We start from the raw sequence: 288,358 nt of genomic DNA on the forward strand, positions 1-288,358 counted from the left end.
ACAAAAAATTGCAAAAATATGCTATGTCCCAGAAAAATGCCAAAACTGTGTAAAAAATGTTGGATTTCTATCAAAAGTCAAGTATCCCCGAAAAGCAGGGAAAATGGTGATTTCAACCCCACAAACCCTTTTTTGATAACATTTGCAGGGAAAAACCCAGATGCTTTCATTTGCAGCCCGTTTTTCCAATTTTTCCAAAAAAAACCAAAATGTTGCTGTATTTTGGCTCTTTTCTGTGACCCCTCCAGGGGAATCCACAAACCCTGGGTACCTTTAGAATCCCCATGATGTTGGAAGAAAAGGACGCAAATTTGGCGTGGCTACCTAATGCGGTCAAAAAGTTACAGGGGCCTAAGCGCGCACTACCCCAAATAGCCAAAAAAAGGCCTGGCACAGGAGGGGGAAAAGGCCTGGCAGCGAAGGGGTTAAGGAATCGTGAGTTGTCTTCTCTTGTTTTCAATGGAAAGTGGCATCCCTGTTTTATCGAGGGACAGAAGAACAGAATAAAAGTAGAGCTTGAGACAATTTTTGCTGCCTTACCTTTAGTGACACATTGCAGTTTATTGAGAGTATTTCCCAACTTTGATAACCGGGTTTCTACTAATCACTTTAGTTTTAATCTGCCACAGTTGTAACCACAGCAGGGACAACACAGTTTCTTCCTTAGCAAGGACAAAAGGAGAAACCACAGCTACAACTACTACATTAATGACCACTGATGTCATCAAGGCAGGGAACAAAGCAGTGACCAAAGCTCTAACCATACCGGAGATATCAGCAACAATAAACAGCAGCAAGTAAGTACGTAAACTAGCACAGATCATCTGTGACAGCAGCTGTCTGTGCTGTTTTCCGTTGGTCGACCTGAGTTAGCACCTATTTCTAAACGCCGGCACTTTTATAAAATACCACTTGGTGGCGCTGTCTGATCATTTTCTAAATTAGCATATCAACAGAGTACTTTACAATTTAAGACGTTAAAAACATAATGCCAGTTCATCAAAACTATTCAATAGATTTAGGGGCCCTGGAATAGCCCAACATGTCACATTAATAGGAGGAGTGTGACAGAGGATATTAATGGTACTGACATTTGGCATCACTGTAAGAGAAGAGGATGTGGGTAGTGTAAGCTTTAGTGGCCTCCTAAGAAATATCTGAGGGCCTTGGTTGGCATTTTTACACAATATGACAACCGCAGATGTCGCAATGGCTCCGACCAGAGCAAGGTAGCAGTAGCAACTACTGCATCAACCACAGCTGCCCCCGGGTAGGGACAAAAGCAGCAACCAGAACTGTCACACCAGCCTACTACCAGTGTGGCAAATAACCTCCATTGGTCCTCCATCTCGTCAATAAAACACTCACCCAGAGTCTCTCTGCAAACTAAACTTAACACTTCCCAGCAGTGACCACAGATACCACAATAGAAGGTATTCCCGAGCGAACCCCTGCTATCACAATACAACAACCATGATTTGGATTATAGCAGCTACAGTTGCTAAAACGGGAGGAGAGACAAAAGAAGAGACCAGAAGAGAAGCAATGGTCGGCAGGCAGCTGCCGCAAAAGCTGTCAGAACACCTGTTACAGTTACCTCAACAGGAGGGACGAGCTACGAAAACCACAGAAGCCACAACAGCTACTAATTGATGCAAATGCAACAGCTAAACTTCTGGGCATACAGCTGGGAGCAGAGCTGATCCAGTATCTGCCAAAACAGCAATAACCACATCAGGGAGGCACAGAAGCTACCACAGTTGCAAACAAAGCGGCTACCACAACTGCCACCAGGGCAGTGACAAGAGCAACGATAACCACTGTCAACGGCAGTGGCCAGTGTAGAAACAACTGCTGCTAGCTCAGTAAGGAAAACAGCTGTGTTTGTAGCTGCAAACACAATTGACACCACAGTTTCATCCATAATACCAGACAGAAAGGTCCACAGCAGCAGCTGCAACACCAGCAGTACCCTCAAGGACAACCACAGCTGTAACAATAACAGGACATCAACAGGTCTCACAAGAGCAGTGAATGTAGCTGGTACAACAGCAGGAACCACTACCTCCACCACAGCAGAGAAAGGAGCAGAATAAATTGTTGGAAGCCATACAAAATGCAGCGGGTCAGACTCCCCCCTTTCCTCTCGGACCCTACACCAACCACCTGCGAAGTCCCCCAGGGCTCCTCCCTCAGCCCGACGCTCTTAAACGTCTACATGGCTCCACTCGCCCCCATCGTCAGAACCTACAGACTCAACATTGTGTCATACGCAGACGACACCCAACTGTAGTGCTAGAGGTACTCTTGTGATTTGAGACCCTGTGATGACCTTTGACTACCATTATTTTAACTGACTTTAGTGTGTTATTTCATCCTAGCCTGGATGTACGCCGGTCCTGCATATACCTTGCTTCTCTTCTTTCTTGTAATCTTGCTGTCTTTCAGTGGGAGCTGTCATGGAGTAAGACAGCCTTGCCAAGAGCAGAGCATGTGGGATGTGCATTTGAAAGCATGAAAGGGAGAGAGAGGCGTGGAATGTACTCTTTGGTTTCGAAGTGCAGTGTTGTGGACAGTGATGCATACATGTGCTTGGTGTTGTACTATTGGCTTTGACATAGCCTCATGTCATCTTCTTTTCTGACTTTGCCTTGCTTCAGCTTTTCTGCATGCACAGCAGTGCTTACAAGTTGCTTGGGTTATTCACGTTCAAGGTCTTTCTGTTTCCGTGAGGGATTGTGTATGTATTCTGAAAGCCTTGTGAGCTTTGTCAAGATAGAGGCTGGAACATGCGAGATTTGAAGAAGGACGCGAGAGCTCCTTCCTGCCGTGGGAATGCTTGCTTAGAACCTGGCCAGTTCTGGTAAGATACCTCCAGGAAGAGGTCTTTCTCGAACATTCTAGTGTGTTTAAAGCTGAGGGTTGTGAACTTGGAAACCGGGAGTTTGGAATCCGGGCCAGGGCGGACGCGTCTATCTCGGAGTATGAACCCTGGTTGCTGAAGGCTCTCAATCACGGCTATTTACTTCCCCAGTCTGAGATGCAGCGTTTGCACCAGGTGATGTATTGAGTTTTGATTATTGCCATTGTGATGTGAGCCAGTGACTGTGATCATTAGATGTGTGAGTGAGTGTGTTTTCTTTGTGATGTGTGAGTGAGTCAAGGTGCACCCCCAAAGTACTCATTTGATGTATATATAGCTTTCTGATTTCTTGCAGGATGTCCAGTATATTTGCTTGAGTCTTATCTCATAATATTTGCTGCTTGTTTATTCATCAGTATTATTCATGCATTATATTTACCGAGTGTGTTATTATTGCTTGCATATAAACATATATATATATATCTCTTTGTATATTTGAATCTTTTGCATTTGACATCTGGGAAAGCTTTTGTTAGAGAGCATTGTGTAAAATAAACCCCAAGCCTTATTCAAAAGAGAGAGAGTCCTTGCATTTTGTAAAATAAAACCCTTTTCTAAAGGTGCAGTGTTGAAGTGTTTTGACTGCACCGGGTGTTGGGCTACCGTGTGGAAGATTTTGTGTTATCTGATAATCAAAACACCAACTCATCTTCTCCCTATCCAACGAACCCAACACCGCCAGACACAACTTTCGAGAAGGCATGGAAGCCGTCGCCAAATGGATGAAGAACAGCTGCCTACAACTAAACACCAACAAGACAGAAGTACTCATCATTGGGCCCAAATCCTGATGCCTGGAAGGACACCTGGTGGCCCCCCGCCCTCAGAAAACCCGCCCATCCCCACGGACCACGCACGCAACCTGGGAATCATTCTCGACTCCGAGCTAAAAATGGAATGCCAGATCAACTCAGTCTCGGCCTCCTGCTTCCACACCCTCCGCCTCCTATGTAAGACCTTCGAATGGATCCCCCTCGAACACAGAAAGTCCGTCAGTCACGCCCTGGTCACCAGCCGACTTGACTATGGCAACGCACTCTACGCCGGAATAAACAAAAACCTCACCCGCAAGCTACAGAACATCCAGAACGCCGCTGCAAGACTGTCCTCAACCTGCCAAAACACTGCCACATCTCTCAGCACCTGCGCACACTCCACTGGCTCCCAATTGAGGCAAGAGTCACCTTCAAGATGCTCACCCACACACACAAAGCCCTCCATGACACCGGACCAGAATACCTGAACAGCCGACTCAAATTTCACGCACCCCAACGGACCCTATGATCAGCCTAGCTCTCCTACGCCGTGGTCCCACGCACCAGAAAATCCAGATCGGGAGGCCGCTCCTTCTCCTACCTTGCGGCCAAAGCCTGGAACACCCTTCCGCTCCACCTCAGACAGACAACAACGCTGCCCATCTTCGTAAGAAACCTCAAAACCTGGCTCTTTGACGGACCCCCTCCTTGATGCACTGGAACCTACACCCCCCACCCCCTGCGCCTTGAGACCCTTACGGGTGAGAAGTCACGCTTAACAATCGAAAAGTGATTTTGATTGATTGAAAAGCTTCCAGAACAACTGCTACAGCTACCCAAACAGGTGGGTCTTAGCAGCAACAACCCCTGCAACTACAGAAACCAACACAGCTCCTGTCACATCTGCTACAACAGCATTCACAAGAGCAGTGACTGTGTTTGGTAAAATACCAGGGGCACTATCTCCAACAGCAGGGACCATGGCATAAACGACGGCTGCCTGCACATTATGGAAAACATCAGTAACCAATGCTAAAATGGAAGCAGGGACAGGGACAATTATCCAATAGCAGGTAGAACAGAAACAGCTAAAACAGCACAAGAGCAAAACTGGAAGTTCCACAATGGCAAATACCACAGCAGTGACAATAGCGGCTACAGGACCAAAGCCCACAGACATAACAACAGCTGCCACAAGAGCAACTGAGATGGTTGCAAGAACTGGAGACCCCCAGCTGCAGCATGGATGGCAGTATGGGTAGCTTCCACTAGAGTAGGGACCAGTAGATAACAGCAACTGCAGCTGAAATCATTGCAAAGAAAAAAGTTGTCATGATAACAGGGAATACAGCTACAACCTCACAGGAATAACTGTAGCAACAATAGCTTCAACCGCAGCACCAGCAACAGGATCACAGGAACACAGCTGTAACCACAGCTGGGAGCACAACCGCTCGCAACACAGACAAAGGGGGTAATAACAGCTGCTACCACATCAGGGACAGGAGCTGCTGCCAAAGTTTTGATGATAGCAGCAACAAAACAGTTGTCGCACTGGCATGCACAACAGAGCCTACAATAATCTTAACTACAACAGGGACCAAAATAACAACAAGAACTAATAACACACCAGGAGAAACAACAGTAATCAGGAGTGTATTCACTCCTGGTCCACTGTCCCAATGGCGGCAATCACAATAGCAGCCACACAGCTGCCACACAATTAGGGGCTGCAGCAGAGAACACAGTTGTCACAACAACAGGGACTACATTAGGGGCTGCAGCAGGGACCACAGTTGTCACAACAACAGGCACTACAACAGCAAAGGCAGCTTCCATTACAGCAAAGCAAAGTCACCCACCATATTAGGGACAAAAGCTGCAACCTCAGCTGGTAAGATGTCAGACACAATAAAAACAAAAATAGCTACCAATAATAAGGACCACAGAAACGTTGACAGCTTTAACCACAGCTGCCTCCAAGTCAGGAATATCAGCACTGAAAACAGGATACACAGCAGGGGCCTCAGTAGCAACCCCAACCTGCTAAAACAAGTATAAAAAAGGGAGGGTTGGCAGTTTTAGGCCAGGGATAGGGGCCTAGATAGAGTAAGGAAAGGGAAAATTCCCCTTTTTGGTAACACTTGCACAAGAGTTATTTTTTTTTATGGATACAGTATCACAAGCCAGACGCACAAAGAATTAAAAGCAAAATAATTGTTATTTTGAGGAAAAGAAACATTTTCTTCAAATTTTGAGCCAATGCAAACTTAACTGAAACTTAATCAGATTCGTGAGACAGAGGAAAAATACAGAAATAATCCTGCAAATGTGAAATCCTATGAAAACCACAACTCAAGTCTATCTATTTATTTTATTTATTCATATGGCAAAAACCGCAAAATTGGATGTCTCTGGCTGGCAAGGTATGCTGTTTCACATCTGGCTATTTAGTTCTTCAAATACTTTAGTTCAATAAGCCATATTAATTGGACCTGAAGCAAATACATGAAATGTGTCAGCTTTTGAACTTTGAAAGAGAAAACAATTAGGAATTTCCCTGAGGCCTCATTTGTGCAATACTATAAAGACGAGCTAGTAAGCTGCACCATTTTTTAATGGTGGGAATTATTTCTTTATTCTCACGGGGTCCATTGGGCACTTGTAGTGACATTGTGCACTGACAGTTCATTCACATTTAGGTTTTATTGTCTTCTTCCTTTTCCTTCAGGTTTTCGAGATTTTCACGATAGAACACACACTTTCTTTTTCTTTTATGGAGAGAAAGCAACCAATGATAAGTGGGTGTACTAGTGAGTACCAACCAGCAACCTCCTTGGTGCTACGACTGTGAGGTGCTTTCTCTCCTTTCTCACACTTTTTCATGTTTGGGTGGGAGTGGTCATATGTTGTATTGACATTTCTGTTATAACTGGAATGCCATGACATTTTGATTAGCGATAGGGATCGCTCTTGTGAGGGAGTATGAAAAATATGGGAAACCCCTCTATTGTCTAGTTTTTAGTAATAGGTGTTCAAGTCAAGTCAGGCCTCTTGTTGTTTATAGGTTGCTGAGTGGTGGGCGGCCTGACTTTTTTCTCCCCCTGTTGCTCCAGTTGTGTTGATCAATACTATAAAGAACCTGTTGCAGCATTAACTTGTGTCTTCTACAAATTCTGTGTCACGCTCTGCTTTTGACTCCCCAGATGATGAAATGGTTGGATTTCCCTTTGGTGAAGGACCTTTGAAAGGGATGTGCTGCTGCAGAGAAGAACATAGTGGGAGAAGTTGCAAAGTCAATCCGACTGGCGATGCACCGCGAGCAGATAGACAAGCAAGTTGGTTCTGGTCTGTTCCTGGTTTTCAGGACACTTTTTGGCCAGATGTTGTCTAAGTCCTCAGTTTTGGAAATTGGTCATCTGAGCACTTTTAGCACCACAACCAAGGATCCAGGACTGGTGGGACACCTCTTGGGGGCTCAGGACTCACTCACGCTGGGTCCAGGTGTGGGTTCAAAATGGTGGCTCTGAACAGGAGGCCAGAAAACTTGCCCTTGGAGTCACTTCTGGTAATCCTTGGTGCAAATGTAGATGCAGGGCTCAAAAGCAGGGCTGGTGTCTGAAGGTTCAAGGCAGGCTCCAGGCAGCAAAGCAGCCCTTTAAGGTACAGCAGCAGAGTGCATAGCAGGTCTCAGCAGCAGGCAGCCCTCTGAGATTTCTTCCACAGGTCCAGTAGTGAAGAGTAGGTCTGAAGGTCCTATTTTTATACCATGGTGCCCTTCTGGAAGGTAGGGGGAGCTTCGGGAAAGGGTCTTTGAAGTGGTTGGATTTCCTGACTCCCCTGGCATGACTAAAATCTGGCTGCAGTGACAATAGATGGTTGTTAGACCCTTTGTGGGAAGGCAGAGCACAAGCTATTTGAATCTAAGTGTGGCTGTTCTCAGCTCCTCCATCCTGCCAGCAGATGGACCATTCAGTCACATCTAACCCTCTATTGTGTCACTGTCTGGGGACAACTCAAAAAACCTGTCAGCTACACCCAGTCGTGTGACCCAAGTCAGGCAAAAAAGGGCTAAGGGCAGAAAAATGCCAACTTTCTAAAAGTGGCATCTTCTAAATTGGAATGAAAATTGACGTTACCATTACAGAGGGTTTATCATTACAATTTAACAGGTACCAAACATGGCATACCTACCTCCTGTTGATTAGGAATTACAGCTTAATAATTGCAATAAGGAATCCACAATGTTATCCTTTTGGAGGGGTAGGCCTCAGTAGGGCAAAACAAATTTGTATTTTTCACTACCAGGATATATAAAACCTAAAAGTACACGTCTAAGTTTTGATTTCACAGCACCCTACCCTATAGGCTAATCGGGGCCCACCTTAGAGGCGACATATCTAATAAAAGGGGAGTTTAAGACTTGACAAGGGGGTTTAAATGCCATGTCATCATGGCAGTGTGACACTGAATTCAGGATGCAGTGGCAGACCTGGCATAGGTTTTAAGGTGCTACTTAAGTGGGTGGAACAATAAGTGCTGTAGGCTGACTGGTAGAATTTAATTCACAGGCCCTAGGTATTACCACTCTAGAAGGAACTTATAAGTAAATGAAATATGCCAATTAGGTTTATACCAATAAAACAATGTTTAGGGGAGTGAGCGCAAGCACTTTAGCACCGGTTAGCAGTAGTAAAGTGCACAGGGTCCTAAGGCCAACAAAAGCAAAAATCCAGCAAAAATTTGAGGGAAGACTACCCTAAGGCTGGAAGATATGTCAAACCTATAAGTCAAGGCTTCATATTCTGAAACATCCAGCAAATTTTCCCTGAATGCTTTAATGGATGAACATTGCAATCTTAAGGTAGTACGCCTAAGACCCAGATCAAAACTGTCCTTCAGAAACTGCAAGATCGAGATAATGGGACAGGACAAAGGGTTTAACGGTTTGGACTCACACTACCTTCTAAAAGATGACCAATGATGATAATATCGCTTTTCAGTCATTCAGTCAATTCTTTCATAGATACCTAAATTGTCTCAGCCAACTCCTATGGGATGCCCAATTTCTACAAACCTAACTGCTCAACCTCCATGCCATTATCTGAAGATATTAAAGGCCCCCCAAAGACAATGAAAGGTGTATTATGGGGGGACAAAAAATGTGGAATAACTCATTCCTGACTTGTGCTCATACTCACTATTAGAGGAAACCAAGATGAATGGCTCCAAGTCGGTGCAATCAGAGCTACTGTCTGCCTTCACCCTACACTGAGACTCTCACTATCAAGGGGAATAAATACATACAAAATCCATTAAGACCATGGCCAGGAAAGAGCATCCACATTCTAAGCCCTCACCCCTTTGGTCCTGGAACAGAAAACTGGAATCAAGGCATTGTTCTGACTGGCGAAAAGATCTAATACTGGAACTCCCCATCACCTGCAACTTTCTGAAAGTATCAGGGGATTCCTTTATCCTTTGTCCTTTATCCATGGAGAAACCTGGAGAAGGGCATGGTGAACAGCCTCCATCTTTCTCCAATTAGACAACTCCCTCCTCTCCAGCGATGACCATTTCTCCTGAAATGATCGATTGTCCATTGATGCACCCCATCCATTCTCACTGGCTTCTGTTCCGATTATTAACCTGTCTGGAGGAGGCAAATGAAACCCCTTTGTCAGATTGGCCTGAACCAACCACCACTTCTGATCCTCCATTATCTGAAGAGAGAGGGGGAAGTCTCTTCTCCAGATGATCTGTGTTTGGAAACCAAAGGTTTAGGACAAAGAAATTGAGATGGAACATCTTCCAAGGAATCCAATTAATAGTTGCTGCATATTTCCCTGATCTTTTTAACTATTCCCTGGCTGGTAGGCGCATCTGATTCATAAAGTTGCCCAGATATTTCAGCATCTTTTCGTGCCTTCTGGGCAGAAGAGACACCCAGCCAAGGGGCGTCGGAAACCTTGCTCCGATTAAATCTATGATGGAATTCCCACCAGGTGCACCAGAACGTTTGTGAACACCCTGTGAGTGAATTTGAGGCAGAAAAGAAGGACTGCAAACCCAAAGTGCTGACTGTTCACAGCAAACCTTAAATTCACTTTTAATGGAGAGAATAAATTGGATATGCAGTGTAGGAGAGTAGGGTCTGCTATCCTATGGTCACCCCAAATTTTTTGCTTTTTGCTTCACTGGTTTTTGACATATTGAGGCTGTGGGCCTGCCAATCAGACCCCCAGCCTGCTGTTCTCTCTACTAAATTAAAACTATGCACCCTAGGTGCATAACCAATTGGAAGTGGATCACCCTGTCAGCCCCTGTACCAGTGTACACTAGGTACCCAGGGCATTGGTGTACCCAAGGCCTGCCAAGGGCTGCAGCATGTATTATGCCACCCCAGGCTTGGCCTAACGATTTGACACAACTGGCTGATCACTCAGCTGGGGTAAGTTGGTGTAATCACCTCTTACTTAGGTGTAGTATACCTATACCTAACCTTAAATGGGACACCTGGTAACCTATAAGTCACTCCTATGGCAGGCCTTAACAATCCTGAAGGCAGAGTGCTTGGTTCCATGTGAGATGGTGCTCTGGCATGAGCTGAGCCTGTCTGCAGTGGTCGGAACAACTTCCTTCTACTGTTTCCAGATATCGTCATACCATATACTCTTAAGTGCATTATGAACCTCGCGGTTAAATGCTATCTTTGGTTTGGCTTTATCAAAACATGTCGAGTAAGGTGTCATACGAATTGGAATACTAACCCCTCGCCAATTCTGGCGACGGGGTTAGCATTCCACCCTTCTAGAGGGACACGACATGTACAGTACCTGAAACCCGGGTAAAATCAGACATAGCCTCAGCTCCACAAAATGGATGCTGCCACCACAGACACAAGTCTGCCCTCCTGCTGCTGGGAGTCCTTCCAGCTTGGGAGGTGTGGACAAAGGGTTTCCTGCCAGGGGAGGTGCGTGCACCACCCCAGACAGGATTTTGTGTATTGGTCAGGTAGGGCTTGAAAGAAACCAGACATGCCTGTGGCTCACAAGGAGCCTCGGTGCATATGCCAGTTCAAACCGGTCCTGGGGCACACCAGTCCCGGGCCTGGGGCGAGCTGGACAAAGGATTGGGGGTGTAACCACCCCCCTTCCTGGTCCCACCCATAGGGAGGGACCTAGCAGGTAGTCCGGCCCCTAGAATCCGAATAAAGGTAGGAGCTGTGTCCTAAGACTTCAGACATCCTGGAATCAACTTGAAACTAAGAAGAAGACGGGAACTTCGACATTCTGCTGCACAGAAGACTGAAGAAAATCTCCCCTGTGGTCAGGGAGTGACCACCTTGCTAACGCAAGCACCATCCAGCGAATCACCGTCTGCTTTGCCGCCGCCTCCCGCCGGAGCCCGAGCCCAGAGACTGACAAGACCTGGACCTCCAGACCTCTCACTGCCCGATCCACAGTCCCTGAAAAGAGGAGACCCGTGGAGGCACCGAGACACGTGGAGCCAGCCATCTTGGAACGACTACGACAAGCTGACCAGTGCAACAACCGAGGCTCCCTCCAAGTTGTGCTTTGGGTCCGGAGAAGCCCAACCCTCGAGCAGCATCTGCACCAAAGGTGAGCCCTCCAGCATCTCCACGATCTGCGTGGGGCCCTTCTGCATTTTGCCACTCGACGCGCCTAACCGGTTGCTGGCCCGCTGGCTAGTGGCCATCTTGGCGACGAAATCTACGACAAACACCGCTGGTCTGGTTGCTCCAGACTGGCCCTTGCTCCCCTCCAAAGGAGCAATCCATCTGACCTTGCTGGTCAGAACCAACAGCTGATTTCCGAATCCTCCTGCAATTGCTTTTGCCAAGGCTTGTTTGCTTCGATCAAGTCGCCGACACCGCCGACAGCGAGAGCCTGCGTGGGACAGCTCGTGAGCCGACTCCTGGACGTCGTCGACCTTCAGGGACCACGTGGCTGCGGAGACAAGCTACCCCTCATCACCTGTTTGCACCCGACATCGCCTGGTACCCACCTGGTGCCACGCTGGTCACTGGCTAGTGACTGTGAACACTGTCCCCTCTGCTTACAGGTCTTCAACATCTCCGATCCACTCTTGGATCCACTGCATCTCTTCCCGACCGACCGCCTGCAGCATCTTTGTCCCAGGCTCAACGGAACAGATAGAAGAAACCCGACGCACTTTGAGGCCTATGCACCCGCTTCCTGTGGGTGAGGTAAAGCTGGTACTCCGGTGCCCATGTGTAGTAATACATCTCTAGTGCCTGTGTTCCAAATCTTAAGTTCCTAGTCAACCCGGAAGATCTCCTTTGCAGTAACTTTGTACTTTTTACGCACCCATTGAAACCTATGGGAGCACGCGTGTGACTATTTGCTCTGCACACGCCACCCGTGGACCTCCTGGTCACTAACTGACGTTAGCTCCTTGTAGGCCCAGCGATTCTAGAGGCCCTAGGCCTTTTCCCTTTTCTGTTCGTGGTACTTATACCACTATTTTAGTATATGGTTTGAGTGGCCACCAGGGCCTATCCATATAAAGTGCAACTTCTGTGTATTCTACTGTAATCTTGTTTGACGATTTGTGCTCCTGTGCTCATAAAGAGACTAGGGGTTACTTTGAGAAATAAATACATATATATTTTGAATATATATCTGTGTGGTGTCCTTTCATTGGTATAAAAGGGGGTTACTATTGGTAAAACAGCTTGCTTAACACGCTTCACGAGTTTAGCCTCAAAGACTGCTTAGCCTACGCTACCACTAGGGCAGCTAGTCCGAAAAGGTTGACTTACAACCACACCATAAGGGTTGCTTGGCATGGTACAAGGTGGTCACTAGAACTAGTGAACAGCATATACCAGGCCAACTTCTCACATTGGTGAGCAGCGGTGGGATTTGAGCTTGCTGTGTTTTACCATTGTAATCTCTTGGTTACCAATTGAAAGATCACATAGGTACCTGTAGGTACATATAAAACAAGATTAGATATACTTAAGTTCTACTGAACTTAGTTGTTGTAGAGCAAAGGGAGTAGCACACCCTGACTACAACTACTAGATAGGTTTAGTAGGTAAACCCAAGTGTAGGTAGATTGCAACACATCCACCCACACTTAAGAGCAATGGCCGGGGCAGAGGGGTCCACTGTACCCATCTCTGTTGAGAGTGACCCCCAGAGGGCACCATCCAGCTTTGCTACCCTTAATCAGAATGAGCTCAGGCATTTGGCAACTCTTAGAGGCCTTAAACAGCCCAAGAACCCAAACTCTGCTGAGCTCAGAGAGCTCTTACAGAATGATGAGAATCAGAGAGCACTCAAGAAAGCTTCCCAGTTAGCCCCCTTAGGGTCAGGAACAGGAGGCCCCCCTTCTGAAGATACTACAGAGGTACCCAGTTCCAATAGTCACCCCTTAGATGGGATGCCTACCACAGAGGATGAGAGTGAAAAGGATACTGACAGTAGTGAGGATGAAGGGAGAACTAGCCCAGTGCCAAGTATTATACTTGGCCCAGCTAAACCAAGGCTATTGGGGACTGACAGTGGGTTCAACCCACTGGATCTCCCCAGTGGACTTAACACAGGGCTTGGAAGGCAAAGGAATCGCTCAGGTGACTCCCATGCTTCCCATGGCTCTAGAGGCTCTCAAGGTCACTCCAGGAGAAGGATGACCACCCCTCAGAGGAGGGAACATGAGGCCAAGATGCAAGAGGCTCAGCTGAGGATCAGGAAGCAGGAGCTAGAAGTAGCCCTGATGGAAGAGAAACTTAGCAAGGCTAGACAGCATAAAGAGAGTGGGTCTATACCCACTGGTGGCAGCATTGTCCCTAAGGACAAAGATAGGGTCTTTGACAATAGGAACCTGTCTAAGGTTGTGCCCCCCTACAAAAGTGGGGATGACATCCACAAATGGATAACTGCTCTTGAGAGAGCCTGCAAAGTACAGCAGGTTCCTGAAGACCAGTGGGCAGCAATCCTCTGGCTCTCCTTTGAAGGAAGAGGCAGAGACAGACTCCTCACTGTTAGAGAAGAGGATGTCAGAAACTACAGAGTCCTGAAGAGTGTTCTAGTTGATGGGTTAGGCTTAACCACTGAGCAGTACAGGTTAATGTTCAGAGACACCCAAAAGACACAGACTCAGGACTGGTCTGAATACATTGAATGTGCCACTAAGGCTTTGGAGGGTTGGTTGCTGGGAAGTAAGGTATCTGATTTTACAGGATTGTATAATTTGATGATGAGAGAACAGATTTTAAATAACTGTCAAAACCAGCAACTGCATCAACACTTGGTTGACTCTGATCTGACCTCTCCCCAAGAATTGGGAAAGAAGGCAGACAAATGGGTCAGAACCAGGGTTAAGCAAAAGAACCAGAACCAGGGCCAAGGGGGTGATCAGAAGAAAACAGACCAAAAGGGTGGAGATCAGAAACCTAAAGACCAGAAGTCTTCAACAGGGCCCCAAACTACTGCTAAGGAGGGTGGGTCCCAACAGTCCAAGAAGAAGAAAGAAGGTCAGAAGAAACCCTGGTGCAATCATTGTAAAAATACAACTCACTGGACTAGTGATTGCAAAAAGGGTGGAGCCCCCAACACTGTTGCCCCTAAGGCACCTGCTCCCAGTACTACTGTTAGCAGTGTTGGTCCCCAGACAAAGGGTGTAGTGGGAATCACTATGGGAACTGAAGGAGATTCTGACTTAGACAGAACCCTTACACAGGCAGTCTTGATCTGTGATGGGGACATTGATTTGTCCCTGACTGTGAGCCCCAGTAACCTGGGCAAGTACAGACAGACTCCTTTAATTAATGACAAAGTGGCTCAAGCCTACAGGGACACATGTGCCAGTGTCACTATGGTGACACCCGGCTTTGTGGATCCTGGACAGTACATACCAGGTGAGAACTACCTGGTGACCAATGCCAGCAATGCCACTACTTCACATAGTGTGGCAGTTGTTAACTTCTCATGGGGAGGGGTAACTGGCCTCAAAAGGGTTGTGGTTAGTGCAGACCTCCCAGTAGAATGTTTGTTGGGCAATGACCTAGAGAGTTCTCTATGGTCAGAAGTGGAGTACAGGACTCATGCAGAGATGTTAGGTATATCATCACATGTCCTTGCTGTGACCAGGTCACAGGCCAAAAAGTGCCTCACTGAACCACAGGTCTTGGATCCTGGAACAATGGACCAAGCACCTACCAAGAAGAAGAACAGGAGGGTCAAGGCTGTGCCTTCCCCCCTGCCTCAGAGTGATGATCAGCCTTCCCAGGAAGCTGATCTAGAGGACCCTGAAGGAACTGTCCCTGAAGAGCTTGAACCTGATCAGGTTGAGTTTCTGGGGACAGGGGGACCTTCAAGGGCTGACTTGAGGCAGGCTCAGTTATCCTGTCCCTCTCTTGAACCCCTCAGACAGCTGGCTGCTGCTGAGGCTGCTGGGAATGCTCAAGGTACCCATAAAGTGTATTGGGATGAAGGGCTCCTTTATTCAGAGGCTAGAGACCCCAAGCCTGGTGCAACCAGGAGGTTGGTTATACCTCTGCAATTTAGGGGCTTCCTTCTTACCTTGGCCCATGATATTCCTTTAGCAGGACACCTAGGCCAGAACAAGACCTGGGACAGACTTGTCCCTCACTTTCACTGGCCTCATATGAATGAAGATACAAAGGAGTTTTGTCGCTCCTGTGTTACCTGCCAAGCCAGTGGCAAATCAGGTGGCACAACAAAGGCCCCCCTGATACCACTACCTGTGGTGGGGGTTCCCTTTGAAAGAGTGGGAATAGACATAGTGGGTCCCATGGATCCTCCCACTGCATCTGGGCACAGATTTATACTGGTGGTAGTGGATCATGCCACCAGGTATCCAGAGGCAATTCCCCTTAGGACCACTACAGCACCTGTTGTGGCCAGGGCCCTGCTGGGAGTATTCTCCAGAGTGGGGTTTCCTAAGGAGGTAGTATCTGACAGAGGTACCAACTTTATGTCAGGATACTTGACAGCTATGTGGAAGGAATGTGGTGTCAACTACAAGTTCACCACCCCTTATCACCCACAATGCAATGGGCTTGTTGAGAGATTCAACAAGACCCTAAAGGGTATGATCAAAGGATTACCTGAAAAGCTCAGGCGAAGATGGGATATCCTTCTACCCTGCCTTCTGTTTGCTTACAGAGAGGTCCCACAAAAAGGAGTTGGCTACAGCCCCTTTGAATTGTTGTTTGGGCACCCTGTGAGAGGCCCACTGTGTTTGGTGAAGGAAGGATGGGAGTTACCTCTCAAAAAGCCTAAGCTAGACATAGTGGACTATGTACTTGGTCTCCGCTCCAGGATGGCTGAGTATATGGAGAAGGCATCTAAAAACCTTGAGGCAAGCCAGGCCTTACAGAAAGCTTGGCATGACCAAAAGGCTGTCTTGGTTGAGTATCAGCCAGGACAGAAGGTATGGGTGTTGGAGCCAGTGGCCCCAGCAGCACTCCAAGACAAATGGTCTGGACCCCATACAATCCTGGAAAAGAAGGGAGAGGTCACCTACTTGGTGGACCTAGGAACTCCCAGGAGTCCCCACAGGGTACTCCATGTTAACAGGCTTAAAGCATATGTTGACAGGGCAGACATGGGCTTGCTCATGGCTACAGATGAGGGACAGGAGGAAGAGAGTGACCCTCTCCCAGACCTGTTGTCTCAGAACCCTGAAGATGGCTCAGTTGAAGGAGTGACCCTTGGAGGCAACCTCACTGCCCATCAGCAGACTGAATGTAGACAGGTTCTACAATCATTTTCACATATGTTTTCCTTGATACCTAGTCAAACTGACTGGTGTACCCATGTTGTGGACACTGGTGACAGTCTGCCTGTAAAGAACAAACTTTACAGACAACCTGACCACGTCAGGGACTGTATAAAGGCTGAGGTACATAAAATGCTGGAATTAGGTGTCATTGAACCCTCAGAGAGCCCCTGGGCTAGCCCAGTGGTTCTGGTCCCCAAACCTCACACCAAAGATGGCAAGAGAGAGATGAGGTTCTGTGTGGATTACAGAGGACTCAATGCTGTCACCAGGACAGATGCACACCCTATTCCAAGGGCAGATGAGCTCATAGACAAACTAGCTTCTGCAAAGTTTTTGAGCACATTTGACTTAACAGCTGGCTATTGGCAAATCAGATTAGCTGAGGAGTCTAAGGCCAAAACAGCATTCTCAACCCCAGGTGGGCATTATCAGTTTGTGGTGATGCCCTTTGGTCTGAAGAATGCACCTGCCACCTTCCAAAGGCTGGTGAACCAAGTCCTTACTGGGTTGGATGACTTTTGCGCAGCATATCTTGATGACATTGCTGTCTTTAGTTCCACCTGGGAGGATCACCTGATCCACCTGAAGAAGGCTCTTGAGGCTCTGCAAAGGGCAGGCCTCACTATCAAGGCTACTAAGTGCCAGATAGGGCAGAGTAAGGTTGTGTATTTGGGCCACCTTGTAGGTGGGGGCCAAGTTCAACCACTGGAGAGTAAGATACAGTCCATCAAGGATTGGTCCCCTCCAACCACCCAGACTCAAGTTCGAGCTTTCTTGGGCTTGACTGGGTATTACAGGAAGTTTGTTAAGAACTATGGGTCCATTGTGACTCCTCTTAATGATCTGACATCCAAGAAGATGCCCAAAAAGGTTCAGTGGACAGTAAGCTGTCAAAAGGCATTTGATGACCTGAAGGAGGCCATGTGCTCTGCACCTATCCTGAAAAGTCCTGACTACTCCAAAGAGTTTATTGTCCAAACAGATGCTTCTGAGTTGGGTGTGGGAGCTGTGCTGTCACAACTTAATGTAGATGGTCAAGACCAACCCATTGCTTTTATTAGCAGAAGGTTGACCCCCAGAGAGAAGAATTGGTCAGCTATTGAGAGGGAGGCCTTTGCTGTGGTGTGGGCCCTGAAGAAGCTGAGGCCATACTTGTTTGGCACTCACTTCAAGATTCAGACCGACCATAAGCCCCTCTTGTGGCTAAATCAGATGAAGGGTGAAAACCCCAAACTGCTTAGGTGGTCCATTTCCCTACAGGGGATGGACTTTACAGTGGAGCACCGGCCAGGTACTGACCATGGGAATGCAGATGGTCTCTCCAGGTACTTCCACTTAGGACATGAAGACGAGACTGGTCAAGGCTAGTTTAATGTCCCAGCGTTTGGGGGGGGGTTGTGTAGGAGAGTAGGGTCTGCTATCCTATGGTCACCCCAAATTTTTTGCTTTTTGCTTCACTGGTTTTTGACATATTGAGGCTGTGGGCCTGCCAATCAGACCCCCAGCCTGCTGTTCTCTCTACTAAATTAAAACTATGCACCCTAGGTGCATAACCAATTGGAAGTGGATCACCCTGTCAGCCCCTGTACCAGTGTACACTAGGTACCCAGGGCATTGGTGTACCCAAGGCCTGCCAAGGGCTGCAGCATGTATTATGCCACCCCAGGCTTGGCCTAACGATTTGACACAACTGGCTGATCACTCAGCTGGGGTAAGTTGGTGTAATCACCTCTTACTTAGGTGTAGTATACCTATACCTAACCTTAAATGGGACACCTGGTAACCTATAAGTCACTCCTATGGCAGGCCTTAACAATCCTGAAGGCAGAGTGCTTGGTTCCATGTGAGATGGTGCTCTGGCATGAGCTGAGCCTGTCTGCAGTGGTCGGAACAACTTCCTTCTACTGTTTCCAGATATCGTCATACCATATACTCTTAAGTGCATTATGAACCTCGCGGTTAAATGCTATCTTTGGTTTGGCTTTATCAAAACATGTCGAGTAAGGTGTCATACGAATTGGAATACTAACCCCTCGCCAATTCTGGCGACGGGGTTAGCATTCCACCCTTCTAGAGGGACACGACATGTACAGTACCTGAAACCCGGGTAAAATCAGACATAGCCTCAGCTCCACAAAATGGATGCTGCCACCACAGACACAAGTCTGCCCTCCTGCTGCTGGGAGTCCTTCCAGCTTGGGAGGTGTGGACAAAGGGTTTCCTGCCAGGGGAGGTGCGTGCACCACCCCAGACAGGATTTTGTGTATTGGTCAGGTAGGGCTTGAAAGAAACCAGACATGCCTGTGGCTCACAAGGAGCCTCGGTGCATATGCCAGTTCAAACCGGTCCTGGGGCACACCAGTCCCGGGCCTGGGGCGAGCTGGACAAAGGATTGGGGGTGTAACCACCCCCCTTCCTGGTCCCACCCATAGGGAGGGACCTAGCAGGTAGTCCGGCCCCTAGAATCCGAATAAAGGTAGGAGCTGTGTCCTAAGACTTCAGACATCCTGGAATCAACTTGAAACTAAGAAGAAGACGGGAACTTCGACATTCTGCTGCACAGAAGACTGAAGAAAATCTCCCCTGTGGTCAGGGAGTGACCACCTTGCTAACGCAAGCACCATCCAGCGAATCACCGTCTGCTTTGCCGCCGCCTCCCGCCGGAGCCCGAGCCCAGAGACTGACAAGACCTGGACCTCCAGACCTCTCACTGCCCGATCCACAGTCCCTGAAAAGAGGAGACCCGTGGAGGCACCGAGACACGTGGAGCCAGCCATCTTGGAACGACTACGACAAGCTGACCAGTGCAACAACCGAGGCTCCCTCCAAGTTGTGCTTTGGGTCCGGAGAAGCCCAACCCTCGAGCAGCATCTGCACCAAAGGTGAGCCCTCCAGCATCTCCACGATCTGCGTGGGGCCCTTCTGCATTTTGCCACTCGACGCGCCTAACCGGTTGCTGGCCCGCTGGCTAGTGGCCATCTTGGCGACGAAATCTACGACAAACACCGCTGGTCTGGTTGCTCCAGACTGGCCCTTGCTCCCCTCCAAAGGAGCAATCCATCTGACCTTGCTGGTCAGAACCAACAGCTGATTTCCGAATCCTCCTGCAATTGCTTTTGCCAAGGCTTGTTTGCTTCGATCAAGTCGCCGACACCGCCGACAGCGAGAGCCTGCGTGGGACAGCTCGTGAGCCGACTCCTGGACGTCGTCGACCTTCAGGGACCACGTGGCTGCGGAGACAAGCTACCCCTCATCACCTGTTTGCACCCGACATCGCCTGGTACCCACCTGGTGCCACGCTGGTCACTGGCTAGTGACTGTGAACACTGTCCCCTCTGCTTACAGGTCTTCAACATCTCCGATCCACTCTTGGATCCACTGCATCTCTTCCCGACCGACCGCCTGCAGCATCTTTGTCCCAGGCTCAACGGAACAGATAGAAGAAACCCGACGCACTTTGAGGCCTATGCACCCGCTTCCTGTGGGTGAGGTAAAGCTGGTACTCCGGTGCCCATGTGTAGTAATACATCTCTAGTGCCTGTGTTCCAAATCTTAAGTTCCTAGTCAACCCGGAAGATCTCCTTTGCAGTAACTTTGTACTTTTTACGCACCCATTGAAACCTATGGGAGCACGCGTGTGACTATTTGCTCTGCACACGCCACCCGTGGACCTCCTGGTCACTAACTGACGTTAGCTCCTTGTAGGCCCAGCGATTCTAGAGGCCCTAGGCCTTTTCCCTTTTCTGTTCGTGGTACTTATACCACTATTTTAGTATATGGTTTGAGTGGCCACCAGGGCCTATCCATATAAAGTGCAACTTCTGTGTATTCTACTGTAATCTTGTTTGACGATTTGTGCTCCTGTGCTCATAAAGAGACTAGGGGTTACTTTGAGAAATAAATACATATATATTTTGAATATATATCTGTGTGGTGTCCTTTCATTGGTATAAAAGGGGGTTACTATTGGTAAAACAGCTTGCTTAACACGCTTCACGAGTTTAGCCTCAAAGACTGCTTAGCCTACGCTACCACTAGGGCAGCTAGTCCGAAAAGGTTGACTTACAACCACACCATAAGGGTTGCTTGGCATGGTACAAGGTGGTCACTAGAACTAGTGAACAGCATATACCAGGCCAACTTCTCACATGCAGATAAACAGCCTTCAGATCTATTGTGAGCATATGTTCTTCTGGAAGAGCCATTGGAATTATCGTTTAAAGGCTGTCCATCTTGAAATTAATTGCTTTAATCCACCTGTGGACCTTTTTTTTAGGTCTAGTATGGGTCTGAAAGCTCCTTACACCTTTCAAGACGAGGATGGAGTAAAACCCCTGTCCCATCTCTTCCGAGGGAACCGGAAATATTGTTCTTTTTTGTAACAATGCTTGGACTCGGCCCCAGAGAGCCTCTGCTTTTTGCTTGTACCTTGGTAACTGTGTAGGGATGATTTCCGAACTTGAAGGCCTGGCTTTCAACTATATCACAACATCTCTGTGAATGATATTCCCAGCCCATTGATCAAAATCATCTGATTCCCATTCTTGTGGGAATACATAAAGAAGTCCCCCAACCAGGAGATTCTGTCTACAAGCAAAGTCAGAATTTCTGCTGCCGTTGTCCTGTTTAAGGGAAGAGGAGTCTGACTTTTCTCTTTCCTTTTAGGGTGAAAACTGTACTCATCATACTTCTTGTTATTTTTATAGGCTTTAGAAAAAACATTGCTTCCTTCTTGAGGCAAAGCATGCTTCCGGTCTTTAAAAGCCTTGGTCACCATCTGTTCCAGAGGACTTCCATATACATTTTTCGATTGGAAAGGGATTTTTAGAAATGATTGCTGTGTCTGCTTTACAGTCCCCTAACTACATATACCTATAGGCCAAAACAGATGCTTGCGATGCCATAGCTGCTGCCCTAATAGAATCACAGAAGCTGTCAGAAAGGAACCTTGCTTGCTGTTCCATACTGACCAAAAGAACTGGGCAATATTCCTCCTCCTGCATTGCTTCTGCCAGCCTCTCAAAATCTTTCACCTGGCTATGGGCTGCAAGTGTTGCATAGGTCCCTGCCACATCATATGACCTCTTCAGAGCCTTCTTAATTATTTTATACACCTAGTCCTTTGGGGAACAATCCTCCATATTGACAGTGGTATGAGCTATAAGGGAGGCTAACATTGCATCAATTTTAATGTTATGGGGAGATCCTCATCAGTGTTCTCAATACATATATCTTTTGTAAAAATCTTGGCACACAAATAATTTCCAAAACCTTCCACTCATGCAGCATAAGAGATTTACTTTTGTGGTGAAACAGCATTGTTAATGTAGAAGGTTTTGAACACAGAGGAAAAAAATTGTCTTTCAACTTTGTGATGATTTCTGAAACCCCAAATTCTCTCTAATATGGTACAGCACTTGGGCTAAGGCGCTAGTATCAGCTTCTGAATCTAAACAAGAGTCATTGTCCTTGAACACCGTCTTGTTCATAGCTCTTTTCTCCTTTAGAGCTGCCTCCTTGATCAGGACTTGCAATTCACCGGAAGATAAATACTTCTCCTCTTGGCGACTTCTTTATCATTTTGCTTGGAATAACTCCTAGAGCGCCTGCATCCTGCTCCCCATAATAAGAGTATGAAGAACTGTGTCTTCTATTAGAGGCCTCTTTGCCTTCCATGTTGAAAACACAAACTTATAAGCTCAAACAACTGCCTCTTAAATACATCAACATCCCCAGACCGTGATCAATGAAAATAGGGTTTGCAAAACTTTGCAAAAGAAACCCCCAATCAGAAATGTCTTAACAAACCCCTTTTAAGGTTTTGCCTGCACAGCGCTTGTGCTGTGCTTGTGATAGAGATCAGGGTGTGTATAATATTCCCACTGCCACGGATAGAGTAATCTCACAGTTACACGCACATGCATACATCATACGCTAGGGCCCATTTCACTACACTAACATACGCTCATATACTCTACCAGCAATAAACCTGTGGAAAGAAAACTCCTAATCACCCTGCATCTATATCGAGGTCGATAAGACCTGGTTTTTGTGACTGTCCTTAAACATAATCTATACAACATATACAGCAATGATCAAAAATGTAAACCCAATAATTGACAAGAAAGAATATCCAACACCATGTTTAAAATTATATTGCTTTATTAAAATTAGTCAAAGGAAATCAATCAGAGTAAATCATTTTCTCATAGTTACCTATTCTAGCTAAATGTCAGAACGGGTCAGGACAAGTCTCTCGGTAAATGTCTCTCAAGACGAAGTCCCTTCAGCATCGATCCTCAGCAACGCAAATTCGGTACGCGGCAAAGGCAAAATGGCAAGTGGCAAAAAACCCTCTCTAGGCTAACATTTCTTATAGTGTCTAAAACAATGGAAAGATACATTGGAAACATAGAAAAGGTTGTAATGTCCGCCGGACCTGCTGAGCAGAGCGAGAAGGAAAGGATGTAACATCGCTACATTTGAAAATCTCCGCTCAGGAAAAGTTCACATAATAAAGACTACGGAACAGGAACCAAGAAATAAAAAATGTATCTTGTTAGTTCTACTTCTCCTCGGCAATCGAGCCACAGTTCAGAGTTTTTCTCTAAGGCTCCTTTGTTTCCCAAGGCTGCCAAGGACATTTTCATTTCACTTGGAGATCTTCCAAAACTGCTGCTGTCCTCATGGAAAGTTTTCAAACAAGCAAACAAGGACCATGGTCAGTTAGCTTCAGGACCATTTCCAGCAGGGGTCTCCCTCGTCACAGTTTTCATATTATAAATCACAGCCAGGCTTACAAATCGGCCATCTTTTCTAGGCCATCATAGGCCTCAATAGACCATCTTAATTAAAAGAGACAAAAACAACGTTACCACAGCATAGTAATTAAACAGTGTTAACCCCACTAATACCCTTATGTGTATGCATCTATCTAGCACTTGCAACATAGAAAAGCATTAATTCGGAAAGCATTTTGTGCTCAAAAATAAACAGCACATAGCAACGTTTAAACATGAAAACACGCACGTTATTTTTAAACAGCACATTTATGCGCACCCACGTGTAACTCTCTCTTGTTAGGACAAACGGATTGATTAATATAAACGCACTTGCACAAGACAAATAATTAATTGCTAGTAATTAATAAAATTAATATGACAAATAGACATGCCAGAGCTTCAAAAGCCAGCGAATTTTCAAACAGAAAACTCTGCTCCAGCACTTGTGCAATCTCTTGTATTTAATATATCGTAAAAGGGGGCCTTATCAGTTCCCACGCCGAATTACTGTGTTCATTCGCTTTTGTGTGGATTTTTTTTTGTTATCTCTCCCTGGCTTCACGCATTTACGCTGCATCTACTAAAGCTGTTCGCACTGTTTTATGGCCCATTAACTGACAAGATAAGATCTCTCTCCACGGAAAATTCAGATAGCTTCTAACTATGCTGGATGCTTGCTTTTCAGGTCTCGGCCTGGCGAAAGCAGCGCATGCGTTGCCCTGCCATGCAGAGGCCTTTTAGAATCGATACAATTCCAGCGTGCACGCGGGGAGACAAACGAGACAAAAGATGTGCACGCGGGGATTGGATGCATTACTGGCGGCGTGATACACTGGGGACTTTTTTTTCACCGCCAGTAAAGGCAGTCCCCGCATGCACAGCTTCTGTCCGCCCTATAATGACGGGCCGTGCTTGTTATGATCAGGCGCGAGCTGAACACTTGTGTCTTGTAAAGTGCTCTTTTTAGTAGTTTGGCATACACACGTTATTGTGCCTGGAATTTCGTTTAATATCAAACAAAAATTTCTTGTTTACCAGAAACGTTGAGTATAAAGAGGCCCCTTTTTAATAATAAAAAAAAGTTATTCATTCTTTAAATGTCAAAACACGTTTCCAAGGCAGTTGCGAAAAGAAAATACGTCTATGTTAACTTGGAATAAACCTAGGGTGTTGCTAGATAACACAGTGCTTCACTCTCTCAGGCTTCAGTCGAGAACGTGCCGGCATAGCTTGTAGCTCTGTTAGAATGAGACACATCCCTCCCAACCTAGAGGCCCTAAACCCAGCACCGCCCCCTTGAAAGCCAGCACGTTGCTGGTTTACGTCGCCTTTAAATTTGTCACCCACAGCAAGAATAAATGCTCTTTTACATGAACACTGTAGCGTGTGTACTCCGGGGAGCCACTAGATGCCAGTATTGCAGCATATTTGCTATGCTGAATTTTATCATTCTTTGCAACAGAGCTCAGCTGCAGCATCTCCGATCATCTCCGTCTCAGAAACAATTGACGCACGAATGATGAAAGTCGCCATACAATGGTTTTGGCGCAGTGTGCCCGCAACAGGCAGAAAATGACACTTTTTATAAGTGGAAACCAAAATCCGGTAAAGCTGGCAAGTGGCAACCCGTTTTTAAAGTGAAGAGCAAAGGGAGGCAGATTTGCAATTATTTTACAGGGAACTTATTCTTAGAACCACACTTTTAAAATACTTTCATAATTGCCAATATGAAAATAATTACATATTATATCGTATGCTGTCTTTGACGCATGAGTTCTTGAGATCCCTGCCCACAAAGACAGTGCAGCATCTATACCAAGTTTTTATTTCAACCTCAAATTAAAAAATGAAATAACACATGTATTTGAAAAAGAAATATGAAAGCACGCGCATATTTGCATATGCATTCAACCTCCAGTAACCTCGCCCCTATTCGGGAAGCTGCTAGACAACGACTAGTGTTCTTTGCAACGTGCGCGCATATTCCAACTCTTTTCTAATTCACCTTGATTGTCGTGTATTTAAAGTTTGCCGGTGCCTTTTAGTGACTGGCAGTTGGTGAAACACAGTGGCTGCCCTGGCAAGTCATCCGCAAACCGAACTGACGCTTTGATTAATTAATATACTTTAACAGGCCACCATATAGATTCCTCACCTTTCGAATTCCCCCAGGCGCAGGACCGGGTCTGGAAACTCTCCAGCAGTTGCTGTTGCTCCTGCGCCTGTTTTTCTTGGTGAGGTTTGATGACACAGTTTATCTGTTTTGATTGCATGATAGGGGTCTGGGCTTTAAGTGGACCGGGTCTCATTGGATCTGAGCACCAGCAGTTTTTATTAAGGAGGCCTCGAAACGGGTCTCTATCGGGCTCTGTTTTGTACCCTGGCACAGGCGGTCCGTTTCTTTTCCGGAGGGCGGTGACAGTAGGCACATCGGTGTGCGCTGCTCACACTGCTCACTTCTTACTAGTGGAGAAGTTATGGCATGACGTCATGCCAGGTGAGCGTTGTAGGGGGAAGGGAATTCCTTTAAAGAGTCATTTTCTATCTCTGGATTTCCCTTCTCTTTTTGAAACTTTGAGCTGCAACATCGTCCTGGTGTCACCAGGGGTTTAAGTGGACGTTTTTTCAATATTATATTCAAGCCATAGTTGCTGCTTATTTATCTTATGCAACTAACAACCATTGACAAAGCCAATAGTCCAGACTTCTTGTAGGTATGATGTTACTTGTTGTATCATATATCTGGATGCAATGACAGAAACCGAAAAATACAAGGCGGGCGGCACACTATGCTAAGCACAGATTTTTAGCATGCATGTTTTAAGCCACGCCCTTATTTACACTGGCCACGCTTAATTGAGCGTGAACTTCACACATAGGTCTGGATGAAATTTAATAGTGTCGGTGAAATCTGCATCTTTTGGTTGTTGTAATTTTGCATTACACAATTTCATATAATTTTTGTCCATGGGAAACTGGTTTATAGTAAGCCTGGGCGTAGTGGGGCTCCGTGGAGCAGCGCGTAGTGTGCCCAAATCTACGCACACTCGCGCGCTCCACGTAGCCCCACTACGCGCCGCCCGCCTCCCGCCCACCCTCCTTTTAAAATAATATCATGCATGATAAAATAATTAAATGTAAAGACTTACCTGCAGCGCGGCGTCTCCGGGGCTCCCTCTTCCTCGTTTCCAACTTCTTGTGACAAATGCGCATGCGCGGACGCCCGCGCATGCACATTTTTTGCGAGAAATGCGCATGCGTGGACGTCCGCGCATGCGCATTTGTCACAAGAAGTTAGAAACGAGGAAGAGGGAGCCCCGGAGACGCCGCGCTGCAGGTAAGTCTTTACATTTAATTATTTTATCATGCATGATATTATTTTAAAAGGAGGGCGGGCGGGCGAGAGGCGGGTGGCAGGCAGCTACGCTTCGCCCTGGCGTGTGCGTAGCGCTGCCTGCTTCGCCTACTTCGAAAACTGCGAAGCAGGCAGCGCTACGTACACTACGTGGGCGAAGTGTAGTATAACGCCCAGGGTTAGTTTATAGACAATGTCTCACCGGGAGATATTATCGGATCGTTACAAACAAGCATTAAAAATGCAATAGGTCTCGACTTTTATTAAGTTAAAGCCATTTGCTTAGCTATACAATACCATTAGCAAAGCAAATGGCTTTAACTTAATCAAAGGCGAGACCTATTGCATTGTCAATGCTTATTATTACTTACTTTTGAAAAGCAGATACTTTAGACTTAGAACTTTTGTGGCATTTCTTATTCATGCCTCAGTGTAGGAAGGTGGATATCTGACTATGGTTACCCCCAAATTTTTGCCTAGTGTCTAGCTGGTTTTTCGACTTAGTTGGCCTGAGATCCTGCTATTCAGGATCTCAGCCTGGCTGTTCTCTCTTTAAAATGGACTCCATGTACCCTAGGTACATACCCAATTGGTTGGATCACCCTGTCAGCCCCTGTACCAGTGTACACTAGGTACCCAGGGCATTGGTGTACCCAAGGCCTGCCAGGGGCTGAAGCATGTATTATGCCACCCCAGGCTTGGCCTAACAATTTGACACAACTGGCTGATCACTCAGCTGGGGTAAGTTGGTGTAATCACCTCTTACTTAGGTGTAGTATACCTACACCGAACCTTAAATGGGACACATGTTAACCTATAAGTCACTCCTATGGCAGGCCTTAACAATCCTGAAGGCAGAGTGCTTGGTTCCATGTGAGATGGTGCTCTGGCATGAGCTGAGCCTGTCTGCAGTGGTCGGAACAACTTCCTTCTACTGTTTCCAGATATCGTCATACCATATACTCTTAAGTGCATTATGAACCTCGCGGTTAAATGCTATCTTTGGTTTGGCTTTATCAAAACATGTCGAGTAAGGTGTCATACGAATTGGAATACTAACCCCTCGCCAATTCTGGCGACGGGGTTAGCATTCCACCCCTCTAGAGGGACACGACATGTACAGTACCTGAAACCCGGGTAAAATCAGACATAGCCTCAGCTCCACAAAATGGAGGCTGCCACCACAGACACAAGTCTGCCCTCCTGCTGCTGGTAGTCCTTCCAGCTTGGGAGGTGTGGACAAAGGGTTTCCTGCCAGGGGAGGTGCATGCACCACCCCAGACAGGATTTTGTGTATTGGTCAGGTAGGGCTTGAAAGAAACCAGACATGCCTGTGGCTCACAAGGAGCCTCGGTGCATATGCCAGTTCAAACCGGTCCTGGGGCACACCAGTCCCGGGCCTGGGGCGAGCTGGACAAAGGATTGGGGGTGTAACCACCCCCCTTCCTGGTCCCACCCATAGGGAGGGACCTAGCAGGTAGTCCGGCCCCTAGAATCCGCTTAAAGGTAGGAGCTGTGTCCTAAGACTTCAGACATCCTGGAATCAACTTGAAACTAAGAAGAAGACGGGACCTTCGACATTCTGCTGCACAGAAGACTGAAGGAAATCTCCCCTGTGGTCAGGGAGTGACCACCTTGCTAACGCAAGCACCATCCAGCGAATCAACGTCTGCTTTGCCGCCGCCTCCCGCCGGAGCCCGAGCCCAGAGACTGACAAGACCTGGACCTCCAGACCTCTCACCGCCCGATCCACAGTCCCTGAAAAGAGGAGACCCGTGGAGGCACCGAGACACGTGGAGCCAGCCATCTTGAAACGACCACGACAAGCTGACAAGTGCAACAACCGAGGCTCCCTCCAAGTTGTGCTTTTGGATCTGAGAAGCCCAACCCTCGAGCAGCATCTGCACCAAAGGTGAGCCCTCCAGCATCTCCACGATCTGCGTGGGGCCCTTCTGCATTTTGCCACTCGACGCGCCTAACCGGTTGCTGGCCGCTGGCTAGTAGCCATCTTGGCGACGAACTTTACAAAATACACCGCTGGTCTGATTGCTCCAGACTGGCCCTTGCTCCCCTCCAAAGGAGCAGTCCCTCTGACCTTGCTGGTCAGAACCATCAGCTTATTTCATCTCCTACAACAATTGCTTTTGCCAAGGCTTGTTTGCTTTGATCAAGTCGCCGACACCGCCGACAGCGAGAGCCTGCGTGGGACAGCTCGTGAACCGACTCCTGGACGTCGTCGACCTCCAGGGACCACGTGGCTGCAGAGACAAGCTACACCTTTCTTCCTGTTTGCACCCGACATTGCCTGGTACCCACCTGGTGCCACGCTGGTCACTGGCTAGTGACTGTGAACACTGTCCCCTCTGCTTACAGGTCTTCAACATCTCTGATCCACTCTTGGATCCACCGCATCTCTCCCGGACCGACCGCCTGCAGCATCTTTGTCCACAGGCTCCACGGAACAGATAGAAGAAACCCGACGCACTTCGAGGCCTATGCACCGGCTTCCTGTGGGTGAGGTAAAGCTGGCACTCCTGTGCCCAAGTGTAGTATTACATCTCTAGTGCCTGTGTTCCAAATCTTGAGTTCCTAGTCCATCCGGAAGATCCTTCTGCAGTAACTTTGTACTTTTTACGCACCCATTGAAACCTATGGGAGCACGCGTGTGACTATTTGCTCTGCACACGCCACCCGTGGACCTCCTGGTCACTAACTGAAGTTAGCTCCTTGTAGGCCCAGCGATTCTAGAGGCCCTAGGCCTTTTCCCTTTTCTGTTCGTGGTACTTATACCACTATTTTAGTATATGGTTCGAGCGGCCACCAGGGCCTATCCATATAAAGTGCAACTTCTGTGTATTCTACTGTAATCTTGTTTGACGATTTGTGCTCCTGTGCTCATAAAGAGACTAGGGGTTACTTTGAGAAATAAATACATATATATTTCCAATATATATCTGTGTGGTGTCCTTTCATTGGTATAAAAGGGGGTTACATTTGGTAAAACAGCTGGCTTAACACGCTTCACGAGTTTAGCCTCAAAGACTGCTTAGCCTACGCTACCACTAGGGCAGCTAGTCCGAAAAGGTTGACTTACAACCACACCATAAGGGTTGCTTGGCATGGTACAAGGTGATCACTTTAACTAGTGAGCATCATATACCAGGCCAACTTCTCACACTCAGTACATTTCTTTGCCATTTGTAGGCATTATCGGATTGTTTTTTTCAACTTATTCTATTTGATCATTATGATCAAATTCTAAATGTTGTAATAAACATTGCACTTTAAAAATAAATGTAATATACAAGAGCTATGCTATATTTTACTACTAAACAGGCAGCCACAAGTGCAGTATCACCCAGCCCAAAAGTTGTCAGAACTCCTCTAAACACATAATATTGCTATATTTTACTTCTACACATTCTATACAGGCAGACACAATTGCAGTTACCTGCAGTTAAAAGGGGCTTGGTTTGAATGCTGCAGGAGGTGCGTTGGCACCTGGGCCAAAAGCTCTGGGACCCCACTAAACTCAGATTATTGATAACATTTAAACCTAAACAGGCAGTCACCTTGCAGACAACAGGGCCATGATTTCAATGGTGCAGCAGGTGCAGTGACACCAGGACCAAAAGCTCTAGGCACCCCACTAAGCACCTAAAGTTGCTAAATTCTACTACTAAACAGGTAGTTACAAGTGTAGTTACCTTGCAGACAACAGGGTCATGATGACCATCCCACATTCCAGTTAAGCCAGCCCGCAATTATTTACCCAGCAAGGCTCAGATCCCACATCAGATATCGATAGGCCCCAATAAACATGAGCATCTCCTGTTTGGAAAACAAGCCATGAAGCAGGAACAGTCAGGTGTGAAAGAGATTAGCTGGAGGCTCGTGTTTAATGTAAAGGCTTTATGGTGTGTCAAGCCCTGATGCTAATCACAGGTGGCCAGAGGACGGGGAACTCGTGAGACCGGACTGACCTGGGGCAGCGGAGCCAAGCTGCCCAGGTCACAGAGAAGTCAAAGAAAAACACATTTGCTCTAAAAGGCTTGTATTTGCTCCATGCTATGTAGCCTATGTGAGGGCAACCATAAGATGGCCACCGCTCTAAGATGGAACCCACGTAGTGATGTATAATAGCGTATACACAGTGCATTCATAGCTAAAACGTTATACAAAGCACTTGTACATACTGCATTAATCATTCGCGGTTCACTAATACCGGGATAGACAGGGGTAGGGCCCTGCCTCCTACGCGGTCCCAAATTCTAAAGTACGACAGACCCTCCTTTTGCCCTTACATAGGCAATAACTATACTCATTTCAATCCGAGTCTAGGCCAATATTCACGAAGTCATGGAGATGTTGCTGTAGCAGCATCCTATTACTTAGCTCGTCCCTCGATACAGGTTTCCTTACACATAATGTAGCACAGAGGCCACATATCGCAGGAGCACACTGAATGCACAGACAGGACAGGAAAAGGATGGCTAAGATCATTCCAATGACCATCAGAACTTACCAACCCCAGGCAGATATCAGTTCCCAGAACCTCCCCACCAGTGACCAATCGCCTTTATCCACGTGTATGGACTCAGATATTTTATGCAGTTTGGAGATAGCTTGATAGACTGTTGGAGCGTTATCCGGTATGAAAATGCAACAACTAGATTGGATAACCTTACATACCCCACCGCGGTCTGCAAGTATAACGTCTAGAACCATGCGGTTCTGCAAAGTCATGAGGCGATCCGCTTGGAGCTCAGCTGTCAAATTACCAAGGGCACCAGCCGTTACATTGACAGTGTATTCAACCACACGAGTCAGCTGTCTCAGGTTCCTACTATTAACCATAGGTCCCCAAAACGGCAAGAAACCCAAGAAGAAGTCTCCCGCTTCCTGACCGGCAGTATCCTCCTTACTAATCACACCTCTCACAACTCTGGTCTTGTGATAGTCAGAGGCGGCAGTAAATGTTGGCGGTAGCAGATTTGCAATATAACATGTGCCCGAGAAATCAGGGGGCAACCATGTATATGCTCGGTCATTGCAGACAAAATATGTACCCTTGGCAGCCAAAAACGCAGGGGAAAACTGTGATGGGAAAGTGTACGTTTCAGTACAGTCACTTCTTCCCAGTTGAGCTCTTGGATTCTGACCATTACCTTGCAAACAGAACCGACCTATGTGGGGTACGACCCAGATTGGGGATGAAATTTTTCGCTGTCTTTCACCCAGACTAATACTATACCCCGTTGCGTTCCACCCTACATAAGCTCTCAATTCTTCCTTGGGTATAGATGAGTATGCGTCGATATCTCTGCTCATATCGGCAACTCCTTTCATTAAGGCTTTATTATTGGTGCTAGGTCTGATGGAACGCGGTTGTCGCGGGGAGTAGACATCTAGGGCAAAGAGAAACATGGTCTGGAATGCCCATGACGATCCATTGTAACTAAATGGCAGCACTAGATAAGGAATACCCTTGTTAATGGTATGTGGCATTAAACCACACACCCAGCAATTGGTTGTATTCTTGACTAGTTGGTGCTGATGCAGGAGCTGAATAAATGAGTTGTTTACAAACTCTGATCGTCTGGCTTGTTCATGTTCAGGCAGAGGGTGAAAAGAGTGTAAGGAGACAGTAGAAGGAGATATAGGCTGTACAGTGGGTGCAATGGGCTCTTGAGAGGAGAAGAATACAAATCCTACAGTAAACACTACCATACTACATAGTATAAACAGGCATAAAAACACAAAACGTTTGCTTTTCATTATTTTACATATTCTTGCTTTAAAGTTCACTTCCTCAGCGGGTCTCTCCATCTTAAAAAACTCCATCCTCTAATCGTGCCGCTCGCGGCGGGTGAGTTTCTTCTGCTAAGGAGTACGCCTGTCAGTCCAGGGAACGCCCTAGACCAACCAGAACCGTTGACCTAACGTCTTCGGCCTGTATCCCAAAGTCTTGGCACCGCGACCCTGCGGCTGAACCCGAATGGTGGTTCGAAAAACAAAAATCAAGAAAGTCCTTCAGATGGGAGAGCTATGGTATCAAAAACAAAAAGGTGAGGAAAAGAATATTTATTTGTCCATAGGCCTTGGTCTCAGATTGTAGTGGAGACGGCCAGGTACTGTTTGATCTTGAAACAAGAGTTCAGGCTCTGTGGTGTCCAATCGAATTGACGGTGGCACAGCTTCTTGCAAAATATCGTCACTCTGTTGTGCTGAAGTTGTGCCTTTTATGCGTGCATCACTACACGGCACAAAACGAGGTACAGTGTCTGTTTCAGAGTCTGCGATACCCTCATGGACCCACTGGTCATACGGCAGAGGCAAAGGGATTCTTTTCACGTGGGCGCCGTGGATCCAGTTCTTCTTCCCCTTTACTCGAACAGCTGATCTTGTAGACAGTAGTACGAGGTGAGGGCCGATCCAACGAGGCTCATCGTTGCTCTTTTCACCAAGACCCACGTGCCAGGGTCGATAGGGTGTCCTGGAGCCTCAGAGGCTGGGGGGAGAGTATCATGCACCTGTTGGTATAAAACACGCAGTTTAACCGTCAAATCATACAAGTAATCAAGCAGTACTGGATGCTCTATTTCACTGAATTTTGTAGGTCTTGGCACACCCCATACATTGGCCGGGCGGCCAAAAACTACCTCATAAGGACTAAGTCCCACTCGTGAGTGCACGGTCATTCTTGTGGATAGGAGTGCTAAAGGCAGAGCGTCAGGCCATTTAAGACTGGTGCTCGCCTGGATTTTGGCCAATTTAAGTTTTAGAGCGCCGTTGTAGCGCTCTACTAATCCAGCTGATTGGGGGTGATTTGCAGCGTGGAACTTTTGCTTTACACCTAGTCCCTCACACACATTCTTCATCACCTTACCCACAAACTCACTTCCATTATCACTCCACACCATTCTTGGCATTCCAAACCTGGGGAAAAATTCTTTCCCAAGGGCTTTGGCTGTGGATAGAGCAGTATTATCTTTTAGGGGATAGGCCTCTATCCATTTTGAAAAAGCGCAAATAACCACCAATACATATTTCAGGTTGTTGCACCTTTCCATGTGAATAAAATCTAGCTGCAAAACTTCAAATGGATATGATGGAGGCGCAAAATGACCAGCTGGAGTTGGGGTTCCCCTACCAGGGTTGTACTTCAAGCATACCATACAATTCTTGACCACATTCTCTGCACACTTGGGAATTCCAGCATTCTGCCATACTGGAGCCAACAACTTACAAATTCCTTTCATACTGATATGTGCCATTCCATGTGCCATAGTAACTACTGGAAGCACATATGCATCAGGTAACAACCATCGCCTATGTTCTGACAAATCAACCCAACAACCATTCTCATCCAACTTACCCATTCTTTCTCTCCACTTGCTCAACTCTTTCTCTGTGGCTTCAGCTTGAAGGGACTTTACACTTTCTATGGTGTTTTCAAACATTCCAACATCTCCAACCCATCTTGCAGGGCCTGCGACATACATTCGAGTCTTCACATCTTTTGCTGTTTCTTTCGCGACTGCATCAGCAAGCGCATTACCACGACCAACATCATCAGTGATTTTCTTGTGCGCACTGCATTTCATAATCGCAACTTGCAACGGTAGGGTCAGTGACTCAAGGAGATCATTCACCAACTTGCCATTCTGAATCTTAGCTCCATGCGAAGTCAGGAACCCACGTTCCTTCCATAATCGCCCAAAACTGTGGGCCACGCCAAAGGCGTACTGGCTATCCGTATATATATTCACTTTCATTCCTTCAGACAACACGCATGCTCTCGTAAGGGCAATCAATTCTGCTGCTTGAGCCGAATTTTGTGGCACACGTGCAGTTTCCACAATCGTGTGCAAAGTAGTGATAGCATATGCAGCAGTCGTATCACCATTCGGGAGCTTGAAACACGACCCATCCACCCATAAGGTACCATCACACTCAGTCAGGGGAGTATCTTTGAGATCTACTCTCCCTTTCGTCTCTTCTTCTGTTCTGAACAGACAATCATGTTGCTCAATCTCATCTAGGTCTGCTGGAATTGGTAATAATGTAGCTGGATTCAACGTGTTGCATCTCTTTATGTGTATGTGATTAGCTAACAGTGTCAGCTCATATCCAGATAATCGCGCACTAGTTAAGTGCTGCGTCTTGGTCCTGTTTAACAATGTGTCCACAGCATGTGGAACCATAACAATGTATGATCCATTACTAGGCCAGCAGACTGTCGAATAGACATAGCTGCGGCAGCTGTGGCTCTCAGACAACTTGGCAATGCCCTCGCTACAGGATCCAAGGTTGATGAAAAATATGCGCATGGACGCGGTCTGTCGCCAAAAGGCTGTGTTAACACGGATAACGCGCAACCATCTTTCTCGTGAACATACAATGTAAAAGGCTTGCTGTAGTCAGGGGTACCCAACACAGGAGCTGAACATAATGCATTACGCAATTCCAAAAAACTTTTGACACTCTTCAGACCATGGGACAGGATTCGGTGTGTCTTTGCATGTTAATGCTAACAAAGGTTTTGCCAACAAGGAAAAATTAGGAATCCAATGCCTACAGTATGAAGTAATGCCCAAGAAAACACGCACTTCTCTCTGTGTTCTTGGCACACTCAACTGTGCAATGGCTTGAATTCGTTCTGGGGTCAGTTTCCTTCCCTCCTTCGATAAGAGATGACCTAAGTAGGTCACTTCTTGTCGACAATATTGCAGCTTTGAGAGAGACACTTTGTGATGGGAGGCAGACAAATGACGCAACAATGACAAGGTAGCGTCTTTGCAAATCTTTTCAGTATCCGCGGCAATTAGCAAATCGTCAACGTACTGAATAAGGATAGCGCCACTGGGTAAAACCAGTGCATCAAGCTGCGCTTTTAAAGCCTGACTGTATATTGATGGACACTCACAGTAGCCCTGGGGAGCGCGTTTAAAGCGGAAGCTGCGACCTCCTAAACTAAAGCCAAAAATGTCTCTGCTCTCCTCTGCAATTGGGATGCTAAAGAAGGCATTCTTTAAATCGATCACTGAGAACCATGCAGCGGAGGCTGGAATCATGGTTAACAAGGCAGTTATATCAGGGACAACTGGAAACTGTGGCACAACAATCTTATTAACCTCTCTAAGATCAATCACAAATCTGTAAACAGGTGGCTGTGAAGGGTCCGTTCGTTTTAAGACAGGTAAAACCGGACTATTGCAAACGTTGCCTCTGGTCTCTTCAATCACACCCTTTTAATCAAATCGCTGACAATTTCTAACAACGCTTTCTGACCTTCATTGGAGATCTTATACTGGGGAATACGTGGCAATCTGACATTGGCCTTTAAAGTTTACCACATATGGCGGTATTTCCAAGAGACCCACATCATTGGGACCAGTAGCCCAAAGGACATCCGGAAGGGATGACAATTCAGGTGGCATTGCATTTTTAGACAAATACATTGGGGAAATCACTTTCTTACCTAATGTAAGTTGTACTCCTGAGGGAGAACAATACAGCGTGGAATGCGCTCTTTTTAGCAAATCTAATCCTAACAAATTCTCACCACAACCTGTTAGGATGAGAGGTGCTTTTAGCTCGCAAGGTCCAACAGAAAGAGACATAGGACTAGAAATCGGGTTCCTAACTGGGGCGCCAGAAAAACCTACTGAAACATTCATTTCGCCAGACAAAGGCGCGCCAGGGAGTTTTTTTTTTTTTTTTAAACTTTTTTTTCGTTTTGAAAACAAACAAGTACATTTCAACCCCCCCTCCCCCCGACATCAGAGATAAGCAGTACATACAGTTTGAAGCAGCAAATATAGTCATATGTAGGACCAAAGAGTGAGACAGGTCACAGGCCATAACGTGAGGGCATCCGGTCCCGCCCCGCTCAGTGCCGTACAGGTGCAATCTCGCCTACCTCTCCGTCTCCCTCCCCCTCAGAAGCCAGCGGGGAATACAACTCTCCACTCGTACCCTCCGACTCACTCCCTGGCGAGCGCCCCTCGTCCGCCAACCCTTCCATACACAGGACTCTCCACGCCAGAAGGTCCTCCTGCAATTTGTCGTCCCGTCTAGAGCACTGCATATGTGTTTCTTCCGCCAGCGTCCATTCCCTCACATCCCGGAGCCACCTATTAAGCTCCGGGGCCCTCCGTCCCATCCAGGTTATCGCGGCCCTACGCCTCGCCAAAACCAGCATTAACTGCAGCAATTTATAGGATAATTTCCGTTTCCGCGGCTTGGGAACCAGGGCTAACAGGCAGTGTAGGGGTGTCTGTTGGATTCGGATACCCGTGGCGGCCACAATGCGACCCCACCACTCCCAGCCAGAACCTCCCAACCAGCGGGCAGTCTCAGGCCAGGTGTATAAATCCCGCACCCGCGGCGCCACACTGTGGGCAGTTGTCCCCTCTGCCCGTGCCAAATAGACTCAGAGCCCGTGGAGTTAGGTAGGTGCGGTGCATGAAATTAAAATGAGTAAGTGTCACCACGTAGGGCAACGCCTGGTCTGCCCCCGACCCCCGCATCAAAGCCAACTGGAGGTCCCTCACCGTGGCTCTGCCCGCCAACAGTTGCGTCTCCCACCCTTCCATGTCTGCAAACCATCTGGCTGCCGGGAGAAGCTGCGCTGCATAATAGTATAAATCAAAGCGTGGGGCTTCTAATCCCCCTTCCTCGTAGGTGCGCACGACCGTCCTGAGGGCCACTCTGCTACGCCCCCCCGCCCAAAGCAAGGAGGTGAGCAGTGAATTGAGGGTCCGGAAGACCCTCGGAGGGAGAGGGCATAGGGTATTCTGAAGGACGTACAAAGTTCGTGGCAGCATTACCATCTTAGCCACAGCCAGGCGTCCCATTAGGGAAAGCGGCAGAGCATTCCAAAACGTCACAGACTGCCGAAGCGAGGCCAGTACCCGATCCATATTCTGTGCGAGCGCCAACGGCTCCGTGGCGGCCACCTGAATACCCAAATACCGGAAACTCACCCGTTCCCAGCACAACCCCAGCTCCGGCAGGTCCTCGCAGGGCGTTGCATCAAAGCCCGATAGCGGGAATATAAGGGATTTACTGCGGTTAATTCTCAGACCCGACGCCTCCCCGAAACGGTCTAGGTGGTGGAGCAAGACCGGAAGCGCCTCCGTCGGTGCCCTCAGATAAAACAAGGCATCATTTGCATAGAGCGATATTACATTCCGCGTGTCCCCCACCTGGATTCCCCATCGCTCCATTTCCGCCCGAATCGTAACGGCGAAAGGCTCAATCGCCAGCGCGAAAAGTAGCGGCGAGAGGGGGCATCCCTGTCTTGTGCCCCGTCCCAGCCGCCACTCCTCCGATCTCGCCGCTCCCAGGCGCACCCTAGCCCTCGGAGCACTATATAAGATCTGTATCCACCGCCGGAAGTTGGGCCCTAGGCCCACCCTCCGAAGGACCTCCTGCAAATACGCCCAATCCACGGTGTCAAACGCCTTAGCGAGATCAATCGAGACCAACACCGTCTTTTCCTCCCGACTTCTCACTTCATGCTTGTTAGACGGACCGGGAGGGTCGGCCGAGGACAAGGGGAGAGGTCTCCGGGGAGAGCCGTCTCCAGCGATCGTACAGACGAATAACTTCCCCCCACAGAGGTACACCACACAATGATAAGGTTTAACGTTCTTTATAAGCAATCTTTAGGTACGATAGAATGGTACAAGGAGGTCAGGACTCAGGGGTCCCCTCGATTCTAGTCTCTTGGTTGGGAAAGGGGGTAGCGGGACAGTCTTGTTACCAATCAGGTAGATGCGATGGTATGATGGATAGCTCACAATCCTCGAGCTCGGCGTTCGAGATGGACGGACCGCGGCAGCGCCAGCAGGTCCCGGTGAAGGTGGTAGTTACAACGGTCCGCGGCAGCAGGTCCTGGCGAGGATGGTAGTTACAACGGTCCGCGGCAGCGCCAGCAGGTCCCGACGAGGATGGTAGTTACAACGGTCCGCGGCAGCGCCAGCAGGTCCCGACGAGGATGAAGGATGCAGAAGGTTGCGGCAGCGCCAGCAGGCAGGATGATAGTTCACAAGGCAGGACTACGGCAGCGCCAGTAGTCCGTCAAGGATGAGTTCTTCACGGTGTCTCTCGACTCCAGGATACAACTGCCTTCCTGCTCTGGAGCTGCCCCAGTTATAGGTCTGGCGCCCTTTGATGTCCGGACCCTCGCACTTGGAGGTCGGGAGGTCCGGGATGAGGGAGTCCAGACACCCAGCAGGGGGGTGGAGCCAGCTCCCGGGGGAGCTGGGGGCGATCGGCACCTGGCGGGGGAGAGCCATCGACACTTCTTTCTCCCATTGACCTGCCAAGTGGTCCGTTCAGCTCCTGGGTGGATGGTGGTGCCGGGATGTCGGGGCCTGGCCAGGCCCAGGGTTAGGGTCGAGCTGAGGCCATGCGGCCTCGTGGTGCAGTGTCCAAGATGGCGGCCGGGCCGGGCGAGGGAGCCGGTAGTGGTTCGGCCCCATGATACAGAGATGTCCAGGGGCAGGAATCCCGTCTTGGGACGGGGTGCGGGTTGCTTCTGTGGGTAACACCTGGGGGGCCGGGGCTCGGGCCCTGTCATGCGGGGAGGGAGCAAGCCCTTCGTGTGGCCTGTCCAACAATGCTGAATGTGGTTCAGGCGTCTGAGATTCATCGCCGTGTTCCTCCCTGGGATAAACCCACATTGGTCCTGGTGCACTAAATGCGCCATATGGGGCGCCAGCCTGGTGGCCAACAGTTTCGTTAGGATTTTGACATCAGTCTTCATCATAGTGATCGGGCGGTAGGACGACGGGTCATACTTCTCACCCCCGGGTTTGAGGATCATACAAATCTCGCCCTGGGCCATGGTCCGTGGGAGGTCCCCCCTCTCCAATGCCGCGTGGAACACCTGCAGCAGGAGCGGGGCCAACTCGTCCGCGAACTCTTGATAGAACTCTGACGGGAAACCATCACTACCGGGCAATTTAGCACGCGGCAAGCGTGCCAGCGCGCCACGGACCTCCGCCAATGACAAGCCCTCCTCCAAGCCGTCCCGATCCGAATCCGCCAGGGTCGGCATCCGCAACCCCTGCAGATATGGCAAGTATTGGGCCTCCGAAATATCTGGGTCCGCCTCGTACACCCGCTTCAAATGAGTTTGGAGTACCCCCAGGAGTTCCTGCTCCGAGCCTACCACCCGTCCGGTGGTATCCCGCAGGGCCACGATACACTCCGGAGCCTGTTCTCTCCGCAGGATCCATGCCAGCAGCCGACCCGACTTATCCCCCTCTCTATGGAGGCGCTGCCGATATTGGCCCAGAGTAAACTTGTCTAACCTGTCCAAGATGTCCTGCACCCGTGCCCGGGCCACCCCCTCCTCCTGCTGTTGCGCCGCATCGGGGTCTCCCACCCTCTGGAGCCGTTGGAGGAGTTCCTCCTCCTTTTGTAGGTCCCGGAGAAGCTGTTTCCGGACCCCGTAAGTGAGTCCCATACATGCACCCCTCACAACTGACTTTAGGGCTTCCCACTTCGTGGCCATTGCCAGATCTCCCGCTCTCCAATTGAGGGCCACATAGTCCCCTATGGCCGCCGCCACGCGCTCCCTCCCCACCTGGTCCCGGAGAAGGTCCGCCGGCAGCCTCCAAGTGCGAAGACGGACCACCGGCGGACCCCACTGGACCACGCATGCCACTGGCGAGTGGTCCGATAGAAAGCGAGCCAGGTGGGTGACCTCCACCGATATACCCCGCCTCTCCTCCGCCACCAGGATCCGATCCAACCGACTATAAGTGTTGTGTGTGGGAGAAAAGCAGGTGAACACCCTCTGTGCGGGGTGCTGTTGGCGCCAAACATCCACCACCCCTATGTTTGCCATCACCCTCTTGAGTTGGCCAGTCATACGCGGTTTTGTTCCCTCCCGGGGGGGCGCTCTGTCCAGCATCGGATCCAGGACACAATTAAAGTCTCCACACCAGAATATCGGGGTCCCCAGATCGTGAGTCAGAACATTCTGCAAGGCCCCAAAAAATGCGGGGTAATCGATATTGGGCGCGTAGGAATTCAAAATGACTATGTCCCTGCCGTCTAGCCGCGCCCGAAGGAGCAGGTAGCGGCCTGCGACATCCGCCTCCATATATTGGATGGCGAACTGCACCCCCGGCGCCACCCAAATCAGGACCCCTCTGGCGTATGTAGAGAAAGACGAATGAAACAGCTGTCCCCGCCATTTTTTCCCCAGCTTCTGCGCCCCTTCATCCACTAGGTGGGTCTCCTGTAGGCACGCTATCGATACCTTGTGCCGTCGGAGAAAGGAGAGGATCCTGTATCTCTTTGTGCACGTGCCGAGCCCCCTCACATTCCAGCTCAAAAACTTATATCCCATGATCTCGTAATCGCGCCCCCCCACCTCGACCAACCTGTTCCCACGTAACCCAACACCGGTACCTGACCTGCATTACAACTGATGCCAACAATTTCCCCCCTCAACTTCCCCCCCCAACAATACCCCCCTCCCCCCACCCACGAGCACTATGCCAGCAACAACCAAACATGCCTATATGCTCTTACACCGCTAGTGCCAGGACGTGCACAGCCACCCCATTCACACACCCAAACGATTCCCACTCACTCGAACTACCACTCCCCCCCCCCCCCGCCCCAACCCCCGTTGTGACCCCGTTGCCAGACATACATACCAGGCGCTACCTCACCCCCACACACCCAGTCCCTCCACCCCACTCCCTCCCACCCCCACGCTCCAATTCCACATGAACGGCAAATCCCTCTCGGGTCCGCGCCTCAGCCCCCACACCTCCTAGTACAGGCACCCCAACCCCGGGCAGCGCTTCATCCTATCCCAGACTCCCCAAGCCTGGACAACATGTCGCCTCAAGAGGACTCCCCCCCGGCCAGGAGTCCCAACCCCCACAGTTTCCGGGATCACCAAGGTAGCAGCCAGGACCTCGCCCTCCGAGGCCAGCAGCGTGTCCGGGACCAAAATGTCTTTGGGGCCCACCGGGTGTACTGCCGAAGACTCCGGCCCCTCCTCTGCTCCCGCCTGTCCCAACTGCAGCGCCCCGTCAGCACCCACTGTAACTCTGCCACCCTCCTGGCTCACCGCCGGCCCCGCTGAGTACCTGCGCCTGTTGGGACGGTTCCACGGTGGCCGCACGCCCCATGCCTCACGAGGCCCTCTCCCCGCCCCCGACGGGACCTCTTCTCCCCGGAACTCCAACCAGTCCCAGACCTCTCCTGGGGTCACGAAGAAGTGGGCCTTCCCCTGACACAGAACCTTCAGTTTGGCGGGATAGAGCAGCATGTATTGCAGGTTCAACCCCCTTAGTTTCTGTTTAACCCCCAGGAATGACTTCCGTTGCTCCTGCACCTGCTGTGTATAGTCCGGGTAAATATAGATCCTGCTGTTCTCAAACATAAGATTCGCCGCCTCCCTCGCCGCCTTTAGAATGCAATCCCTGTCGCGGTAATTAAGGATTTTGGCGATGAGGGCCCGTGGAGGGGCCCCCGGCCGTGGCGGCGGCACCAACGCCCTGTGTGCCCTCTCGATAACGAAAACGTCCGACAGTCCCCTCGGGTACAGACTCGTACGAATCCAGCGTTCAAGGAACCGCTCCGCGTTCCCATCCTCCGCCCGTTCCGGTACTCCAACGACCCTGATGTTACTGCGGCGGGCCCTCCCTTCCGCATCCTCCGCCCTCCGTTCCAGGGCCGCTGTCGTAGCCCGGAGCTGCGCCACTGTCTGCGTGAGGGTCGTCACCTCTCCCTTTAGTTGCTCTATGTTCCCTTCGGCATCGGTCACTTTGTCCGCTACTTTCCGGAGGTCTGTCCTGAGCAAATTCACGTCAATAGAGACCGTTTCAATTTGCCGCTCCAACGCCGAGTGGGACCTCTGTATCGCTTTGAGCAACTCCGCCCGGGAGGGCTCCCCAGGGTCGTCCTCCGCCCCGCCTAGTCCCGTCTGGCGTGTGAGCCGCTGGGATGGCAGCCTCTGCGTGGTATATTGCGTGATCGTGTTCGGTTGCGTCGCGCGAGACATCTTGCCTTTCGGCATCACCGATTCCTCCTGAAGCGCGCAAGGCCACTGCGAGGCCCCGCAGGGGCCCGAAGTCGACACGCTCTCCCAACAGTGTGTGGCGCCCAGGCGAGGTCCGATGACCCACGACCCCGGGGGCTGCACTGATCCTCCCCGCCTCCGGGAGTCACCGCCTGAGCTCAGCGGCCGTTCCTTCGTGCGGCTCCCCCGCAGCGGCAACCCGATGACGGGCCAAGTATCCGAAGTTGTCCTGTTCCTTTTCCCAGCTCCACGCTGCGTGCGCCGCCGCTCACTGCGAGACCTCACCTCGCCCCGCTGCTGTCCAGTCTCTCTCCCCCGGGGCGCCAATGCCCTCCCAGACGGCCCAGGGCACACAGTTCCGGGAGCAGACACAGGAAGATTCAGCAAATTCCGAGGAGGGTACGGCTCCTCCACAGCGAGGCCATCCCCAGTCCCCCTCGCATTACCACGCCTCAGGTCCCCGCCGTGTCACAGGTCCGGACTCTCACCGCTACTCGCCAGCGCCAAGCACTTCCACGCAGCAACAGCTCCAGTCGGGCCGGGCAGCCCAGCCACTCGGTCTCCTGCCACTCACAGGCTACTGCCCCCGGGCCTTCCAGCCATCCTCCTCACCAGGCTGCCGTCCCCGCTGTGCCGGTGGGCCGGCTCCGCCACGCCAACCGCCACACTGCACTCCACCTCTTTCTCGGGCCCTCCCGAGGCTCCCCGTGTGCTCGTCTCAGCCTCTCGCAGCGTCCTGGGGGTGAGCCTTCCTCCGGTTAAGGCGGCGGGGACTTCACTTCGGGATCTCCGCCCGGGCTTTAAGCTCGCCCTCCCGGCGTCCAGGAGTAGGCCCCAGACCTCGGCCTCGCGTCATCTCAAGTCCAGGCCGGGGAGTGCAGGATCCGTTCTCCGGCGTCCCCGCACACATACAGGCCCCCTACCGCCAGGATGTCGCCCTCGTCCAGGGGGAGGCCGGGTCAGGCCCACCAGCCGCTCCACCACTCTCCAACTCGTCCGCCGGGCGTCCCGGGGCCCCCGGTCCGGGCACCTGAGCTGGCGCAAGGATGTTCTCCCCGCCGGTCAAGTTGCCAGCGGCACCACCTCCGGGTTTCCGCCGTTCGCTGCGCTCTGGCCTTCTGCACCCTCCGGGAGTAGGGCCCCCGACCCCGGCCTCACGTAATCCCGGCCCCGGGCTCGCGACCGCAAGGGCCGCACCTCGGCACCACCGCAAGGTTCCTGCTCCTCAACGCTCCGGGATGATCCCCAGGGCTTAAGGGGTCGATGCGCCCTCCAATCGTCGGCTCAGGGGCCCTGGCAGGATCTTTGGTACAGGATTTTGGGGTCTCGGTATCGGGAGCCGGTGGAGCTCACGTCCTGTCGGCCATGCTGCTTGGCCACGCCCGCTCCAGGGAGTTTTGAATGCATAATTGAACTCTTTGCAGCACCAGTGTCCAGCAGGAATGGCTCCGTTACATTTGCTGTAGTTACTTTAACATAAGGTCCGCTCTGATCCACTGGCACTGAAACAACTCCCTCTCTCTGTCTACGGCTGTCCTAGTAATCATTATCTTCTACATTGTCGTCTTCTGCATAATAATCATTATTGTAGTACTGAGCTGTATTACCAGTCGCGTTGGCTTGCTGATCAAAGCTATTTATGGTATTTTGAGGCGGAAGAGGACGCGCGTTCTGGGGAACATTCCCACGCCCCCTACCTCTAGGAGCTTGCTGACCACCTCTACCTCTTGCGCCATACGCATTACTGTTACGCTGCATTAATTTAGGGCAACTATATTTAAAATGACCTTCCTCTTTGCAATATGAACATTGGTTGGGACCTACAGGGAAGCGTGGTTGATAATACTCATTCATTTGCTGATTATTCTGAAACTGTTGGGGTTGGTGATAGACACCTTGTGTTTGCCTATAATTATTCTGTCCTCCACGTGGCGGATAGGCCTGCTGTAAAAGGACCTTTGTTTTCAGTTCTTTCGTTTTCTTATCTGTTCTAGCCTTCTCATCTTTGTCTCTATTTTCATAATACTGTGCAGTAGCCAGTATTTGCGCTGAAGAGGAAACAGCCCAAGAAATTTCTGAATCTTTTAATTTCTTACATAGCTCAGGAAGTAGATTCTGCACAAACTTATCAACAAATAACTGTTGGCCACCTTCAGTGCTCATGTCTTGACCACTGGTCGATAAACGTTTCTTCAAACCTGGTGAAGAAATCGGACACTGTCTCATCATTCTTCTGCTTGCATGCAGATAGTTTGTCCCAATTTACGCGCATCGCGGGCATTATGGTCTTCATGTATGTAATAATTCGACCAGGGAGTTCTGCCACTAAAGGGTCAGGCTTTGCGCCACCAACTTGTCTAGCGTCTGCAGCAACGATATTAGCCCATGTACCCCCTAGTTCTGCAGCATGATCCGTATTACGGATGGATCCCCATAAAGGCTGTGGAACAACATTCCCAAATAACATATCTATGTCAGCCAGATTCATGACGCACGATTCTGCAGTTTTGGGATAACTCCTTATAATACCCTGTAGGGTTTTTACGGGGGTCAGGCAATGTCTGCTTTAGCGCTAACACCTCAGATCGCTTCCATGGGACATGCACCCAAACACGCTGAAAATGAGCTAAGACAGGTGGAACAGCATTTGGATCAGCAGGTCTCCAAACTGGGGGAACATCACGCATCGGATATTGGCGCGCTTTTACCTTCTTCCCCACAGGGAAATCCTGCTCAAACAACGACTGCTGGCAATCATCATTCCTCAAAGATAAGGTCGCAACTGCTTTATTCACATCGGGGCCCACAATCATTCCTTTTCCAAAATCGAATCTCACTCGACATAACTCCTGCGGGTTTGGATCTCTACCATGATCATCCAATTCCTCACAGAGGATTTCACACATTTTCTCAAACACATACCTCTGTTTCGGGGCATCCCATTGGTGAAAAACGTCAACAACTGACTCCACCTCATAGAGTGAAGGGAAACCAATCCACCTACGCGCCATATGATCTAATACCTTTTTCTCTTCAGGATCAGGCAGCTGACTGCGCAATTGCTTACGTTGTAAACCAGGGGTCGCACTAGATGACCCAAAGAGAGGCGACATTAAAGTAGTCACTACATTAGCTAGTTGTTGTCGTGCTGAAGGAGAAGTTGAAGCGACAACGGGGGGATAGACAGAGGGAAGAAAAACAGATTCAGATACAGGTACCTGGGTAGTGTAAGAAGGAGCGCCAGGGGAAGCCGCTGGCGTGCTAGGCAAAGTCGCAAGAAGCGCGGGGTAACAGGTAACAAAACTGGCGGCCCTTGAGAGGGCTGCACTGCAGGGGTAGGAGCCAGCTGAGGAGGAGCTGGCGGTTGTGGGAAGGCTTGCGGCATATTTACTGGAGGCTGCGCATTTACAAGCTGTGGAGGCACGGTAGCATTTTGCGCATACGGGGGTGGCGAACTTAGCAAATGGGACATTAGGGAATCTTTCTCTTTCGTCTCATCTTGCACAAGGGGTGACAAAACAGGGTAACATTTATCAATCCCTAGTTTGCGCTGTCTAAGTAATTGCTCATTCATTTGTTCCTCCTCATTATCTTTAAATTGCACAGCTGCTTGCATCATTGACATACCTCTTTCTTATTCTTTTTTGCTAGCTTAATTTCCTTCTGTTTGGCTTCCTTTCGCCATAGGCGGAAAGAATCAAACATCGCCGGCCGGGCTTTCTTTTTAAACAATTTAACTTCCAAATTATTTAAGATATCTGTATCGAAACTACCATTTGGGGCCATTTTAAAACACAGTCCTTTCTGGTGTATCGGATCCATACTTCATTATATGCAATGGGGCCCACGCCATGTTTTACATAAAGCTCATAAGTTGGAGTTCCAATTGGAGGAACCGGGCATGAATCCTCTACCTGGAAATCCCTTCCACAACCCAAACAAAACAATCTACAAAATACACTAGAACCAGGCATCTTCGCTCACTAGTCTAGTTTCAAACGTCAAAGGATTATCGAATACGATAGTCTCGTGAATACACGAGTCCTCTGGCTTTGGGACTTGCAAGCACCAAATCAAAATGATCCCGAAGGATACCAAATTCAAACTAGGAGACGCTCCACTTATACTTAACTGAATATTGATGATCGATGGCGTCACCAGAAGACTCTCTCGATTGTTTCGCTCTACCAAAAAATCGTCAAGGGTCCAAAACAGGGCGATTAATCAGGGCAGCAGTCCTTCGTAGCCGTCGGGGCGCGGAGAACCTCGCAGAAAAGACCTTCGGACCACGTCGACATGCAGGGGTCGATGAAGTGGCGGCCTTCCTCCAGAATTTCCACACGAAGCTCCTCACGAACTCTGGCTTGGACCGGTACCGCTGAAATCGCGCCGAGTTGGGCGCCAACTGAAGTACTGGGTATTTTAAGCCCAGCGGTGCAGGGGAACACACCCTATGACTTTGGGGTTCTTCCTGTTTCAGACCTACAGAAACACAGAGTCTTCTGGGTGAAGTCAAAGATCAGTTTATTGGCTGCAGACCAATTACAGGTATCCTAGAAGTACAACAGCGTGTATGTTCTCAGGAGACTGCTAAAAATCACAGAAACGGGCTTCTCCTTAAATACAAAATATCCTGCTTCAGGCATACATTCCTAGGTTTACGATATGGCCATATAAAGTATACATTACAAACGAAAAGGCAGAGTCATGATGACCATCCCACATTCCAGTTAAGCCAGCCCGCAATTATTTACCCAGCAAGGCTCAGATCCCACATCAGATATCGATAGGCCCCAATAAACATGAGCATCTCCTGTTTGGAAAACAAGCCATAAAGCAGGAACAGTCAGGTGCGAAAGAGATTAGCTGGAGGCTCGTGTTTAATGTAAAGGCTTTATGGTGTGTCAAGCCCTGATGCTAATCACAGGTGGCCAGAGGACGGGGAACTCATGAGACCGGACTGACCTGGGGCAGCGGAGCCAAGCTGCCCAGGTCACAGAGAAGTCAAAGGAAAACACATGTGCTCTAAAAAGCTCGTATTTGCTCCATGCTATGTAGCCTATGTGAGGGCAACCATAAGATGGCCACCGCTCTAAGATGGAACCCACGTAGTGATGTATAATAGCGTATACACAGTGCATTCATAGCTAAAACGTTATACAAAGCACTTGTACATACCGCATTAACCATTCGCGGTTCACCAATACCGGGATAGACAGGGGTAGGGCCCTGCCTCCTACGCGGTCCCAAATTGCAAAGTACGACATTTGTATATGGATGTCATTGCAACATTCAAACAAAAGCCAAGTGGCCAGATCGAGCAATATGTTTAGTCTCAACACAGATTGAAAGTGTGATCACTGGTATATAAACCAATCACTGAAAGGATATAACCCTTACCCTGAAGATAAATTGCAAAGCGGGGAGGACGGGCAGTGCATTTAGGAATCTGTGGCTAGACTGTGTTTCTACCAGATATAGGGTTACCGAAGGTAAGTAACTTTTACATCTGATAGAGACATCAAGCCACAGATTCCCTAACTTTTAATTAAATACTATAACCATGCCCCACTGGAGGAGGGTCTGCGAACCAATCCCACAAAAGTTCTCAAAGAGAACTAGCGGGTCAAAACTAACAACCTGCCAAATGTATATAGGAAAAAACAGAACAAGAGCTAGGCTCTTAACAGAATCCATGTTCACTTTCACAGATGTTATCATAAAAACAACTTTAAAGGTCAGAAAGAATCGGTCCTAGAAGGAATACGGTTTGAAAACACCTGAAGAACCATCTGTCTTATGACAAATAATAGCCCCTGTCCCCCAAGGGGGTAAAATAACTACTCAATGACCAAAAATAGTCAATGCATGATAAAAGTCATATAGTTCACATTGTGCATGACAATAAAGAATCAGAAAAAGTACTATCCTGATAAAATCCCAAAACAGGACTTTCAGAACTCATGTCCCCAAGGGAAAAGTGAACTACAACACCTCCTTGGTATACAATATTTAAATCGGTCAAAAAGGGAAATCATATTCATTCTATGTATATCTTGGATGTTTCATCAATAACTACTGGCAGTACACAAAAACGTATGAAGCTTGCCTCTGTACAATCTTTAAGGCCATTGTCCGACAGACTGGACACAATTTCTAGCTCTACCAAGCTCAAACATCAAGACAAGGTAGAAAAGAGAATCGACCACATCTTAGATTTAAATTGTTTTTTTTTTTTACTAACATGTATAACACATATAATACAGTCATGTATACTCCTTATACATACTAACTAGAACTGAGAAACCAGTTCCAAACAAGCTCTTTCAATGATATTGAAAAAGGGTAACACTTAAAAGTGAGGTTCCAAAATATCTTATAAATAAATCCTTGTACAACAACAGGCACCTACGACACCCGTGATTAAAACAATATGTGAAACACAGCAGCACCTTTTGTTGCCTTGGTGGCCTTATTTTATTTATTTATGGCAGATTTATATAGCGCGGACTCGACCCGAAGGTATTGGAGCGCTTTACATGAGCATCGGTTACGTTACACAAGGACACATTCAGGCACGGGGAGATTAAGTGATTTGCCCAGAATCACAGGATGTGGACGCGACCCCAAGGCTCGAACCTTGGTTGCCAGCACCAAAGTCGTCAATCTAGCCGGCGGACCACATACTCTCACCTTATTGCTAGTAGTAGGTGCAACGTACCCCTACCAATAAACCACCTTCCAACAAACGCATGCATTTTTGTTTAATAAATTGTTTTGATTGCCAAAGCCTGGCAGACAACTATATCTGTTAGGCCATTTTATAACGGTTCATTAAGGATAGTAACAGTGAAAATCATGAAGTCCTGGGTTGGTCAGATGGGTCAACCAACATCTAAACCCTTGCCTACTGTAGTAATATGCGAGATTCCATGCAATAAATACCCATACAGAGGCTTTAACATGGTGTGCTAACAATGCCCCCTTAAAGTTTTATTAGCTTTAATATATGCTTTTCATAATAAATAAGTCAGGCCTACTGCCTTTTTCATAATGTTTGACACTAAACAGATTAAGCCTATAACAACTCGCAGAACTTTTGGAATGATACAGTGGGGCCTGTAGCCTTTATCATGGGTTTATCAACACCACCAACATTGGCCTAATGTTTAAAGCTTTCCCAAAAAGTGTAGGTACACATACATAGAATTCCAGGTTTGCAAAATTTACAGTTGGATACAAATATACTATCCTTCCTAAAAGGGCAAATCAGGGATTATCACAGTGCAAATATTATACTTTCAGGATTTATCATGGAGAGTACCCAACACCAAATACTGTATCCACTAGGGTAACCATGTAATAGAAAATCCTATCTACAGGCTTTAATACAGTTTAATAATAATCAGACCTTAAAGGCCTACAGCCTTTAATGTATGCTTTTCAAAATCTGTCAATCAGACCCCTGACTTTGGCTCAACTTATTGTAATAAACAGATCAGACCTACAGCCTCTAACTTACCTTTTCCCAATATACCACTCAGGACTACAGTCTTGGTGATAGTGACAAAGCCCATGACAAACTCAAGCCAACTGTATTGAGCGTAAGCCTTCCCACAAGCAAAGCATAAGGCATACAAGCATACAATTGCAAATAGGTATGAATAAACAATTTGCAAACAATATAAAACTCATTGTAAGAAGGTGTAACAAAGAACAATATAGTTGAAATCCCAGGGTTCGTCAGGGGGGTTTTACCATCACAAACAACCCTGGTTTGTTATGGTAATCTGTGAGATTCATGTAACAAATATCTGGTGACTGATTTAACAAAATATAATTTCCAAATTAACATACTGTGCTTCACAATAACATAGTCAGGCCAACTGCCTTGGTTATAGTTTTTTATTATAAACAGATCAAATCTATGGTATCTGACATAATGTTTCCCAATCAACCAATCAGGTCTACAGTCTTTGTCATTGGCTTGTCAAAATAATAATTCAGGCCAATTACACTGAATGCATGCTTCTCACAACCATAAGGTATGCAGACATGGCATTTTAAATATGACAAACTTACAGTATTCATCTGCTAGCACATTTTGCACTTTTGGCTTTTTAAACTACTTTTAAATATAGTATCGCCTATTTTACACACAGTCCTACCTGATCTTGTTGCCCTGAACGGTCACGCCCCGGTCCCCTGAGGCTGAGTGCTGTTTGCACGGAGGACAGTGTGATCATTAGGCGGCTTCCGGTAGGTTCGAAGGACGGTTACACTACTTCCGATGGGGAGCGGTCTAGTCTTTCTGCCACCATACTATTAAAAGCACATGAAGCGGACGTGCAGCGGACGTGCGAAACGGGTGCACCGCCGGCGTGCCAAAGGCAAGTCCGTCTGCACCCGTCTGCGCCTGGACCGTGCCGAAGGCCAGAAAATCTTGTCCAGTAAAGCCATATTTATTGCAATATACAGGTAAAGAACTTCTCGATATAAGCCAGTTATGTCCTAGCCCAGATTGCAAAAGATGTATTCTGGATAATGCAATTTGTCCAAATCAGTTTACATGTACTTGTGGTTTCTCATTACCGGCTCAACAAATGATCAAAGCAGGCTATATCTTTGATACTAAGCTGAAAATGAAGCTGCCAGGTACTCAAAGATGGGCAGAGGTACACTGTGGCTTAATTAATGTAAGGTCACTCGCCAAACATAAATACGAAATAGCAGATACCATCCTGCAATACAATCTGGATGTGCTATTTCTTACTGAAACTTGGGCAGACCTAGCGTCAGACGGGATTTGCTTTGTCTAGATTGGATAAACCCATCAAGAGAGGAGGAGGGCTGGCGGTAATATACCGTGAACAATTTGGAGTCACTTTTTCCCCAGCTTCTGACCCATACTAAGAAGGGCTCAACTTATAATTAAACCCAAAAAAACACATTTAAGGGCATGCTGGTTTACCGCTCCCCCGGCGCAAGGGCTAGTTTCACTGCAAACCTAGACTCATTACTGGAACCTTTCCTCTCCACAAAGGAGTTTACGATCCTGGGCGATTTTAATTTATACCTAGAGGAGTTGTCAGATAAATACACAACCATACTCACAGAAACTTTAGGCACGTTGGGATTAACACAGATGGTACATAAACCCACCCATGAGGCAGGGCACACACTCGATGGTGTATTCTCTTCTGTATCAGGCTTGGCAGTTAAGGATATTCATCCTCTCGTCTGGTCAGATCATTCATTAATTCTATTTAATTATACAGCTCCAACAACATTAGAAGCTAGAACCTCTAAAAACCAGCAAAGTACCTATAAAGCCTGGAATAAGACAGATAAAAACATGCTGGAACTCCACCTGGAACAGACAAGGCCGACCCTGAGCATGCATGTGGACCAGGCAGCCGAGGAATATATAGATTGGCTCAACGATGCCTTTAGGGCTACGGTGCCTATTTGTAAAAATTCAGGGAACCCCACTCAACCATCAGCACCCTGGTTTACTGAAGCTCTGCGACAAGACAAACACAAATGCAGCAGACTGGAAAGGCGATGGAGAATGAAATATGAGACCATAGATAAAAATAATTACAAACATGCAATAGCTAATTACAAATCCCTACTGATTACTGAAAAAGGGACTTTTTCACCCGACAGATTGTGCAAGCCAAAAACTCAGCCAAAAAACTCTTTAGGGTGGTAGAGAAGCTCACTGCCGCACCCAGCAAAAAAACTACAGGGAGCAGTCAACTCCTCTGTGATAACATTGCTAGTGTATTTAGGAACTAAGTCAATGATATATACAACATTTCCAATAAGCCAGCCAAGGAGCCCCCAAACACAGACCGGAGTGAACATTTTCCTGAATTTCTCACAGGTGTCTAGTGAGTTTGTGGAAAAACTAACTCAGGAAATCAAATCAGGATCTCCATTAGACCCCTGCCCTCCTGCATTATTAAGAAACATTACAAGGGAAGTGAGCCCTATATTGACAAAAATATTTAACAATATGTTCTCCTCAGGCATTTTCCCGGCTATTTGGAAAGATGCAACCATTCTTCCTTTAATAAAGAAAGCAAATCTGGACACACCAATAACTAGTAATTATTGTCCGATTGCTAGGTTGCCTTTTCCAGCAAAAACAATGGAAAAAACCATGAATAACCAGCTAACACAATTCATTCAAGAAATCAAACTACTTGATCCCTCCCAGTTTGGTTTCCGCCCAGGGCATAGTACGGAGACGGCACTAATCAAGGCCACTGAGGAGATTAGACAGTGATGGATAAAGGAGGTACAGCTGTTCTGATCCTCCTTGATCTGTCAGCGGCCTGTGATACCGTCCATCATGATACACTGCTACAGCTTCTTAAAAAATTAGGGGTTACGGACCAGGGTCTGTCCTTAATATCATCTTTCTTGAAGAACATAAGACATATTGTGACCCTGGGTCAGTTCAAAGCAACTCCTTACATGCTCCCGTGTGGGGTCCCTCAGGGTTCGTCGCTGAGCCCATCCTTGTTTAACATTTATGTGTCGGAACTGGCTCCTCGAATCCAACACTTCGGTTTCAACTTAATATGATACGCCGACGATACTCAGATTGTGATCGTGGCTCATAAAAATCAAGTATCCCCTGCAATGCAGTTTCAAAACTGCATGAGGGAAATCAGTGATGGGAAGGCATTGCCTTAAATTGAATTCAGCCAAAACCGAAGGGTGGTCTTTGGTAACCTTCAACCAAGATGGGATGGACTATGGTGGCCGGCTGAAATCGGAGAGCTTCCGATGCCGGTAGAAAAGGCTAAGAACCTCGGGGTTCTGATTGACAGTAAATTCACCTTCTCCCAACAAACCAATGCCACAGTTTCAGCTACGTTTTACTTGATAAGGAAACTGAAGAAGATTATGCCCTACACCCCCCCAGACTCCAGCAGGACAGTTGTAACCACATTAGTACTATCAAAATTAGACTGCTGTACGGCCTCTATCTAGAGTTACAGAAACAACATCTAAAAAAACTTCAGATGCTGCAAAATGCAGCTGCAAGGCTTTTATTGAACTTACCAAAGTATCAATCAGTTATGGAGGACATCCGGAAACTTCATTGGCTGCCAGTGGCACAACATATTAAGTTCAAGGCACTTTGCCTAGCCTATAAAGCATTGAATAATACGGGACCTGTTTCTCTGAAAAGCCTTTTCTCCTAGTACCACCCTGGCAGACAGCTAAGGTCCACCAATGCCAGGTTGATGTTGGTACCAAGGATTCGAACCTCGAGTTGGGGAGGTCAAAGCATAGGCCATGGCACAGCTAAACTAGTGAACACGCTCCCGGAGAATATGAGAGCTGCCAACTCTAAAGCCTCTTTTAGAAAAGACCTGAAAACCTGGTTATTTTTAAATTAATTTAATTCCCCTCCTTTTCTACAGGGCTTACGGTCAGGTTCAGCACCAAGACACCTTTAAAAGTGTTATTAACATAACAGTTGGTAAACAATACACACGCCAATTTAAGGGACCTAATATTAATTATTACAGTGTAAATCCCCTGTCCCATGGATGTATCACCGAAACATTGCCTGCAACAGTAATCTGTGGAATTATAAACAAAAGAAATGCATGTCTACATCCTTCCACACTGAATAATACCACTCTGCCATTAAATGCCTATTGGCTTTAACATATGCTTTTTACAGTGAAGTAAGCCGGGGACCACTGAAAGGTTTTATATTAAAAAGATGACACCTATGCAATCTGACGTAACTTTTCCCAATGAGCCTGTCAGGTGTATAGCCTTTAACATTGACTTGACACCATAACCCAGTTAAACCTAGCACACACACTTTCAACCAAGGCAACATTCAGACTTGGTCTCAAAATTACAAACACATACACAAGTACAATTGGCAAAACAATATACAATCCCTCATAAGAAAGCCTAGCAAGGATTCTCAGTGTGCAAATCTTCTACTTCCAGGAATGTGAAATCGGCTACCCAACACCAAAACCTTTGATTGTAATGGTAATCTGTGAGATTCCATGTAAGAATTTAACTGTCTATGGACTTTAACACACCTATTGGCATTAACAAATGCATTTCACGTAGATAAGCCTTGTAGATAGGTAGAAAACAAGTTTATTAGGATAATTATCCATAAAACATTTCAAAACAATAAAAACATCTGCACAGGATAACATTACTTAAAACCCACATGCCCCTCCCATAAACCTTGCGCACTACTGACGGCCATCCTCAAAATTCTGTTTAACAGTACGTATGATGCAAGAAATTCCTATTGCCACGTCTTAGTAGCGCATTTTAGACAACAGCTCTTGTGCATGCAACATTTGCTATGTTCTGTATTTGTGGCAGTGGCAGAGACCATTGCTATCTCGGATCATAAAACATTGGTTGCGGGACGAGTAGATTGAATTGGATTACATCCCACTCTATCCCTTAAAATGTAATTCTGCAATCTGAGATCAGGTATTTGCTTCAAGTAGGGGAAGACCGTGTCAAGGCCAAGTGTGTTTAGTGAGAAGCTAATAGACGATTTCTTTCTCAGGAAGGCCAATTCAAGAGACACAGCAACCTTTCCCGCAGACTCTTTCAGTACTTGTTTACAAGGAAAAGGGGACCAAGCTACAAATATACCTCACTCGAAATGTTTACTTTCAAGATCCCTTAACCTTTTCCTTACTTCTCTTGCCCACCTTTCACTGACTTGGATCTCATCCCACAATAGTTCGGACAACTTGCAGCTTCGCTATCCAGCAAAAAGCTTATTGAGAAATCTTAAGGCCTGTGAAAACACTAAGAGGTTCCAGGGGGTTAGATTCAGTCCCCTCTTAATACTCTGGACCATTGTACCTAGTGGCAACAACAGGAGCCTCCTCCAACCGATCCCACTCGCAGTAGGGGTCAAGGGCAAGAACCTCAGCTCCGTACAGCGCTGTGGGTTGTATTTTGCCCTAAGCCTTTGTTAAGAGAGTGAGGGCCAAACCTCTGTATTTCAAATTAAATCTAATCAAACAACTAGATTGCAGCATGGACCTCTGCTTGATACAACCTATATGAGTGTGCCATTTTAAAATCCTACTGAAGGACACGCCTAGATATTTATAAGAATTCACTATTTGCACCTCACGAGTATACAGGTTCCACTTAAAGCTTTTTACTTTTTTCCCCTATGACCAGCACCTTGGTTTTCTCCAGATTAATTTTCAACAGGTTCTGCTTTCTGTATGCTTCAAGGGAGTGTAATTTCCTATGAAGGCCAATTGGGGTGCACTCCAGCAGAACCAGAACATCTGCATATAGGAAATATGCTGATTCTCAACTTTAGGAGAAAATGACTTCGCTTGGATTATAGATGTTGGAAAGTCAGCTAGAAATAAGTTAAAAAGCAGGGGGACTAAGACATACCACTGTCGAGGCCATTCTTGATGGAGATTTTTGAGATAACCTGCCTGTAAAACTCGGAACAATATACTAAGGAAGTCAGAAGGGAGCATCCAGGTGGCAAGTTTCCTCCATAGGAGTTCCCTGTTCACTGAATCGAAGGCTGTCCAGAAATCAATGAAACCCCAACAGAGCCTTAGGTCAACTTCTAGGGCCCTCTGAATAACGGCCCATAGAACAAAGGAATGGTCTATGGTTGAATGGCCCACCTGAAATCCTCCTTACTCAATTGGTATAATCGTACAGTCCTCCAGCCTAGATAAAAAAAAAAATTTTGAAAACACCTTGACTGAGATGTCTAAGAGGCTAATCAGTCTGTAGTGAGAGGGATTGGAACCTCTTTGTATATATATATATATTCACTGAAAAAACCATAGGTTTCAGGGGTGTTATAGTTAGCTGGACTTTTCACTTGTACAAAACCATTGAAATTCCCCCGTTATAGTTAGTTCAGCTAACTATAACTCGCGCGCCCGCAATGCACTGCTGATGACGTCACATATTACATCACTCATGACATGGTCAGTGACATCACTCATGACATCACTGATGACATCTCAAATGACATCACTGATGACATCACTGATGACATCATCCAGTGAATGTGTGTTTTTCTGAAAATTAAATATGTTTTATATATGTATATCTCAAGGTCGATGGAAGAATAAATGGGTATATAAGTGTCTAAATGGATGATTTGTTTTTGAAAAATTGATTGTGTAACTGACTGATTAAGTGTATCATAGTGAATACATGGCTTAGTGAGTAATGTTTAAATATGTAAATATCTGTATCAGTCTCTCACTTTGTGTATAAGTGGCTGCATGGGTTGGTGAGTAGCTACATGGGTGTCTATATAGGTTATTAGTTGGTTTTTTGAGTATCAGTCTGAGTGTCTGCATGGTTCGGTGGGGGGTATTACGTAGTGCATAGGTGCATGAATGAGTGACTCACTGTTTGTATGTGTTGAACACAGCATGTGTGCAGGACTGTATGGGTGGATGAGTGTGTGTATGGGTGTGTTAGTGAGTGAATGACTGTCTCAATAGTGTCTTTATGAGTAACTACATATGTTTTAAACTAGTATATGTGACTATTGGTGTATATATGTGAGTATATGTGAGAGTGAGAGATTGAAAGAGTTCCTGTATGAATAAGTATGTGTTTCTATAAGTGATTGTTTAAAAGACTAAGTATGTGTAAGTTTCAGTAGAAGTAAGTATGGTGGTGTGTGTATAACTGTATATGCAAGTAAATGTATGTTTGATTCTTTATTAGCATGAGTGACTATGTGTGTGAGTAACTCTATGGATGAGTGGCATTGTGTAACAGGATGTATAGGTGTATGAGTACATATGATGAGTGAGTACATGTATGAGTGACTGTATAGGACTGTTGGTGAATGAGTGGATGTGTATGTGGATCTTAGAATTACTGAAGAGGTTGTTGTAACTGGTATTGGTATGTCCATTGTTTTGAAAATTTTAGTCTCTATTTTTGAATGTGTGTATCAAAGGTTATATTAGGGTGAGAGGAGGTCTGCCACTCTATCACAAGGATGATGTCATCAGTGATGTCATCAGTGATGTCATTTGAGATGTCATCAGTGATGTCATGAGTGATGTCACTGACCATGTCATGAGTGATGTAATATGTGACGTCATCAGCAGTGCATTGCGGGCGCGCGAGTTATAGTTAGCTGAACTAACTATAACGGGGGAATTTCAATGGTTTTGTACAAGTGAAAAGTCCAGCTAACTATAACACCCCTGAAACCTATGGTTTTTTCAGTGAATTTCTGAGGTTTTTTAAATGCTAATTCCTAACTATAACGTGCCTGAAACCTATGGTTTTTTCTGTGAATTTCAAAGGTTTTTTAAATGCTAATTTCTAACTATGCCTACAGAGATAGGACATGTGAAGAAAGAAGAAAAAATGCACAGAAAGAAACAAAAGAAGTGCAGAAAGAAGCAACAGAAGTCCTCAAATACGAAGATAAGTGCAGGAAGAAGGATAACGTGCAGAAAGAACAAAAAGAAGAGCAGAAAGAAGCCTTGTTGCAAAATCATCCTGTACCCTCAACTTTTTCAGACGGATACTGGTGGTAACTGAGTCTGACTAACCAGTCCTAGAGCCAGTGCTATGTTAAAAGACACTTAGAATACAGTGAAAACACCTACATACACTAGGGAACATTATGCGTTGGGGTCCCCCTGTGATTAGCATGACCTCCTCTGTAAGCCCCTAGTGTATAATAGGGCATGGGGATTAAAACTACCTCTTAAAACAGGCCACAGGGCGTTTTTGCACACGTTAACTCAGGCCCCGTCCCCTCCCTTCACCACTGTGTAAACACGCCCTGTGTCCATTTTTAGTTGGGAGATTAAGTTCATTTGAATCCTGAGGGTCCCTAGGGTCCAACTAGCCCACTAGGTACCTCCAGTAAGTGCCACAGAGCTGCGTTGCAGAGAGGTGTAAAAAGTGGCACGGCCTGGACCACCTCTCTGCAATGCAGCTCAGTGGCGCTTACTGGAAGCACTTGGTGGGCTAGTTAGCCCCCAGGGGCCCTCAGTATTGAAGGGAAATTATATCCCCAATTTAAAACATGCCATAGTGCGTGTTTGCACACGTCACCTCAGGCCCCGTCCCCTCCCTTCACTACTGTGTAAACGCGCCCTGTGGCTGTTCTAAGTTGAGAGATTAAGTCCCCCTGAATCCTAAGGGTCCCTAGGGTCAAACTAGACCACTAGGTACCTCCAGTAAGCGCCACAGAGCTGCGTTGCAGAGAGGTGTAAAAAGGGGCTTGGCCTCAGAACACCTGGCTGCAGCGCAGCTCCCTGGCGCATACTGGAGATGCCTGTTAGGGGGCACGTTTGCAGAGTGCTGCACGGAGGGGGCATGGCCTCCGGCACGATGCCAGTCTTTTATTTATTTTAGTTTTTTAAGAAGGGGGGCTGTTTGGTTCCCCTTCTTATTCTAATTTATTGGCCCTGATGACCCCATAACCCAGGGCCAGTCTCCTAATTATATTTTTTTGACCCCAATCCCCAGGGCCGGCCACTGTTTTTTATTATTTTTAAAAAATATATATTTATAGACACACCTAGGACATGCTGGACAAACCGTACGTACCTATCACCATGACGATTTGCGTGATATTCATTAAAAGGCGACTATGCATGCAATGAATCCACGTGGAATGTATTTACACCACTAGTGAAGCTCTGACATGTCTGATGCCCTACCGTGCCTAATCCTGGTAGACACCCTTGTCGTTTATTTATACAAACATGGGTAGCTATTGACGGGCACATTTAATACACATGCACACCAAGCCATTCAAAGGGGATTCGACAAAAATTCGACCAAAACTATGCAAGAAACCCCCCTCACGGTTAATAAAACACACATCCACTGCCGGATGTGTAATACTTTTTATTTTACTCTCTGGAAAGGGGACGAACATCACTTGAGAGTCACAGCGTGCTCCTGACAGAGCCCAATGCTGTGTTACACCCACCATTGCCTGCCGAGTGCCACACACCTCTGTGTTGTATTCCACTAGCTAGTGCATATGCTATGACACTCTCTAGCCCATGTGCACTGTAACACCACCCCGTGAATATGTCATGCCACACTTGTCTTCGCACGGGTTATATTGCCCCATCTAACGTGCCTTTCTCGATGCCTATGTTATAACGCACAGTGCTATGCCATACATATTACAATCTGGGATCCATATATTTGTCACAGTGCATATGCAACGTTACACTCCCCAGCACATATTTTATATTACAACTTTAGAGACTAGTTAGGTTACACAACACTGCCCTGTGCATATTACACTCCAAGGCGCATATCGCATAGCACGCGCTAGTGCCTGTGCTATCTCGTGCTCTCCAATGAATCTGTCATTGCGCACAATGTATTGCATATTATATTTCACGCCCGGTTCATCTTATATCACACTTTTTGGTGCATAGTTTATACCATACACTATATCTAGTTTTCATTTTCAATCGTGCTCTCAGGACTATGTTCTATATAACACTGTGTTCACCTACCCTTTTCACGGGCATTACATTTTGCGATAGGGGGTGGAGGGTCAGGGGGTGTTTCTGCCAAGTGAGCCCGGAGTCACAGTCACAAACGTCCTCTTCTTCCTGAATAAAAGTGAGATTATGCTGCATACTTGTTCATATTTTAAGTAGTTCGCACAGACACAATGTTTTAAAAACAATAAAGTTCCTAATACCCGCCTTCTCTGAACAGTTAGCTTGCTGCCCCATCCCCTTCCTCCCTATCCTCTGTTGTGTGAATCCATGGACTAGCCTCCTCCCTCCTGCCATGCATGGTCTGATGTGCTGCCACTGCCCTCAATTTAGTATGATGTACCAGTCCACTCCTCCTGCCCTCCATTGCCCAATTCTATGCCCCATCATTGACCTCCTGCTTAAACTCTGTGCTTAGCTTGCTGCCCCTATTCTCCTTCCCCCTGCCCTCCGATGTCTTTGTGCATGCCCCTGCTCCATCCTTGTTGCCCACCATGTCCCATGGACCTGCCACTCCTATCTACTCTGAGTGTTCTGTTGAGCTGCCACTCCCCTCCCACCTGCCTAGCATTGTCAGATGACTGTAACCTGTCCCTGCCACCTCCACCCTGCCTGTCCACATGCCATGCCCCTATCCTCTTCCTCCTGTCCTACATGGTCCATTGTACTGCCACACCCTTCTGCCCTCCCTGGTCTGTTGTGCTGCAACTGCTCCTCCTGCCTGCCCCGTGTGGTCTGTTGTGAGGTCCCTTCCCCTGAACTTTCTTGTCTGTGCACAGGTCCTGACCCTCCCTTCTATCCTCCATTGTCCTTTGTGCATGCCCCTCCACCCTCCTTCTTGCCCATCATAGCCATTGTGCTGCCACTAACCCTCCCACTTGCCATGCATGGTCTTCTGTGCTGCCATGGCCCCTCCCACCTTCCCTGTGTGGTCAGTTAGCTGCCCCTGACCCCCTCCCACCTTCCCTCCATGGTCTGTGTGTATGCCATCACAGTCTCACTGTTGCTCTTCATGGTGTGTCTTGCTTCTAGTGCCCATCCTGCCTGACCTCCATGGCTATCTTGCTGCTCCTGCCCTGCCCCCTTGCCCCCAGCCCTACTCCCTCCCTCCTGGCTTGTCTGTTCCATTGTAATGCCCCTGATCCGTCCCTCCTGCCCTTTATGGTCTGTTATGCTGCAGCTTTCTCTCCTGTCTGTCCATTATGGTCAGCTAGCTACCATTGCCTCTTGCCCCTCTGTTCTCTGTTGTCCATGTGCATGGTCCTGTCCCCTCCCTCTTGCTTTCTATGGATTGTTGTGCTGCACTCCCGTCCTGCATGCCCTGTGTGGTGTATTGTGCTGCTGCAAACCCTGATGCCTGCCCTGCAGGGTCAGTTTGGTGCACCTCTCCTGTCCTCTGTTATCCAAGTCCATGTCCCTATCCCATTTCCTTCCATGATCCAATGTACCATACTTGCGAACATTTTGAACTTGGTAAGAGGGAGATTTTGAAAAAAAACTGGGGTATTGATTTTCCCCTTTGAGTTACATTGAAAAAGAGGATATTGTAGACAGGAGACAGATCAAATAAAGCCCATTTGAGCTTAAAAACATTGGACGTTTCCTGGCTGAATCGGGTCTGTTGGCATGTATGGTTGTACTACCATTGCCTCTTCCTTCTGCCCACAATGGTCTATTACATTGCCACAGCCTTGAAGGAGGGTAGATTTTGTATCACAGGGGGCCCCTGGCCCGTTCTGCCCACACCTGAAGTATGAGACCCTTGTCCTTGCCCTGCCAGCTGCATTTGTAGGCCGTATTAAATTGACCAGCGGGTCCTGTGTTGCTATATAATTATCCTGAGACATCCTTACCACTCAGCCAGCATAAAACCCCTGTGTAGGCCCTTCTGTTCAATATGTAGGCCTCTTTGTTAAATTGACCATAGCTCTGCAATTTTAGTGTATAGCAGTCTGAAGGCAGGTCTGCGAGGCCTTCTGATCCAAACTAGTAGCCCCCACCCTACCCGAGTGCTCCGTGCTCGGTATCAAAGTTCAACATCCCCCTGAAGCTGTCGACATACAGTAGGCTGCATCCTGGACTGGTACTTGCTTCCTGGGCAGGTTTCCCGCTTTTAAGGAAGTGGCAAGCGCAGAGCGTCAAGTTAGGAGAACTGAGGAGATTTTATACATAAATATATTGAATTCCCGTACAATACCCATTATTTTCTGCTTGCTCTATGGAACTTACGATAAGCGATTGGCCTGAGAGACTGACCTTTTCACCCAGTCCATTGTCAGCATTAAGTGGGTAAATGACGAAATGTCTGGTAAAATCTGCAGACGAAGCTTTTGGGTAGCATACGTAGGTAGATGTAGCGTGCAAAGGAGCCCACAAAATGATATAAAAAGGGAGCACCCACAGATATCGACGGACTACCTTGCCGTCTGTATGTAGGTTAACAGGCAGTGCAGGTTTTCCCCAAGAGCTGGGAGCTCTTGTCTTCCTTTGCTTAAAATGTCTTGCTCTGCTTTGCTTGAAGTATCTTATTCTATTTTACCTATATGAAATGTCATGTTATGTTTAACCATTGTTCTCTTTACTTTTGCATTTAAAAGATTTTGTATTGTAATTGCAGGAATGCTTGCTCTAAGAGTAAACGTGAGTGTTCCTAGGTAACATTTTCCTTGGTGTAACTTGTTTCTCATGATGCATTTATAGATGTGTTTTCTCTCTCTCTCTGTCAGTACATTAATTGAGATACAGAGAATATTATGACAGCTGTATGATTATCTGGATTCTGTATTTTGTACTTTATGTCTCTATTCTGCGGTTTCTTTGAAGTTGCATCTTCTCATTAAACTGCCATTGTATTCTGCCTCCAATTCCATGTCTCATATGTCTGTTTTCTTCATTTTTGGAGCAAGCGTTCCTAGGCACCCCGGCTCAAATTAAGGTGCCCCTTTTGTCCCTGACTCACTCTCCTGCTCAGTTCTGTGGTGGCTCCCGGGGATCTGGGGACCGCCCCTAGCTTCCTTGACCCGTAATAGATCTTCCCTCCAACAGCCTCTCTTGCAAGTCCTGTATTGTTGGTTTGTTGCCCCTGCCCCCCTTTCCACTGCCCTCCATAGTCTGTTGTGCTTCCACGGCCCTTCCTGCCTGCTCAGTGTGGTTAAATTGTTGCCTTTGCACCCTCCTACCTGCCTTCAATTTTCAGAGTCCGTGCCCCTGGCCTCTGCCTCTCAACAGTATCCTAATGAACAACTAGATTGCTAACATTCTATATTTATTACAAAAGTGTGGAACGCCTGACATCATCTTGATGTAATCAAAACTGTAATACCTAGAGCATTTCCTTTAGAAATTACATATATGAGAGGGTCTTATTGGCATCAAAATTATGGTTAGTGCTCTAAAAGACTAAAATAAGGACATATTTTCTGAGTTTTCAAATAGCGACAAAGCACTTTTAAATTATTTGTTATCTTTATGTTTTTTTATCCAGTTGACCACTTGATTAAATGTTGCACTTAGGGGAGAGGATGTGGTGTTACTTCCAGAACTGCAGACTTTGCAACTGGGGAACCAGGTTGAAGTTTCTGCTTCAGCTCGACATTCTGTGATTCTGGTCAAATCACTTAGTCTCTCCATGTCTACAACCAAAATGAATTTGTTCTTGTGTGATGTAACCAATGCTCATGTAAAGCACTCCAATACCTGACAAGTCTGCACTATATAACACTGCAAAAACACAAAATAATAAGTGTTTTGCACACTTCTGTCATTGGGCTATATTTGGGCTACATCTGGTTGATTTTGGGCTACATTTGGGCTCTTTTGTCTCCGGTGGCCATCTTGGGAGATTTATTTGTTATGAAGTTTCCTAATTTCCTCATGTACTGCAGTCTCCTCAGTAGGAAATGCTTTCAGTTTTTTACTTTGATTCCATCATGAAGGTATTCAGATATGTCACACATTTGCCATAAATTCTGAATGTTAGCACTCTAGTTGCTCATTAGATCACTGTAGTAAAACTCCACCATGGAAGTCTGCTCCTGGTATTAAAAGTGCATGTTTCAATCTGCATGTCAGAATTTTTTAATGAAATAGAAGAGGATTTGAGAAGTCACTCAAAATGTGCCCTCATTTTCTTTCTTCAGCATTAATCATAATTTCTATGGCAAAATGAACCTCCTCATTGTGTTCCTTTTTAAATTAAATGTTTTAAGTGTTACCAGTTTATTCCAATCAAGATGGCTTCAGGTGTGCCATACTTTTGTCATAATGAAGACAGTAAGCGCTCTAGTTGTTTTTAAGAACATTCTGGGACATTCTGTCATTGGGCTATACTTGGGCTACATCTGGGTGATATTTGGGCTACATTTGGGCTCTTTTGTCTCTGGTGGCCATCTTGGGAGACTTATTTGTTATGAAGTTTCCTAATTTCCTCATTTACTGCAGTCTCCTCAGTAGGAAGTACTTTCAGTTTTTTACTTTGATTCCATCAAGAAGGCATTCAGATGTGTCACACATTTGCCATAAATTCAGAATGTTAGCACTCTTTTTGCTCATTAGATCACTGTAGTAAAGCTACTGCTCACCAGGGAAAACTGCTGCTGGTATTGAAAGTGCATGTTTCAGTCTGCATGTCAGAATTTTTTAATGAAATAGAAGAGGATTTGAGAAGTCACTCAAAATGTGCCCTAATTTTTCTTTCTGCAGCACTAATCATACTTTTTATGGAAAAATGAACCCCCTCATTTTGTTCCTTTTTAAATTAAATGTTTTAAGAGTTACCACTTTAATCCAAGCAAGATGGCTTCAGGTGTGCCATACGTTTATCATAAGTAGGACTGTTAGCGCTCTAGTAGTTCTTTGGAACACTCTGGGAAGCTGCAGTAGAACACAAAGGAATCAACTGACAGTCTCTGCCCTTGTTGGATGTACATGTTTTACTGAGAATGCCAGACTTCATTCTCACATGACTGAGAAAGATAATGTGAATTTACAGAAAATAAGCTCTCAGTTTAGCCTATAGATCACCTTCCAAACCTCTGTGGTAAAAGCATGAGAAAATATTTTTCTCTCAATCATGATATCCCAGCAGAAGGCTTTTTCACATGGTGAAATCACCTTAGAACATACCACAATTCCTAAAATGAGTATGGTACCATCAACAAATGATTTATAATGTAACTAAAGTCTTAAAACCTTCTATTAACTGCAATGCTTTTTAATGAGGTGCTATCATGTATATTGGTCCCAAGATGGCTGCCAACACTTCTTGGATGAAGTGCTGACAGCCAATCAGATCTCAGGATGAGATGTGTGGTTAGGCTCCGCCCACATATATATATGCTTTTAAATGCTATTTACTCAGGAAATACTGAACAGATTTACACCAGACCTGCAAAAGGCACTTCCTTGACCTTATGGCTACCTCTCTGCCAAATTTCAAGTAATTCTGTTCAGCCGTTCGGGCTGTAGCTGTGTCTAAAGGTCCTATGGAAAAATGCATGGGGAAAACGCATTTTGGGACCCCCCTTTTTTCTCGGCCCCTGCTTGACAAATCCCCCCGAGACTTTCAGGGTAGGAGCGGAGCGTAGCGCCCCACCTATTTTGAAAATTTCGCGAGGATTCGTCGACCGGCGCCAAAGTTATTCCAAATAGAATGTTGCGGATTTCCTATGGAAACAGGGTCCTAACTATAACTACCTACTGGCGACCGCCAGTAGGTAATATATGTTATTGGAATGTGTATAGCGCACCCATCTCCCTGCCCCCCCACCCCTTGAGATGCCGAAGGGCTTAGAGTTGATGTGCTTTTCATAGCTATCGGATGAAAGTGTATCAGTTTCAAGAAGATTCGTCTCGGCATCAGGGATAAAGTCAACACATGGGGGAACATGCGCCAACCAATGCCAGTGAGGCGTGGGCTGACTGAAGTTCGCCTGGGAGAAGGCAGACACTGAGCACTCGCCATGCTGGGCATAGCGTGGGTTCTATAGGAGCAGGGGTGAAAAGTCGGGGGCCGATGAATTTCAAACACCAAGCACCTAGAAGCAGAACTCCATCAAACAGCGAACTGAAAAACTGTGGACTGGCGTGCAGCCTAAAGGATTTACCAGGTTCTGAGGTTAATTCAAGCTTTCCACCAATCGCCTTTTTTTCTCAACTCCGACTACGTGTATTTTCATTACGGAATGTTCAATGAATATTAAACTCTGGGAGCATTGCCAATGTTCAGAATTTAGCGGTCGTGCGTGGGTATTAGGCGCTTGTTTCTGAACCGGTGCATAACATTGTTTTCAGAAGTGGCAGTGCACGTCACTTCTCTATGCACTTGGGTTTGGCGGGTGGTGCTATGCAAGCAGTGCTGTAAATGGGCCGGTACTCACCAGTACTGAGTACCGGCACTTCTTTTTTTTACCCCCAAGAGTACCGGCACTTTTTCCTTACAAAGGAGAGTACCGGTACTCATTCAATCCGGTCGGCGTTCGTTTCAGGTACAGTGAGCATGCGTCACATTTTCGCACTGTGGCACATGCTCACATGATGGCTGTAATGTGTGCCGTGGCGCAGCAGTGACGTGGCACAGCCAAGCAACGTCTGACGTCACCCGCCAGGTAGTTGTTTGGCACAAAGGATCGGAAGCCGTTTAAAAAGGCCAGTTTAGGCTGGTTTTCCCGTTTCGGTTTCCCAGCGCAGGACGGAAAGCAGAGCCACAGGATCAGATCAGAAGAGCAGAATCGTGAAGGGATTTGCCATCGCCAGCGAGGAACCCTCTCCATCAACTCCTCGGTACACAGGTTAGTGCCCTGCACGCTTTTTGTTTTGTTTCTGCCTGCAGGATTGATGGGCCCCTTGGAAAGATGTATTGCAGGGCACCTGGGTGAAGTGCAGCAGCTGATCCTGGCTGCATTACACAAGCACCCTAATTTGTTTAGTCTACCGCAGGGCCCCGCATGCCACGGTGACGGCCTCCAAGCCTCCGAGTCTTCCCTCTCTTTCTGTCTTGCTCCTCAGTTAGTGAAAACCGAGACTTCAAGAAAGTGGTATTACCCTCTTTCCTTCTTTCGTTTATTTGCTCCCCTGTGAAATGGATCCAAAAAAGAAAAACATTTTTGCTGGAAACGTAGTCTTATTCTGACACAAGTGCAGCCTCGGGGTGGAGAGAAATAAAACATTCCAAATGTGAAAAATGAATAACTAATTAAAGCAAGGTGGCCAGATTTATTTATTTACACCTAAACACATTGGCGCCACTTTACAGTATTTGCCAGTGAAGGGATGCTTTTGTTTTCTCCCCTCTCTCTTGAACAACATTGCTTACCCTGGGTGGGAAAGTGCACCTTGCCTGGAGGTACTGAAATACCTGCTTGATGGGTGAATTGGAAAACAAAATGTGTACAGCGACTGTGTGTTTACGAATGTGGTCTTTTTAAACCATATTGCCTATGTTTTGAAAGGATATAAGCAATGGGCACTAAAAACGGGTCCCTTCCGGGCCCTGTAGTCATGGCCTTACCTTTTCATGCAAAAGCACACACTAATTTCAGAATAATGAGTGTATAAGGAAAAAGGTAACCATGTTGTTCCTGCTTACATTTCACATGCTTTACTTAATCTTGCATTCCCTACGAGGGTTTGCTTTTTCTAGGATGTTCTTAATTTTTTTTAGGCTGCATATTGCTCTTGTCTAGTGCGTAATTAGAATTGAGTCACATGCAGGTGTTTATAGCGGGTCAGTGCAGTGCAAGTTTCTCTAAGTGGGGCAGTATGGTGTTCAGTGGGGGAGAGATGTGGCGCTACGGTCAGAGCTACTGAAGTGGAACTGTTGAACCAGGTTCAGCCTTACTGACCAGGCTCCCAGACCACTCTCCTGAGGGAGCACATTCCTGTGCTACACCTTAGAAGGCGCCGCAAGGTCTTAAAAGCCCTGGTGTCTTGGCACCAGCAGGTGGACCCTAGCGGTGGCAAGTGTGGATTAACCTTGAAGGCCTGTCCACCACTATCCATGAAGTTCACCTCCAGTCTTGGGGACAGACCTATGAAGCAGCACACCATAGAGTGGCAGTGACTGTCACTGAGGTCACAGGACCCTTGAGCAGGGCGGCTCTAGGGCAGTGTGACCACACCGGGCGCTAACTTCAGGTGGGGGCATGGTGTTTGTAAGTGTAATATGGTTTTAAAAGCACTTGCTGCCTCCTTCCTGGCCTCCAACATTTTTGGGCAACAATAAAAATGTCTTGATAACTCCAGTGATTAATGTTCTTAGTAGAGAGAGATGGTGTTTTGTCTAGTGGAAGGTTTGACTCATGAAATGGAATGGCAGAGGTGTAACGTGCATGCTGCTACGCACATTTGCCATGCAGATCACAAAGTGCACATAATGTGAATAGGTCAGTGGGTTACTGCTTTTGTCAGAGAGACCCTATTGTTACTTGCAGTTAATAAGTTAAAATCCTAACATAGAACAGTAAGCTATTAACTTTCATGAAAGAGCTGCATGCAAACTCCAAGGTATAAATTAGAGCGTTATGTTTTTTTTCCCCAGTCTTCGGTTATCCTAATGTGGCAAAAAAAGGGTTCATTTGGGTAGAAATCAATTCTGATTATTAAAGAGAACCCCCAACCATGGTATTATGTTTTTAATTCTGAGTTTGTGTTTCTGCAGACCAATCACCATTAAACTATGCTGCCTACTTGTATGGTTGTCATGTGACTCCTACACCTTGCAGTCCTTTGTCTTATGTAACGTTTCTTACACAGTGATTTACACACATATGAATGATTGTATGTTAAGAGAGTTTCCCACTTTCTCATTAAAACTTAGAGAAAGACAATATAGAGGCATTTCATTTAAAAGTTGGAGGTTTCAAATCAAAATATGCTAGATTTCTGGGTGGTAGGGCAAAGTGGTAGATGGTGGGCCGCGCCGCCGGGGGAGGGGGGCCCCCCCTCCATGCGCTTTGCAGGGGGGCCCCCTTAAGTTTAGTTATGCCAGTGCCTGAAACAAATTAGTGTGCTTGTGTAATGCAGGGGCGGCTGATGCACTTCACCCCGGTGCCCTGCATTACAGCTCTCCAAAGGGCCCATCAATCCTGCGTTCCAGTAGAGGCAGAAACAAAACGAAAGGAATCTAATAAATTCCTTTCCCGCTGTTGCTGTTTCTGCCTCTGTGTTTCACTCCGGTCCTCACTGCTGGCCCGGCTCCTCTCTCCATGGGCAGATCTTCAGGAGGGTGTGTATGGGGCGACCCCCCTCACCCCAAGTATACTTCTTTATTTGGTCGGGTTTTATGGCGTTTATTCAGGCCAGGTGTTCGTACAATTAAGACGTTTGGGCAGCAGCGACTGGTATCTGGGCTAGCAGGCCTTTAAAAAAATCACAGACGTGTAATTTGCCTTTTTGATGACCCCTGGAGTGCACTACACTGTTTTGGTCTTCAGTATTTTGTCGTTTTTATAGTTATTGTCCTTTATACAACTCTCCAATTTACACCAGAAGTGGTGGTTAGATTTGTACCTAACAAGCGTATTAGTGAATATCATGGGTTCTCACTTACATTTTTGTTTGCCTAGGATCACACAATTTGGGAAAGTGGGGAAGCCAGGATTAATCCCAGGTTTTCTGGTTTCACATTGTGCAGTTGACCAGAAATCAGAAAATCTGGGATTAATCCTGGCTTCCCCACTTTACCAAATTGTGTGATCCTACACAATTGTTTATACTTTCCCTCCTTTTACTTCATTACCACATATAGGAGAACCTTGCAATATTACTTCAGGATATGCGCTTTACAAAATCCTCCCCTGTGTTTGATTGATAAATTATAGTGATCATATATAATAGGACCCCAGGCTGTCAAGAGGATGAACATTGTTGTCAGGGTGGATTGAAGAATTCATGTTTTTAAATTCACATTTGAAAGCCATCATGTTTTTCTTTCAGTTTAACTGCCTCGGGCTTTGTGAGACGTTGCGAACAGGGAGAGGTTGTCGGTGTCAGGCGTTAGGTTGCTACAGATCCAAGTTCAATCTACGTAGTGAAAATTAGTTTGCTGAAGTGGTTGCAAAAGGATAATGCTTCTCAAGGCACTAAAAGGAAGCAAAGGGAGCCGGAGTATGCTGACGATATTCAATGTGCTGTATCTTATGGTGGTAATACTAATCATAATGCAGATGATTATATTACTGTGGACACTGCTGTGCCTCAATCTAGTGAGAATTTGTCCTGTTTGCGTGACAAACACAGCTTTTTACCACATCTGCTATGAAGGAGCTCAAAGAGGGGGACATACGGGACTGCTAAAATATTGAGCAAATGCAGTATTTCTGTAAAGAATATAGATGGCTAATTGTTGAAAGTAAAAAATTAGGCTGCTCAACATGTAGATCGCTAACACTGGGTGTAAATAAAACCCAAGGCGTAAGATTTGCACACGAATGGTCCGATTGCAACGTAACTCATTATGGAAAAGAGAAATGTAAGCAGCAGATGTCCCTACGGAAAAAAAATCAGAGAGTATAAATTTTCAACAGCTCATGTCACTGCAGAAAAAATTGTACAAGAGTACCTGAGACAGAGCAGGGAAAACCATGCACATTTAATGTACATTGCAGAACAGGAAACAACATGCCGTGTATTTCGTACAGCATATAAAATAGGGAAACATGGGCGGCCATTTGTAGATATGTCACTTGATGTTGATGTGCAACAGCTGAATGGCCGTATTCTACATAGTAATTCATGTGCTGACATTTTAGACCATATAGCTTCAGGCATGAGGAAAAAACTTGTACAGGACATTAGAAAAAAAAAACGTAAAATATGCTTGCTAATTGACGAATCCACCACATTTAGTGGAAAATCTGTGCTTGTCCTTTGCTTGCGTGCTGTGGTCGCAAATGATTCTGATGTGCGTACTTTTTTTTTTGACTTACTTGAACTTGATGGCACCACAGCTAATGATATTATCACTGCTGTGACTGAGTGTCTACACAAGCATGGCTTTCAGGAGGACTTTCGAGAGTGTTTGATCGCCTTGGCCTGTGATGGTGCATCAGTTATGCTTGGGAAGCAGGCTGGAGTTGCAACAGCTTCAGATTCGCTATCCAGGACTATTTGTGTGGCACTGTAGCAATCATCGGTTTAAGTTAGCTGTGGGAGATGTTATGAAAGAAATTTCAGGCATAAATCTCTTTCAGATTTTCTTTGACAAACTGTATTCTTTGTACCATGCTTCATCTAAAAATCAAAGGGAACTAAGGCAGTGTGCAAAGGAAATTGAGCAGCGTTTTCTTGCAATTAGACGGATTCTTTCCATTCGCGGGGTTGCTTCCAGTGAAAGGAGCGTAAAGGCTGTTTGGCAGAGTTTTTCATCACTACACCAGCATTTCTCAAAAGCTGCTGCTGACCAAAAACGTGATGCCAGAGATAGAGCAAAATATGCTGGCCTTAACAATATTCTGACCTCTTGCTCATTTGTAAAGAATGTTGGTGTCATGTTGGACGCTCTAGCAGAATTGAGTGACTTTTCACGCCAGCTTCAGCGCAATGATACAACTCTTCCTGATGCTGAAAAATTGCTGACAAGGGCAGTCAGGGTCTTTGAATCAATGGTTAACACCCCTGGTCCATACACTGAGGAAGCCTGCAGGAGCCTAAAATTCAGGGGTGTAGAACTGCATGAAAAGAGTAAATTTCCAATGATAAATGCAGGTCAATTCTACAGGAGCTTAGCTGAAAACCTAAAAACAAGATTTTCCACTACAAAATCGTCCCATGTCAGCACTAAAATGACAGACACTCCCAAAGCAGACAACTTGAAATTGTTTATGCAGCACATAAAATTGCTTTATCCTGAAAACTGGCCAGAAGACAGCATGGATATACAATATGGTGACAAGGATGTGAGGCAGCTCTGTCAAATCTTGAGAGTAAATGTGGTCGATAGTATCAGGGGATTTAGAGTGTACAAGGAAGTCAAAGCGGTCTACATGCTTCTAGATTTTATGCCATTGATGAAAGCTGTTGAAACCATTGCTGTATCCACCAGTGATTGTGAAAGAAGCTTTAGCTCTATGAATGATCTGCTTACACCAAAGAGAAATTGTCTTTCCACAAATCGTCTGTCGTCCCTTCTGTTCTTGAAATGTGTAGGCCCACCTATTCAAAGGTTTGAACCACTACCATATGTTAAAACATGGTTGCAACTAGGAAGGAGATCAGCTGATGAGACAGCTTGTCGTTCACGCAACCAGGGGGGAGAAAAGTCCCCTTTTGAAGCTATGTGGACGCTTTTTTGATGAATGACAAACACTGCTGATCTTTTTATAACCTTTAATGGCAATTTCCAAGCTTCCAAATGCAGTCCCACAACATTTTCGTTTTTTTGTATTTATCCAGTACTTTAGCTCATATTTGCTGAATATGTTGGGCTTTAACTAAACTGTGTCCTGTAGATTAATAAACTTTATTTTTTGCAATTTATCTTGGTGGACTGAATTCCAGACTGTACTTTCATTAGACCAATGCCTCTGATAAAAAGGAAAACCTGTTGGCTACCTATTCAATAATCTGTCAACTAGTATTGGTCGGTAGAAAAATTGTCTACTTTTCTTCTATAAGCTGGCCATGGTCGCTGAATCGGTGCTTAATAAATGTGTTTCATGTGCCATTTGTGCACCGGCAATTTCATATGCAATATTTGAAAGAGAATGTTAAAAGTATTTTAATACATGCAAGGGTATCAACAATATATTACAGATTGAAGCAGTTTGTCATTATTCGCACCCCAAAAAATTCTTGCGCCTTTTAAAGTGACATTAGCCCCGCCCATTGTCCCGCCTCCTAGCCCCGCCTTCTTGCCACGCCCCCACATCACAGCTCAAATTGATGAGTACCTGCACTTTTTTTTCCCATTTAAAGCACTGTATGCAAGTATTTTCACTCACTCATTCCTGAAAGTGAGATTGGGCATTCCAAAACCTGACGTCTGTCTACTGCTGCTGCGCTAATTACTGCCTGGCACCACAAGCTGTGTTGGCTAGCAGGCACAAAACCTCGAAGGAACTTCTTCAGACTATCCCCCTCCCCTCCCCACCTCCCCCCACGCACACACATGCCATTGCACGAGCTGTCTAGCAGCATCTTGTCGGCGTTTCAGATGGAGTCCTTGTTCTAAAACAACAAAATCTGAATCACTGTAGATCTGCTAGAATCAAGGTGATCACATACTCTGGGTTCTACCAGTGAACTCGTGCCACTGCAGGAAATCGGCGCTAATTTGTCAGGGCCGGACTTTATTTTCTAATTAGAATTCCACTGGGTACAAGAGACAGAAATGATGAAAAGGTAGAAAGATGGACTAAGAGGAAACTGTGACAGAAGGAGAAAAAAGAGATAGAAAAGATGCTCAGGTGATACAAAGAGGATGTGAGAGGATGTGGCTCAAGGACAGAGCTGACGACTTTGAAGCTGGGGAGCCAGGTTCGAGTCTGGTGGGAGGCCCAAACATCCTGTGATTCTGGGCAAATCACTTAACCTCCCCGTGCCAGAAAAAATAATTAATGTGTCGGTCTGTAATGCAACTGGTGAATATGTAAAGTGCTCTGATACCTTCGGATAGAGTTTGCCCTATATAAAAATTGCAAAACAAACAAAACAGGAGGAGGTGTAGACTGGTGAAAGAGTCAGCAGGAGGCGGGATTAAAGATTAGGCAACCTTGATATTTGGCATGGCGGCATTGGACAGTGCTGGTGGTATCCTAGGTAAATCTGTAAATCTGTCTGTCTATCTAAAATTAAGCACTGGTTGCTACTCAGTTAACATAGTAAGGCAGCTCTGTTGCCTGTCTGCCAAAACAGACCATAACTGTAGAATGGGGCATTCATTATTGGATCACGACAGGGCACCCTGCTCAGAAGGGGACACCCTGTCCAGCAGTCTCCCAGGAAATGCCAGAGTGGCAGAATGGTTAGTCCAGTCCCGTGCCCCAAGGTAAGGGCCATTCCCCTCAACCTTACAGCATTGCCAGCTTCAGGAGGACAAATATATGGTATCCTCATGGCCATGCTTCTAAGATGCAAGCCTTTGGCAGAAGGAAGGACAGTCATTCTTCTTTACTTTAAACAGCAGGCTATGTCCGCCAAACTCCAGTGAGGCAATGAGGTGGGCTCCTTTTAAATGCTGTATCACTAGTGAGATGGAATATCCCCAGACGGTTTTAAGAAACTATGTCCGGAACCACAAACCAACAAAAAAAGAACGAATTGGCCCAGGACCAGTAAGATCTAAGAAACAAGTATCCCAATGGCAACTGAACATTAGGAAATACATCAGAAACATGTCCTCAGTCATTAGTGCACCCCGGCCACATTAGCGCATTCAAGTGGGACTCCTAATGGGTTTGGCAGTCTAAGAGTGTGGATGAGTGGTACAGTTACCCTCTGGCACATAGAAGATCACTTCCTTTCCAAAATGTTCTCCTCTAGTTGAATAAATCATTTTCAAATGTGTGTTTGAACATTGAACTGTATTTTCCCAGTTCCCTTTGGAGAAACCACTTCCACTACATGCCGATGAAATATGGGTGTGACCCCTTCCATTTCTCACTCTGGTATCCACTTGCATACAGTTTTAACAGTGGTAGTTTCACATGTATACACTAGCTGAGACCTCCCTATAAAACATTTATGAAAAACTACAAGTGGAGACTGGTCACTGAATTTTGCCTGTGCGTCCCTCAGTTTGCAGAATTTCCCCTTTCTTGCCCTCTCCCATAACGTATTGAGGTGGAAAGCCCACCTTGCTAGTGGTTATTCCACCTTCTTAAGTGCATTTTGTTCTAAAAAGTCCGCTTATCCTAATGTTGAGTTTTTAACCGTGAACTTATCATTTACACCCCTTATACTTAAATGTCTTCATAACCTTTACAAATCTGCTTCATGTTTATTTATGTCGCAGTTTTATATAGTGCAAGCCAAGCCTAGTGCTTTACACAAGAACCGTGCTTCACTTAAGAACAGTTTCATACACTTTCATACATAAGAACGGTTTTATACTTCTTACCAACAGTTCACTTGAGAAGAGTCTCAAAGCAAAAATATGATTGCCATACTTGTATGTCTAGCCTCTTGATGGGGGCAAGAGGTATCTGCCATCTTCTAGTTCTAGTGCCATTCGTGTTACTCTTCCTCACTTGCTCCCAGAAGATGCTTCAAACTCTCCTAAATTTTGTTGAAGTAGGGTTTTTTTTCATTCATCTATGTCTTGACAGTCTAGGAGGATGCGGTTTCTAGCTTCGGGTCTCTCTTTGGCACTGGCTGCACCATTTGTGCTCCCCAATGCCCTGTCCAATTTTCATTTACTATAGGCCTGATTCATGGAACCCTTTTTGGTGATAACACCAAGTTACAAAAGCAGAAAGTGAAATTTACAGTTGTCATAACCAAATAAATTTGAAGAATTAGGAATGGTAGAGAACACAGGTGTTCACGAATGATTGGTCATTGTGAATGAAGCGTACAGCCAAATGTTTGTAACTTGGGGGTATTCACAAACATTTGCAATTACTTTTCCTACACGATCTGTACATCTAAGTTTAGTCTTGACAAGACCGAGACTAACAATAGAAGAATCTGATGGAAAATGCAGAGAGAGGAAGCCATCGACAAAAGATGAAAGGAAGGCTTTTCTCCATATGAGAAAATGTTTTCCATTTGCAGAAAAGAAGTGGATAAAGTCAGACGTGTGAATGCGCATTTCTGCCACAATTTTGGGCGGATTTATTATTTTTAGTGGAACAAAAGTTGGTGTGTTGTACAAGGGGGAGAAAAGAGCACAGAACCATATTTATCAAAAGTGGTCTGCTGCTGTCACCACTTGTGATGGTTCACTGTAAAGGCTGCCTAGCACCACGGTGCGGAGGTGTGTGCACGCTGTCTTGCTTAGGATTTGTACTGGAAGTATACCATTGCGGTGCACAATCCTATTCTAGACAAATTCTGAAATATTTCACACATTGTTTGTGCTGAGCAGTGCAGCACAAATGCAATGCACAGAGTGTTTGGAAAAATTAAACCATTTATCCTTGTCAGTGACTATTTCAAGTAGGTGTTAGATTTTGATGGTCAAGCCATCTTAACAGAGCAGGCTTTGAGTGAAAAAAACATGGGCACTTGCACGATGCAAAGTGGTACAAAGCAGCGCACAACACTATTTCTGCTAAGAAAAGGTCACATATCCAGCGCAAAACACCTTTAGCTCTGGAAAGCAGCCATCCGTGCAAGACTTTAATCACATGCAGTGCTGCACTTTGTAGATGTGGGCCTTGCACTTGAAGATTGTTTGCATTGCAAGGCAGAACTGTAAGGGAGAAGGCATGAACAGTTCGATGGTTATATTGACAGCAGAATCAACAGGCATTTGCAATGCAATAGGTCTCACATTTGCGAGAGTTTCAGCTATTGGCATTGTAAATGACAGTGCCTTTCATTTATGTTTTAAAAACCAAAACATAAAAAAAAGGCATGGTCACTTACAATGCCAATATGCTCAAACATGCGTAAATGCGAGACCTATTGCATTGCAAATGCTTGTTTAATATGGGGTTCACTATAGACCCCTTCCAAGATGGGGGAGTAAAGGCCCGTTGAGGATATCCAGGAGAACAAAAAAAGAATACACCCGTGACCACCAGTCGCTATTGGATTTAATTCTATGTCAGGACAGGAGGCGAGGATTATGCTTTCTCATTTCTTTATTAGAAATGCCCAGCAGCCAATCAGAACCGTTTATGAAACGAAAAAACTACAGTACCCATGAGCACCAGGGTACCACGTGACCAACCATAGAGTCTCTCATATAAAAGATACAATGGGAGAAAGTACGTCCTCTTTCTTTGCTGCTCCGCAGCCAGTTAAGTGCCTTTTTCTTATTACTCTTGATACATTGTTGCTAGTCTTTATTTGTGCATGGATACATTGTTGCGCGCTGTCTCACGCGGTTTCTAGGTCTCCGCTTGTCGCGCGGTGCACATTCAGGGAGCGTGGTCTCACCTCCCCAGGCGAGACGCTCGTTCGAGCGTCGGTGTCCTTCTTTTGGTGGAGTGGGAGTTAAGGGGCTGAGGAGCTCGCGCTAACGCGCGTGCTTCTCTGTTTACACTATTTCTGAGGCGGCCGTTACCGCGCATGCGCGGCGGCCATTTTGTTTGTTTATCTTCGTGTTTTCCACACGGACCTTGTCAGAATCGGTTGTTCTTCACACCGCTGCCCACTGCCTCAGTTTACCTTCAGCCCCATCGACGCCCTTTGCTGTTTTAAGGCTTGGGGCTGTACAATAACGCATAGGCACTGCCTAGAGTGACTGTCAGCAAGCCCTCCCTCCACAATTAATTATTTATTTATTTGGTCAGGTTTTTTCTGCCCTTATCAGTGGCTTGCTGTGGGGTTTTTCACTCCCCCTGAATTGTGCCTTTGGCATACATATATATATTGACATTCAAGTGTCATTTTGTGGGCATTAATTTCACTTTACAGTGACAAAAGGTAAAATGGAGGAGTATTTTGATGATGATGATTACTCCTTTGAGGATGACAGCTCTAGTTTCCTAGAGCAGGATTTAGTAGAGGCTCTGGACCAAGGAGTTCAGCACTCCGTTAATAAAGCTCTGGTCCACGCTATCAATCCTCTGAAGCGTCATTTGACGCACTATGCCAAGCAACAGGGTTGGTTGCCTTCTTCACGTTCTTCTAAGTCCCCAGTAAATCCGCATAGGTCGGATTTTAAACGTTTGGCTAAATCTCTAGCCTCAGAAAAGGCTTCCTCCAGGCCACTGGTAGGCGCTTCTACCTCTGCTGGCTGCCTGACTGACACTGAAGGTCCTCCTTCCTCCTCTTCGGACCAAGATGTTCCTCCACCACGCAAGAAGTCTCGTAAGGAGCACTACGTGGACGCTCCTACTCACCCGCAGGTCCTAACCTTTGAACCTTCGGAACTTTATCACCCCCATTCGTCTTCCTGGCTTCCTTCTCCTGCGGTAGCGGAATATGTCCAGGCGCACATCCGGCAACCCTTTGAAAAGGATGTTAGGGCTCGTCTCCGCTCCGAATGCCCTCGCCCGGATCTCGCAGATCACCTGGCAGACACTCCTGAAATTGATCCCACAATGCTTTCCTATTTGAAAAAATTTGCAAAGGATCCAAAAAAGGGTCTAGACAGATCCTGGCGTTCCTGTCAGGATAAAATGCTGGATTTATTGGGACCCCTCACCAAGATTCTTGATCTTGGCTTTCAGGCCAAGGAAGCTGCTTCCCTTGTGGATCCGGATGACCTCATAGAATGGGCTCAGAGGGCTATTTGCCAGTTAGGCAATGCAAATTGTGCAATTTCGAGTGAGCGCCGCCGCTCTATTCTACTAAAAATTGATCCAAAATTGGCGGAGCTCTCTACTTTCGAATCTGGTCCGGTGGCACAAGGTCTTTTATTTGGCCAACCGTTTCTTAAGGAACTGACAAAGTTTGTTGCAACCTTCAGCGGTTTGGATAAAGCTCAAGCTTCCATCAAGCGTGCACTTCGTCCGGTTTTTGCCAGGGCCGGACGACATAGGGGACGCTCGTTCGGCCGTGGTTCCCATAATCCCTCCCAGAGGGGTTATCAGTCCCAGAGAGGCGGTGGTCAGGAGTCCGGCTACAACTCCCGCTCAAACTTCTATCCTTCCCGCAAAGGGAGAGGTCAATTCCGGAAAGGCCGTTCCGGTGGCAACCAAGGTGCCTATCGCGACTCTAACACCTCAGGTGAGTGCGATTCCTTTTTCCGAGGTGGTTCTGGGGGGCAGAATACGTTTTTTTCTCCAGAACTGGCGTCAAATCTCCAACGATGCTTGGGTTCTGCAAACTGTTCAAGGTTTCAAAATAGAATTCTATCAGACCCAACATCAATCCCTCCCCCCAACGCCTCTACATTTTTCTCTTCAAGACCAAAAGTTTCTCGGCGGAGATAGAATCCCTTCTCGCCAAAGGGGCAATTATTCCAACTGTTCCCCACCCACAAGGGTTCATCAGCAATGTTTTCTTGGTTCAGAAAAAAGGGGGTGGCAATCGCCTGGTCCTCAACTTGAAGGATTTCAACGGCAGTGTCGTTTACAGACACTTCAAAATGGAAGGGATCCATCTTTTGCGCGATCTTCTTCGCGAAGGGGACTGGATGGTTCGGCTCGACCTCAAGGATGCGTATCTTTCGATTCCCATTTTCGAGCCTCATCGTCGGTTTCTTCAATTCAGTTGGCAGGGGATTTGGTACGAATACACGGTTCTCCCTTTCGGCCTCTCGTCAGCACCCTGGTGCTTCACGAAACTTCTGAGGCCCGTAGTGGAATGTCTGCGTGCTCGGGGTGTCCGCTTGATAATATATCTCGACGACATTCTTCTCATGGCGGACAATCCCCTCACAGTCTTAACACACCTGGAGTGGTCTATCGACCTTTTACAATCCCTGGGTTTTCTAGTCAATCCGCAGAAGTCGATCTTGAACCCTACACAGGTGATCGAGTTTCTGGGTTTTCAAGTGAATTCCCTATCCTGTCAACTTTTATTACCACACCAAAAGATTCGGTACATCAAGAGGGAATTGAGGTCTGTTCTTTCCAGACAGACTGTGTCGTTGAGATCGTTAGCACGTGTTGTCGGTCTATTGGCGTCCTCCATTCAGGCGATATTCCCAGGTCCTCTGCACTACAGAGCACTTCAAATGTTGAAGATTCGTCATCTCCAAAAAGGTCTTCGTTATTCAGATCTGATTCCTCTTTCTGAGGATGCGAAGAGCGAGATGCAATGGTGGTTAGACCACATGGAGGCCTGGAATGGACGAGCCCTGTTCGGCTCCGCTCCGGATCTGGTGATAGAATCCGATGCCAGTCTTTGGGGTTGGGGAGCCCGGTGCGGTCCCATCTCGACCGGGGGTCGATGGTCCCCCCCAGGAACTGTCTCTTCACATCAACTGTCTAGAGCTTCTGGCGGGTTCCTTTGCGATTCGGTGTTTCTCTCCTCTTCAGACCAATTGCTGTATCCTTCTCCGCATGGACAACGTTTCAGCGGTCCGGTATGTCAACAAGTTGGGGGGAACACGATCCAAGATTTTGGCGGTGATCGCCAAGGATTTTTGGCATTTCTGTCTTCAACAGAAGATCACAGTTATTGCCGAATACCTTCCCGGTTGCCGCAATCAGATTGCGGACTGGAACTCTCGCCATCTTCGCGACTTCAGCGATTGGCGCCTTCACCCGCGCATTTTTCGCATTCTCCGTCGGACTTGGGGTCAATGTCACCTGGATCTGTTTGCGTCTCGCCTAAATACTCAACTCCCTCTATTCTTCAGCTGGAGGCCGGATCCGAAGGCCCTGGCCACGGATGCATTTCTTCAGACTTGGCCGTCCACTCTGTGTTGCGCTTTTCCCCCGTTCATGATGATTCCCAGGGTTCTGGCCTACGCGAAACGTTTTCAAACAGAGCTAATTCTCATTGCTCCGCTGTGGAGAGCTCAAGCATGGTTCCCGGTTCTTCTGGAGATGTGTTGTGCGGTCCAGTTCCTTCTCCCCCAGAAGTGGAATCTGTTGTTGGATCCCCTAGGCGATCCGCATCCCCTTGTTCTATCCGGCAATCTCCTTCTGTTGGCGTGCCGAGTTTCGGGGATCGCTGGTCGCTCCCAGGCCTTTCATGCGACGCTTCCAAATTCATCAGTGACGCCTGGTCTCCCAGTACTCACAAACGATATAGAGCCTCATGGAAACGTTGGTGTGACTGGTGTGTTCAGCGGGAAGTTGATCCCGCTTCAGCAGATGTGGCTATGATTATTAATTTTCTAGCTTCTCTCGCTTCCTCTGGTTTGGCTTATCGCACGGTCAACAACTTCCGTTCCGCCATCTCTGCGGCTCACGTTCCCATCAATGGTAAACCGGCGGGTGAACATCCCTTAATTTCCAAATTGCTTAAGGGCATTCGTTTGGCGAATCCTCCGTGTCCTAAATATGTCTCGCTTTGGGATGTCTCCATTGTTTTGAGATTTTTGGAGGCTTGGCCTTCTAATTCATTACTTTCTCGCAAGCAACTCTCTGCCAAATTGACTATGCTGTTATGTCTTGTTTCTTGCAAACGAGTTTCTGATGTGCGTGCGTTAGACTTAGCAGGTCGCAGATTTACACCTGAGGGTGTCACTTTTCTAATTTCTAAACGCACCAAGACTGCTACCTCTTCGGTTACCTATCCGTCTTTTCCTCATCATCCCAACCTTTGCGTTGTTCAATGTGTCAAGGATTACGAGGTATGTACTGCCCCTTTACGTTCTGATACACAGGGTCAACTACTTATTGCCTTGCAGAAACCTTTTTGTCCTGTTACTCCTGCTACTTTAGCTCGCTGGGTTAGATGGCTCTTGTCTGAGGCTGGAATTGATGTTTCCATTTTTGGTGCTCATTCGGCTCGCGGGGCCATGGCCTCTAAAGCGTTCGATGGGTGTTTCATTACTGGACATCATGAAAACCGCAGATTGGTCTTCTGACTCTATGTTCAAAACTTTTTATTACAAACCTATCGAACATATTGCTTCTGTAGTGGTGGATCAGCTTTGAACAAGCATAATCGGAGCCTCCTGTCCTGACATAGAATTAAAAATTTGCAAACATTCGTGAAAAGAATTTTCAATTCTATTAAGGACAAGGAGGCGAGGATTATCCCACCCAAAGTCATGTTTGATTCTCATGTTTCTCATTGTCACAGTTGTATTTGATTTATGCCAATGCATTGGTTTTCTCTCTTTTTACCCTTCCCTTTTATTGCCTTCACTCTCTTTATCGGATGAGTATTACGGCTGTACTTTCTTTTCAGGTTCTGACCCGAAATAGTGACTCTGCTGTTTATCCTGCTAACTACGCTTGGATGGTCTGCTGCCTCCTCTGTTCGGCGATTGCTGTGTTTCTAGCGTCAGGATGATCTCCGGCTGCGGCTGATGGACTCTGTTACCTGGCATTCTTCGTTTTCCATTGGACTTCCTGTTTTCTGTGAACTGTTCCTCACCAAAGAAAGAGGACGTACTTTCTCCCATTGTATCTTTTATATGAGAGACTCTATGGTTGGTCACGTGGTACCCTGGTGCTCATGGGTACTGTAGTTTTTTCGTTTCATAAACGGTTCTGATTGGCTGCTGGGCATTTCTAATAAAGAAATGAGAAAGCATAATCCTCGCCTCCTTGTCCTTAATAGAATTGAAAATTCTTGTCACGAATGTTTGCAAATTTTTAATTATCACTGCCGGAATATTGTTGGAGCCTGCAGTTCTTGGTAGCTTAATCCGTTCAAACTGCCCTTACATTGTTTACTGAGAAACGGGTGGAGTGGAGATTCTTGTCGGCAGTACACTTAGGCCTGACTATGGTAGAAAGGCTACCATACAGGTCTGAAAATTGCGGTAGATTGTACACTCTATATATTCAAAAAATCTTGGTTTTCCAACTGGATTGATCAGCGTGCTACGCTAACTTATGCCTGCCTAGCATGTGTTCAGTAAGTATGAAGTGGTCAAGTTCCTGAGGCAAGTTGGACTTAAGCGTGCACTGCTATAAACGATATACGTCAATTAGACCATGTATACTAATTCTTTATAATTTTTTCAGAACATTTTAATCATAGTTCTTTCCAACATATAAACAAAACAATTAAATGCAATTCGTTGTACATCAACAAAAATGCAATTTACAGTCATTTATACAATAATTTTATGCTTCAAAGGTTTGAGGAGAACAACACCTGTCCCTTCGTCAGGGGAAAACCTGTTATTAAAAAAAAAATACATCAATTGATGTGCAAAGAAGTGTCTTTCCTTAGAAAAATTCTGTAATTTGTGGTGTTCATTATATTCTCTTTTCTATGAGAAAAGGTAAAAACATAGTGCCGGAAACCTTAATACCAACTTCATTTTACATGCGTACCCAAGTGCTGTCCCCAAGTGACATAGATCACTGAATCACTTACATACCGAATTACTTTTCAAGAAACCTCACGTTCTTGATTTGCTCTCTAAAAATAGACAACAGTCTGCAATGACAATAACCAAAGAATAAACAATGTCACTTCCGTTATGTGGTACAACCCCACCAAGTCAAGTTACCAGTTAACCCCACCGCGTACCCCATAAAACCGAAAATGACCTCTTTGTCAGACTTCACTGGTACAGTCTATGTATGTTCCCAATCAGGTTACTGCAACAAAATGACAAAGCCGTTATAAATGCTTCTGTACAAACAACCCCCATTGTCGATAGTAAAGGTATCTAGATTCAAGTGCCACTCGCTTACCTCTGCCTTCACGTAACCTATCACTGACACATCCTCTTTAGAAGCTGAACGCGTCCGCCGGTTATCAACCGCGCTATAAACTCACCAAACCGTAATCTCGCGATAGTGACTCACCGCCGGGAGCCAGCGCCATCTTGGACTATGCTCAAACCCAAGCGTTAAGGTTCAATTATTTCGTTAAGCGTTAATAAAGCTCTGAAATCAAGGATATTGAGTCAAGTCCTCACTTGAATACAAAAGGAATACCAGTGCTGTGTACGTGAAGGCAGAGGTAAGTGAGTGGCAGTTGACTCTAGATACCTTTACTATCGACAATGGGGGTTGTTTGTACAGAAGCATTTATAGAGGCTTCGTCATTTTGTTGCAGTAACCGGATTGGGAACAAACGTACACTGTACTAGTGAAGTCTGACAAGAGGTTGTTTTCAGTCTTTCGAGGTACGCGGTGGAGTTAACTGGTAACTTGACTTGGTGGGGTTTACCACGTAACGGAAGTGACATTGTTTATTCCTTGATTATTGTCATTACAGACTGTTGTCTATTTTTGGAGAGCATATCAAGAACGGGAGGTTTGGAGGGAGGAGCCTAGCGCGCATCCAAGATGGTCGCGTGAGCACAGGGCTCCCCGGACCCTCTCTGCTCCTCGGAATCTATCCTGAGAATATCCTGACGTGGCTTATGGAATCTGGGAGATAAAGACCAGCTGAGCATATATCTCTTTTCAAAACTCAAATCGGACCTGGGAATCCTGAGTTGTCGCCGTCGGAACTTTTGGGACCCACCCGACGGAGGTGACCGGGGTGAAGGTGACCCGAGGGGCCGGGCTGCAATTGAACAACAGCGGCTTCAGCGCGGTGCCAGTTGCCGATCCACCACTTTCGGTTTCGGTTTTGCACTTCAGGAGACCGGCAGGGGGGTGCGCTCGGGGTGGCGAGGTGCTTCCTGGGCCTCTGAATGAGGTTTTCTTTCACCTGCTACTAGAGTGCCTATCGCCTCGGACCCCCTCTACCGACATTTTGTGGTCTTCTTGTTGGTGCCCTTACACCTCTTGATTGGGTGTCCCCTTGAGTGACCGTGTTCACATGGGGGGCAAAGGGGGTCCCGAGGGCCGCAAGACCAAGGCTTCCCTCCGCGGGGGAGCAGTCCAGAGCAATAACATGGACCGATACACCCAGGGCAGGGGGCCCTCTGGCGCTGCTGGCCCCCCCTCGGATACTGCGGAGGGAGGCGCGACCGTCTCTACGGAACTATCCCTGCAGGACATTATGGGCGCCATTGAGGGCATTAGGGAAACCATCGCGACGCAATATGAGGCCCTGGCCCGTAAGATTGACACTGTCGCGATTGATGTCACCCTGATCCGGGCCGACCTCTCCAAAACTAACGAGAGGGTCCAGGCTCTCGACACACGGACCTCCACCCTCGGTGCGGAGGTGTCGGATCTGCGGGCCGCGCTTGGAGACATCAGGGTGGTCAACGATCATATGGCCCGGCGGCTTGAGGACTTCGAGGGACGGGCCCGACGCAACAACATCCGCGTCATAGGTGTACCGGAGTCCTCTGACGGCCGCCCGGTTGACCTCGTGGTCGAGGAACTTATCCTGAAACAGTTGTCCCCGGCTGGCCTAAGTAAGTTCTTTGCCGTGGAGCGGGCCCATCGAGTTCCGGGCGGTCGGCCACGGCCGGGGGCCCCCCCGAGGCCTATCGTGGCCAAACTGTTCTACTACAGGGACCGCGACGCTATTCTGCAGGCCTCACGGACCCACGGCCCGGTTCGTCATGAGAACTCGACCATCAATTTTTATCCGGACTTCACGCAACTGGTCCAGAAACAACGGATGGGATTCCAAGGGGTGAAGCGTCGTCTCCGCGAGCTGGGCCTAAAGTATTCGATGCTCTGCCCTGCAAAACTCCGAGTGGAACATGGGGATCGGACAGCCTTTTTTGACTCTCCCGTGGCTGCAAGTGACTGGCTGGACTCTCTGCCGGACGGAGGTGGCCGTCCCGGACCCTCTGCGGGCACCGCGGGTGACGGGTCCCCTTTAGAATGACTTTTGGTCCTTGATTTTGCCGTTTTGCACTGTACAGTCGGGTCTTATTTCACTTGCATATTGTGTTTAACCAGGACCAGTGAGGGGGGCGGGCGGGGACGGGTCCCTTACCTCCTCTGGGGTCTTTTCGTAGAATGGGGTTAGAGGGGCGACAGGCACACTGCAAGTTGGGGGGGTTTTTTGGCCCGCAGGGGTGCAGGGTGGGGGGAGTTGGTCCTGGGGTGGGGTTGGGGGGGAGGCGGGGTTGTTTTGCTGTGTGTTTTTTGTTTACAGGGCGAGGTACTGATTTTTGTCCACATTTGGGAACTGTGCTGCAGGCTGGGGGACCCATGATCTATTGGGGGGGATGGGGGGGGACGGGTTGAGGCTTATGTCATGGAACGTCAATGGGTTGGGGGACCGTATCAAGCGGGGTGTAGTACTGCAATATTTGCGTCGTTTGACTCCTGATGTGGTGTTTCTCCAGGAGACGCATCTGGTTGGTAATGTTTGTCATGCAATGAACAGGGGGGGATACCGCCTCGTGGCCCATTCTGGCTTCACAACTGGTTCCAGGGGGGTGGGCATTCTCCTGCGAACCTCACTTCCGGTGGAGATCACTAAGATAGTTTCGGACGACAGAGGGCGCTATGTGTGCTTGATTGGGAGGTGGGAGGGGCAGCCCCTTGCCCTGGTTTCAGTTTACGTCCCCCCGGGCCTCCAGAACTCCACCTTCACTGACTTGGGTCGAATGCTGCTTGACCTTCCGGACAGCCTCCTGCTCATGGGCGGGGACTTTAATTCTGTGGTTTCGGGTGAACTGGATCGTCACCCACCAAGGACCCTCCCCGCTGCCCAGGCATGGCTGGGTGGGATGCTGGATACCTTCGGCCTGGTGGATAGTTGGAGATTAATGCATCCGACCCAATGTCAATTCACCTTTCACTCGGGGGCGCATGGGAGTCTCTCTAGGTTAGACTACTTCCTTATGCCCGCGGCGCAGACTGGTCGGATTCGTGAGGTCAGGCACCTGGCGCGGGGTATCTCCGACCATTCTCCGCTGTGGCTTCTTTTCGACACCGGGCCGCGGTCTGCAGGGCGGATCGCTCCCATTAACCCATGGTACCTGCGAGACCCTACGACTCGTGACAGCCTGGTCAAGGCTATAGACCAATACTTCCTGGATAACGAGGGGTCGGTGTCGTCTGCAATGTCCCTGTGGGAAGCCTTTAAAACCGTGATCCGCGGACACGCCCTTTCCCAGATAGTGGTGGCTAAGAGGGTCAAGAGTGAGGCAGTGGTAAGGCTGGAGACTGACATAGTGGGGCTGGAGTCGGCCTTGGAGGCGAATGTCACTCCGGACGGGCTCCATGCCCTCAGCCTGAAACAGTTTGAGTATAGGTCCCTGGTCACTGACGCGGCCAAAACTATGTATAGGGAGCAGCAGGGTCGACTGTACGATGCCGGGGACAAGGCGGGAAAGTTGATCGCGTGGCTGGACAGGAAGGAGAGAGTGAATCGTGTGGTCCCGGAGTTGCGTGCTGCGGATGGTGTGTGTGTGACGGAGCCTGACGAGATTGTGGAATGTTTTGCCGACCACCTCCGGGCTGTGTACTCCCCAGTGACTGACAGGGATGAGGACGACTCTCGCCTTCTTTTGAGGGATATCGCCTTGCCCGGCCTGTCCGTTGAAGACCGTGAGCGGCTGGACGCCCCCTTGTCGGCGGATGAAATAGCGACCGCGATCCGCTCCCTTCGCTCGGGCAAGGCTATGGGTCCCAACGGTCTGCCCATTGAGCTATATAAATTGCGCCCTGACAAGCTTGCGCCCTTCCTCAGTCGCATGTTCCGTGAGTCTCTGGCGGCGGGTTCCCTCCCGGCCGACCAGCGTTTGGCCACGATAGTCGTTATCCCCAAGGAGGACAAGCCGCGAGACCGCTGTACTTCTTACCGGCCTATTTCACTGCTAAACGCGGAGCCTAAGGTCCTGGCGAAAGTCCTTGCTAATCGTCTGTTGAGCGTCGTGTGCGATCTTATTCATCCGGACCAATGCGGATTCATCCCGCATCGTAACACCGCTCTTAACTTGCGGCGTCTTCACGGCGCCCTTGCCAGGGCGGAGCTCCTCTCCGAACCGGCCGTGCTGGTTTCTTTGGATGCCACGATGGCTTTTGACGCCATCGAGTGGCCATTCCTCTGGGCTGTCTTGGCTAAGTTTGGCTTTGGGGAAGGATTTATTGGCTGGGTGAAGCTTCTTTACACGGGACCCATGGCTCAGGTGGTGGTGAATGGGCGGGTCTCTCGGCCCTTTGCCCTCGGCAGGGGCACGAGGCAGGGATGCCCTTTGTCCCCTTTGCTCTTTGCTCTCGCCCTGGAGCCACTCGCGGCTTGGCTCCGCTGGGAGCCCTCGCTTAGAGGGATCCGGTGGGCCCCGGGCTTTGAGGATCGGGTTTCGCTGTATGCGGACGATATTCTCCTATATCTCACCTCACCGCGGCAGTCGCTCAACGTCCTCTTTGACGTTTTGACTTCCTTTGGGAATAATTCGGGCCTCACGATCAATTGGTCTAAATCCTGCGTCTATCCGATCTCCGGTGGTCCTCCTCTCCTGCCGCCTCGGCTTCCGATCCAGGTATCCCTGAGCGGCTTTAAGTACCTGGGGATATACGTTTCGCTGGACCCGGTGGCTCGCTATGAGCAGAATCTCCTGCGTCCGCTTCGGCGATTGCGAGAGGACACGGCCAGGTGGTGCAGGCTGCCCCTGTCCCCGCTGGGTCGGGCCGCGCTGTTCAAAATGATGTCCCTTCCCAGGTTCCTCTATGCACTCCAGAATTCCTTCGACGTCATCCCAGTGGCCTACTTTCGGGAGGTGGAGAGCCTGCAGAGGAGATTGGTGTGGGACGGGCGGGCGCGTATTGCTCTTGCTAAGCTTACTCTCCCCTGGTACGACGGGGGCATCGCGCTTCCCGACATTCGCAGGTATTATTGGGCCGCGCAGCTTTCGGCCATCAACCATGCCACGTATGCGCCTGGCCTGAATCCGGCGTATGAGATGGACAAGTTCCTGCTTCCCGGCGGGGACTATAACAGGGCGCTTTACTCCCGCTCGGCTGGCCGGACCCTTACGGGTCCTACTAAGATTGCGGTGCGGACCGGGAGGGCTGCCACTGCGGCCACGGGCTGGAGTGAGCGACTGACATGTGCTACTCCTTTGTTTGCCTCCGATCGCCTGGGGAGCCTCTGGACTACGAAGGGGTTTGACCAGTGGGATACGATTGGTATCAGCAAAGTGGGAGACCTGTGGCATAAGGGCGCGGTTAAGACTTTCGCGGCTCTTCAGGCCGAATATGAGCTTACGGACAGGGAGTTCTTCCGCTATGCCCAAGTTCGACACGCCCTGCTCTCAGTCTTTGGAGAGGGGACCAAGATCCCGGTTTCTTCGCCCCTCGAGGACCGCATACTTGACGGACATGTCCCTGACAGTACTATTTCTTTAATTTATAAGAAACTGATTAATCATCGGGCTGACCTCTTGGTGCGCCTTCGGGAGGCTTGGACGGGGGATGGGGTGGAATTGGACGACGAGGACTGGCAGTCTGCACTGTCGTCCCCCAAGGAGGTCGCCATTCCGGCCCGTCTCCGGTTGGTACAGCTTAAGATTCTTCACCGGGTGTATGTGACGGGTCCTCGCTTAGTCTCGATGGGATACTCCGATGATGGGCTCTGTGAGCGGGGTTGTGGGCTCAGCGCCACCTTTCTCCATATCCTGTGGGAGTGCCGCGAGGTGGCGGACTACTGGCGCCGGGTACATACGGTTATGGGACAGGTCACTGGGGTTGTGCTGCTGCCGGAGGTGCGTCGCTGTGTCCTGAATGTGTGGGAGCCCAATGATTATAGCGCAGCTCAGACTCGGTGGGCGGCCCTGGGGAACATGATTGCCAAGAGAGATATAGCGCAGCTTTGGGGTGCCCAGCGGCCGCCCACCGTGTCAGTATGGAAGGAGAATATGGACTGGTGTATGTTCAGGGAGAAGACTGTGTATGTTGCCCGTGGTAAGCCGGGGGCATGGGGCAGAATCTGGGGGCAATGGAATGCATATCGCGGGGGTATCTGTACGCCCCCCCTGGTGGACACCGATATCGCCATGTCCCCCTGACCCTTGACGGTTCCGGGCACCGTTTGGAATGACTACATATGGACGTTCGTTTCCCTTGGCCCCCCCCCCCCGTCCCCAGCCTCCCGGTACTCCTTCCTTTCGCGTGCTGCTTAATGGTCTGAACTGGAGTTCCCCGGAGGAAGCCTGACCTGCACTGTTTGTCTTTATGCCTCGCCTTTTGTTTTTCTTTTAGTTTTTTGTGTTTGTTGGACTTAAGTCTCCTGTTCCTTTAGAACTATCCGGAGTCACTACGGGGCCGAGCCCCGGGAACCGACTGCAGCTTTGACAAATGTATATTTTATTCTGTACTTAGCGGCCGGCCCTGGGGGTTGTAGGCCCGTGCATGTAATCGAATTATTGTTCAATAAAAACTTTAAAAAAAAAAAAAAAAAAAAAAAAAAAGAAAATGCTTAAATAATAAAATTTAGGAAAACGTACCTTTTCTTAAAAGTGCATATTAACATAAAGCATGGTGTTTTAGTAAGCACCTATTTCTATCGTAAATCACATTGCCAAGTAAGGCTAGGGCTCATGTACTTTCGCTGCCCTTTCTTTCCTTTGCTGTTAATTTTCTTCTTAAATAAATAAAGGATTATTAGGAAATGTTTAACTGTGCTATTTTAAATAAATAAATAAATAATTCATGTTTGACTTGGAAAAAAAAAAAAAAAAAAAAAAAGAACGGGAGGTTTCTTGAAATGTAATTCGGTATGAAAGTGATTCGGTGATCTATGTCACTTGGGGACAGTACTTGGGTGCGCCTGTAAAAGGAAGTTGGTATTAAGGTTTCCGGCACTATGTTTTCACCTTTTCTCATTGAAGAGAGAATATCATGAACACCACAAATTACAGATTTTTTCTAAGGAAAGACACTTCTTTGCACATCGATTGAGATATTTTCTTTTATTAACAGGTTTTCCCCTGACAAAGGAACAGTTTGTCCCAAAATGCATCGGGCGTTGTTCTCTGCAAACCTTTGAAGCATAAAATGATTGTATAAATGACTGTAAATTGCATTTTATATGTTGGAAAGAACTATGAGTACAGATTTCTGAAAAAATGATAAAGAATTAGTATACAGGATCGAATTAACATATATGCAGTGCACGCTTATGTCCGAGTTGCCTCAGGAACATGGCCATACTTACCACACAGGTCTGCCAGATTCGCTGCACATATATCCCCGGGAAAAACTCATGTTAGGGCCCCTCCATTAAGGCAACTGAATTGATTCACTTCTGGGGTGTACCAGGGTGTGAGAGCCTGAAATGTAAAACTTCCCGGGCAGGGAAAACTTTGCTGCTAAGTGATATAATGAGACTATCGCTATAGCATAGAAGGCTCCTCATGCACTGGCTTGTATCCATGGTACTCCATGAGTACAATGGAGTCCGATACTAAGGCAGGGGACCTAATCACAATATTTACTGCATTCTAAAACCTACATTCTCTTGTTTGTTTTCCCACGTAGAGTTTGACAAGAAGGCAGCGTTCCCACACCGGTCCCGGGTCTAGAAAGGTATTCGTAAACTCGGGTAAGACACACTTCTAACCAACTCGAGGATTGGGGTATCCCTCATTTCTGTGCCTCATCTAATGTGTGCAGAAAGGGGATACTCCTCCAACTGTTCTTAAGAGCGTGACAATTGATGAGCCCATACACTCACATGGGTGCCTGTGTAATTTTAACTGCATGAGCAAGTTTTTAATTATGGTGGATCAACCAAATAGTCGCGAAACAAAGTACAACACAGAGAGGTACTAGCGAGGATTATTTGATAATGGTGGAAAGAGATTTTTCTGAGGGGAAGCAAAACATAATTTGTATGTGTACTTTCCTTTACAGTAAATGTACATCCAACTGAAAAAGTAGAAGGTGTATCAGAATATTTTTTGTTTTACAGACAACAATTTCGCTTGCAACAAAGACCACATTGTGGGCCAAGACCACTAGCATCAAGGGATCCACACCCTGAAGAAGGCCTCGTTGATCCAAGGGGGCTAAATAGGAAGGCCGAAACATGTTGGAAATTGCAGCGTGGATCTAGGGGAAGTTACCCCTCCTGTATATTCCCAAATCACTTTAATGTTTAATCCTGCCACAGGGAACCAAGAATAAATGTAATAGAAAGGTATCTCCTTAGACAGTTTTAACTTATCTTCTTTTCTGCACTTGGGATCCCTTCTCAAGGGGATATTTTTCCCTTTCACTAAATTCTCTTTTTCTACCTTCTATCCATCTATCTCCCTCACCACTGTATATATAGAAAAAAACAGCGCTCTATCCAGTGTGTTGGTCTGCACCTGGACGTTTACAGCAATCCTATGATGAAGCATGCCACTGCATAGTGGGTGAGGGCAATATTAAGAAATGTTTCTATTTTCCTTATCTCTCTTGTTTATCGCTTAGTAAAGACTATTAGATAGCACAGGGAACAGGAACCTTATAACTTAACCTAGGTTTTCATCCTTGGCCCTGTTTTTTACGGTCCGTCTCTCTTTTGTGAGTTTAAGATATCGAAAGGAGAGTCAGAGAAGGCTTATACCCTGGTTGCTTTTTTGTGATTTTGATTCACTTCTGCCCAGAACTCTCGTTGATCCACTGATTGAATAATCTTCTGCATCTGGTCCCACTTGCTATGATAGTAAGAGGCGTTTTTCTCTTTAATCGGTTGTCTGTATTGGGACTTAAGCTTGGCCAACTCCTGGTGAAAACCACCTTCTGGGCGCAGCCTGGCCTGTTTGGTTGCCAATCTCACCAAGCATTTCACTTTCTGACAACATAGATCAAACCAACCCTTCCTATTAATGTGACAAATTAACTGTATCCCACCATTTCTAACGTTTAAGAATATGCTACCCAACACATTGATCAAGATCTGATTAAACCATAAGATTCTGTTCTAATGACTCACGGAGAAAACCTCAGTCTTTTTTGTCAATTGGTATGCAGCTAAAAGCTGAAGGTGGGCGGGGTCTAAACAAGTTGTGAGCCTCCATAGGTAAGATACTTTCAAGGGCAGTACCTTCTCCACAGCCACTGGGTCGTAGAGATGAAAAGCAGCTCAACTTGCCCAATGGTCCATACCCTCATACTTTGCCAAAGTCTTAAGAGTCAAAACTGGCAGGCAGGCGTAAACGTGTTCAATCAGGCCCGTCGTAAGGCCCTGCTGGAACATTGCGGCTGCTGGCATATCATTTTTAAATCGGCCATTCCAGCAGACCATACCATTGTTCACCAGCTATTGGCTCAGTACCTTGGCCTCCCGCTTGATGGTGCCAGAAGGGAACAAGGCTGGGGAAATGTTGTATCAATCCAGAACATCCTCCATCTGTATATCCACATGTGCAGGGTACAGGTGAGCATTGAAATACTCATCCAGATAAGTCAGAGCTAATGCTGTGTCGTAGTATTTCAAAGCAAACGAATCAGACCTATAGCCTTCATCATTAGCTTGTAATCCTAATCAACAGAAGCCAACAGAAGCCTGCTGTAATGAGAATAAACTTTCTCACATGGCAAAAACTGCAGTACAGGCATTATTTGTCAGCTGAAGAGCAAACAATCTGCCAAATCAAATGCTGTACTCTGGGTAATCAAATTTAGGCGGAGCCAAATCCCCTCTCTCAATGGTATTTCTTGGAGCTATTTTTCTTTTGATCACATTAGGTCTAACAACAGCTGTGCTGTCAAGCCAAACCTAATGACGCTGAATGCACGCTAACATCCAAACTGGATGCTAAAAAGCTGATACGCTGCACAGAATGGTGTTTCTTATTTCACACACTAAACAGAGCAGGTATTGTCCCATAGTTCCTAGCTCAGGTGAATTCTGAAAGCTTCCTAAACCATATCATGCACGACATAGAGAGATGCATGTTAAAGTTATTACATTCCCCCTTGTTATTGTACTTGCACTGGAACTGATGGATGCAACATTAAGAGAATCCCACAACAAGAGTGTCCTTTTTTCATTGCGACCATGGTGTTGGAAAAGAAAATCATATGGTGTGCAGACAACGTCTACTGACACCTTTTTAATCAAATACTCTGATTCCTGCAATTGATGAGGGCCTTTTCATTTTTTTTCAGCTATAAAGCCAAGTGAGACAAAAGAAATGTCTGACTCTGACAAAGCACACAACTATTTGCTTAAATGAAACTACAAGTTCACAACCATCTCAAATACTGAAAAATCATAATAAATAGGGGTCAGCAAAAATGGGAGATCAAATCCACTCCCTACTAGCAAGTGTGGAAGCAGACTTTCTGTGATGCATACTGATAGTAAGAATGCTATTGACATATAGTTGAACACTTTGGGCCTATTTAAATATAACACATGAAACATGAAATAAAAGTAATGTTTCTGAAGTTAAGCTTAAAAAACATTCCCAACTAAAGCAAAAAAAGAAGGTTTTATTATGAATCAATAATTAATAACAGTGATATATAGAACTAATAAACATCATATAATTATATTTTAATAAAAGATTGGTGGGTAATTATAAAAAAGTTTGTTAAATTATTTTACAATTAAATATTATTATGTACTATTTTACTATTAAAATATTTGTATTAATATTTTTAGATATTTTAAAATATGTAATTTTACATGATTTCTTATGGGGTTTTATTTTAGGTCCCTGCAGTATCAGTGGTTGTCTGTGTGGTGCCAGACTTACTACTGTTTCTTTTCTGGCAGTAATAACTTACACTTTTAAATTTGGCTCCTACCCATTTTTCAGGGGATGGAAGTGGGTAAGTCTACATTTGTTTTGTAACTTTACAGTACGATTTTGTGAATAGCCAAAAGTAGTGAACTTGCCCAAAAGTGTGGGGGTAAATCACACTTGTACATTACTCTTAAGTGTAATTTAGCTTTTTGAGTAGCCCCATGAGAGTCTATGGTAAGGCAAATCACACGTACTGACCCCATCTTTTTCAGCACATCTCCAGCTCCATCTTGCAATCTTATGTCTGCTTATGCGAATTAGCTAATTATCCCTTGCACCAGGCATCCTACTAGTGGTTGGGATTTTTTTTTATGCCACTACCAAGATGGGAAGCTCCTTAACTCGTTAATCGTGTACATTAATTGTTTCTAGCCAGTAGAAAAAGGACTCTCTATAAACATTAAAATGGTCAAACCCACCTCCTAACTCAATGACACATCATCACCAAGGTCAACTTTGTCTTTGCCAAGGTATAGTGTAAAATCATTGATGCTTCCCTTAGCCTAGAAATGTTCCCTGTCTCCGCTGAAAAAAAATCAAATAGCCCTTCTGCTAAGAAAGCCTGAACTTCACCTGAACTGCCAGCAAATTTCCACTTTAGCTCAAGTCTTACCTGCTTAGGCAAGACCTTGGAAAAATGTGTTTCTCTGCAGCTCATCAATTTCATCAACATAGATTCACTTCTCATGGCTAACCAGTCTAGTTTCAGAGCTGGCATGGAGACTGCCTCCCTAAAAATCCTTGACAATATTCACTGTATTCTAGAGAGACCACATGCCTCCATGCCCTACTAGACCTCACAGCCTTCAATACCATCAACCATAAACAAATGGTTACCCGGCTTTTTCAGTGCTTTGGAATGAAAAGAACAGTTCTAAAGTGATTAGAATCCATTCTATCTAACTGCTCTCAATAGTTGAAATTGAAAGCCTACTCCCTCCCCAATGTGGTGTTCTACAATGACTCCATTCTGGCTCCCAATCATTCTAACATTTACATGAAACCCACATCTGAAATCTGCCAGGTAGAGGGATCTGCATACATCAATTTGGGGATAACACCCAAATCTACCTCATGTCTACCTCTTCTTATATATATATATTTTTTTTTTTAAACCTCACTATTCGCTCTGTTCTCAACGATATTTAGTCAGGATTTATGAAACCTTTTTTCACCCTAAATCATGATAAACTTGAATTGTTCCTGTTCTCTCTCAAATAAAATAAAAAAATCCCCAATCTGTTTAACAATCTGAATATTCCTGACTTTTGCCTATCACTATCCACACCCCTGTTTCCTCCTTCAGGATCCTACTGGACCCTTCCTTATCCTAAATGGGATACTGCACATCAATAAACTCTCCAATCAATTAAACTTCTACCTTCTAGCAAAAATAACCTTCATCTCGAATCATCCAGTTTCAAAACTGTTCACAAATAACATTTGTCTTTCTCAGGAGCAACCTCTCTTCTTTGAAGTTCTCTGCCATATGACTTAAGAACAAAAAACACACTGATGTCTTTACTCAAGCATCCTAAAGTACACCTTTAGATTGTAATTCTCTCTGTTAAGCCTTACTGTTAAATTGAGATCTTACTATCAATCCTACGCCCTTTCTCACTTCCTCCTCTGCTTTCAGACCCTACAATAACTTCCTTCCCTGCCTCTCCCTTGGCTCTCTTTCCCTATTCTCTCTTCTTCCTCTGCTTCCACTCATTTCCAATCCTTCCTTCCTTTCCTCCTTCCTCTCTGGCACATAACACCTCCCTCGCACACCCCCTCTACTACCTGCTCTGTTATTTCTCAAACTCTCACTCCTTACCCTATCTCTTTCTCTCTCTATCTCCCCTGTATCCTTCTCTCCCTCACACTTTTACTCTCTTCACTCTTGCTTTCAGCCTTCCACTAACTCTCACTTTCTTCCTATTTCTCACCCTTATTTACCCTAATCTAGCTTCTGTCACTATCTCCTCAACTCAAGTGCTTTCTACTCACTGCTTCTGCTACTAGTACATTTGCCTCATCTCCTCCTTACTCAACCTCTCCTTCTCCTATACCGCTCTCTCCTTCCTGTTCTCCCCCCCTAGTTTACTTGCCCTCTTTTCTTTCTCTTTTATCAAGTTACAAATTATTCTAGTTCCATTTCTTGAATTGTTGCAATTACCATCTGTTTGTGTTCTCTGCATCACTATGATGTCACTACGATTACTTGTAAAGAGATATCACACAATTTAGTTCTTGATGCTAAATAAAACAGTTAATTAAGTGAATAATTTATCTAATCAATAAACCCAGGCCTCCTAACAGACATGCTCAGGTGCCCGAACTCAGCTTTCTGTAAACAATGAGGTTTCCTGCACAACTGCTACTTTATGGGCTATCAACCGAAGAAAGTGGTTCCCCCTGCGAAGAGGTTGCCGGTGAGGAGGCAGATCCCCGTGCCAAGGTCTCTTGAGGTGCAAACTAATGTGGGGCGGGAGGATGTCACATGTGCAATGCCACATGAAAAATAATTATACCAGCAACGCCTCCAGTAAACTATACAAGAGGCCACACTATATTAAGTTTTTGTTATTGCTTATTGTTTAGAGTTCTCATTTTAAGAAACAAAAGGAGACCCCTTTCAAATAATCATTCACTGAAAACTGTTAATGAGTGATAATGAGTCTCTAATATCCTTTTACATGTGGATTATGAATTTCTGATATGGAAGGTGTGTTTGAATATTCGTTCTAGGAATTGAGGGTTTCTTATAACTTCCGTAGAGTTGATATTGTTAATAACAGCTGTAATAAGGGGTTTAACTGAAATATTGTTTGGGACATCATGTGATTCTCTAATATGAGACTAGTCAGATGCACTAACAACCTTAAAAAAGTCAAGAAAGATTACTTGCTAGAAGTTCTAATTTAACAGAAGCTCTTGACATGTCCGAAAGCATGGAGCACACTGCCATGTGCCTAAAAGAAATTAAAGGGTCTCTAGATTCACAAACAAGGTCTTCTGACATAAACAGCGTTTCAGACACTGGCAGTGTGTTAAATAAAAGATGTGCATATACAGAAAGAAAAGAACCAACTAGGAAAACTCAAATGTTTCTGGTGTGGCAATAACAACCATCGGGCTAACAGTCCCAAATGTCCTGCCAGAAGTGGAATTTGTAGGAAGTGAGGAAAAAGGCCTCTGACATTTTGCCAAGGTTTGTAGGGATATGGAAAATAAGAATACAAATACGTTAAACACAATATGAATGAGAATGGGGAGGACCCCAACATTATTTTCCAAGTAAATTCCATGGGAAAAGAGGAAAAGGTAAACTACCCTACCTGTAAAATTGTTTTAGAGAGAGTGAATGCTGACTCTTGCTCTCCCTACACATTAATAGATGAGAAAAAGAGTTTTGGAAAAGTGTGCGGGAAAACTTATATTTTTGAAACCCCTGACATAAAACCAGGGGGACACAATAAACACTTTACCTCCGACAGGAATGTTGAAAATACAAATTTCATTTTTAGACAGGAACACTGTGACAAGGTCTACATAACTAAACAGGGGTCCAACTTTTTAAGATGGACACATCGAAATTATTTGGGAATCAGACTAGATCCCAATAATGAAGAAGAAGGTAAACTGTAGACGTATCTATAACTGGGGTTGAAATATTTGAGGAATTCCAGAGGTATTTTAGGAAAACTTGTATTATTCAAGAAATTCTTGCACAAAATCCAGTTAAAGTATAATGCAGTCCCCACCATGTATGAAACATATCCTGTTCCTTTCCTAATGAGAGACCCACTAAAAAAGAGAATTAGAGAAATTGGTGGATCAGAGAGAACAGAGAGGTTAGTTCCCATAGGATAGCCACATAAAAAACACAATGGAGATACCCATGTGTGTGGACCTGAGAGACTTGAACCACAATATTTGTGGAGACAGACACCCTTCGCTGAACATTAATGCAATGTATCCTGAAGGATATTGACAAAATGATGTGCTTCCAAGATGACATTTTAATAAATGAGGTATCAGAAAAGGAACACAATAACATTCTGAGGGATGTTGTAGAGAAACTCAAAAATGCAGGTCTTACTATAAAATGAGAAATCTTTAGGCTCAGACTAACTTCAGTGGACTATTTGTGACATACAATTAAACTCATGATGCTATAATGAATATCCTTTCCCAGAACAATAAAGAGGAACTTAACCCCTTCGGTGCGTGGGACGGCTGTGAGCGACGCACCAGTGCTCATGTGCGATGGACGGCTCCCAGCTGTACGTGCACATGGCACAGGAAATCCCTCTGGTGCAGGCACCAGAAGGATTTCCTTTCTGTCAAAACACCCTCGGGAGCTGGGGAAGAGCTTCCCTAGCTCCCGAGGGCGTTCTGAACATTCCTCTAAAATGGAAATCAGCATGCACTCAGTTTCAGTTTCACTACCTCGGTGCTCAGGGGGCTATCTCAACCCCCTGAGGACCGAGGCAGATGGGAGAGGTATCATTGGAAAGGGGAGAATCTCTCCTCCCTTTCCAATGGTACCTCTCTCTAGTGGATCCCTGCTTGGTGATCGCCTCAGGAGGGCGATCCCTAAGCAGGGATCCACCCACTAGGCACCAGGGAGGGGAGAGTGGTCCCTTGGGCAAGGACATTTTCTCCCTCCATTATTTGGGGCAAATTCAGTCTTTCTGCCCCCTTTGGGAGGCAGGTGGGGGCAATAGCCCCCCATCCCGCCCCCCCCCCCCCAGGGAGGGAGAACGCGCACTAGGCATCAGGGATTTTGTTTTCACACCTATACGGTTGGGGGCTGCCTAAAATGGGCATGCCAATGCCCCCCCTCCCACCCAAATTCCACAGTCTTTCGCCTCCCCCAGGGAAGCAGAAAGCACACTAGGCACCAGGGATCCCCAAAACATATTCCACTTTTGTGCCAGCACGGTGATCCCAGACAGAAATGTGCAGAAAATGTGATTTCTTTCAGCTAAATATAAGGTTTGCAGGGGTTCTGGGTAGGAACATGTTGGAGGATCCATGCAAGCCTTAACTCCCTGGACACCCCTAGGTGTCTAGTCTTCAGAAATCTCTGGGTTTGGTAGGTTTCCTTGGATGGCCACCGAGCCCGGGGTCAAAAACCTAGGTGACCCACCCCTGCAAAACCAGTTTGTTTTGTGATAGGTAATTTTGATGTCTTCACAATACGTTTTGGGCACTTCCCTGCCTCAGGCACTTAGCCCACCCACACAAGTGAGGTACCCCTTTTATCGGGAGACTTGGGGAATGTTGGGTGGGTGGAAGTTTGTGGATGCACGCAGATTTCAGAACTTTCCATCACAGAAATGTGAGGAAAATGTAATTTTTTCCAGCTAAATTTGAAGATTGCAGGGGATTCTGGGTAGGAAAATACTTGGGTATCCACACACGCCATATCTCCCTGGACTCTCCTGTATGCCTAGGTTTCAGAAAAGTCGGGGTTTGGTAGGTTTCCTTCGATAGATACCGAGCCCGGGGCCAAAAACCTAAGTGACCCCCCTCTGCAAAACCAGGTTGTTTTGTAATTTTGAACTTCTCCACAATACGTTTTGGGCCCTTGCCTGTCGCGGGCACTAGGCCTACCCATGCAAGTGAGGTACTAATTTTTATTGAGAGACTCTGGGAAATGTGGGGTGCATGGAAGTTTGGGGATCCACGCAGATTCCTGAACTTTACATTACATAAATGTGAGGAAAATGTGTTATTTATTTTACAAAGTTTGAGGTTTGATAGGGATTCTGGGTAACAGAACCTGGTGAGAGTCACACAAGTCACCCCATCCTGGATTCCCCTGGGTGTCTAGTTTTCAAAAATGTACAGGTTAGCTAGGTTTCCCCAGGTGCCGGCTGAGCTATTTTGCATTTCAGCCCATTTCCTTTCGCAGTCACTAGGCCTACCCACAAAAGTGAGGTACCATTTTTAGCAGGAGACTTAGGGGAATACAGAATTGTAGAACAACTTTTCTTATCTGTTGACGTTCTATGCATTTCTGCCTTCCAAATTTAGACAATGTGTAAAAATGAAGTCACTTTGAAAAATGTCCTATAATTCACATGCTAGTATGGGTACCTACAATTTTGGAGATGTGTAAATATCTTCTGCTTCTAAACTACAAATTTTGTTACCATTTTGGAAATACAAAGGTGTCCTTCATACCTACTTTTCACTCTTTATATTTTACCAAATGAATTGCTATATACCCGGTACACAATGAAAAACCATTGCAAGACGAAGTTCAGGTATTGGCTCTGAGTTCCTCGAGTTCTTGGTGAACCTACAGGTCCTATACATCCCCACAACCCGAAGGGGCGAGCGGATGTAACGGATTATTGCTTTAAAAAATCTGTCATACTTAGAAGAAGTTACAGGTAAAAACGTTGGCACAAATGGCTGTTTTCTTCAACACATTTTCAATATTTCTTATTTTTAACTGTTAGTTTCTATTAAAAAAAACTTGAAGGATCTACACAAATTAACCCTAGCTGAATTCAGAATTTTGTCTCAGAAATATTTAGCTTTCCAGCATCCAGTCAAATGTCAAAACTGTGTAGAAAATGATGGTTTTCTGATAAAAGTCTGCCTGTCCCTGAAAGTTGGGATGATGGTGATTTCAGCACTACAAACCCTTGCTGATACCATTTGCAGAGAAAAAATCAGACGCTTTCTTCTGCAGCACATTTTCCCCATTTCCCCAAAACGTAGCTGTATTTTGCCTAATTCCTGGGTCCCCTCCTGGGGAATCTACGTACCCTGGATACCTTTAAAATCCATATAATGTTGGAAGAAAAGGACGCAATTTGGAGTGGGTATCCTATGTTGATAAAAAGCTCCCCCAAATAGCCAAAAAAAAGGCTTAGCACGGGGGGGAAAGCCTCCCCAGCGCCACGCACAGCGAATGCACGGCCGCCATTTTAGGCACCCCACTCTCTCCCCGCTCATTCTCGATCGCCAGCGCTTTCCCCTGGCGCTGCGAGCATCCCCCGCGCGCCGGCCACCCCCGCTCTCTCGTACACGGGCCATAAACCCTCGCATTCTGCGCGACCCTGCCATGGAACCACATCCCACACCTGACCGACATCCCATACATGGTCATGCCTCTCTTTGATAAACCCCCTTCCTCTGCGCCCCATTGTCCGAACCGATCCCAGGCCATCACCTAGCCCTGCGGATGCAGTTTATTGCCCCTACTGTAAGGGAAACACCCCACATCAAAGGGATTACAGTGGATCAAAGCCCCTACCCCCTGAGACCCGGCCGGTTGCACACACCCCCGGGAATTGGCGGAATGTCCAGCTGCGTAATAGCCATCTCCTACTGTAGATAGGGTGGGGACTTCTACTGTAGATATGTGTGGGAACGAGCTTGAAGTGGGGGTTCCAAGGATGCCTTTCCGTACATCAAAGTCTCAATAAGAATGTACCATGTGTAATAAAGCAATAAACCTGTGTATAAGAGGCCAGGCCTCAGAGATGCAGTTAGAGCACCTCGTGACGATAGCTTGCTGTCTGATCTGATGTGTTCTGCTCCGACGGAATAAAACTTTGTTTCCTGCCTTCCAGTCTCCGGCGCCTGCCTCTTTCATTGGTAAATTATCGAGTGGTATGAGAGGCGATTACCGCCGGGCAATACTTGAAGGGTTATCGACTGAAATTGCCGCTACCATTTAACAATTGGCGTCCCAAGCGTGGGGCCCATCAGAGACACGTGGATCCAGTGGGAGAGGTCCTGGCGACAGAGTGAACGACTGCAACGATCGGGAGAGCTCCTGCCCAATAGACCCTCGTCTGGCAGCCGATCATCCGAACTTCACTGGTTCCGAGCAGACCTCTCTCGAGTGATCTACGGTCCTGACTGGGAACCATCAGGAGTGCCGCGGCAAATACGGAGAGTAGAGGACGATCGGGCGCTGGAGGCGGAAGACGAGAAACTGTCCACGCGGTCCGGGTAAGGTCGTGATACACGACAAATTGCGAAATAATTGATTGATTGTTTGAAGTTTTGGAATACTAGTATTGCTCATTGATTGTGCTCATTGATTGTTCTCTTTGAGATATTCGCTGTCTACAAACGGGGAGGAGTAGAAATACTCTCTCTCTCTCCCTTTGCAGATAGTGAAGGGTAGGTAACGCAGACTTTTGTCCCCGTTGAAACCCGTCGTGCCTATCTTTATCTCCCCACTGATTGATTGTCCGAACATTGATTGTTTTGAAGAATAGTGCTCTTTGAGATATTCTCTGTTTGCAAATAACGTAGAATAGAAATATTCTGTCTAGTCTTTGCAAATAGTGAAGGGTAGGTAACACAGACTTTTGTCCCCGTTGAAACCCGTCGTGCCTATCTTTATCTCCCCATTGATTGATTGATTGATTGTCCGAACACTAGTTGTTCGATATTGGTTCTTTGGAGGTATTCTCTGCTTACAAATAACGAGGAATAGAGATATTCTGTCTAGTCTTTGCAAGCAGTGAAAAGATAGGTAGTGCTGACTTTTGTCCCCGTTGAAACCCGTCATGCCTATCTTCTCCCCACTGATTGGTAGTTGGTTCTGCCCGGACCGCTTATTAGAGGTGGACCATCCGGCTCCACTGGAAGGCACCCCTAATAAGGACATGTTCACCAAATATGGACTAGTCGCCGTAGCTTATACCAAGCTATGGCATAAATATACAAAGAAGGACCCCGAGAGTCAGTGGCCACTGATGGGATCCTTCGACGACCATAAGATAGAAGTGCTAGAAATGGCTCTGCGTAGCAACAAGACGACGCCTACTATGCTTGACAGTATCGGCATGTGGCGCAAAGAAGCAACGCAACGGAAAAAGAGGGAAGAAGTAAAAGCAGAAAAGGAATTACGAAAGGCAGCTCACCTTGCCGCTAGAAAGTTAGAAGAAGAAATAAAGGAGAGAAGGGAAACTAAACTAAGACAGGAGCCCGAAACCTCAGGCCAGTACGCTGTTAGGACCCCTTCTATGCTCTACCCTGAGTTGTCCTCTAAGCAACGGACGAATGATGAATTACTATTAGGTCCCCCGATCATTTACATGCCCCCTCCATACGCACCCTCCCAATCGGTAGTGCAACACCCACAACCCCCAAACACGAGCGAAAGCAGTATACGGGCCTCGGTCCTCACGGCCTCCGCGCCGGCCGAGCCTCTTGTACTGAACACAACGTCGGCAACGACGTTGGATGACCCTGAGATAAGAAAGAAAGATTCCACCAGAATGAATCGATTAACAAAGGATGAACGAGCAGGAATTGACAAGATAGTAGGGACACTGGTGGAGCGAAAGGAAAGTGAGGAGTATATAACAGACGTGTATAACTCGTATGCCGACAGCCGCAGACGACACTTTGTCGTACGACTTTGTTATCACACCCTGAATGCATATGAGGATAGGTACCACGATAAAGGTCCCGAAGGCTTAGCGGCCCTATATAGGAAGGTAGACATTGGGGAAGAAGGAGAGGGCGATGTGACGAACCTCTTCACTCGTACACTCGAGGTCTATCGACACCTTAAAGAACACAGGCAGACAACCAAAACAGAAACCCCCATAGCGGCTAAGCCCCAGGAAGGAAGGACTGATACCATGATGCCCATCAAAGAGGCCGCCCCCTACTGGGTCCCCCCACGAGGTCAGGGAACACATGACGACATCAACCACCAAGATGCGAAGGGGAGGGTTGTATATAATTGGGTCTACCAGCCATGGGACCGACAAGATATTTTGACCTTTAGAAAAACTCTACCCGACTTAAGAAAGAACCCGACTGCCTTCTACACCGAACTAGGTACAGCCTTAGGCTCAACAATAATGACTTTAGCAGATATCGACTTGTTCTTCGGATTCTGTCTGCCGGCTGATGTGTGGAAACAAATCCGGAAAGTTGACCACGCTGAGCCGTTCGGATATACCTGGGTACAACTCGATACCATAGATAAACGGCGAGAACCGGGACAGAAACCCCCGAAAGCCATATTAGAGCTCCCAGACAAGATTGTACTTAAGTTGAAGACTCTAATCCCAGAAAGAAAGGTAGATTGGTCAATAGTGACGGCTTGTCGCCAGAAACCCCAGGAGGATGTGTCTGAATATTTCTCTCGGTTCGAGACTGTGTTTTCCGATTATAGTGGCCAGGACATGACCACTGCAACCGGACATCACCTCTTTGTCCAGAATTATGTGAAGGGTCTGTCACAAGAAGTCTCCCAGAAGCTGCAGACCAGCGAGAGTAGTTGGGCAGCCTCCAAACCCGCAGCTATCCTTCAGATGGCCCAATACTACGAAAACCAAAAGAATGAGAACGATAGGGCGTCAGAGAGGAAGAAAAAGGAACTGAAGGAGAGGGTAATGATAGCACAGTTGCAAGGGGTGACCATAGGAAGGGAACCCCCGAAAGGGAATTACCAACCGCCCCTAGAAAGCTACCCCCTAGAGACCATACCCCTGCACCCTACAACGGACGGAGAGACTTAGATGGGAATCAATGTGCGTTCTGTAGAGGGTTCGGACACTGGAAATCCCAGTGCCCGGTCCTTCTGGAAATGAACAAAAATAGGGACCCCAGAGACACAGCATATGACCCCAGAAATAGAGGACAGGGACGAGGGTACACGAACGACGCCATCAACGACAGGCCAGGCAGACCAAACACCTTTGATCGCCCCCGACAAAACCAGTGTCAACAGTCCGACTATGAAAGCACCCATGACTTCTCATAGGACCGCCAGGGGCAAGGGAGGGATCCAGTCGAACTCCGTGTTGACCAGCAAGGTCCTTACGTCACTGCTAAGGTCTTGGGCACAAAATCTCCATTCCTGGTAGACACTGGGGCGACACGTAGTGCGTTATCCAAACGACTGATCCCTAGGGCACCCTTGTCTGGCTCACATGTAACCTCAATAGGCTTCGATGGAACGCCCTCCACTAACCCCTTATCGGCACCAATCTCCTTTGACTTAGAAGATAACACCACTGACACGACCTTTCTGCTCTCCTCCAACACCCCCGATGCTATTATGGGACTTGATTTGCTAAAACATTTTCGAGCTACCATCAGATGCTCCCCAGACGGAGTTCGAGTCATCCTACACGATAACCCAGATCTGTCCAGACCCTGTCACACACGGCGTATGCTCTCTATAACCGATGCTGACATGTCCCTACTCGACACATTACCTTCACATCTATGGGCTAAAACCGACTCAGATGTAGGGCGCATGGTGATCGACCCGGTACACATAACCGTCCGACCGGACGCAGTGCTCCCAAAGCTTCCACAGTATCGGATATCACCCGAAGGCGAGAAGGCATTGGTGGAAATCATAGAGTCCCTAGTCGAGGCAGGAGTGGTAGAAGAAGTAGTCAGTAATGTTTGCAACAGCCCTATCCTACCCATTGTAAAGAAGCAAGGCGAGGGAGATGAGAAAGCATACCGTTTCATTGTTGATTTGCGAGAGGTTAACAAAGTAGTCATACCCCAGTACCCCGTGGTCTCAGACATCACCACCATCCTCACCCTGATTCCACCCACTAACACCACCTTTACTGTTATTGATCTCAAGAACGCATTCTTTTCCATCCCCATCCACCCAGACAGCCGCTACCTGTTCGGCTTCACTTTAAAAGCCCGTTCGTACAGATTCTGCAGGGCACCCCAAGGCTACACTGAGAGTCCCAGTATTTATAGCCAAGCCCTCAAGAGGCAACTAGATGCAGTCCAACTACCCGATGGAGTGGTGTTGATACAGTACGTCGATGACATTCTTTTGGCGGCCGACACCACTCCACTTGCCGTCACAGCCACCATTCACCTCCTCCGCTTCCTTGCGGAGAACGGTCACAAGGTCTCCAGAAAGAAATTGCAATTCTGCCAGCTCCAAGTAATGTATCTAGGCCACCTACTATCCAAAGACGGGAGGAAACTTACCCCTGACCGAATTCAAACCATCCTAGAAACCCCTGTTCCCAAAACTCAGAAGCAAGTGCGGTCCCTAGTAGGCCTCACCTCCTTTTGTCGACAGTGGTTGCCAAATTTCAGTCTTATCGTAAAACCTCTGCTTTCCCTGCTGGCTAAAGATGTCCCCTTCCCCCTCCCCTGGACACCCGAATGTCAATCCTCCTTCAAAGAATTACGAGACGCCCTCTGCTCGGCCCCAGTCCTAGGAACCCCAGACTACACTAAACCTTTCTCCCTCTACACCCACGAAAGGGAGGGATGTGCGTTGTCTGTCCTAACCCAGTCCATAGGCCCTAAGCAACGCCCTTGTGCCTACTTCTCTGCCACTCTTGACCCTGTAGCCAGAGCTCTGCCCGCCTGCCTTCGAGCAGTAGCCGCCGCGGCTATCTCTATCCGGCAAAGCGAGGGGATCGTGCTCTCAAACCCCCTCACAGTATTGGTACCCCATGCGGTTGACACCCTCCTGAACCAAACCAAGACTCAACACCTGACTAGCGCACAACTGACTGGTTATGAACTGACTCTGCTTGCACCCCACATCACATTGAAACGATGCACCACTCTGAATCCAGCTACTCTACTGCCTCTCCCTGACGCTGACCCCAATGCGTCCCCTATACATGATTGCGTGACCCTCACCGACAAACAAACCAAGAGTAGGGTTGACCTCCGGGATACTGCCTTCCCGGACCCTGACGGAGAACTGTGGGTGGATGGCTCATGCATCAAGCTCCCCGATGGCACCACCTCAGCTGCCTATGTAGTCACCACAGCCCGAACAGTTGTTGAGACAGCCCGCATCACACAGCGATCCGCATAGGCGGCGGAACTAATTGCTCTCACACGAGCCTGCATCCTGGCAGCAGGGACAACCGCAAACATTTACACAGACAGTCAGTACGCCTTCGGGGTAGTTCACCACTTTGGGCTCTTATGGAAAGAGAGGGGATTCTTGACTTCTCATGGCACACCCATCCTGCATGGAGATCTAGTCTCTGCCCTGACCGAAGCAGTCCTCCTCCCCACACGGTTAGCTGTGATCAAATGCCAGGCACACAAGAAGGTGACAGACATTATAGGACAGGGAAATGCACTGGCCTACATTACTGCCCGAACCACAGCCGAGAATAGGTCCACGACCCGTATGTACGTGACCAGGTCACAAACTGAGAAATGGAAGGATGCTAGGGAAACAATCAGGGATATCCAACTAGCCAGCACACCACACGAAGTAACTGAATGGGCCCGGGTGGGATTGAAGGACGATGACAGTTGCTGGCGAACTAAAGACTTGAACAAATGGTTGCTACCAGATTCATACTTGATCCCCATGCTGACCATGGCACACTCCCCCGCACACATAGGGTCTGCCGCCATGATCGAGCTCATCTCCAAAGTCTGGCACAACGACAAAATCCCAGACTCAGCCAAACGTCTGGTCCAACAATGCCTAGTATGCCTCCAACACAACCCTGGGAAAGGAACTGCTGTACCCCGGGGAGGGTTTGGGGTCCCCAATCACCCCTTTGAAGTCCTACAAATGGACTATGTCCAGTTAGAAAGGTGCCAAGGTTTGAAGTATGTACTCGTCGTTGTGTGTGCCTTCAGCAAGTGGGTGGAAGCCTACCCAACCCATGACAACACCGCTATGACTACCGCAAAAGTACTACTGAAGGAATTCTTCCCCCGATACGGCCTTTGTCGAATTTTGTGGAGCGACAACGGCCCCCACTTCGTAGCCGACGTTATCCAACTCATCTTAAAAGGGTTGGGTGTAAAACAGAAATTCCATGCGGTCTTCCATCCCCAATCTGCAGGCCTGGTTGAGCGACACAACGCCACATTGAAGCTTAAGATAGCAAAAATAGTCGCCACCACAGGACTGAGATGGCCAGATGCTCTCCCGCTAGCATTGCTATCAATGCGTTCCACCCCCACTAAACACCACTTAACCCCCTACGAGGTCGTTTTCGGGCGGCCCATGAACCTTTGGGCTGCTCCAAAGCCAACATCCATCCACGACGTCCCGGACGTCCTCATGTCTGACTATTTGTATAACCTAACTAAAACGTTGTCTGTCATCCATCAGCAGGTGCTGCACGCCATTCCCGATGTTTCCAGGGGCCCCGGACACGACATCCAACCCGGTGACTTCGTCTTAGTGCGTAACTTCCAGCGCACCAAGAGTCTGGAGCCCCGGTGGACGGGCCCCCTGCAAGTCCTGATCACCACCCGAACAGCTCTTCGAGTGGAGGGGAAACGCAATTGGCTGCATGCACACCACTGCAAGAAGGTATCACCGACCCTGACAACCACGGACAACATCACCGCCCAAGAAGAACTTCTGGACAAAGACCGACCATCCCTGAGCCGCTGCCCAGATACAGAGACACTCAAGTTAGTAAGATATCCTGATCCCACCGTGCCATCCAAGGAAGGGTATAACTTGCGACGAAAGGAGAGAACTTCGGCTAAGCAGACCACAGGCTAAGTGGAAATCTCAGAGCGGTAGCCTAGTCACCTCAAAGGCCACCAGGAGAGAAACTAAACAAAGTCTGTGGTTCTGCCCGCTACCGAGTCTCTTGAAGGTGATGGAAGCGCCCGACATGAAGATGATGGAAGCAACCGGACGTCCGAAGATCCACTACAAAAACCCAAAGACTGACCGAATGCACAGCTTAAAGACTATTGCACTTTTCATTACCCTTCTCTTTTGCCTTCTCCTCGTGGTCACCTTCTGGATCATGGGGGAGAGCACACCCGCTCATAAGACATTGCTGACCACCGTTCAACCTACCACCACGAAAGAACACCATCTGATCTCACTTTCACCCCAACTCCGAGAAAGGCGTAAGGAGTTCTGGAATAACTCTTTTGTGCAGTTGCTCCACCAACACAATCTTGCTGCCAACGCCACTAATTGCTGGATCTGTGGATTGCTACCACATGCCACTGGACACTCTATCCCTTTCATCCCTTCACCTTTTTCTGTCCATGGTTCCTGCCTCGCCTGGCTAATCCTCCTGCAAGAAAGCTACAAGGACAATGCCACTTCCGGCAGAACCATGTCACACTTCTACCATGGGTTCTGGCTGAACAAAACTGGAAGAACTTCTGCCCTCTGAGATCGAACACTTCCTTTCACATGGACATCCCTGCCAAAGAACGAGTTGAAATGCAAGTGTTCAACAACCCAGCCAGACCCACCTTCTCTTACCTCCGGAAACGGACGGCCGCCACCCTAACAGTGGCCCTGTCCGTCATCAACATCACTGGATTTGTGTGCCTCGAAGGCCTGGGGGCGCAGCTGGTGGGCCACAGCTCCTGCCTCATCACCCGAACATTGGACTCAGTCGACCCACCCTCCTTTGTTGCCTCCCCGAATATGTATTTCGTCTGTGGTACTAAGGCCTACACCTGGCTCCCGAAAGGTTGGGGAGGCACCTGCTACATCGCCTTTGTCCTTCCTCCGACATATGTGGCTCCAGCAAACCATCACCGACAGAAACGGGCCAAAGACATTGTGCAAGCCGACTCCGCCGGAGCACAGTTCATGGACGCAGTAAAAGGCCTTGTTCCACTCTGGGGTCCAATGGCAAACAGCCGTGCCATCTGCCACTTAACCCAGGCAGTCGAAACGGCGATGAACATTACGGCTGGCGCCCTCGCCAACAACACCGCCGAGCTCCAGGCCGTCCGCTTAGTGGCCCTTCAGAACCGCCTCGTTCTAGATGTGGTTCTGGCTGATCGTGGAGGAGCATGCCGCATCATTGGGTCCAGCTGTTGTACCTACGTACCGGATAACTCACCCTCAGTCTACAAAGCAATTGAACACCTCCACAGACTGTCCGCAGAGGTCCATCAAGAGCAAGAAGAATGGTCACTGGGGAGTTGGTTTTGGGACACTATTAAAAGTTGGGGATGGAGGCTGTTTTCATTTATCCTAATACCGATTGTGATACTATGTGGATGTTGCTTGGGGATTCAGTGTCTGCCACCTTTATGTTCGCTTTTTATGAACTGCATCTGCCCTAAGACTTTGGACTTTGAAACAGAGCGAATGAAAGCTCTGTATGAGGTGGAAATTCGTAGTATTATGGGGATAGATCCGAACTAGACAAGCTGGCGAGATATGTTAAAAGGGAGGACTGTGGAAATTTAGCTTGTAACTGAACATTATCTGCGCCATCTTGCCTCTCCCCAGCGCCACGCACAGCGAATGCACGGCCGCCATTTTAGGCACCCCACTCTCTCCCCGCTCATTCTCGATCGCCAGCGCTTTCCCCTGGTGCTGCGAGCATCCCCCGCGCGCCGGCCACCCCCGCTCTCTCATACACGGGCCATAAACCCTCGCATTCTGCGCGACCCTGCCATGGAACCACATCCCACACCTGACCGACATCCCATACATGGTCATGCCTCTCTTTGATAAACCCCCTTCCTCTGCGCCCCATTGTCCGAACCGATCCCAGGCCATCACCTAGCCCTGCGGATGCAGTTTATTGCCCCTACTGTAAGGGAAACACCCCACATCAAAGGGATTACAGTGGATCAAAGCCCCTACCCCCTGAGACCCGGCCGGTTGCACACACCCCCGGGAATTGGCGGAATGTCCAGCTGCGTGATAGCCATCTCCTACTGTAGATGGGGTGGGGACTTCTACTGTAGATATGTGTGGGAACGAGCTTGAAGTGGGGGTGTAGGAGAGTAGGGTCTGCTATCCTATGGTCACCCCAAATTTTTGCTTTTTGCTTCACTGGTTTTTGACATATTGAGGCTGTGGGCCTGCCAATCAGACCCCCAGCCTGCTGTTCTCTCTACTAAATTAAAACTATGCACCCTAGGTGCATAACCAATTGGAAGTGGATCACCCTGTCAGCCCCTGTACCAGTGTACACTAGGTACCCAGGGCATTGGTGTACCCAAGGCCTGCCAGGGGCTGCAGCATGTATTATGCCACCCCAGGCTTGGCCTAACAATCTGACACAACTGGCTGATCACTCAGCTGGGGTAAGTTGGTGTAATCACCTCTTACTTAGGTGTAGTATACCTATACCTAACCTTAAATGGGACACCTGGTAACCTATAAGTCACTCCTATGGCAGGCCTTAACAATCCTGAAGGCAGAGTGCTTGGTTCCATGTGAGATGGTGCTCTGGCATGAGCTGAGCCTGTCTGCAGTGGTCGGAACAACTTCCTTCTACTGTTTCCAGATATCGTCATACCATATACTCTTAAGTGCATTATGAACCTCGCGGTTAAATGCTATCTTTGGTTTGGCTTTATCAAAACATGTCGAGTAAGGTGTCATACGAATTGGAATACTAACCCCTCGCCAATTCTGGCGACGGGGTTAGCATTCCACCCTTCTAGAGGGACACGACATGTACAGTACCTGAAACCCGGGTAAAATCAGACATAGCCTCAGCTCCACAAAATGGATGCTGCCACCACAGACACAAGTCTGCCCTCCTGCTGCTGGGAGTCCTTCCAGCTTGGGAGGTGTGGACAAAGGGTTTCCTGCCAGGGGAGGTGCGTGCACCACCCCAGACAGGATTTTGTGTATTGGTCAGGTAGGGCTTGAAAGAAACCAGACATGCCTGTGGCTCACAAGGAGCCTCGGTGCATATGCCAGTTCAAACCGGTCCTGGGGCACACCAGTCCCGGGCCTGGGGCGAGCTGGACAAAGGATTGGGGGTGTAACCACCCCCCTTCCTGGTCCCACCCTTAGGGAGGGGCCTAGCAGGTAGTCCGGCCCCTAGAATCCGCTTAAAGGTAGGAGCTGTGTCCTAAGACTTCAGACATCCTGGAATCAACTTGAAACTAAGAAGAAGACGGGAACTTCGACATTCTGCTGCACAGAAGACTGAAGAAAATCTCCCCTGTGGTCAGGGAGTGACCACCTTGCTAACGCAAGCACCATCCAGCGAATCACCGTCTGCTTTGCCGCCGCCTCCCGCCGGAGCCCGAGCCCAGAGACTGACAAGACCTGGACCTCCAGACCTCTCACCGCCCGATCCACAGTCCCTGAAAAGAGGAGACCCGTGGAGGCACCGAGACACGTGGAGCCAGCCATCTTGGAACGACTACGACAAGCTGACCAGTGCAACAACCGAGGCTCCCTCCAAGTTGTGCTTTGGGTCCTGAGAAGCCCAACCCTCGAGCAGCATCTGCACCAAAGGTGAGCCCTCCAGCATCTCCACGATCTGCGTGGGGCCCCTCTGCATTTTGCCACTCGACGCGCCTAACCGGTTGCTGGCCCGCTGGCTAGTGGCCATCTTGGCGACGAAATCTACGACAAACACCGCTGGTCTGATTGCTCCAGACTGGCCCTTGCTCCCCTCCAAAGGAGCAATCCCTCTGACCTTGCCGGTCAGAACCAACAGCTGATTTCCGAATCCTCCTGCAATTGCTTTTGCCAAGGCTTGTTTGCTTCGATCAAGTCGCCGACACCGCCGACAGCGAGAGCCTGCGTGGGACAGCTCGTGAGCCGACTCCTGGACGTCGTCGACCTTCAGGGACCACGTGGCTGCGGAGACAAGCTACCCCTCATCACCTGTTTGCACCCGACATCGCCTGGTACCCACCTGGTGCCACGCTGGTCACTGGCTAGTGACTGTGAACACTGTCCCCTCTGCTTACAGGTCTTCAACATCTCCGATCCACTCTTGGATCCACTGCATCTCTTCCCGCCCGACCGCCTGCAGCACTTTTGTCTACAGGCCCCACGGAACAGATAGAAGAAACCCGACGCACTTCGAGGCCTATGCACCCGCTTCCTGTGGGTGAGGTAAAGCTGGCACTCCGGTGCCCATGTGTAGTAATACATCTCTAGTGCCTGTGTTCCAAATCTTAAGTTCCTAGTCAACCCGGAAGATCTCCTTTGCAGTAACTTTGTACTTTTTACGCACCCATTGAAACCTATGGGAGCACGCGTGTGACTATTTGCTCTGCACACGCCACCCGTGGACCTCCTGGTCACTAACTGACGTTAGCTCCTTGTAGGCCCAGCGATTCTAGAGGCCCTAGGCCTTTTCCCTTTCCTGTTCGTGGTACTTATACCACTATTTTAGTATATGGTTCGAGTGGCCACCAGGGCCTATCCATATAAAGTGCAACTTCTGTGTATTCTGTGATAATCTTGTTTGACGATTTGTGCTCCTGTGCTCATAAAGAGACTAGGGGTTACTTTGAGAAATAAATACATATATATTTTGAATATATATCTGTGTGGTGTCCTTTCATTGGTATAAAAGGGGGTTGCATTTGGTAAAACAGCTTGCTTAACACGCTTCACGAGTTTAGCCTCAAAGACTGCTTAGCCTACGCTACCACTAGGGCAGCTAGTCCAAAAAGGTTGACTTACAACCACACCACAAGGGTTGCTTGGCATGGTACAAGGTGGTCACTAGAACTAGTGAACAGCATATACCAGGCCAACTTCTCACATTGGTGAGCAGCGGTTGGATTTGAGCTTGCTGTGTTTTACCATTGTAATCTCTTGGTTACCAATTGAAAGATCACATAGGTACCTGTAGGTACATATAAAACAAGATTAGATATACTTAAGTTCTACTGAACTTAGTTGTTGTAGAGCAAAGGGAGTAGCACACCCTGACTACAACTACTAGATAGGTTTAGTAGGTAAACCCAAGTGTAGGTAGATTGCAACACATCCACCCACACTTAAGAGCAATGGCCGGGGCAGAGGGGTCCACTGTACCCAGCTCTGTTGAGAGTGACCCCCAGAGGGCACCATCCAGCTTTGCTACCCTTAATCAGAATGAGCTCAGGCATTTGGCAACTCTTAGAGGCCTTAAACAGCCCAAGAACCCAAACTCTGCTGAGCTCAGAGAGCTCTTACAGAATGATGAGAATCAGAGAGCACTCAAGAAAGCTTCCCAGTTAGCCCCCTTAGGGACAGGAACAGGAGGCCCCCCTTCTAAAGATGCCACTGAAGTACCCCTTCCCAATAGTCACCCCTTAGATGGGATACCTACCACAGAGGATGAGAGTGAAAAGGATACTGACAGTAGTGAGGATGAAGGGAGAACTAGCCCAGTGCCAAGTATTATACTTGGCCCAGCTAAACCAAGGCTATTGGGGACTGACAGTGGGTTCAACCCACTGGATCTCCCCAGTGGACTTAACACAGGGCTGGGAAGGCAAAGGAATCGCTCAGGTGACTCCAATGCTTCCCATGGCTCTAGAGGCTCTCAAGGTCACTCCAGGAGAAGGATGACCACCCCTCAGAGGAGGGAACATGAGGCCAAGATGCAAGAGGCCCAGCTGAGGATCAGGAAGCAGGAGCTAGAAGTAGCCCTGATGGAAGAGAAACTTAGCAAGGCTAGACAGCATAAAGAGAGTGGGTCTATACCCACTGGTGGCAGCATTGTCCCTAAGGACAAAGATAGGGTTTTCGACAATAGAAACCTGTCTAAGGTTGTGCCCCCCTACAAAAGTGGGGATGACATCCACAAGTGGATAACTGCTCTTGAGAGAGCCTGCAAAGTACAGCAGGTTCCTGAAGATCAGTGGGCAGCAATCCTCTGGCTCTCCTTTGAAGGAAGAGGCAGAGACAGACTCCTCACTGTTAGAGAAGAGGATGTCAGAAACTACAGAGTCCTGAAGAGTGTTCTAGTTGATGGGTTAGGCTTAACCACTGAGCAGTACAGGTTAATGTTCAGAGACACCCAAAAGACACAGACTCAGGACTGGTCTGAATACATTGAATGTGCCACTAAGGCTTTGGAGGGTTGGTTGCTGGGAAGTAAGGTATCTGATTTTACAGGATTGTATAATTTGATGATGAGAGAACAGATTTTAAATAACTGTCAAAACCAGCAACTGCATCAACACTTGGTTGACTCTGATCTGACCTCTCCCCAAGAATTGGGAAAGAAGGCAGACAAATGGGTCAGAACCAGGGTTAAGCAAAAGAACCAGAACCAGGGCCAAGGGGGTGATCAGAAGAAAACAGACCAAAAGGGTGGAGATCAGAAACCTAAAGACCAGAAGTCTTCAAAAGGGCCCCAAACTACTGCTAAGGAGGGTGGGTCCCAACAGTCCAAGAAGAAGAAAGAAGGTCAGAAGAAACCCTGGTGCAATCATTGTAAAAATACAACTCACTGGACTAGTGATTGCAAAAAGGGTGGAGCCCCCAACACTGTTGCCCCTAAGGCACCTGCTCCCAGTACTACTGTTAGCAGTGTTGGTCCCCAGACAAAGGGTGTAGTGGGAATCACTATGGGAACTGAAGGAGATTCTGACTTAGACAGAACCCTTACACAGGCAGTCTTGATCTGTGATGGGGACATTGATTTGTCCCTGACTGTGAGCCCCAGTAACCTGGGCAAGTACAGACAGACTCCTTTAATAAATGAAAAAGTGGCTCAAGCTTACAGGGACACATGTGCCAGTGTCACTATGGTGACACCAGGCTTTGTGGACCCTGGACAGTACATACCAGGTGAGAACTACCTGGTGACCAATGCCAGCAATGCCACTACTTCACATAGTGTGGCAGTTGTTAACTTCTCATGGGGAGGGGTAACTGGCCTCAAAAGGGTTGTGGTTAGTGCAGACCTCCCAGTAGAATGTTTGTTGGGCAATGACCTAGAGAGTTCTCTATGGTCAGAAGTGGAGTACAGGACTCATGCAGAGATGTTAGGTATATCATCACATGTCCTTGCTGTGACCAGGTCACAGGCCAAAAAGTGCCTCACTGAACCACAGGTCTTGGATCCTGGAACAATGGACCAAGCACCTACCAAGAAGAAGAACAGGAGGGTCAAGGCTGTGCCTTCCCCCCTGCCTCAGAGTGATGATCAGCCTTCCCAGGAAGCTGATCTAGAGGACCCTGAAGGAACTGTCCCTGAAGAGCTTGAACCTGATCAGGTTGAGTTTCTGGGGACAGGGGGACCTTCAAGGGCTGACTTGAGGCAGGCTCAGTTATCCTGTCCCTCTCTTGAACCCCTCAGACAGCTGGCTGCTGCTGAGGCTGCTGGGAATGCTCAAGGTACCCATAAAGTGTATTGGGATGAAGGGCTCCTTTATTCAGAGGCTAGAGACCCCAAGCCTGGTGCAACCAGGAGGTTGGTTATACCTCTGCAATTTAGGGGCTTCCTTCTTACCTTGGCCCATGATATTCCTTTAGCAGGACACCTAGGCCAGAACAAGACCTGGGACAGACTTGTCCCTCACTTTCACTGGCCTCATATGAATGAAGATACAAAGGAGTTTTGTCGCTCCTGTGTTACCTGCCAAGCCAGTGGCAAATCAGGTGGCACAACAAAGGCCCCCCTGATACCACTACCTGTGGTGGGGGTTCCCTTTGAAAGAGTGGGAATAGACATAGTGGGTCCCATGGATCCTCCCACTGCATCTGGGCACAGATTTATACTGGTGGTAGTGGATCATGCCACCAGGTATCCAGAGGCAATTCCCCTTAGGACCACTACAGCTCCTGTTGTGGCCAGGGCCCTGCTGGGAGTATTCTCCAGAGTGGGGTTTCCTAAGGAGGTAGTATCTGACAGAGGTACCAACTTTATGTCAGGATACTTGACAGCTATGTGGAAGGAATGTGGTGTCAACTACAAGTTCACCACCCCTTATCACCCACAATGCAATGGGCTTGTTGAGAGATTCAACAAGACCCTAAAGGGTATGATCAAAGGATTACCTGAAAAGCTCAGGCGAAGATGGGATATCCTTCTACCCTGCCTTCTGTTTGCTTACAGAGAGGTCCCACAAAAAGGAGTTGGCTACAGCCCCTTTGAATTGTTGTTTGGGCACCCTGTGAGAGGCCCACTGTGTTTGGTGAAGGAAGGATGGGAGTTACCTCTCAAAAAGCCTAAGCTAGACATAGTGGACTATGTACTTGGTCTCCGCTCCAGGATGGCTGAGTATATGGAGAAGGCATCTAAAAACCTTGAGGCAAGCCAGGCCTTACAGAAAGCTTGGCATGACCAAAAGGCTGTCTTGGTTGAGTATCAGCCAGGACAGAAGGTATGGGTGTTGGAGCCAGTGGCCCCAGCAGCACTCCAAGACAAATGGTCTGGACCCCATACAATCCTGGAAAAGAAGGGAGAGGTCACCTACTTGGTGGACCTAGGAACTCCCAGGAGTCCCCACAGGGTACTCCATGTTAACAGGCTTAAAGCATATGTTGACAGGGCAGACATGGGCTTGCTCATGGCTACAGATGAGGGACAGGAGGAAGAGAGTGACCCTCTCCCAGACCTGTTGTCTCAGAACCCTGAAGATGGCTCAGTTGAAGGAGTGACCCTTGGAGGCAACCTCACTGCCCATCAGCAGACTGAATGTAGACAGGTTCTACAATCATTTTCACATATGTTTTCCTTGATACCTAGTCAAACTGACTGGTGTACCCATGTTGTGGACACTGGTGACAGTCTGCCTGTAAAGAACAAACTTTACAGACAACCTGACCACGTCAGGGACTGTATAAAGGCTGAGGTACATAAAATGCTGGAATTAGGTGTCATTGAACCCTCAGAGAGCCCCTGGGCTAGCCCAGTGGTTCTGGTCCCCAAACCTCACACCAAAGATGGCAAGAGAGAGATGAGGTTCTGTGTGGACTACAGAGGACTCAATGCTGTCACCAGGACAGATGCACACCCTATTCCAAGGGCAGATGAGCTCATAGACAAACTAGCTTCTGCAAAGTTTTTGAGCACATTTGACTTGACAGCTGGCTATTGGCAAATCAGGTTAGCTGAGGAGTCTAAGGCCAAAACAGCATTCTCAACCCCAGGTGGGCATTATCAGTTTGTGGTGATGCCCTTTGGTCTGAAGAATGCACCTGCCACCTTCCAAAGGCTGGTGAACCAAGTCCTTACTGGGTTGGATGACTTTTGTGCAGCATATCTTGATGACATTGCTGTCTTTAGCTCCACCTGGGAGGATCACCTGATCCACCTGAAGAAGGCTCTTGAGGCCCTGCAGAGGGCAGGCCTCACTATCAAGGCTACTAAGTGCCAGATAGGGCAGAGTAAGGTTGTGTATTTGGGCCACCTTGTAGGTGGGGGCCAAGTTCAACCACTGGAGAGTAAGATACAGTCCATCAAGGATTGGTCCCCTCCAACCACCCAGACTCAAGTTCGAGCTTTCTTGGGCTTGACTGGGTATTACAGGAAGTTTGTTAAGAACTATGGGTCCATTGTGACTCCTCTTAATGATCTGACATCCAAGAAGATGCCCAAAAAGGTTCAGTGGACAGTAAGCTGTCAAAAGGCATTTGATGACCTGAAGGAGGCCATGTGCTCTGCACCTATCCTGAAAAGTCCTGACTACTCCAAAGAGTTTATTGTCCAAACAGATGCTTCTGAGTTGGGTGTGGGAGCTGTGCTGTCACAACTTAATGTAGATGGTCAAGACCAACCCATTGCTTTTATTAGCAGAAGGTTGACCCCCAGAGAGAAGAATTGGTCAGCTATTGAGAGGGAGGCCTTTGCTGTGGTGTGGGCCCTGAAGAAGCTGAGGCCATACTTGTTTGGCACTCACTTCAAGATTCAGACCGACCATAAGCCCCTCTTGTGGCTAAATCAGATGAAGGGTGAAAACCCCAAACTGCTTAGGTGGTCCATTTCCCTACAGGGGATGGACTTTACAGTGGAGCACCGGCCAGGTACTGACCATGGGAATGCAGATGGTCTCTCCAGGTACTTCCACTTAGGACATGAAGACGAGACTGGTCAAGGCTAGTTTAATGTCCCAGCGTTTGGGGGGGGGTTGTGTAGGAGAGTAGGGTCTGCTATCCTATGGTCACCCCAAATTTTTGCTTTTTGCTTCACTGGTTTTTGACATATTGAGGCTGTGGGCCTGCCAATCAGACCCCCAGCCTGCTGTTCTCTCTACTAAATTAAAACTATGCACCCTAGGTGCATAACCAATTGGAAGTGGATCACCCTGTCAGCCCCTGTACCAGTGTACACTAGGTACCCAGGGCATTGGTGTACCCAAGGCCTGCCAGGGGCTGCAGCATGTATTATGCCACCCCAGGCTTGGCCTAACAATCTGACACAACTGGCTGATCACTCAGCTGGGGTAAGTTGGTGTAATCACCTCTTACTTAGGTGTAGTATACCTATACCTAACCTTAAATGGGACACCTGGTAACCTATAAGTCACTCCTATGGCAGGCCTTAACAATCCTGAAGGCAGAGTGCTTGGTTCCATGTGAGATGGTGCTCTGGCATGAGCTGAGCCTGTCTGCAGTGGTCGGAACAACTTCCTTCTACTGTTTCCAGATATCGTCATACCATATACTCTTAAGTGCATTATGAACCTCGCGGTTAAATGCTATCTTTGGTTTGGCTTTATCAAAACATGTCGAGTAAGGTGTCATACGAATTGGAATACTAACCCCTCGCCAATTCTGGCGACGGGGTTAGCATTCCACCCTTCTAGAGGGACACGACATGTACAGTACCTGAAACCCGGGTAAAATCAGACATAGCCTCAGCTCCACAAAATGGATGCTGCCACCACAGACACAAGTCTGCCCTCCTGCTGCTGGGAGTCCTTCCAGCTTGGGAGGTGTGGACAAAGGGTTTCCTGCCAGGGGAGGTGCGTGCACCACCCCAGACAGGATTTTGTGTATTGGTCAGGTAGGGCTTGAAAGAAACCAGACATGCCTGTGGCTCACAAGGAGCCTCGGTGCATATGCCAGTTCAAACCGGTCCTGGGGCACACCAGTCCCGGGCCTGGGGCGAGCTGGACAAAGGATTGGGGGTGTAACCACCCCCCTTCCTGGTCCCACCCTTAGGGAGGGGCCTAGCAGGTAGTCCGGCCCCTAGAATCCGCTTAAAGGTAGGAGCTGTGTCCTAAGACTTCAGACATCCTGGAATCAACTTGAAACTAAGAAGAAGACGGGAACTTCGACATTCTGCTGCACAGAAGACTGAAGAAAATCTCCCCTGTGGTCAGGGAGTGACCACCTTGCTAACGCAAGCACCATCCAGCGAATCACCGTCTGCTTTGCCGCCGCCTCCCGCCGGAGCCCGAGCCCAGAGACTGACAAGACCTGGACCTCCAGACCTCTCACCGCCCGATCCACAGTCCCTGAAAAGAGGAGACCCGTGGAGGCACCGAGACACGTGGAGCCAGCCATCTTGGAACGACTACGACAAGCTGACCAGTGCAACAACCGAGGCTCCCTCCAAGTTGTGCTTTGGGTCCTGAGAAGCCCAACCCTCGAGCAGCATCTGCACCAAAGGTGAGCCCTCCAGCATCTCCACGATCTGCGTGGGGCCCCTCTGCATTTTGCCACTCGACGCGCCTAACCGGTTGCTGGCCCGCTGGCTAGTGGCCATCTTGGCGACGAAATCTACGACAAACACCGCTGGTCTGGTTGCTCCAGACTGGCCCTTGCTCCCCTCCAAAGGAGCAATCCCTCTGACCTTGCCGGTCAGAACCAACAGCTGATTTCCGAATCCTCCTGCAATTGCTTTTGCCAAGGCTTGTTTGCTTCGATCAAGTCGCCGACACCGCCGACAGCGAGAGCCTGCGTGGGACAGCTCGTGAGCCGACTCCTGGACGTCGTCGACCTTCAGGGACCACGTGGCTGCGGAGACAAGCTACCCCTCATCACCTGTTTGCACCCGACATCGCCTGGTACCCACCTGGTGCCACGCTGGTCACTGGCTAGTGACTGTGAACACTGTCCCCTCTGCTTACAGGTCTTCAACATCTCCGATCCACTCTTGGATCCACTGCATCTCTTCCCGCCCGACCGCCTGCAGCACTTTTGTCTACAGGCCCCACGGAACAGATAGAAGAAACCCGACGCACTTCGAGGCCTATGCACCCGCTTCCTGTGGGTGAGGTAAAGCTGGCACTCCGGTGCCCATGTGTAGTAATACATCTCTAGTGCCTGTGTTCCAAATCTTAAGTTCCTAGTCAACCCGGAAGATCTCCTTTGCAGTAACTTTGTACTTTTTACGCACCCATTGAAACCTATGGGAGCACGCGTGTGACTATTTGCTCTGCACACGCCACCCGTGGACCTCCTGGTCACTAACTGACGTTAGCTCCTTGTAGGCCCAGCGATTCTAGAGGCCCTAGGCCTTTTCCCTTTCCTGTTCGTGGTACTTATACCACTATTTTAGTATATGGTTCGAGTGGCCACCAGGGCCTATCCATATAAAGTGCAACTTCTGTGTATTCTGTGATAATCTTGTTTGACGATTTGTGCTCCTGTGCTCATAAAGAGACTAGGGGTTACTTTGAGAAATAAATACATATATATTTTGAATATATATCTGTGTGGTGTCCTTTCATTGGTATAAAAGGGGGTTGCATTTGGTAAAACAGCTTGCTTAACACGCTTCACGAGTTTAGCCTCAAAGACTGCTTAGCCTACGCTACCACTAGGGCAGCTAGTCCAAAAAGGTTGACTTACAACCACACCACAAGGGTTGCTTGGCATGGTACAAGGTGGTCACTAGAACTAGTGAACAGCATATACCAGGCCAACTTCTCACAGGGGGTTCCAAGGATGCCTTTCCGTACATCAAAGTCTCAATAAGAATGTACCATGTGTAATAAAGCAATAAACCTGTGTATAAGAGGCCAGGCCTCAGAGATGCAGTTAGAGCACCTCGTGACGATACCTTGCTGTCTGATCTGATGTGTTCTGCTCCGACGGAATAAAACTTTGTTTCCTGCCTTCCAGTCTCCGGCGCCTGCCTCTTTCATTGGTAAATTATCGAGTGGTATGAGAGGCGATTACCGCCGGGCAATACTTGAAGGGTTATCGACTGAAATTGCCGCTACCATTTAACACACTGAGGTCCTTACTTAAAAATAATACCCCATTTGAATGGAACAAAAAAATCTTTCCACTCGGTGAAGCATGCTATAACATATGTCCCAAACATTGGCAAATTTGGTACCAATCTCAAAACCATTGTAACCACTGATGCCAGTAACAAAGGCCTTGGACCCACCTTATCCCAAATTGTGGAAGGTAAGGGGAAAATAGTAGTTTTTGTGTCCAGAGCGCATAAAGGAGGGGAAGCGAATTACTCAAAAGTTGGAAAAGAAGTGTTAGCATGCTTCTGGGGCATTAACCACTTTAATTTTTACCTATGGGGCATACTCTTCCTTTTCAGGACAGACCATAAACCCTTACAGTCTGTTTTTGCTACTAAGGTAATGGAAAAGGCTACTTCCTGTGTTGCCAAGTGGATATTAGGCTTTCAGGGATATAACTCTGTAACAGAGTATGTCTCGAGCAAAACAAAACATATATCTGACTGATTATCTAGAATGCTTATTGATTAAGGTAAGCATGAACTTGAGTTGTCAGAAGACTCTGTACTTTCACATTTCTGCAATATTAAAGGACGAGTGGGAAAGTTGTATTAAACCAGACAAGAAACTATCATTGGTGAAAGAGAACATCAAAGGATGGTCAGAAAATGTAAACTTTTACCTCATGAATTGCAAACATTCTGGAATGTAATGAATGAACTGTCAATTTGTGGAATCTAGAGCTAAGACTGAACAAGATTGTACCTCCTGTGGTTGTGAGAAAACATATTGCAGACATCACGCATGAGGGACAACTTGGGAGGAGCCTCTCTAAAAACAGTAAGGGCAGAGTACTGGTTCCCCAGCATGGAGAGGATAATAGAAGACAAGGTGAGCATGTGGAGTGAGCGGCAAAGCCAAAGTCACTCAGAAGGGCTTCCTAGCTCCAGTAGAGGTCCCATCTAAACCTTGGGATAAACTTGGATTAGATAGTGTAGGTCCTATCAATTTATATTACACAACGGTTATCTAAAATACATTTTTGTGCTAGTAAACTACTGTTCCCATTGGATTACAACTAAATGTATTAATAATATAAATACCTCAACATTAATTGATTTCATGAAAGACGCTTTTGTATCAGAAGAAGTCCCAGTGCTATTGTCAGTGACAACGGGGTACAATTTGAGTCTGAGGACAAGTGAGAATTCTTATAGGCTTTATTCATAGACCACACCAGAACGACTATTTATTGCCCTAAAGCAAATGGACTTGAAGAAAAGGTAATATAATCATCAAAGATTACATAAAATTAGCTGTTGCTTCAAGAAAAACTGTTTCAAAGAACCTATGTGAAATGCTATTATCTTATCACAGCATACAAGTTTATCACCATTCACCTCCTTGAAAGACAGAAAACCTCGATCTAAACTTGCACGGAACAAGTTAAATGGAGGACAACTGGTATGGGGCAAGCGGGAAAACATTACCAACTCAATATATCTCCATAAAGCCGAATACAAGTCATGGTATGACAAGAAATGGGGTATGAAAGACAACCAGTGGAAGGCTGAGTAGTGGGTGGTATTTATTAAGAAACCAAATGGTAGCAGTGAAAAGTTCAAGAAATCTTCTCACCCTCAAAAGATCAAACGAGTTAAACACAGTATGGTAATTCTGGAAGATGGTAAAGAATGGAGCTTAGCCAGCATAGCTAAATGTTCTAGAGTTCCTGAAATAAAAAGAGCAAAGGTACTCATCGTAAACCAAGGAGTTGGGGCATATGACCGAAGTGATAAAAGTAGGACGCAGCATACCCCCCAAGTTGGCATGTAGATCACAAAGTAGGATAAAGTGTGGTGGAACTTTATGTTTTCTTCTTCCTGCGAAATGAAAAATTGGGTCTTTCATCTGTTAGGATTTGGGTAATGGAATAATGTACACATTGCTATTTTATGTTATTCTCTCATCTGGAAGTATTTCATATCTCATTAAATGTATGCTTTGTAACTGAGTCTTTTTTCATGTTTTTGTGGTGTTGTGGTTTGCCCATCCACCTTTCATCTTCCTTCATGTTTTTCCCTTGCAAGGGAGATGTGTTGTAGTTTCTCCTTGTCCTCCTGTGTTACCTTCTTTCCCCCTGCCCCTATCTTGGAATGTTCTTGTAAGTGGCATTTGGAATGTTAGAGAACCTATCTGACAGAACTGTTGGACAGCCCTGCAAAGCGAGACTGAAGTCATATTTGTACTGCTTTCCTTACCTAATAAAAGCAAGAATGTCTTACTGTGACTCCATGCTTCATGCTTAAGTGTACAAAGGTCTGTATTAAAAGCTATTGCAGAATTTTATCGTCCTGCTACTATGTAGGCAGGTGCCCTCAATTGACGGTGACAAAGACCAAATGTACCAAATTCACACTGGAACAATCGGAATAAAAACTGTCAGTTATATGTTACATTTCTATAATTCTTTGTCCATAACTTGGTCAAGCTGCTTTAGTCCTATTCCTATCTCTCCTTCTAGGGTTATCATGTGCCTTACAGGTGAAAATATAAGCACAGATTATGTCTGGTACAACATATATTGCATTTTAGGATACAGAATCAATGAATGAGCATCTTTGTTAAGTTCTGGTATATGATATGTAGGGCGGGGTTCCTTACCAGTTGAGGTGTACATGGGTGGCACCATCGGATAAACTGGATACTGTAAAGAGGGACCGACAGGTGGGTACTTGAACTGGGTAGGATGGCTGAACTTGATAACCCATCATTTGCATTTCTTGACCTGTGAATCAAACACATGAACAATGAGAGATACTGAAACCAGTGGGTAAAGACATAAATATTTTTGATGCTATGCTGCTTTATCAAACCACTGTACATTAACAAAGTACCATGAGGCTCTCAGCTAGGCAGTAAAAGAGATTTTAGGCTTTATATATGGTGTCTCGCTATTGAGTATCAATGTTAGTAAGCCAATAGTAATGACTTCCTGGCAAACAAAGCATTAGCTGGTAAAAGGCTGACACTGTTGGGACACTAATGTGGGTATTTAGAGTATGGTTATTTAGAGTATGGCAAATTAGGACATTTGCGATTTTTTGATGTTTTTTTACATCCTCTAACCCCTAAATAACCCCTTTATTGCCATAAAATGCTGAGACGTGCACTATAATGACACAAGCACCATCAACTGCGCCACATGATGGTGCAAATCCTAACGTGGCAAGGTAAAGTGGTTCTCTGTAAGGATGGATTCAACAATTGTTTTATCTACAATAATCTCAATTTTTTTTTGGATGGGTCGTATTACTCAGCAAACAAAGATAATAGCAAGTAATGTAGCATACATCCTTTCACATCAAGGTAATCATGCAAGGCAAGTTCTGAAATATTTACAAAAATAATTTATCAACTCATTTTTTGTTCAATGAATAAAAACATTGTTCAATCAAGGTTCAAATACACTTTATCCTTGTTGTATTCTACCAATAGATCCAACTATGATGTACCAACATTCAGATACACTTTATCCTTGCTGTACAGTCTTTTAATATCGATGTTGTAGGAAGCTGGCTCCTATGGTATACCATATATGGTATACCAAAAAGAGGTTTACCTTGCAGAGAGTCCAGGTATTCCCTTACTAGCAGACAGGAGCTTGCTCTAGCAATCCCAAGGAGCTCTTTTAGGGGGTGGTGTGGTCGAGCAGCCTTAGGTTGATCAGAGAGGAGTGTTAGACATCTACAAATACACACATGGTCAATAAATGAAGCACATGACTCAATAAGGAGATCCACACCCATTTATAAAATTAATATGTATTTTTATATAACTTTAGCACCAAGATCATCAAAATCAGGTAAGTACTGTTTGCAATAGCAGGTTTAAAGAAAACAGGTTTTTGATACTTTAAAAAGTAATTGGAGCACTTTGCAGTAATGTTATCCTATGGTGGAAAACATATATTGCATTCAGGCACTCAACAGTGACTTACGGGACCAGTCTTCTGGACTTCTGGACTTTAGGTGAGTATGGGGGCAAGGTCCAAGGCAGCACCAACAGTTCACTTTGGAAAGTGCCTTACATCGTTGGGGGCCCCATTCAACTCAGAAAAGAGGCTGCAGGCTCAGACTGGAGGACCATTTGGGCAGAACCAACAGGGGGGCACTACTCTTGTGAGGTTTGGGGACACCTTTGCTCCTCTTCACGAGGTGTCTTTAGGTGTCACGTTTTCGTCCCCAGGAGCAGTCGCGGTAGAGGGGGCCTGCAAACAGAGGCTGCAGCTTAAGGAAGTTCACAGTGGGCACGTCCAAGGTGGACTTTGTCCCTGGAGGTCTGGGGGACCACACAGGCACCATTGGCCCACTTGAGCCTGGGCTAGGATGCACGGGTGCAGTGGTGCTTTGTGGCATCAGGTTTTTGCAGTTCTGGAGTCTCATAATCTTCTTTGAGGTCCCTGCAGGATGCTGGCAAGCAGCTCTTCTGCTCCATGGGAGTCTTTTGTTCTTTGTTGAAGGCAGGCAGGCCTCCCAGGCTTTGAAGGCACAGCAGCTGCAGGATGAGATGACTTTTGGCGCACTCTGTTGGGACCAGCAGACATACCGGCGGGGCTGGCGCTGGGTCAGTTGCTTCTTCCACAGAATGTGCTTTGGCGGCTCTTCAGTGTCTTCATTCTTCATTGGTGGATAGGAATCTGGGGGACCACATTGGCACCATTGGCCTACTTCAGGTCGGGCTAAGCCGCTCGGTGCAGTGGTTCTGTCGGGTGTCTGGTTTTTGCGGTCTTGAGACCCTAAATTTGCCATCACCAAGATGGCCACTTCTGAAAAGTCACATCTACTTCAGGTAGCCCAGTTCAGGGTTGATGCTCTCCTGAGGGTGGACATGCCTGCCTTGGCTTGCTAATTTTCCCACCTGTCCAGGTGTTAAAGAGCTCTGGACAAAAGAGGGTCGGTTTCCTTTCTTGTGAGAGAAGCCAGATTTCCATACCAAGGCAGTGGGCCTCTTTGAAGTACCCCATTCTTGGAATGCTAGTCCACAGGTCATCCTGTGGGCGGGGGTGCCAAGCACACTCTGCCTGTGCAGGTTTGGTTTGGTTTCTGGCCCCCAGAGAGTAAAGACCCTCATGCTTGGTGGTCAGAAACCTGTTTCTGGTGGCATGCTGGCGAAAACCACTCAGTCAGCACACCAATAGCTGGTAGGGTTTCAGCGGACCGCTCTAAGGAGCCCTCTGGGTGCATGTATTACTAAATCTGACACTGGCATCAGTGTGGGTTTATCAATACGAGATGTCTAATACCAAACATCCCCATTTTCAGTGAAGTCCTCATGTAGCCGGGGGAACTGATTTTCACCAGTGTCCAGCACAGATTTTCAAAACAGCTTAGTGAGGGCTCCCTTAAAGGGCACAATTTATGCGTCAACACTTCGGAACACTCTTTAGTACATCAGGCCCTAGGTACCGGGGGTACCATTTACTAGGGACTTACAGTGGGCACTAAAGGTATCACCAATTAGGGAAACCAATTGCACAGTTCTAGGAAAGAGATCTGGCACTGGGGACCTGGTTAGCAGGAACCTAGTGCACTTCCAGTTGCAATCTCATCAAATAGCAGATGAAAAATGGGGGTGGGGGGGCGTCATAATGTCCACTTTCCAACAGATGTTGCAACCTGAAGGAGTATAAGGGAACCATTGATGGTGCATTAATTTCCTTCAGGTGTACATCTCTATGTGTTTTCTTGCAATTAAAAGCTGTGCTCCGATAGGTAAATGTGGACAAGTTATGCCTTGTATTCAGGTCATACAACAAGATTCTGTGTCACTGAACAGAAAATGATTCCCATATCCAGCAATGAGTGGCAGGCATTGAAGAATCAATCTACAAATCGTATTTGCTGGGGAACCAGCTGGAAGATTACAAACCAGGCATGCAGCTGTGTTTTGCACTATGGAGCTTGGCTAATAGGGAGTCATTAGAAGCTATGAGCAAAGCATTGCCAAAGTCAAGGCGACTAATGGCAAGGGCCTGAACCAGAGTCTGCTTTACAGAGGATGGTAGCCATGGGAAAATCTTAATCAGTAACCGCACGGTAGCAAAGCATGCCCCACAAGTAGTGGTAATCTAGTCCTTCATGGAAAGGGCCTGGTCTAATTTAACATCCAGATTTTTAACCATGAACCTGGAGGAAGGGCCGCCCCTAGTTCCCAGGGCCACCAGTCAGGGGACCAGAGGTCCTCGGGTTTGCCAAACACCACCTCCTCTGTTGTTTATCATTAAGTTGAAGGCAGTTTGCCATCATCCAGGCTGCGAACCTCCACATACAATCCTTGAATTGGAGCTATTTTACACCTATAAACAATTTTTTTAAATTAACCCAAACAAGCTACTCAAAAGTGGACTTTCCAGCCAGAAATCATCAGTCTCGCCGCCTTATTTTGAGACTTGTGTGGTTGCTTCAGTGCTTAATTTTGAAAGCACCTTTATATCATTCATCAGGCCCCCCTGAAAGGCAAGCATTTTTTCACATAATTCTGTAAAATGAACAGCTCTAAACATATTAGGTAATTCAAGCATTGCGGTTATGATATGTATGTCTTTTAAAATTACAATCAAATACATGATTGCAAACACGCAATAGGGAGTCTGGTCTCCCTTAAGAATACAATCTCCTCAGTGCTATCCTTTTATTAGAAATGGAGGGAGGAGGTCGAGGGTATCTTAATACACCTGCTCCCACCAAAGCCGTGTGACAAGGTGTTGCTGATAGCCTATTCCTCTTGGTCAGTTCCTGGCATCCCCCCAGAGATCCGTTTAGGCCCACCAGGTGGTAGCTAGTGGATACAGTATAAATCCTCTGTTGCAAAAATTAGAAATCCATTTAGTTTCTCCTGCACATGTGCAAGGGATTCCATAATGAGGCTCTGTTGCCCACTGATCCTGGACTTACTTCCTAGTACCATCTCCACAGAAATCACTCAAGGCCAGGCTGCATGCCTCCAGAAGCACCATCTGCTGTCTCGGTACCCAGGCTGTCGTCGAGATGGCTGCTATTGTAGGAACTTAGTCCACACCAAAAGAAAAAGAGAGCACATTCAAACAACTGCACTTCCCTTCAAGTGTGCTCCTCGATCCTCCACAACACCTTCCTTTCATTCAACCAGCTTTTGGAGTCACATTTGTGCCATGGGCTTTGTGGTTTGTCGTCCTGCCACTTTGCTGCAGTATTCACATCACGCATCTTCATCTCCTTGCTACTGTTCCTCTCAGGTACCACAGGGTTGGCTACAAGGCTCTAGTCTTTGCCATCACTTTTTATCTTCTGTTATTCTGATCCCCATTTCTAGCCATGTTTCGTAGCAGTAGACTTCAGAAAGGTCAGCTTCTCCTCACGTAACGTTGTAAGCCCTACTTGTTAGAAGTATCACCACTCCTGTGTCTTCTCTAAACCGATGGTCATAGAGAATCCCGGCTACATCTCGACCTCAGTCTGTGGTCGGCAAAATTAAGAGACCGGGATGACTGCCATGGCAATACTTCAGTCCAGCTCACCTCCAAAATGCACTGTTTTCATGGTGATACCCGGACCTAAACTACGTGCCTAAGTTGTCTGCTATTTTGTCGACTTGGTGGATGCATATTCCTCTACGCAGATTATTTGAGTGAACAGGCTCAGATTCCAAGGATATCCCACTTCAAAACTGCTGTGAGCATCTCTTTCACTAATATAACTACAGCGGTTGCATGTGGTATATTGCCAAATTTGTTGTAAGAGTGAATACGCTTTGAAAAAGTGTGAGAAGTTGGCCTGGTATATGATGCTCACTAGTTAAAGTGATCACCTTGTACCATGCCAAGCAACCCTTATGGTGTGGTTGTAAGTCAACCTTTTCGGACTAGCTGCCCTAGTGGTAGCGTAGGCTAAGCAGTCTTTGAGGCTAAACTCGTGAAGCGTGTTAAGCCAGCTGTTTTACCAAATGCAACCCCCTTTTATACCAATGAAAGGACACCACACAGATATATATTCAAAATATATATGTATTTATTTCTCAAAGTAACCCCTAGTCTCTTTATGAGCACAGGAGCACAAATCGTCAAACAAGATTACAGTAGACTACACAGAAGTTGCACTTTATATGGATAGGCCCTGGTGGCCGCTCAAACCATATACTAAAATAATGGTATAAGTACCACGAACAGAAAAGGGAAAAGGCCTAGGGCCTCTAGAATCGCTGGGCCTACAAGGAGCTAACTTCAGTTAGTGACCAGGAGGTCCAAGGGTGGCGTGTGCAGAGCAAATAGTCACACGCGTGCTCCCATAGGTTTCAATGGGTGCGTAAAAAGTACAAAGTTACTGTAAAGAGGATCTTCCGGATGGACTAGGAACTCAAGATTTGGAACACAGGCACTAGAGATGTAATACTACGCTTGGGCACAGGAGTGCCAGCTTTACCTCACCCACAGGAAGCGGGTGCATAGGCCTCGAAGTGCGTCGGGTTTCTTCTATCTGTTCCGTGGAGCCTGAAGACAAAGATGCTGCAGGCGGTCGGTCCGGGAGAGATGCGGTGGATCCAAGAGTGGATCGGAGATGTTGAAGACCTGTAAGCAGAGGGGACAGTGTTCACAGTCACTAGCCAGTGACCGGCGTGGCACCAGGTGGGTACCAGGCAATGTCGGGTGCAAACAGGAAGAAAGGTGTAGCTTGTCTCTGCAGCCACGTGGTCCCGGGAGGTCGACGACGTCCAGGAGTCGGTTCACGAGCTGTCCCACGCAGGCTCTCGCTGTCGGCGGTGTCGGCGACTTGATCGAAGCAAACAAGCCTTGGCAAAAGCAATTGTTGTAGGAGATGAAAGAAGATGATGGTTCTGACCAGCAAGGTCAGAGGGACTGCTCCTTTGGAGGGGAGCAAGGGCCAGTCTGGAGCAACCAGACCAGCGGTGTATTTCGTGAAGTTCGTCGCCAAGATGGCTACTAGCCAGCGGGCCAGCAACCGGTTAGGCGCGTCGAGTGGCAAAATGCAGAAGGGCCCCACGCAGATCGTGGAGATGCTGGAGGGCTCACCTTTGGTGCAGATGCTGCTCGGGTGTTGGGCTTCTCAGATCCCAAAGCACAACTTGGAGGGAGCCTCGGTTGTTGCACTTGTCAGCTTGTCGTGGTCGTTTCAAGATGGCTGGCTTCACGTGTCTCGGTGCCTCCACGGGTCTCCTCTTTTCAGGGACTGTGGATCGGGCGGTGAGAGGTCTGGAGGTCCAGGTCTTGTCAGTCTCTGGGCTCGGGCTCCAGCGGGAGGCTGCGGCAAAGCAGACGTTGATTCGCTGGATGGTGCTTGCGTTAGCAAGGTGGTCACTCCCTGACCACAGGGGAGATTTCCTTCAGTCTTCTGTGCAGCAGAATGTCGAAGTTCCCGTCTTCTTCTTAGTTTCAAGTTGATTCCAAGATGTCTGAAGTCTTAGGACACAGCTCCTACCTTTAAGCGGATTCTAGGGGCCGGACTACCTGCTAGGTCCCTCCCTATGGGTGGGACCAGGAAGGGGGGTGGTTACACCCCCAATCCTTTGTCCAGCTCGCCCCAGGCCCGGGACTGGTGTGCCCCAGGACCGGTTTGAACTGGCATATGCACCGAGGCTCCTTGTGAGCCACAGGCATGTCTGGTTTCTTTCAAGCCCTACCTGACCAATACACAAAATCCTGTCTGGGGTGGTGCATGCACCTCCCCTGGCAGGAAACCCTTTGTCCACACCTCCCAAGCTGGAAGGACTCCCAGCAGCAGGAGGGCAGACTTGTGTCTGTGGTGGCAGCATCCATTTTGTGGAGCTGAGGCTATGTCTGATTTTACCCGGGTTTCAGGTATTGTACATGTCGTGTCCCTCTAGAAGGGTGGAATGCTAACCCCGTCGCCAGAATTGGCGAGGGGTTAGTATTCCAATTCGTATGACACCTTACTCGACATGTTTTGATAAAGCCAAACCAAAGATAGCATTTAACCGCGAGGTTCATAATGCACTTAAGAGTATATGGTATGACGATATCTGGAAACAGTAGAAGGAAGTTGTTCCGACCACTGCAGACAGGCTCAGCTCATGCCAGAGCACCATCTCACATGGAACCAAGCACTCTGCCTTCAGGATTGTTAAGGCCTGCCATAGGAGTGACTTATAGGTTAACATGTGTCCCATTTAAGGTTAGGTATAGGTATACTACACCTAAGTAAGAGGTGATTACACCAACTTACCCCAGCTGAGTGATCAGCCAGTTGTGTCAAATTGTTAGGCCAAGCCTGGGGTGGCATAATACATGCTTCAGCCCCTGGCAGGCCTTGGGTACACCAATGCCCTGGGTACCTAGTGTACACTGGTACAGGGGCTGACAGGGTGATCCACTTCCAATTGGTTATGCACCTAGGGTGCATAGTCTTAATTTAGTAGAGAGAACAGCAGGCTGGGGGTCTGATTGGCAGGCCCACAGCCTCAATATGTCAAAAACCAGTGAAGCAAAAAGCAAAAATTTGGGGTGACCATAGGATAGCAGACCCTACTCTCCTACAAAAAGCCATTCAAGAAAGCAAAAAAAAAATAGAATAGAAATAAGAAAATATACTACTGCCTTAATGTTGTGGCCATATGTTTGAAATAAAGAATTTTAAATTTAAAAAAATACTCACATAGAGCAGTACTAATGCTTCCTGGCAGACAGGTGTAGTTCGAACAGGTAGAGAAACCTTATTTAGTTTTAATGTACTTCACAGGAAAATACTATTTGTATAGGTTCATGAAAAAGCTTGGTGGAATAACTGTAATCTGAAGACATATTTTAAAACATAATAGTGACTAAAAAAGGACAAAAATGGAAAGGAAGGATTATTGGCAAAATAAAGTGCCCTTCTTTTTAGGTGGATGTGCACAATCGAATTTGAAAAAATCACGACTCATAGTGCAGAGGGACAACAGCTAAAGTAGGCTTATATATTGTCATGTGCTTCATGCTACAGTGGATGGAAGCAAAATGTGAATAAAACTTGAACATGTGGTACTGTAAATTTCGGAACCATGTTGGAGGCATGGTCCCACCATGCCGATTTTGGTATCAGCGAACCGCAAATGACTAATGCGGTATGTATGAGTGTTTTCGTCATGTTTCACCGATTAATTCACCGTGTATACGATACTACATATCGAACCCTCGGGTTCCATTTTAGAACGGTAACCATTCTGTGGTTGCCCTCACATAGGCAGCGGTTTAAGGCCATGCCTAGGCCTAAAGGACACGCACACCTTCTGTGCCTTCTTGGTGACCTGTGCAAACCCGACTCCACGGCCCGAGGTCAGTCCTGTTCGGCCGGTTCCTTTTACTGCGGCCAAATGGGATTAGCACCAGGGCTTGACACAACATAAAGTCGTTCTTCCCACACGAACCCTGACTAATCTCTTTCACACCTGACTCTGTTTCCAACTTTATGGCTTATTTTACGAGTAGGAGGTGTCCGTTTTATTGGGGTCTGCTGATATCTGATGAGGGTTCTGAGCCTCGCTGGGTAAATAATTATGTGCTGACCGAGCTGAAATGTGGGATTATCATCATGACTGTGCTCTTTCTTTGAAGCGAAAATATGTGAACAAACTCTTGGAAAATAGGGGCGGTGTTGCCCAGAGCGTAATATTTTGTATATAAGAAAAGACTGGTTTTTGGTTGGGAGCAGTCTCCTGAGAACATACATTGTGTTGTACTTCTCGGATACCTGTGATTGGTCTGCAGCCAATAAATACGATCTTTGACTTCACCTAGAAGACTCTGTGTTTCTGTGGTCTGAAACAGGAAGAACTCGAAGTCTTCGGGTGTGTCCCCTGGCACCGCTGGGTTGGTTCTGAAAAACCCAGTACTTCAGTTGGCGCCCAACGTGTGGCGATTTCAGCGGTGCCGGTCCAAGCCAGAGGTTCGTGAGGAGCTTCGTGTGAAAATTCTGGAGGAAGGCCGCCACTTCATCGACCCCTGCATGTCGACGTGGTCCGAAAGTCTTTACTGCGAGGTTCTCCGCGTCCCGACGGCTACAAAGGACTGCTGCCCTGACTATCATCCCTGTTTTGGACCCTTGATGATTTGGTAGAGCGAAACGATTTAACGAGTCTTCTGGTGACCGATTTCAGCAGACACAGATGAGATTGAACAGCATGATTGTCTGTTCAGAACAGAAGAAGAAACAAAAGGGAGAGTGGATCTTAAAGATACTCCCCTGGTTGAGTGTGATGGTACCTTATGGGTGGATGGCTCGTGCTTCAAGCTTCCGAATGGTGATACGACTGCTGCATATGCTGTCACGACTTTGCACACGATTGTTGAAACTGCACGTATACCACATAATTCGGCTCAAGCAGCAGAATTAATTGCACTTACAAGAGCATGCGTGTTGTTGAAAGGAATGAAAGTGAGCATATATACTGACAGTCAGTATGCCTTTGGCTGGCCCATAGTTTTGGGCGCTTGTGGAAAGAACGTGGGTTCCTGACTTCGCATGGAACTAAGATTCAGAATGGTCAGTTGGTGAATGATCTCCTTGAGTCGTTGACCTTGCCATTACAAGTTGCGATTGTGAAATGCAGTGCACACAAGAAGGTTATTGATGATGTTGGTCGTGGTAATGCGTTTGCTGACGAAATCGCGAAAGAAACAGCAAAAGATGTGACCAATCGAATGTATGTTGCAGGCCCTGCAAGATGGGTTGGTGATGTTGGAATGTGTGAAGCCTGACTAATCTCTTTCACACCTGACTCTGTTTCCTACTTTATGGCTTGTTTTACCAGTAGGAGGTGTCCGTTTTATTGGGGTCTGCTGATATCTGATGAGGGTTCTGAGCCTCGCTGGGTAAATAATTATGTGCTGACCGAGCTGAAATGTGGGATTATCATCATGACTGTGCTCTTTCTTTGAAGCGAAAATATGTGAACGACCTCTTGGAAAATAGGGGCGGTGTTGCCCAGAGCGTAATATTTTGTATATAAGAAAAGACTGGTTTTTGGTTGGGAGCAGTCTCCTGAGAACATACATCGTGTTGTACTTCTCGGATACCTGTGATTGGTCTGCAGCCAATAAATACGATCTTTGACTTCACCTAGAAGACTCTGTGTTTCTGTGGTCTGAAACAGGAAGAACTCGAAGTCTTCGGGTGTGTCCCCTGGCACTGCTGGGTTGGTTCTGAAAAACCCAGTACTTCAAACAGGCCAGTGGTAGAAGATTGCTGAATCCAATCCCCTATATGTATGTATATTTTGCTTTAGTTTTTTTTTGTTGAAACGTTTTTTATTGTTTTCCAAATCAACAACTGCAACACCCATCCCCCTACCTCCACCCGTCCAAGGAGTACCGCACATTTATCATCAATACCAAGTATCCAGGAGAAGGAACATCCTTCCCACACAGTCCCCTTCCCCCCCCCCCTCCCCCACCCCATGTCAGTGTGCCCCAGTCACCTACCCCTCTTCTGAAGTGCCCCTCCTCCCTAATAAATTATGTACGGGAGCCCAACCTCTCCCTAAGCAAACAGAGCCTGCCCTCATGCCGACCCAAGGTGTATGCGTCCAGGGCCTACCGCCATTCCCCTTCTACTCCCCGCTACCTCCTGCCTATCAGATGTGCTCTCCCCTTCCCCAGCATCAGACATCAACCCCTGAAGTTCCACCACCAACTCTTCCCATGCTCGGGCCGTCGCTAGTGCCTTCTCATCGTCCCTCCGAAGGGCCAATTGCACCCGGAGCGTACCCTCAGCCCCCGCCCATCGCGCAAACGCCGCCCTCCACTGCAAGAAGCTAGGCCCCCCCCCGGGATTTCCAGTGCATAGTCAGTTCCCTCTTGGCCATTATCAACCCCAGATCATAAAACTTGCTAGTGACCTTTGTACGGCGGGTGTGGGGAAACCAAAGCAACAAACAAGCCCCCATTTCCGGGGCTATGGAGCGGTCCGTCACCTGGTTCAAACAATCCACAACATCAACCCAATAGGCGCCCAACTGCGTACAGGACCAAAGCATGTGTCGAAAGTCTGCCCCCTCTCCCCCACACCGCGGACACTGAGAGTGTACCCCCCCGAAATATTGCAAGATCTTGGCCGGCGTCAGATACGCCCTGTGTAACGTAAAAAACTGGACTAACTGGAACCGGGCATTCCTCGTTCCCTTCCAGGCCCTCCGCACCAGCGTGGACCACGTGGACTCGGGGATCGCTTTCTCAAGGTCCGTTTCCCACTTCTCCCTCAGGGCGTCCAGCGGGTGCAAGCCCTCCATCGACAGGCGGCGGTAGAGGCAAGTAATGGCCTTAGTCGTCCCCGCCGCCATCACTACATATTGGCAACCTGCGGCGGTCTGCGGCTCCGAAAGCCCCATATTCCAATGTTTCTGGAGGCTCAACACAAGGGCCGCATGGAGCAGAAAGTCCCCCCGTGGGAGCCCATAAGAGTCCTGCAAGTCCTGGAAGGGCAACAGCACTCCCTCTCTGAATAAGTCCCCTACCATCTGCACGCCCAGCTCCTCCCAAACAGCTAGCCCAGACCAATCTCCCCCATGCGGGAGCGCCGTACACATCCCCAGGGGGATCTCCGGGGCATAGGGGTGGACTATGGCAGCCCTCCTCTGACACCTGTTCCAGCACAGCCGGAGGGTACGTTCCTCCAGGGTAAGCTGGGTCAGGTCTAACCGCTGGTGGAGGACTATAAAGGCCAGCACATGCCGCGGAATCAGCCTGTCCTGTGGGCCCTCCGGGCCTCTATACTCCCTGGCCACCGCCTGCGTAAGCCATTGGAGCTGGGCCGCCAAGTAGTACCACTCAAAATCCGGGGCTGCCAGGCCCCCCTCCGCTCTCGGCCGCCGCAACGTAGTCAGCGCCACCCGCCGCCTTCCCGAGCCCCAAATGAAGCCCGTAGACAGATATTTTGCTTTAGTTAATATTGTTTTTATTGCATCAAACTGGAAATCCATAGGAAGCAGTCTCTAGGCCAGCCCTAAAATGGAACGACGTAACAAGTATCTTTCATGTAACATAGCCATATTTTATAGAATTATAGATGGGTAACAGTGAATTAAAGTGATGTTTTTCTCTGAGTGGTTCTAAGTGATGTCAAATAGACAAGGGGAGCTAAGCCTGACTTGTATTTGATGTCACTCAGAAACGTGAAAATATACATTTCTTCTTCATTTACTGAGGAGTGCACTGTCCTGATGGTAATTAATCATACAGTAGTTATTTCAAACTTCGGAAAGGCTGGGTTTGTGAATTGGACCCAGTTAGAGGAGACTAAAAGGTACACCTAAAAATATATATTACTTTCAGAGAAAAATGAAAAGTAAAAGATTATAAAGAGGTTCCCGGCCAAACCTCGACCCACACAAGGAACCCAGTCACAGGGAGGAAGGTTGGAAGGAAAGGGCTCATCTTTTAAAGAATCACAAAATGTGAATGGGCAGTTATACACGATTAAGTAGTATACTGTCCAGGACAAAACTGATTGATTCATCATGGTCAACCACAGCAATCGAAATACATATAGTTGAAAAAGGGGATAACAGGTTCTGAACACAAAGGTGGTAGGGATCTAGTATTAAGAAACACAAGAAGCAAAACTTGACCTTGTCTTGGCATACTAAAAGGCAAGCTACTAAATCAAGCATATCGCCCAATGGTGGAGTCCTAGAATACATCGGACCCCACTATCACCAATTAGATTTCAGAAATGTCTTGAAGATTAAACTCTTCTAAATACATCTCGATGTCTAAATTATTCACATCTTTATGTCCAAGGCTTCCTTTACTGGTTTCTATTCTAATAACGTTTTTGTTTTAATGTATCTCTTGATCTCTCTCTGTAAAGAACCCCGATGCCCATGTGGCTACTACCTCACTTTAGGAATACCACAAATAAAAAAGATGCTTAGTTGTACACTTTCTTGTACAAACAGTGCGTGTATATCATATGTGTAGTGGTTGTAAGGTGCACCACTAGCTAAGTGGAGCATCTCGGCATTGTACTCAATATGGGCAACAGTGGAAGGGGATTTTCATAGTTTACTGAGAGAAATACTGTGTTGTAGAAAACTGGGAGACATATAGCTAATGAGTTAACGACATTTGTCAGTTTCAATCAAAGTGGCATAAAGTCAAGCCGAGCAATGTCACTAACAACATTCAAAACATTGTGTAAGATGCCTAGCCCTATTTCCTTCACTTTTAGACACAATCTGCTTGCAGGTGCGTTTTGGTTATTTTAGCAAAAATCTATCTTCCGAGCAAAAACATGTATTCTTCCCTTACTGTGATATGGTGTCCTCATCGCCGCCCTCCTCCGGTACAGATAGCAGCAGAAGCACAAGAAACAGCTGATCACTATCACCATGATTAAAAATAGGAGCGATGCTGCAGAGGCAATCCAGCAATCATCTGGGGGCTGGAAAAACAGACACAAAAACACAGCACTTGTAACACAGGTTCAGTGTTTTTTGGCCCAGCACGGCTATTAACTGGTTCACTTTGATTTTTTCTTTGAAAATTAAAAGTGGATTCAAATTTAGAGACGAAAATACTTAAATGCCCCGCCACAGAAGTAAACCACATTCTAAAGCATAACAAATATGCTCCCATCACTAGCATGCACAGTCTGACAATATTCTGAGAAACTATCTGATTAGCGGTTTTGTAAATTGTGTTGGTAAAGTGAGCTGTGTTGTGTCTGCGTACATAATGTACCCGGGGGGTTCTGAGTACCGAGGAGGGGGTGGCCCCAGAGGAGCCATGGATGTTATCATCTTAGCCTCTTGTCACCAACCAGACTCCAGCTCCAAACAAGGACATGGAACACTCAGATATCATGACATCACGTTCCACAAAGACTAGGACAGTGAACAGAGGCAGGATGGAAAACAAAACTACAATGTAATATACATTTAGCCCTTACAAAGAACACAACAAAGAAGTGCAGAAGAGTCACGTTGGGAAAAAAAACCATTAACTCATCTAAGCAAATCCTTGGTGTATATACATCTGTACATGCATGAACAATAGAAAAATATGCCTAAATCACAATATGGTTAATTTATGTTGTGTATATTGTTAAATGTATTTAAGCATGCAGCCTTATATAAAGCATAACCAACATCACAAGACAAACCTATAAACATAAAGCAAACTACCATCCACAATAGTACCTCTCGATTCTGAAGACGTATTGCTTGATTAAAATCATATGTGCATATTAATACAAATCTGTTGCATATTAAACTAAAATACTGAGATGTTCAAAGCTGTGCTTTTCTGGCCTGTGCTCAACTAGGCCTCGACTCCATCTTCAATAAACATGGCTGCTACTTCTTAATATTCATTGTGTTTATAGTTCTCATTTGAGGCTGCACACAAAATGTGCACTGTTTGTTTAGTAATGACGTGTTTTTGAAGAACTCCGAAGGAAGCCTTTAGATACTTTCCAAGACTTTTTCTGCTCACACACTGTAGACCGTTCATCTGAGTCCTTCCAATGTTTATGTAACTAGTTTGTTCTGCCACCTCTGATGACATTAGGCCAAAAGAGTTTAATAATATTCATAATAGGGGATAGTCCTAACATGGTGGGATTATACAACGTTTTAACATGCTGAACTGTGATTCGCTGTCAAAGGCTTCTCCTACGGTGGTCGCGCCGGGGTCAGTCCGGACGTGGGGGGGGTGGCGGTGTGTGACATCGCCGCCGCCACCTTCCAGCAAGGAGAGTGGGGATTGGGCCTTGCGGTGTGCGTCTCCCTTGAAGCAACGCAAATGCTTTCAGGTGCTCATTTTCTGTTTTCATTCACAGCCCCGCTGTAAAAGGGGCTACGGAGTGGTGAGCGGGTCTCTGCATTCCGTTCCCCGCTACACCAGGAACATACTGCAGCCCGACAAGGGTATTCAAAACTCACGCACTTTTTGCACTTTTTTCTCCTTTTGTCTCCCCTGCCGGTTGCTTCATTGATGGCACGTTCTGCTGCGCTCTTTGCATTCATCCTGCGCGCCTCCACCTGCATTACCTGCTTTATGCAATGTACTTGGTCATTGCAGTAGCTGTGATGCGTCGATGGAGGTGCGTCTGGTTCTGAGCAGCCCAATGACGATGGTGTGTGGATTGTGGCAGCTGCAGCACTTTATACCCACTTCCAAGGGCCCAGGACTGGATTGTCATCACTTGGCAGGGCAAGACGCTTAGATGGCAGAGTCTAGGTGCTGTAGCAAATAAGTTGGAAGTCTTTTATGTTCCTGAGGCTTCAGACAGGAGGCAAGCTAGCAAGCCCTTGGAGTCATGTTTATTCTGGGTTAGAGAGATGCAGGTCCAGTCATTCTCACTCTGAATCAAGAGGGAAGCAGGCAGAAGGTCATCACAGCAAAGTTGGAGTCCAGCGGAGTGACAGTTGTTCAGCAGCATGGCAGTCCTCCTTTCTGGCAGAGTATCCACAGGTCCAGAGGTGTACTGAAGTGGAGGTGGTGGTTGCGGAGGTCCACAACTTGTACACATTGGTGCCTTTGAAGAGGGGGAGACTTCAAATATTCGCCTTTGAAGTGCACAGAGGTCCTCCCTTCGTGTCCTGACTCCAGACTCACTACAAGGGGGTATGCAGCCGTTTGAGTGTGGACAGGACACAGTTGTGCCCAACTCCTCTTTCGCATCCTGCGAGACATGGCCCATTGAGGCACACCTAAGCTCATATTGTGTGAAGCAGTCTAGGAGGAATACACAAAACACAGCTGCCAACCACACCCATTCATGTGATCAGAGACAGGCTGCAGGCACCAAATGGCTGAAGCAAGAAAATGGCAAATTTGCTGAAAGTGGCATTTTCAGTATTGCAATTTAACCATAATTTGGATTTAAAATTGTGATCCCAGAGACACCAGGCTTGAAGGGTTTATCTCTTTTCAATTGGAAACTACACTCATAGAATGTAATAAGGCAATCCCAATTATATCCAGTGGGAGATATGGCCTTGCAGCAGTAAAAACAAATGTGAGACTTTTTCACTACTAGGACATGCAAAACTTAAAAGTAGAAGCCCTGATTTTTAAATACATTTCACCCTGCACTCTGGGCTGTCTAAGGCCCACCCTAGGAGTGACTTGTATGCATTGAAAATGAAGGTTTATTTTGCAAGGTCAAAATGTCAGTTTACAACTGTACACGCAGGCTCTGCAATGGCAGGCCTGAGATATGGTTAAAGGGCTACTCAAGTCTGTAGCACAATCAGTGATGCAGGCCCACTAGTAGAATTTAATTTACAGGCCCTAGGCACATGCAGTGCACTTTACAAGGGGACAAGAAGTTAATTAAATATGGCAATTGGGTATGAGCCAATATTACCACATATAGAGGAGAGAGTACTTCACTACTGCTGACTGATGCAAGAGTCTTCAAGCCAACAAAAATGAGTTCAGCAAAATGAGGAGGAGGAAGGCAAAATGTTTGGAGATGATGCTGTAGAAAGGGCCATTTCAAAAATAAGGCAAATCCAATTCCTCACAAAACTTCTAGAACATATATAAGCAGAAAGCTAGAATAACTGTTTTGAGGTTAACTTCGGAATCTATTCACATAACAGTTTGGATATCTCTCTGGGTATCAATTAAATATGGCTATCACTCAAATGCTCATTAATTATGAAGAACATCAGAGAGATCCATGTATTGTAGAAGAAGCATCATATTTTGTGTTCAAAATCAATAGTAGGGTCGAGAAAATCTTAGCTATAAATTATGAGCATCTGGGAAACACTACCCCTTACATAGGTGGGGAAATAAAGCATAATAAAAATAATAATCTTACCAAAATTTTTATATTTATTTTGCTCAATCCCACTTCTGGTCCCAGCCTCATTTTTTAATAATTATATGCCATAATTAGCCAATTCATATGGAATTATCAGAAACTTCATATTTTATATGACAAAGAGGATGACAGAGAGAATGGGCACAGTCCTAGTTCAACTCTTATTTTTGGCTGCCATGTTGCAAAAAATATCCTGCTTAATCATTGATCTCCCTAAAAGCAGATTTTTAGAAATGGGGTTTCTGGTTGGCTAGGGTATACACCTCAGTCAGGCAGAACCCACCACTCTAGTCAGGGTAAAGGAGTTACACAACCAAGATAACCCCTGCTTAGCCCCTTGGTAGCCTTGCAGAGAAGTCAGGCTTATACTAGAGGTAATTTGCGGAACACACACACACTAGTGACTCACTAGGCACACCACAAACGACTCAACACAAGGTTATATAAAAATATCTCTTGTATTATCATCATCATGAATAACTTTATTTCGGTCATCAGACCATAAAAGTACAATAAAATATATACAAGTACAAGAATAAGACCATAAATAGAGGAACTGTTTTAAGACAATTATTAAACAATGAGTTATCATGGTTAAAGGAAAGAAAAAAAAAGAAGCTAAGGCAAAGCATTTCATCAATTAAAACTCATCCTTCTCCGCCACATGCCATATAAAAAGCGGGAAACTGCATAAACAATGAGGGGATTAGTGTCATGCGTCAAAACTCTGCATGCTTGTGCACACTGTTTGAGGCCCAAATTTTTGCACAAAGGGACAAGCCAACATTTTTGGATCATACTATAAGCTGGGCAGAAGAACATAATATGAATAATGTCTTCATTGCAGATTTTACAGGCTGGGCAGATGCCCTCCTTCGTTTTATCCCATCTAGATGTTAATGCCCCAATTGGCAGGGAACCATGCCTCAACTGAATGTATAATTTTCTAGCTAAAGGAGGCTGTACTAAGTCCAAGAATACCTCGAAGCCAAAATCAGTTTTCACCATTAAGAACTCAGAAGTCAACCTCCCCAAGCTGGTCGAGCAGCATACATTTTTAAAATTATAAGATCTTACAGCCGCCAATATCTCTGACTTTTGAGTCCTCACACAGCTTATGGCCGGGGTATCCCAATTTGTATTGTATTATACATAAAACACATTTGACCACCATCACATAAATCACGTTGCCACTAGGCAACGGTCATTACATCACATGTAGCGCACAGAAGTAAATACCCATAAGATGCACAGGTCATAAATCACTTTGCCATAAACCCACCAGTTGTTGCAATAAAGTAAATTATTGTAGGTTGCACACCTTCTGAAAACATCACTGTACATGAGTAACACCTTACACCATCACTGTGCACATTTATGCAGTTCCTGCAAAGAGATACTTGTTATTCCTTTATTGCCAGGTGTGAAACAACATACACATCATATTAGGGCATGAAGTCAACAATGCTGTAGTTAGGTTCATATAAAATACTACAGTCCCCTCATGGCTGTGGTATCATCCAGCCATGCCATCTTCGCCCTAGGAGCAGCACCTACGCTCCTACTATCAGAAATAAGGTAATCTGCAACCTTTTTCCATAATGGTGCATGGGGCCTCCGTCGAGGTTTCACCCAGTATGACACACCCAAGAAACTGCAATAATACTGCCAATGTCCTTACCTTGGGATTTAGCACCTCGGCACTAATCGGCCCTAGGCACAGCCTCCGGCAGTGCGGGCGCTGATCTACATGTTAGGGCCGCTCAACCGTACCTCACTCACAAATGCGGCTGTACTTCTCAAACAATGCGGCCAAGCTGGACCTCCGTCAAGGCTTCCTCCCCACATGTTTCACTGGCCTTGAAGTTGGGTAGGGCACAGATCCGCCCACTCACTTTGGTCTTTCCCCTGTCCTCGGTGAGATGCTCAGCTAACCGGCGAGGCTCTGCCTGGCAAAGGGCGGGGCTGGAACTGGGCGGCGCTGCAGATAGGGCCCCTTCTCTCTCCGGTTGCTGCGGGCTGGTGCAGCTTCCCTTGAGGAGACCTTGCTAACTGTTTTGTCCTCATGCCAGCTCCTCAGCTCACGTCTGCACTGCTGGTGTGGCGTGAGTCACCCAGAAAGACATGCTGTTTGTCCCCTCAAGGTGTCAACCTCACTGCCCAGAGAGCACAGGCTCTTCTCCGGCGATGAGGCTTCGGGTATAGGCCTGCCCCTCCTGGTGCATCTGTCTCTGAAGCTGGGCTGCGCTGAGGCTTACACAGGGCGGGGATCACTTTTTAAAAAGAAAAAAAAGATATAGGTACTCAACACACACTAACTGCCAGGCAAAAATGGATTTGTAGCGCCTACCACACGCTTTTGTTTTCCCATAAGTCTGGGCAATGGGCAGCACTTCTCATGCGCTGGACTGCAACAAAAAAGCGCTCTTACACTTAGAAAAGAGTGGTCCAGTCCTCCTCTTGCTCCAGGCAGGAGCAGCCATTGCAGGCCACCCTATCCCCCACATATCGGGGCAGTGCTCCTTACACAGTGTCGCCATCACTCCTCCCAGTCAGGTCTCTTTGAGATCCAGCAAGGATCTTTCCTGAAATCTTTTATCTCCCTGAGAGTTCCAACAGGAGGCAAGTACACTCAAGCCCTTGGCAATTTCTTCACAAGCAGGATACCACAGCAGAGCAAAAAGAGTCAGTCCTTTTCCTCCACCACAAACAGAAGCAGCAACTGCAGGCCAACCCACCCCTCACACTGAAAAGGCAGCACTCCTCATAAAGTTCTTCTGCTCTTTTTCTTGGCAGGGTCCTCTTGTTTCTTGAAGTAATCTAAAGTCCTGGGGTTTACGGTCTCATACTTATACCCCATTTTGTCAATGTTCTCTTTGTTGCAGAGTCTGAGCTCAGTCCAAACCAGTTCTATCCTCCCTGGTCTAGCATGACCACAGGGGGTGGAGACAGCATTGTGCAAAGGTGACACAACCTATTCAGCTGCTAGCGAAACTTCTTCTACCACTCTAAATGCAGACAAGGTCTATTCAGCCCAGCAATGAGCCACCCTGGCAATGCAAGACACACCTCAACCCCCCTTGTGAGTGTCTAAAGTGAATGCACATCCTCAGCTCCTGTCACTCCAAAACCAGACGTTGAATACACAGTCAGAGGCAGACAGAATTGTCAAGCAAGAAAATGCCACTTTCTGAAAGTGGCATTTTCGAAAACACAATTTAAAAACCACCTTCACTAAAACATGGGTTTATTCTGAGTTCAGAGAGGCTGTACTAAGTCCAAGAATACCTCGAAGCCAAAATCAGTTTTCACCATTAAGAACTCAGAAGTCAACCTCCCCAAGGTGGTCGAGCAGCATACATTTTTAAAATGATAAGATCTTACAGCCGCCAATATCTCTGACTTTTGAGTCCTCACACAGCTTATGGCCGGGGTATCCCAATTTGTATTGTATTATACATAAAACACATTTGACCACCATCACATAAATCACTTTGCCACTAGGCAACGGTCATTACATCACATGTAGCGCACAGAAGTAAATACCCATAAGATGCACAGGTCATAAATCACTTTGCCATAAACACACCAGTTGTTGCAATAAAGTAAATTATTGTAGGTTGCACACCTTCTGAAAACATTATCACTGTACATGAGTAACACCTTACACCATCACTGTGCACATTTATGCAGTTCCTGCAAAGAGATACTTGTTATTCCTTTATTGCCAGGTGTGAAACAACATACACATCATATTAGGGCATGAAGTCAACAATGCTGTAGTTAGGTTCATATAAAATACTACAGTCCCCTCATGGCTGTGGTATCATCCAGCCATGCCATCTTCGCCCTAGGAGCAGCACCTACGCTCCTACTATCAGAAATAAGGTAATCTGTAACCTTTTTCCATAATGGTGCATGGGGCCTCCGTCGAGGTTTCACCCAGTATGACACACCCAAGAAACTGCAATAATACTGCCAATGTCCTTACCTTGGGATTTAGCACCTCGGCACTAATCGGCCCTAGGCACAGCCTCCGGCAGTGCGGGCGCTGATCTACATGTTAGGGCCGCTCAACCGTACCTCACTCACAAATGCGGCTGTACTTCTCAAACAATGCGGCCAAGCTGGACCTCCGTCAAGGCTTCCTCCCCACATGTTTCACTGGCCTTGAAGTTGGGTAGGGCACAGATCCGCCCACTCACCTTGGTCTTTCCCCTGTCCTTGGTGAGATGCTCAGCTAACCGGCGAGGCTCTGCCTGGCAAAGGGCGGGGCTGGAACTGGGCGGCGCTGCAGATAGGGCCCCTTCTCTCTCCGGTTGCTGCGGGCTGGTGCAGCTTCCCTTGAGGAGACCTTGCTAACTGTTTTGTCCTCATGCCAGCTCCTCAGCTCACGTCTGCACTGCTGGTGTGGCGTGAGTCACCCAGAAAGACATGCTGTTTGTCCCCTCAAGGTGTCAACCTCACTGCCCAGAGAGCACAGGCTTTTCTCCGGCGATGAGGCTTCGGGTATAGGCCTGCCCCTCCTGGTGCATCTGTCTCTGAAGCTGGGCTGCGCTGAGGCTTACACAGGGCGGGGATCACTTTTTAAAAAGAAAAAAAAGATATAGGTACTCAACACACACTAACTGCCAGGCAAAAATGGATTTGTAGCGCCTACCACACGCTTTTGTTTTCCCATAAGTCTGGGCAATGGGCAGCACTTCTCATGCGCTGGACTGCAACAAAAAAGCGCTCTTACACTGTGGTAAATAAAAATTCCTTTACCGGGACTGAATTTGATACAGAAACATTATAAAATAGCTCAGTAAAATGAGAGGCAGAATCCGTGATATTAGAGTTTCGGAATGGGCTTTATTCCAATAATCGATTATAATCGGATGCTTCAAGTTCCATCACCACGGGGGTTCAGGAAGTGAAGTACATACTTTATTGACAAGAAGTAACTTTTATAGTACATACATTATAATGAAGTGAATACAGTAGGCGTAACAATTGATAAGGACATTGACGTTTGGTCTGCGTAACTGAAAATGGGTGTAATAATGAGTAAAAAGGAACATGATTGGTTATGATGTAATACATAGGTGGATCTATAAGATAATACTTGGCATAGATGCGCGCGCAGCAGTATGACGTGTAATTGACGTGTAACTAGGGGGTGACGGGGACTTGACATTTAGCTCTACATGTGGAGACGAGAAGTCTGGGGGGTCAAGTCAACCTAATCCCAAATCATATCTAACATCCTATGTTTAAAGAACTATGTTATCCATAAAAGAGGGACTCTCGGACAGAATCTATTCTATACTGACTGTGCGTGCGTGTACAAGCGTCTAAGTGTCTACACTGAATGCGAGGGGGTAGGAATATTCCATGGTAACAGGGCTATGAATTACTTGCATGAGGACAGAGAAGATGGGCCTTTTTGCTTGGTAACTGGAAGAATGTTTACTTAAACTACTAGGCAGGAATGCATCGGCTGAGGGGGAGGCAGATAATTCGAAGGTGAAATACAGTTCTTGGCAGAGAGTAGGCTGATGTCAGGCTTCGTGAGCCGCGCAGAGAATGAGACAAAGTTCATGGTCACAGATGCAGGCTCGGACTGGAGCTTTCAGAGGCAGAAGGCAAGAGGAGTTTTGATGACAGAATCAGGGCCTACTTGCCTGGACTGTAAAGTGGCATAAGTGAACCATATAAAGCCGATGGCCTTTCATATTTAGGAATGGGATATCCGGCCTATACATGGCGGATCTGTCAAAGGACATGTTGACGGTGGACGCACATGTATTTGCGTCTTCATAACTGGAACTGGAGGGAACATACATGTACTTGTGACATGCACATGGAACCGTTGGGGTCCAAGATAGGGGACATAACTGACCAGAAAAATCCATATTTCCACATTCCCTCCTTGTCCCCTACTTGCCCTTCAAGAGATATCAATCTTCATCAATCCATTGATCTGTTCATATAGCATCATTTGTTCTTCTTTCTTCTTCCGGGATCTTGAATGAAAATCTTGATGTGGAATGCACGATGTGGCACACAGACCACAAATTGCTGGTCCACATTGTAGACATAGACAGCAACTGAATAGTATGAGAAGGCCAATACCTAGGAAGGATAAAACTCTCCATCCCCAGGCTGATACCGCATTCCAAAACCAACTGGACCAAGTCCAAGTGCCTGGGTTCTGGTGTATCTGGCTTACAATCTTATGAAGGCGAGTGATGGCTTTATATACAGATGGCGAATTTTCTGGTATGAATACGCAGCAGCTTGATCCGATGACCCTACAAGCTCCGCCCCTATCAGCCAGGATGACGTCAAGGACAAGACGATTTTGAAGCACAACAATCCGCATAGCAGACTGCTCTTCCGTTAAATTGCCTAAGGCGGAAATAGTCTCATTCACTACTGCTTCAAGGGTTCTAGTTAATCTACGTATCAGCTTACTATTAGTAACAGTACCTATATAGGGAAAGATGCCTTTATTAAAATCTACATACTTGTCCCATGCCGTCTCAGTGTAATCGACAATGGGGAGATCTCTCCGTTCTCTGTTGTGTACTAAATGAATATTTCTGTAATAATCAGGAGGAGCTAGGAAAACAGGTGGCAAAAGGAATGCAATGTAGCAGGTACCATCCCAATCTAGAGGTAGACGCATATATGCAGTCTGACCACATATAAAGTAGGAGTGGCGAGAAGCTCTAAATGAGGATTTTCCTTGATCACTGAATTCTACTATAGTAGTGCATTTACTATGGCCCATATGTATGGAACCAACCTTTCTTACACATAATTCACCCCTCGCTGGGAATACTGACATGGTGGGTAAGACTAGTTCAATTTCAGATACGACATTTAGAATCATGAGATTAGGTGTAAAATTACCTAATCCATATACTTCATTTTCTAGATCAGTTCCTGTTCTTTTGGGGCGACCCTCCTTGTCAGGGTAACAGACCTTGAGTAAAGCTAGGTTCAGATTTCCCCATACCCAATGATCTTGGTAAACTGCTGTGTCTGAGTCTATGGAATTAATTAAGCTAAACCATGCTCCACAGGAGCCATTATGTGTAAATGGATGTGGAAAGAAAGGCAGGACTCCTTCATAATTCTGATAGGGAGGGAGTCGGCCACACACCCAACAATTGGTGGCATTACTAGTCTGATGGGAATGATGTAACATACTAATGAAAGTGTTATTGCGCAGCGCAAGTCTATAAGACAATTCATGCGGAGGTAAGTCACTAAAAGAATGTTCAGCAGCAACATTATAAACATGTCTAGAAATAGGGTAATATATGTGCAACAACATACTTGTAATAATTATTAAAAGACTCAATAAAAACAAAATTAATAATGTCACTATGCAGTGGCTACGCAGTGATTTACAATACGCCTGTCGTTTCAACATTTTTCGGGTATTTTCTCTACTCAGGTCCAAGGGATACATGTCAGAGACAATTCAACCGCTTCACCTTGGAGAGGACTTAAACAATCAAATTGCTCGACTGGTTGGGCCTAAGCTTTAGTTTGTAATTTTCAGATTTGTTAGGTTCAACAAAAGGGAGTTTTGTATCAGTCTGTGAGGGAGTGCAGGGCACAATGTCTATATCCGAAGATAGTCCATGAAATTTCTTGATGTGGCTTGAATGAATCCAGCCCTTGCGGCCCTCGATCTTCACGGCTGTTCTTGTGGTCAACAGGACCAACTTGGGTGCTTTCCACCTGGGCTCCAGCTGAGTCTTTCGGTCGAAATTCCTCACAAAGACAAGATTACCCGGAACAACGTCATGGGGTTTCACCTCAGTGTTGTCGGGAAAGGCTGCAGCTACCTGTGAACGAGAAGATTGTAGTGCAGACATCAAGGAAGCCAAGTAATCTGTCAGCATATTACAGTCAATATCAGTTATTTTGCCTGGTATAGGCGTCCCCCACATATTCGGTGGTCTACCGAAGATCACCTCATACGGGGATAGCCCTGTTCGAGAGTGTGCTACCATTCTCATGTAAAAGAGTGCAACTGGTAACGCTACTACCCAGTCGACACCTTTCTCTCTGCATATTTTGGACATTCTAATTTTCAGTATCTGGTTATGTCTTTCTACGAGACCTGCTGCCTCGGGATGTCGGACACAGTGGAATTTCCACTGATATCCTAACAGAAGTGAAACGTGTTTTATTTATTCGGATGAGAACGGCTGGCCGTTATCTGAGTAAACAGCACGTGGTAAACCGTATCGTGGGAAGAATTCTCGAACCAACTGTTTGGCAGTAGTCGGGGCAGTGTAATCTGAAACCGGGTATGCCTCCGTCCAACGGGACAGAGCGCAAACAACTACGAGAACATATTTGAATCCTCTGCATCGTTCCATCTGGATATAATCCATCTGGAGTACTTCAAAAGGATGATTAGGGGTATGAAATCCACCCTGTTCTACGGGAACGCTTTTTCCTGGGTTGAACTGACAACAGATCATACAGGTACGGACCTTTTGTTTTGCTGCTGCTCGTAAATGTTTATTGAACCAAATGTGTTGAATGCTGTCTAGCATAGCTTTTTCTCCTAAATGTGCTGGACTATGTATAGTGTTAATTATGACTTGGACCATTGAATCAGGAAGGAACCATACAGACCTTTCCTTCATCATCCATCCTTGGTCCGTTTGGATCCCTCCTAATTCAGTCCATTTCTTTATTTCGTCTGGTGTAGCATGTGTCTGTATGTCAATTACGTCAAGAGTAGGATCTTTAACTGTCATACAATGTGTCGGTGTCGGGACTATTGTCTTTGTCATATCGGGGGTTTGAGTTTGAGCAATCAGTTTAGCTGTTCTGTCGGCTAGATCATTGCCTTGGGAAATGATATCAGTAACCTTTGTATGGGCCTTACATTTCATAATTGATATTTCAGTGGGTAGATGTATTGCATCTAATAATGCATGAATGAGGGGTCCGTGCTGAATGTGGGCACCGTGGGAAGTTAAATAACCTCTCTCTCGCCACAGCACGCCGAAGTCATGTACAACTCCGAATGCATAACGTGAGTCAGTGTATATGTTGACTTTTTTATTCATGGCTTGAATACAGGCTTGTGTCAGAGCGATAAGTTCTGCGGCTTGAGCTGACAAAGTAGTTATACGATTAGTTTCAATGACCTCAGTATCTGTTGTGACTGCGTAGGCGGCTACTAACTCTCCTGTACTTGTTCTCATGCATGAACCATCTACATACAAGGTCAGGTCTGGATCTGACAATGGGACATCGGTTAAGTCTTGTCTGGGTTTTGTTGTTATTGTAATAACTTCAATACAGTCATGGGCTAGTGGGTCTGTTCCGACTACTGGTAAAAGTGTGGCAGGATTCAATGTGTTACAGCGTCTGATTTCTATATGTGGCTGAAACAATGTAAGCTCGTATCCTGTAAGTCGCGCTACAGTCAAGTGTTGTGTTTGCGTTCTATTTACAAGAACCTCTACTGCATGTGGTACTTGAACTGTCAATGGATGTCCTAACACTATGGCATCGCTTTGTCTGATTGCTAAAGCTGTTGCTGCTACTGATTTTAGGCATGCAGGCAAAGCCTGAGCTACGGGATCTAATGTACTAGAAAAATAAGCACATGGTTTGTGTGCTCCTGCTTGTTCCTGTGTGAGTACTGACAAGGCCCTACCTTCGCGTTCTGTAACAAAGAGTGTAAACTGTTTTCTGTAACATGGCGTTGCTAAAACGGGTGCTTGACATAAAGCTTTCTTTAAGCTTTCAAAAGCTTGTGTGTGTTCCTGAGTCCAAGGGAGAACAGTCGGTGTGGCTGCCTCCTGTGTTGTCAATTGAATGAGTGGTTTTGCTAGAAATGCATACTGAGGGATCCACTGTCTACAATATGAAGTGAGGCCTATGAAAGCCCGCACCTCCTTTTGTGTCTTGGGTATTGACATGTTAGCAATTAACTGAATGCGGTCGGGTGTAAGCTGCCTTCCCTCCTTGGACAGCGAGTGACCAAGATAAACAACTCGCTGGACACAGAATTGCAGCTTAGAAGGGGACACCTTGTGCCCCTTTTCGGCTAGAAATTGTAAAACTGTCAGTGATGCTTTCTCACATTCGGGTTCGCTTCTAGCGGTGATCAGCAGATCATCGATATATTGAAGCAGGGCAGTGTTAACCGGCATGTGGATACTGTCAAGTTCTCGTTTCAGTGCTTGGCTATAGATGCTGGGGCTTTCTGTAAATCCTTGAGGTGCGCGGGTGAATTTAAAGCTACGCCCATTTAAACTAAATCCGAACAAATATTGGCTTTCCGGATCTATTGGGACGCTGAAAAAGGCATTTTTGAGATCAATTACAGTAAAGAATGTTGCTTCGGAATCAATAGCTGTCAATAATGACGAGATATCTGGGACCACAGGAAATTGTGGCACAATACATTTGTTTAACTCGCGCAGATCAATAACCAATCGATATACTGGCGGAGCTGTAGGATCTGTTCGTTTAAGAATCGGAATTATCGGTGAATTACATACATTGGAGTCTGTTTCTACAACTACTCCTTGGGCAATAAGCTCGTCAATGATTTGTAGTAAAGCCGTTACAGCATCTGGTGGTAACTTGTATTGTCGCATTCGTGGTAGCACCACTCCTGCCTTTAGTGTGACTCGATATGGTGTAATATTCATGCAACCAACATCAGTAGGGCCTTGTGCCCATAGATGTGTAGGTAAAGTCTGCAGTCGGGGATCCATGTCTCTAGATACATAGTGACCTTTAAAATCACGTAAAAACAACCTTACTCCTTCCGGAGAACAACATATTATGGCTCCTAGGGCTTTCAACGTTTTTATTCCTAACAAGTTTTCTGGACATGATTTAGTAAGCAATAAATCTGTAGTTCGGGTCAGAGGTCCTATCGTAAGTGGAAGAGGCTGTGACACTTCATTAACAATAGGTTTTCCTGAAAAACCAAGGGAAATATTCTGTGAGCCTGAGAGGGGTGCCCCTGGGACTTCACTTCGTTTTATAGTTGTTCGACTTGCCCCTGTATCGAGTAAAAATTTTCTATCTTGACCTAATAACTCACTATGTACATAAGGTCCTTCTTGATCTACAGGAATCTCGATAAGGGGTAAGTCAACTTCCCTCTCTAGGCTAGTTCATGCGTAACGTTGATACTCCGGATATTCATACTGTGCAGTCTGATACATTTGTCGTGTTGTTGTCTGTGTGGCAGCAACAGGCAACGGTGGTGCAGCTGGCACAAACTGTATTGGCTGTTGTGCGGCTGGCATGGCCTGGGCATGCTGCGTAGCTCCTTGTTCATTCTGATCTTGTCTTAGTGGCCGTGATCTTTCTTGTGTTTTACCTATGGCGATATTATGTTTTAGCACTGGACAATCGTGTACGTAATGACCTGGCTTTTTACAATAATTGCATGTCCCTTTTACAGGTCCTGCTGAATCGGAATGTGTCATACCCTTTTTATGTCCTTCAGCTGGAACTGTCTGGGAAACTAGCATTTTCATTTTCGTGTCTTTCATGCGTCTGTGTTCATGTTCTTGTTCCTCTTTAATTCTATTGTGGTGGTACTGTAACATTTGTAACATTTGTGTTGGAGTGTTACCTTGCCAGGTACTCTCGAATTTTAATACTCTATTCTTTACTGGGGGCAGGGCATTTTCCACTAATTTTGTTACAAACAGATGCGGGTATGATTCGCTACTTGCTTTTATGCCACTATTTATACCAAAACATTTCTCGAATCGGGCATAGTAATCGCTAGTGTCTTCATCTTGCTTCTGTTTACAGGCTGAAATTGTACCCCAATCTTCCTTTTTCGTAGTTAATAAACGTGGCAGTACCTGTACTAGTAGACCTGGTAGTGCTTTAGTTTTGTCCCCAAGCCCCGAACCTGGACCTCGGGCCCTTTCTTCTGCTTCTAATGCTGACCATTCTATCTTTTGATCACCTACCTCCCACTCTTTTTCCTTGAGTTTCTCATAAATGCCAGCAGGCATCAACACCTTTAATATTGTCATAATGTCGGGGTAGGTATACTCTCCCATGAGTAACATGTCTTTAATTTCTCGGTGAAAACCCGCTGGGTCCTTGTCATGACTGGGTACTACTTTCTTCATTTCTAACAATTCTATTTTCGATATAGGCGTATATACAAATACACGTTTAAACTGATTGTCCTCGCCTTTTATTGGGTGTACTTCTCGTAAGGGATTCTGTCTATCCAGGTGATACGTCGTTCTTTCCTTGACAGGCAATGAGACATGCTCTGAGCATACAAAAAGAATATACTGCTTTCTAGATACTAGAATTTCTTTAATTAATTTGGTACCTGGACCTCTCCATTTATTCATAAGCAATTCAGTCAATATGTCAGGTAAGGGACCAGGGTCCGAATGCTGACTCTGATATAGTATAATGAGTTGTTGAATCATATAAATCCCAGCTAACCTCTGCTCATCTGGGGTGAGATTCAAAAATGTGCGTACTACTGTCTCATCACTATATTTTCCGGGACTGTCCACCCAATGAACAGCTGCCCTTGCTAAATCTTGTTCATCCATAGAATCGAGAAAATGATAACCCCTTCGTTCTCGGAGTAGTTTGTCGGCGGTTTGGAACGAATGCTCGTTAGACCTTATGTTAATTATAGGTATTTGGAAATTCCTGTCATTATCTGGACATATTGGACGTATTGGGTCAGTATGACATCTAGTCTGATTCCTATTACAAGATCTTCCTCTACCTACATAAGCTATGGTGTCTGACTGTCCGGCGGGCAGTCCTGACCCTTCTTCCTCGCTTTGCTCGAACTTGTCTGTCTCTAATCTCTCTTCGTGTAGGCGTTCTATTTCTTTACGGATCTTTCGGCACATGGCTATTATACAATTTTGCTTATCGTGTCTCCCTTCTGATATATTCTGGCTCCATTTTGTAAGAATTTTCATTGCTTCCGGATCTACCCCCGGTCGGTCTTGATTTCTGATCACACAGTTTATGAGAAAACGCAACAGTTCCCCCTGTATCTCTACTTTCTGGTATTCCATAGCTCTGTTAATACATTCTGGATCTCGCCCTGTTTGAACAAAATGATATATTTTATCTAGATGCGCAGTCATTCCTGGTAGCTTCGCTAAATACCCTGCGGCTCGTCTGATACGTAATGATGCCAGGATCATTTCGTCCTCTTTACCGAGCACCGGGTCATATCTACAATCTATAAGAAGTTCCTTAAGCGTACGATCACTTACGAATTTGGGTGTACGTGAATGCGCTGACTCTTGGAAAATAAGTTTATTTATTCTAGGTGGCGTAGAAAAAATATTGGTAGCACCTCCCGTGGCCCCGTCTGGGGCGTCGGGTGTGAAAGGATTCGTCGAACGTGACACAGCAACTATAGGTGTGGACTCAGCTATAGAAGTACCTGTAGGAACAGATGCAGAAACAGATGTGCTTGCCGGAACTTGTGACTCGATTTGTTGCTGCAGGGATACGGGTGCTGGATCTTGGCGTTGGACCTCCCTGGTATGCGGTCTACGTGGGGCGGAATTAGCATACTCGGGAGCTGCGTCATCTAAATATGAGGAAAGAAAAACATCTTCTGCGGTTCTAGGATGCCCCTTAGGATGTACCTTGATTGGGAATAATGGGGGTGGCAAGTCTTTCGGTATCTCTGGAGTAGCCTTAGGTAATCCTTCGGCCAGAAGGGGATACATACCATTCATAAGGGCATTTCTTTGTCTGTCTACTTGTTCTGATTTCACTCGGATACCTTCCTCAATTAATAGATTCTCTCGAACTTTATTGGAATTCTCTTTACTCTTCTCTTCCTGTCTACGTGCTTTTTCTGTTCGTCTATGTGATTCTTTACGCCATAATTCAACGGCGTCTTTCTGTGACTGTCTGACTTTTCTTTTCCATAACTCTTCCTCGACTTTCATGATGCACTCTGCATCCCAGGTCCCCGCTGTGGGCCACCTCTGACTTTCTGGTAATCCCTTGGTATAGTCTACCCATAAATCAAGAAATAATATAGCGTCTAAGCCATGTTTGTGATACATAAAGTGCCCTGGAGTGTCCCTAGGAGGAATAGGGACGGCTTCTTCGAGAACCCCTTTTCTGGTAGTGATCTGTCTTAATTTCGAAAAGAGCGGCATATTGAGAACTGACCTTATACTTGATTTTGACCTGATACTTGAATTTGAACAGACTTAATACAATAAACACGATAATGAACAGTCATTCATACCACGATATACAGAACATACTTAAACACTTTAAACATTTAACATTAAACCTTTAACTGAAACAACAATGATGATCGTCTGCATAACTAATCACCAAGCTTAATTCTCGACAATAACTAGACAATAACTAGATACTTCGGAATACTTCGGAATACTTGATATACTGCTAAACAGTACAGATACACTGCTAAAACAGTGCAGACCGGATTTGTGTACCCAAACCCGTCTTGACCGGCACAACCTATGTGCACGTCAGAAATGCCTCCCCAGCAATGGTACTCACCGGGTAGCTTCGGAAACGGAAGGCCTCAGTAACTTGAACTTGAACCGGACTGGACTCGACTCGACTCGACTCGTCGGACACTGGGCTTGACTTCGGACTGGTGGGTCTCTGTATACCTCGGATCTTGCTCTCTCAGCTAGGCTCTGGTCGGGATACTTCGCACTTCTCACCGCCTCGTCTGGGTGTTGATCGCAGTCTCAGTCGCCCCCGCTTGACCGGAGGGAGATACAGGAAATCCTGCTGGTACGCGTTATTGTCCGTCCAGCTGTGGCAGGAGACCGGGCCTGCAACGCACCGCCGGCGCGTGAGATGAGAAAGTGTCCCTGTTCGGGCGCCATCATGTGGTAAATAAAAATTCCTTTACCGGGACTGAATTTGATACAGAAACATTATAAAATAGCTCAGTAAAATGAGAGGCAGAATCCGTGATATTAGAGTTTCGGAATGGGCTTTATTCCAATAATCGATTATAATCGGATGCTTCAAGTTCCATCACCACGGGGGTTCAGGAAGTGAAGTACATACTTTATTGACAAGAAGTAACTTTTATAGTACATACATTATAATGAAGTGAATACAGTAGGCGTAACAATTGATAAGGACATTGACGTTTGGTCTGCGTAACTGAAAATGGGTGTAATAATGAGTAAAAAGGAACATGATTGGTTATGATGTAATACATAGGTGGATCTATAAGATAATACTTGGCATAGATGCGCGCGCAGCAGTATGACGTGTAATTGACGTGTAACTAGGGGGTGACGGGGACTTGACATTTAGCTCTACATGTGGAGACGAGAAGTCTGGGGGGTCAAGTCAACCTAATCCCAAATCATATCTAACATCCTATGTTTAAAGAACTATGTTATCCATAAAAGAGGGACTCTCGGACAGAATCTATTCTATACTGACTGTGCGTGCGTGTACAAGCGTCTAAGTGTCTACACTGAATGCGAGGGGGTAGGAATATTCCATGGTAACAGGGCTATGAATTACTTGCATGAGGACAGAGAAGATGGGCCTTTTTGCTTGGTAACTGGAAGAATGTTTACTTAAACTACTAGGCAGGAATGCATCGGCTGAGGGGGAGGCAGATAATTCGAAGGTGAAATACAGTTCTTGGCAGAGAGTAGGCTGATGTCAGGCTTCGTGAGCCGCGCAGAGAATGAGACAAAGTTCATGGTCACAGATGCAGGCTCGGACTGGAGCTTTCAGAGGCAGAAGGCAAGAGGAGTTTTGATGACAGAATCAGGGCCTACTTGCCTGGACTGTAAAGTGGCATAAGTGAACCATATAAAGCCGATGGCCTTTCATATTTAGGAATGGGATATCCGGCCTATACATGGCGGATCTGTCAAAGGACATGTTGACGGTGGACGCACATGTATTTGCGTCTTCATAACTGGAACTGGAGGGAACATACATGTACTTGTGACATGCACATGGAACCGTTGGGGTCCAAGATAGGGGACATAACTGACCAGAAAAATCCATATTTCCACAAAAGAGTGGTCCAGTCCTCCTCTTGCTCCAGGCAGGAGCAGCCATTGCAGGCCACCCTACCCCCCACATATCGGGGCAGTGCTCCTTACACAGTGTCGCCATCACTCCTCCCTGTCAGGTCTCTTTGAGATCCAGCAAGGATCTTTCCTGAAATCTTTTATCTCCCTGAGAGTTCCAACAGGAGGCAAGTACACACAAGCCCTTGGCAATTTCTTCACAAGCAGGATACCACAGCAGAGCAAAAAGAGTCAGTCCTTTTCCTCCACCACAAACAGAAGCAGCAACTGCAGGCCAACCCACCCCTCACACAGAAAAGGCAGCACTCCTCATAAAGTTCTTCTGCTCTTTTTCTTGGCAGGGTCCTCTTGTTTCTTGAAGTAATCTAAAGTCCTGGGGTTTACGTTCTCATACTTATACCCCATTTTGTCAATGTTCTCTTTGTTGCAGAGTCTGAGCTCAGTCCAAACCAGTTCTATCCTCCCTGGTCTAGCATGACCACAGGGGGTGGAGACAGCATTGTGCAAAGGTGACACAACCTATTCAGCTGCTAGCGAAACTTCTTCTACCACTCTAAATGCAGACAAGGTCTATTCAGCCCAGCGATGAGCCACCCTGGCAATGCAGGACACACATCAACCCCCCTTGTGAGTGTCTAAAGTGAATGCACATCCTCAGCTCCTGTCACTCCAAAACCAGACGTTGAATACACAGTCAGAGGCAGACAGAATTGTCAAGCAAGAAAATGCCCACTTTCTGAAAGTTCTTAGAACAAGGGCGACGTCTCGCCCCAAACCAAACGCACTGCGAAGTTGTGCCTGTTATGGCAGTCAAAAAATTCTTTCAAATTTATCAATGTAATCCTTTTAATCCGAACACTTAGCTGACTTCTTTTTAGATCGTATCAATGTTGCATGCACCCACACGTGGAGTGGAATGCCAATTTACTATGTTCTGATGTTAATGGTGGGCCATCCGAACCTCTTCCAAAAACACGAATGACGCAAATTCATCAAAGGCAGTAGTTTATTTATATAAAAACCCAATGCATTTCGGGCAAAGGTTGCCCTTCGTCAGGGGTCACTGTAATAACAAACAAAACAATAATCAATATCAGTTTGAACCATGATTAAAATTGGTCTAACATTCCTGAACAAAGGTCAATATTTTGTGTTTGTAACTACTTTTTATGATGTCATACATATTGATCCCCCTAAGAATCCCTTAAATATTAGTCTGTGAATCGAAACACTTTAATTCTATTTGCAACATGGATTGTTCCCAATATGTAGTTAGCGTAACCTCCTTGTGAACCCATAAACTAATGCAGGAAATACAAAATAAATCTGAGATTTTGAACTCTTCATTCCTCTAGAGGCTAGTACTTCTGTGCTCCAGTGAACTCAAACTGCTATCTCCCTTATCTTGACGTGATCTGGCCACCTTTCACTTGATATTAATCTAACATAACCTTCCTGTCACCCTTCTGAAAGTGGCATTTTCGAAAACACAATTTAAAAACCACCTTCACTAAAACATGGGTTTATTCTGAGTTCAGAGAGCCTGAACTCCATTTTTCTATCATATCCCGATTGAAAAAGTAACACGTGTAAAATTGTTTCAGTGCAGCCTCAATGATAGCCTATGGGACAGATAGCCTTTCAATAGTGGAAAACAAAATGCACAGTATTTCATTATCAGGACATGTAACACACACCTGTACATGTCCTACCTTTCACCTACACTCAACCTGCCCAGGGGGTACCTTGGACCTGCTTTAGGGGTGCCTTACATGTAAGAAAAGGGAACGTTTGGGCCTTGCAAGTGGGTGCACTTTCCAGGTCAACATGGCAGTTTAAAACTGCACACACATACACTACAGTGGCAGGTCTGAGATACATTTACAGGAATATGTGGGTGGCACGACCAGTGCTGCAAGCCACTAGTAGCATTTGATTTACATGCCCTGGCAGAACACTGTGCACTTTACTAGGGACTTACCAGTAAATCAACTATGCCAATCCTGGATAACCAATCATTTTCACAATCTACACAGAGAGCATATGCGTGCTCCCATAGGTTTCAATGGGTGCGTAAAAAGTACAAAGTTACTGCAAAGAGGATCTTCCGGATGGACTAGGAACTCAAGATTTGGAACACAGGCACTAGAGATGTAATACTACACTTGGGCATAGGTGTGCCAGCTTTACCTCACCCACAGGAAGCGGGTGCATAGGCCTCGAAGTGCGTCGGGTTTCTTCTATCTGTTCCGTGGAGCTTGAAGACAAAGATGCTGCAGGCGGTCGGTCCGGGAGAGATGCAGTGGATCCAAGAGTGGATCGGAGATGTTGAAGACCTGTAAGCAGAGGGGACAGTGTTCACAGTCACTAGCCAGTGACCCGCGTGGCACCAGGTGGGTACCAGGCGATGTCGGGTGCAAACAGGTGATGAGGGGTAGCTTGTCTCCGCAGCCACGTGGTCCCTGAAGGTCGACGACGTCCAGGAGTCGGCTCACGAGCTGTCCCACGCAGGTTCTCGCTGTCGGCGGTGTCGGCGACTTGATCGAAGCAAACGAGCCTTGGCAAAAGCAATTGTAGGAGGATTCGGAAATCAGCTGTTGGTTCTGACCAGCAAGGTCAGAGGGATTGCTCCTTTGGAGGGGAGCAAGGGCCAGTCTGGAGCAACCAGACCAGCAGTGTATTTCGTAGAGTTCGTCGCCAAGATGGCCACTAGCCAGCGGGCCAGCAACCGGTTAGGCGCGTCGAGTGGCAAAATGCAGAAGGGCCCCACGCAGATCGTGGAGATGCTGGAGGGCTCACCTTTGGTGCAGATGCTGCTCGGGGGTTGGGCTTCTCAGGACCCAAAGCACAACTTGGAGGGAGCCTCTGTTGTTGCACTTGTCAGCTTGTCGTAGTCGTTCCAAGATGGCTGGCTCCACGTGTCTCGGTGCCTCCACGGGTCTCCTCTTTTCAGGGACTGTGGATCGGGCGGTGAGAGGTCTGGAGGTCCAGGTCTTGTCAGTCTCTGGGCTCGGGCTCCGGCGGGAGGCGGCGGCAAAGCAGACGTTGATTCACTGGATGGTGCTTGCGTTAGCAAGGTGGTCACTCCCTGACCACAGGGGAGATTTTCTTCAGTCTTCTGTGCAGCAGAATGGCGAAGTTCCCGTCTTCTTCTTAGTTTCAAGTTGATTCCAGGATGTCTGAAGTCTTAGGACACAGCTCCTACCTTTAAGCGGATTCTAGGGGCCGGACTACCTGCTAGGTCCCTCCCTATGGGTGGGACCAGGAAGGGGGGTGGTTACACCCCCAATCCTTTGTCCAGCTCGCCCCAGGCCCGGGACTGGTGTGCCCCAGGACCGGTTTGGACTGGCATATGCACCGAGGCTCCTTGTGAGCCACAGGCATGTCTGGTTTCTTTCAAGCCCTACCTGACCAATACACAAAATCCTGTCTGGGGTGGTGCACGCACCTCCCCTGGCAGGAAACCCTTTGTCCACACCTCCCAAGCTGGAAGGACTCCCAGCAGCAGGAGGGCAGACTTGTGTCTGTGGTGGCAGCATCCATTTTGTGGAGCTGAGGCTATGTCTGATTTTACCCGGGTTTCAGGTACTGTACATGTCGTGTCCCTCTAGAAGGGTGGAATGCTAACCCCGTCGCCAGAATTGGCGAGGGGTTAGTATTCCAATTCGTATGACACCTTACTCGACATGTTTTGATAAAGCCAAACCAAAGATAGCATTTAACCGCGAGGTTCATAATGCACTTAAGAGTATATGGTATGACGATATCTGGAAACAGTAGAAGGAAGTTGTTCCGACCACTGCAGACAGGCTCAGCTCATGCCAGAGCACCATCTCACATGGAACCAAGCACTCTGCCTTCAGGATTGTTAAGGCCTGCCATAGGAGTGACTTATAGGTTACCAGGTGTCCCATTTAAGGTTAGGTATAGGTATACTACACCTAAGTAAGAGGTGATTACACCAACTTACCCCAGCTGAGTGATCAGCCAGTTGTGTCAGATTGTTAGGCCAAGCCTGGGGTGGCATAATACATGCTGCAGCCCTTGGCAGGCCTTGGGTACACCAATGCCCTGGGTACCTAGTGTACACTGGTACAGGGGCTGACAGGGTGATCCACTTCCAATTGGTTATGCACCTAGGGTGCATAGTTTTAATTTAGTAGAGAGAACAGCAGGCTGGGGGTCTGATTGGCAGGCCCACAGCCTCAATATGTCAAAAACCAGTGAAGCAAAAAGCAAAAATTTGGGGTGACCATAGGATAGCAGACCCTACTCTCCTACACAACCCCCCCCCCAAACGCTGGGACATTAAACTAGCCTTGACCAGTCTCGTCTTCATGTCCTAAGTGGAAGTACCTGGAGAGACCATCTGCATTCCCATGGTCAGTACCCGGCCGGTGCTCCACTGTAAAGTCCATCCCCTGTAGGGAAATGGACCACCTAAGCAGTTTGGGGTTTTCTCCCTTCATCTGATTTAGCCACAAGAGGGGCTTATGGTCGGTCTGAATCTTGAAGTGAGTGCCAAACAAGTATGGCCTCAGCTTCTTCAGGGCCCACACCACAGCAAAGGCCTCCCTCTCAATAGCTGACCAATTCTTCTCTCTGGGGGTCAACCTTCTGCTAATAAAAGCAATGGGTTGGTCTTGACCATCTACATTAAGTTGTGACAGCACAGCTCCCACACCCAACTCAGAAGCATCTGTTTGGACAATAAACTCTTTGGAGTAGTCAGGACTTTTCAGGATAGGTGCAGAGCACATGGCCTCCTTCAGGTCATCAAATGCCTTTTGACAGCTTACTGTCCACTGAACCTTTTTGGGCATCTTCTTGGATGTCAGATCATTAAGAGGGGTCACAATGGACCCATAGTTCTTAACAAACTTCCTGTAGTACCCAGTCAAGCCCAAGAAAGCTCGAACTTGAGTCTGGGTGGTTGGAGGGGACCAGTCCTTGATGGATTGTATCTTACTCTCCAGTGGTTGAACTTGGCCTCCACCTACAAGGTGGCCCAAATATACAACCTTACTCTGCCCTATCTGGCACTTAGTAGCCTTGATAGTGAGGCCTGCCCTCTGCAGGGCCTCAAGAGCCTTCTTCAGGTGGATCAGGTGATCCTCCCAGGTGGAGCTAAAGACAGCAATGTCATCAAGATAGGCTGCACAAAAGTCATCCAACCCAGTAAGGACTTGGTTCACCAGCCTTTGGAAGGTGGCAGGTGCATTCTTCAGACCAAAGGGCATCACCACAAACTGATAATGCCCACCTGGGGTTGAGAATGCTGTTTTGGCCTTAGACTCCTCAGCTAATCTGATTTGCCAATAGCCAGCTGTCAAGTCAAATGTGCTCAAAAACTTGGCAGAAGCTAGTTTGTCTATGAGCTCATCTGCCCTTGGAATAGGGTGTGCATCTGTCCTGGTGACAGCATTGAGTCCTCTGTAATCCACACAGAACCTCATCACTCTCTTGCCATCTTTGGTGTGAGGTTTGGGGACCAGAACCACTGGGCTAGCCCAGGGGCTCTCTGAGGGTTCAATGACACCTAATTCCAGCATTTTATGTACCTCAGCCTTTATACAGTCCCTGACGTGGTCAGGTTGTCTGTAAAGTTTGTTCTTTACAGGCAGACTGTCACCAGTGTCCACAACATGGGTACACCAGTCAGTTTGACTAGGTATCAAGGAAAACATATGTGAAAATGATTGTAGAACCTGTCTACATTCAGTCTGCTGATGGGCAGTGAGGTTGCCTCCAAGGGTCACTCCTTCAACTGAGCCATCTTCAGGGTTCTGAGACAACAGGTCTGGGAGAGGGTCACTCTCTTCCTCCTGTCCCTCATCTGTAGCCATGAGCAAGCCCATGTCTGCCCTGTCAACATATGCTTTAAGCCTGTTAACATGGAGTACCCTGTGGGGACTCCTGGGAGTTCCTAGGTCCACCAAGTAGGTGACCTCTCCCTTCTTTTCCAGGATTGTATGGGGTCCAGACCATTTGTCTTGGAGTGCTGCTGGGGCCACTGGCTCCAACACCCATACCTTCTGTCCTGGCTGATACTCAACCAAGACAGCCTTTTGGTCATGCCAAGCTTTCTGTAAGGCCTGGCTTGCCTCAAGGTTTTTAGATGCCTTCTCCATATACTCAGCCATCCTGGAGCGGAGACCAAGTACATAGTCCACTATGTCTAGCTTAGGCTTTTTGAGAGGTAACTCCCATCCTTCCTTCACCAAACACAGTGGGCCTCTCACAGGGTGCCCAAACAACAATTCAAAGGGGCTGTAGCCAACTCCTTTTTGTGGGACCTCTCTGTAAGCAAACAGAAGGCAGGGTAGAAGGATGTCCCATCTTCGCCTGAGCTTTTCAGGTAATCCTTTGATCATACCCTTTAGGGTCTTGTTGAATCTCTCAACAAGCCCATTGCATTGTGGGTGATAAGGGGTGGTGAACTTGTAGTTGACACCACATTCCTTCCACATAGCTGTCAAGTATCCTGACATAAAGTTGGTACCTCTGTCAGATACTACCTCCTTAGGAAACCCCACTCTGGAGAATACTCCCAGCAGGGCCCTGGCCACAACAGGTGCTGTAGTGGTCCTAAGGGGAATTGCCTCTGGATACCTGGTGGCATGATCCACTACCACCAGTATAAATCTGTGCCCAGATGCAGTGGGAGGATCCATGGGACCCACTATGTCTATTCCCACTCTTTCAAAGGGGACCCCCACCACAGGTAGTGGTATTAGGGGGGCCTTTGTTGTGCCACCTGATTTGCCACTGGCTTGGCAGGTGACACAGGAGCGACACAACTCCTTTGTATCTTCATTCATATGAGGCCAGTGAAAGTGAGGGACAAGCCTGTCCCAGGTCTTGTTCTGGCCTAAGTGTCCTGCTAAAGGAATGTCATGGGCCAAGGTAAGAAGGAAGCCCCTAAATTGCAGAGGTATGACCAACCTCCTGGTTGCACCAGGCTTGGGGTCTCTAGCCTCTGAATAAAGGAGCCCTTCATCCCAATACACTTTATGGGTACCTTGAGCATTCCCAGCAGCCTCAGCAGCAGCCAGCTGTCTGAGGGGTTCAAGAGAGGGACAGGATAACTGAGCCTGCCTCAAGTCAGCCCTTGAAGGTCCCCCTGTCCCCAGAAACTCAACCTGATCAGGTTCAAGCTCTTCAGGGACAGTTCCTTCAGGGTCCTCTAGATCAGCTTCCTGGGAAGGCTGATCATCACTCTGAGGCAGGGGGGAAGGCACAGCCTTGACCCTCCTGTTCTTCTTCTTGGTAGGTGCTTGGTCCATTGTTCCAGGATCCAAGACCTGAGGTTCAGTGAGGCACTTTTTGGCCTGTGACCTGGTCACAGCAAGGACATGTGATGATATACCTAACATCTCTGCATGAGTCCTGTACTCCACTTCTGACCATAGAGAACTCTCTAGGTCATTGCCCAACAAACATTCTACTGGGAGGTCTGCACTAACCACAACCCTTTTGAGGCCAGTTACCCCTCCCCATGAGAAGTTAACAACTGCCACACTATGTGAAGTAGTGGCATTGCTGGCATTGGTCACCAGGTAGTTCTCACCTGGTATGTACTGTCCAGGGTCCACAAAGCCTGGTGTCACCATAGTGACACTGGCACATGTGTCCCTGTAGGCTTGAGCCACTTTGTCATTGATTAAAGGAGTCTGTCTGTACTTGCCCAGGTTACTGGGGCTCACAGTCAGGGACAAATCAATGTCCCCATCACAGATCAAGACTGCCTGTGTAAGGGTTCTGTCTAAGTCAGAATCTCCTTCAGTTCCCATAGTGATTCCCACTACACCCTTTGTCTGGGGACCAACACTGCTAACAGTAGTACTGGGAGCAGGTGCCTTAGGGGCAACAGTGTTGGGGGCTCCACCCTTTTTGCAATCACTAGTCCAGTGAGTTGTATTTTTACAATGATTGCACCAGGGTTTCTTCTGACCTTCTTTCTTCTTCTTGGACTGTTGGGACCCACCCTCCTTAGCAGTAGTTTGGGGCCCTGTTGAAGACTTCTGGTCTTTAGGTTTCTGATCTCCACCCTTTTGGTCTGTTTTCTTCTGATCACCCCCTTGGCCCTGGTTCTGGTTCTTTTGCTTAACCCTGGTTCTGACCCATTTGTCTGCCTTCTTTCCCAATTCTTGGGGAGAGGTCAGATCAGAGTCAACCAAGTGTTGATGCAGTTGCTGGTTTTGACAGTTATTTAAAATCTGTTCTCTCATCATCAAATTATACAATCCTGTAAAATCAGATACCTTACTTCCCAGCAACCAACCCTCCAAAGCCTTAGTGGCACATTCAATGTATTCAGACCAGTCCTGAGTCTGTGTCTTTTGGGTGTCTCTGAACATTAACCTGTACTGTTCAGTGGTTAAGCCTAACCCATCTACCAGAACACTCTTCAGGACTCTGTAGTTTCTGACATCCTCTTCTCTAACAGTGAGGAGTCTGTCTCTGCCTCTTCCTTCAAAGGAGAGCCAGAGGATTGCTGCCCACTGGTCTTCAGGAACCTGCTGTACTTTGCAGGCTCTCTCAAGAGCAGTTATCCATTTGTGGATGTCATCCCCACTTTTGTAGGGGGGCACAACCTTAGACAGGTTCCTATTGTCAAAGACCCTATCTTTGTCCTTAGGGACAATGCTGCCACCAGTGGGTATAGACCCACTCTCTCTAGGTTGCCTAGCCTTGTTCAGTTTTTCTTCCATCAGGGCTACTTCTAGCTCCTGCTTCCTGATCCTCAGCTGGGCTTCCTGCATTCTGGCCTCATGTTCCCTCCTCTGAGGGGTGGTCATCCTTTTCCTGGAGTGACCTTGAGAGCCTCTAGAGCCATGAGAAGCATTGGAGTCACCTGAGCGATTCCTTTGCCTCCCAAGCCCTGTGTTAAGTCCACTGGGGAGATCCAATGGGGTGAACCCATTGTCAGTCCCCAATAGCCTTAGTTTAGCTGGGCCAAGTATAATACTTGGCACTGGGCTAGTTCTCCCTTCATCATCACTACTTTCTGTATCCTCACCACTTTCCTCCCCTGTAGTATGGTTCTCATCTAAGGGATGGCTATTGGAACTGGGTACCTCTGTAGTATCTTCAGAAGGGGGGCCTCCTGTTCCTGACCCTAAGGGGGCTAACTGGGAAGCTTTCTTGAGTGCTCTCTGATTCTCATCATTCTGTAAGAGCTCTCTGAGCTCAGCAGAGTTTGGGTTCTTGGGCTGTTTAAGGCCTCTAAGAGTTGCCAAATGCCTGAGCTCATTCTGATTAAGGGTAGCAAAGCTGGATGGTGCCCTCTGGGGGTCACTCTCAACAGAGATGGGTACAGTGGACCCCTCTGCCCCGGCCATTGCTCTTAAGTGTGGGTGGATGTGTTGCAATCTACCTACACTTGTGTTTACCTACTAAACCTATCTAGTAGTTGTAGTCAGGGTGTGCTACTCCCTTTGCTCTACAACAACTAAGTTCAGTAGAACTTATGTATATCTAATCTTGTTTTATATGTACCTACAGGTACCTATGTGATCTTTCAATTGGTAACCAAGAGATTACAATGGTAAAACACAGCAAGCTCAAATCCCACCGCTGCCACCAATGTGAGAAGTTGGCCTGGTATATGATGCTCACTAGTTAAAGTGATCACCTTGTACCATGCCAAGCAACCCTTATGGTGTGGTTGTAAGTCAACCTTTTCGGACTAGCTGCCCTAGTGGTAGCGTAGGCTAAGCAGTCTTTGAGGCTAAACTCGTGAAGCGTGTTAAGCCAGCTGTTTTACCAAATGTAACCCCCTTTTATACCAATGAAAGGACACCACACAGATATATATTCAAAATATATATGTATTTATTTCTCAAAGTAACCCCTAGTCTCTTTATGAGCACAGGAGCACCAATCGTCAAACAAGATTATCACAGAATACACAGAAGTTGCACGTTATATGGATAGGCCCTGGTGGCCACTCAAACCATATACTAAAATAGTGGTATAAGTACCACGAACAGAAAAGGGAAAAGGCCTAGGGCCTCTAGAATCGCTGGGCCTACAAGGAGCTAACGTCAGTTAGTGACCAGGAGGTCCACGGGTGGCGTGTGCAGAGCAAATAGTCACACGCGTGCTCCCATAGGTTTCAATGGGTGCGTAAAAAGTACAAAGTTACTGCAAAGAGGATCTTCCGGATGGACTAGGAACTCAAGATTTGGAACACAGGCACTAGAGATGTAATACTACACTTGGGCACAGGTGTGCCAGCTTTACCTCACCCACAGGAAGCGGGTGCATAGGCCTCGAAGTGCGTCGGGTTTCTTCTATCTGTTCCGTGGAGCTTGAAGACAAAGATGCTGCAGGCGGTCGGTCCGGGAGAGATGCAGTGGATCCAAGAGTGGATCGGAGATGTTGAAGACCTGTAAGCAGAGGGGACAGTGTTCACAGTCACTAGCCAGTGACCCGCGTGGCACCAGGTGGGTACCAGGCGATGTCGGGTGCAAACAGGTGATGAGGGGTAGCTTGTCTCCGCAGCCACGTGGTCCCTGAAGGTCGACGACATCCAGGAGTCGGCTCACGAGCTGTCCCACGCAGGCTCTTGCTGTCGGCGGTGTCGGCAACTTGATCGAAGCAAACGAGCCTTGGCAAAAGCAATTGTAGGAGGATTCGGAAATCAGCTATTGGTTCTGACCAGCAAGGTCAGAGGGATTGCTCCTTTGGAGGGGAGCAAGGGCCAGTCTGGAGCAACCAGACCAACAGTGTATTTTGTAGAGTTCGTCGCCAAGATGGCCACTAGCCAGCGGGCCAGCAACCGGTTAGGCGCGTCGAGTGGCAAAATGCAGAAGGGCCCCACGCAGATCGTGGAGATGCTGGAGGGCTCACCTTTGGTGCAGATGCTGCTCGGGGGTTGGGCTTCTCAGGACCCAAAGCACAACTTGGAGGGAGCCTCTGTTGTTGCACTTGTCAGCTTGTCGTAGTCGTTCCAAGATGGCTGGCTCCACGTGTCTCGGTGCCTCCATGGGTCTCCTCTTTTCAGGGACTGTGGATCGGGCGGTGAGAGGTCTGGAGGTCCAGGTCTTGTCAGTCTCTGGGCTCGGGCTCCGGCGGGAGGCGGCGGCAAAGCAGACGTTGATTCGCTGGATGGTGCTTGCGTTAGCAAGGTGGTCACTCCCTGACCACAGGGGAGATTTTCTTCAGTCTTCTGTGCAGCAGAATGTCGAAGTTCCCGTCTTCTTCTTAGTTTCAAGTTGATTCCAGGATGTCTGAAGTCTTAGGACACAGCTCCTACCTTTAAGCGGATTCTAGGGGCCGGACTACCTGCTAGGTCCCTCCCTATGGGTGGGACCAGGAAGGGGGGTGGTTACACCCCCAATCCTTTGTCCAGCTCGCCCCAGGCCCGGGACTGGTGTGCCCCAGGACCGGTTTGGACTGGCATATGCACCGAGGCTCCTTGTGAGCCACAGGCATGTCTGGTTTCTTTCAAGCCCTACCTGACCAATACACAAAATCCTGTCTGGGGTGGTGCACGCACCTCCCCTGGCAGGAAACCCTTTGTCCACACCTCCCAAGCTGGAAGGACTCCCAGCAGCAGGAGGGCAGACTTGTGTCTGTGGTGGCAGCATCCATTTTGTGGAGCTGAGGCTATGTCTGATTTTACCCGGGTTTCAGGTACTGTACATGTCGTGTCCCTCTAGAAGGGTGGAATGCTAACCCCGTCGCCAGAATTGGCGAGGGGTTAGTATTCCAATTCGTATGACACCTTACTCGACATGTTTTGATAAAGCCAAACCAAAGATAGCATTTAACCGCGAGGTTCATAATGCACTTAAGAGTATATGGTATGACGATATCTGGAAACAGTAGAAGGAAGTTGTTCCGACCACTGCAGACAGGCTCAGCTCATGCCAGAGCACCATCTCACATGGAACCAAGCACTCTGCCTTCAGGATTGTTAAGGCCTGCCATAGGAGTGACTTATAGGTTACCAGGTGTCCCATTTAAGGTTAGGTATAGGTATACGACACCTAAGTAAGAGGTGATTACACCAACTTACCCCAGCTGAGTGATCAGCCAGTTGTGTCAGATTGTTAGGCCAAGCCTGGGGTGGCATAATACATGCTGCAGCCCTTGGCAGGCCTTGGGTACACCAATGCCCTGGGTACCTAGTGTACACTGGTACAGGGGCTGACAGGGTGATCCACTTCCAATTGGTTATGCACCTAGGGTGCATAGTTTTAATTTAGTAGAGAGAACAGCAGGCTGGGGGTCTGATTGGCAGGCCCACAGCCTCAATATGTCAAAAACCAGTGAAGCAAAAAGCAAAAATTTGGGGTGACCATAGGATAGCAGACCCTACTCTCCTACAATGAGATTTCTGCATTTCTCATCTTCACACTGAGTGGCTCAGTGGGCTTGGCCAGGTATGGCCAAACTCATTTCATAGAGTTTAGGAACTTTGACTAAATAACTCCATAGATAATACAATAGGTTTGAAAAGATGGAAGAATTTCATCCTGGTAAGTGGTATTCTGGAGTTAGTTAATGATACTAACTAGACAGTCTGGTTTAACCCCTTCGCTGCTACGCCTTTTCCCCTCCTGTGCTAAGCCCTTTTTGGGCTATTTGAGGTAGTGCGCGCTTAGGCCCCTGTAACTTTTTGACCACATTAGGTATCCACGCCAAATTTGCGTCCTTTTCTTCCAACATCTTGGGGATTCTAAAGGTACCCAGGGTTTGTGGATTCTCCTAGAGGGTTCCCAGAAATTAGTCAAAATACAGCAATTTTTTTTTTTTTTGTGAAAAATGTGAAAAACGGGCTGCAAATGAAATCTTCTGGGTTTTTCTCTGCAAATGGTATCAAAAAAGGGTTTGTGGGGCTGAAATCACAATTTCTCCAGCTTTTAGGGAATGACAGACTTTTGTTAGAAAACCAACATTTTTTACACAGTTTTGGCATTTTTCTGGGACATACCCTATTTTTGCTATTTTTTGTGCTTTCAACCTCCTTCCAGTTAACGGTAGAAAAGGGTAACAAAACAATAATGGATCCTGGAAAGCTATACATTTTTGAAAAGTAGACAAAATTCTGAATTCAGCAAGGGGTCATTTGCGTAGATCCATCAAGGTTTCTTTATAGAAATTTACAGGCAAATATAGGAAAAATTAAAAATTTGTTGAAAAAAGCAGCCTCTTGAGTCAACGTTTTTACCTGTAACTTCTTCGAATTATGACATCTCTTTGAAAGCAATATACCGTTACATCCGGTAGACCTTCCTGGTTGTGGGGACATATAGGACTTGTGGGTTCACCAAGAGCCCAACGAACCCAGAGTAGAAAAATGAGCAGCATTTTGTAATGTTTTTTTTTTTTGGTCCGGGTATATAGCAATTATTGTGGGAAAATGTATACTTGGAAAAATCGGTATGAAAGTCACCTATGTATTTCTGAAATGGGAACAAATTACAGAGTTCAGAAACAGTGCATATTTGCACATTTTCGAAATTGGGAATACTCATATTTGCATGACAATTATTGGTCATTTTTCAAAATGACTTTTTTTTTACACAATGTCTTTCATTTGGAAGGGAGAAATGCATCAAAAATCAATAGGTAATAACAGTTGCTTTACAAATTTGAACTACCCTAAGTCTCCCGAGAAAAATGGTACCTCACTTGTGTGGGTAGGCATAGTGCCCACGACAGGAAGTGGCTCAAAACCTAAGGTGAACACACCACATTTTCACACTGAAAATTTACACTTTTTTTGCAAAGAGTCTAGCTGTAGTTTTTGAACCCTAGCCCTGCCGGCACCTAGGGAAACCTAGCAAACCTATACATTTTTGAAAACTAGACACCCAGGGGAATCCAGGATGGGGTGACTTGACTGCCTCCCACCATGGTCTGTTACCCAGAATCCCTTGCAAACGTAAAAAATTGACAAAAAAAACACATTTTCCCCACATTTCTGTGATGGAAAGTTCTGGAATCTGCGTGGATCCACAAATTTCCACCCACCCCGCGTTCCCCAAAGTCCTACGAGAAAAATGGTACCTCACTTGTGCGGGTCGGCCTAGTGCCCGCGGCAGGAAACGGCGCAAAACGCAACGTGGTTTTGCAGTGAAAAATGACCCTTTTTTTGGCAAAGTGACTAGCTGTAGATTTTGTACCCTAGCCCTGCCGGCACCTAGGGAAACCTAGCAAACCTATACATTTCTGAAAACTAGACACCCAGGGGAATCCAGGATGGGGTGACTTGACTGCCTCCCACCATGGTCTGTTACCCAGAATCCCTTGCAAACGTAAAAAATTGACAAAAAAAACACATTTTCCCCACATTTCTGTGATGGAAAGTTCTGGAATCTGCGTGGATCCACAAATTTCCACCCACCCCGCGTTCCCCAAAGTCCTACGAGAAAAATGGTACCTCACTTGTGCGGGTCGGCCTAGTGCCCGCGACAGGAAACGGCGCAAAACGCAACGTGGTTTTGGAGTGAAAAATGACCCTTTTTTTGGCAAAGTGACTAGCTGTAGATTTTGTACCCTAGCCCTGCCGGCACCTAGGGAAACCTAGCAAACCTATACATTTCTGAAAACTAGACACCCAGGGGAATCCAGGATGGGGTGACTTGACTGCCTCCCACCATGGTCTGTTACCCAGAATCCCTTGCAAACGTAAAACATTGACAAAAAAAACACATTTTCCCCACATTTCTGTGATGGAAAGTTCTGGAATCTGCGTGGATCCACAAATTTCCACCCACCCCGCGTTCCCCAAAGTCCTACGAGAAAAATGGTACCTCACTTGTGCGGGTCGGCCTAGTGCCCGCGACAGGAAACGGCGCAAAACGCAACGTGGTTTTGGAGTGAAAAATGATCCTTTTTTTGGCAAAGTGACTAGCTGTAGATTTTGTACCCTAGCCCTGCCGGCACCTAGGGAAACCTAGCAAACCTATACATTTTTAAAAACTAGACACCCAGGGGAATCCAGGATGGGGTGACTTGACTGCCTCCCACCATGGTCTGTTACCCAGAATCCCTTGCAAACGTAAAAAATTGACCAAAAAAACACATTTTCCCCACATTTCTGTGATGGAAAGTTCTGGAACCTGCGTGGATCCACAAATTTCCACCCACCCCGCGATCCCCAAAGTCCTACGAGAAAAATGGTACCTCACTTGTGCGGGTCGGCCTAGTGCCCGCGACAGGAAACAGCGCAAAACGCAACGTGGTTTTGGAGTGAAAAATGACCCTTTTTTTGGCAAAGTGACTAGCTGTAGATTTTGTACCCTAGCCCTGCCGGCACCTAGGGAAACCTAGCAAACCTATACATTTTTGAAAACTAGATACCCAGGGGAATCCAGGATGGGGTGACTTGACTGCCTCCCACCATGGTCTGTTACCCAGAATCCCTTGCAAACGTAAAAAATTGACAAAAAAAACACATTTTCCCCACATTTCTGTGATGGAAAGTTCTGGAATCTGCGTGGATCCACAAATTTCCACCCACCACACGTTCCCCAAAGTCCTACGAGAAAAATGGTACCTCACTTGTGCGGGTCGGCCTAGTGCCCGCGACAGGAAACGGCGCAAAACGCAACGTGGTTTTGGAGTGAAAAATGACCCTTTTTTGGCAAAGTGACTAGCTGTAGATTTTGTACCCTAGCCCTGCCGGCACCTAGGGAAACCTAGCAAACCTATACATTTCTGAAAACTAGACACCCAGGGGAATCCAGGATGGGGTGACTTGACTGCCTCCCACCATGGTCTGTTACCCATAATCCCTAGCAAACGTAAAAAATTGACAAAAAAAACACATTTTCCCCACATTTCTGTGATGGAAAGTTCTGGAATCTGCGTGGATCCACAAATTTCCACCCACCCCGCGTTCCCCAAAGTCCTACGAGAAAAATGGTACCTCACTTGTGCGGGTCGGCCTAGTGCCCGCGACAGGAAACGGCGCAAAACGCAACGTGGTTTTGGAGTGAAAAATGACCCTTTTTTTGGCAAAGTGACTAGCTGTAGATTTTGTACCCTAGCCCTGCCGGCACCTAGGGAAACCTAGCAAACCTATACATTTTTGAAAACTAGACACCCAGGGGAATCCAGGATGGGGTGACTTGACTGCCTCCCACCATGGTCTGTTACCCAGAATCCCTTGCAAACATAAAAAATTTACAAAAAAAACACATTTTCCCCACATTTCTGTGATGGAAAGTTCTGGAATCTGCGTGGATCCACAAATTTCCACCCACCCCGCGTTCCCCAAAGTCCTACGAGAAACATGGTACCTCACTTGTGCGGGTCGGCCTAGTGCCCGCGACAGGAAACGGCGCAAAACGCAACGTGGTTTTGGAGTGAAAAATGACCCTTTTTTTGGCAAAGTGACTAGCTGTAGATTTTGTACCCTAGCCCTGCCGGCACCTAGGGAAACCTAGCAAACCTATACATTTTTGAAAACTAGACACCCAGGGGAATCCAGGATGGGGTGACTTGACTGCCTCCCACCATGGGCTGTTACCCAGAATCCCTTGCAAACGTAAAAAATTGACAAAAAAAACACATTTTCCCCACATTTCTGTGATGGAAAGTTCTGGAATCTGCGTGGATCCACAAATTTCCACCCACCCCGCGTTCCCCAAAGTCCTACGAGAAAAATGGTACCTCACTTGTGCGGGTCGGCCTGGTGCCCGCGACAGGAAACGGCGCAAAACGCAACGTGGTTTTGGAGTGAAAAATGACCCTTTTTTTGGCAAAGTGACTAGCTGTAGATTTTGTACCCTAGCCCTGCCGGCACCTAGGGAAACCTAGCAAACCTATACATTTTTGAAAACTAGACACCCAGGGGAATCCAGGATGGGGTGACTTGACTGCCTCCCACCATGGTCTGTTACCCAGAATCCCTTGCAAACGTAAAAAATTGACAAAAAAAAACACATTTTCCCCACATTTCTGTGATGGAAAGTTCTGGAACCTGCGTGGATCCACAAATTTCCACCCACTCCGCGTTCCCCAAAGTCCTACGAGAAAAATGGTACCTCACTTGTGCGGGTCGGCCTGGTGCCCGCAACAGGAAACGGCGCAAAACGCAACGTGGTTTTGGAGTGAAAAATGACCCTTTTTTTGGCAAAGTGACTAGCTGTAGATTTTGTACCCTAGCCCTGCCGGCACCTAGGGAAACCTAGCAAACCTATACATTTCTGAAAACTAGACACCCAGGGGAATCCAGGATGGGGTGACTTGACTGCCTCCCACCAGGGTCTGTTACCCAGAATCCCTTGCAAACGTAAAAAATTGACAAAAAAAACACATTTTCCCCACATTTCTGTGATGGAAAGTTCTGGAATCTGCGTAGATCCACAAATTTCCACCCACCCCGCGTTCCCCAAAGTCCTACGAGAAAAATGGTACCTCACTTGTGCGGGTCGGCCTAGTGCCTGCGACAGGAAACGGCGCAAAACGCAACGTGGTTCTGGAGTGAAAAATGACCCTTTTTTTGGCAAAGTGACTAGCTGTAGATTTTGTACCCTAGCCCTGCCGGCAACTAGGGAAACCTAGCAAACCTATACATTTTTGAAAACTAGACACCCAGGGGAATCCAGGATGGGGTGACTTGACTGCCTCCCACCATGGTCTGTTACCCAGAATCCCTTGCAAACGTAAAAAATTGACAAAAAAAACACATTTTCCCCACATTTCTGTGATGGAAAGTTCTGGAACCTGCGTGGATCCACAAATTTTCACCCACCCCGCGTTCCCCAAAGTCCTACGAGAAAAATGGTACCTCACTTGTGCGGGTCGGCCTAGTGCCCGCAACAGGAAATGGCGCAAAACGCAAAGTGGTTTTAGAGTGAAAAATGACCCTTTTTTTGGCAAAGTGACTAGCTGTAGATTTTGTACCCTAGCCCTGCCGGCACCTAGGGAAACCTAGCAAACCTATACATTTCTGAAAACTAGACACCCGGCGGCTTCCAGGGAGGTATGGCTTGCGTGGATCCCCCAACGTTTCCTTACCCAGAATCCCCTGCAAACCTCAATTTTTGCCCAAAAAATCCCTTTTTTCACACATTTTGGGGTGGGAAAGTAGTGGCATCACCGGGCTCACACAAATTTACCACCACCCAGCGTTCCCCCAGGTCTCCCGGTAAAAATGGTGCCTCACTTGTGTGGGAGGCCCAAGTACCCGCGGCAGGCAAGGGCCCCAAACGTAGTGAGGCGACATCAAGATGGCCTATCGCCAAACCACCTGGTTTTGCAAGGGGGTCACTTTGGTTTTTGGCCCGGTGCGCAGCGGCCATCTAGGGAAACCTACCAAACCCAGGCATTTTTGAAAACTAGACACCCGGCGGCTTCCAGGGAGGTATGGCTTGCGTGGATCCCCCAACGTTTCCTTACCCAGAATCCCCTGCAAACCTCAAATTTTGCTCAAAAAATCACTTTTTTCACACATTTTGGGTTGGGAAAGTAGTGGCATCACCGGGCTCACACAAATTTACCACCACCCAGCGTTCCCCCAGGTCTCCCGGTAAAAATGGTGCCTCACTTGTGTGGGAGGCCCAAGTACCCGCGGCAGGCAAGGGCCCCAAACGTAGTGAGGCGACATCAAGATGGCCTTTCGCCAAACCACCTGGTTTTGCAAGGGGGGTCACTTTGGTTTTTGGCCCGGTGCGCGGCGACCATCTAGGGAAACCTACCAAACCCAGGCATTTTTGAAAACTAGACACCCGGCGGCTTCCAGGGAGGTATGGCTTGCGTGGATCCCCCAACGTTTCCTTACCCAGAATCAACTGCAAACCTCAATTTTTGCTCAAAAAATCACTTTTTTCACACATTTTGGGGTGGGAAAGTAGTGGCATCACCGGGCTCACACAAATTTACCACCACCCAGCGTTCCCCCAGGTCTCCCGGTAAAAATGGTGCCTCACTTGTGTGGGAGGCCCAAGTACCCGCGGCAGGCAAGGGCCCCAAACGTAGTGAGGCGACATCAAGATGGCCTATCGCCAAACCACCTGGTTTTGCAAGGGGGGTCACTTTGGTTTTTGGCCCGGTGCGCGGCGGCCATCTAGGGAAACCTACCAAACCCAGGCATTTTTGAAAACTAGACACCCGGCGGCTTCCAGGGAGGTATGGCTTGCGTGGATCCCCCAACGTTTCCTTACCCAGAATCCCCTGCAAACCTCAATTTTTGCTCAAAAAATCACTTTTTTCACACATTTTGGGGTGGGAAAGTAGTGGCATCACCGGGCTCACACAAATTTACCACCACCCAGCGTTCCCCCAGGTCTCCCGGTAAAAATGGTGCCTCACTTGTGTGGGAGGCCCAAGTACCCGCGGCAGGCAAGGGCCCCAAACGTAGTGAGGCGACATCAAGATGGCCTATCGCCAAACCACCTGGTTTTGCAAGGGGGGTCACTTTGGTTTTTGGCCCGGTGCGCGGCGGCCATCTAGGGAAACCTACCAAACCCAGGCATTTTTGAAAACTAGACACCCGGCGGCTTCCAGGGAGGTATGGCTTGCGTGGATCCCCCAACGTTTCCTTACCCAGAATCCCCTGCAAACCTCAATTTTTGCTCAAAAAATCACTTTTTTCACACATTTTGGGGTGGGAAAGTAGTGGCATCACCGGGCTCACACAAATTTACCACCACCCAGCGTTCCCCCAGGTCTCCCGGTAAAAATGGTGCCTCACTTGTGTGGGAGGCCCAAGTACCCGCGGCAGGCAAGGGCCCCAAACGTAGTGAGGCGACATCAAGATGGCCTATCGCCAAACCACCTGGTTTTGCAAGGGGGGTCACTTTGGTTTTTGGCCCGGTGCGCGGCGGCCATCTAGGGAAACCTACCAAACCCAGGCCTTTTTGAAAACTAGACACCCGGCGGCTTCCAGGGAGGTATGGCTTGCGTGGATCCCCCAACGTTTCCTTACCCAGAATCCCCTGCAAACCTCAAATTTTGCTCAAAAAATCACTTTTTTCACACATTTTGGGGTGGGAAAGTAGTGGCATCACCGGGCTCACACAAATTTACCACCACCCAGCGTTCCCCCAGGTCTCCCGGTAAAAATGGTGCCTCACTTGTGTGGGAGGCCCAAGTACCCGCGGCAGGCAAGGGCCCCAAACGTAGTGAGGCGACATCAAGATGGCCTATCGCCAAACCACCTGGTTTTGCAAGGGGGGTCACTTTGGTTTTTGGCCCGGTGCGCGGCGGCCATCTAGGGAAACCTACCAAACCCAGGCATTTTTGAAAACTAGACACCCGGCGGCTTCCAGGGAGGTATGGCTTGCGTGGATCCCCCAACGTTTCCTTACCCAGAATCCCCTGCAAACCTCAAATTTTGCTCAAAAAATCACTTTTTTCAAACATTTTGGGGTGGGAAAGTAGTGGCATCACCGGGCTCACACAAATTTACCACCACCCAGCGTTCCCCCAGGTCTCCCGGTAAAAATGGTGCCTCACTTGTGTGGGAGGCCCAAGTACCCGCGGCAGGCAAGGGCCCCAAACGTAGTGAGGCGACATCAAGATGGCCTATCGCCAAACCACCTGGTTTTGCAAGGGGGGTCACTTTGGTTTTTGGCCCGGTGCGCGGCGGCCATCTAGGGAAACCTACCAAACCCAGGCATTTTTGAAAACTAGACACCCGGCGGCTTCCAGGGAGGTATGGCTTGCGTGGATCCCCCAACGTTTCCTTACCCAGAATCCCCTGCAAACCTCAAATTTTGCCCAAAAAATCACTTTTTTCACACATTTTGGGGTGGGAAAGTAGTGGCATCACCGGGCTCACACAAATTTACCACCACCCAGCGTTCCCCCAGGTCTCCCGGTAAAAATGGTGCCTCACTTGTGTGGGAGGCCCAAGTACCCGCGGCAGACAAGGGCCCCAAACGTAGTGAGGCGACATCAAGATGGCCTATCGCCAAACCACCTGGTTTTGCAAGGGGGGTCACTTTGGTTTTTGGCCCGGTGCGCGGCGGCCATCTAGGGAAACCTACCAAACCCAGGCATTTTTGAAAACTAGACACCCGGCGGCTTCCAGGGAGGTATGGCTTGCGTGGATCCCCCAACGTTTCCTTACCCAGAATCCCCTGCAAACCTCAATTTTTGCTCAAAAAATCACTTTTTTCACACATTTTGGGGTGGGAAAGTAGTGGCATCACCGGGCTCACACAAATTTACCACCACCCAGCGTTCCCCCAGGTCTCCCGGTAAAAATGGTGCCTCACTTGTGTGGGAGGCCCAAGTACCCGCGGCAGGCAAGGGCCCCAAACGTAGTGAGGCGACATTTGGGAAAGGCAATGTTGATGTTGCCTCACTACGTTTGTTGTCCTTGCCTGCCGCGGGTACTTGGGCCTCCCACACAAGTGAGGCACCATTTTTACCGGGAGACCTGGGGGAACGCTGGGTGGTGGTAAATTTGTGTGAGCCCGGTGATGCCACTACTTTCCCACCCCAAAATGTGTGAAAAAAGTGATTTTTTGAGCAAAAATTGAGGTTTGCAGGGGATTCTGGGTAAGTAAACGTTGGGGGATCCACGCAAGCCATACCTCCCTGGAAGCCGCCGGGTGTCTAGTTTTCAAAAAGGCCTGGGTTTGGTAGGTTTCCCTAGATGGCCACCGGGCCAAAAACCAAAGTGACCCCCCTTGCAAAACCAGGTGGTTTGGCGATAGGCCATCTTGATGTCGCCTCACTACGTTTGGGGCCCTTGCCTGCCGCGGGTACTTGGGCCTCCCACACAAGTGAGGCACCATTTTTACCGGGAGACCTGGGGGAACGCTGGGTGGTGGTAAATTTGTGTGAGCCCGGTGATGCCACTACTTTCCCACCCCAAAATGTGTGAAAAAAGTGATTTTTTGAGCAAAATTTGAGGTTTGCAGGGGATTCTGGGTAAGGAAACGTTGGGGGATCCACGCAAGCCATACCTCCCTGGAAGCCGCCGGGTGTCTAGTTTTCAAAAATGCCTGGGTTTGGTAGGTTTCCCTAGATGGCCGCCGCGCACCGGGCCAAAAACCAAAGTGACCCCCCTTGCAAAACCAGGTGGTTTGGCGATAGGCCATCTTGATGTCGCCTCACTACGTTTGGGGCCCTTGCCTGCCGCGGGTACTTGGGCCTCCCACACAAGTGAGGCACCATTTTTACCGGGAGACCTGGGGGAACGCTGGGTGGTGGTAAATTTGTGTGAGCCCGGTGATGCCACTACTTTCCCACCCCAAAATGTGTGAAAAAAGTGATTTTTTGAGCAAAATTTGAGGTTTGCAGGGGATTCTGGGTAAGGAAACGTTGGGGGATCCACGCAAGCCATACCTCCCTGGAAGCCGCCGGGTGTCTAGTTTTCAAAAATGCCTGGGTTTGGTAGGTTTCCCTAGATGGCCGCCGCGCACCGGGCCAAAAACCAAAGTGACCCCCCTTGCAAAACCAGGTGGTTTGGCGATAGGCCATCTTGATGTCGCCTCACTACGTTTGGGGCCCTTGCCTGCCGCGGGTACTTGGGCCTCCCACACAAGTGAGGCACCATTTTTACCGGGAGACCTGGGGGAACGCTGGGTGGTGGTAAATTTGTGTGAGCCCAGTGATGCCACTACTTTCCCACCCCAAAATGTGTGAAAAAAGTGATTTTTTGAGCAAAATTTGAGGTTTGCAGGGGATTCTGGGTAAGGAAACGTTGGGGGATCCACGCAAGCCATACCTCCCTGGAAGCCGCTGGGTGTCTAGTTTTCAAAAATGCCTGGGTTTGGTAGGTTTCCCTAGATGGCCGCCGCGCACCGGGCCAAAAACCAAAGTGACCCCCCTTGCAAAACCAGGTGGTTTGGCGATAGGCCATCTTGATGTCGCCTCACTACGTTTGGGGCCCTTGCCTGCCGCGGGTACTTGGGCCTCCCACACAAGTGAGGCACCATTTTTACCGGGAGACCTGGGGGAACGCTGGGTGGTGGTAAATTTGTGTGAGCCCGGTGATGCCACTACTTTCCCACCCCAAAATGTGTGAAAAAAGTGATTTTTTGAGCAAAAATTGAGGTTTGCAGGGGATTCTGGGTAAGGAAACGTTGGGGGATCCACGCAAGCCATACCTCCCTGGAAGCCGCCGGGTGTCTAGTTTTCAAAAATGCCTGGGTTTGGTAGGTTTCCCTAGATGGCCGCCGCGCACCGGGCCAAAATTCAAAGTGACCCCCCTTGCAAAACCAGGTGGTTTGGCGATAGGCCATCTTGATGTCGCCTCACTACGTTTGGGGCCCTTGCCTGCCGCGGGTACTTGGGCCTCCCACACAAGTGAGGCACCATTTTTACCGGGAGACCTGGGGGAACGCTGGGTGGTGGTAAATTTGTGTGAGCCCAGTGATGCCACTACTTTCCCACCCCAAAATGTGTGAAAAAAGTGATTTTTTGAGCAAAATTTGAGGTTTGCAGGGGATTCTGGGTAAGGAAACGTTGGGGGATCCACGCAAGCCATACCTCCCTGGAAGCCGCCGGGTGTCTAGTTTTCAAAAATGCCTGGGTTTGGTAGGTTTCCCTAGATGGCCGCCGTGCACCGGGCCAAAAACCAAAGTGACCCCCCTTGCAAAACCAGGTGGTTTGGCGATAGGCCATCTTGATGTCGCCTCACTACGTTTGGGGCCCTTGCCTGCCGCGGGTACTTGGGCCTCCCACACAAGTGAGGCACCATTTTTACCGGGAGACCTGGGGGAACGCTGGGTGGTGGTAAATTTGTGTGAGCCCGGTGATGCCACTACTTTCCCACCCCAAAATGTGTGAAAAAAGTGATTTTTTGAGCAAAATTTGAGGTTTGCAGGGGATTCTGGGTAAGGAAACGTTGGGGGATCCACGCAAGCCATACCTCCCTGGAAGCCGCCGGGTGTCTAGTTTTCAAAAATGCCTGGGTTTGGTAGGTTTCCCTAGATGGCCGCCGCGCACCGGGCCAAAAACCAAAGTGACCCCCCTTGCAAAACCAGGTGGTTTGGCGATAGGCCATCTTGATGTCGCCTCACTACGTTTGGGGCCCTTGCCTGCCGCGGGTACTTGGGCCTCCCACACAAGTGAGGCACCATTTTTACCGGGAGACCTGGGGGAACGCTGGGTGGTGGTAAATTTGTGTGAGCCCGGTGATGCCACTACTTTCCCACCCCAAAATGTGTGAAAAAAGTGATTTTTTGAGCAAAATTTGAGGTTTGCAGGGGATTCTGGGTAAGGAAACGTTGGGGGATCCACGCAAGCCATACCTCCCTGGAAGCCGCCGGGTGTCTAGTTTTCAGAAATGCGTGGGTTGGAAAGGTTTCCCTAGATGGCCGCCGAGCCCTGGGCAAAAAACCAAAGTAACCCCCCTTGCAAAACCAGATTACCTATTGTTACTACAGCGTGAGAATTTAGGAATAATACTGCAAAGAAAATGTGGCAGACAATTTGAGGTTTACAGGACAATGGGGATAAAAAATATTTTTCAAATCACTAGAGAGACATCACCATGAACTCCCAAGGGTTTTCGACAATATCTACAGTTGGTGGGTTAATCTTACATGGAAAGTGTACCTTGGCAGAGAAACAAAAAACAAAGATTCCTGCACAACCATCTATTCGTCAAACACACCCACATACTGGTTGGATTTGGCACGAGGGCAAGTCATGGTTCAGTGTATTAAATTTTATTAACAAGAGATTTCACAAAAATGAAATGCACTGTCAATAATTAAATTCACAAAAAACCAAACCAATGACTTGCAGCTCGTGAGCTGTAAAGCCACGTCAAGGCACCAACCGCTTTACAGGCCATTCACACACCTTTCATACGTGATACAAACAAGACCATTCGCACCACCAGGTACAAAAGCAACACAGTACAAAAATCACCAAAAAGGGACAAGGAACACCCTGCTTCAGAAAGACAAATATTACTGCACAGTCATCTAACCCGCAAGCACACACACATACTGGTTGGATTTGGCACGAGGGTGAGTGATGGTTCAGTAGATAAAATTGTATTACCAAGTGATTTCACAAAACATGAAATGCACTGGTAATAATTGAAAGGGCAAGAAACTGAACCATTGACTCACAGCTCGTGAGCTGTAAAGCCACGACAAGGCACCAACCTCTTTACAGGCCATTCATACACCTTTCATACGTGTGAGACATACAAAACCATTCACACCGCCAGCCGCGGGCCCATCATATAACAAAACTCACACCAGCACACAGCGCCATTCAAGGGCCCATCACTTTCACACGCCCACAATCCAGACACAGCAACTACACAGGCTGAAGGATTGCGTGGAGTGGCACTCAGCTAGCAGTGTGTGTAGTGACCAGCAGAAAGTCACTACTCACACACAGCCAGCCAAGCACCAGTCGACACACACCGCTAGCCAAACGCCAGTCCACGCACACCGCTAGCCAAGTGCCAGTCCAGGCACACCGCCATCCAATCGCCAGTCCAGGCACACCGGCAGCCAATCGCCAATCCACCTACACCGCCAGCCAAGCTCCAGTCCACGGACACCACCAGACAAGCACCATTCCACGCACACCGCCAGCCAAGCTCCAGTCCACACACACCACCAGACAAGCTCCAGTCCACGGACACCACCAGCCAAGCTCCAGTCCACGGACACCACCAGCCAAACACCAGTCCGCACACACCACCAGTCCACACACACTGCCAGCCAAGTACCAGTCCACGCACACCGCCAGCCAAGCACCATTCCACGCACACCACCAGCCAAGCACCATTCCACGCACACCGCCAGCCAAGCACCATTCCACGCACACCACCAGCCACGCACCAGTCCACGCACACCGCCAGCCAAGCACCATTCCACGCACACCACCAGCCACGCACCAGTCCACGCACACCGCCAGTCCATGCACACCGCCAGTCCACGCACACCGTCAGCCAAGCACCATTCCACGCACACCACCAACCAAGTGCCAGTCCACACACACCAACAGCCAAGCGCAAGCCTACACACACCGCCATCACATTTTGGATTTTTTTAGAAAAAAATAAAAACACAAACAAATTGCAAATAGATACAAATCTTCTAACAGAAAATCAGCAACTAAATACATTGCAATAACACCAACCTTGAAACAGAATCATATTTTCCAAAGAATACAGACCAGGCAGTTCACTTTACCACTCATGAATCTTCCCAGAAGTTTTTACGCGTGTGGTACGCTCGGAAACAAGCAGAGAGACACAGTGCAGGATGAGAGGGACAATCGGGGCAGTACATACGACTCTCCTTCCGCAAACCTCTTCGCCAACAGACTCTACATCTCCTACTGGGAAAATCTTTTGCGGGTGTGGGAGGAATGTGATCTGGAAAGTGGCGTTCTTTCAATCTAGCAACATCCTCCACCAGTCCAACTCTAGGAACACTTGCCTGTTCCACTACAACAAGGCTGCCTATTACAGACTCCTGAAACTTAGCAAAAGTCATCTTTGACTCAGGGCAAGAATCCTGGAACACAACAAAAGCATTAAACATTGCCAAGTGGAAAAGATGGATAGCCAACTTCTTGTACCAAATGTAAGCCTTACGAAGAGCAGTGTAAGGTTCCAACCTCTGATCTACTCTGTCAACACCACCCATGTACCTATTATAGTCTAAAACACATACAGGTTTGCGCGCTTCAGCGACCTGACCCCAAACAGTCACAGGTGCAGTGCTTTCATCATGGATGGAAGTCAGCATGTAGACATCTCTCCTGTCTGTAAACTTCACAGCAAGAAGCTCCTGGCAACGCAACGCACTGCACTGTCCCCGCACAAGCTTTTGACAAACAAGTTCTTTCGGAAAACCTTTACGGTTACAGCGGACTGTGCCACAAGCAAAAGTGTCCACTTTGGCCAATTCCCTGAACAACCGTACACCAGTGTAGAAGTTATCTACATATAAATGGTGGCCTTTGTTAAAAAATCCTCTTCCAAGTTCCCAAACAATTTTCTCAGTCACTCCAAAAGTGGACGGACAACCAGGGAGGTTAAACCTAGATTCCTTACCGGTGTACACCCTGAAATTAGAGACATATCCAGTCCTACTGTCACACAGCATATACAGCTTTATTCCATAGCGTGCCCTCTTACTAGGAATGTATTGCCTAAAAACCAAGCGGCCCTTGAACAACACCAAAGACTCATCCACTGCAATTTCTCTACCAGGGGCATAAATCTCAGAAAATCGATCAACAAAGTGATCAAGGACAGGCCTAATCTTAAAAAGACGGTCACAATCAGGGTGATCTCGTGGCAACACTAAACCATTATCTACAAAGTGCATCATCCGAAGCAGAAGCAAATACCTGTCACGACTCATGACTGCCGGAAAAATAGACGTTGCCATCAAGGGACTGCTAGACCAATATGAAGCCAATGATGGCTTCCTTAGCAAGCCCATCAAAAAAGTTAAACCCAAGAACTTCTTCATCTCTTCAACATTTGTGGGAGTCCACCGGGTAGCTCTAGAGTGTGGCTTAAGACTGGCACTGTTGTCCCTCAAAAACTGTTCGGCATACAAATTAGTCTGCTCAACAATCTCTGCCAAAAACACATCGTCCATAAACAACTGAAAAAAATTTACAGGCAAAAAGTTCTCGGTATTCACTCTAGACCCTGGAACACCAGTAAACTCAGGAAATTCCGGCTGCACCATGCCAGGGGCAACCCAGAGGTCATCACTTTCAACGGGAAGACTTGCAGCCCCAGCCTGCAGCCCAGATGTCTCTTGCCGCACTACACCAACGGAAAGGCTTGCAGCCCCAGCCTGCAGCCCAGATGCCTCTTGCCGCACTACACCAACGGGAAGCCTTGCAGTCCCAGCCTGCAGCCCAGATGTCTCTTGCCGCACTACACCAACGGGAAGCCTTGCAGCCGCAGGCTGCAGCCCAGATGCCTCTTGCCGCACTATCGGCACATCAGTCTCCTCCTCTAACACAGGCACTTCATCCGCACTAAGAGTATCTTCATCATCCGATGACCCCATACGGAGAGAAAACTCACTGCCAGAATCGTCCCCTGCCCCCTCTCCCTCAGAAGCAGAGTCAGTCTCTGACCCAATATCAGAGGAAGACTCAAACAGCAAACCAACAACCTGCTGAGCAGTCATCCTGCGGCTAGCCATTATACCTACTAAGATGGAAGACTGCACAAACAAGTCAACAACAACCAACAATGTGCAAACCAAGTAAGTAAAGAAATGTGTACCTTATATCAATAAGATCAATGTACTCAAAAACTATACAATCCAAAATCAAAAGAGACAGCTGCACTCACCAGAAACAAACTCTGCAGTGACACAGCAAAGACCAACGATATCAAACTAGAAAGAAGAAAAAAAAACAAATTACTCACAAGACAACAAAATACACATCGTGCACCAATGCAAAAAGTTTTTGAAACTCAAAAACCAAACATACTGCTATTATTACACCATTTGCAAAAAAAAACAGGCAGAGAAATCAAACACATTTGCATTGTACAAAAAAACAGTCTCTTACCAAACTACACAAACAGCAAAACCACCAGAACCAAAACGTCACCATGAACAGAAGAAAAGCCTTCACCTAGAACAAAAAAGTAAACAAAAAAAACATTACAATTGGAAATCACAAAAAATATAACAATAAACATTATAACATGCCATGTCACTACCCAAATGGTCAATCGGTTTGTGTGCCAGGTCAGGCAGAAAACAGCAGGAAAAAAAAGGCTATTCAGTCCCGGGGCAGGTGAGCCAAATACATATAACAAATTGCACCCTGGAAGCGAGGGGTCACTTCTATTTCTAATTGAACTAATTCCCTGGTGTCTAGTGGGCTTTTCTGCCCCCAATGGGAGCAGAAACGGCAAAAAAATAAAACCGATCTGCCCACAGAGGGGGCAGAAAAGTCTTCAAAACATTTAGGGGCCCAAGGAAGCGACCCTTGCCCAAGGGGTCGCTTCCTACAATAATATTTATATCCCTGGTGTCTAGTGGGCTTTTCTGCCCCCCCCCCCAAGGAGCAGAAACGGACAGAAAGACGACCAATCTGCCCCCAGGGGGGGCAGAAAAGTATTCTAAATAAATAGGCCGCAAAGGAAGCGACCCTTGCCCAAGGGGTCGCTTCCTACATAAAGAAAAAGACATCCCTGGTGTCTAGTGGGCTTTTCTGCCCCCCCCTGGGGGCAGAAACGGGCAGAAAGACGACCGATCTGCCCCCAGGGGGGGCAGAAAAGTCTTCTATTCACTTTACCACCCTAGGAAGCGACCCTTGCCCAAGGGGTCGCTTCCTACATAACGAAATAGACATCCCTGGTGTCTAGTGGGCTTTTCTGCCCCCCCTGGGGGCAGAAACGGGCAGAAAGAAGACCGATCTGCCCCCAGGGGGGGCAGAAAAGTCTTCAAATTATTGGGCCCCCCAAGGAAGCGACCCTTGCCTAAGGGGTCGCTTCCTACATAGCATAAACGACATCCCTGGTGTCTAGTGGGCTTTTCTGCCCCCCCTGGGGGCAGAAACGCGCAGAAAGCGGACCGATCTGCCCCCAGGGGGGGCAGAAAAGACTTCCAAAAATGTTGCCCCCAAGGAAGCGACCCTTGCCTAAGGGGTCGCTTCCTACTTAGTAAAAACGACATCCCTGGTGTCTAGTGGGCTTTTCTGCCCCCCCTGGGGGCAGAAACGCGCAGAAAGGGGGCCGATCTGCCCCCAGGGGGGGCAGAAAAGACTTCGCCAAATTTTCATCCCCAAGGAAGCGACCCTTGCCTAAGGGGTCGCTTCCCAAATTCGAAATACTAAATCCCTGGTGTCTAGTGGGGCATCCCTACTCCACGATCGCGACGCTGTGCGCGATCGTGGAGCAGGAATGCCCTGTATTGAGACATCGGGGGAGAGGAAATACTCTTTCCTCTCCCCCGATGCCTCAATACTACAGATTTCACCGCCGCGGCCCCCACCGGACGACAAACACCTACCTCTGCTCCCCTTGGACGCGCTGGAAGAAATGGATTCCAGCGCGTCCAACGCTTCCTGATGACGCCGGCGCGCGCTGTGCGCGCTGACGTCATCAGAAAGCGTGGGGGGGCTCGGGGGGGGTCGGGGGTGGCAGCGGAAGCTCTTCCGCTGCCACCCCCGTAAAGGGGGGCAAGATCGAGGCACAAGGGGGGGAGCGCCAGCGCTTCCCCCGGGGGCTGTCCTCATGACGGAACGGTTCCGTCATGAGCACAGCCCAACCGATGCTCATGACGGAACCGTTCCGTCATGAGCATCGAAGGGGTTAATGATCAGCATTTAAGCTCAAAATGTAAGGGTATGCCTGGTGTACCCCGGTAGCTTTTGACAGGTGGTGTTGAGGTTGGGCTGGACACTGATTTGGGGCAGAGTGAAGAACTCTTGTTGCTGGAGTGTTAGCCTGAGATAGAATCTGGTGGAGCGTTCTGGAATGTGCAAGATAACCCCTTGTTGCATGCTTTGTGTGGCTGTTAAAATGCTGTACCCATATTAAAAACATTAATTTGGTGATACCTGAATGACCCAGGTCTTTAGTTCATGTGCCGGTGGCAGATTCTATGAAATGTATAATGCTATGAGGCACTTGTAACCAGGAATGACAGTGATGTATGGTCACAGATTATCACGAATGTGCTAGGAACCTAGATATGGTTCATCAAACCGTGTAAAGGATCATAGGTGGGGTAATTCTATGTTATATTGGCGCATTCCCAAACATGTGGGGTATGTCCCCCGGGCATCAGATATGAAGTCCTCAGAGGAGGTTTCTCAGTTGTGATAAAATGTGAGGTGAAGCGGTTTTTGCGTAGATTTCACTGAAAGCTTTATTGATGCTTTAACATTTTACAAAAGTAAAAGAACTTCATTTCCCATAATCCATTGTGGAAAACATAATATTTGAATTCATTGCGGTGACACACAATCCCAATGCATTTCGGCAATGGTGTCTTCATCAGGGGATATTCTAGAAGTAATAATGTTGGTAGTTAATGTTATGTACATGATACACGAGGGCTTATTCTACCCAGACATTGTGAAAGTGTAAAGTGTGAAGGGGAAGGACACACAAATGTGAAAAGGATTTATTTTAAAATAATCAATAGAAAATTTCGTTATTAACATTTCGGATTACCACTTCAAGGACACCGAACTGAAGATTCTACAAAAAGGTACATCCTTCGTACCCACCACGGGTACCAATACTCTTGAACTCAACTTCAGTTTTTTTAAACTGATGAGGAAACTCAGATTACGTCACTTTTTTGATAACGTTTTGGAAACCACCAAAGAACAAGAAGAAGACCTCCTTAAAGCCTTACACGTAAGAAGCACTTTTATCTCACCAGTCAGCCATAAAAGTTTGGACATGTTTGAATCACTAGTCAAAAATGAAATAGCCAAACTCAACAACCGGAAAAGATCTAAACATAATAATCTTTCATCTAAAGAATTAGGTATACTAAAAACAACAGCACAAAGAACAAACATAATTTGTACTAAAGCTGATAAAGGAGGAGCCTTGGTCATTCTGAACACCAGCTATTACAACTCCCAGATAACAGCACACCTACAGGATTCAAACACATATATGAAACTGGAATCCAACCCCACGGTACAATACATGCAAATTTTACAAACCATTGTCCAAAAGGCTGTTGAAAGAGGCACCATCAATGAAAAAGTCAAGAAATTCTTAATACACCCAAATCCTAAAAGTCCCACATTGTTCATGGTACCAAAGATTCATAAAAATCCTATGAAACCACCATGCCGACCAATAGTTACCACATGTGGGAGTCTCCATGAACCAGTAGGAAAATTTCTTGATCGCTATCTACAACCCAGTGTCAACATCATGAGATCCTTCATTAAAGATACCACCGATTTCCTCTTGAAACTAAGCCAAATCAGTGTTACAGAGGACGAAGAAATCACTCTATGCACAGTGGATGTCAATTCACTATATACTTCCATCCCCCACCAATTAGGATTGGAGGCAATTGAACAAGCTTTATTACACACTGATTACCAACACAATTTACAAGTTTTTCTAATGGAGCTTATGCAATTCACCCTTCTACACAGCTATTTCAAATGCAATGATGAATGGTTTCAACAACTAACCGGTACATCAATGGGAAATTGTGCAGCACCTGCATATGCGAATATTTTTATGAATCGTTTCGAAGAGGATAACATCATGACAGTTCAAACATGGAGCAATCATCTGAAACTGTATCTCAGATTTATCGATTATATTTTCATAGTATGGAAAGGCCCTGTTAACACTCTTCAGAATCAATTAGAGAAACGTAATCTAGTGGATCAGCGTATACAATTCACGTTCAACATCCATCCACATCTATCACGTTTCTGGATGTGAAAATCATGAAAAAAAACACTGGATTCGAAACAGATTTATACAGAAAGATTACAGACAGAAACAATACTCTCCACTATCAAAGCTTTCATCCACAACCTCTCAAACAACATCTTCCATACTCACAAATGTTGAGAGTTAAAAGGATAGTCTCCAACCCTAATAAAGTTACTGAACAACTCAACACTCTGGAACAAAGATTCAGGTCTCGCGGCTACCCAGACCAAGTACTGCAACTAGCAAAAGAACGTTCAGCATCCATAAGTAGAAATGAACTACTCAGCACCCAAACCAAACCCACCAAAAATCAACTTACGATTGTCTCTAAATACTCCACCATGAGTCTTTCCTTCAAACGCATAATCAAAAAACCTTGGCAACTACTCAGATTGGAACGGGACTTCAACCACATTTTTGATCAAGAGCCTATCTTCACCTATACTAGAAACAGAAACATCGGAGAAATCCTAAAACACACTGTACAATCATCCACACCTTCTACATTCAAGGGTACTCTACCATGTCTAAATTGCAATAACTGCAATAGCATCCTTAGAGGCGAATACATCACCCATCCCATGAAAGGTCATAAAATCAAAATCAAACTAACAGCAACATGTGATACCGCTAACGTCATCTACATGCTCAAATGCCCATGTGGGAAAATTTACATAGGGCAAACCGAGAGAAAAATAAAAATTAGACTAAATGAACATAAATCCAACATCAGAACCAAGCAAATGAAATCCACAGTGAATCAACATTTCTTAGAAGCTGGCCACAACATCAGCCAACTCAAATTTTGTATCCTTGAAATAATTTCCAAAAAAGAAGGAAGAGACAATCACAACTTTTTATTACAGCGAGAGAACTACTGGATTTACCTCTTAAACTCCATGAAACCCTTTGGAATGAACGACCGAATGGAATTTTTATGTTACCTCTGAACATTTAGTTCTACTTTCAGTTTCAGACTTTTTATCATTCAACTGATACACATCATATTATGTATCATATGTCAATACCCTTTTTTCCCATATGCTTAGGAGCATTTACCATGTTTATTTCATGTAGTTTTAACGAACGAGTTGTCTTACGTTCTTACATCTTTCCAATACTGTTTCCACCAGTTAAACATTATTACACCATTTCTGTTCTTATGCGGCATCCACCCATTGTGATTGAGCATTATTATCGTCTTTACCAACTTTCTCTGTCCCTCACATATTATTTCCTGACTTCTCACACATATATATCACATATTACTCTATTTTTTATTTTCTAGTTCTTAGTATCTTCACGTACATTCACACCTTGTTAATAGATTCACAGCATCATAATTCACCTACACCTTTGAGTCTTCTTTCTATATCTATCACCGGCTCGTTTATCCACACTATATCCTCTCGTATACACGTAGCCCCGCTATTCGAAACATCGCGAGAATACGATCCACACATGGAAGTCATTGACGTCGTTCCGACTCTATTCACACTCGGTAAGCGTTAATACAAAATATTGCACTTTCACGGTGTTTTAGAATATCATTAACTTTCTCTACGGATTTAATGAACACATGGTGTTCCTCTGTTATTTAACGCATGACTATACATGGCACATCGTTCTGTAATCAAAGAACACAGCTTAAGTTCACGCCATACACCTCTACTCTTTCGTCTAACAACCCGTAACTCTCTGTCTTCAGATTCAGTCGTTCTAACACCACGCACTGTTTACCTAGTGATTCACACCATTCTTATAATACTTTCCGTCTTCACTTGTCATATTTCGTTTTTAGGCACGTTTAATATACACAACTCACACCCGTTTACATCTTATTATTTTAAAATAAATCTTTTTCACATTTGTGTGTCCTTCCCCTTCACACTTTACACTTTCACAATGTCTGGGTAAAATAAGCCCTCGTGTATCATGTACATAACATTAACCACCAACATTATTACTTCTAGAATATCCCCTGATGAAGGCACCATTGCCGAAATGCATTGGGATTGTGTGTCAACGCAATGAATTCAAATAATATGTTTTCCACAATGGATTATGGGAAATGAAGTTCTTTTACTTTTGTAAAATGTTAAAGCATCAATAAAGCTTTCAGTGAAATCTACGCAAAAACCGCTTCACCTCACATTTTATCACAACTGAGAAACCTCCTCTGAGGACTTCATATCTGATGCCCGGGGGACATACCCAACATGTTTGGGAATGCGCCAATATCTCATAGTTACACTCTCATTCGGTGAGTGATACCCTGTAGCACGATATAACATTTCAAAAATAAAATTCTTCAACCTAGGTAGTGCGCGCACTATACTCTTTGCTCACAGTAATTCTACGTTAGCCACACTACATGCCTTGGCGTCTGTGTTCTCAGGACCATATTAAGAAAACAATCAAAAGTTGTATGTTTCCAGGCATTACCTGCATAAAATCAAGCACTTCTTCCCTTCTTCGAATGTCTGGTCCACGGTGTAGACCCTTGTTTCATTTAATATATATTGACATTGGGTACGCTCTGCAGTACACTGCTCACTGGTCTTTGAGGCTCTTATCTAATACAACTGAAAGTGGCTCAACAAATCAGTAACTACAGAACTGTGAGCAAATCTCCTCTACTTTTAAAGAGCAACATTGGCTCCTTCGTCTTGCTAGAACTCACTTCAAGCCTACCTTGCTTCTAAATTCAACGTGCCCAGTGGTGCTAACAGAATCCAAATGATCCACAAATAACACATATGCCATCATCACCATATGTACTGCTTTTTCAGGATGACAATAAAAATTAGTAGTTCCATATAAATCCATTAAAGCGTACATTACCCTAAAATCACTTACAAATCATCACCATGGAATGTATTACCCTATGCAGTTCCTAACATCTTGAATTGCCTATAAACTTTGCGGAAAAACATTGCATATGATATTCGGCCCATTATTCATCTTAACCTTATTTCTAATGTAAAATAAGGAATCAAACTGATGCATGAGGCTTCCTTGCAAGGAGTTATAATGGTGCTCCCTGACCATAGCATCTCCTAAACTTGCGCTTATCCTTCTTTAGAGCGAGAACAAGCAAAAGAGAAGAAATAGAATTGGAAGATCGAAAGGGTACCTATTATAGTATGATGAAAGATTTTAACTGTGATGGCGCTATCAAAATGTCCGTGTGACAGGGTATTTTCGCCGGACCAAGATTTTGTGGAACAAATGGCCGTTTTTTTTCAAAACAAAGTTCAAACGGTCTATGAAGGGCTAGCTACTGCAGCATGTGTGCCGGAAATGAACAGTGCAGATTCTTTGGATAACCTGACATCACTGCATAGGTTGTCATGTTTTTCCGCTCTGGAGGTGGATAAAGCTGCCAACCTGCTGCTACATACCAAGTCGGGTTCACCTCTGGACCCGTGCCCCCCTCATATATTACACCTGGTATCTGAAGAAGTTAGTTCTTCCCTGACCCCCCTTACTAAATGAGATCACTAGTTCCGGGGAATTTCCATCTTCATGGAAAAAGCCATGTATTAGGCCCATTCTAAAAAGGCCTCCTTAAACCCCTCAGAGGCAAAACATTATCGCCCAATCTCCTGCCTTCCACTACCATCAAAAGTCTTGGAGAAAGCCATGAATCTAGAACTGACAGAATACCTGGATAGCAACAACATTCTTGACTCCACTCAACATGGTTTCTGTTCCCGGCATTCTACTGAGTTAGATTTAATCATAGCTACAGAAGAGATCTGTAAAGTGATGGACGGGGGAGGCAGAGCTGCTCGATATGACCGCATGTTTTGATACCGTAAATCATGCGGTATTGCTGCGGCGATTGAGGGTAGCAGGTATTGAAGATGTGGCTCTGACCCTACTTACATCATTTTTAACATCACGAGAGCAAATGATCCACTGGAATGGCCTGCAATCGGGAATCTTTCACCTCCCATGTGGAGTCCCACAGGGTTCGGCCTTGTCTCCGACACTATTTAATTTATATGTCAGACCCCTGGCACGAGTAATTAAAGAACATGGCAATATGTTGGTGTTGTGCGCTGACGACACTCAACTAGTGGTATCAGTGACACAAAGTGTTGGGCTAACAGCGGACAGGTTTCATAATTGCCTCACAGATGTGATGGCATGGATGAACTCGAACTTTTTAAAGATTAACACCGAAAAAAAAACGAGGTATTAGAGTTTGGTCAACTATCATCAGTATGGAGCCAGGCCTGGTGGCCTCCTGAGGCTGGCAATTGTCCAGTCCCTGTGCCCAAGGCCAGGAACCTTGGATTTGTGCTAGACAAGGACCTCAAACTTGCCTTGCAAATAAATCAAGCTTTCTCTGCATGTTTTTTCCACATTAAAAGTCCTGCGGAAAATCTTGCCATTTACTCCTTTGTCACGTAGGAAAACAGTGGTCGGAGCTCTGGTTTTGTCCAGAGTCAACTATTGTAATGCCCTATATTTAGGGGTTGACAAGGGACAGATCACAAAACTTCAATCGCTTCAGAATGCAGCGGCTCGGGTTCTGCTTGGTTTACCTAAACACTACCCCACATCAGAGGTGATTAAGCAGCTACACTGGCTTCCAATCCATCAGAGAGGGAATTTTAAAGCCCTATGCCTAATGCATAAGGCTATATACAGAGGAGGGGCTGTGGATATTCAAACCCTGTATTCTGTATACCAGCCCCAATGCTGTCTCAGGTCTGCCAACACAGGACTGGTATGTGTTCCTAGAATAAAAAGAGCTAGATGGAGAGTAAAGGGTTTCCCCTACCAAGCATCCATCTTATGGAACGCCCTCCCTGTGACAAGCAAGTTACAATCCAACAGGGCCTTATTCAGGAAACTGATAAAGACCTGGCTCTTTTCAAGGTCTTAAAGATCCATTAGCTGCCTGCATCATACTCACCCAGCGCCAAGACGCCTCTGCAAAAGTGCGCTTTATAAGCTCTTCAGTCAGTCAGTCAGTCAGTCAGACGGTGTTAGAATAAAACAGATGAGAAAAATGGACACTGCAATCTGATTTTGTTATCAGATGGTAATCTGATAAGGGTCGTTGTGATGGTTTGGAGTACCATCAGAGGGGGATTGATGCGGCACGATTTTTTTATATAAAATCTGCTTGATGAATTTCCCACATTTGCATGTATTTTTAATAACATATGCAAAACTACTAATATGACACAAGAGTGTATAATATGAGAAAATGTACACAAGGCACGATAGTTGATCTTTCTTAAGTGAAATAGTGTGAATATTACTAACTGAGTGTTATTCTGTCTTCCTAACTGCAGAACATAAACAACAAAGATTCTGCCTCTTATTCTTCGTGAAAGTTGTGTAGGATTTTAGAAATAATTCTCTCTCTTGGTAAAATAAATATAGGCCTCAGCAAATGTTTGTTAGGGGATGTACTTCCGTGCTCCTGTGCTTTCTGCCGTTGATGAAAAAGTAACTAATACTTCCTTAGAATAGTAAAAATGTATAGTTCTTTCCTGTCTAGGCGAGGATTGTATGTAACTATTGCTAGATTTACTATACAAATGTATCTAGGTTCTTCCTTCTTCCTCTCTTGGAAGTTGTACAATTTTAGACAAAGAGTGTTCAGAAGACAGCCACACCATCGTGTTTAGCCAATGAAAATGTTTGTAGAGAGTAGAGAAAGTAACATTTTAGCTAAGGGAAGGAAGTAGCGTACTATAAAGATTCTTGTGGGAAAATCTTCCTGGGCTTATTCACAAGATTCGTGAACCATTCTGTGTTCATAGTATGGTGCATCCCGTCTCTGGCTGGCAGATCCTACAGTTCCTAAGAGACTTTTCAGAGACATCATCGGCTAATAGTGCTGCCCTTGCTATTCTCTAACGGCCGTGGAGTTAGCCTTTCAAACTAATTGCAAATTGTGCATTAGTATTTCATCTTGTAAGTGAGCTATTGTTTAACTGATGTTTTTCTCTTCCTCTCACTCCCCTATACCTGATTTTCTGATGTTTATTGAATGATCTGTGATGACTATTGTGGATCTATACTGTATTCTATGAACCAATGTATGACATTCTAAATGTATCATGTTTGTGTTTGACCATTCATATTATGAAATAACAAGAAAACTAATTGAAAAGAATAGAGTTTGTCTTTATTCCAGAGTTATTCAGTTATTTGGGTATGTTTATAATGACAAATGTTTAGCGTATTTCTTCATTCTAGGTCCTCATTGAGAAATAGCATTCTGTCTTTTATTGCTTAGTCCCTTCCTTTTAGCTCTACCAAAGATTCATCGGAGGACCTTTGATATTGCTGAATGTGAGACAGATGACTTATGGGCCCGTCATTAGAGTTCCGCTTCTGATTATAATATAATGGTTGGTGTGGATAGATAGCTAACAGAAAAATCCCCCAACGCTTCAGCTGCATTATTTGCATTCATAGTTTGCAGCACACTACTGTATTGTCACAGACTAGGATTCTCATTTAGAGACCCTTGGGAGTCCGTAGAGCCTGCTGATTCAGCAAAAGTCCTCACCTCTGACCCAAGCAGAGGACTTCTCGATCCCCTTTAGAGCTCACAGCCTTCATGAAGAAGATCACTCTGCTGACAAAACAATGAATGGCGATTGGACCGCTTAGTGTTCTTTTCGAGTTTTCAGAAACAAATTAAGTGGAGATTTGTTTCAGAAAAAGAACAAAATAGTATCCCTGTTGCGCAGGGAGGTTTCTCCATGTGTGTTAAGAAAATTTTTCTGGTTTCCTGTATGGGACCACTGTACCTTGCAAGACAGCCTTGGGCAGAAAAAACAATGCTTCATCAATGTGTCCAATTTCATAAATAAATACCCATTATAATCTTGTTAGGCATGTCAGCCGTGGGGTGGTCTTCCCCACCAACTGATTGCCTTCCTCCCTTATTTTCTCAGACCTTGTTTTTGCTGGCCTTAGGACTCTGAGTACTTTACCACTGCTAACCAGTGCTATAATGAATGAGTTCTCTCCTCTAAACATGGCAATATTGGGTCATACCCTACTGGTGTTACTTATAAGTCAAGTGACACTACATGTGCCCAGGACCTGTAAATTAAATGCTAATAGTGGGTTTGCAGCACTGAATGTGCCACCCACTTAAGTGGCCCTTTAAACACAGGTCAGGCATGCCACAGCAGAGCCTGTGTGCACAATTTTAAACTGCCATTCGACTTGTCAAAATACACCATTTGCAAGGCCAAAACCTTCTTTTTGAGTACATATAAGTCACCCCTAGGGGAGGACCTGGACAACCCAGAGTGCCGGGTGCAATGTATTTAAAAAGCAGGACACACACTTTTAAGTTTTAGATGTCCTAGTAGTGAAAAACACTTATATTTGTTTTTCACTACTACAAGCCTTATATCTCCCATAGAATAACATTGTGATTACCTTATTACACTTTATAAGTGTAATTTCCAAATGGAAAAATATGACTGGTTCAATTTAGGTGTCTCTGGAATCACAATTTAAATTCTAATTTATGGCAAAATCTGCAAAATGCCACCTTTAGAAAGTTTTATCTCAAAAGGGTATACCCTACACCATCAATCTGATGACATCTCACCTAAAACAACCTTGCCATTGTTTCTTTAGTCGACACCTGATGATTTAAACAATCTCAACCAATGTACACTGAAATTATCACGTCCACAACATTAACCATAAACCCAAGGAAATAAACAAGGAATTGTGTTTGTCAGTAGATCTTTTTTTTTACACTTCAAAAAGCACAAATTATACATACAATCTTGTTGCCCACACATGTACAAATGTACAATATAAACAAATCAATTAAAGAGAGACATGCATAAACTGAAAAATCACATCACAATAATATTGACACGTGATTAAAACAATAAAAATAACATATGTAGTGCCCTGCAATTTAGCATGTATGGGTTGTAACCCTCTCCTGTACAGTCCAATGTATACTGTTAGGCCCTTTCTAATAGTGGTCAAAGCACTTCGTCTTTATGGCGGTGATGTCTTGATTACGTCACCGGTATAGCACACCTCAATAGACAATCTTTACAATTGATGATAGCTCTTGGTCACATCCATAGGTGCACCGACGCGTTTGGACCTTCATGTTGGGCCTGGAGTATATTTCAATAAAGGTCTTCTTCAGAGCTGAGGGGCTTATTGAGTGGAGACTGTATGAAATATCAAATCAACCAATTAATGTGTGTTAAATATCCTGAATCAATCAAAAAGACAGTAATATTCATGCAGGAGAATATATTTATGTGGAGATATACCCTTTGTGTGGGAACTTCCTGCTGCTGTACCTAAGACGATTGATATATTTCTTTTATAGGTTCGAGTAGTACTTGGGTTGGACATGTGACCCTAAGTATAAGCAAAAAATAAACTTTTAATCATTTTTGCTCTATTCCAGAAATAAAGATTTTTTGGGACAGATTTCTTTCCAATATGCTGTTAAATGACCTGGTTGATGTAAAAGATGAAGTTCTCACCTCTTATGTAGTATAATTGGGCCTAATAGCATGAATATAACTAGGCACCAAGGTGTTTTTTTAGTGATGATGTGCCTCCCATTATACCAGTACTATGTGCAAGAGCTCACCTGTAGTAAGCAAAATAAATGTATTTATAACATTGAACCTCGTGTTCATGCATCATTTAATACTCATGATGACCATCAAAAAGTGATACCATCCCTTATTTTTGGATCAAACGCCTGCCATTGCCAAGAAGAAACTTCCACGTGCCCTAGTGTGGTAGCTGCATACTTTTACGGTGCCCGACTTAGTATCTATCATGATTCTCACAATTTTGGTGTTGCAAAAAATGATTTTAAGAGTACGTGTCTGCAACCAGGTAGTTCAGGGGGTAGAGGCTATAAATTAATTCTTTACCTTTTACCTCAATCGTGTGTTCCGAGTTCCATCTCTGCCGAAGTGGCTTTCATGTTTCCCCATAGTGAAAGCGGCAGTATAGGGGCGGGGCCTTTTATGAAGTCAAATTACGCTGATGTGTGTGCTTCTGATTGGATGGGGGACTCTGTGATGAGGTGTGCTAATTTGCGTTGCCATGGTGAAGGTTGCACGCTAACACTAGGGTACAGAGATTCCGGTGGGAAATCAATTATTAGTTATCACTGTTCTGCTGGTAGTATTATCTCAACAGCTTCAATAGACTCCAGTATTCAATATGCATGGAAGATCCTTCCACCTTTCCCAGTCGACATCTGTTGTTCGGACGACCTCCATGGGCGTTTTTTTCGTGACACGAAGCATTTCCTTGAATGCATGTAACGTTATTAGCTTACACATTTTGCAACACTGCAATACGATGTGAAGCTGGCTGGGCAAAGTTATAATCTTTCTGTTCCCTGATGCCTGTGTTATATTGACTTATTTGTGAGGCTACATCCCCGGAATATCTATGTAATATAAATCGTCTGTAGACCCTTCTGTACTATTGTGACCCAGGGCCTAGAAATAAATGGCTACACCACACGTGCGTTATAGTAGTGGCCATTGTAATGCTTACCATGCCCAGCACTCCGAGCTATTTATTACTTTTATCACGTGCCTTCCGTGTGGACGTCGGGCACGTCCACAGCGCGCACGCTCAGGGGGGGAAGCTCATTTACCATTGCCAGGGACCCCCGTAACAGTAGTCGGGTCCACATGGCAAACACTACATTCCTCCTTTACCCACAAATGCAAAAACTAAACAAACATAAGGCCTAGCGACAAAGCATCTTTAAAGTCTCAAACTCAGTCTCTGCAGGTTTCCTGAACAAACAAAAAGAACAGTCTTACTTGGTCTTGGCGTAGGTACAGCTCACTTCCACCTCTGGAGTTGACAGCGGGCCACAAAGTCTCGGTACTTCTGGGATGGCTGCGGACATGGGCGTAGATGATACCTGCTCTGGCTGCGCCCTTCTGGAGGGGTTGGAAACATGCCCTCAGAACAGTCTGTACCCGCCACGCCGGGGCGGCTCTGCGTCCTTTGCGACTCCAGATCTCCTTGGGCTGGTGTGGTTAAGGTGTTCTCTGCGTTTTCAGGGTTAAGGTGTTCTCCGCGTTTTCGGTTCTGCGTGGAATCTCTCCTTCCGCGGCTGTCTCTTCTTCCGTGGCTTCTCAAGGACCCGGGGATGCCGCTGGGCGGTAGCCTTCTGGCTCGGGAAACTCTTCCTCTCCTTCATCTGGGACTTTCTTAAAGAAAGACACATTTCTTGTGACCTCTTCTCCATTCCTGACTGCTGTGATCAGCGTTCCATTGACCCTCGTGACCGTCCAATGGGTCTAGCTCGAAGGGCAGGCGGAACTTTCCCCCTGGGTGGCGGTCTTTCACAAGCACTCGGTCTCCAACTTGGATGGGGCTGTCGGCAGCTCTCCTCTTCCGGGATGCTTCGCGATTGGTTTTTGTTCTGTGTTCCATGGACCGGTTAGGCGGGGTCAGTGCTGACACCCACATGGGGTGGTGTGGGATGGTGTTGGTGATTGTTCTGCCAAAACAGAGGCGGCTTGGAGGAACCCCCGTGGTGCAATGGGGCGTCGGCCTGTATTCACGTAGAAACTGATAGAGGGCTAGCTGTATGACCTGGCCGTCCGCCAGTGCAATCTGAATGGTCTTGTTTAGGGTTCTCATTAGCCTCTCGACTTCCCCGTTAGCTTGAGGCCACCTCGGGGTTATGCGTCGGTGCTTGATACGGTGGGACTGCAGGTAATCTGCTAGCTCGGCGCCATTGAAAGGGGGACCATTGTCCGTGCGCAGCTCCCCAATGAGGCCATGGGTGACGATTATCTTTTCCAGCTTGGGAACTACCTCAGAGGCGGCTGTCGAGGACAGGAACTCCACTTTGGGGTACCGTGAGAAGTCATCCACCACCACCAGCATGTACTTTCCCCCGGGGAGACTGCCGAAGTCTGCGCTGGCTCGCACCCTTGGAGACGTTGGTCCTTTCTCTGTGATTACTGGCGCTGGAGGGTTGGGTAGGCTGGTCGCTAAACATACTGGACATCGCTGGACGATTGCTTCCACAATTTCATCGAGGCCGGGGAACCAGAGCTTGCTCCGAAGGCGGTTCTTTGACTTTACAATGCCTTGGTGCGCGCCATGCGCCAGGAGGGCTGCCTGTTGGGTGAGACAGTCAGGTAGCACCAGGCGGGGGCCTCTCAGGAGGCATCCTTCCTGAGATACAGACAGTTCGTTCCGGACTTGATGGAGCGCCTTAAGCGTTGCTTGGGCACCAGGTGTGCGGAAAGACGATGGGCTTTGGAGCGGTTTCCAGTTGCCTGAGGTGACGCCTGGATGGCGATCTGTAGGCAGTCGTTATCTTTGGTGGCTCGCGCCACCTCCTCCAATGAGATCGGTAGCGGCCGTGACCTTTCCACGATCATCCTGACATACTCCTCCGTGGCCACGGCTTCTGCAGCTTCTGAGTCAGTGGCTGGGCGTGTCGTGCCTCGACAAGAAGTCGTCTGGGTTCCAGGTGCCCGGCCGATACTCCACAGTGAGCTGGAATTCCTGGAGCTGGAGCACCCATTTTTTGATCCGAGGAGGAGGACGTGTGGAGGAACCTTGGAACAGCGGGACTAGAGGTTTGTGATCTGTGATGACCACAAAAGGGCGCCCATACAGGTAGATGTGGAAGTGCCGGCACCCCCACAGGATGGCGATGGCCTCTCGTTCAATCTGCGAGTACTGCTGTTCCGTTGGCGTGAGGGTTCTGCTCACATATGCGATGGGGGCCCATTCTCCGCATGCCTGTTGTTGGGTTAGCACGTCCCCCAGGCCTGTCGGGCTGGCATCCACCACGAGTTGTGATTCGTTCTGGGGATCGAAGTAGGCCAAGGTTGTGTCAGCTGAGAGTGCCGCTTTGGTCTTTTGGAATGACTCTTGCTGTGCCGGACCCCTTCTCCCAGGTGGCAGCAGCTTTTGTGAGGTCCCGAAGGGGGCCGGTGAGGTCAGACAGATCATTGATGAACCTCCCGCAGTAGGTGACCATCCAGAGGAAGCTGCGGACTGCTGTCACCGACGTGGGGGCGGGGGCAGCGTGAATATCCTTGACCTTTTCAGGGTCCGGGCCAATTCCTTGGTCAGAAAACTTGTAGCCAAAGAAACTAATGTCCTTGCGTAGGAAGTCGCATTTTTCTCGGTGGAGGGTCAACCCTTGCTCTTGAAGCCGGGTGAACACTGCCTGGAGGCATTGGATGTGTTCGTCCAAGGTTGGTGAATGGACCAAAATGTCATCACTGACATTTAAAACTCCATCGAGCCCTTGCAGGACATTCTGGATGATATTTTGAAACACCTCCGCTGCACTCGATATTCCAAAATTGAGCTGGGTGTAACGCCAGAGGCCCGCGTGCGTGGAGAAAGTGGTAATCGGGTGCGAATCAGGGTGTAGGGGAATCTGGTGGTATCCAGACCTCAGGTTCATCTTTGAGAACCACTTTGAGCCAGACAGCTCTCCGACTATTTCGTCTATAGTTGGTGTCAGGTGGCGCTGGCGCTTGATAGCGAGCTTGGGGATGCGCATGTCCACACAGATCCGCACGGCATCCGGCAGTTTCGGCTTCTTGGCCACCACGATGGGTGACACCCACGGGGTGGGCCCCGCTTACCCTTTCAATGATTCACACTCGCTCGAGTACCCTCAACTCTGCTTCAACCTTGGGTCGTAGGTGGAACGTAATGCGTCGGTGACGGAGGGCTACCGGGGCGACCGACTTGTCTATGTGGAGGTGGATGGCGGGTCCCTTCAAACAGCCGATCCCTTCGAAAAGAGACGTGTGTTTTAGAACTAGATGGTCAAGGCTGTGGGCTTGGACTGTGAGTGCGAAATGGATCAGCCCGAGGTCTTGGGCTGTTCGGCAACCAAGCAAGAATCCCGATCCTTCTTGCGACACATAGACCTTGGTTTGCAGGCGAGTGGTGTCGTGGGACAGATCCGTCCGGAACACCCCGCACAGGTGGAGTGGGCGACTGGTGCCGTAGGCGTATACTTGTACCCTGGTGGGATGGAGTGCCGGGGCATTTTCTAGCGCCCGGTACACGCTGGCGGCCATCAGGTTGATTGATGCGCCTGTGTCGATCAAGGCCGCCACTGCTTGGTCTCGCACGTTGACCGTGCACATGGGTTCTGAGGATGGTGTAGCTGAAGCACTCTCACGACATGAACGGAGTCTGCATCCGCTTCATCATCATCCATGTCGCTGCTAGTAGACGTGCTGGGTAGCGGCTCTACCTGTCTTACCCTCCTGGGTGGGCCACTCTGTTTCTTCTTGGGTGCCGACAGACATACACTTGCGAAGTGATTGGCTTTTCCACACGCGCTGCATACTTTGCCTTGTGCCGGGCATGCTCCTCTGTGGGGTGTCGCGCCTCCGCACCACGCGCAGGCGAGGCCGGAGGGGGCTTGAGTCAGTCTTGGGTTTCTCCGCCGGGGTTGCTTCGTGTGGTTCTCGGCGGCGTCGGTCTTGAGGGGGCACACTGGTTCTGTCTTGATTGCGACCGCCGGCTTTGGCTCCATGTGTGTGGCTCTAGCCTTAGATTACTCCTTTGACCGCCCTAGTACGAGGATGTCGCGCATGGGCATGTTGTCCGCTTCCAACACTATCTCGCGCAGCTTCGAAGACGAACAGCCCTGGATGAATTGGGCTCGGATTTCGTCGTCCACGTCGGGGAGGGTGCACGTGCTGGCTAGCTTCTTCAACCTTCGTAAAAGACGTCTATTGTCTCCTCCGGGAGTTGGCGGGCTTGGCGGAGTAGGAATCTCTCATAGTCGGCGCTAGCGAAAGGTTCAAAGTACGCTGTGATGGCGTCGCGCAGCGTGGCATATGTTCTGGGCGGGCCAGCCTCGGTTACGTCCTTCGATATGTCGTGGATAGCCTCTCCTCCTAGGTGTAAAAGCATGGCATGCTGCCGCTCGGCCGCGATTTCTGCCGCCACAAAGTAGTTCTCGAGCTGTTCCACCCACTTCTTCCACCGTGCGGCCTGCGACGGGGGGGTGCCAGTGACAGCAAATGGCTCCAAAGGGGGTACGTTGGCCATGGCCGTTGGGGATGGGCGCAGCAGCAGGGATGGGCTCACCTTCACACCTCCGGGGGCAGTGCACCAGTCTTCCAGGCGTCGTGCAATGGTCCCTAGGGCCGCCTCGGTATCCAGGGGCGTCCAGGGAAGCAGGAGGGGTGACCCGGGGCCTCAAAACAGTCAAATTCGCTCTCACGCGAGATGCGTGAGAAACAGCAGGTCCGGACCTCGCGTTGCACGCGAGATGCCTGAGAAATGGCAGGCGGGTCGCGTTGTTCCGCGGGTGCAGGCTCCGCAGGGACAGAGGCTTCCCGGGCAGGTAGGAGGCGGTCGCTGGGGCCGAGGGGGCTGCAGTGGGCCCGGACAGGCGGGGGTCGCAGGCAGCACGTTTGGGCAAGGAGTATACAGCCTGGAGACGGCTGGGGCCACAGGGGTCGGTGCATGGCCTCAGGAGGAGGGGAATTGATCCGCTCATCTGGCAAGAGCGGGAGGCGGCAGAGCACGCAATGGGGTGGCTAGACCACTTCATCGCCAGTGTACTATCATGACCCAGGGCCTAGAAATAAATGACTACACCACACGTGTGTTATAGTAGTGGCCAGTGTAATGCTTACCACGCCCAGCACTCCGAGCTATTTATTACTTTTATCACGTGCCTCCCGTGTGGACGTCGGGCACGGGCCACAGCGCGCACGTTCAGGGGGGGAAAGCTCATTTACCATTGCCAGGGACCCCCGTAACAGTGGTTGGGTCCACATGGCAAACACTACACCTTCTCCAAAGGGATGTGTTTTAGCAGCTCTTAAATCATATATCAGTTTCCCGGGCACCCCCACGTTACTCACTGATAATATATCGGTGGTTTACTGACATGCATCCTCTTATCTATGTTGGTATATTCTGACTTACTCGGGGTGATAGACACTTTTGTCTAATTCACAGAATTTTATTTTTCAGGCTAAAAACATTTTTACAGGCACAACTGGCTTTATCTAAATCAGCATTAGCGTGATAGTTTGTAATTTTATTGGGCTAATCTGGCAGAACTGGGGTCTGAGGCATCACAAAGACATGTGTTGTAATACATTAGTACTTGTAGTGCGTTCCTTATTCTTTTTGTGGGGTGTAGACTATCTGTTGTCAATGAGCCCTGTGGGAATCGTTTTTATTGGGGTTTATCCCTCGTGTGTCTGTCCCTGGTTATATCTATGTTGCCCTTATCTGTTAGGGGTGCACTAACATCCATCAAGATTTTCCTACAAAGATACCATTAAGGTTACTGAAGACAATGGGCTATCTCATTGAGTTCATTAAGTCCACAAGTGGTCGTACAGAGGCGAAAAATCATTTTGGCTTCGAGTTTAAAGAGGATGGAATCAATGTTTTGACCCTTTACGTGTGTTAAGACTGTCTATTTCATCTCAGAGGGTCCATGATTCATTTCTGTACAGAGGTGGACCATTGGGGCATTCTGTACTTTGCACTTAATGCATGATCTATGTTGTGTGATTTTTTCTTAATGGCCTGAGAGGTTTTGCCCACATATGCCAGATGAAATGGGCATATCGCACAGTATATCACATTTGTTGTGTTACAATTAGGGGTGGGCGGAATTTGCGAAAGTGACTTTCGCAAATTATCGTGAAAATGTTAAAAATCTCCGCAAACACGCGGAAATATCGCGAAGATGTGGAAGTTTTTTTCCCGCCCGTTCGCGGTATTTTCTGCGTGGTCGCGGCTCGCCAACTTACCCATGCGGTTGCTCGCGGGCGCGGCCATCTTGTTTTCACTCTTCTCGCGGTGCATGATCGCGAGAAGAAAGACGTGATCGCGCGACCAATGACATTACTGCAGGCGCGAACTGTCGCGAGACAGCGGAAATGGCTACCCACAATCCAACATCTCGTGGAGAACGCGACCGGATCTGGAAAACTGGTCGGCGAACGCGGGGATTCAGGTAAGGCGATCGCGCGCGCGCAAGAATGTATTATTTTACAGCGCGAGCAAGAAACAAATTAACGCTAAGCTGCGGAATGCGGAAATTTTTACATTTTAGCGCTCTCCGCGGAACGCGAAAATGTCGCAATTTCCGCGATCGGAATGGAAATTTAGCCCAGGCCTAGTTACAATTAGGGACTTCAGAGTGTTTAATTGTTGTGTCATGGTAGACAAATTGTTCTCGTTCAATTGCTTCTATTGTACTCTCGCATGATGTACAGTTGCCACATTTGTGATGTCCTTTAATCGGAGGCAAGTCAAGCATTGTACGCAAGGATACTGTGTCCACCTTGCAGACTGTGTTTGCTCTCACCAGGTTATCTCTCAAGTTTTTCTTCCTTCTGAGAGCAAATAAAGGGACGTCTTTCAGTTTTTCTAGACTTTTCACTATTATCCAGCTCTTTCGTATGATCTTGTTTATTTAATTTGTTGCGCTTGAGATTGTGGTTACACATACCAAAGGGTTATTGCTATTCATTTCTTTTGGTTCCTGCAGGGATTCTCAGGCATATACCAATGTAATTTACAGTGAGTGTGCATTGGTAAAGTAATCTTCCCGTCTGGAGCAGTTCCGTCTAATCCTCAAGAATTGACTGTATGGTAAATTATCAAGTAAATTCCTCTGATGGAAACTGGAATAATGCAAGAATATATTTTTGACAGTGTTCTTGGTAAACAGTGTTGTATATATTTTGGTATCATCATGCTTGGCTGTGATATCCAAGAAATGAATTTCTTTTTTTTTGGTGATTATGGAAAATTGGATGCCACAACTTCCACCACTAAGCCACTTCTGAAATTCTAAACTTTTCTCATCTGGACCTCTCCAAAATCATGAACACGCCGTCAATGTAACTTTTCCATAAAATGATGTATTCCTAATAGGGATTATTGTTATAAATCCAGTTATGTTCGTACATCGCCATGAACATAATGGTCATCTTTGGAACAAAGGGGCAACCTAACGCTGTCCCCTTGATTTGTAAATAACATTGTTTGTTGAATTTGAAGAAGTTGTATTTCAAACAAACTTTCACCCGTCTTAACAGGAAACCTGTGGGGACCTCAAGAGGGCAAACTCTCTTTTCCAGGAAAATCTCTAGTGCTTCCAAACCGCTGTTTTGTGGAATATTTGTGTAGAGACTGACAATATCCAGGGTAACAAATGAATCTGAGGTGGGATCAAACGTCATGCCTTCTAGGATGTTGATTGCCTGCATGGTATCTCGCAAATAACTTGGAATGTTGGAGGTAAGTGGTTTTAAGAAGGTATCGATGTATTAGGCTGGCTTTTCTAGGAGCAAATTAAACTCTAGAAATGATAGGTCTCCCAGTTGGATTAACAGGGTCTTTATATATTTTGGGGACAAAACACACCAAAGGCATTCTAGGATTCTTGTTAAGTAGATATTTTGCTTTTTTCTGCGATAACCAGCCATTTTCTTTTCCTTCATAGATTAGCTCTGTTACTTTTGTTGTGATCATACTGCTTGGATCATCTGTGATTTTCTTGTAATGGTCCATATTGCTGAGTTAGCGGAACACTTCCACTGCGTAATTGCTCCTATCCATGATTACAATTCCCCAAACTTTATCAGCCAATTTGATGATTGTAGCTCGATCTTTCTTAAGTCTGATCAGGGCTTGCTTTTCACCTTTTGTCAGATTCCAGTTCACATGTATCTTTTTAGCAAGTTGACATTTTCTTGCCATAGCAATTTGGTGCCTGCAGCGTGTCTCTCTCCACATGACTGGGTGTAGTTGGCATCTGGGCTTTTTGTATTGCTCCTAGACAGCCAGACACAATGGGAGCTTAGGTGTGACTGGATGGGATTTCACTAGCAGAAAGGGAGGGAGGAGCTGGGTCCCGCCTCACTTACACCTGAATAGGCTGTGTCCTGTCTCCACACAAAGGGCTGCACCCCCCTGTAGTTAGTATGTAGCCAGTGCAGGGACATTAGGGCATCTGTGTCCTCCAAAGGCATGCCACTATAAGCATCGCCATACTTCAAAGGCACAATTGTGTATAAAGTAAGGACCTTAGATACCACCACTTCAGTACACTTCTGGACCTGTGGCTACTCTGCCCAGAAGAAGGACTGCTGTGCTGCTAAAAGGACTGTTAATCTGCTGGACTGCCACTCTGAAGGAGCTGCTGGCTTGCTATGCTGACCTGCTGCCCTCTTGCCTGGGGAGGAGTTACTGGGCCTGAAACCTATCTTCAACCCAGAACCCCAAAGTGACTCAAAGGGTTTGTGTGCTGGCCTCCTGATTGGAGCCTCAGGGACATACAATCTCCCCAACAGCTCCTGGACCCGCCTACAGTGAGTTCAGACCCCCAAGAGATGCTTCTCAGCTCCTCAACACTTGGTGTCGCTCAGTGGGCTCTTAAATCAAGCTTTTTAGCTCTCCTCTATCGCAAATGGGCCTGGTATACTGGAACTGCGTTGCTCGCTCTGAAAATCAGCACAAGCCGCTGCCAGTCCGTCCCTTTGCACAGCAAGCAATGATCATCGCAGAGGACCGCCAATGGGAGGTTCCAGCCTTTATATGACAGGACTTTGTTGAATGGCATACATATCTTGACTTCCATCAATTTGGTCACTATTTGGGAATTGACATCCATTCCCAATCCATGCCAGGTTTTGTAGAAGTTAGCCTGCTCATGCTGTAAACTCCATTACCTGCAATTCCCTGCTCACTGCTTTGTCTCCACCCCTACAGGCCAAGGATGGGTGGAGGAATTCAGCTCACCTGTAGGGGGCTGCTGCTAGCCTGCTCACACCTGATGCGTGTGATTACTGCAAGCTCTTTTAAGCCACAGCTCCCTTCAGGCCAAGGTTGTTCATTCTATCTGTGTACCGGTGAGACTGAGCCATGTTTCCAATGCTTTCTGAACTTTTCCTGTCCTTGTTTCCAGTGTTTCCTAAGCTTTAGTCATTCCTTGTTCCTGAATTGCAGCAGTTTCCCTTGTTCCCGAATTAGCACTGCATGCAGAGCTACCTTGACTTCTGAGCCTTAGCATTCCTTTTTCCTGACCTGCAGCAGTTTCCCTTGTTCCTGAATTAGCACTGCCTGAAGTGTTACCTTGACTACTGAGCCTTAACATTCCATGTCCCTAACCTGCAGCAGTTTCCCATGTTACTTGAACTAGCTCTGCCTGCAGTGCTACCTGGACTCCTGAGCCTTAGCATTCCTTGTTCCTGGCCTGCAGCCATTTCCCTTGTTCCTGAATTAGCACTGCCTGCAGGGCTACTTTGTTTTCCTGATTCCTGAACCAGCACTATTCTTGTATACCCTTGTAGCATCCCCTTCTGTATACCCTTTTGCAGTCCCTGCTTTTCTTCCCATTTCCTTTGTTCCAGCTCCTAGTTTACTGTCTTTCTATTCCTGCTGTCTTGCTTCTATTACCTTGTATACTGTCTTTCTATTCCTGCTGTCTTGCTTCTATTACCTTGTATGTTTGTTATTTGCTTTCTACCAAGTATGCCCAGTGATTTCCTTCCTTTCCTGTTAAGCACTCCTCCTTGCTAGCACCTTGTCACTTGTGCTTGTATTTAGTTCTACCCCCTTGCGTTTACTGCCTTGCGTGTTCCTGTTTGATCATCAGGATCCGTGGGCACAGCTGACAACCTTGGGGGGTTTTGTTGTCCACTGTGAGTATTGTCTTTGAGTTACATTTATAACATCCCCATAGGTATCAGCTCCACAGACCCTGCACTTGCATGCATATCCTATATGTGGGTATTTGCAGTCAGTATCTGTAACAGCAATTTTGGGTGACGAATTTACTGAGCTTCAGTCTTACCGTGTGGAGCTCTCGAGTGCTTTACCCCACATTCCCTTTATGATTAATGTTGTTGTGTGTGTGTGTATCTATATATATATTCACTGAAAAAACCATAGGTTTCACACACGTTATAGTTAGGAATTAGCATTTAAAAAACCTTAGAAATTCAGTGAAAAAACCATAGGTTTCACACATGTTATAGTTAGCTGGACATTTTACTCGTAAAAAACCAATGAAATTGCCCCGTTATAGTTAGTTCAGCTAACTATAACTCGCGCGCCCGCAATGCACTGCTGATGACGTCACATATTACATCACTCATGACATGGTCAGTGACATCACTCATGACATCACTGATGACATCTCAAATGACATCACTGATGACATCACTGATGACATCATCCAGTGAATGTGTGTTTTTCTGAAAATTAAATATGTTTTATATATGTATATCTCAAGGTTGATAGAAGAATAAATGGGTATATTACTGTCTAAATGGATGATTTCTTTTTGAAAAATTGATTGTGTAACTGACTGATTAAGTGTATCATAGTGAATACATGGCTTAGTGAGTAATATTTAAATATGTAAATATCTGTATCATTTTTTCACTTTGTGTATAAGTGGCTGCATGGGTTGGTGAGTAGCTACATGGGTGTCTATATAGGTTATTAGTTGGTTTTTTTGAGTATTAGTCTGAGTGTCTGCATGGTTCGGTGGGGGGTATGACGTAGTGCATAGGTGCATGAATGAGTGACTCACTGTTTGTATGTGTTGAACAGAGCATGTGTGCAGGACTGCATGGGTGGATGCGTGTGTGTATTGGTGTGTTAGTGAGTGAATGACTGTCTGAATAGTGTCTTTATGAGTAACTACATATGTTTTAAACTAGTATATGTGACTATTGGTGTATATATGTGAGTATATGTGAGAGGGAGAGATTGAAAGAGTTCCTGTATGAATAAGTATGTGTTTCTATAAGTGATTGTTTAAAAGACTAAGTATGTGTAAGTTTCCGTAGAAGTAAGTGTGGTGGTGTGTGTATAACTGTATATACAGGTGAATGTATGTTTGATTCTTTATTAGCATGAGTGACTATGTGTGTGAGTAACTCTATGGATGAGTGGCATTATGTAACAGGATGTATAGGTGTATGAGTACATATGATGAGTGAGTACATGTATGAGTGACTGTATAGGACTGTTGGTGAATGAGTGGATGTGTATGTTGATCTTAGAATTACTGAAGAGGTTGTTGTAACTGGTATTGGTATGTCCATTGTTTTGAAAATTTTAGTCTCTATTTTTGAATGTGTGTATCAAAGCTTATATTAAGGTGAGAGGAGGTCTGCCACTCTATCACAAGGATGATGTCATCAGTGATATCATCAGTGATGTCATTTGAGATGTCATCAGTGATGTCATGAGTGATGTCACTGACCATGTCATGAGTGATGTAATATGTGACGTCATCAGCAGTGCATTGCGGGCGCGCGAGTTATAGTTAGCTGAACTAACTATAACGGGGCAATTTCATTGGTTTTTTACGAGTAAAATGTCCAGCTAACTATAACATGTGTGAAACCTATGGTTTTTTCACTGAATTTCTAAGGTTTTTTAAATGCTAATTCCTAACTATAACGTGTGTGAAACCTATGGTTTTTTCAGTGAATTTCTAAGGTTTTTTAAATGCTAATTCCTAACTATAACGTGTGTGAAACCCATGGTTTTTTCAGTGAATTTGCAAGGTTTTTTAAATGCTAATTCCTTACTATAACGTGTGTGTAACCCATGGTTTTTTCAGTGAATTTGCAAGGTTTTTTAAATGCTAATTTTTTTTTTTATTCTGCATTTTTTTCAAACATATTTTTAATTTAATTTTCTTTCATTTTATAAAGACTATGCTTAAATTTTTAAAATCCTTAAATATTTTTTTTTAATATATTTTTTAAAATAAACGTAAAATTTATTACCAGATTTTTTTTTTTTTTTATTTATTTTTTTTTTAGTACGCGTACCGTAAGCTCACGGTAAGCGTACGGTTTACGCAACGTCCGTAATCTATCTACGCTGCTTGCGTATAGTTACGCAATTTGCGTAGCCGCGCGTACTACGCGTGCGCGCTTACGCCACACGCGCACGTTACGCGGAAGTGCCGGGGAGTGACTGTTATGCGCATGCGCGGAAGCGCGTGTCTTTTTTACGCGCACGCGTACTTTTTGCCGTAAGCGTACCGTAAGCGTACCGTAAGCGTACGGTAGGTCATGTGATCTTGAAACACAACTTTTGATTGGTTGAAAGTACTTTCAGTTCTAGAACTCTCCTACACCACACCCATTCCCCTCATTTCTGCTTGTGATCCCTTGGGAGAAGGAGCTGGTTTGTCTTTGGGATACGATGGCAGAACAGCAGAGCTCTTCTGAGAGTGAGGCTAGCACCAGCAGCACTGTCTTGAGGCAGAGAGCGAGGAAAGTAAAGCCTTCTTATGTTTGGGATTATTTTACTTTTCCAGAAGGCCAGCAAAAGGTGAATGCACCCTTAGTTACTTGCAAGCTGTGTCAGCGTGTACTTTCTAGAGGTAATCCTAACAGGAAGTATTCCTTTGGGAATCACACCATGAAGAGACACCTCCAGGATGTACACAGAAGGACACATGGTCATCTTTTTGGAGGTAACTCTTCAGAAAGACGAGCCAGTACATCCACAGCAGCTCAGCCTGGACCATCACCTGCAGGGCTTACTCCTTCTTCTGCAGGTCAGGTGAGCCCTTCATCTGTGGGGGGAGAATCTCCTTTTGCTGGCCCTCTGGAAATGAACCTTCGATTTCGGAAGGTTGATATTCATTGCACATTTTGTAAAGGTCTAATTTGTCATAGGGAGACCAGTGTTTCCCTAGTGAATAACAAAATAGATCAGCACATTTGTAGCTTTGAATGATTTTCCCATGCTTCCTTTCCTCTGTCCCTGCATGAACACAACGGTTCTTTTAAGAGCCAACCTTATCTTCCATCTTTTTTTTACTTGTTTTTAAAAACTTTTTTTTTTTTTTTTTTTACCGTACGCGTACGGTAAGCGTACCTTTTTTTTATTTTTTAAAAAAAAACACTAAAAATCATTTATCACATTATAAAGTCCTTGAGAGACTACAATTTTTATTATTGACTTACCATACTCACTCAAAAAAATATTTATTCATTTGTTTTTTTAAAAAATAGTTTTTAAAATGGTTGTAGTTTCCGAAAATTTTCTATATCGATCTGAAAATAAAGAAAAAAGTATTAATATTTTTAAACCATTTAATAATACAGTACACATATTTACATTTTTTACCAAAAAATATTTTTGCCTTATTTTTGCTGTTTTCAGAATAAATTGCATTTCTCTATTAATTGTGAAAGCAATTGCATTCATCATTTTACAGCGGGCAAAAAAAAATAACAATCACAAAGATTGTATTAAAAAAGCCCAGAATCTCTTCTCACTTAAACTTATCATTACAGAAATGCATATTATTCTAAAAAAATATCATCTAAAAACAATACTTTTTTCTTTAAAATACCGTCTGATATGTTTGTTTGAGAAGTATAATCACAATATTATATCTCAAATAACTCCAAAATACATCTGATTTTATTTCCTTTAGGCCAAATAGTATTTTTTTTTTTTTCCTGGAATAAATTTCCAAGGGAAATCCATTAAAATTCTAAAGTTTAATCTGTCCAGATCTCACCGATTCTCTGTAACATTTTGGTTCACGAAAATTTTTTGAATAATTTATTTAGTCCACAATAGAATTGCTTACTTTTCCACATGGCCAAATAGTAATTTTTTAAATCATTTTTGAAAAAAATTTCCAATGGCAGTTCAATAGCATTCCAAAATTTAAAATGTGCAGAAGTTACCGATTATCTCTAAATTATTGGTTTTTCAAAATTGCATTAAAAATTAAAAAAGTCCACATTACAATTGGTTATCTTTCCTTTAGGCCAAATGATAATTTTAAAAATATTTTTTCTACAAAATTGCAATGGTAATCCAGTAAAATGGTAAAATTATTTTGTCCAGATCTTGCCAAGTCTCTCTAAAATTTAGGTTTCAGGAAGATTAGATAGGAATTTGCTAAATCAAAAGGCAAACGTTGTTTGAAAATCAATTGGGAATCATTACACAGTGTCCAGCCTTTTTCACATTTTAGATAAACTGTGTAATGTCCAGAAGTAACAGTAGGTCCATCATGGAAAATTATTGCAACAGTTACAAAAGTTTTTCCTGAAATTGATAATTGCTGTCCTGTAAACTTCTTTATTAAAGTATCCAATTTTGATCCATCAGCTCTACATCGTTGCATCATTAAAATTACATACTGTCCGTATTCCCTTAAAATTAATGTTGATAACATGTCAGAATTACACTCACCACATTTCATGCTATGATTAGCATCTTTAACTAATTTTGCAAAAGTGACTGTTTTACTCTCTGGCAATGTCAAATAAATAAACCTTTCATTATCAACAATAGAGCCACATATATTATAACAATTATCACAACTATGTTCCCATTTATAAGAGAGACCAAAAAAAATGTCAATGGGAACTCCTTCTTCTTCCACTACCTGAAGAAAATACATCAAAAATTCGTGTGCATCTTGCTGTTCATTTTGAGAAAACTGTGTTCGTCCTGAACATACATCTAAAAGTTTTCTAATGTCAGTAGCACTTTCTATTTGAGTTTTATCTTTACTCAGCTTTTGAAAAAGGAGACTCAGCTCTGAACAGAATCTTTTTCCCTGATTTACTATTATCTGCTCTTGCAAACTTTCCAGATAAAATGCAACATTCAGCACTACATTTGCATAGCAGTTGACACCAGAGCTATTTTCAAAATGACATCCTACAACCTGTTCTTCATTTTCCTTTTTCTTTTTGCTTGCAATTACATCACTCCTCTTTTTTTTCCTCTTCTCTATATGTTCATTACAGATATTCTCATTTCTCCTTTTACGAGAAACTACACGTTTCTCCAACACAGGATACTGACCTAAATGAGGAGCATAGCTTCTTCCTAATCTATTATACTCCTTTACACAGTTTGTATCAGCACTAACTTTTGAGTCATCAAAGTCTATCATGAATAAACCTGATAATGTTTTGACTCGTGACAAAGCTACATATGCCATACCTTCTTTGAACACAGTTGAACCAATGTTCACAAATGCACAATCTACAGTCAATCCTTGAGACTTGTGAATAGTTACAGCATATGCTAGAGAAACGGAAACTGCTTCCTACGTACATATAAGTCTTTCACAAGCATAAAACGAACTGTACAACGACAAATATCTTTAACTTCTTCTATCTGATCAAATTTTATTTTTAAACATTCAATTCCTTCTTTTTTCTGATAATTAATAAAACCCACAACTCTTCCCATTGCTCCATTCACTAAGCCTTTCTCAACATCCAAATTTCTCCTTAAAAACACTCTACAGTTCATGCAAACATATAGATTTTTTTCTAATCCTGCTGTTTTGGAGATGTTCTTCTCTAGTGAGTCCAATTTATTTTTCAGTTTGCCTGTTACTGTGACAGTAATTCTTCCATCCTCAATTTTGTCCACTGCTTCCAATTTCCTGATGTCTTCCTTTTCCAATTTCAAAAGCTCCTCATTAAATATTGAGCATTCACGTAGAGTTGGCATTAAGCAGATGACACTTTTGTTTTCTGCAATATTCTTGTATATTTTCTCTGCAACTATTTCTTCCTTTGGAAATAAATTATGTAGCAGCCGACTCTGTAATGCTTTTTTCCCAACTTCTGTGAGTATTCCAATCCTGATATCTTTCAGAATACTTCCATATTCTTCATCGTTTGCTTGCCTCATATTAGTTGTAAGTTCCTTGTACTCAAAGAAGGACCAAATATTTGTATTTCCAATGCTTCCCAATGACTTCTTCGTGTCTTCATGTGTCACAGTATTAAACACTGGTTGTCCTTTAACTGGAGTAAGTTGCAAAAGATCCCCAAAAACTATGACGTGTTTTCCACCAAATAACACGTCATAGTCTGTCTTCAAAATTTGCTGCATTCTTAAATGCACAAAGGCAAGCATTAAGTTCGATACCATGCTCACCTCATCAATAATGAGAACTTGCATCTTCTTCAATACTCTTGAAACTTCCAAGGATGCTTCTCCAGTTAGCTTGTTGAATTGTATTTTGTTCTCATGCTCCACTGGTAACATTAGCAAACGATGTAAGGTGATTCCTTTTATGTTATATGCTGCTAACCCAGTTGGAGCAGTAACCACACAAGACAAAGTAGAATCCGTTTTTTGCTTTAGGTAGCTTCTGATGACTTTAATTAGGAAACTTTTTCCAGTGCCAGCTTGTCCGCTTACATACATCCTGATTGGATGAAATGATGTGCATGAGCACTCTTTTTTGATATGTAGAAATCCGTGATCAATTTTGTTTTTGATCTCTTCATAAATTTGTTGCTGCTCTTGATTCAGTTGTCTTTCCAAATTTTCTAAGTCTATAAATTCTTCTTGACCTTGATTCATAGCCGTTTCCACTTCATTCATGGCTATTGATGCTTCATTTTCAACGATTGGTTGTCCTAGGGGATCTTGACTGTATGTTCCTGAACTTTGGCTGTCCTGAGAACTGTCTCTAGCTATTTCTGCTGCAATTGTAGTTTCCTGTTCAATTTCTTCATTTAACATTTGCAGATAAGTTGAGAATGTACTGCATTGTATGCTGTCTTTACAAGCATTAAAAGAATCTTCATAGCTCTGGAATTCTCCCAGTAGTTCATCCTCTGTACGCCATGGTTTAAACAACTGTAAAAGAGCCAAGTAGTAAAATTCTTTCTTGTCGGTAGTGTCGCAACTCAGCTTCCGGTGATTTATCAAACTTCCTTTGGTTTGCTTCACCAAACATCCTTCTTCACCAACAACTTTATATTTTCCACTGTTGATGTCTTCTGCAGCTTTCCGTGAATAAATGTAGTTCTGTAACACTTCATAGAGACACATGTTCTCCAGATGATGACTTCTCTTGGGATAATATGTGTCCAACATGTTTGTTTTCAATATATCTGTACTTTCTGGGTCATTCTCAGCCAAATATTCAATTTCTCCAACAGATTTCAGTACCCGATTTCTCATTGCTGCAAGGCCTAAACTTGCCCAAATTATTCTTCTTGACTTCGAGTAGAGACTTGCAGAAGATAACCTATCTGAACATTCGTAGGATCCAATTTCTCGATGCGATAACATCTTCAAACTGAAACTGTACAGCTTCTTACTGACAGTCTTCTCGTGAGAAATCTCTTACCACATTTCCTTCAATTCTGTTTTTTCTGATTTCGTAATGTAAGACGTTACATATCGAGCAACAGCAATGGAATTGTCAGCAACATACTGTATATCCATGTTAGCGTTCCACATGGATAAAATGACTGGGTTGTAGTCATTTATATTTTTAGATTCTTCTTTTCTTTTAAGGTTGTAGGTATTCTTAGGTGATTTTCTTGTGATAGTATGTCTCACAGCTGACATAAAACTGTTGACTCTTCCATTTGAAAGAACAGGTCTAGGAAATCCAAATCGACATTTAGTGTAGTATTTTTCTTTGCTCTTGTATTTCCGTCGACAGTATTTTCCACACCGATGACTTTGGAAACGTAGAACTTGCTCCTTTAACTTGTTCTCTTCTGTGCTTTTTGGTATAGCACATGTTGCATATTCTTCAATGTAAGATAACACTGCTTCATCAGTATCTGTTCCAAACTTTGGGGCATCCTTGATCCACAGCAGCATATGAATATGAGGAGCACCTCTTGCCTGGTACTCTTTTCTCCAAAAGAAATCCACTACTTCTCCAAGGGGTGGATTTTTTTTATTGCAGATGAAGGACATCATAGCCTCAAATCTATGATTGAAATATCTGCAAACATTAACCGGATCCAATGAGCACAGTTCTCCTGCTGTCTTGTATTCGATGTTTTTAATGTTTGAATTGGCCTCTCGTAGAAAATCCAGTAAATCATCCCAAGCGTACTCGGCACAGCTTAGGGTAAGGAACCATGTTGGTGTTCCTAAATTGCGTAACATGCATTTTAGTTCACCATGGCGTCGGTACCAATATTCATTTGTCCCACGCTGACAAGCCATCAGATTGATCAGTTGTGTTTCCAAATGATCATCTCGGTGCTGCACTTTCTCCATAAAATCCTTAGCAGACACATTTTGTAAATGTACTCCACTTTTTAAAATGTGATTTACTGCATAAGACAGTGCAGACAAGTCGCTTTCAAATAAAAGATGGAACAAATAAGGAATACTTTGTCGAAATCTGGGATCTTCAGCATATAGTCTTGTAGTTCGATACTCTGAAGCTGGAATCTGTTCTGGACGTTCATCGTATCGTCCTCCTTTTCCTTTAGGAAACAGCTGGGGAAAACATCGAGCTTCCAAGCTCTCCTCCCATACACTCACGGGATTTCCTTTTGCTTTCTTCATCTGAAAGAGATCAATATTGTCTCCCATAACTTCTTTCGAATGGAGAGGATGTATGCTAAAATGTTCATAAATTTCTTCTTCCTTTGACTTGTCCACTTTTTCAATTTGTCCAGTTGGTGTTTCTGTGTCTCCTTGTAAATCTTCTTCTTCTTCTTCTTCTTCTATATAAATTGATTCATACCATTTGTTATTTTTTTTCAAATACAAATTTGCTCTTTGTACTTTCCGCACATCTACCAGCTCCTGCCAAATCTTCTTATTCTTTGTAGGTACACCATTAACCAGAATAATTAATGGTTCAGTTTCCAAAGTATCCGCATCAATAGTTTCCATATTTTTTTTCAAATCCAAGGGCAAATACACCACTCTACCTTTTAAACCTCTCAGTAAATCTGAAGGAGGTAATTTACCAGTTTTGGGCTCCATACGTACTATGGTCTGGAACGGATGAACACATTGAATGAGTATAGACTCATATGTATTTAATTCAGAAAGTTCAGCAGGAATAGCATCCAATTCTAAATTATTATGTACAGCTCTGGTCGGCATTCTATTTTCCTCTAACTTGTTATAACAGTATTTACAAATACGCTGATCTTCACCCAATTCAAAACAATTTTCTAGAAATATATATGTGGCAAAATCCTTCCACTTATAATTATCTTCATTTTCACTCTTTCTGTAGAGATCAACATTCCTAGTTTGTTTTCTATAATGAGTTCTGCGGCAACAAATACAAGTAAAATTTGGTCTTTCATTAGAGACTATTGCAAATTTTGTTATGTGATCATTAAATGTGTTACTTACAGAGGGTTCTACATTCTCTTCCACTTCTTCCTCATTTACTGTGTCCTTCTCTGCACTGTTTTGTTCAGGACCAAAGTAACAAAACTGAATTTCATCAACAACCTTCTCTACATCTGATACCGTTCCTCGGAACAGAGCCCTATTCAATTCATTTAACTTTATTGCTGGACTTTTGGCAAAATACAACCGTCTCACAAACTTTCTCATTTCAGTATGATGAACAGCCAGCATCCTAAAATGATGGAAAACACTATTGCACACTTTTCTAGATAGACAAGCAAGAGAATGACCCTGCAAACCAGTATTCTCTCTCACTCTGCATGGATCCAGACTTTGAAGCACCTTAATCTTTTGTTTTACACTTTTTTTACTATATTCTCTTAGAAACTCTCGAAATCTGTCAATAGATTCCTGACGCACAGTGCAAATACTACTACAATTCCAAGTGTACACTGGGGCTTTAGGACGTCTCCCCATTGCCTCATCTGCCATCACTTGTACCTCATCTCTTGGAACCATTATCTCCTTCTCCATTATGCAACCATTTTTTACTTCGTATGAACGACCTCTGGTGTCAACTGCATGCAGCAAACTATTACTTTGAAAATAGCTCTCTTCATTAAAAAAAGGTTCACTACTTGAACTATGCATCCACTTTCCTAAAAACACTTTACAAAAGTTTGTTCTGTTCACTACTCTTTTGCTTTTGCTTTGTGATTTCAGTACATTAACCATTTTATCTAATGTACGCATCCTATTCAAAATTAATATGAATAGTTTCCTTTTTAATTCTAATGCTTTTGCTGCAATGGCTTCAATTTCTTTTTTTCTCTTGTAATATTTAGCCTTTTGCTTATATTTCTTTATATCCTTTATCAAATTGGACATGACTCTTCTCTGAAACATTTTTCTACGTATCTCTTTAAATGCTGTTTTTCTGTTTATGTTAAACTTTTCAATTGCAGAAGGTATATTTGCATTAACTAAATTCTCAATTTTTTGCTGTTCTCTATGTTTTGTTACATTTTTCCGAGAACAGACATTTTGTACATTTTTCTTTGTTTTAAATATTTTGTTTAGGAATTGTTTTTTTTGCTTACCAGAAGATTTTTTCTTTTTCCCAACATCAGCATCTTCTACTAACTTTGGTCCTCCAGTTGTCTTCAAATATTGTTTTTTTTTTAGCGTTTTTTGAACTCGAGATTTTGTAGGCATCTTAAATTTTGTTCACTGTTCTTCAGCAATACCTGAAAAAAACTAAAAAAAAAATCTGTTATTGTATTTAAATATATTACTACATTTCTTTTCACAATAGTCACATAACGAAATTTCTTTGCCAATTTGAATGCACACAAACTGCTCTTTTTTTTGGGCAAGTGAAAATCTCTTTTACAAACTGTCACATTATGAAACCACTTTTCAGATTTTTTAAAAAGCCCATGTCCACAGTGCTACACTCCACCAAGGGCAACCAGCCTTAGTGATGCTGAATGTATTTGCATTACAGACTTAAACCTGAAAACCCCACTGGCTTGTAAATACTGTGCATGATTATACATGGCAAGCACATGGGTGTGTGCTAAGACTCTGCTTCTTCCCCCAATATTTCGCTCCCCCTTTCCATCTAATGCAACTGTGAAATCACCAGAGCAAGACGCAATAAATCTCTGCCTATAATTCTTCTATGCACACAGAGTCATGTTTTCACATTAGTCCCAAAACGAAATTTCTTTGCCAATTTGAAAGCACACTTACTGCTCTTTTTTTTTCGGGCCAAGTGAAAATCTCTTTTTACAATTTGAAATCACTTTTACAGATTGACACATTATGAAACCACTATTTTTGATTTATTTAATTGCACGTGTCCAAGCTGTTTTTTTTTCAGACCACCACCATGTGCATTCTCTGTGACTGCCTACACTCCAGCAAGGGCAACCAGCCTTAGTGATGCTGAATGTATTTGCATTACAGACTTAAACCTGAAAACCCCACTGGCTTGTAAATACTGTGCATGACTATACACGGCAAGGACATGGGTGTGTGCTAAGCCTCTGCTTCTTCCCCCAAAAATTCGCTCCCCCTTTCCATCTAATGCAACTGTGAAATCACCAGAGCAAGACGCAATAAATCTCTGCCTATAATTCTTCTATGCACACAGAGTCATGTTTTCACATTAGTGCCAAAACGAAATTTCTTTGCCATTTTGAAAGCACACTTACTGCTCTTTTTTTTCGGGCCAAGTGAAAATCACTTTTTACAATTGGAAATCACTTTTAGAGACTGACACATTATAAAACCACTTTTTTTGATTTATTTAAATGCACATGTCCAAGCTGTTTTTTCAGACCACCACCATGTGTATTCTCTGTGACTGCCTACACTCCAGCAAGGGCAACCAGCCTTAGTGATGCTGAATGTATTTGCATTACAGACTTAAACCTGAAAACCCCACTGGCTTGTAAATACTGTGCATGACTATACACGGCAAGGACATGGGTGTGTGCCAAGCCTCTGCTTCTTCCCCCAAAAATTCGCTCCCCCTTTCCATCTAATGCAACTGTGAAATCACCAGAGCAAGACGCAATAAATCTCTGCCTATAATTCTTCTATGCACACAGAGTCATGTTTTCACATTAGTGCCAAAACGAAATTTCTTTGCCAATTTCAAAGCACACTTACTGCTCTTTTTTTTTCGGGCCAAGTGAAAATCTCTTTTTACAATTTGAAATCACTTTTACAGACTGACACATTATGAAACCACTATTTTTGATTTATTTAATTGGACGTGTCCAAGCTGTTTTTTTTTCAGACCAACACCATGTGCATTCTCTGTGACTGCCTACACTCCACCAAGGGCAACCAGCCTTAGTGATGCTGAATGTATTTGCATTACAGACTTAAACCTGAAAACCCCACTGGCTTGTAAATACTGTGCATGACTATACACGGCAAGGACATGGGTGTGTGCTAAGCCTCTGCTTCTTCCCCCAAAAATTCGCTCCCCCTTTCCATCTAATGCAACTGTGAAATCACCAGAGCAAGACGCAATAAATCTCTGCCTATAATTCTTCTATGCACACAGAGTCATGTTTTCACATTAGTGCTAAAACGAAATTTCTTTGCCAATTTGAAAGCACACTTACTGCTCTTTTTTTTTCGGGCCAAGTGAAAATCTCTTTTTACAATTTGAAATCACTTTTACAGACTGACACATTATGAAACCACTATTTTTGATTTATTTAATTGCACGTGTCCAAGCTGTTTTTTTTTCAGACCACCACCATGTGCATTCTCTGTGACTGCCTACACTCCAGCAAGGGCAACCAGCCTTAGTGATGCTGAATGTATTTGCATTACAGACTTAAACCTGAAAACCCCACTGGCTTGTAAATACTGTGCATGACTATACACGGCAAGGACATGGGTGTGTGCTAAGCCTCTGCTTCTTCCCCCAATAATTCGCTCCCCCTTTCCATCTAATGCAACTGTGAAATCACCAGAGCAAGACGCAATAAATCTCTGCCTATAATTCTTCTATGCACACAGAGTCATGTTTTCACATTAGTGGCAAAACGAAATTTCTTTACCAATTTGAAAGCACACTTACTGCTCTTTTTTTTTCGGGCCAAGTGAAAATCTCTTTTTACAATTTGAAATCACTTTTACAGACTGACACATTATGAAACCACTATTTTTGATTTATTTAATTGGACGTGTCCAAGCTGTTTTTTTTTCAGACCAACACCATGTGCATTCTCTGTGACTGCCTACACTCCAGCAAGGGCAACCAGCCTTAGTGATGCTGAATGTATTTGCATTACAGACTTAAACCTGAAAACCCCACTTGCTTGTAAATACTGTGCATGACTATACACGGCAAGGACATGGGTGTGTGCTAAGCCTCTGCTTCTTCCCCCAATAATTCGCTCCCCCTTTCCATCTAATGCAACTGTGAAATCACCAGAGCAAGACGCAATAAATCTCTGCCTATAATTCTTCTATGCACACAGAGTCATGTTTTCACATTAGTCCCACAACGAAATTTCTTTGCCAATTTGAAAGCACACTTACTGCTCTTTTTTTTTTCGGGCCAAGTGAAAATCTCTTTTTACAATTTGAAATCACTTTTACAGACTGACACATTATGAAACCACTATTTTTGATTTATTTAATTGCACGTGTCCAAGCTGTTTTTTTTTCAGACCACCACCATGTGCATTCTCTGTGACTGCCTACACTCCAGCAAGGGCAACCAGCCTTAGTGATGCTGAATGTATTTGCATTACAGACTTAAACCTGAAAACCCCACTGGCTTGTAAATACTGTGCATGACTATACACGGCAAGGACATGGGTGTGTGCTAAGCCTCTGCTTCTTCCCCCAAAAATTCGCTCCCCCTTTCCATCTAATGCAACTGTGAAATCACCAGAGCAAGACGCAATAAATCTCTGCCTATAATTCTTCTATGCACACAGAGTCATGTTTTCACATTAGTGCCAAAACGAAATTTCTTTGCCAATTTGAAAGCACACTTACTGCTCTTTTTTTTTCGGGCCAAGTGAAAATCTCTTTTTACAATTTGAAATCACTTTTACAGACTGACACATTATGAAACCACTATTTTTGATTTATTTAATTGCACGTGTCCAAGCTGTTTTTTTTTCAGACCACCACCATGTGCATTCTCTGTGACTGCCTACACTCCAGCAAGGGCAACCAGCCTTAGTGATGCTGAATGTATTTGCATTACAGACTTAAACCTGAAAACCCCACTGGCTTGTAAATACTGTGCATGACTATACACGGCAAGGACATGGGTGTGTGCTAAGCCTCTGCTTCTTCCCCCAATAATTCGCTCCCCCTTTCCATCTAATGCAACTGTGAAATCACCAGAGCAAGACGCAATAAATCTCTGCCTATAATTCTTCTATGCACACAGAGTCATGTTTTCACATTAGTGCCAAAACGAAATTTCTTTACCAATTTGAAAGCACACTTACTGCTCTTTTTTTTTCGGGCCAAGTGAAAATCTCTTTTTACAATTTGAAATCACTTTTACAGACTGACACATTATGAAACCACTATTTTTGATTTATTTAATTGGACGTGTCCAAGCTGTTTTTTTTTCAGACCAACACCATGTGCATTCTCTGTGACTGCCTACACTCCAGCAAGGGCAACCAGCCTTAGTGATGCTGAATGTATTTGCATTACAGACTTAAACCTGAAAACCCCACTGGCTTGTAAATACTGTGCATGACTATACACGGCAAGGACATGGGTGTGTGCTAAGCCTCTGCTTCTTCCCCCAATAATTCGCTCCCCCTTTCCATCTAATGCAACTGTGAAATCACCAGAGCAAGACGCAATAAATCTCTGCCTATAATTCTTCTATGCACACAGAGTCATGTTTTCACATTAGTCCCACAACGAAATTTCTTTGCCAATTTGAAAGCACACTTACTGCTCTTTTTTTTTTCGGGCCAAGTGAAAATCTCTTTTTACAATTTGAAATCACTTTTACAGACTGACACATTATGAAACCACTATTTTTGATTTATTTAATTGCACGTGTCCAAGCTGTTTTTTTTTCAGACCACCACCATGTGCATTCTCTGTGACTGCCTACACTCCACCAAGGGCAACCAGCCTTAGTGATGCTGAATGTATTTGCATTACAGACTTAAACCTGAAAACCCCACTCGCTTGTAAATACTGTGCATGACTATACACGGCAAGGACATGGGTGTGTGCTAAGCCTCTGCTTCTTCCCCCAAAAATTCGCTCCCCCTTTCCATCTAATGCAACTGTGAAATCACCAGAGCAAGACGCAATAAATCTCTGCCTATAATTCTTCTATGCACACAGAGTCATGTTTTCACATTAGTGCCAAAACGAAATTTCTTTGCCAATTTGAAAGCACACTTACTGCTCTTTTTTTTTTTCGGGGCAAGTGTAAATCACTTTTACACACTGACACATTATGAAACCACCATGTGTAACTACAACAAAAACAATTCCCATTTCTATTATTCATTTCTTAAGTTACCACATACATCCCCTCTCAAACTGTAAACTCACCTTTAAAATTAGTTAGTTGTGAAAGAAATGTGACACTCAAACAGCAGATTATCAGAGCCAGGATCTCTGTTCTGTTCACCTCTCTCCTCTCAGCAGAACCAGATAATGGCAAACTTTCCCTCTATTTTTCCACACATATACATGTAAGTTTCAAATCTCAGTGCTTCCCCCTTTTTTTCACATGTATTCACACATTTCTATTGGTTGAAAACCAACCCTTTTCCAAAAGTACCCTGCCCCCAACTTGACTTCTGCCTAGTACCCTTCCCCCAACTTGACTTCTGCCTGCTACCATAGCAACAGCTCATGGAACACTGCTGTGTGCAGTTAGGTCAGAAGTTCGACACACAATGTTTCAATTCCACAGAGCAAGAGTGCTTGACTTTTCAAACCTTACAGCAAATCCATAGTACTGTTCTTTGGTTACACATTTTTTTGTACCAATACAAAACATGCTTCTATTAATTTTCACATACAGCCTAGTTTTTATTCTAGAATGGTATGAAACAGCCAATCAGTTCTTTTTGTTTTAAAAAAATATGTATGCCTCCATTTCCAAACTGTCTTTCTTTTCTTATTGCCATTCTACTGAAAGACACCTCCTGAGTGCATCCAGTTCTCCTTTGAAGATGTTCACAGTGTGGATTGTAGGGCACAGCTATGTCTTCTGGAGTGAAAAGTTTGCAGAGAAAACAGATATGGTGAGAGACCTTGCTTTGCCAAATGTAGACATTAAATGGATTGGTCAGAGAGGGTTAAAGTGGCACCAATTGATGCCATTGGTGAAATCCTTCATTCAAATCCAACACCCTGACCTCATAATAGTGCACTGTGGTGGCAATGACCTAGGCACTTTGACTGGGGTAGGTCTGGAAATGCTTATGAAGGACACCTTTGCACAACTGTTTACACTTTTCCCTAAAACTGCCTTTGTGTTTTCCAACATATGCCAAAGGCAAAAATGGAACTGGTCCAATCATTTCTGTCCACAGATTGACAAAGCAAGAAAGCACGTCAACAAATCTGTTTCTGCTTTCCTCCGTGACTATGGTATGGGTGCCATTTACCACAACAACTTGCGTTATGACATGCAAGACATTTATAGAGGAGATGGTGTGCACTTCAATGATGAAGGGAACAGAGTCTTCCTCTTGAACCTTAGACTCTGCATCGGTACTTACTTGTAGGTACCACTAAAAAAATGACTTCATAAACACAACAGCTCTTTTTAGAGCTCCCTAATTTCTAAACTCTTAAATCTGCTTTTCATTTATCTATTTTTTTTTTTTTTTTACCGTACGCTTACCGTAAGCTTACCGTACGCGTACCCCGTGATTTTTTTTTAAATCAATAAATGTTTTTTTTTTACTTTTCTGTCCTTCTTTGACCCCCTTACAAATGTTAGGGGGTCTGTAACTCTCCTCATTGCCCCCTTTCCTTGTTTTCACTCTTTTTTTTCAGAGTGAAATACACAAAATGGCGGCCGCCGCTTCCTGGTTTCGACCGATTCGAATGTTTACTAAGATCTAACAGCCAATCAGAATCGCGCTCGCCCACGCCGCCGTACGCTTACCGTAAGCGTACGGTAAGCGTACCGTAAGCGGGCTCAGATATATATATTGATTTAAAGGCTATTTTCTCAGAATCTACTGAACAGATTTACACCAAACCTACAAAAGGCACTTCCTTGACCTGAGGACTACCTCTCTGCCAAATTTCTAGTAATTCTGTTCAGCCGTTCGGGCTGTAGCCCTGTCTAAAGGTCCTATGGAAAAATGCATGGGAAAAACGCGTTTTGGGACCCCCCTTTTATCTCAGCCCCCGCTTGACGAATCCCCCCGAGACTTTCAGGGTAGGAGCGGAGCGTAGCGCCCCACCTATTTTGAGAAATTCGCGAGGATTCGTCGACCGGCGCCAAAGTTATTCAAAATAGAATGTTGCGGATTTCCTATGGAAACGTGGTCCTAACTATAACTACCTACTGGCGACCGCCAGTAGGTAATATATATATATATATATATATATATATATATATATATATATTACCTACTGGTGGTCGCCAGTAGGTAGTTATAGTTAGGACCTATTTTCCATGGGAAATCCGCAACATTCTATTCCAAATAAGTCTGGCGCCGGTTGACGAATCCTCGCGAAATTTTCCAAACTTTTGGCCAGCTCCGCACCGCTCCTACCCTGAAAGTTTTGCAGTGATCCGTCAAGCGGGGGCCGAGAAAAAAGGGGAGTCCCAAAACGCGTTTTCCCCATGCAATTTCCCATAGGATCTGTTGTCGCAGCTACAGCCCGAACCGCTGAACGGAATGACACCAAATTTGGCAAAGAGGTAATCCCCACTTCGGACTCGTGCCTTTTGCATATATGGTGAGAATCCGTTCAGTAGTTCCTGAGAAAATTAGAGTTAAAAGTACATATATATCTATGGCCTCGGAGGATCCGCGCACCCTACCCGCACCGTAAGCGCATACTCCCCGAACCGAGCGCGTACCCTCCCGATCGCACGCTGAATGCTAATTGGCTGTCGAGTGTCTCTCTACATTCGAAATCAGGAACTGTTGGCGGCCATTTTCTGCCTCGGTAGAAGAGAGGCTGAAGAAGCAAGGGGAAAAAGTGTGTAAAACATACAAAGGGGGCAGAGTGGAAATACTCTAACCCTCTAGAGGTGCTTAGGGGGTCCCAGAAGGACCCCCTGGGGCCCCTTTTTAAAAAGAAATAAAATAAGGCGAAATGCGCGCACGGTGCGCGCATCCTGTTGCGTTGGATGCACGGATCCTCTCGCGGTGGGTTCGCGGATCTTTTTTTGGAGGTCACATGGGATCCGCGCACCGTGCACTTATGGAGCATGCACCCAGCGTGCATCCGCGAAATTGAATTAAAAAAAATTATAGGATTAGATGTAAAAATATATTAGTTTTAAGACTAGTTTAGAGTTTGTCTTCAATTAATATTCACATGAAATGCATAGATATGTTTTTTTAAATGTTAAATACTTTGCGGGATCCGCCCACCTACCGTGTCATAGATGCAGATGACGCATCGCGGAAGCGCGTAAACATCACGTTACGTACATCGAATGTGTCGCGTATAGGCTGAGAGTCGCGTACGGGTCGCATAGCGATCGCGCACTGACCACGTACCAGACGCATACTATGTGGGATGCTATCACGTAGGAATCGTGAACGGTGCGCTTAGGATGCGCGGATCCAAAAACATTTTAAAAAATATATATAAAATAAAGTTTTGTACATATAGTTCAAATAATATTTTGAAAAATATAAGAAAATATGTTTGAAAAAGCAATTAACTTCAAATAATATTTTTTAATTTTTAAAAGAATTAATTGAAAAAACAGGTTTAAAAAATGGTGATAAAAAAGTCTATAAAAAAACAAAATTAATGAATTTGACACACTGAATTTGAAAAATATACAAATCCAATCAAAATCATTAAACATGACATCTTCAGAGATAAGTTATAGATAGGAATTAGCATTTAAAAACCTTTCATATTCACTGAAAAAACCAAAGGTTTCAGGCACGTTATAGTTAGGAATTGGCATTTAAAAAACCTTAGAAATTCACTGAATAAACCATATTACATCACTCATGACATGGTCAGTGACATCACTGATGACATCACTGATGACATCTCAAATGACATCACTGATGACATCATCCATGTGATAAATTAGTGCATCTTCTCACACCCTAATATAACCTTTGATACACAGACTCAAAATTTCAGACGCCCATTTTGACAACCATAGATACTCCAATACCAATAACTACTCACCCACTCATTGACTTTTAGGTCTACATACATGTACACTCACTCACCTCTACAGTCACTCATACTTGCAGTCACTCTGTGCATTTATACACCTATATAGACACTCACACACCGTCAATCATCCATTAAGGTACTGACACATCTAGTCAGTCATGCAAATAATTAATCACAGTAAAATTTACTCACCTATACAGTTAAAAACACTCAAGTTCACTTACTCATAAAAATACTAACAAATTCTGTGTCTTCCTGCAGAAAAAACAAACATGACACAGATATCCTTGCACTATGACGCATACAGCCACTCCCAAAATCACACACTCTCACATATAGATAGTTATATACTGTGAGAAGTTGGCCTGGTATATGATGCTCACTAGTTAAAGTGATCACCTTGTACCATGCCAAGCAACCCTTATGGTGTGGTTGTAAGTCAACCTTTTCGGACTAGCTGCCCTAGTGGTAGCGTAGGCTAAGCAGTCTTTGAGGCTAAACTCGTGAAGCGTGTTAAGCCAGCTGTTTTACCAAATGTAACCCCCTTTTATACCAATGAAAGGACACCACACAGATATATATTCAAAATAAATATGTATTTATTTCTCAAAGTAACCCCTAGTCTCTTTATGAGCACAGGAGCACAAATCGTCAAACAAGATTATCACAGAATACACAGAAGTTGCACGTTATATGGATAGGCCCTGGTGGCCACTCAAACCATATACTAAAATAGTGGTATAAGTACCACGAACAGAAAAGGGAAAAGGCCTAGGGCCTCTAGAATCGCTGGGCCTACAAGGAGCTAACGTCAGTTAGTGACCAGGAGGTCCACGGGTGGCGTGTGCAGAGCAAATAGTCACACGCGTGCTCCCATAGGTTTCAATGGGTGCGTAAAAAGTACAAAGTTACTGCAAAGAGGATCTTCCGGATGGACTAGGAACTCAAGATTTGGAACACAGGCACTAGAGATGTAATACTACACTTGGGCACAGGTGTGCCAGCTTTACCTCACCCACAGGAAGCGGGTGCATAGGCCTCGAAGTGCGTCGGGTTTCTTCTATCTGTTCCGTGGAGCTTGAAGACAAAGATGCTGCAGGCGGTCGGTCCGGGAGAGATGCAGTGGATCCAAGAGTGGATCGGAGATGTTGAAGACCTGTAAGCAGAGGGGACAGTGTTCACAGTCACTAGTCAGTGACCAGCGTGGCACCAGGTGGGTACCAGGCGATGTCGGGTGCAAACAGGTGATGAGGGGTAGCTTGTCTCCACAGCCACGTGGTCCCTGAAGGTCGACGACGTCCAGGAGTCGGCTCACGAGCTGTCCCACGCAGGCTCTCGCTGTCGGCGGTGTCGGCGACCTGATCGAAGCAAACAAGCCTTGGCAAAAGCAATTGTAGGAGGATTCGGAAATCAGCTGTTGGTTCTGACCAGCAAGGTCAGAGGGATTGCTCCTTTGGAGGGGAGCAAGGGCCAGTCTGGAGCAACCAGACCAGTAGTGTATTTTGTAGAGTTCGTCGCCAAGATGGCCATTGGCCAGCAGGCCAGCAACCGGTTAGGCGCGTCGAGTGGCAAAATGCAGAAGGGCCCCACGCAGATCGTGGAGATGCTGGAGGGCTCACCTTTGGTGCAGATGCTGCTCGGGGGTTGGGCTTCTCAGATCCCAAAGCACAACTTGGAGGGAGCCTCGGTTGTTGCACTTGTCAGCTTGTTGTAGTCGTTCCAAGATGGCTGGCTCCACGTGTCTCGGTGCCTCCACGGGTCTCTTCTTCTCAGGGACTGTGGATCGGGCGGTGAGAGGTCTGGAGGTCCAGGTCTTATCAGTCTCTGGGCTCGGGCTCCGGCGGGAGGCGGCGGCAAAGCAGACGTTGATGCGCTGGATGGTGCTTGCGTTAGCAAGGTGGTCACTCCCTGACCACAGGGGAGATTTTCTTCAGTCTTCTGTGCAGCAGAATGTCGAAGTTCCCGTCTTCTTCTTAGTTTCAAGTTGATTCCAGGATGTCTGAAGTCTTAGGACACAGCTCCTACCTTTAAGCGGATTCTAGGGGCCGGACTACCTGCTAGGTCCCTCCCTATAGGTGGGACCAGGAAGGGGGGTGGTCACACCCCCAATCCTTTGTCCAGCTCGCCCCAGGCCCGGGACTGGTGTGCCCCAGGACCGGTTTGAACTGGCATATGCACCGAGGCTCCTTGTGAGCCACAGGCATGTCTGGTTTCTTTCAAGCCCTACCTGACCAATACACAAAATCCTGTCTGGGGTGGTGCACGCACCTCCCCTGACAGGAAACCCTTTGTCCACACCTCCCAAGCTGGAAGGACTCCCAGCAGCAGGAGGGCAGACTTGTGTCTGTGGTGGCAGCATCCATTTTGTGGAGCTGAGGCTATGTCTGATTTTACCCGGGTTTCAGGCACTGTACATGTCGTGTCCCTCTAGAAGGGTGGAATGCTAACCCCGTCACCAGAATTGGCGAGGGGTTAGTATTCCAATTCGTATGACACCTTACTCGACATGTTTTGATAAAGCCAAACCAAAGATAGCATTTAACCGCGAGGTTCATAATGCACTTAAGAGTATATGGTATGACGATATCTGGAAACAGTAGAAGGAAGTTGTTCCGACCACTGCAGACAGGCTCAGCTCATGCCAGAGCACCATCTCACATGGAACCAAGCACTCTGCCTTCAGGATTGTTAAGGCCTGCCATAGGAGTGACTTATAGGTTACCAGGTGTCCCATTTAAGGTTAGGTATAGGTATACTACACCTAAGTAAGAGGTGATTACACCAACTTACCCCAGCTGAGTGATCAGCCAGTTGTGTCAGATTGTTAGGCCAGGCCTGGGGTGGCATAATACAGGCTGCAGCCCTTGGCAGGCCTTGGGTACACCAATGCCCTGGGTACCTAGTGTACACTGGTACAGGGGCTGACAGGGTGATCCACTTCCAATTGGTTATGCACCTAGGGTGCATAGTTTTAATTTAGTAGAGAGAACAGCAGGCTGGGGGTCTGATTGGCAGGCCCACAGCCTCAATATGTCAAAAACCAGTGAAGCAAAAAGCAAAAATTTGGGGTGACCATAGGATAGCAGACCCTACTCTCCTACACAACCCCCCCCCCAAACGCTGGGACATTAAACTAGCCTTGACCAGTCTCGTCTTCATGTCCTAAGTGGAAGTACCTGGAGAGACCATCTGCATTCCCATGGTCAGTACCTTTTCCGGTGCTCCACTGTAAAGTCCATCCCCTGTAGGGAAATGGACCACCTAAGCAGTTTGGGGTTTTCACCCTTCATCTGATTTAGCCACAAGAGGGGCTTATGGTCGGTCTGAATCTTGAAGTGAGTGCCAAACAAGTATGGCCTCAGCTTCTTCAGGGCCCACACCACAGCAATGGCCTCCCTCTCAATAGCTGACCAATTCATACCTGGGGGTCAACCTTCTGCTAATAAAAGCAATGGGTTGGTCTTGACCATCTACATTAAGTTGTGACAGCACAGCTCCCACACCCAACTCAGAAGCATCTGTTTGGACAATAAACTCTTTGGAGTAGTCAGGACTTTTCAGGATAGGTGCAGAGCACATGGCCTTCTTCAGGTCATCAAATGCCTTTTGACAGCTTACTGTCCACTGAACCTTTTTGGGCATCTTCTTGGATGTCAGATCATTAAGAGGAGTCACAATGGACCCATAGTTCTTAACAAACTTCCTGTAGTACCCAGTCAAGCCCAAGAAAGCTCGAACTTGAGTCTGGGTGGTTGGAGGGGACCAGTCCTTGATGGATTGTATCTTACTCTCCAGTGGTTGAACTTGGCCTCCACCTACAAGGTGGCCCAAATATACAACCTTACTCTGCCCTATCTGGCACTTAGTAGCCTTGATAGTGAGGCCTGCCCTCTGCAGGGCCTCAAGAGCCTTCTTCAGGTGGATCAGGTGATCCTCCCAGGTGGAGCTAAAGACAGCAATGTCATCAAGATATGCTGCACAAAAGTCATCCAACCCAGTAAGGACTTGGTTCACCAGCCTTTGGAAGGTGGCAGGTGCATTCTTCAGACCAAAGGGCATCACCACAAACTGATAATGCCCACCTGGGGTTGAGAATGCTGTTTTGGCCTTAGACTCCTCAGCTAATCTGATTTGCCAATAGCCAGCTGTTAAGTCAAATGTGCTCAAAAACTTTGCAGAAGCTAGTTTGTCTATGAGCTCATCTGCCCTTGGAATAGGGTGTGCATCTGTCCTGGTGACAGCATTGAGTCCTCTGTAATCCACACAGAACCTCATCTCTCTCTTGCCATCTTTGGTGTGAGGTTTGGGGACCAGAACCACTGGGCTAGCCCAGGGGCTCTCTGAGGGTTCAATGACACCTAATTCCAGCATTTTATGTACCTCAGCCTTTATACAGTCCCTGACGTGGTCAGGTTGTCTGTAAAGCTTGTTCTTTACAGGCAGACTGTCACCAGTGTCCACCACATGGGTACACCAGTCAGTTTGACTAGGTATCAAGGAAAACATATGTGAAAATGATTGTAGAACCTGTCTACATTCAGTCTGCTGATGGGCAGTGAGGTTGCCTCCAAGGGTCACTCCTTCAACTGAGCCATCTTCAGGGTTCTGAGACAACAGGTCTGGGAGAGGGTCACTCTCTTCCTCCTGTCCCTCATCTGTAGCCATGAGCAAGCCCATGTCTGCCCTGTCAACATATGCTTTAAGCCTGTTAACATGGAGTACCCGGTGGGGACTCCTGGGAGTTCCTAGGTCCACCAAGTAGGTGACCTCCCCCTTCTTTTCCAGGATTGTATGGGGTCCAGACCATTTGTCTTGGAGTGCTGCTGGGGCCACTGGCTCCAACACCCATACCCTCTGTCCTGGCTGATACTCAACCAAGACAGCCTTTTGGTCATGCCAAGCTTTCTGTAAGGCCTGGCTTGCCTCAAGGTTTTTGGATGCCTTCTCCATATACTCAGCCATCCTGGAGCGGAGACCAAGTACATAGTCAACTATGTCTAGCTTAGGCTTTTTGAGAGGTAACTCCCATCCTTCCTTCACCAAACACAGTGGGCCTCTCACAGGGTGCCCAAACAACAATTCAAAGGGGCTGTAGCCAACTCCTTTTTGTGGGACCTCTCTGTAAGCAAACAGAAGGCAGGGTAGAAGGATGTCCCATCTTCGCCTGAGCTTTTCAGGTAATCCTTTGATCATACCCTTTAGGGTCTTGTTGAATCTCTCAACAAGCCCATTGCATTGTGGGTGATAAGGGGTGGTGAACTTGTAGTTGACACCACATTCCTTCCACATAGCTGTCAAGTATCCTGACATAAAGTTGGTACCTCTGTCAGATACTACCTCCTTAGGAAACCCCACTCTGGAGAATACTCCCAGCAGGGCCCTGGCCACAACAGGTGCTGTAGTGGTCCTAAGGGGAATTGCCTCTGGATACCTGGTGGCATGATCCACTACCACCAGTATAAATCTGTGCCCAGATGCAGTGGGAGGATCCATGGGACCCACTATGTCTATTCCCACTCTTTCAAAGGGGACCCCCACCACAGGTAGTGGGATTAGGGGGGCCTTTGTTGTGCCACCTGATTTGCCACTGGCTTGGCAGGTGACACAGGAGCGACAAAACTCCTTTGTATCTTCATTCATATGAGGCCAGTGAAAGTGAGGGACAAGCCTGTCCCAAGTCTTGTTCTGGCCTAAGTGTCCTGCTAAAGGAATGTCATGGGCCAAGGTAAGAAGGAAGCCCCTAAATTGCAGAGGTATGACCAACCTCCTGGTAGCACCAGGCTTGGGGTCTCTAGCCTCTGAATAAAGGATCCCTTCATCCCAATACACTTTATGGGTACCTTGAGCATTCCCAGCAGCCTCAGCAGCAGCCAGCTGTCTGAGGGGTTCAAGAGAGGGACAGGATAACTGAGCCTGCCTCAAGTCAGCCCTTGAAGGTCCCCCTGTCCCCAGAAACTCAACCTGATCAGGTTCAAGCTCTTCAGGGACAGTTCCTTCAGGGTCCTCTAGATCAGCTTCCTGGGAAGGCTGATCATCACTCTGAGGCAGGGGGGAAGGCACAGCCTTGACCCTCCTGTTCTTCTTCTTGGTTGGTGCTTGGTCCATTGTTCCAGGATCCAAGACCTGAGGTTCAGTGAGGCACTTTTTGGCCTGTGACCTGGTCACAGCAAGGACATGTGATGATATACCTAACATCTCTGCATGAGTCCTGTACTCCACTTCTGACCATAGAGAACTCTCTAGGTCATTGCCCAACAAACATTCTACTGGGAGGTCTGCACTAACCACAACCCTTTTGAGGCCAGTTACCCCTCCCCATGAGAAGTTAACAACTGCCACACTATGTGAAGTAGTGGCATTGCTGGCATTGGTCACCAGGTAGTTCTCACCTGGTATGTACTGTCCAGGGTCCACAAAGCCTGGTGTCACCATAGTGACACTGGCACATGTGTCCCTGTAGGCTTGAGCCACTTTGTCATTAATTAAAGGAGTCTGCCTGTACTTGCCCAGGTTACTGGGGCTCACAGTCAGGGACAAATCAATGTCCCCATCACAGATCAAGACTGCCTGTGTAAGGGTTCTGTCTAAGTCAGAATCTCCTTCAGTTCCCATAGTGATTCCCACTACACCCTTTGTCTGGGGACCAACACTGCTAACAGTAGTACTGGGAGCAGGTGCCTTAGGGGCAACAGTGTTGGGGGCTCCACCCTTTTTGCAATCACTAGTCCAGTGAGTTGTATTTTTACAATGATTGCACCAGGGTTTCTTCTGACCTTCTTTCTTCTTCTTGGACTGTTGGGACCCACCCTCCTTAGCAGTAGTTTGGGGCCCTGTTGAAGACTTCTGGTCTTTAGGTTTCTGATCTCCACCCTTTTGGTCTGTTTTCTTCTGATCACCCCCTTGGCCCTGGTTCTGGTTCTTTTGCTTAACCCTGGTTCTGACCCATTTGTCTGCCTTCTTTCCCAATTCTTGGGGAGAGGTCAGATCAGAGTCAACCAAGTGTTGATGCAGTTGCTGGTTGTGAGAAGTTGGCCTGGTATATGATGCTCACTAGTTAAAGTGATCACCTTGTACCATGCCAAGCAACCCTTATGGTGTGGTTGTAAGTCAACCTTTTCGGACTAGCTGCCCTAGTGGTAGCGTAGGCTAAGCAGTCTTTGAGGCTAAACTCGTGAAGCGTGTTAAGCCAGCTGTTTCACCAAATGTAACCCCCTTTTATACCAATGAAAGGACACCACACAGATATATATTCAAAATATATATGTATTTATTTCTCAAAGTAACCCCTAGTCTCTTTATGAGCACAGGAGCACAAATCGTCAAACAAGATTATCACAGAATACACAGAAGTTGCACGTTATATGGATAGGCCCTGGTGGCCACTCAAACCATATACTAAAATAGTGGTATAAGTACCACGAACAGAAAAGGGAAAAGGCCTAGGGCCTCTAGAATCGCTGGGCCTACAAGGAGCTAACGTCAGTTAGTGACCAGGAGGTCCACGGGTGGCGTGTGCAGAGCAAATAGTCACACGCGTGCTCCCATAGGTTTCAATGGGTGCGTAAAAAGTACAAAGTTACTGCAAAGGAGATCTTCCGGGTTGACTAGGAACTTAAGATTTGGAACACAGGCACTAGAGATGTATTACTACACATGGGCACCGGAGTACCAGCTTTACCTCACCCACAGGAAGCGGGTGCATAGGCCTCGAAGTGCGTCGGGTTTCTTCTATCTGTTCCGTGGAGCTTGAAGACAAAGATGCTGCAGGCGGTCGGTCCGGGAGAGATGCAGTGGATCCAAGAGTGGATCGGAGATGTTGAAGACCTGTAAGCAGAGGGGACAGTGTTCACAGTCACTAGCCAGTGACCCGCGTGGCACCAGGTGGGTACCAGGCGATGTCGGGTGCAAACAGGTGATGAGGGGTAGCTTGTCTCCGCAGCCACGTGGTCCCTGAAGGTCGACGACGTCCAGGAGTCGGCTCACGAGCTGTCCCACGCAGGCTCTCGCTGTCGGCGGTGTCGGCGACTTGATCGAAGCAAACAAGCCTTGGCAAAAGCAATTGTAGGAGGATTCAGAAATCAGCTGTTGGTTCTGACCAGCAAGGTCAGAGGGATTGCTCCTTTGGAGGGGAGCAAGGGCCAGTCTGGAGCAACCAGACCAGCAGTGTATTTTGTAGAGTTCGTCGCCAAGATGGCCACTAGCCAGCGGGCCAGCAACCGGTTAGGCGCGTCGAGTGGCAAAATGCAGAAGGGCCCCACGCAGATCGTGGAGATGCTGGAGGGCTCACCTTTGGTGCAGATGCTGCTTGGGGGTTGGGCTTCTCAGGACCCAAAGCACAACTTGGAGGGAGCCTCTGTTGTTGCACTTGTCAGCTTGTCGTAGTCGTTCCAAGATGGCTGGCTCCACGTGTCTCGGTGCCTCCACGGGTCTCCTCTTTTCAGGGACTGTGGATTGGGCGGTGAGAGGTCTGGAGGTCCAGGTCTTGTCAGTCTCTGGGCTCGGGCTCCGGCGGGAGGCGGCGGCAAAGCAGACGTTGATTCGCTGGATGGTGCTTGCGTTAGCAAGGTGGTCACTCCCTGACCACAGGGGAGATTTTCTTCAGTCTTCTGTGCAGCAGAATGTCGAAGTTCCCGTCTTCTTCTTAGTTTCAAGTTGATTCCAGGATGTCTGAAGTCTTAGGACACAGCTCCTACCTTTAAGCGGATTCTAGGGGCCGGACTACCTGCTAGGTCCCTCCCTATGGGTGGGACCAGGAAGGGGGGTGGTTACACCCCCAATCCTTTGTCCAGCTCGCCCCAGGCCCGGGACTGGTGTGCCCCAGGACCGGTTTGGACTGGCATATGCACCGAGGCTCCTTGTGAGCCACAGGCATGTCTGGTTTCTTTCAAGCCCTACCTGACCAATACACAAAATCCTGTCTGGGGTGGTGCACGCACCTCCCCTGGCAGGAAACCCTTTGTCCACACCTCCCAAGCTGGAAGGACTCCCAGCAGCAGGAGGGCAGACTTGTGTCTGTGGTGGCAGCATCCATTTTGTGGAGCTGAGGCTATGTCTGATTTTACCCGGGTTTCAGGTACTGTACATGTCGTGTCCCTCTAGAAGGGTGGAATGCTAACCCCGTCGCCAGAATTGGCGAGGGGTTAGTATTCCAATTCGTATGACACCTTACTCGACATGTTTTGATAAAGCCAAACCAAAGATAGCATTTAACCGCGAGGTTCATAATGCACTTAAGAGTATATGGTATGACGATATCTGAAACAGTAGAAGGAAGTTGTTCCGACCACTGCAGACAGGCTCAGCTCATGCCAGAGCACCATCTCACATGGAACCAAGCACTCTGCCTTCAGGTTTGTTAAGGCCTGCCATAGGAGTGACTTATAGGTTACCAGGTGTCCCATTTAAGGTTAGGTATAGGTATACTACACCTAAGTAAGAGGTGATTACACCAACTTACCCCAGCTGAGTGATCAGCCAGTTGTGTCAGATTGTTAGGCCAAGCCTGGGGTGGCATAATACATGCTGCAGCCCTTGGCAGGCCTTGGGTACACCAATGCCCTGGGTACCTAGTGTACACTGGTACAGGGGCTGACAGGGTGATCCAACCAATTGGGTATGTACCTAGGGTACATGGAGTCCATTTTAAAGAGAGAACAGCCAGGCTGAGATCCTGAATAGCAGGATCTCAGGCCAACTAAGTCGAAAAACCAGCTAGACACTAGGCAAAAAATTTGGGGGTAACCATAGTCAGATATCCACCTTCCTACACAACCCCCCCCCCAAACGAAGGGAGATAAGGCTGACCTTGACCAGGTAAGCCTATATTGCCCAAGTGGCCATATAAGGAGGAACCAGCACTGGCATGGTTACCCCCTGTCTCATGGTCCACTAGGCAATCCCTCACCCTAAGGGTATCAGAGGGTCTCCACCATAGGGAATCTCTACCTTTGGTGTGTCTTGGCAAAGTAAAAGGCTGGTGTTGAGATGGAGTACTGAAGTGAGTGTCCTCAAAGTGAGGCCTCAGCTTCCTCCAATCCCCCTCCACCATGGATGCCTTTCTTTCCTTAACTGAGTTGCACTGTGCTCTCAGGGTCAGCCTCTGGCTACCTAAAGCTGGAGGCTGGGTCCCTTTTGTGGGCTTACTGGAGGGACAGGTCAGGTCTGGGGCCCTAAGGTCCCATGTTTGCCTGTACCCAACAGAATCCCTCTGGGGGAGGTCCCTAACTACCTGTAAAGGAGATCCCTCAGGAATGTTTTTACCCATCACCTGACTAGGGCTACTAGCCAGGCAATCCTCATTCTTTTGATGGGGGGGTGCTTGTGGACAGGGGCCCTCTTGGGGTCCACTGGCCTCCCTGACCTCTGCAGCCCTGGGCTGACTGAGGCAGGGTAGAGAGAGGCAGGTTACCTGCACCAGACTGGGTCCCACCTTGGAAGGGGCCACTGACATCAGAGGCTCTGCCAGGCCAGGCCTGGCTACCTCTGGGGCAGTTCCTTCACAAGGGGTGAGGTCAGCTCCCTGAGGAGGCTGACTTTTTCCTAATGTCTGGGGAGAGGGAGACTTTTCTTCCTCCCCACTACTCTCTGTTTGTGTGGAGTGATCCATAGTTTCAGGCTTCACTACACCCATGTCAGTCTGAGTATAGGCTGAGACCATTACAGCCTTGCCAACCTTTTCAGGGGGGCACTCAGTTTGTGTTTGAGCTGTGACTGTCACAGCTCTGCCAGTCTCTACAGGGAAGTCTGTCTGTGCCTGGGCTGTGGCTACCACTGCCCTTCCAACCTTTCCAGGGAGGAAATCTATTTGGACAGGGGTTGTGAATGGCACAACCCCACTACCCTTTTGTGAAAGGCCTACCATTTTAGAATGGGTGTCTTGTTCAACTCCAGCCCAAGCTGAGAGTTCTAAGTCATTCCCCAGTAAGCAGTCTACAGGCAAGGTTGGGGACACTGCCACCCTTTTAGGGCCAGTGACACCTCCCCAGCTGAGACATACCTCTGCCATGGGATGACTGTTCTGTTTGCCATCAATGTTGGTCACCTGGTAGGAGAAACCAGGCAAAAGCTGCTCAGAGGGAACTAGCCAATGGGCCACCATTGTGATGCTAGCTCCAGTGTCTCTGTAGGCCTCAGCTTTTGTACCATTGATGTAGGGCTCCTGTCTGTACCTACCCAAAGTGTTGGGACAGGCAGTGAAGTTGGCAAACCCCATGCCACCGTCACAGACAAGAGTATCTGCTGCAGGGGAATTGGCTAAGCCAGGGTCCCCCTGTGTTCCCCAAGTAAACCCACCCAAATTTTTGGGGGCACTCCCACCACCTGGGGGATTACTGCTGACAGTAATAGGTGGTGTGACAGGAGTAATTGGAGGAACAGTTTTGTTTGTAGCCCTTGGGCAACTGCTGTCAGTTTTCCAATGCCCAGGAGTTTTACACTCATGGCAGTAGGGCTTTTTACCTGTGGTAGAGGAGGGAGCTTGGGACCCACCACCCTGCGTGGAGTTTTGGGGCCCTGAGGAAGATTTCTCTTTTGTTCTATCCCCACCCTTCTCTTGAGGTTTGGTGGTATCTTTCTTTTGGTCACCACCCTGATTCTTAGGCCTGATCCTGGTCCTGACCCATTTATCTGCCCTCTTTCCCAATTCTTGGGGAGAGGTCAAATCTGAGTCTACCAGGTGTTGATGGAGGAGCTGGTTTTGACAGTTACTTAAAATCTGTTCTCTCATCATCAAATTGTACAATCCTGTATAATCAGATACCTTACTTCCCAGCAACCAACCCTCCAAAGCCTTAGTGGCACATTCAACATATTCAGACCAGTCCTGAGTCTGTGTCTTCTGGGTGTCTCTGAACATTAACCTGTACTGTTCAGTGGTTAAGCCTAACCCATCAACTAGGACACTCTTCAGGACTCTGTAGTTTCTGACATCCTCCTCCCTAACAGTGAGGAGTCTGTCTCTGCCTCTTCCTTCAAAGGAGAGCCAGAGGATTGCTGCCCACTGGTCTTCAGGAACCTGCTGTACTTTGCAGGCTCTCTCAAGAGCAGTTATCCATTTGTGGATATCATCCCCACTTTTGTAGGGGGGCACAACCTTAGACAGGTTCCTATTATCAAAGACCCTATCTTTGTCCTTAGGGACAATGCTGCCACCAGTGGGTATAGACCCACTCTCTCTAGGTTGCCTAGCCTTGTTCAGTTTTTCTTCCATCAGGGCTACTTCTAGCTCCTGCTTCCTGATCCTCAGCTGGGCTTCCTGCATTCTGGCCTCATGTTCCCTCCTCTGAGGGGTGGTCATCCTTTTCCTGGAGTGACCTTGAGAGCCTCTAGAGCCATGAGAAGCATTGGAGTCACCTGAGCGATTCCTTTGCCTCCCAAGCCCTGTGTTAAGTCCACTGGGGAGATCCAATGGGGTGAACTCATTGTCAGTCCCCAATAGCCTTAGTTTAGCTGGGCCAAGTATAATACTTGGCACTGGGCTAGTTCTCCCTTCATCATCACTACTTTCTGTATCCTCACCACTTTCCTCCCCTGTAGTATGGTTCTCATCTAAGGGATGGCTATTGGAACTGGGTACCTCTGTAGTCTCTTCAGAAGGGGGGCCTCCTGTTCCTGACCCTAAGGGGGCTAACTGGGAAGCTTTCTTGAGTGCTCTCTGATTCTCATCATTCTGTAAGAGCTCTCTGAGCTCAGCAGAGTTTGGGTTCTTGGGCTGTTTAAGGCCTCTAAGAGTTGCCAAATGCCTGAGCTCATTCTGATTAAGGGTAGCAAAGCTGGATGGTGCCCTCTGGGGGTCACTCTCAACAGAGATGGGTACAGTGGACCCCTCTGCCCCGGCCATTGCTCTTAAGTGTGGGTGGATGTGTTGCAATCTACCTACACTTGTGTTTACCTACTAAACCTATCTAGTAGTTGTAGTCAGGGTGTGCTACTCCCTTTGCTCTACAACAACTAAGTTCAGTAGAACTTATGTATATCTAATCTTGTTTTATATGTACCTACAGGTACCTATGTGATCTTTCAATTGGTAACCAAGAGATTACAATGGTAAAACACAGCAAGCTCAAATCCAACCGCTGCTCACCAATGTGAGAAGTTGGCCTGGTATATGATGCTCACTAGTTAAAGTGATCACCTTGTACCATGCCAAGCAACCCTTATGGTGTGGTTGTAAGTCAACCTTTTCGGACTAGCTGCCCTAGTGGTAGCGTAGGCTAAGCAGTCTTTGAGGCTAAACTCGTGAAGCGTGTTAAGCCAGCTGTTTCACCAAATGTAACCCCCTTTTATACCAATGAAAGGACACCACACAGATATATATTCAAAATATATATGTATTTATTTCTCAAAGTAACCCCTAGTCTCTTTATGAGCACAGGAGCACAAATCGTCAAACAAGATTATCACAGAATACACAGAAGTTGCACGTTATATGGATAGGCCCTGGTGGCCACTCAAACCATATACTAAAATAGTGGTATAAGTACCACGAACAGAAAAGGGAAAAGGCCTAGGGCCTCTAGAATCGCTGGGCCTACAAGGAGCTAACGTCAGTTAGTGACCAGGAGGTCCACGGGTGGCGTGTGCAGAGCAAATAGTCACACGCGTGCTCCCATAGGTTTCAATGGGTGCGTAAAAAGTACAAAGTTACTGCAAAGAGGATCTTCCGGATGGACTAGGAACTCAAGATTTGGAACACAGGCACTAGAGATGTAATACTACACTTGGGCACAGGTGTGCCAGCTTTACCTCACCCACAGGAAGCGGGTGCATAGGCCTCGAAGTGCGTCGGGTTTCTTCTATCTGTTCCGTGGAGCTTGAAGACAAAGATGCTGCAGGCGGTCGGTCCGGGAGAGATGCAGTGGATCCAAGAGTGGATCGGAGATGTTGAAGACCTGTAAGCAGAGGGGACAGTGTTCACAGTCACTAGCCAGTGACCCGCGTGGCACCAGGTGGGTACCAGGCGATGTCGGGTGCAAACAGGTGATGAGGGGTAGCTTGTCTCCGCAGCCACGTGGTCCCTGAAGGTCGACGACGTCCAGGAGTCGGCTCACGAGCTGTCCCACGCAGGCTCTCGCTGTCGGCGGTGTCGGCGACTTGATCGAAGCAAACAAGCCTTGGCAAAAGCAATTGTAGGAGGATTCGGAAATCAGCTGTTGGTTCTGACCAGCAAGGTCAGAGGGATTGCTCCTTTGGAGGGGAGCAAGGGCCAGTCTGGAGCAACCAGACCAGCAGTGTATTTCGTAGAGTTCGTCGCCAAGATGGCCACTAGCCAGCGGGCCAGCAACCGGTTAGGCGCGTCGAGTGGCAAAATGCAGAAGGGCCCCACACAGATCGTGGAGATGCTGGAGGGCTCACCTTTGGTGCAGATGCTGCTCGGGGGTTGGGCTTCTCAGGACCCAAAGCACAACTTGGAGGGAGCCTCTGTTGTTGCACTTGTCAGCTTGTCGTAGTCGTTCCAAGATGGCTGGCTCCACGTGTCTCGGTGCCTCCACGGGTCTCCTCTTTTCAGGGACTGTGGATCGGGCGGTGAGAGGTCTGGAGGTCCAGGTCTTGTCAGTCTCTGGGCTCGGGCTCCGGCGGGAGGCGGCGGCAACGCAGAAGTTGATTCGCTGGATGGTGCTTGCGTTAGCAAGGTGGTCACTCCCTGACCACAGGGGAGATTTTCTTCAGTCTTCTGTGCAGCAGAATGTCGAAGTTCCCGTCTTCTTCTTAGTTTCAAGTTGATTCCAGGATGTCTGAAGTCTTAGGACACAGCTCCTACCTTTAAGCGGATTCTAGGGGCCGGACTACCTGCTAGGTCCCTCCCTATGGGTGGGACCAGGAAGGGGGGTGGTTACACCCCCAATCCTTTGTCCAGCTCGCCCCAGGCCCGGGACTGGTGTGCCCCAGGACCGGTTTGGACTGGCATATGCACCGAGGCTCCTTGTGAGCCACAGGCATGTCTGGTTTCTTTCAAGCCCTACCTGACCAATACACAAAATCCTGTCTGGGGTGGTGCACGCACCTCCCCTGGCAGGAAACCCTTTGTCCACACCTCCCAAGCTGGAAGGACTCCCAGCAGCAGGAGGGCAGACTTGTGTCTGTGGTGGCAGCATCCATTTTGTGGAGCTGAGGCTATGTCTGATTTTACCCGGGTTTCAGGTACTGTACATGTCGTGTCCCTCTAGAAGGGTGGAATGCTAACCCCGTCGCCAGAATTGGCGAGGGGTTAGTATTCCAATTCGTATGACACCTTACTCGACATGTTTTGATAAAGCCAAACCAAAGATAGCATTTAACCGCGAGGTTCATAATGCACTTAAGAGTATATGGTATGACGATATCTGGAAACAGTAGAAGGAAGTTGTTCCGACCACTGCAGACAGGCTCAGCTCATGCCAGAGCACCATCTCACATGGAACCAAGCACTCTGCCTTCAGGATTGTTAAGGCCTGCCATAGGAGTGACTTATAGGTTACCAGGTGTCCCATTTAAGGTTAGGTATAGGTATACTACACCTAAGTAAGAGGTGATTACACCAACTTACCCCAGCTGAGTGATCAGCCAGTTGTGTCAGATTGTTAGGCCAAGCCTGGGGTGGCATAATACATGCTGCAGCCCTTGGCAGGCCTTGGGTACACCAATGCCCTGGGTACCTAGTGTACACTGGTACAGGGGCTGACAGGGTGATCCAACCAATTGGGTATGTACCTAGGGTACATGGAGTCCATTTTAAAGAGAGAACAGCCAGGCTGAGATCCTGAATAGCAGGATCTCAGGCCAACTAAGTCGAAAAACCAGCTAGACACTAGGCAAAAAATTTGGGGGTAACCATAGTCAGATATCCACCTTCCTACACTGGTTTTGACAGTTATTTAAAATCTGTTCTCTCATCATCAAATTATACAATCCTGTAAAATCAGATACCTTACTTCCCAGCAACCAACCCTCCAAAGCCTTTGTGGCACATTCAACATATTCAGACCAGTCCTGAGTCTGTGTCTTTTGGGTGTCTCTGAACATTAACCTGTACTGTTCAGTGGTTAAGCCTAACCCATCTACCAGAACACTCTTCAGGACTCTGTAGTTTCTGACATCCTCTTCTCTAACAGTGAGGAGTCTGTCTCTGCCTCTTCCTTCAAAGGAGAGCCAGAGGATTGCTGCCCACTGGTCTTCAGGAACCTGCTGTACTTTGCAGGCTCTCTCAAGAGCAGTTATCCATTTGTGGATGTCATCCCCACTTTTGTAGGGGGGCACAACCTTAGACAGGTTCCTATTGTCAAAGACCCTATCTTTGTCCTTAGGGACAATGCTGCCACCAGTGGGTATAGACCCACTCTCTCTAGGTTGCCTAGCCTTGTTCAGTTTTTCTTCCATCAGGGCTACTTCTAGCTCCTGCTTCCTGATCCTCAGCTGGGCTTCCTGCATTCTGGCCTCATGTTCCCTCCTCTGAGGGGTGGTCATCCTTTTCCTGGAGTGACCTTGAGAGCCTCTAGAGCCATGAGAAGCATTGGAGTCACCTGAGCGATTCCTTTGCCTCCCAAGCCCTGTGTTAAGTCCACTGGGGAGATCCAATGGGGTGAACCCATTGTCAGTCCCCAATAGCCTTAGTTTAGCTGGGCCAAGTATAATACTTGGCACTGGGCTAGTTCTCCCTTCATCATCACTACTTTCTGTATCCTCACCACTTTCCTCCCCTGTAGTATGGTTCTCATCTAAGGGATGGCTATTGGAACTGGGTACCTCTGTAGTATCTTCAGAAGGGGGGCCTCCTGTTCCTGACCCTAAGGGGGCTAACTGGGAAGCTTTCTTGAGTGCTCTCTGATTCTCATCATTCTGTAAGAGCTCTCAGAGCTCAGCAGAGTTTGGGTTCTTGGGCTGTTTAAGGCCTCTAAGAGTTGCCAAATGCCTGAGCTCATTCTGATTAAGGGTAGCAAAGCTGGATGTTGCCCTCTGGGGGTCACTCTCAACAGAGATGGGTACAGTGGACCCCTCTGCCCCGGCCATTGCTCTTAAGTGTGGGTGGATGTGTTGCAATCTACCTACACTTGTGTTTACCTACTAAACCTATCTAGTAGTTGTAGTCAGGGTGTGCTACTCCCTTTGCTCTACAACAACTAAGTTCAGTAGAACTTATGTATATCTAATCTTGTTTTATATGTACCTACAGGTACCTATGTGATCTTTCAATTGGTAACCAAGAGATTACAATGGTAAAACACAGCAAGCTCAAATCCAACCGCTGCTCACCAATGTGAGAAGTTGGCCTGGTATATGATGCTCACTAGTTAAAGTGATCACCTTGTACCATGCCAAGCAACCCTTATGGTGTGGTTGTAAGTCAACCTTTTCGGACTAGCTGCCCTAGTGGTAGCGTAGGCTAAGCAGTCTTTGAGGCTAAACTCGTGAAGCGTGTTAAGCCAGCTGTTTTACCAAATGTAACCCCCTTTTATACCAATGAAAGGACACCACACAGATATATATTCAAAATATATATGTATTTATTTCTCAAAGTAACCCCTAGTCTCTTTATGAGCACAGGAGCACAAATCGTCAAACAAGATTATCACAGAATACACAGAAGTTGCACGTTATATGGATAGGCCCTGGTGGCCACTCAAACCATATACTAAAATAGTGGTATAAGTACCACGAACAGAAAAGGGAAAAGGCCTAGGGCCTCTAGAATCGCTGGGCCTACAAGGAGCTAACGTCAGTTAGTGACCAGGAGGTCCACGGGTGGCGTGTGCAGAGCAAATAGTCACACGCGTGCTCCCATAGGTTTCAATGGGTGCGTAAAAAGTACAAAGTTACTGCAAAGAGGATCTTCCGGATGGACTAGGAACTCAAGATTTGGAACACAGGCACTAGAGATGTAATACTACACTTGGGCACAGGTGTGCCAGCTTTACCTCACCCACAGGAAGCGGGTGCATAGGCCTCGAAGTGCGTCGGGTTTCTTCTATCTGTTCCGTGGAGCTTGAAGACAAAGATGCTGCAGGCGGTCGGTCCGGGAGAGATGCAGTGGATCCAAGAGTGGATCGGAGATGTTGAAGACCTGTAAGCAGAGGGGACAGTGTTCACAGTCACTAGCCAGTGACCAGCGTGGCACCAGGTGGGTACCAGGCGATGTCGGGTGCAAACAGGTGATGAGGGGTAGCTTGTCTCCGCAGCCACGTGGTCCCTGAAGGTTGACGACGTCCAGGAGTCGGCTCACGAGCTGTCCCACGCAGGCTCTCGCTGTCGGCGGTGTCGGCGACCTGATCGAAGCAAACAAGCCTTGGCAAAAGCAATTGTAGGAGGATTCGGAAATCAGCTGTTGGTTCTGACCAGCAAGGTCAGAGGGATTGCTCCTTTGGAGGGGAGCAAGGGCCAGTCTGGAGCAACCAGACCAGCAGTGTATTTTGTAGAGTTCGTCGCCAAGATGGCCACTGGCCAGCGGGCCAGCAACCGGTTAGGCGCGTCGAGTGGCAAAATGCAGAAGGGCCCCACGCAGATCGTGGAGATGCTGGAGGGCTCACCTTTGGTGCAGATGCTGCTCGGGGGTTGGGCTTCTCAGATCCCAAAGCACAACTTGGAGGGAGCCTCGGTTGTTGCACTTGTCAGCTTGTCGTAGTCGTTCCAAGATGGCTGGCTCCACGTGTCTCGGTGCCTCCACGGGTCTCTTCTTCTCAGGGACTGTGGATCGGGCGGTGAGAGGTCTGGAGGTCCAGGTCTTGTCAGTCTCTGGGCTCGGGCTCCGGCGGGAGGCGGCGGCAAAGCAGACGTTGATGCGCTGGATGGTGCTTGCGTTAGCAAGGTGGTCACTCCCTGACCACAGGGGAGATTTTCTTCAGTCTTCTGTGCAGCAGAATGTCGAAGTTCCCGTATTCTTCTTAGTTTCAAGTTGATTCCAGGATGTCTGAAGTCTTAGGACACAGCTCCTACCTTTAAGCGGATTCTAGGGGCCGGACTACCTGCTAGGTCCCTCCCTATGGGTGGGACCAGGAAGGGGGGTGGTCACACCCCCAATCCTTTGTCCAGCTCGCCCCAGGCCCAGGACTGGTGTGCCCCAGGACCGGTTTGAACTGGCATATGCACCGAGGCTCCTTGTGAGCCACAGGCATGTCTGGTTTCTTTCAAGCCCTACCTGACCAATACACAAAATCCTGTCTGGGGTGGTGCACGCACCTCCCCTGGCAGGAAACCCTTTGTCCACACCTCCCAAGCTGGAAGGACTCCCAGCAGCAGGAGGGCAGACTTGTGTCTGTGGTGGCAGCATCCATTTTGTGGAGCTGAGGCTATGTCTGATTTTACCTGGGTTTCAGGCACTGTACATGTCGTGTCCCTCTAGAAGGGTGGAATGCTAACCCCGTCGCCAGAATTGGCGAGGGGTTAGTATTCCAATTCGTATGACACCTTACTCGACATGTTTTGATAAAGCCAAACCAAAGATAGCATTTAACCGCGAGGTTCATAATGCACTTAAGAGTATATGGTATGACGATATCTGGAAACAGTAGAAGGAAGTTGTTCCGACCACTGCAGACAGGCTCAGCTCATGCCAGAGCACCATCTCACATGGAACCAAGCACTCTGCCTTCAGGATTGTTAAGGCCTGCCATAGGAGTGACTTATAGGTTACCAGGTGTCCCATTTAAGGTTAGGTATAGGTATACTACACCTAAGTAAGAGGTGATTACACCAACTTACCCCAGCTGAGTGATCAGCCAGTTGTGTCAGATTGTTAGGCCAAGCCTGGGGTGGCATAATACAGGCTGCAGCCCTTGGCAGGCCTTGGGTACACCAATGCCCTGGGTACCTAGTGTACACTGGTACAGGGGCTGACAGGGTGATCCACTTCCAATTGGTTATGCACCTAGGGTGCATAGTTTTAATTTAGTAGAGAGAACAGCAGGCTGGGGGTCTGATTGGCAGGCCCACAGCCTCAATATGTCAAAAACCAGTGAAGCAAAAAGCAAAAATTTGGGGTGACCATAGGATAGCAGACCCTACTCTCCTACATATACTCTTACACACATATACACTGCGTTTCACATATGTAATTACTGACACATGTACATATGAGATATACATTCAATCACTAACACACCCATACATACACTCACCCAACCATACAGTGCATCACAGATGCACTCTTAAAACCATGCACCCACTGAATCACCCACTCACACATCTAGTCACAGAGTCACACACACCCTACCCACACAAATACTCAGGCACCCATACAGATACTCAGACAACCAATCAATATTCCATATAGACACTCATATAGCTATTCACAAAACCATGCAGCCACTTATACACAGACACATACAGACATTCACACAGTTTAGTCACTAGTCTGCAGTAAGATACATTTAATGACTCACTCATAGAGTCAGTTACGCACCTAGAAAATCATCCATTCACACACTTGTACACCCACTTATTTTTCAACAGGCCTTTCCCTATATATATTAAACATATTAAAACTGTTCAGAATCACATACTCAATGGATGATGTCATCAGTGATGTCATTTGAGATGTCATCAGTGATGTCATCAGTGATGTCACTGACCATGTCATGAGTGATGTAATATGTGACGTCATCAGCAGTGCATTGCGGGGGCGCGAGTTATAGTTAGCTGACCTAACTATAACGGGGGAATTTCTAGGGTTTTGTACGAGGGAAATGTCCAGCTAACTATAACGCCCCTGAAACCTATGGTTTTTTCAGTGAATTTCTAAGGTTTTTTAAATGCCAATTCCTAACTATAACGTGCTTGAAACCTTTGGTTTTTTTCAGTGAATTTCAAAGGTTTTTTAAATGCCAATTCCTAACTATAACATGCATTAAACCTATGGTTTTTTCAGTGAATATATATATATAACTTTGGCGCCGGGTGACGAATCTTCGCGAAATTTTCTAAACGTTGGTCCTGCTACACCCTGAAACACAAGCCCCAGCACGGCCCCCTACACTGCCCGAACACCACTGCACTGCCCAAAACCCTGAAACACCAGCCAACATGACCCCCTACACTGCCCGAACACCACTGCACTGCCCTAAACCCTGAAACACCACCCCCAGCCTGACCCCCTACACTGCCCAAACACCACTGCAATGCCCTAAACCCTGAAACACCACCCCCAGCATGACGCCATACACTGCCCGAACACCACTGCACTGCCCTAAACCCTGAAACACCACCCCCAGCAAGACCCCCTACACTGCCCGAACACCACTGCCCTAAACACTGAAACACCACCCCCAGCAAGACCCCCTACACTGCCTGCATATCACTGCCTTAAACCCTGAAACACCACCCCCTGCAAGACCGCCTACACTGCCTGAACACCACTGCACTGCCCTAAACCCTGAAACACCACCCCCAGCATGACCCCCTACACTGCCTGGCCACCACTACTCGGCCCAAAACCCTGAAACATCAGCCCCAGCACGACCCCCTACACTGCCCGAACACCACTGCACTGCCTAAACCCTGAAACATCAGCCCCAGCACGACCCCCTACACTGCTCGAACACCACTGCACTGCCCTAAACCCTGAAACACCAGCCAGCATGACCCCATATACTGCCCGAACACCACTGCACTGCCCTAAACCGTGAAACACCACCCCAGCATGACCCCCTACACTGCCCGAACACCACTGCACCGCCCTAAAACCTGAAAAACTACCCCCAGCATGACCCCCTACACTGCCCGAACACCACTGCACTGCCCTAAATCCTGAAACACTACCCCCAGCACGAACCCTATACTGTCCGAACACCAACGCACTGCCCTAAACCCTGAAACACCACCCCAGAACGACCCCCTACACTGCCTGAACACCACTGCACTGCCTTAAACCCTGAAACACTACCCCCAGCAGGACCCCCTACAATGCCCGAACACTACTGCACTGCCCTAACCACCAAAACATCACCTCCAGCAAGACCCCCTACACTGCCCGAACACCACTTTCCTAAACCCTGAAACACCACCCCCTGCAAGACACCCTACACTGCCTGAACACCACTGCACTGCTTTAAACCCTGAGACACTACCCCCAGCAAGACTCCCAACAATGCCCGGACACTACTGCACTGCCCTAACCCCTGAAACATCACCTCCAGCAAGACCCCCTACACTGCCCGAACACCACTGCCCTAAACCCTGAAACACCAGCCCCAGCACGACCCCCTACACTGCCCGAACACCACTGTACTGCCCTAAACCCTGAAACACAAGCCCCAGCACGACCCCCTACACTGCCCGAACAACCCTGCACTGCAATAAACCCTGAAACACCAGCCCCAGCACGACCCCCTACACTGCCCAAACACCACTGCACTGCCCTAAACCCTGAAACACCAGCCCCCGCATGACCCCCTACACTGCCCGAACACCACTGCACTGCCCTAAACCCTGAAACACCACCACTAGCAAGACCCCCTACACTGCACAAACACCACTGCCCTAAACCCTAAAACACCACCCCCAGCAAGACCCCCTACACTGCTTAAATACCACTGCCCTAAACCCTGAAACACAACCCCCAGCACAACCCACTACTCTGCCCGAACACCACTGCATGGCCCAAAACCCTGAAACACTAGCCCCAGCACGACCCCTTATAATGTCCGAACACCACTGCACTGCCCTAAACCCTGAAACACTAGCCCCAGCAAGACCCACTACACTGCCCGAACACAACTGCACTGCCCTAAACCCTGAAACACCACCCCAGCACGAACCCTATAGTGCGCGAACCCCACTGCACTACCCTAAACCCTGAAACACCACCCTCAGAACGACCCCCTACACTGCCTGAACACCACTGCACTGCCTTAAACCCTGAAACACTACCCCAGCAGGACCCCCTACACTGCCCGAACACTACTGTACTGCCCTAACCACTGAAACATCACCTCCAGCAAGACCCCCTACACTGCCCGAACACCACTGTCCTAAACCCTGAAACACCACCCCCAGCAAGACCCCCTACACTGCCTGAACACTACTGCACTACCTTAAACCCTGAAACACTACCCCCAGCAAGACCCCCTACAATGCCCGAACACTACTGCACTGCCGTAAACCCTGAAACATCACCTCCAGCAAGACCCCCTACACTGCCCGAACACCACTGCCCTAAACCCTGAAACATCAGCCCCGGCACGACCCCCTACACTGCCCGAACACCACTGCACTGCCCTAAACCCTGAAACACAAGCCCCAGCACGACTCCCTACACTGCCCGAACAAACCTGCACTGCCCTAAACCCTGAAACACCAGCCCCAGCACGACCCCCTACACTGCCCAAACACCACTGCACTGCCCTAAACCCTGAAACACCAGCCCCGCACGACCCCCTACACTGCCCGAACACCACTGCACTGCCCTAAACCCTGAAACACAACCCCCAGCACAACCCCCAGCACTGCCTGAACACCACTGCACTGCCCTAAACCCTGAAACACCACCCCCAGCAAGACCCCCTACACTGCCCGAACACCACTGCACTGCCCTAAACCCTGAAACACCACCACCAGCAAGACCCCCTACACTGCACGAAAACCACTGCCCTAAACCCTAAAACACCACCCCCAGCAAGAACCCCTACACTGCTTAAATACCACTGCCCTAAACCCTGAAACACAACCCCCAGCACAACCCACTACTCTGCCCGAACACCACTGCATGGCCCAAACCCTGAAACACTAACCCCAGCACGACCCCCTATAATGCCCGAACACCACTGCACTGCCCTAAACCCTGAAACACTAGCCCCAGCAAGACGCACTACACTGCCCGAACACAACTTCACTGCCCTAAACCCTGAAACACCACCCCCAGCACGACCCCTATACTGCGTGAACACCACTGCACTGCCCTAAACCCTGAAACACCACCCCCAACACGACCCCCCTCAACACTGCCTGAACACCACTGCACTGCCCTAAACCCTGAAACACCACCCTCAGAACGACCCCCTACACTGCCGAAACACCACTGCACTGCCTTAAACCCTGAAACACTACCCCAGCAGGACCCCCTACACTGCCCGATCACTATTGTACTGCCCTAACCACTGAAACATCACCTCCAGCAAGACCCCCTACACTGCCCGAACAGCACTGTCCTAAACCCTGAAACACCACCCCCAGCAAGACCCCCTACACTGCCTGAACACCACTGCACTGCCTTAAACCCTGAAACACTACCCCCAGCAAGACCCCCTACAATGCCCGAACACTACTGCACTGCCGTAAACCCTGAAACATCACCTCCAGCAAGACCCCCTACACTGCCCGAACACCACTGCCCTAAACCCTGAAACATCAACCCCGGCACGACCCCCTACACTGCCCGAACACCACTGCACTGCCCTAAACCCTGAAACATAAGCCGCAGCACGACCCCCTACACTGCCCGAACAACCCTGCACTGCCCTAAACCCCAAAACACCAGCCCCAGCACGACCCCCTACACTGCCCAAACACCACTGCACTGCCCTAAACCCTAAAACACCAGCCCCACACGACCCCCTACACTGCCCGAACACCACTGCACTGCCCTAAACCCTGAAACACCACCCCCTGCATGACCCCCTACACTGCCCGAACACCACTGCTCTGCCCTAAACCCTGAAACACAACCCCCAGCACAACCCACTACTCTGCCCTAACACCACTGCATGGCCCAAAACCCTGAAACACTAGCCCCAGCACGACCCCTTATAATGTCCGAACACCACTGCACTGCCCTAAACCCTGAAACACTAGCCCCAGCAAGACCCACTACACTGCCCGAACACAACTGCACTGCCCTAAACCCTGAAACACCACCCCAGCACGAACCCTATAGTGCGCGAACCCCACTGCACTACCCTAAACCCTGAAACACCACCCTCAGAACGACCCCCTACACTGCCTGAACACCACTGCACTGCCTTAAACCCTGAAACACTACCCCAGCAGGACCCCCTACACTGCCCGAACACTACTGTACTGCCCTAACCACTGAAACATCACCTCCAGCAAGACCCCCTACACTGCCCGAACACCACTGCACTGCCCTAAACCCTGAAACACCACCACTAGCAAGACCCCCTACACTGCACAAACACCACTGCCCTAAACCCTAAAACACCACCCCCAGCAAGACCCCCTACACTGCTTAAATACCACTGCCCTAAACCCTGAAACACAACCCCCAGCACAACCCACTACTCTGCCCGAACACCACTGCATGGCCCAAAACCCTGAAACACTAGCCCCAGCACGACCCCTTATAATGTCCGAACACCACTGCACTGCCCTAAACCCTGAAACACTAGCCCCAGCAAGACCCACTACACTGCCCGAACACAACTGCACTGCCCTAAACCCTGAAACACCACCCCAGCACGAACCCTATAGTGCGCGAACCCCACTGCACTACCCTAAACCCTGAAACACCACCCTCAGAACGACCCCCTACACTGCCTGAACACCACTGCACTGCCTTAAACCCTGAAACACTACCCCAGCAGGACCCCCTACACTGCCCGAACACTACTGTACTGCCCTAACCACTGAAACATCACCTCCAGCAAGACCCCCTACACTGCCCGAACACCACTGTCCTAAACCCTGAAACACCACCCCCAGCAAGACCCCCTACACTGCCTGAACACTACTGCACTACCTTAAACCCTGAAACACTACCCCCAGCAAGACCCCCTACAATGCCCGAACACTACTGCACTGCCGTAAACCCTGAAACATCACCTCCAGCAAGACCCCCTACACTGCCCGAACACCACTGCCCTAAACCCTGAAACATCAGCCCCGGCACGACCCCCTACACTGCCCGAACACCACTGCACTGCCCTAAACCCTGAAACACAAGCCCCAGCACGACTCCCTACACTGCCCGAACAAACCTGCACTGCCCTAAACCCTGAAACACCAGCCCCAGCACGACCCCCTACACTGCCCAAACACCACTGCACTGCCCTAAACCCTGAAACACCAGCCCCGCACGACCCCCTACACTGCCCGAACACCACTGCACTGCCCTAAACCCTGAAACACAACCCCCAGCACAACCCCCAGCACTGCCTGAACACCACTGCACTGCCCTAAACCCTGAAACACCACCCCCAGCAAGACCCCCTACACTGCCCGAACACCACTGCACTGCCCTAAACCCTGAAACACCACCACCAGCAAGACCCCCTACACTGCACGAAAACCACTGCCCTAAACCCTAAAACACCACCCCCAGCAAGAACCCCTACACTGCTTAAATACCACTGCCCTAAACCCTGAAACACAACCCCCAGCACAACCCACTACTCTGCCCGAACACCACTGCATGGCCCAAACCCTGAAACACTAACCCCAGCACGACCCCCTATAATGCCCGAACACCACTGCACTGCCCTAAACCCTGAAACACTAGCCCCAGCAAGACGCACTACACTGCCCGAACACAACTTCACTGCCCTAAACCCTGAAACACCACCCCCAGCACGACCCCTATACTGCGTGAACACCACTGCACTGCCCTAAACCCTGAAACACCACCCCCAACACGACCCCCCTCAACACTGCCTGAACACCACTGCACTGCCCTAAACCCTGAAACACCACCCTCAGAACGACCCCCTACACTGCCGAAACACCACTGCACTGCCTTAAACCCTGAAACACTACCCCAGCAGGACCCCCTACACTGCCCGATCACTATTGTACTGCCCTAACCACTGAAACATCACCTCCAGCAAGACCCCCTACACTGCCCGAACAGCACTGTCCTAAACCCTGAAACACCACCCCCAGCAAGACCCCCTACACTGCCTGAACACCACTGCACTGCCTTAAACCCTGAAACACTACCCCCAGCAAGACCCCCTACAATGCCCGAACACTACTGCACTGCCGTAAACCCTGAAACATCACCTCCAGCAAGACCCCCTACACTGCCCGAACACCACTGCCCTAAACCCTGAAACATCAACCCCGGCACGACCCCCTACACTGCCCGAACACCACTGCACTGCCCTAAACCCTGAAACATAAGCCGCAGCACGACCCCCTACACTGCCCGAACAACCCTGCACTGCCCTAAACCCCAAAACACCAGCCCCAGCACGACCCCCTACACTGCCCAAACACCACTGCACTGCCCTAAACCCTAAAACACCAGCCCCACACGACCCCCTACACTGCCCGAACACCACTGCACTGCCCTAAACCCTGAAACACCACCCCCTGCATGACCCCCTACACTGCCCGAACACCACTGCTCTGCCCTAAACCCTGAAACACAACCCCCAGCACAACCCACTACTCTGCCCTAACACCACTGCATGGCCCAAAACCCTGAAACACTAGCCCCAGCACGACCCCTTATAATGTCCGAACACCACTGCACTGCCCTAAACCCTGAAACACTAGCCCCAGCAAGACCCACTACACTGCCCGAACACAACTGCACTGCCCTAAACCCTGAAACACCACCCCAGCACGAACCCTATAGTGCGCGAACCCCACTGCACTACCCTAAACCCTGAAACACCACCCTCAGAACGACCCCCTACACTGCCTGAACACCACTGCACTGCCTTAAACCCTGAAACACTACCCCAGCAGGACCCCCTACACTGCCCGAACACTACTGTACTGCCCTAACCACTGAAACATCACCTCCAGCAAGACCCCCTACACTGCCCGAACACCACTGTCCTAAACCCTGAAACACCACCCCCAGCAAGACCCCCTACACTGCCTGAACACCACTGCACTACCTTAAACCCTGAAACACTACCCCCAGCAAGACCCCCTACAATGCCCGAACACTACTGCACTGCCGTAAACCCTGAAACATCACCTCCAGCAAGACCCCCTACACTGCCCGAACACCACTGCCCTAAACCCTGAAACATCAGCCCCGGCACGACCCCCTACACTGCCCGAACACCACTGCACTGCCCTAAACCCTGAAACACAAGCCCCAGCACGACTCCCTACACTGCCCGAACAAACCTGCACTGCCCTAAACTCTGAAACACCAGCCCCAGCACGACCCCCTACACTGCCCAAACACCACTGCACTGCCCTAAACCCTGAAACACCAGCCCCGCACGACCCCCTACACTGCCCGAACACCACTGCACAGCCCTAAACCCTGAAACACAACCCCCAGCACAACCCCCAGCACTGCCTGAACACCACTGCACTGCCCTAAACCCTGAAACACCACCCCCAGCAAGACCCCCTACACTGCCCGAACACCACTGCACTGCCCTAAACCCTGAAACACCACCACCAGCAAGACCCCCTACACTGCACGAAAACCACTGCCCTAAACCCTAAAACACCACCCCCAGCAAGAACCCCTACACTGCTTAAATACCACTGCCCTAAACCCTGAAACACAACCCCCAGCACAACCCACTACTCTGCCCGAACACCACTGCATGGCCCAAAACCCTGAGACACTAACCCCAGCACGACCCCCTATAATGCCCGAACACCACTGCACTGCCCTAAACCCTGAAACACTAGCCCCAGCAAGACGCACTACACTGCCCGAACACAACTTCACTGCCCTAAACCCTGAAACACCACCCCCAGCACGACCCCTATACTGCGTGAACACCACTGCACTGCCCTAAACCCTGAAACACCACCCCCAACACGACCCCCCTCAACACTGCCTGAACACCACTGCACTGCCCTAAACCCTGAAACACCACCCTCAGAACGACCCCCTACACTGCCGGAACACCACTGCACTGCCTTAAACCCTGAAACACTACCCCAGCAGGACCCCCTACACTGCCCGATCACTATTGTACTGCCCTAACCACTGAAACATCACCTCCAGCAAGACCCCCTACACTGCCCGAACACCACTGTCCTAAACCCTGAAACACCACCCCCAGCAAGACCCCCTACACTGCCTGAACACCACTGCACTGCCTTAAACCCTGAAACACTACCCCCAGCAAGACCCCCTACAATGCCCGAACACTACTGCACTGCCGTAAACCCTGAAACATCACCTCCAGCAAGACCCCCTACACTGCCCGAACACCACTGCCCTAAACCCTGAAACATCAACCCCGGCACGACCCCCTACACTGCCCGAACACCACTGCACTGCCCTAAACCCTGAAACATAAGCCGCAGCACGACCCCCTACACTGCCCGAACAACCCTGCACTGCCCTAAACCCCAAAACACCAGCCCCAGCACGACCCCCTACACTGCCCAAACACCACTGCACTGCCCTAAACCCTAAAACACCAGCCCCACACGACCCCCTACACTGCCCGAACACCACTGCACTGACCTAAACCCTGAAACACCACCCCCAGCACAACCCCCAACACTGCCCGAACACCACTGCAATGCCCTAAACCCTGAAACACCACCCCCAGCAAGACCCCCTACACTGCCCGAACACCACTGCACTGCCCTAAACCCTGAAACACTACCACCAGCAAGACCCCCTACACTGCACGAACACCACTGCCCTAAACCCTAAAACACCACCCCCAGCAAGACCCCCTACACTGCTTGAATACCACTGCCCTAAACCCTGAAACACCACCCCCTGCAAGACCCCCTACACTGCCCGAACACCACTGCTCTGCCCTAAACCCTGAAACACAACCCCCAGCACAACCCACTACTCTGCCCGAACACCACTGCATGGCCCAAAACCCTGAAACAGTAGCCCCAGCACGACCCCCTATAATGCCCGAACACCACTGCACTGCCCTAAACCCTGAAACACTAGCCCCAGCAAGACCCACTACACTGCCCGAACACAACTGCACTGTCCTAAACCCTGAAACACCACCCCATCACGACCCCTATACTGCGCGAACACCACTGCACTGCCCTAAACCCTGAAACACCAACCCCATCACGACCCCCTACACTGCCTGAACACCACTGCACTGCCCTAAACCTTGAAACACTACCCCAGCAAGATCCCTACATTGCCCGAACACTACTGCACTGCCCTAACCCCTGAAACATAACCTCCAGCAAGACCCCCTACACTGGCCGAACACCACTGCCCTAAACCCTGAAACACCACCCCCAGCAAGACCCCCTACACTGCCCGAACACCACTGCACTGCCCTAAACCCTGAAACACCACCCCCAGGTCGACCACCTACACTGCCCGAACACCACTGCTCTGCCCAAAACCCTGAAACACCATCCCCATCACGACCCCCTACACTGCCCGAACACCACTGCACTGCCCTAAACCCTGAAACACCAGCCCCAGCACGACCACCTACACAGTCCGAACACCACTGCACTGCCCTAAACCCTGAAACACTAGCCCCAGCAGGACCCCCTAAACTGCCCGAACACCACTGCACTGCCCTAAACCCTGAAACACCACCCCCAGCAAGACCCCCTACACTGCCCGAACACCACTGCACTGCCCTAAACCCTGAAACACCACCACCAGCAAGACCCCCTACACTGCACGAAAACCACTGCCCTAAACCCTAAAACACCACCCCCAGCAAGAACCCCTACACTGCTTAAATACCACTGCCCTAAACCCTGAAACACAACCCCCAGCACAACCCACTACTCTGCCCGAACACCACTGCATGGCCCAAAACCCTGAAACACTAACCCCAGCACGACCCCCTATAATGCCCGAACACCACTGCACTGCCCTAAACCCTGAAACACTAGCCCCAGCAAGACGCACTACACTGCCCGAACACAACTTCACTGCCCTAAACCCTGAAACACCACCCCCAGCACGACCCCTATACTGCGTGAACACCACTGCACTGCCCTAAACCCTGAAACACCACCCCTAACATGACCCCCCTCAACACTGCCTGAACACCACTGCACTGCCCTAAACCCTGAAACACCACCCTCAGAACGACCCCCTACACTGCCGGAACACCACTGCACTGCCTTAAACCCTGAAACACTACCCCAGCAGGACCCCCTAAACTGCCCGATCACTATTGTACTGCCCTAACCACTGAAACATCACCTCCAGCAAGACCCCCTACACTGCCCGAACACCACTGTCCTAAACCCTGAAACACCACCCCCAGCAAGACCCCCTACACTGCCTGAACACCACTGCACTGCCTTAAACCCTGAAACACTACCCCCAGCAAGACCCCCTACAATGCCCGAACACTACTGCACTGCCGTAAACCCTGAAACATCACCTCCAGCAAGACCCCCTACACTGCCCGAACACCACTGCCCTAAACCCTGAAACATCAACCCCGGCACGACCCCCTACACTGCCCGAACACCACTGCACTGCCCTAAACCCTGAAACATAAGCTGCAGCACGACCCCCTACACTGCCCGAACAACCCTGCACTGCCCTAAACCCCAAAACACCAGCCCCACACGACCCCCTACACTGCCCGAACACCACTGCAATGCCCTAAACCCTGAAACACCACCCCCAGCAAGACCCCCTACACTGCCCGAACACCACTGCACTGCCCTAAACCCTGAAACACTACCACCAGCAAGACCCCCTACACTGCACGAACACCACTGCCCTAAACCCTAAAACACCACCCCCAGCAAGACCCCCTACACTGCTTGAATACCACTGCCCTAAACCCTGAAACACCACCCCCTGCAAGACCCCCTACACTGTCCGAACACCACTGCTCTGCCCTAAACCCTGAAACACAACCCCCAGCACAACCCACTACTCTGCCCGAACACCACTGCATGGCCCAAAACCCTGAAACACTAGCCCCAGCACGACCCCCTATAATGCCCGAACACCACTGCACTGCCCTAAACCCTGAAACACTAGCCCCAGCAAGACCCACTACACTGCCCGAACACAACTGCACTGTCCTAAACCCTGAAACACCACCCCATCACGACCCCTATACTGCGCGAACACCACTGCACTGCCCTAAACCCTGAAACACCAACCCCATCACGACCCCCTACACTGCCTGAACACCACTGCACTGCCCTAAACCCTGAAACACTACCCCCAGCAAGACCCCTACATTGCCCGAACACTACTGCACTGCCCTAACCCCTGAAACATAACCTCCAGCAAGACCCCCTACACTGGCCGAACACCACTGCCCTAAACCCTGAAACACCACCCCCAGCAAGACCCCCTACACTGCCCGAACACCACTGCACTGCCCTAAACCCTGAAACACCACCCCCAGGTCGACCACCTACACTGCCCGAACACCACTGCTCTGCCCAAAACCCTGAAACACCATCCCCATCACGACCCCCTACACTGCCCGAACACCACTGCACTGCCCTAAACCCTGAAACACCAGCCCCAGCACGACCACCTACACAGTCCGAACACCACTGCACTGCCCTAAACCCTGAAACACTAGCCCCAGCAGGACCCCCTATACTGCCCGAACACCACTGCACTGCCCTAAACCCTGAAACACTAGCCCCAGCACGACCCCCTATACTGCCCGAACACCACTGCACTGCCCTAAACCCTGACACACTAGCCCCAGCATGAGCCCCTACACTGCCCGAACACAACTGCACTGCCCTAAACCCTGAAATACCACCCCAGCATGACCCCCTATACTGCGCGAACACCACTGCACTGCCCTAAACCCTGAAATGCCATGCCCAACACGACCCCCTACACTGCCCGAACACCACTGCACTGCCCTAAACCCTGAAACACTACCCCCAGCAAGACCCCCTACATTGCCCGAACACTACTGCACTGCCCTAACCCCTGAAACATCACCTCCAGCAAGACCTCCTACACTGCCCGAACACCTCTGCACTGCCCTAAACCCTGAAACACTGAAGTACTTAAATAAATATCCCAAGGGCCACACTTAACAGTGACCCGCAATATATATAATAATGTTCTGTCGGCAACGGAGAAGGTTCAAAAGCTTTATTGGCCAAAGCAAACTCTATATAGAGGAGCCTCATCGATCCTCACCCATCAGGTGCGCCGAGGAAGACTGCTGGCTCCTTGACAAAACCACACTTATATACATAACAGATTCAGCATACAAAGCCTTATAAGTGGAAAAGTACCAGCTAGTCCATGGGTTCCTAAATGAGCTCATACAGTGTTAAGTTTCAGTCTTACACAAAGGGTTGCTATCTATACAGAGGAGGTCGGCAGGGTGACTCCCTTTTCGTCTCAGGGCCTGAAGGAATTTGCTTGATACTCCCTACAGCAGATGTGACCTTGGGCCTCGGCCGTAAATACGACTAACCTGTCTCTGGGCTGGTACGAGCTAAATCATGAAGATGGTAGGCAAAGGAAGCCACGTGATCTGACACATGGTCTATCGCAAACCAAGATGGCTACAGTATGGTTTTCGGCCCTTTTTGTCGGGTTGGAAGAAACGAAAGGAAACGCTTCTCTTAGAACATATCAATAGGCGTTTAAGCACTCAGAATACTGTCATAGATACATTGTGCTAACTTTACATGGCGCGAATAAACAGAACTAATGATTTTGATCCTTCAGATCGGCCCTTTTAGCACAATCTAGCTAATATACTACCTCAATCTTCGAAGATGCCTTCATCTATTTGCATCATGTCATATATCTCCTTCTGTACTAGCTGAGTGCCTATCTTAGCTGGACGTGGTTTAGATTCGGGAAGGGCAAGAAGGAGTCGATTAGTGCAATAGGAACAGCAGGCAGGTCCACATTGTATGCAGACACAACAAGTGAAAAGGAAACCTGCTATACCCAAAAGGATTATGAGCATCCCCAAGTGGCAAAGAGGCCCCAGAACCAGCTAGAAAGGGACCAGGTACCGGTGTCTGTATGGATTTCAGATGCTAATCGGTGCAGTTTCTGAATGGCTAAATGCACAGAGGGGGCGGAGTCAGGTATATACACACAGCAAGAACTGCCGATCACTCTGCATGCTCCTCCACGATCAGCTAAGATTACGTCTAAAACCATACGATTCTGAAGCGTTACAAGCCTGGTCGCTTGAAGCTCAACAGTTATGTTAGTTAGTATTCCTGCGGTGATATTCACTACTCCCTCTACTACTCTAGATAACCTTCTGATTTCTTTACTGGTCAAAATGGGTCCCCATATTGGGAAGACTCCTTTCATTATGTCAACAAAATGTTGTGCCGGAGTATCAGTCTGATCAGTAGCATCCCCCGTGGTAGCTCGTTTTCCTAAGCTCCGCCGATTCAGTGAGTGGGTCTTATGGTAGTCAGAAGGGGCTATATAGACTGGGGGATATAGGAAAGACAAATAACATCTACCTGACCATCCTCTGGGGAGCCATGTATATGCATTTTCCCCACATACAAAATATACATTCGGAGGAGTAAGCATTGGTGGGCTACTGAATGTTTGTAATCTGTACGTATAATTGCATTTACTAAATCCAACTGCTAAGTGACCGGTGCCATGTACACAAAAGGAAGATGACGCATTCAATACTGGGACCGGAATAACCTTATCATCTGATACATTTTGTTCCTGAAAATATTTGAAATACTCAGTGAAATTGAAAGACATAAAATCCAATACTTCATCCCTTAACCAGGTGTCATTTGCATATTCAGTATACTCATTCATGCAAGCAGTTGGGTCTAATGTACCATCGGTACCATCTTCATTCGGAGTGAATCCCTGATGTACTTCTATATATGCTAAAATCATTTTGTAGTCCTTTTCAGAAAATCGGTGTTCATCAACAGTATAATGCGTATATATCATCGATAGCAATTTAAACCATGCTTCACAACTACCTAAATATGACAAGGGCTTCGAAATGAAAAGATCATGTTTGTGCATAACCGAGGGGAGGAGGCCACAGACCCAGCACTCTGTAGCGTTGGTTGAACTATGGGTCTGGTGCAGCATTTCAATAAAAGCATTCTTTACATAGGTCTGACGATGTCTTTCCTTATGCGGGGCGAAAGTATGGAAATTATGCTCTTCAGGAACGGGGGTAGAAGTTATCAGGGTATGCACGGGATGACGACATTCTAAATAAATGAATACACCTAAACATGTTACTAGTGATACAGTTATTATAGCTATGAATACTATCTTAATACGCAAGCTCCAAGCAGAAAACATAGGCATATACGGGTGCAGAGGACACGGAGCTATAGGTCGCTCCTCTTCGGGAACAAAGCGAGCGAAGGGATACATTCTTGCTAAAAGTCCAAATATAATCTAAAGGGAATGGGCCTACTTGCAGTCCAACCTGCCAGAGGGCGCTTCTTTCCTGTGTCCGTTCAGAGCCTCACAGGCAGGCTCCTATTGTTCATCAAAAAGGAAAAATTACCAAAACAACAGAATTGCAAAAACTTCTCGCGCTGGGACTGCACTTGTCGCAGCTCTTACTGGAAACTCCACCTGAGGCCCCACTAATCAATCAATGTCTCTATTTTCGTTCTGAACAGAGCTTTTTTTTTTTTTAATTTTCAAAAACCTTTATTGACTTATAGGAATTGTACAGGGCAAACCGTCTACTATCAACGTAGCAGTGGGAGGACTCTGCCTGACAGTTGGGCTGTCAAGTTATCTCATACACGGCCATTTAGCCGACATCCCGAAGGACCGGCAGCGTCTCAATAAAACAGCATATACAAAAGCCCAATCATGGTCGAAGCTTCGACTGGAGATTGCACTAGTCCCCAGTCTATGTCTCCGCCTACGGTTATGAATTCGAAGCTTAAAAGTATCCTCCGGAGCCTGCACTCCTGGCTTAGTCCTGTAAATTCTAATCTTATCACTAACCCCAACCACCCGCCCCACCCACCGTACGCTGGCTGTCTCCTCCCGTCTCCCATCCCATGCACACACGGCCGCAGACCTATTGTCTAGGCGCGACCATCGGCAGCACCCTTCCGCAATCAGTCTGCATACAACCTTGCGTTACTCATTCACCCTCTGAATTACCCCTATTTGGCGTCCCGGTCAGATCTGATAAACACCCGTCCACACTCTCTATGTGCGGGCTTCCGTCCCAACTGACACTCCAGAGTCCCTCACAATCATACGCCCTCAGAGTCACAATCTTGTCCCGTGCCACCCTCGGCCAAAGTGCGCGCATTGGGTTCCTCGCTGTGTGCCTCCCCCTGGCCAGCCGTCTCAGTGACCCTGGAAGTCAAATACGTACTGTACAACCCCCAGAAGTTCTTGAGGTGACTTTTCGGCGGTAGCAATTCACTGTATGTCTCCGCCTGTGTGCTGCAGTACAGCATATCGCTGGCCCATCGCTTCCTAGTGGGAAGTGGCCCTCTCATCCAACACGTCGCCACAACTCGTCTAGCTATTAATAGCGCTATATCCGTCAGGGGCCGCAGTGCCAGTGGAAGCGGCCTGGAATACCCCAGCAACGCCAACGATGGGTCGGGTAGCATCTCTGTTCCCAAAATCTGGCTCAGTTCCTGGAACACCTCCGTCCAAAACTTAGCAATTCCCGGGCAGTTCCAGGCCATATGCATGAAGTCCGCCACGAGGAAGTGACAACGCTCACACTCCGCTGTTTGGCGGAGCCCTACCTATGCAATCTCTCCGGGGTATAATAGACCTGTTGCAAGTACTTAAAGTGCACCAATCTGTGCCGGCCATTTAGCGACACCTTCTTGGTGCTGGCGCAGCAGTATTTCCACATCTCGTCAGAAATATCCCTTTGAAGGTCGATCTGCCAGTCTCGCCTCGCTGTGGTGCACTGGTGCTCCGTGCGCTGGTCCCCCATTTTGTTAAGGGTCGTAACCAATTTGGACGGCGTCGCCGTTTTAATGACATAGGTAAGCTCCGGGATTTCCGGGGGTTCTGCCATGCCCGGCCCCAACAGGACCGACAGAGCGCTACGGACCCTATGAAATTGAAAACGCTGTAGGAGCGTGGGAGCAGGTTGTGCCGAGCCGATCTGCTCCCATGTCTTGGCCACCCCATCCAGAAACAAATCCTCCATCCTAGCAATGCCCAAACCGCCTAACGCCTGCAGCACTCCTTTCTCTCGCAGTGGGGGGAGCCAAACTGCCCACTCCACCAGCATCAGCGGGGAATACAGTAATGCACTGTCTTGCGTTCTCATTAACGCCTGCCAAGCATGATTCGTGGCTTTAAGAGAGTCCAATCTTCCCACGCAGTGATCAACCGGCTGGAAGACCGTCGCCGGCAAGGGGAGCGGGTCTGCAAATAGTCGCTCCAGGAGGACATGTGGGACATCAGGGTTGGCATGGATCCACGAGTGCAGGTGAGCCGCCTGCGCTACCCTGTAATATCTTTCCAGGTCCGGGGCTCCCAACCCCCCCATCTCGTATGGCAGCGTCAACACCTTCCACCGAATTCTAGGCTGTTTACCACCCCAGGCCAGCTTAACTAGGGTTTGGGTTAACTGCTTGAAAAAGGTCTTGGACAACACTATAGGGATGTTATTGAATAGGAACAGGAATCTCGGCAAAACCACCATTTTCATGATGGATATTCTGACCAGCAAAGACAGGGGAAGCTGATTCCACACCTCTACGTCCTCTACTAGGTTGGCGTATGCCACTCCGTAGTTTTCCCTGAGGAGAACCTCCGGATCCTTGTGAAGCCGTATCCCCAAGTACCGAACCAAATCCGTCGTCCACTGCAGGGGATATTCCATCTGGAACGGCAAAGTAACCGGTGTCAGCGGGAACGCTAACGACTTACTCCAGTTCACCTTAAGGCCGGACAGGGCCCCAAACCTGACCACCTCCCTCAGTACGGACGAGAGATTCACCTCCCGGTCCCGGACGTATAGCAGCGTGTCATCTGCATATGTTGAGATACTGATCTTATAGGTGGGAAAGTTAATACCCTCGAATCCGTGGTATTCCCGTATCGTGCACGCCAAGGGCTCCGCCACTAAAGCATATAGGAGGGGGAAAGGGGACAGCCCTGCCTGGTTCCCCTGCCAATGTCGAAGGCCTCCGTAACCCGATCTCCTATTCTCAGCCTGGCAGTGGGTCGGTAATACAATGCTCCGAGCATCTGCAAAAAGGGCTCTCCCAGTCCGAATTTCCGCAATACCCGCACCATAAAGGGCCACTCCACAGAGTCAAACACCTTTTCCATGTCCAGAAAAAGGGCTAAGGCTTTGCGCTCTGGGCGCACATGCTGCATGGTTCCCAATACTATACGAATATTATAGGTTAGATTTCTGGCCGGGATAAATCCCGCCTGCTCCGGAGCTACGAGCTCCGGCACCAGCAGCGCCAAGCGCGTAGCCAAAACCTTGGCGTACAGCTTGGCGTCGACGTTAATCAGGGAGAGCGGTCAATAGGATCCGCACAAGTTAGGGGGTTTCCCAGGTTTCAAGATTGTGACGAGCAGGGCCTCTCTCATAGTAGCTGGCATGCACCCTTCCTGGCATATATCATCAAATAGCGTAATCAGATGCGGGAGGAGCTTATCCTTGAAGGCCTTGTAAAAGGCCACCGTCAGCCCATCAGCCTCTGGGGCACTACCTGATCTCATTCCCTCCAGGGCCTCCAGTATCTCATCCCCCTGCACTGGCAGCATCAGAAATTCCCTCTGAGAGTTGGACAAAAAGGGCATTTTGATATAACTGAGGTAGTCCTCTATTTCCTCTTCCATCTGAGAGGACTTAGATGTATAAAGCCCAGCATAGTTATCTCTGAATTCGTCTATAATCTCTTCCTCTCCAGTAATCACTGTGCCTGCAGAGGTGACAAGCTCGTCAATGACCAGGGGCCTCCTGCTATTACGTAGTATCCTCGCCAGTAAGGAGCCCGGGCGTTCACCCTCCCCATATGTTCGGGCCGTAGCATACTTGCCCATATGCTGCACTTCCCTATCCGCCTCACTATTGTATTCAGAGACCAACGCTCGAATCCGAGCTTCAACGTCGGAGTCCGCGGATATCCGATGTTGCTCTTCTAACAGTTGCGTCTCCATAGTCTTCAGCCTCTGCCGTATGGACTTGAGAACACTGGAGTTCTTGGCCATAGCCATGCCACGAATATATGCTTTGAACGAGTCCCACAGCGTTTGGAAACTCTGCACAGAACCCAAATTTTTATCGAAGAAGGTATCTATGTCCTCCGCCAATTCGCCCCTGAACACCGCATCCAACAGTGAGTAGGGTGGCAGCTGCCATGTGAACGGCGGGATTCGTTTGGCCGGAGTATCCAATATCAGAAGAAGAGGGGAGTGGTCCGACAATGTACGCGGTAAGACCACGCACCCCTTAATCACCGTTAGCAGCGACTGTGATGCTAGCCAGTAGTCAATTCTAGTGTGCACATGATGGAACGCAGAGTAGTGCGTATATCCCCCTTTCCCAGGATGTCCATGTCTCCAGGCATCCACCAAATCAAGCCTAGTCAGTTCCGCTTGCATGCGTGCGGCAGCAGCCGCCGGGCAACGCAGCGGCCCCGAAGAGCGGTCCATGGTCGGGTTAAATGTGAAATTAAAGTCGCCCCCCCACACCATTCTAGCGTGTATGTATTGCCTACAATGCGCGGCCAGAGTGGCGTAGAACGCAGGGTTATCATAATTAGGGCCATAAACATTAACGACCACTAGGTCATGACCTTTCCCGACACATCTAGCAATTAAATAGCGCACTTCTGAGTCTGCTTCCAGTACTGTCAGTGTCAGGTTGGATCGTGGGTTTACCCATGTGACCACCCCTCTGGAGTGCGTAGTGAAGCCTGCCGCTGCATTATTACCCGCTAATCCCCTCGCAGAAAGCATTTTACTCGTGAGAGGGAGGTGTGTTTCTTGTATAAGAGCCAGATCAATGTGGTGCCTGCGGAAATAATTCAGCACTTTTCTCAGTTTACGAAAATCATTCAACCCCCTGACATTCCATGTGAACGCTCTCAGGGTCATAGTGCCGCCGTCACCATTCGTAACGCTAGGGTCTGACATCACCGCCATGACGTGCCATAGAAACAGCAAAGATGCAACCCGTGCTAAGTGCCACTCACTTGTAGACACCTGGCAACCTAGTCCAGACATACATAGACAGGGCAGAAGACATGCCTCTCAGCGTACCGTGTGTACCCCCGACCCCCAACCCAAAACATCCCCCTATGGTCACTACCTCCCACCCACAGCCGACCGCCCCCAACCTGGCCAGACAGGACCTCGACCCTTCCCCCCACCCCTCACAACAACAAACACCTTGAACTTTACCCAGACCGGCCCCCATAGGGACCATGCAAGTCAACAGCGCTGGGGCAGAGGTTACCTGGCAAAAACAATCACAACCTGTCCACAACCCATAGTATTGCCGCGCCCCCGCATCCTTGCCCCCGTATAGTCATACTGCATGATCTGCTCTCCTTTCACCACCATTAGATCCAGGGGCGTCCCCCACCACCCCTATATGGGTCCGCACCTTATGCCTAGAAAAACATTCCTGATGGCCCCGAGAGGCCCGAGCAACAAACCCGCCCATCCTCTCTTAGTCCCAGTCACAGGCCAACTAAGCAAATGTCTGTAACAGACCCATGGAGGGCCCCCCGGCCCTAGAGGGCTCGGAGCAATCAAGTTAGCAGCAGGTAATAGTCAATACATCTGCCCCCACGAGATCCATGCAACTAGGACCACAGACACTGTTCATGCTCAAAGTATCAGAAAGATCTCACCAAATATCAACTGCGTAGTCCTCATGTGCGGCCTTACCATCCGCGGTTGTCCATTCAGTTCCAGGCGCTCCGGTCACCGCCAGAGTAGCGAACACCCCCCGCCCAACAAGCAGACCCAGACGGCGTGGCCGTATGCTAAGTCGAGCCACCCACAGCAGACTAGTCCCGCTCCTCCAAACTTGAGGCCTCCGCAAGAGCGTCATTTTGCCCCCGTGGACCGTTCCGCTGTTCCTTAGACCATTCCTTCAAAGTTCTCTGCAGCTCCCTCGGGTCAGTGAAGAAATGCGAATGGCCCTGCCTGTTAATCCGAAGTCTCGCAGGGTATAGCATCGCATAATCCAGTCCGAGGTCGCGAAGTTGTTTTTTGTACGGTGCGAAATGCCTCCGTTCTTCTTGCACTTTCGCCGTGAAGTCAGGGTAGATGGAGATGTCCATTCCCTCGAATTGCAGCTTCCCTTTTTCTCTAGCCACCCGCAGGGCTGCATCCCTGTCCCTGTAATTTAGCAGCTTAGCTATTATCGGTCTCGGTGGCGCTCCCGGCTTTTGGCGAGGCCCCAGCGAACGGTGAGCTCTTTCTACTACGAACATGGGAGAGAACACATCCACCCCCAGTAGGGCATGCAAAAGTTTTTCCACAAAGAGTTCCATCCTCCCGGTGTGCGTTGACTCCGCCACACCAGTTATGCGAATGTTCGATCTCCTCGAGCGGGCCTCCAAGTCCTCCGACTTGTCCTGGATGACCTGGAGCAATCTGCTGAAGTGTTTACGATCTGCATCCCACTCCGTTTGCGCTTCCTCCACATGTGTGACCCTCCTCTCAGCCATGTCCAGTCGCTCCGCGTTCTTGTCCACCCGCTCCGACATGCAGTCCATGTGGTATGTGAGTGCGTCCAGCTTGGCATCGATCGCAGTCAGACTGCCCTGCAGGCCCTTTTCCATCGCCGCCAGCATTTCACTGATGTCCGCACACATAGAGCTCTCTGAGGCCGCACCACCGGTGGACGTTTCCGGCACCGCAACGGTAGATCCCTTCGCCTTGCGTGGGTCAAAGGATATTTTGGGCTGTGTCTTGTCACCCTTACCCATGGTGATGCTATAGGTCTGCGCTTCCACAAGTCCAGAGTCTCTATGCGCCCACCGCAGCCCGTGGCCCCGTCGTCTTAGGAGTCTGGACAGTATTCCGTGCAGCCCCGGGGTCAAGTGCGGCCCCAACCAGTGGTAGGCCGAGACGCGCACCCGCACCAACCTCGGCGCACACCCAAGGACCAGGTCCAAGAGCCACTCCTCACGACCGGTGAGTCCTCCCACGGGCTCCGCACCTCAAAGTGGCAACCCCCGAATGGCTGGGAAGGGGGCACCAACACAGAGGATGCCAGCAGGTCTCGCCTCCACGCAGTTCCGGGGTCACCCCCCGAGGCTCCCCACAGGCCCGGGCCTGGCGCCGTCTCCGCCGGCCTCCAGGGATCTCTCTTCAGGCTGTTGGAGGGGGGGGCACGCCAAACACAGCTTCACAGAGGCGCCAGGAGCTTCACCTCCTCCGTAGGCACCCCGGGATCACTCCCCTCCACGTGCCAGTGCTCCGAGGACAGGCCCAATGCAGCGGCGTCCACTCCGCAAGACCCCCTCGCACGGGCAGGCAGCCACCGGCCAGGGCCCCCGGGTCGGCCCGAGCCCAAGCCGTCGTCAGCGGCGGCCCCATGGAACGGCTCCGCCGAGCGCTAGGGTCCCCACGTTGTGAGCGCTCATCTTCCACTGTGGAGTCGCCCGAGTCCGCACCTTTCTCCAGGGATGTCCGCGCCCCGGCCCCACCGGCCCACTCAGAGTCTGCAGCCGAGCACGGCAGACCGGGCCCACTCAGAGTCTGCAGCCGAGCACGGCAGACCGGGCCGGCCGCCGGCAGCCCCGCCGCACGCTGCGTCATGCACACCGGGTAGCGTCTCAGGGCAGGCCGGGGATGTCGGCCCAGTCCACCGAGCGCGCCACCTCTCGCCGCTTGTGCTCCGTACGGCTCCGCCGCCGGCCGTAGGGGTCCGCACACCGCTCAGCCTGGTGTAGAAAGGATTCCCACGTCAAATCCACTATGTGGCTCCGCAGTACAGGATCATTGAAAGGATTATGCGAGGGCTAAGGTGGAGAGCGCAGCGCTCACACGTCCGCCATCGTTGCCAGCAAGCTCCGCCCCCTCCTGAACAGAGCTTTTACTGAAAGTTCCGAGCTCTCAACTGGTTCAGTCCAGTGTTCTTTTAGGTCATACCAGGATTTACTCAAGTCTTTCTTCTCTTTCTTTAGACTCAACCTGGTATCTTTGCTCTTGGGCGGGGCCGCAGGTTATAGCGAACATGACCAGGTGTCCGGGGATCAGGGAAAAGAATAGGCACAGTAGGATCAAATGAAATACTGGAAGTGTGATCTTTCGGGTCGGATGCAGCATTACCGGGAGCAGAGCTGGTTGTAGGGCCAGCCGCTGCGGGCGTGTTGGAACTCACAGTACCTCCCTCTAGCCCGTCTACTTCTTCTCGGGCTTCAGAGAGAGATGAATCTTCAATGGGCTGCTCACCGTCATGCACTGACCCTTCCCTCTGATCCTGCAAGTCACCCGGCAATGGGAGAGGAACTCTTTTCAAATGTGACACGTGTATCCAGTGCCGCTTTCCCTCCACTTTAACAGCCGTTCTGGTAGAAAGGAGTATCTGATGGGGTTTGGTCCAGCGTGGATCCAAGCTCGATTTTCGCTGGTAGTTCCGGATCAAAACCCACTGTCCAGGTTCAAGACGATGTCCAGGACCCTCCGGCAGGGGCTGCAATACCGCTGATATCTGTTGATGAATGGAACGAAGATCTTTAGTTAATGCATAAAGATAATCTGTCAACATTGGGTACTCAATGTCCCTAAAGGATTTCGGTCTCGGTACACCCCAGATATTAGCGGGTCTACCAAATATCACCTCATATGGTGATATTCCAGAACGAGAGTGAGGAGTGGTTCTCACAGACAATAGTGCTAGGGGTAGGAGGTCAGGCCATTTCAACCCTGTGGTTTCTTGCAGCTTAGCCAATTTCAACTTTAAAATCCCGTTATACCTTTCCACCAACCCTGCTGATTGGGGGTGGCGTGCAGCATGAAACTTCTGCCTTATGGACAAACCACTACAAATTTTTTCTATAAGGTTGGCATTGAAATGTTTTCCATTGTCACTCCAAATTACACGGGGAAAACCATAGCGAGGGAAAAATTCGGTATTGGTGGGGTTTGCTTCCACCCATTTACTGAATGCGCAGACCACTACTAGAACATACTTGAGATTATGTACCCGCTCTAATTGAATGAAGTCCATCTGTAACACCTCAAAGGGTAAGGTAGGCGGCGCGAAATTCCCTTTCAATACGGGGAAATTACCCCCTGTATTATACTGTAAACAGATCATACAGTTCTGAACCAAATGTGTTGCAGTTTTATTAATGTTGGTGTTATACCACACGGGATCTAGTACTGCACAAATGCCCTTAACGCCTATATGCGCAGGGCCGTGTGCCATGGATACTATCACATTCACAAATGCATTTGGCAGTAACCACCTGCATTTGTCTGACAGGTCGATCCAACAACCATTTTCGTCTAGCTTCCCTATCTGCTCTTGCCAATACACTAATTCTTCAGGGGTCGCTTCTTGTTGTATTTCTCTAACACTATCCATAGTGCTATTGAATATTTCTGTTTCTACCATTCCTCTCAGTGAGCTGACTACAAACATAGAGGTGGTGTTTGACTGGGCTGTTTCTTTAGCAATTCTGTCAGCAAATGCATTCCCTTTGCCCACGTCATCGATCACAGCTTTATGGGCGCTACACTTAACGACAGCAATTTCCTTTGGCAAGGTTAGGGCAGTCAACAGTCTCAAAACCAACGGGTCGTTCCTTATCTTCTGGCCATGTGAAGTAAGGAAACCCCTTTCCCCCCATAACCTTCCAAAGTTATGTGCTACACCGAAAGCGTATTGGCTATCGGTTTAGACATTCACTCTCAAACCCTCACTTAATTCACAAGCTCGAAACAAAGCTACTAATTCGGCCGCTTCGGCAGATTGATAAGACACTTTGGCCATCTCAACTACAGTTTGCAGAGTGGTGATCGCATAGGCAGATATGGTAGTGCCATTCGGTAACCTAGAACATGAGCCATCGACATATAACTCCCCTTGTGGGTCAGATAAGGGAGTGTCTGTCAGGTCTATCCGTCCCTTCATCTCTTCCTCTGTTCGAAACATACAATCATGTATGTCTCGATCTTGCTCTTCCGAAGGGAGGGGTAGTAACGTGGCGGGGTTTAGAGTGGCACATCTTTTGATAGTGATATGTGGTGCGAACAGGGTCAATTCATACCCTGTAAGACGCGCACTAGTTAAATGCTGCGGCTTGGTCCTGTTTAGTAATACATCCACAGCGTGAGGCACCATCACCGTGAGGTCAGTATTCAGGACGAGCCCTTCTGATTGTCGAATTGCCACCGCAACAGCCGCCGTGGCCCTTAGACAACTGGGAAGTGCTCTGGCGACATTATCCAATACTGCCGAAAATTAGGCACAAGGATTTTGCTTACCACCAAAACCCTGTGTTAACACAGAAAGCGAGCAACCGTCCACCTCATGCACGTAGAGTGTAAAAGGCTTCCGGTAGTCAGGAGTGCCAAGCACAGGAGCAGAACAAAGAGCAGATTTCAGAGAGACAAAAGCGTCCTGACATTCAACAGTCCAAGGTAAAGGTTCATGCACATCTTTAGTTGTCAAGTATAGTAGGGGTTTAGTCAGAAGGGAAAAGTTAGGGATCCATTGGCGACAGTAAGAGGTTATGCCAAGGAAAGCGCGGACATCCTGTTGCGTGCAAGGAACAGACATGTTAGATATAGCTGTTATACGATCAGGAGTTAGACGCCTACCCTCCTTCGACAGGAGATGACCTAAATAAGTCACCTCCGGTCGACAATATTGAAATTTAGACAAGGATACCTTATTGCCATGGCTGGCCAAATGCTGCAACAATTTAACTGTAGCATCCCGGCAACCCTGTTCAGTATCCGAAGCCACCAATAGATCATCTACGTATTGTAATAATACGTTGCCATCGGGCAAAATTAGAGTGTCCAATAGGGCCTTGAGTGCTTGACTATAAATACTAGGGCTTTCTGTATAGCCCTGAGGAGCGCGACAAAACCTGAAGCTGCGACCAGCTAATGAGAATCCGAAAAGATATCTGCTATCAGGATGAATGGGGATGCTGAAGAAAGCATTTTTCAGATCAATCACAAAGAAATATCGAGCTGTAGGAGGAATCATAGTTAATATGGTGGTTATATCAGGTACCACGGGGTACTGAGGTACCACGATCTTGTTTATCTCTCGTAAATCAATCACAAAACGATATGTATCTACATAATCAGGATTGCAATCTATAGGGGCCCTTTTAAGAGTAGGAAGAATTGGACTATTACACATATTGGAGGTTGTCTCTTCCACCACCCCAGATCGGATCAGATCCTGAATAATGGACAACAAAGCTCGTTCCCCTGCAGGGGCAATTTTGTATTGCGGTATTTTCGGTAACCGAGCATTTTTCTTCAGGGTAATTGATATTGGGGGTATCCTTAACAGACCCACATCAGTGTCCCCGGTGGCCCAACGGGTTTTTGGAATCACTGCAAATTCAGGGGGCAAAGTGTCTGTCTTAGAGAAGTACTGCACCAAAGGGGCTTGGACAGTCAAATAAACACCGTCTGGGGAACAATATATACGAGCATGTAACCTTTTCAGTAAGTCTATGCCTAATAAATTCTCCCCACATTGTGATGTTAGAAGGAATGGTGAATCAATAGAAATAGGACCCAGAGCGAAAGAAAGAGGTCGGGAAATGGGGCTCACCACCGGAGTTCCAGAGAAACCTACGGACACATTATCTTGGCCAGACAGAGCAGCCCCAGGGACAAAGGCATGTGAAACAGAACTGTTCATAGCTCCTGTGTCAACTAGAAACTTCCCTGATGCGCCCATTAAATGTGCATTAACATAAGATCCGTTCTGATCTATAGGAATTGACACACGTCCCCCACTCTGCCTTTGGCTGTCCTATGCACGAGGATAGCTTGCCGCTGCATCGCTACCACATTCTTCATTGAAGTACTGCTTTCCCTGACCATGATCAAAATAGTTCTGGCTATTCCCACCTTGTCCAGACTCTTCCTGTCGCGTATGTCCACCTCGACTACCACCACCGCGTCCTCTCCCTTGGCCTCGTGTATTGTTGTTCTGCGCATATAACAACGGACACTGGGAACGCCAATGCCCTTCCTGTTTACAAAATGCGCATTGGTTTATGCCTAAATCAGTCCGTCCTCCACCCGGGACTTGGCCCGCCCCTCACGGAGCAGAGCTCGGCCCTCCCCGACCCCTTCCGCGGCCTCTCTCAACCTGCTGTAACAGGACCCGCGTTTTCAAATCCTTTGCTTTCTTTTCCGTCTTATCCTTACTTTCATTCTCTCGGTGCTCATAATATTGTGCCATACTTAATATAATCGAGGGAGTAGACGTCGTCCAAGTACTTTCTGCGGCCTGGAGTCGGGTCGAGATTTCGGGCAGTAAATTAGTCACACACCTATTGACAAACAGGCGTATACCACCCTCCTTGGATAAGTCCTGGCCACTGAAGTCAATGAAAACCCCTTCAAATCTAGTGAAAAAATCCGACACACTCTCGTCTTTCTTCTGTCGGCATGCAGTCAATTTATCCCAATCCACTTTCCTGGGCGGGATGAGCGAATGCATGTATGTAATTATTTTGTCAGGTAACGTTAATATTTCAGCCCTGGGCTTATCTCCGGGTTTTCGATCTTTATCCCAGTCTTTCAATTGATCCCATGTTCCCCCGAATTCCGTCACATGGTCTTGGTCATGTACCTGTCGCCAGATATCCACTGGTACTAATAGGGCAAAGAACAATTCTATATCGGCCAATGTCATTACCGCTGATGAGGCGGCTTCAGTAAGTTCTTTATAATTTGCTGTAGGATTTTTCCTAGGGTCAGGCAAATGAGCCTTTAATGACAGCACTTCACTACTTTTCCACGGGGTGTACACCCACTGCTCCTGAAAGCGAGCATCAACTTGCGGACGAGTAACCACCCCCGTAGCATCTCTTAATTCGGAAATTTCTGGATGATAAATGGGGTGGACCTCGCGCATTGGAAAATGCGCGGAATCCGCAGGACCAGCAGTTTCAAGTCGGGTTCTATAACTAACCAAGGTACTAATATTTTTGAACACCTCGTCTGGGGTCAATTGAAATTTTTGCGCATGATCATGAATGGTATACAATATTGCTGGAGCCTTCCCCCTTGCATGAACTTGTTCCCATAATGATATCAGGCATGCGGCCATATGGTCTAACGCATGCTGTTGCATCACGGGCTCAAAGTCTCTCATAGTACTCCATATGTCGGACACAGTGTAAATTGGATGTCGCATCCATTGTGATGCTTGTAATGCAACAACCTCCCTTTCCTCCAGTGTCATGGCTGACCGGGTAAATAGTTTCTTGCCTTCAAGAAGACCAGGGGGATGTATCGGAATGGAAACAGCTGGTAAGGGAGTTGCGGTTGCCGAGGACGAAGTCAACACAGGGGGAGAATGGGCTGACCCGGGCGACAGCTGAAGATTTCCAGCTGTCGCGGATGACAACAGATTGGGCAATAAAGTCATAATCTCTGTAACAGACGAGGACAACCGGGACAAATTGGTTTGGGGTGCAAGAAGGGAAGGGGCTGGAGGTGCCGACGCAGTAGGAGCTACCGTCGTCACAGCCGGGACTTGCGCAGGGGCCGCTGGATCCGCAACGGCTGATACCAGGGCAACTGGTGCTGCCGGGTATAACCGTTGTGGGACACGTAACTTTTATCGGTCTGTAATCTGAACTCACGATTCACACATTCAATCCCTTCTTCTGTTCGGGCTCTGTCGTAGGCAATAGCCTTCTGAGTAACTGTTTGCCCTGCCTTAACTCTAGCTAGTTTCTCTTCTCTCATTCGCCTCCGCTTAGATTCCTTCTGCCAGGTGTTTAATGCTTCGAACATGGACTGCCTGCTGCGTCTGGAAAATAACTGGTCCTGTAAAAAGGCAATTTTCTTTTCATCGAAGGAACCCGTTTGGGGCCATTGCAATTCCTCATTACCTCTGGTATATTTATGCCACAAAGTATTAAACAATAGAGGAGTTATTCCATGTTTTATGTACATGAAATGGTTGGGACAGCCCTCCGGTGGGGCAGGCTGGCTTTCGGCCAGACGGGTGCCACCAGCCCGACAACAACAACCAAAACAATTCAATTTACTGAAAAACGGCATTGTTAGTTAACAGACGGACACCAATAACGTACAAACAAATTCTTGTATCACATATAACACATATTGATTGTTCCTATATTACGTTTTCTGCAGTTCAACCTCAACCTACTTATTCAAACTTGATGCATCCAAACAAAAGAACCGAGCCCGTCTACTCCCGTTCGTGGAGAATTATTCAAAATACCGGAATCACAACGAGCAGTCTTCCCAAAAAGACTGGCAAGAGGCAGTCAGACAGGTGCGACCACGGACTGGACTACAGACCATCCTACGACCTCCTTGGTTCACCACTGAGACTGTTCTGATGTGCTGCAAGCATCAATCACCTCAGGCATGTCTCATGGCTACCCAATTACAGTCACAGGCCTTTCCGAATACAATCCGGCCGTGTGTTACACACAGGTAACAACTAGGCATCTGAACAGCGTCTCTAAATCACAAAAGATCTGCGGAATCTCTACAGTCAGTCCCTACCGGACCACCCTGCAAACCTCCGTAATTCTCCTAGGGTACTCATGACCCCCAAATCAAAATACAGTTAACTGTTTCCAAAAGCACTGCTCAAAAGCGTGCGTCAAACAAACAAATTACTCACCGGGTGCACCCATGTACGGACGTTCGTTCTCCGCTGCCAACTTCTTGGGACCAACGCGGTCAGCTCCTGGGTTAAGCCCGTAGGACCCCGGTGAAGGGCTACTAGCAGCAGAGGACACCCTGATCGGGAGTGCGGAGTGGAAGTGCCAAAAGTCAGGGAGAAGGAAAAAACTAAAATCCCTCTTCTCCACCCGCCCAACCAGGATGCCCTCAATCCTACCACCCGACTACGCGGGAGGAAAAGACCCTATCACGGGGTCCCACCAGAGTCGCCAACTGAAGTACTTAAATAAATATCCCAAGGGCCACACTTACCAGTGACCCGCAATATATATAATAACGTTCAGTCGGCAACAGAGAAGGTTCAAAAGCTTTATTGGCCGAAGCAAACTCTATATAGAGGAGCCTCATCGATGCTCACCCATCAGGTGCGCCGAGGAAGACTGCTGGCTCCTTGACAAAACCACACTTATATACATAACAGATTCAGCATACAAAGCCATACAAGTGGAAAAGTACCAGCTAGTCCATGGGTTCCTAAATGAGCTCATTCCATGTTAAGTTTCAGTCTTACACAAAGGGTTGTTATCTGTACAGAGGAGGACGGCAGGGTGACTCCCTTTTCGTCTCAGGGCCTTAAGGAATTCGCTTGATACTCCCTACAGCAGATGTGACCTTGGACTTCGGCCGTAAATACGACTAACCTGTCTCTGGGCTGGTACGAGCGAAATCATGAAGATGGTAGGCAAAGGAAGCCACGTGATCTGACACATGGTCTATCGCAAACCAAGATGGCTACAGTATGGTTTTCGGCCCTTTTTGTCGGGTAGGAAGAAACTAAAGGAAACGCTTCTCCTAGAACATATCAATAGGCGTTTCTGCACTCAGAATACTGTCATAGATACATTGTGCTAACTTTACATGGCGCGAATAAACAGAACAAATGATTTTGATCCGTCAAAACCACCCCCAGGTCAACCCCCGACACTGCCCGAACACCACTGCTCTGCCCTAAACCCTGAAACACCAGCCCCAGCACGACCCCCTACACTATCCGAAGACCACTGCACTGTCATAAACCCTGAAACACCAGCCCCAGCAAGACCCCCTACACTGCCTGAACACCACTGCACTGCCCTAAACCCTGAAACACAAGCCCCAGCATGACCCCATACACTGCCCGAACACCACTGCACTGCCCTAACCCTTGAAACACCAACCCCAGCACGAACCCCTACACTACCTGAACACCACTGCACTGCCCTAAACCATGAAACACCAGCCCCGCATGACCCCCTGCACTGCCCAAACACCACTGCACTGCCCTAAACCCTGAGACACCACCCCCAGCAAGACTCCCTACACTGCCCGAACACCACTACACTGCCCTAAACCCTGAAACACCACCCCCAGCAAGACCCCCTACACTGGCCGAACACCACTGCACTGCCCTAAACCCTGAAACACCACCCCAAGCAAGACCCCCTATACTGCCCGAATACCACTGCCCTAAACCCTGAAACACCACCCCCTGCAAGACCCCCTACACTTCCCGAACACCACTGCACTGCCCTAAACCCTGAAACACCTCCCCCAGCACGACCCCCTACACTGTCCGAACACCACTGCTCTGTCCAAAACCCTGAAACATCAGCCCCAGCACGACCCCCTACACTGCCCGAACACCACTGCACTGCCCTAAACCATGAAACACCAGCCCCAACACGAACCCTACACTGCCCAAACACCACTGCACTGCCCTAAACCCTGAAACACCAGCCAGCATGACACCCTATACTGCCCGAACACCACTGCACTGCCCTAAACCCTAAAACACCACCCCCAGCACGACCCCCTACACTGCCCGAACACCACTGCAATGCCCTACACCCTGAAACACCACCCCAGCAAGACCCACTACACTGCCCGAACATCACTGTACTGCCCTAAACCCTGAAACACCAGCCCCAGCAAGACCCCCTACACTGCCCGAACACCACTGCCCTAAACTCTGAAACACCACCCCCAACAAGACCCCCCTACACTGCCCAAATACCACTGCCCAAAACCCTGAAACATCAGCCCCAGCACAACCCCCTACACTGCCCGAACACCACTGCACTGCCCTAAACCCTGAAACACCAGCCCCAGCACGACCCCCTCCACTGCCCGAACATCACTGCACTGCCCTAAACCCTGAAACACCAGCCAGTAGGACCCAATATATTGCCCGAACACCACTGCACTGCCCTAAACCCTGAAAACACCACCCCCAGCACGACCCCCTACACTTGCCGAACACCACTGCCCCGCCCTTAAACCTGAAACACTACCTCCAGCACGACCCCCTACACTGCCCAAACACCACTGCACTGCCCTAAACCCTGAAACACCACTTACAGCACGACCCCCTATACTGCCCGAACACCATTGCACTGCCCTAAACCCTGAAACACCACCCCAGCATGACCCCCTACACTGCCCAAACACCACTGCACTGCCCTACACCCTGAAACACTACCCCCAGCAAGACCCCCATCACTGCCCGAACACTACTGCACTGCCCTAACCCCTGAAACATCACCCCCTGCAAGACCCCCTACACTTCCCGAACACCACTGCACTGCCCTAAACCCTGAAACACCTCCCCCAGCACGACCCCCTACACTGTCCGAACACCACTGCTCTGTCCAAAACCCTGAAACATCAGCCCCAGCACGACCCCCTACACTGCCCGAACACCACTGCACTGCCCTAAACCATGAAACACCAGCCCCAACACGAACCCTACACTGCCCAAACACCACTGCACTGCCCTAAACCCTGAAACACCAGCCAGCATGACACCCTATACTGCCCGAACACCACTGCACTGCCCTAAACCCTGAAACACCACCCCCAGCACGACCCCCTACACTGCCCGAACACCACTGCAATGCCCTAAACCCTGAAACACCACCCTAGCAAGACCCACTACACTGCCCGAACATCACTGTACTGCCCTAAACCCTGAAACACCAGCCCCAGCAAGACCCCCTACACTGCCCGAACACCACTGCCCTAAACTCTGAAACACCACCCCCAGCAAGACCCCCCTACACTGCCCAAATACCACTGCCCAAAACCCTGAAACATCAGCCCCAGCACAACCCCCTACACTGCCCGAACACCACTGCACTGCCCTAAACCCTGAAACACCAGCCCCAGCACGACCCCCTCCACTGCCAGAACATCACTGCACTGCCCTAAACCCTGAAACACCAGCCAGTAGGACCCAATATACTGCCCGAACACCACTGCACTGCCCTAAACCCTGAAAACACCACCCCCAGCACGACCCCCTACACTTGCCGAACACCACTGCCCCGCCCTTAAACCTGAAACACTACCTCCAGCACGACCCCCTACACTGCCCAAACACCACTGCACTGCCCTAAACCCTGAAACACCACTTACAGCACGTCCCCCTATACTGCCCGAACACCATTGCACTGCCCTAAACCCTGAAACAACACCCCAGCATGACCCCCTACACTGCCCAAACACCACTGCACTGCCCTACACCCTGAAACACTACCCCCAGCAAGACCCCCATAACTGCCCGAACACTACTGCACTGCCCTAACCCCTGAAACATCACCTCCAGCAAGACCCTCTACACTGCCTGAACACCACTGCCCTAAACCCTGAAACACCATGCCCAGGTCGACCCCTACACTGCCCGAACACCACTGCTCTGCCCAAAACCCTGAAACACCAGCCCCAGCACGACCCCCTACACTACCCAAACACCACTGCACTGCCCTAAACCCTGAAACACCAGCCCCAGCATGACCCCCTACACTGCCCGAACACAACTGCACTGCCCTAAACCCTAAAACACAAGCCACAGCACGACCACCTACACCGCCAAACACCACTGCACTGCCCTAAACCCTGAAATACCAGTCCCAGCAAGACCCCTTACACTGCCCAAACACCACTGCACTGCCCTAAACCCTGAAATACCAGCCCCCGCATGACCCCCTACACTACCCAAACACCACTGCACTGCCCTAAACCCTGAAACACCACCCTCAGCACGACCCCCTACACTGCCTGAATATGACTGCAATGACCTAAACCCTGAAACAGCACCCCAGCAAGACCCCCTACACTGCCCGAACACCAGTGCACTGCCCTAAACCCTGAAGCTCCACCCCTAGGAAGACCCCCTACACTGCCCGAACACCACTGCCCTAAACCCTGAAACACCACCCCCAGCAAGACCCCCTACACTGCCCGAATACCACTGCCCGAAACCCTGAAACACCACCCCCCGAAAGACCCACTACACTGCCCGAACACCACTGCACTGCCCTAAACCCTGAAACACTACCCCCAGCATGACTCCCTACACTGCCTGAACACCACTGCACTGCCCTAAACTCTGAAACACCACCCCCAGCGCAACCCACTACTCTGCCCGAACACCACTGCATGGCCCAAAACTTTGAAACACTAGCCTGCGCATGACCCCCTATACTGCCCAAACACCACTGCACTGCCCTAATCCCTAACACACTAGCCCCAGCACCATCCCCTACACTGCCCAAACACAACTGCACTGCCCTAAATCCTGAAACACCAGCCCCAGCATGACCCCATACACTGCCTGAACATCACTGTACTGCCCTAAACCCTGAAACACCAGCCCCAGCAAGACCCCCTACACTGCCCGAACACCACTGCCCTAAACTCTGAAACACCACCCCCAGCCAGACGCCCCTACACTGCCCAAATACCACTGCCCAAAACCCTGAAACATCAGCCCCAGCACAACCCCCTACACTGCCCGAACACCACTGCACTGCCCTAAACCCTGAAACACCAGCCCCAGCACGACCCCCTCCACTGCCCGAACACCACTGCACTGCCCTAAACCCTGAAACACCAGCCAGTAGGACCCAATATACTGCCCGAACACCACTGCACTGCCCTAAACCCTGAAAACACCACCCCCAGCACGACCCCCTACACTTGCCGAACACCACTGCCCCGCCCTTAAACCTGAAACACTACCTCCAGCACGACCCCCTACACTGCCCAAACACCACTGCACTGCCCTAAACCCTGAAACACCACATACAGCACGACCCCCTATACTGCCCGAACACCATTGCACTGCCCTAAACCCTGAAACACCACCCCAGCATGACCCCCTACACTGCCCAAACACCACTGCACTGCCCTACACCCTGAAACACTACCCTCAGCAAGACCCCCATCACTGCCCGAACACTACTGCACTGCTCTAACCCCTGAAACATCACCTCCAGCAAGACCCTCTACACTGCCTGAACACCACTGCCCTAAACCCTGAAACACCATGCCCAGGTCGACCCCCTACACTGCCCGAACACCACTGCTCTGCCCAAAACCCTGAAACACCAGCCCCAGCACGACCCCCTACACTACCCAAACACCACTGCACTGCCCTAAATCCTGAAAAACCAGCCCCAGCATGACCCCCTACACTGCCCGAACACCACTGCACTGCCCTAAACCCTAAAACACAAGCCACAGCACGACCGCCTACACTGCCAAACACCACTGCACTGCCCAAAACCCTGAAATACCAGTCCCAGCAAGACCCCTTACACTGCCCAAACACCACTGCACTGCCCTAAACCCTGAAATACCAGCACCCGCATGACCCCCTACACTACCCAAACACCACTGCACTGCCCTAAACCCTGAAACAACACCCTCAGCACGACCCCCTACACTGCATGAATATCACTGCAATGACCTAAACCCTTAAACAGCACCCCAGCAAGACCCCCTACACTGCCCGAACACTAGTGTACTGCCCTAAACCCTGAAGCACCACCCCCATAAAGACCCCCTACACTGCCCGAATACCACTGCCCGAAACCCTGAAACACCACCCCCCGCAAGACCCCCTACACTGCCCGAACACCACTGCACTGCCCTAAACCCTGAAACACCACCCCCAGCATGACTCCCTACACTGCCTGAACACCACTGCACTTCCTTAAACTCTGAAACACCACCCCCAGCGCAACCCACTACTCTGCCCGAACACCACTGCATGGCCCAAAACTTTGAAACACTAGCCTGCGCATGACCCCCTATACTGCCCAAACACCACTGCACTGCCCTAATCCCTAACACACTAGCCCCAGCACCATCCCCTACACTGCCCAAACACAACTGCACTGCCCTAAATCCTGAAACACCAGCCCCAGCATGACCCCCTACACTGCCTGAACATGACTGCACTGCCCTAAACCCTGAAACATCAGCCCCCGCACGACACCCTACACAGCCCGAACACCACTGCTCTGCCCTAAACCCTGAAACACCAGCACAACCCCTACACTACCCAAACACCACTGCACTGCCCTAAACCCTGAAACACCACTTACAGCACGACCCCCTATACTGTCCGAACACCATTGCACTGCCCTAAACCCTGAAACACCACCCCAGCATGACCCCCTACACTGCCCAAACACCACTGCACTGCCCTACACCCTGAAACACTACCCCCAGCAAGACCCCCTACACTGCCCAAACACTACTGCACTGCCCTAACCCCTGAAACATCACCTCCAGCAAGACCCTCTACACTGCCCGAACACCACTGCCCTAATCCCTGAAACACCATGCCCAGGTCGACCCCCTACACTGCCCGAACACCACTGCTCTGCCCAAAACCCTGAAACACCAGCCCCAGCACGACCCCCTACACTACCCAAACACCACTGCACTGCCCTAAACCCTGAAACACCAGCCCCAGCATGACCCCCTACACTGCCCGAACACCACTGCACTGCCCTAAACCCGAAAACACAAGCCACAGCACGACCGCCTACACTGCCGAACACCACTGCACTGCACTGCCCTAAACCCTGAAATACCAGTCCCAGCAAGACACCTTACACTGCCCAAACACCACTGCACTGCCCTAAACCCTGAAATACCAACCCTCGCACGAGCCCCTACACTACCCAAACACCACTGCACTGCCCTAAACCCTGAAACAGCACCCTCAGCATGACCCCCTACACTGCCCGAATATGACTGCAATGACCTAAACCCTGAAACAGCACCCCAGCAAGACCCCCTACACTGCCCGAACACCAGTGCACTGCCCTTAACCCTGAAGCACCAACCCCAGGAAGACCCCCTACACTGCCCGAACACCACTGCCCTAAACCCTGAAACACCATCCCCAGCAAGACCCCCTACACTGCCCGAATACCACTGCCCGAAACCCTGAAACACCACCCCCCGCAAGACCCCCTACACTGCCCGAACACCACTGCACTGCCCTAAACCCTGAAACACCACCCCCAGCATGACTCCCTACACTGCCTGAACACCACTGTACTGCCCTAAACTCTGAAACACCACCCCCAGCGCAACCCACTACTCTGCCCTAACCCCACAGCATGGCCCAAAATTTTGAAACACTAGCCTGCGCATGACCCCCTATACTGCCCAAACACCACTGCACTGCCCTAATCCCTAACACACTAGCCCCAGCACCATCCCCTACACTGCCCGAACACAACTGCACTGCCCTAAACCCTGAAACACCAGCCCCAGCATGACCCCCTACACTGCCTGAATATGACTGCACTGTCCTAAACCCTGAAACACCAGCCCCCGCACGAAACCCTATTCTGCCCGAACACCACTGCTCTGCCCTAAACCCTGAAACACCAGCATGACCCCCTACACTGACCGAACACCACTGCACTGCCCTAAAGACTGAAACTCCACACCCAGCATGACCCCCTACACTGCCCGAACACTACTGCAATGCCCTAAACCCTGAAACACCACCCCCAGCAATACCCTCTACATTGCCCGAACACCACTGCCCTAACCATGAAACACCACCCCTAGCAAGACCCCCTACACTGCCCGAACACCACTGCACTGCCCTAAACCCTGAAACACTAGCCCCCGCACGACCCCCTACACTGCCCAAACACCACTGCCTGCCCTAAACCCTGAAACACCACCCCCAGCAAGACCTTCTACATTGCCCGAACACCACTGCCCTAACCATGAAACACCACCCCCGCAAGACCCCCTACACTGCCCGAACACCACTGCACTGCCCTAAGCCCTGAAACACCACCCCCAGCATGACTCCCTACACTGCCTGAACACCACTGCACTGCCCTAAACTCTGAAACACCACCCCCAGCTCAACCCACTACTCTGCCCGAACACCACTGCATGGCCCAAAACTTCGAAACACTAGCCTGCTCATGAACCCCTATACTGCCCAAACACCACTGCACTGTCCTAATCCCTAACACACTAGCCCCAGCACCATCCCCTACACTGCCCGAACACAACTGCACTGCCCTAAACCCTGAAACACCAGCCCCAGCATGACCCCCTACACTGCCTGAACATGACTGTACTGCCCTAAACCCTGAAACACCAGTCCCCGCACGACACCCTACACTGCCCGAACACCACTGCTCTGCCCTAAACCCTGAAACACCAGTACGACCCCCTACACTGCCCAAACACCACTGCACTGCCCTAAACCCTGAAACACCACTTACAGCACGACCCCCTATACTGCCCGAACACCATTGCACTGCCCTAAACCCTGAAACACCACCCCAGCATGACTCTCTACACTGCCCAAACACCACTGCACTGCCCTACACCCTGAAACACTACCCCCAGCAAGACCCCCTACACGGCCCGAACACTACTGCACTGCCCTAACCCCTGAAACATCACGTCCAGCAAGACCCTCTACACTGCCTGAACACCACTGCCCTAAACCCTGAAACACCATGCCCAGGTCGACCCCCTACACTGCCCGAACACCACTGCTCTGCCCAAAACCCTGAAACACCAGCCCAAGCACGACCCCCTACACTACCCAAACACCACTGCACTGCCATAAACCCTGAAACACCAGCCCCAGCATGACCCCCTACACTGCCCGAACACCACTGCACTGCCCTAAACCCTAAAACACAAGCCACAGCACGACCGCCTACACTGTCGAACACCACTGCACTGCCCTAAACCCTGAAATACCAGTCCCAGCAAGACCCTTTACACTGCCCAAACACCACTGCACTGCCCTAAACCCTGAAATACCAGCCCCCACACGACCCCCTACACTACCCAAACACCACTGCACTGCCCTAAACCCTGAAACAGCACCCTCAGCACGACCCCCCACACTGCCCGAATATGACTGCAATGACCTAAACCCTGAAACAGCACCCCAGCAAGACCCCC

At 47.6% G+C, this 288,358-nt stretch overlaps 1 long non-coding RNA gene across 3 annotated transcripts; it reads right to left on the reverse strand.

Moving 5' to 3' along the window:
• Window positions 1-22,735: 22,735 nt before the first annotated feature.
• LOC146871060 (uncharacterized) lies at window positions 22,736-199,441 on the reverse strand. Of its 3 annotated transcripts, XR_014980135.1 has the most exons (6): window positions 199,359-199,441; window positions 186,573-186,638; window positions 186,349-186,394; window positions 138,522-138,654; window positions 124,889-125,012; window positions 22,736-23,321 (listed from the first exon to the last, which is right to left on the reverse strand). It is a non-coding gene; the product is annotated as an uncharacterized LOC146871060 (long non-coding RNA). The 3 variants fall into 3 exon arrangements; XR_014980134.1 differs by lacking the exons at window positions 186,349-186,394; window positions 186,573-186,638 and having other exon boundaries at window positions 199,359-199,417; XR_014980137.1 differs by lacking the exons at window positions 186,349-186,394; window positions 186,573-186,638 and having other exon boundaries at window positions 199,366-199,416.
• Between the last annotated feature and the right edge of the window lie 88,917 nt (window positions 199,442-288,358).

Source organism: Triturus cristatus, chromosome 1_1 (assembly GCF_964204655.1).
Source record: "Triturus cristatus chromosome 1_1, aTriCri1.1, whole genome shotgun sequence".
Taxonomy (NCBI): domain Eukaryota; kingdom Metazoa; phylum Chordata; class Amphibia; order Caudata; family Salamandridae; genus Triturus; species Triturus cristatus.